This window comes from Oreochromis aureus, linkage group 9, assembly GCF_013358895.1.
Source record: "Oreochromis aureus strain Israel breed Guangdong linkage group 9, ZZ_aureus, whole genome shotgun sequence".
In the NCBI taxonomy this organism is placed as follows: Eukaryota; Metazoa; Chordata; class Actinopteri; order Cichliformes; family Cichlidae; genus Oreochromis; species Oreochromis aureus.
The window spans coordinates 18667734-18955405 of record NC_052950.1 but is presented as its reverse complement, the minus strand read 5'-3'; the positions used below and the strand labels follow the sequence as shown (position 1 = coordinate 18955405).

The following is a 287672-nucleotide window of genomic DNA, read 5'->3' as shown; positions in this document are numbered from 1 at the left end:
CGTATGTCCATACATAGCATGCGGTAGAAAGGACAAAAATCGTGACGCAGCTGTTGATGGGTTGAGGATTGCCACTTTAAAGGTTATGCAAGATGAGCAAGCATGAGTCTGATTAGATATAAGTCAAATTTTCATATCATGCTGCTTTGTCAGGACTCCACATCTGGCGTGCAGACACGGCAGCAGTGTTTGTCTCGTTGTATCCATACTAAGCTGTTAGAAGTTTTTTTTTCTATCCATCCAGACTTGGAAAACACTGATGGTTGGAATGATACGAACTATTTTATATCCAGGTAAAAATCCCACTGAGAATAAAAGGCTCCTTTTCAAGATCAATCTGGCCAAGTTTTGGTTTTGGGGGGGTTTTTTTGGTGGTGGTGGGGCAGTGATCAGTACTCCACACATGTGCCTTCCTCATCAGTGCATTCAAAGTGTTTCTAACTCCCCTCACTTGATCTCAGTGGGTTGACAGTGCCTGTTGACTGTCAGCATAGCTCCATTTGAGCATTTTAAATTGTCAGATAAAGAGCACGAACACTTGCCTACATTACTGAAGCCTCTCTAAATGACCACAAAATTTCACTGGATCTGCAGCAGGCTTTACCACGCAGAGGCGCATGAACTTGGTTCAAATATGTCAGTAAGATGTCCATTACATCTGCAAACACTGTGATACTATTTTACCATTAGCATTGATAGTAATCTGTATCTTTTCCCTGCATGTCAGCTAATAGGAGCACACACACATGGCAGCACATGGCTAACTGGATTATATGTATTACACCTCAACAAATGATCAAATGCCCTACTTAACCACACATCACTGCACTATTTTTGCCTCTCATTTGATTGCTGAGCATTTGCATTGTGCATTTCATTTGTATGTTAGGGGAAAAAAGGCTACCTGTGTACCAAAAATTATTTATAATGGGCATAAAAACAAAACCCAGAGGGAGACAATAGGAATGACGAATGCTTAACTGACCTTGGGCCCAGCATCAGATTAGTTCCAAACAGCAGTGTTTTATTGTGATCAGACATGCCCTTGCTCTCTGTAAGACTGCTTCAGTGCAATGAATATCAATTGGACATTTGCATCTCTCTATGGATTTGAGTGCTTGTAGATGCTAAACTGTGCTGCAGATGAACACGGCATGCAGCTGTTATGAACACTCACAGCCTGTGAGTGTGGGGGAGTTCACATGTTTTATATTTGGGGGGTTTTTCTAGCATCACCTGAGAGAACTTTGGAGATCAGGAGGCTTCCCCAGAGACAAACCACATACTATACCTTTATATACTTGAGTCATATACGCCTACATATGTGTCATAGTATAAAACATACATAACCTTTGTCTAGTGGCCGTCTGCAGAAATATTAAAATCATACTAATATGTGTCTCATGTGTAAAAAAAACAAAACCATGCAAAATAAATTTTAAACTGATTGCTGAGTATTGAACCAGCCTTTGCCTTTACGAGTGCTGGGAAAACCAGTTAGAATACAGTATATGTTTAATGAACATGTTTACATACTGGTGCTTATCCTTCTAGTCTTTACATTTCTACATTTTGAGTTGTAGAAAAATCCATTCAATCCTCACATGCAAACTGTAGCTGATATCGATTTGTTGGGAATCAATGAGGCCTCTCTGCCAGTAAGAGGAGCACCTCAGGGAAGCCTTAAAATACTGGGAAAGTCTTTTTTTTAAGCAATGTTCAAATAAGCTTTTCTAGTGTCTTTGGCAGTTTCCTGCTCTGGCTGCTGCCTCTCGGGCATTTTGCATGGTTTTTATGTGCACTGGGACTAAAATGGAGGGTTAGCTGCTGCCTCAAATTTTCCAGACTGCAGAAGACATCTAAAAAAAACACGTCTTACTGAGGCTGACACAGAAGGATTTAAAACTGTATTCAGTAAAGTAGAGTAAGCTTATTATTAAAGATTTATTTTTGCATAGAAAATGCATTAAATGGCACCTTTCCAGATGTGCCACCTCCCAGTTACACAGGCACTGATGTGGCTTCTTCATTACATGAGGGTGCTTTAACCTGAGTGTACAGTGTTCATAGACAGGGATTGGAAGTATTACTGAGCCCATGCAGGGATTTCCATGACAGAATCACGCCTGTTTTTGATGCAGTGCTGCCTCAGGGCACGAACATCACCGGGATCCAGTACTGAGATTTCTTCAGATTCTCTTAATCTTTTGATGATATTATGTATTGTAGATGATGAGATTTTCAAAATGTTCACAATTTTAAGTTGTGCAACATTATTCTGAAATGTGTTCAGAATTTGTAGATGCAATTTGTTTAAGGGTTTTTCTTTCAGATTGCTGAAAGGCTTTTGGGAAATGCTCTTTTTATACCCAGTCACGATACTGACTTGCTGTCAATGAACCTAATTAACTGTAAAATGTTCCTCCAGCTGTTTCTTTTTAGAACCACTTAATTCTTCAGCCTTTTGTCGGCCCTGTCCAAGCTTTTTGGAGGTGTGTTGCTAACATCAGATTCAAAATGAGCCAATATTTTTCTTAAAATTGTGCGTTGCTGCAGTTTTAAACATTTCATACCTGTTCTATAATCTGTCGTGATTAAAATATGGGTTTAGAACATTTGCAAACTACTGAATTCTCCTTTTATTTAGATTTTACACAGTTTACTAACTTTTTTTAATTGGAGTTGTATGATACATATGACTGTAGCTATTATATAGCTATTTCACAATTAAGTGGCCTCAAGGCTATGTGCCAACTGAAGCCGCATTCCTGTTTTACTGCATAAATCACTAGTTAATATTTAAACACAGGAAGCTTGAGTTTCCAAAATCTTCAGAATGGCTACTGCGAGTCTTAATATACTGCATCTTTCTGTCTGTATCTTTTCGTAATTAAATGTCTTTATGAAAACAGTCATGACTTAGTGTTCACTGCAACCACTTTAATGCCTTTAAGAAGAAAAGAAGACCAGAGAAATTACCTTTTATATTTATTTACATTCTTACAGATCAACTATAAATAAAGAGATTCAACACCTTTAGTTTATTTAGCTCGACCTGTACATTTCATCAAAGGATCCTGTTCCCCGGAGCTGCAGCGTGACAGACGTCTTTACGAGAGGAGAGTGGATAACCAGGAGAGCGCTGAACTCTCTGTCATCACTGAAACACACATAACCACACTTTGAACGTGTTACATAAAGCTAGCTGGGTATTTTTTACTGTTTACGACTTCAACAGTAAAAATTCTTTCGATGGTTTGCTGCATTACCTGGGAGTGAAGCTGATCTGAAGACACTGGCTGCTGCTGGTGACGCGGTGCTCCTTGGACCCGAGCAGTCCAAAGTCAGGTGTTACTCTGAACACATGGGAGTCCCCTTCAACTGACTCTGCACAGGGGGAATGACACAAGCAGGGCTGACATGCTATGCAAAGCAATTTGGGCTTCACATAGTAAGATAGATTTCTAGGCAACAAAAAGGTTACTGATTGATTTGTGATTACTTGTAATTGATTTCCAGTACATGTGGGCTCCACAGCTGTACACATTTACTTCTCTGGTTTGTGTCTGGCCCACATAGCAGAGCCCAAAGTCGACGCTGACAGCAGATAAACGCAGTGCTGGAAGATCCAGATGGGCGCAGAGTGGCACCGTCTGCACAGAGCAAATAAACTATGTGAGGTCATATAGCAGCTCCTAACTGAGATGTTATACACGCATTGAACAGATGTCCCTAACCTGCAGGGTGTTGTTGCTGTAGTGAATCAGGAGTTTCTGCTCGAACCTCAGCTTCATCTGCCCGTTTGCGCCGTGGATCAGCATCACCCCAGAAGGGATTTCTTCATCTGTCTGTTCCACTTGGTCCAGAAGAGGCAGGGAACAGTGGAAGGCCACTTTCACCTAGCATTTAAACAAAAGAGGACAACACTTACAGATAATTGTGTAAATCAAATTCTAATGATGCTGCTGCATCCATGACTCACTCACCCGCATGCTGTGTTGAGGCTTAAGCACTAAAGACTGACTGTCGCCAGACGGAGGATTCCTGGAGGTGCTGGTCGGGCCTCTGGGTTTTGGTTTGACCACTGAAAACGGAGGCTGAGTCCCCAGGCTGAAGTGCAGGGGCATCTCTGAAGTGTTTTTCAGCTGGAAGCTTTGTGTGATGTCAAATTCACGCACTACTATCTGCAAAAAAAAAAGAAAAATAGACTGTTCAAAATTAACTTGGGATCAACATCTCATGTGCGCACTTGTATGTCAGAGCACTGTTGATTAGTGTTGTACACTTCTCAGACCTACCTCGTTGTCTGAGTTTGCCATCAGTAAATCACCGGCCGAAGCACGAAACTCCAGCACCCCGTCGTCCTCCTCCAGCTGCACTAAAAGCCTGCAGCGACAGGAAGCCAAGAGGAAGATATGCAACTTAATCACACCACCTCTGAGCTCCTTTTACCTAACCTCAGCTTATTTTAATTTAAGAAACATAAATCGAGCAGGATGCATTAGGTGTCCGGGTGGGGATAAATAGCAGGAATATAATTGCTTACGCTGCAGTCTGAACGGCTGCTAGTAGATCCACTCTGACAGGCTCTAAATCCAAACCCTGAGCCCTCCCAACTTTACCAGGAACACAAGCAGCCAGCTGAATTACACACAACAATAAAGTATAAGGATTTAGACTGGATCACATTTATCTACTGTTTGCATTTCCCAGGATCGAATCACACTGTTCTGAGCAGCTTACCTCGGAGTCTAAGCTCATGAAACCCAGAGCCAAGCCGACACATCTGGACTCACGAGCAGCCCCGGAAAGGGTCAAAGGAGTAAAAGACACATGGATGGCTCTGCTGCTCTTTGCTGGAATCACCTTGAGATTCACAAAGAAAAGCATCATTACTCAGATGAAATGGTAAATGGCCTGTATTTATATAGCGCCTTAACAGTCCCTAAGGACCCCAAAGCGCTTTACATATCCAGTCATCCACACACTGGTGATGGCAAGCTACGTTGTAGCCACAGCCACCCTGGGGCGCACTGACAGAGGCGAGGCTGCCGAACACTGGCGCCACCGGGCCCTCTGACCACCACCAGCAGGCAACGGGTGAAGTGTCTTGCCCAAGGACACAACGACCAAGACTGTCCAAAAGCAACCTTCCGATTACAAGGCGAACTCCCAACTCTTGAGCCACGATCGCCCCGATCGAAATAACAGACAACAAGCACATGGCTAAAATCCTCTGACCGTACTATTTGTTGCGGTGTGATGCAGAAGGGGTAATCTGAGAGGTTGCCCATGTGAGGCCTGATGTGGACAGATATGAGTTTTTTCTTTCCAAGAGAGGGATAAAGACAAGTCTCCTCTTCTTCCCCACGCTCATCTTCAGACGTATATTCTTCCTCTTCCACATCCTGAAATCAATAGAGGAAAGCTAGGTCGAGCCATTCAAAGAAGAAAATGTGCATTTATGAGGTTTTCCCACAGGATGTGTGGTAAAATCTTTAAGCATCTGCATCATGGTGTTCAATATATACTCACAGTCAAGCTTTGGAGAGAAGCACTTGTTCCCTCAGAATCTGTGGTGCGTGTTTTTTCCCATGCTGTTTCATTGAGGCTAGAAAGCCTCAGCACACTGCTCAGCACCTCGTTGCCATCAGCATCTTTAAGGGGGAAAGCGTCTCCAAACGCCACCACAAGGTCCAGCAGTTTACAGTCATTCTGATCTACGTTGTAAGTCTCCCAGTCCAAACGAATATCTGTCACCCAGCCGACATTTACATTAGATCATTTAGAACTTATTGCTTCAAGCTGTATTTATGTAGATCCTGTCCTACGGGCAAGTGCAATTCAAAGTGCTTTCCAGGTGACTGATGAGCAGGTAATAGGATTTCACAATGGCAAGGACAGCAGGCTTTCAAAAGCACTGAAAGCCACTCGAAAACACCTAAAAGCGCCAAAACAGCAGCTACCAGTAAAGCCGAAGCTCTGTTTTCCCAGTACCATCTGACATCGATCTATTAAGCTCTATTATAAATCCTCTTTGATATTTTTTATTCCAGTAATAAGCTGGAATGCAGTTACTCCCGCAGACAGGAAACGAGAGGGTCATTAAGTCCTTTTCCAGCAAACAGTGTTTACTGAGAACACTTACCAAACATGGTGGGATTGTTGATGCGAAGAGAACGAGAAACGGTGTCACCACCCGATACATGAGTGCCAAACCTAATGATGAGGAGAGGAATTTCTCATTAAATGAGATAGCCACTCATTAAAAATACACAAATATGGGTATAAGTAGCTGGAGAAAAGGACTGTGGAACAAACTGTATGATTGGTCCCTGGTTCTGGTCCTGTGCTCGTGGGCCTGTCATCTGGAAGTAGAGGGGGCAGCCTTTCACTGTCATATGGATGAGAATAAGCACAGGCTTGAGATCCCCCACCTGGATTAAAAATAAAGTACTGAATTAAAATAAAGAAAGAGGCCATTTAGATTCACCATAGACTGTATATAAAAGATGGATGTGAAAAGTGAGGGGCAGATCTGACTGAGAACTCAAGACACACTGCACAAACACTCCCTGCTTTGTCCACAGTTTACAAAATGAACATCAGTGTCTACTAAATGACACCATAAACTCATCAGGAACATGTTTTCTGAGGTCGTAGAGCAGAAAACAGGTGTCGCCCCCTGCTGGCCATTAAAAGAAATGCAGATTTAAGGTAGTTCTACAATAGCTTTACCTTTTCAGACTTAGTAGCTACATCCATGTTTTATATCCAGTCTGTTACATCAGTTACATCACATTTATTGGCTTAAACTGTGGCAACATACTTTGCATATGAGGTGGTCTCTGTACTCCCCCCACATGTCAGTGTAGGCAGTCACGTCCACAGCCCGACTCTCAAACGCTCCGAGTATCCCCGTGTTTGGCGTGACAAAAAAAGCGGCACCTTTTCCGTGAGCCAGCAGGCTACTCACAAACTCTGGCAATGAGCAAACAAACAGAATCAGTTCCTTGTTTCCTTATTTCAAAAGCATGATCTGAAGATGATGCATACCCTCGTGTGCTTTTTCCTCTGCTTTCTTAGCTTGAACAGAGTGGAGCGGATTCGTGACATATGCAAATCTGCGATTAAGATGCAGCCAGTGTCAGATTTTCTGTCAGAGCAGAGTTATACTTTGATCAATAATTCAGCTCCCTTTACCTTTTCTCTGGCTGCTTATTTGGCTTCAAGGCATGGCAGGTGAAATATTCTGCCTCTACGGTAAAAGGAGCCGGGATAGCAGTTTGATTGGTTATCAGTAACTGCTTGCTAACAGCTCTCTTCAAAATGACACCATCTCCAAAGTCAAGTACTGGTGTTGAAGGGCTCTGACCATTTGGACTAGAAAGGGAAAAAAACTGTTTTTTCAGTATCTGAAACGGAGTTATTTGATGCAGTGGATTTTTAGATGCAAGACTTTAAGGCAAGTTCACTACCAGACACCGGGCACACTGTAAGACACACTGAGTTTCTTGGGTTTGGCCACAATTCCAACAACAAGAGGGGAGTTCATTCCCTGGACTTCACAGACAGCGGCAACCTCGGTCAGCTCAAGCTAGAAGAAAAAAAGTAAGACAAACAGGAGGACAAAGCATCAAATGTCAGCAGCAAGATCACACATAAACCTTTATACCCTTTTTTCTGTCAAACTTTAGGTGTGTTTAAAAATGCTGCAGACTAGCACTTACGTCTGTGTGAGCAGTAAAAGTCACTGTGATCTCCATGCTGACATTAGGTCCCAGAGTACCAGAGGAGGGGTCAAAGGTGGCTGAACACAGTGAAGCTTGTTTACCCTGGAGCTGGGCCTGTTCAAAGCAGCAATAACTATTAAAAGACAAGCTCGATATAGCCCACTTGTCCACTGGGAAAGAGCTATTTCCCATTAATAATATGTACTGAAACAACCTTTTCCTGCATACGCTAGTGCAACTTAATACAGTAAATGTTGTGTTGCATACCATCCAAGTGAACTGTGATGGCAGCAGGGTCTGATTGAAAAGAGTTACGGTGCCTGTGGCAGAAGCTCCAACATAAAGTTCAGGGAAGGACAGCGTGCAGTTCAGAAGACAGACGTGGGACGACTGCACATCTGCTCGCACTGACAGGTGACTGTAGGGAACACACAGGTAGTGCTGTTACTTACTCACATCTTATTAATATGGTTAATATGGTTTTTGTGGATCGTGTTTCTAGACTAAAAGGAGGAATCATATTGTCTTATGTGACTGTGCTTCCTTACCATCCTGTCCCATTTTCCACAGTCAGTTCCAGCTCAGTTTCAAACAGCTGGCAGGAATGTGGCTTAAAGAGCACATCCACATTGCAAGAGGCCAAGGGAGGCAAGAGACCCCTGCTGGGTTCAACTGAGATCTAAGCAGCAACACAGATTGTTTATATGGAGTCACTTCATGAACAGAATGAACAGTCAGCCTAGCTTTCATTTTATCGTGTTTCCTATGTACCTGTGAGTCTTGATGCTTGCTCTCCAGGATCCAGGAGGCTTCCAGCTGGGTGGTATTGGTAAGGAGCAGGGTGGTCTGAGTCTGCTCTCTGGGTCTTATGGGTCCAAAGTCAATGCTGGGCACATTGAGAGTCACTGTGGGGCCCTATTTAACACCACCGAATGATAGTAATGTCACAAAAATAGACTGTCAATGCGCTACAGTAATGCATTTATGCTGTGTGGTTCAATCTTACTTTGAAGGAGACTTCTACAGCCAGAGTGACCGGCTCATGGTGGCGCTGTATGTGGCAAACCAAACTGGTCACGATCTTCTCTGCTTTCCCTCCAGTCACAATAAGACTGAAGTCAAAACATTCATTCTCCTCTGGATGCAGCCCAGTAAAGAAGTGTCAATCCAAAAAACAAAAAAGATATAAACATTTAAAAATTATACTTTTTTGCACCATTAAGCACATCTACTCTGTAATGCACCTATTCTGCCAGAAGATGGCTCCACTTCTATTACATGACAGCTGTTGTTAATTCTCTCCCATTGAAAACAGATGAAGGTTTTGCTGTGGTTCCACATCTGGTGCACGTACAACACAGTAACAATAAATTAATTAATAATAGCGATGTGGGCGCAGAATGACGTGATTTAACTCCACTATTAGAAACTAACCTTGAACTGCCTTGAAGTGGGTGTGCAAATAAAAATCTCTCCAGGGATCACAATGGCGTAAGGCTCCAGCAAGATCTGATAAGGCTCTGTTGACCCCTTGACCTCTATCTCCATGATGATGACGCTTGTTACCTTGGAGCCAGGCTGCACAGGCTGAAGGACGCTATATCTCCCCAAATTGTACAATTTGTTAGATACAAAAAAAATTCAAAAATGAACAAGGCAGGCATTGTTTAGTAAGCATCATGTGTGAGACCTTGTGATTTTATTTTGTTATATTAACATTTATCAACCTGCTGTCAGAAGGCTCTGGTGGCAGCTGGGGGATGTCTCTCAGGACTAGGTGGCAGACACTGTGGTAATCCTTCAACTTAAGAAAACACATTCTTCATTCAAGAAATGCAACATTGTTTACCATAATGATACAATGATTGCTGGATTTATTTTTTTTTCAGCTATTTATCCCGAGTCCTCATTACCTCTTTAGGGCAAAAGATGAGCAGATACTCTTGGTCCTGGCAGGGAGCCAGGATGCCTGTTGAGGGGCTGACATGGAAAACCTCGTCTGTGGCCAAGTGGAACTGGATACGTGAGGCATCAGGGCTTTCCCCTGGAAGCAGAGGATGCAGGTTGGGCTTCATGATCTGCCAGTGAAAAGGAAGCTCCAAGTGGCTTTATTCCGAGATGAAGAAAAGAGAAAGAAACAGACATAAAATGTGTTATTTACTGATCTCGGAAAGGAATTTTGCTGTTGCAAAAAAACAACACAGAGTCAGAAACAGAGTTTATTAGGATTTCATTATTCCAACCAGGAAACTTCAGCAATGTGAATACAGCCAGTACGGGTGCTTGAACCCTATCTTATGTTACCCTGTGGCCAAAAAATTGATATGGAAGAGATTGGCTTATAAAACACATGAGACGTGCGACTCTTACACATTGTTTCTGATGACAAGCTTCTTCTGTTGCACAGAGTGAGGGTTGCACGGGCTGAAACGGATAAAGTGCTCTGCAGTGAGGTCACGCACCTCTCCAACCACAGGAGGCTCCTCCCCCCCAGACACAGACACCAGCTCCAGTGCGATCAGCTGGCCCTCACCTGAGAAGCAAACGCATATTACACACAATGCATAATTTATTATGGAGCATAGCTATTAGCAATGCCTCTTGTTGGGATTTACCTTCAATGGAAATGTCTTTCACCTGGCAGTTGTCACAGACAACAGTGAAAACCTGGCAGCTCTTCTCAGTGGTGGTTGGAAAGAAAACCACCTGTAAACCCACGTTAACATATTTTTTTTACATGTTCAGTTTCTACATATACAGTCACCTGATTAGAAGTCAGAGGTGGGGGAACTGAAAGGAAAAAACAAAGAACTATTGAATATTAACATATTATTCTTCCTGATTTTAAATCCAGACTCACCTCAACAACAGTGGCCTCTCCTGGCTGCAGTACAAAAAGGGAGGGGCTGACAGCAAAGGGTGGCTGCTCAGAAAAGTACGTTCTGGCCAAAGACTATATAAAGAAAATTGGAGCTAATGAGAATGAGACTGAGCTGTTTGGTTGCAGAAAAACTGAATTAAAACGTTGATATATTTATATGTGTCAGTTTTTTACCCTAAAATTTGAAGCTGGCCACTCGTCCTTGGGAATAAAGCAAAAGGTCCCAGTGCTGAGGCCCACATTTTGGCACAGAAACTCAACAAACTTGACTCCTCCAATGAGACAGTAACCACAGTCCAGGACTCTTGGTACTGAAGAATAAGAGGGATGCATATCAGCAGTACATCGGCAAATGAAGTAACTAATGTGCATAACAACAATATTGGTGAGGCAGATTGCAGTGAAAACATACAGGTGAGAATAGGAGGAGGTCTCCAAGCCTCAATCGGTACCACAAATGGGCCCTCCGCCTGGGTCTCCACCACTATAAAGTCCTTGTAGTCTCCCAGGGAGTCTGGAGCAAAACGCAGCGTGTACTTACAGCTCATCCCCGGGGCAACAACGCCCCCTTCACCAGGGAATCTCCCTGCCAAAACGTATCACAATGACAAGCCCTATTTACATTATGGCTGTGCAACTCTGCATTTTGTGGGGTACAGCTTATCTTCAGATAGCTTAGTGTAAGTTAAAGCATGTGAGGTTAATATTCACATACAGAGGAGCTGCTGTCTCCGCAGGAATGCTAAAACTGTATTCCAAAATGATAACTTTTTAAAACTTTTTAAAGCTCTGTGGCATTCCTGTTTAATGCAGTCACTTACACTTTGACACACTTGCTTATTTCCTCACCACATCAACAACAAGAAAATATGCACCATCCAATCAGAACCAAAAGGAGCTCACCCAAGCCAATAGAGAAGTAAGGAGTGGTAGGAGGGATCACTCGGATGTGGCGGCTTGAAGAAGTCACGTTTTTAAGCTCCAGTGTAGTCTGAGACAGGAAAGGGCAGGGCAAGGGCTTGTTACAGTGCACCAATTCGCAGAAAAAGGAGGATTCAGTTTTTGTCTGGTTATAAAAGCTCTGAAACACACCTCATAGATGTTTCCCACACTATAGTCGGTGAAAACCACCACTGAAGGTTTCACAAGGAAGACTGGAATCGGCTCCTTGGCGGGGCTTTCAAAGTAAGAGTACAAACACAACCGCAACTGAGCATTGTGTGTATTCACAATAAAGACAGGCTCACAGGAAGTGATAGATAGAAAACAATCAGTTGTGGCTTTCAGTCACACTACAACACACACAACACACATAATAGTCAGCTTGTCTTTTTTAGAGAGCTTGGCTGTACCAGCAGAGTTTATCTATGTACATATTGATTCTGTGTGTGTCTAGCAGAGTGTGGGGACGTGCATTTGATGTAAACAGCCTGACTACATTATATGAGACTACATCATGTTCAGAGTATCAACTCACACATCTCTGCTATGGCACAAAGGGGGTACAGCTGTTTTCCACTGAAGTAAATGATACTCGTGTTTGCTGTGGATATTGAAGAGGATTGTCTTGCCTGAGCTTACTGCATTTCCCATGCAAAAATGTCCTATCAGCAACGTGCCTTAACTGTACATGCTTCCCTATCACAAAATGATAAGGATGTTCATTGAAAATATTAAAAAGCCTTTTATTCTCTTTAATTACCTTTTCTTTTTAGCGCCTTTGCTCTCGGGCTCTGCCTTCACTTTAGTTCTCGGCCTGATGAGGGACATGCCGCCCTGCTGTGAATTTAGGGGAAGGAAGCGTGGATTGCGAAGGAAGCTCTGTCGATCTTTCAGCTTCTGAAGTTTCTCCCAGCCCTCCGCTCGATCCTTCACACTTGGCTCACCTTTCCACTTTGGCTTAGGCTTGGTCTGGTTTGGCTTGGAAGATGATTTTGATGGAATTACATTTTAAATTTGAATGCACATTGTCCCCAGGTTGTCTTTTTTTGCTATTGTTTATCAACCTTTTTATCCAATCATTATTATTTTTGATTGTATTTGGAGAAGAAACACAAAAATTGAATTAAAATACCTACTCAACCTTTGCCCAGCAAAAAGGGGTCAGCAGCGGTAAATAAAGATCTTATCAATCTCCTCACCTCCCTTTGAGTTTCCTTCCTCCTTGGGGTGTCTGAGCAGGACTCAAAGGTCACACTGTGGTCTAACTGGATGTCTACAACGCCCGTCTTTTCTGGGCTGCGCACGACTGTGTAACCATCATCCTGAGGCTCTCGGGACACATGCATGTTGAAGGCAATGGTCGGTTTGGCAGGATTCCACTTTTCTGACACGAAAAGAAAGTTTGTAGCACCGAATCACTGGCAACTATTAAATTTAAGATAAATGTTAAAGAGGGTCAGATACCTGCTGCTGGTGCTCGTACATGTGGTTTTTGTGTAGCCAAGTAATCCTTTGGGGAAATCAGATTATTCATTTCAAGAAGATCTTCATCCACACACCAGGAAAAGGCTGATTTGACTGAAAATAGGTATAAAAATCAAATCAAATGAGGCATTTTGAAAACAAATAAACACTTGTAGATGGTGGGATTAAGCAAACATGATGAGCTCTTTGGTAAATGAGTGCAGAGATGTTATCAGCTTTGTTTACTAAGTATAGTTGAGTTTGGAGTTACCAGCAGACCTGTTTTCTGTTGCATTTCTATTACTCTAGTTTACAAAAACTACTAGGAGAGAAGCTTGAATCCAATAGCCCGTTGTGTGGTTGGTTCATGGACTTCTTCCTCTTTTGTTTGTTTTAGCTGGAGCTCCCACCTCTTGTTTGTAAGTAACCAAAATTTCATGATTAAAATCTTGTTGAATGCCAGCAGCGTCATGACATCTTATATGTTAGGTTCCTTTGAGCCATAAATTTAGGGACAGGAACACCAGTATATTACAGCAGTATAACACAGTTATATTTTTTAAAAGTTTTTAAAAGCATCTCACCTGTAAGCAGTCCCTGGTGATCACAGACATCTCCTGCTGTCCCCCTCATTCTCTCATAGGCCTGGGTTTCTTTGGCTGCAGCACATGCACTGGCCTGAATCATGTGACTCTCCAGCATGTCCGCCTGCTTAATACGCTGTTCATACTCCGAATGAACCTGTGTGGCAATAGGGAAAAAATAACACTGTATTATTCTTCAGCTGACTTTTGACAGTGATTTTTTTAATAAATTGTAGATGAGTGTGTCTGGTTACCTGTTGGAGTTCTTCAACGTATCTGTCATGATAGCTGCCTCGTAGAGGTTTTGTTTGAACTAGGTTGGACCCAGTGTCTTTTCTAATTATGTCGTTTGTGTAAAGATGCTTAAAGATGCTTGCTAGTACACGAGAAATATTCTGGGATACAACGAAAGAGAAGTTAGTTTTTTCATTAGTATTATTATCATTAGTTTGATGTTTCCTAGACATTTAAAGGTGTCAGGTATATACTGGATCTTGCCTGGGATTTTCCACACGCGGGTCTGTGAGTGTTCACAGAAGGGTCAGCCCGTAGCTTTCCTCTGGTCTCCGGCTCCTCTTCCATAGCTGACACGTCTACTGTAGCTAAATGGATCATGCGAAATGTTACAGAGGTGTTATTAAGAAAGAGATATATTCGTAGCTTAGATTAATTCATTTATAAACTGGTGCGATGACTTCATAATTTGTCAGCCATGTTTGCTAACATGGGGTTGCTATAGCAACAACCAAACTTCCTTCTAGACCGGAAATTACGTTTTAGCATTTTTATATGTAAATTTAAACTATGTGTTATTGGTAGTAGTAGTAGTACTAATTCGTGTTAGGACGACAGTTTAGTTTACTTTTATTGAAATCGGTTCAAATCACTTCTAAGTATCTTCTTCTTCTCTGCTCCCTTTAGACTGCGGTCAAGTGAGCAGCACTCACATGTGAAGTAACAGTCAAGCCAGCCGCACCTGTTACGCATATTACGGTATGGGTGCCAACTGGCTTAAAAACACCTGAGTCTTCTGTATCCTGCCATTTATCACTATTTTGCTACTCGATCCACTTCCAGTTTTGAAATATTTGCAATACGCCCAACCAATGCAGTGTCGTCAGTGCAGGGGCGGATCTAGAGAAATTTTCTTGTGGTGGCATGGAAATCAAATGAGGTGGAAAAATCAAAACGTTTTTTAAACACATAATATAATCTATAACTTAATTATTTTCTGTATCCCACATAATTAAACATCTCAGTTACAAAAAATATGTCAATTTTGTTTTTATGTACTATATAGCCTGTATAATAAACAAATATGTAGCCCAATAAGTATAAAATCCAGAAAGCTACACAACATGGGGCGATTCATTTACAAACACAAGTCTAACTTAGGTTTCACACTGTTTTCTGTTAGAAAAATTCAAATTGTTGCTTACAATTACAAAAAATGTCAGAAATCTGCACTGTCATGAAGAAATGTTTTTCATCATTTGTTGGGCTGAGCTCTTTTGCACCTGCAAATTGTTTTATTTCATTAGTAACCTCACTGGCACACAAAAAAACAGCAAATACATTACACATTGACTATGTCTGTGAAGGTTCTCAGTCATCCAGCCGATCGTAGTCTAAGGAGCTTAAAAAGGAAAGCGTCTGGACTTCTTTAAGTTGCTTGAAGCCACTTCATAAATGCATGGCACAACATTGAGAAGCCACCTCAACTGGACAATATTCGGCTGTCCATCTGCATCTAAAGGACAAAGGTCACTCTTTCGAGGACGCCAATATTCACATTTTAAACGGATAAGACAGATGGTTTGAAAGAGGAGTGAAAGAAGCCATTTATGCCCACTGTGAACGACCATCCTTTAACATAGGTGGTGGTTTACGACACCAGCTGTCTGCCATCTATATTCCAGTTTTGAAATCCCTTCCAAGATGCCTTAATGACCACTCACATCCTGGACCTTTTGACCTCAAGAAATCACATGATAGGGTGGGGCTAGGTTTCACAATGAGTTCACCCGAAACCCTGGCTGATTGTGACCCACACCCGTTTTCACACCTTGGCTCATGTGATTGGGTGTGGGTCATTAGGGGGTCCATGCCCCTTTTGGGGGTACATTCCCATAGGGCTTGAATCTGGGACTCTCCACCATTTGCTCTTAGAACTGAAGAAGCTTCTCGGATGAGAGGTGAAATGTCTTCAAGGAACTTAAAGAAGCTCCTTAGACTACACACTGACTACACAAAACAACACAATATACTAACTACACACTCCCAACACAACTGCACAGCTATCTAAAATTTCAAAACTCTCTCACTCGTTAACTCTCGTTGCTGTCACTCCCCAAACTTTCCCCTCTTCCTCAACAACCAAATCACGCATGTTGCCATTTTTTTAATAGGTCGACATGGTACATTTTTACACCAATAGGAAAGAGGTGGCTCTTTTTCTTTCTTTACTGTTTTTTTTAACCGCTTAAAAAAAAAATAATAATCATAGCTCTGGATTTAGTGGCCTGTCATTAAAATTTTAAAACTGATGTATACTTTGAAGTAAGAACTTTCAACACAAGCTAAAATAGAGACTCAGGGTGGCTGCAGCTTGTTGCTATGTCAGCTTCACATGTCGGTCATGTGATTTGGAGTTGCAGCACAGAGAGGGTTAATAACACTTACTCAAAACACTCATAACACCATTTGTTAATGGTGGTGGTGGTGGTGGTGGTGGTGGGGGGTACAATTATGAAATATATTCAATTTTAGAAAAGTATATTCAGCTGTAATTGTTGCTGGGCTCAAAGTGTTAATGCTATCTTATTTTAATAAAGAACACTGTCATATGCAAAGCTAGAGTGGCATTAGGAGTGTTAAGAGATCATGTTAGGGCGGCACATGCCACCCCATGCCACCTCTCTAGATCCGCCCCTGCATCAGTGTTGATCCTCTTCAGTTTGCTTACCAGTGGGAGTGGAGCATGCCACAAAAGGTGACAACTCATGACAGTTGCTTCATTCCACACTTGTAAAGCAGCTGAGCTCCTTCTGCCTCTAACTGATTCAACCTTTCAGCCACGAACAACACTTCAGGATAGTAAACTCTGTCCAATGTAATTTGGATAGAGTTTACTATTAATTTTCTCTGAAACCGTACAGTTCATTGGGCTGTGAGCTGGAAGAGTAAGAGTGAGGGTAAACTACAGTAAGAATCCAGTGAAATATTTGTGCCACCCTTTGCAGTTTTAGTGTAAAGCCGGGACAGGGATAGCTAGGACAGGGATAGCTCAGTAGATAGCATGGTGCCCCACGATCTGAAGGACGGGGATTTGGTTCCACTGAACAGCTACGTTGAGGTACCCCTGAGGAAGGTACCATCCCTACACACTGCTCCCCGGACGCCTGGATAGTGGCTGCCCACCGCTTCACTGAGTGAATGGATTAAATGCAGAGAGAGTAATTTCCCCATGGGGATCAATAAAATATACTTTATTATTATTAATATCAGTTCAAAGTTGAGAATATTCAAAGCACAGTACTGTAATTTTCTCAGAAATCATACAGTTCTTTGGGCTGTGAGCCAGAGGAGGAAGAGTGAGGGTGATCCAGAGTAAGAATCCAGTGAAATATTTGCGTCACCTTTAACAGTTTTCCTGTAATAAAAAAACAAACAAACAAAAACACACATAATCAATAATACAGTGCAGCAATTTTATTTAGTTGGGGATCAGGTCAAAGTGAACAGAAATGTACAGTATAGTGAGAAGACATTGCTTTGGAAATATATTATCAACTCTTACAGGTTATGTAAACGTTTTTTTTGTTTTTTTTTTAATTTTCAATGCATAGTGCAGGAATTAGAAATTAATTTATATTATATATCAACTGCTAATACTTCAAAACTTGAAGTGGATTGAGAAGAAAATAGTGAAAATGGCAGGAAACAGAAGACTGTGTTTCTAAGGCAGTCGGCACCCGTACCGTAACATGCGTAAGAAAAGTGCAACAACATTGTATTTGCGGCTGGGGGTGCGGCTAGCTTGACGGTGACTTTGCATATGAAGGCTCACTTGACCGCAGTCCCTTTAGGGGATGCCAGAGCATATTATCTGCCTCCATCTCACCCTATCCTTAGCATCTTCCTCTGTGACACCTGACCCTGCATGTCCTTCTTCACTACATCCATGAAGAAGAAGAGCAATCCGGACCAATCCAATTCAATTAGATTTAATTCAGTTTTACTTATAAAATCACAACAACAGTTGCTTCAAGGCACTGGTTCCTGCAGCTCTGTATTCGACATCTTTTTTCCAGTTTATCTACTATCCCTCAACTGCTCATGTCCAAACCATCTCAGCCTTGCTTCTCTGACTTTGTCCCTAAACTGTTCGACCTGTCCTTCTTATATATTAATTTCTAACCCTGTCCATCTTGGTCACTCCCATCTTAACATCTTCAGCTCTGCCACCTCCATCCAGCACCAGCTCCTTTGTCTTTTTGTGAGAGCCACTGTCTCCAAATCACACAGGTCTCCCTACCATCTTGTAAACCTGCCCTTTCACTTCTGTTTCAAATCACCCCTGACAATCACCCACTCCACCCTGGCTACACTTTCTTCTCCACCTCTCTTGTGCAATGTCAGTTGCTTTGGATGGCTGACCAAAGCAACTTAAAGTGTGAATCTCATCATTTTTAAACTCAAAGAGTCTAAGCAGTAGTTTCCAGATGACAGGACTCTTTCAGCGTTTGACAAAGTTGAATGAATTTGATAAAATCCCTCTTATTTTCTGTAGGCTCTGATACAGTGAACAGTCTGACACAAACCACCCCATGAAACCAGATATACCCAAAACACAACAACCACATACCACACTGTCACATTGTCTCTTCTGTACACATGCAATTAGCTTTCCAAGAAACTTCGTAGAAAAAAAAGCTGGCTGTCTTTGTACAACGCGGGAAGATAGAAAAACAAACAGGTTTTAGCTGTTTGTGTAATGCAAGCTGCATTTCAAAGCATTAAAGTGTCGGCATGCGTTTGTCTCACTCGAAATAGCTCCTGCACCAAGCAGTGTTATTTAAACTCATTTGAAAGTCATTAGTTTGTGTTGAAGAGGCCAAAGATTCCAGAACAAAATCTTTCACTGTGTCGATCAGCTCATATGGTGCTCAAGTGGGATTGTCAAAGGGCCAATTGTGAGGCTGACTTTGTACCTCCTTGTGGTTTGTCAGGCATTTTTTTTTTTGCCCACAAGACATGCTCGAACACAAGGGCTCACAGGCCAGAGAAAACAGGGAGACTCTCATAATAAAGCGGCACAAAGAGAGATCTGTCAACAACTAAAAGGAGTCTGTGCAACTAAAGCAAACACTATTTACCTATTTTTCAAAGCATCCCATCCACATTAAGTGACACACACACAAGCAAACACACACACACCCAAACCCCCACACACAATTGATCAGGAGCATTTCTGCGTGCACAAGAGATTGACTGTGAGAATGAAAATCTGGTTCTGCTTGTTTTTCTTTTTCTACTGTTCAACCTGTTTCTTTAGAGCAGTTCTCGTTATGTGTTGAGGTCAGAAGGCTTTAGAGTGAGATTTAGAGATCAGATGTGTTTTTAAAAAGAAAACCGAAGTGACGATGACATGGAGGTGGTATGCTGTGGAGTAATGACAACACTAACCCTGCAGTGCAAAGAGGTATAGGCTAAAGCATGAGGGCTTTAAATGGCAGTTCTGTACCAGAGTGGGGCAAACCCCTGAATAAATCACATCACACTTTGCGTGCCAGAATGGCACAAATAACACACAATGGCAATCAGGTCGATGCTGCTACATTCTTAAAACTATCTGGAGGTTTAAGTTTGACTTTATGAAAGCAAAATTAGTATTTCTTTCCACATGTATAATTTTCACTGTAAGAAGACATAAGAGTATTCACAGTGCTTTACTTGTCCGACCGGTGTTGCAGTGGGTGTGGAATCGAAAGCACGCAAGAGCGTGCCAAGAGGGTTGACATTCACTGCACACTGTGTGGAGGGCACCGCGGACAGGATTTATTCCTCCACAGGGCAAAAAGACACGTTTTATGTCCAGGATAACTCCTGTTATTCAGCCCGGGACCTGCTGCACTGCACATGTTGATTTCTATTAGCTGATATAAAAATGGACCTCAATGGCACAGCCAGCAAACTTGGTGAGTTGCTCAAAAATCTGTGCATGTGAGCGCACAGATTTAGTCTACTTGCACTAAAAAGCGTACGTTTTTTAATGTGTTTGATTTATCGATTTTGTGCCAGTTAGAGGATTATTAAGCAAGCTACACCAAACCCATGTTTGTTTTTGATGTTTGAATGAAAGTTGGGTCTGTTTTCTTTTTCTCTCCTCAATAAATAACAAAGTCTCCTGTCTAATGTCTAAAATTGAGACAAAAATAACAAATATTAATCAACAGGAGCTTTTAATACTTATACATATATATCATTTTAAAAAAAGAAAGAGCCAGTGCTTCTAAACATAACAACATTGTGGTTTCCTGGTTAGAGAAATACTTCCCAATTTCTCACGTTCTGTTGGTTTTCTTTCAACGCACATTTGCCATCCAAAACATTGAGGTGGGCTCCTGGTTTTGGCATCGTGACATGTTTCTGTTACCACGACAATGACACGTTTCGTCGAGCTGAACGAATAATATTGAAGGTATTGCAGGTGTTATGTTTCATCTCATTTTTCACTTTGCTTTCTAACCACACCCAGAGATCGTTGATCAGGTAGTAACACAGGTTTTTTATCGATGAGCTGCAGTTCTTATACATCCTTGAGGATATTAAAACATCCCTCGCTCTTTAAATATCCTATTTAAATTTGCAATTTTTTAAACTACAGGCCAATCCGCTTTTCCCTTAGGATGGCGCTGTTTCACATCTCATTACTAAAATGGTTATTACGTAAAATATTCATAAACGTATAGATATATAACATTGCTTTTATTTGTGTTTGGAAGCAGTTACAGCAGCCCGTGAAGTCATGAAAATAGGGATGTGGAAAACGCATACTGCTTTTTTACATAGAAATTTATTTAAAGGCATATTGTAACCTTTTACCTCTGTATAAGCAACCGCAAAATTCTTCTTTAAGCGCATAAGACCTTTTATTATTGCAGACAAACCTCACTCTGTGAGAGTGATGGCCCAGTTAAGTCAAGTCAGATGTGTTTCCGCCCATTAGAAGTTTTTTAAAGAAAAAAAAAAAGTTTATCACTAAGATTACAGGTTAGGTGAGAGCAGACTCACACCCTCATAGCGCTGAACGGTTCCTTCAGAGTGTGCAAACAAGGACAGGTAAGCAAGGTTACTGCGGCTCTAACACAGAAACAGATTATTTTTGGGACCCGCCCCATGAGGGGAGATCTACGTGTTGCTTCTCTTCCACATCGAGCATCGACCCGACCGGCCAGTCTCTTCATCCCATTGGGGTAAACAAGAAAGTTTAACCGAGATGTCTTGTTTTCATAAACGGCCAAAAAGGACAAAATCCGAGGAACTAGCATTTTTGGAACACCTGAAAAAAGTTGCGAAGGAGAACGGAAAACGCCTCGGTGAGTCCTCCGAAGGTGCAAACGCGCTTGAGACGCCTTCGACTGTTTTGCCAACATTGGCAGGCGCGTGCGCGTAATGTTTGGATAACATGGATTTTGCGAAACTTTATATCTTCAAATAAGAGGAAAAAAATATCACCAATCACGTGCAGCCTTGGATGATAAATGTTTCTGTCGTGACGTTGAGAATAAACATATAGTTTGTGTTTTGACTCCGTGCACTCTAACGCTTTATGGAGGCTTCCCCGTTGCCTGGAGCGGTGAATTCTTTGACGTTAGGGAAGTTGCAGCGTAAGGGTCTGTGTGATGGAGCTGAAAACGAGGTGACATAAACTATACTGCGTTACAAATGAGACTACAGACACAGGATGTGCTTAAACTTCAATAAGACCTCATGAGCTGAGGGGAAACCTCTGCGGTGTTCGATTCTCGGGTTTCTCTCTCTTGTTGTTTCCCCTTCTAGACAGCATAGTTTCCTGAGTATTAGTCATCTGCACAGAGGAGGGCAGCACAGTATTTATGTCTAAATTTCTTTCCATCTTATTGTGTCATTTATAACACAGTCGTAATCTGACAACACTGCATTCCCGTTAAGCAATTAAAAGCCATGTCCTTTTTGTAGGAAAATAGAATTGTTTGAAATAGTCACATTCCCTACTCAGGTCACATGACATTGTACTGTGTGGGAATGGTTTTCCAATGTGACAAAGACTCACTTTTTGATCGTCAAACTAGTCATTTTTATTTAGAGCAAGGGGGTTGTTTGGCATCCAAACACATGACGTGAACTTGCGCCATCACGCCTCCCTCTCACTTCACAGTTCTTGGAATTTTCTTGTGCTAGCTTGTATAATTGGGTGCACACAGTAAAGAGCTCTTCCCATCTGAAACTGATTAGTTTGCTTAAAAAAAATGCAAACAGAGAAGTTTGATGCGTAAGGAACATGTCAGCGCCTGCTTTCGTAACATGAAGCTGTTGGATGACTGAAAGCGGGCTGCTCTTCTTCACAGTGAAGTAGATTACAAGAAATGAGGCTTGACAAACACGTAGAAGGTGCTCAGAGCAAAGCCTCCAACAGAAAGCCTGACTGGGCAGGGGAGGTGCAGCACTGGCCAGTCCTCCTCCCTGGCTGCAGAGGCCAGAGACTCATAAACAGCCTCTGTGGGCTTGTGGTGTGATCTGGGCGAAAAAGAAATGTCTGTTATGTTGCGATCCTGCCCACAGCCATAAAAACACTCCCTTCTGAGTCGTATTTAATGTGTTATCCTCAAATGCCCTTTGTTTACTCGGAAAGTGTTGCATATTCTCAGTCTCAGTTAGAGAGAATTTTATAATTCATAAAGCTGTGTGAAACAAACACTTTTACACTGATAAACTCCAGCACTGATTAACAAATATGCTTTGAGTCATTCGTTCGGATGATAGCACACACCCTTCCCAGAATGCAACACTCAGCAAATTGCTGCACCTGAATGACAGGCTATTGTCTCTACTTGCCTGAAATGTTGTGACACACTGCACTATGCTACAGTACGACAGGTGTGCCGGCGATAAAAAAAGACACAGGACTGCACATAGCTTAGATTTTATTCTAGATATAGATGGTTCCAAAATTCTTTGTTGGTACTCGTGTATGACAGCCATACGGGACCTATAAATTAATTTAAGGTGTAACTAATAATGCTTATCTTCATTTTCTGTCACATATACTGTTAAACTGGTGGATCCTCATATTAAACATGGATAAAATTGCAAGTATTGATAGCATATTGATCAGTTTTATTTATAACATTTATTTACTTCTGCTATTAATGCTCAGTTTATTGCAATATCTGACCAAGTGTTTCCTGGAACTTTATGTATATTTTAAAATACAGAATGCAGAAACTTGCGTGACTGCTCCTTTTGTCCTCACACCCGCAGGTTTGGAGGGAGATTCAGATCTCCAGTTCTTGTTGTTGGGAGGAAAACTGGTCAAGGTTCGCTCAAAATCCTGGAAGCATGGCCGCTACTTCAAACTGGAGGAAGACTGCCAGACCTTTTCACATGAGTCGAAGAAAGCATTCAAGCAAAACCACACCTGTGAGTGTAACCTCTGTGCTTACTTTATTATATATGTTTGTGTATTTACATGCCCAGCGTTCCATCCAGCCAGCCATTGTCTTCCACATATCCCGGACAGGCCTCCAGTCTGTTGCAGGTCCATGTACAAGTTCTGTGTTCCATTTAAATGATTTTAGTCTGATGAGAACATCTACCTTTTTGGCCTGCAGACCGCTCTTCTATTATTCTGTCCGCTAAGAGCTCTCCTTTCAGATCTTAACAAAAGCGTATTCCCTTACAGCACACACACACACAAGCACACCCTCATATACCAATAGTAGTGAATATGTGTGGAAACAGCTCCATGCTGATAGGTACTGTGGTGTGGCCAAAGCCAGACTGGGAGATACTAGTGTGACTCCCGGCTGTGTGTTTGTCTGTGTGTGTTAGAGAGACTATTTTCCTTAGGTTTTTTTGGTTCAGTGAGCCACTGTCTGGCTGTGAATGTACAGCATGTGTGCATCCACTGGGACTCAGGTAGCTCAGGTTTCCGAGCTCACCTCTGCCATGCACTTGAGCCTTGAACAAACACTGAGAATAATGACTCTAATATTCTCTTTACAAACACGATGTTTTCTAACGTTACCAAACTTTCTTACAAACAGGAATTTCTTTGTTTACGGAAATAAGCTGCTATTTCGTTGCTTTCCTGTGCGCTTCAGCTGCATTTACCAGTCAGCTCTAAAGCACTTTGATTAAAATAGAGGAGATTGTGGGAGGACAGCATGTATTGTTTTTTTGTTTTTGTTTTTTTTTTACCATATTTTTCATGAGAGCATCTGCTGCTGTGCTTTACTCAAGTCAAATTTGTCAGCTTGAAAAGCTGGCTTAGCCTACTTATGTCACTGACAGCATAGCTTAGTTTGGGCAATTTAACAAGGTTTTAATCCATCTATTGATCCATCCACTGATCCACTCAATAACTGATCCATTAATCTATCAATCGATTATTTTGTGCGTATCCTTCCTCCTAGGGGAGCTTTCCCAGGCCAGATGAGATATATAATCTCCCTAGTGGATTCTGGGTTCCACCCTGGGTTTTCCTTCCAGTTGGGAAAGCATGGAAAACCTCCAAAGCAAACTGCCCATGAGACATCCTAATTAGATGCCCAAACTGGTATTTAACGGCTGTACTCAAAGATCCCTCTGGATGTTCAAGGTCCTTACTCTTTCTAATGTGGATTCCAGCCACCCTAAGAAGGAAACTCATTGTATTATGACCTTTTTCTAATGATCACAGGTGAGCACCGGAACATAGAGTGACTGACACTCAAAGATGTACTTTTTGTTTGGTTTGTTCGCTCACTGGCGCGACTGTCTTACCCTCTAAATCAAACTTCCCTTTGAGGAAAAGACTGTTAGAAACAGCGGAATGAACTTTCGTCAGGCCTTCACAAAACTCTCTTTGTGTAAACATTTCATGTGGTATTCAAACAATGTCTGCGTGACACGGATAACATGACTTGGACATTGTGGCAAGTCTCTCCAGATGGGATTCCCTGAAATTGGTCCAAATTCACAACCTCTGTTTTGTTGGAGATAATGTGCATGCACAGATCAACAAAACACTCCCTTTTCTGCTGAGTGCTTTTAAGGTATTTTAGTCATCCAGCAATCAGCTGAGGCAGGGCTTGGAAAACATGGGTGTGTTTCACTCCACTGCCCCTTCAGTGTGTTGTTTTTGTTTTTACCTGTTTTGAACTTTAGATTCCTTCAAAGTAGAATGATTCATTAAGCTTCTCTAACTTTGGGATGCAGGGAGTAGATGTGGAGTGATTGTGGCCCAGCCATAATATATGGCCTCATGGCTAAGCCTGTAGTCTTTGCTGTTTTGTTACAAGGGCCTGTGCTGCTGTGTAGTGCAATGACATCACACGCGGCGGTGCATGCTCTTCCGTACATTAAGGCCAGCTCTGTTGCACAACAATAGAGCTGGCCTCCGATGCATTGGCTGCATCAGTGTGCAGTGACCTTTTGTATGTATGTTGTCTTTGTATGGGTGATATAGATAAACATTTTAGTCCGAGACACTTTGATTGTATGAGTGCATGTGTTTGAAAAGAGGTTCAGGAGAGGTCAGATTGTGTAAAATTGTTTTAAAGTGCAGTAAAGTCAAAATCAAATCTGGAGTGGGTTTGTGTTGCAAAAGAATTCAGGTTTACAGGAGATAACAACAAAATGTTGGAGAAGCCAGCTGTTAGGCATAAAAATGACTCTTAAACATTAAGACTGTTTGGGTAAAATGGCTCAATCTGGTTTATTATAAACATGATTTAGTAGTACGTTTGACAGCAGGACATTCATGAAGACTTGCTGTTACAATGTTGTAAATAGTCTATTACAGATTAATCTGCATAAATCAATTTTTTTCTTCGTAGCAAGTATTTAAAGGATTATCTGTAATGAAATTATCGCCCAACTCAACTTGGTTGACCATTTTAGCGTCTTTTACCTAATTTTTTGCTTTTATGGCCTACAGTGTTGAGTCAAGAGCTCTGTTTTCAGCAGGATTCATCTGTTTCCACTGAAAAGCTCTGATAAGCCAACTGTTTACACACTGTCTAGTACCAAAAAAAGATAGTGACTAGCTCGTGAACATGGTGCAGCATTTAGCTGCTCTCAAGAGTTTGTGAAGGCCATTGGCTAAGGCTTTATAGTGATCGAAAATGTAACAAAAATGTTATGCTAATTTTGATGTCCTGTAAATAGACAATGCTTGCTAAAAAAGCAATGGTAGCACTTTCTTGGGGCCACATTATGCATTTTTTACACACGTAAAATATCAAAAAGTCAGCCTTTGCTTCATAAATGTTGTTGGGGTCTCACAAAAACTCTGCCAGTGCATGCAGAAAGTTGCCTGGAAGACATAAGTTTTGTGCTGCAGATTTGTGAGTGAAGGCAACAGATGCAGCCTGCTGAGACAAAAGCCTTCCTGTTGATAAGATAGAAAAACAGTTTCAGTTGTAACCACTGGGACAAAAAGTCTGCCGCCACAAGATATGGACTTATCTTAGGAAAGACTGTGTGTCAAGGGATTACAATGGCTGAATGCTACCATCCTGATAGCTGTTGTTAATACCAGAAATAAAAGATGGGACATAGCAGTCAATAATGAATATATTAAAATAATCACAATTTGCTTTTTATGGTATAGATTAGAGTTGCAGATATCAGTACTTGTCATACCTGAATTTTTAAAAATATTTTGCTTTTTCACTTTTCCTCAGTCCACTCCTTGTACACGTGTTTTCAAATACATTTTCCCAACAAGCTACTAGCTGAAAACCTGGCATGGTGTGCAGTGTGTCCTTAAAAAAATTGAGGAATTGGAGCAGTTCGAGTAGTGACTTTGAGGATCTTGTTAAAATTAATTATGCGTGGAGAAAAGTACAGTGAGATTTTAATCCACCGTGCAATACCTAAAAAACTATCTACTGCAGATGAAAAGTGTCCAAAAAGCATGTTATTAACCCTTTAAGACCTACCATAGAACCAAGTCCGCCAGAGCTTACTTTATATTTTTGCATGCTGTAGTGCCATTTTTGGGAGCTGGAACACTAACAGTCATGGATTGGCCTCTCCAGAGCCCGGACCTCAACATTACTGAAGCAGTGTGGGATCATCTTGATAGAGGCTGTATTGAAGAATACAGATGGGCATACCAAATATTGACTTTGAGGCTTGTGAGAAACTCTGTTAGAGTTTTTACAGCTGTTAAAACACTAACCTTCAGTGATTTCTCAGGGCCACACTTTCTAACAAACACCCCTTCACTCTCCAAACAGTCTCCATTGATGACATTGAATCGGTTCGAAAGGGCCGCCAGTCTGAGGGCCTTAAAAAATACACTGATGCCAGCGTTGAAGACCTCTGCTTCTCCATCATGTTCAAGGGGCGCAAGAAGAATCTCGACCTGATGGCAGAATCTCCGGAAGATGTAAATAAGTGGGTCAGCAGCCTGGAGAAGGTCATCAACAACATGCACAACCTCAGTAACCAGAAGAAGAGCGAACAGTATCCTTAACAATAGAGAAATGTGTTTGCATGTTTTTGTGCGTAATACATCAAATCCTTACATCTGAATTCCAGCTGGATATTCAGCTGCATACGTAAGGCTGACAAGAATGGCGACAACATGATGACGCTAAAGGAGGTGAAACACTTCTTGAGGCAGATCAATGTTGAAGTTGATGATTCTTACGCAGCTGAGCTTTTCAAGGTGAGCCCTTGTCAGAAAAATACAAAATATATCTTTGAAATTCACTGTTACTCTTTCATAAAATGTTAGATCTGGTTAAATAATTCACTGATCGTGTTGCACAGAAATGTGACACATCCAATTCAGGCACCCTGGAAGGCGAAGAGATCAAGCAATTCTACTATACGCTGACACACCGAGAGGAGATCAATGTCATTTATGGGAAATATGCTCAAACAGAGGGTCAGATGAGCGACAGAGACCTGCTGAACTTTCTGCTGAACGAACAGCGGGAGCAGGCGACTGCAGAGGACGCCCACAGGCTGATTGAGAAATATGAAGTAGATGAAACAGGTAGACTTAGTCTGGAAACCAGGGATTGATAAAAATATAGTAGCCATATTATTAAGGCTTTAACTCAACTGTATTATACACGATTTTCCACTCAACACTTTCATCCATGTGTATCACAGCAAAGCAGAACAATTGCATGACCAAAGATGGCTTCCTGATGTACCTGCAGCAGGACGATGGCTGTATTTTGAACCCAGCCCACAGATCTGTGTATCAGGACATGAACCAGCCCCTCAACCATTACTACATCTCCTCCTCACACAACACATACCTGATGGCAGACCAACTCAAAGGGCCAAGCAGCACAGAAGCCTACATAAAGTAAATTTTGTAGAATTACTTTTATACCGACAGCATTAAACAAAGGTGAAATAGAAGCATGGAATAAATGTGCTACTTTGGATAGATGGTTTTTATAATATTAATGGTTTATGTTTTAAAAATATGCATTAGCCTCCAGGTAGACTGAACTGAAGTTCTGTCATGCCTGTTTTAGGCCACCCTAGTAGTTCCTAAGTCTTTATAAAATATTGTTTTGGGATCCAGGAGTTTTTGGTGGAACAGAAGCCACAGCGCAGGAATCTCTCTATTTTCACAGGCAAAGTTCATGAGTTTCAGGGATGTAAAATCACTAATTGGTCATGAATGTTTTCTTTGCTTGCAGAGCGCTGCTGAAGAGTTGCCGATGCGTGGAGCTAGACTGTTGGGACGGGGCTAATGGAGAACCTGTTATTTACCATGGCCATACACTCACATCCAAAGTGCTCTTCAAAGATGTTATCAAAGCCATCAAAGACTACGCCTTCAAAGTACGTGAGATATTCACTGACTTTGGATGTTTTACTCTGCCTATGTTGGAGACCGCATTGAATTCCCAGCCCTTTCCTCACCTTAACACATTAGAAACTGGAAAAGGTCTGAAGTTCACCTTCACATTGTTTCCTTTGTTTTCCAGACTTCCCAGTACCCAGTGATTCTGTCTCTAGAGAACCATTGTTCAGTTGAGCAACAGAAGCTTATGGCCCGTCATTTGGTCTTCTTCCTGGGTGACGCTCTGGTCAAAAAGCCTCTGGGTGACACCATGCCAACTAACTTCCCATCACCTGAGGTGTGTATCCCATTATCTGTATTCAATGACATACAATATATCACCTTACCCTAATAAAAAAAATCGCCAAAGGAAGACCACACCTTAACATTTTGCTTCCTAACAGTGTGATTTTTCACTTTGCTGTTTTCCTTAACATGACCCAAGTTTTGTTTAGGAAACAAAGCTAATGTGATACAAGACATCAAGACATCATCGATCTATAGCCTCAGATAAAGCTTGTCTCACTTTGCACCTACTGAGTAGCTGATGATTTGCTGTAACAGCTGAGTGAGTGTGTTTGAGACAACACCTTGTTTGATAACACAGACTTCTAGTGAGCAGAATTTAGTCTCCAAATACAATACAATACAATAATAAATGCTAGAAACAGATTTACATGTCATACATGAAATAAGTGTTGATCACCTACAACCCAGCCACAATGCTGATTCCCACTGTCTGGATTCTTATGTGTATAAAGTTTACCTGTCCACAGAAACAATTTTTTTCCATTCCAACCTCTCCACAGGAGAAATTGTGAATATGGTATAAAGAACACCATCCCCACAGTCAAGCATGGAGGTGGAAGCTTTATGCTTCGGAGCTGTTTTTCTGCTAAGGGTACAGAATGACTTCACTTCATTGAGGGGCCAATGGACAGAGCCATATATCATAAAATCTTGGATGACAACCTCCTTCCCTGAATATTTAAAAAAATATATAAACATGGGTCATGGATGGGTCTTCCAGCATGACCCAGCATTCAAACCAGTGACCAAAACCATTATGTCAAGGCAACAAATAAGTGGCTGAAGAACAAGCACATTAGCTCACGGAGAGGCCTACCCAGTCTCCAGACCTCAGTCCTTCAGAAAAGCTGTGGAGAGAAAAGTAAATCCAGATAACCAGAATCAACTTTTTGGGAAGAAAGCTAAAAGATTTAGAACGTGTCCGTAAAGATGAATGGGCCAAAACCCCTGCTGAGATATGTGCAAACCTGGTGACCAGCTACAAGAACTTAAGTACTAAGTCGTGTTTTGCTTGAGGATAAAAAGGGATTAAAAACATCCCTCAATGATGGCTAAATCCGTTTCTAACTTTTGCTTATTGTACTTTTTCTGAATTTTTTGATTAACAGTCTGTCCCTTTCCATTAAAAGGAAACTAACATAAAGATTACAGACTGTTCATTTCCTTGTAAGTAAGCAAACTTACAAATTCGGCGGAGGTCTCAAATGATTATTTCCCCCACTTTTATGTGTTACTTTGGGAATCTGCTACAAAATGATTGGAATACCTTGACAACTGAAAGAGACAAGAAATAGAGAGAGAGAGGAAATAAAAATATTTTAAATTCAGCTCCCATGAAGTGATGCCTGTGGCATTTTCAGCCTCAACACAAATTTAAGCTATGCTTTAGAGTATTGGCTGTTTGGAGGGTGACTAGCAGGAACGCAATCTGTGTTGTCACAGAGTTAAATTGTGCCTTTCTATATTAAGGAAAGCAATTTTGATTTCCAAAGCACAGCACATTGTGTACCTTAAGTGTTAGAAATGACACAACAAAACATATTTTGTGTCTATTTGTAGGCACTTAAGGGAAAGTTCCTCATCAAGGGAAAACGACTGAACAAACTGGATTCGATCTTCACCAATAACAACGTGATAGAGGATGGCACCGTGTCTGAGGAGGATGAAGCTGCAGAGTGTAAGGAGAATAGCCAGAAAGAAAAACCAAAGGTGTGCCAAAGGCTCTTTACTCATTTGCAAGAAATTGAAATAACAATTTTCAGTTTCAGATTTCATGTTTGTCTGTCTGTTCTTGTTTCAGAAATCAAAGATCAAACTCGACAAAGAGCTCTCAGACATCGTCATCTACTGTAAGAGCGTGCACTTTAACAGCTTTGAACACTCCAGAGAAAACCAGGCCTTCTATGAAATGTCGTCCTTCAAGGAGAGTAAAGCATTCAACCTGGCTGAGACCTCGGGTAAACACACACTGCATTAACTGTCTTTACTGTTATGCAAGAACTCACAGTTTAAAAAAAAATCTGCTTTAACATGTTGTAGCTACTGCCTTCATGCACCACAACATGGACAAACTCAGCAGGATCTACCCTGCTGGCTCCAGAACCGACTCCTCCAACTATAATCCGGTGCCCATGTGGAACGTTGGCTGCCAGATAGGTGTGCTCCAATACGCAGCACGCAAACTAACGTAAACCAATTAAAACTAATGAAACAGTTTGACGCTTTTTTCCCCTTTGATTTGGTTTTTAGTGGCATTGAACTTCCAGACTAACTCCAAGGAGATGCACTTAAACCAGGGACGGTTTCTGCCGAATGGCTTCTGTGGCTACATCCTGAAACCTGAATTTCAGAGAAGCCTGTCCTCTCAGTTTAACCCCAACACACTTACCGAAGGGTCGTGGCTGAAGAAGAAGATCTTTCATGTCATGGTGGGAGTTTGTTCCAGAAAGATATGCCTATGTTAGAGGTTAAATGTGTCCTGTGGAATTTCCTTTTAAAAGGAAACAAAGTTTACAGTATGTGTAGTGTCAACTTGCTAATGAGCTTTAATCATTTCCCCTCGCTCTGGCCTAGAAGTTTGAATCCTTTTATCTTTGTTTGCCAGCTTGCAGCTATTTAAAAGAATTTTAACACAATCATTGGCCGAATAGTTACTGACATAACTTATCTTGAAAAGAGGAGCTACTTTTAATGTTTTTTAATCCTCAAGTCCTTTTTATTACATTTTGCATTATTAGTCATGATCTGCACACTAGCTAGTAGCACTTAAAATAAAGCAAATGGATTTTTAGCCTTTTTTCACCACTGATTATGCCACTACTTGATAAACAGATAAATCATCATGCTGGTGGTGAAAGCATCGAAGCGTGCTGCGGAAGCTGGACACCATGCTGTAGATATCTAATCAGATCTGAACTTAGTCTGTAGTTGGACTGTCACGTGATCGCGTCTGCGCATTATTGTCTCACAATTCAACAGGTGATCTCAGCTCAGCAGTTACCTAAAATCAACAAGGAAAAGCAAAAATCCATTGTAGACCCTCTGGTGAAGGTGGAGATCCACGGTGTCCGGGCAGACAATGCCAGCAAGGAGACAGATCACATTGAAAATAATGGTGAGCGTTAAATGTGCAAGTATAGCATAAGTGCACTTACTTGTCAAACACTTTTTCAAAGAATTTTAAAAAAACACAGATATTCGTCCTTGCAGGATTCAACCCTATGTGGAATAAGAAATTCCAGTTTGACATCAGTGTGCCAGAGCTGGCCTTGGTGCGATTTCTGTTGGAGGACCACGACACGGCATCGCAGAACGATTTTATCGGGCAGTACTGTCTGCCACTCACCAGCGTACAGAACGGTAAGAAAGCTCACAGATTTGATGAAGCTAACACGATAAAGCAAAGCGACACTAACTCAGAGTTAGCAACAATCCAATTTTCGAAGAGGCTGATGACTGAAATGGTCTGTGCGGTAATTAAAATATCAAAGTGTTAAGACAGTATCCTCTCTTTTCAGTGCTCGCTCACAGCTTTGACTTTCTTTGTGCACTATTATCACATTATCATCTTCTTTAATTCCACTTTAAACATACTTTGTCTCCCTTATTTAATTCTTCTGTGTGGACCGCAACTACACAGAAATTAAACAGATACAAATTCATGCAAATCATAGCTCAAGTGATTGTTTTAGGTTTATGAAACAGCTTGCTCATTTTGCTGACAAAGCTCACGCTCGCTTCCTGTTTTCCAGGATATCGCCATGTCCCGGTGCTCAACAAGAGAGGGGACATCATCTCTTCTGCCAGTCTGTTTGTGCACCTCATGCTCCTGGATGCCCCGTAGGCCTGTTTGCGAAAAGAAAACCAATCAAACTTCACGTCTTTTGTAAACTCTAATGGAATTTAAAGCCCAGATTTTAAAGCTAAATAACTTGACTCTAGTTTTCGTTTTGTTTTTTTACATACCACAGCTGCTGACTCACAAGTGTCTGACACTTTTAGGTCATTGTATAATTTTAGCTTTTTAAAAGCCGGTTTGGTGGAGAGCCTTTAAAGTGACAAAGAAAGAATGAAGTGAATGAGAGGAAAAGTAGCCAACTATATTTACCATTCTCTGGAGAAGTTTAATAATTAATGTGCATTATTATGTGGGTTTTGTGTGAATCCCATCTTAAATATACTGACAGTAGCATAATTTTTCTAGATTCTCAGCAGCTTTACGGGATAGTCTTTTAAAACTTGATTTAAACTGTCCATCTTGATGCCATAAGAGTGATAATGACAAGGCTGATAGCAAGTCTGCTATCAAAAATGTTTTGTTTACTGACATAGTATGTCTGTGTGCTTCTGTCCTTTCATTATGAATGCATTATGAATGCTCCCAGCATTGTATATAGAAGATTTTTAAGATGGTGCCTGAAACAAGTTCTAATATTTTGTGTCATGGTTTATTTGTGTCTTCCATTGCTCTACAGCATTTTTACAGTTCACACATTTTTGCACTAGCTCTTGAATTAAACCACTCCCCGGATCCCTGGTCAATGGTTTTCTGTGTTTATTCACAGCATTCGTGATTCAGATAAAATGCTAGCAAAACATCATCTCAGTATGATCTACATGAAATGAAAAAAATATACAGATAAATATAAAGCAGAATAATTAAAAAAATAATCTTAGAAATGTCAGTCACGTCCTTTAAATTATTACAAGTTACATTCATGGTCATAATCATAAATACCATTTGTTAAATCTAAACAACTTGGGATGTTGGTTGATTTTTTTTTACCCCTCTGACAGCAAAACAAAATATTGAGCTAAAATGCTGCCTTATAGTTTGGTTTACAAGCGGATTTCTCAGCAGGCAGGCTGGAGACGTGTGATTCCTTCTCAGAAAATTCCTGCTTTCTTCTTCAAGTCATTCTGACGCCACTTTGGCAAACGCTGGAAGTCTGCGCGAGTAGAACCGAGCAGGTTCTCAAAGTCCTGGTCAGACAAATAATCCTGCCAATCGAAGAACAGAGGATGGGAAACGGTTAGACTGACCTCTGCTGTACACAGAGCACTGTTACATTAGTATACTTTATGACTGCAATAGCCATCTAGGCACAGACAATGGCAAGGCCTCCCACCCTTTCTTGGAAAGCCCCATATTGTCTCTTTGTAGTGACTTTGTGTCTCTTTGCGGTTGTTTATAATTCGCTAGAAGCATTTTATGCGGCTCTGCAGTCACTTTTAATCTCTTTGTAGCCACTTTTCATCCATCTGCAGCTGTTTAGTGACCTTTTCGGTTGATGATTAAAATAGCTTCATTTATATTACTACATGTTAATCCAAATTCAGAGCAATGAAAGAATCCCATCTCATGGAAATAATACTTTGAACCTTGCTAACAAGTCCATACTATATTTTTGTATATGCTAGACAACATATCACATGAATGGTGGCTGAGGATTTTTGACTTTAAATGGCACTACAGTCACAAAAACCAAAGGAAGCCAAATCTGCTTTGCTGCAGGTAAACATATTAAATAGGTGTCAAATCAAATTGAAGCCTTTTTTATGGTATGACGTGATTAATTTTACAGAAAAAAACTCCAAAAAACAATAACTTCTAAATTGTTATTGTCATGATTAGACGTCACTTTTAAGGGTGTTAATTAATGCCCTGAGAACGACTTTAAACAATGATCAAATGCTGATTTGTACCATTTATATTTGATTTGCACACACACCTCTTTCCTGGTGGGATCCACTCCATCTGGTAGCTCGTCCGGAGTCTTGTTGACGAGGAGCTCAGGGTCAAGAATCTTTCCAGCTCCAGAAGAGGACAAGGAACTAGCAGAGGAGGAGGACATCCCAGACTGGGGTCTTGTGGGACTAGAGGGTCTTGGGAAAAAATCTGTTTCATCTTGGAAGTAGGCCTTGTTGGGTGGCGGAGAAGTTAGGGGGCCCCCAGGTGCCCTGTAACCACCCCCACCTCCCCCAACAGGAGTCTTGTTCAGCTTAGTGTTCTGCAGGTCCTGCAGCCACGAAAGAGAAGTTTTACAGAAGCAGTTTCCCCAAAAAACAAAGGTAAACCTCAGAGATTTAAACATTCACAGATTAGCAACACTACTATATATGACATTAAAGATGTTAGTAGGTATTACAGCTGTGATGTTAGCACGTCAGTGTGATCAGTGGGAGTTACTTACTAGAGTGATCTGTGAGATAGATGTTGAATCACTCAGCTTGTTTTTCATCTCCTCATAGGAGTTGCCTCCCTGTTGAGAAGATCAACGGAACCAAGATTCGTCACAGTAAAGGTTAGTAATCATGCAGTGACTTCTTCATCTTCAATTAATCCATTGAATCATCCACTTGTGTTTGTATGTTGTTCCTAGCTTCTGAGATGATTAAATCAACTGATTGCATGTTACTGTAATGGGAATTTTTCATGCTTTCTATGGGATCCCAGAAAGTTGAAAGAGGAAACTGTTATAAACTCACGCTCCACTTGTGGGGATCCCATGCGTTGAACCATCCGGTGAAGGTGGGCGGCTCGTATCCCTGCTTGACAAAGATGATGGGCGTGTCAGGGTCACGTCCAGCCGGGTGAGTTCTCAGGTAATCCCGCGTGCTGTTCAGCGCCTCTTTGGTCTCATACTCATAGGAGGAGTTACCGATCCACAAGAAAAGCTGAGATTCAGAGACAGAAAACAAGATAAAGAGACAAATTACTCAAAGAGTCTGCTGCGTAAGTTGCCGAAAACTGAGCTTTAGGCTTGATTCGGTCTTTCTGTGTGAAGTATTACATACATAACCTTGAGCTGAGTTAAGCTGAGTTGCTAACACCAGTATAGATTAGATTAGAAACCATAGCAGGAGGAAACAGTAAGCTTGTGTAATACAGTATACTGTTTGTTTCATATCTATCAAGTTGTGGCTTTCCACTGGCTGTTTCCAGTTAATGTGCAGTGAGCTTCACAATCTTCCTGATGAGATGCTCATAAACAGGAAGCAGGCCCCAAATCAACATCAGGGTCTGACTGATTTCAGCTCCTTTCATCGCTCACCTCTTCCCAGGTGTCCAGCAACATAACGTCATCTTCATCTAGGTCACACTGGGCGAAATCATCCACCTCGGTAATCTTAAAGCGCCCCGTCTGATTGGAGCATTCAAACAGCCGGGGACTGTGAAGCGGCTCCTCCCTCTCGAATCTGAAATGACACAGACCTTCCTCGTAACAGCAGATAATCTTCCCTCTCTCTCTCTGTGTATGATGACATTGGGCATATTCCACTGACCTTGGTATAAAAATAATCCAGGCAGATTTAATGTAAGCTTGGAAATGGTTCAAAATGTGATTAAAGGGACTTTTTGGATGAATCCTGAAGTCCTTGCTAATTTGTTTTTATACTGGCTATTTTTTTACTTTCTGGACCCAGATTGAGCGCCCTTCATTGTAAATACTTGACTGCTGGAGTGTGCTGTTAAGCGAAAAGCCAAAAATATCCTATTTTTGTCACAATGCAAAATTTAAATAGTTTACCTCCTGTCACTGGCATAGGGGCCCTTTCCACCCAAAGCTATCCAGAATTCAGCAGGTTCCTGGCCCTCCATCACCACCCGCTTCTCATGCCTGGACAGCACGTCAGAGATCGCTTTCCCCATCTCCCTCTCATCCCCATTACAGCCCTGGGACAGAAGCAGAAATGAGGGGAACAAATGGTTTTAATGTGTCAAATGCAAACTAAACTAATATTTTTGTTATTTCAAAGCCTGCTACACAGCCCCATGATGCATACCTTTCCATACCACAGGTAGGAGATATTGTCAGTTTTCAGCACGAAGACGTCATTGGAGCTGAGAGAGGCGGCCCTGGCCACCACCTCTGTGGCTTTAGTATTCAGCTCATTAGTCCCTCTCACCTGGAAGAGCCTGGCATCTTTGGCAGGGTTAACCACACCAGGTCGACCTGTTCCTCCCTTTAGAACACACACACACACACACTGAGTTTCCAGTTTCTTTCAACTTTTATTTAAAGCTTTGATTGATCTATTTTTGCATCATGGATACTTTTATTGTATCCATGTAAAACTCATTTTTATTTTGATTTTGCTGGATTACTTCCATGTGTCATAATTTCACACACAAACCATGCAGATATTTTACTTTTTGTCGCTGGTGAGAATTTCTAATCCAGCTAAGAATAATTTTCAGTGTGAAAATCATAAAATCATACCTCAAAAATGATAAGTTTGCCTTTGAAAATAGCCAGGAAGTGGCGGGGCTCCTTTCCCATGACCACTCTGACCTGGACCGGGGCTCCATTGTACTTTTGATCAATACTGACAGCCTGGAAGGCGCTTGCTGCAATCTCATCACTTGTGGCATGGCGTCCCTGAAGTAAAAAAAAGAAGAAGAAGAAGTTTACACATTGAAGGTGCTTGTCAGTTTTCCAGAAGCAGGAGGAAATGGAGAACGAGGAAGCATGGATTGGTTTGACACTGACCTGCCACATGTAGAGTATGTACTGCTGCTGGCCTGCTTTTTTATATGAATACAGCACCAAGTAGCAGTCTCCTCCATAAAACTGCCCATAGGTTTTTGGGTCTACTTCAGCCGGTTCCAAATTCTCAATGCGCCACACCTGACACAGGAAAACAACAGCTCAAACAACACGCAACAATGCAGCTGAAGTCTGAAAAGTATCTGCACTGTGTTTGTCTGTATTCGTTGATTCCTGCATATGTTTTCCCACCTTAACGTCTCCTGATGCATCGTCCACCATGCGGTACTGTGCTGCCAGTTCAGGGCGTGCGTGGAGCTCCATCACGTCAAACTTTCCGTTATCGACCTTAGCTGTGAGGACACAAAATGTTCAGAGTTAATGACGAACACCAAAATATCAGCAAATAACATTAAATAGCATATCAAGAGAAAATATGTTAACTGTGCTGGAATTTATTTTGAAGAAGTGGATTGAGCAGTAGATTTGAAGAGGCTACCTATCTTTCCAACGTTGTGTGTGGTACCCAGGCCCTGAGTTTGGTCTTTGTCTGTCCAAGATTTGAACAGGTGCTTAAAGATTGCTGACTCTGCTCCCTCAGCCATCACCTCCACAGTGGTGCTGGCTGGGTACTTCTTTGCTTTAATGTAGCTCTGGAGGAAAAGATTGATGGACAAAGCTTGTAGTGAAAAACATCTCCAAAAAAGCACATAAAAACTGAGATAATCCCCTCAAGCCAGGCGATTCTTGGGAAAGAATATAATGATGAATTTATATTTATCCAAAATCATTTAAGGAGAAAGGGGATTCAAATTGACACAATTAATTTATAAGACAGAACAGGAGGCAGAGATCCTTGCAGTCGTCATTCTGTATACTCACCAGTGCCCTATTCATAGCTCCTTGTCGCTCTTCTTTGGAGGCCTTCTTTCCTTTCCAGACCATCACACTAGACCCTTTGTTGTCCAGAATGAAACAGTCCTGAAACACCAAAAGAAAAAAAACATTGAAACTGAACCACTTTTCTTTTTTAATTTTAGCATCTAGGGAACATTCTCAAAGAGTGAACACTAATTACCGAGGTTTTCAGAAGATCTTGTGTCAGAGGCTGCTTGGCCACTTCTTGAATCACCAGATTCCCACTATTGTCATAAACGCTGAGGAAGAAAATCAGAAAAATGGGTGTAATATTGGTAAATAGTTGAAATCAATTTCTACAGTTTTGTGTGAGCAATGCAGTGGAAGTATAATATACTTACTGGTAGAGTCGGACACTGTTTTTCTGCGCACTATCGGGCACATCATCCGATGTGGCCTCCTTCAGCTGTGCCGGTTTTGGTCCGAGCACAGTCGTCAGGACTTTCATGAGCTCTGGCGAGCTCCGCTCATCTCCTCCCTCCACGACACCGATCTGAGCGCGACCTCCGCGTTCCCTGTCCCGGATGTCCTGAGCCAACAAGACCGCCTGGAAAGACGGAGGGAGAAACAAAGACACGAAAGTGAAAACTGTTTGCTCAGTGACAACAGCGACTTAAAGGTGTTACGCAAAAATACACACTTTCACTGTAAAAGAACTGGTTGTTATATAGTGCACATATCTCATTCAAACACATGCACTTTTTCTGTGCCTAATGTTTATCTAACATTGATATTCAGGGTTCAGTATTTTGCCCAAGGAAACGTTTGCATGCAGACGGGAGCAGGCGGAGATCAAACCACCAGCCTTCTGATTAGAAGACAATCTGTTTTTCCTGATGAGCTACAGCCACCCCTAAAAGGTAAATGGACTGGTTCGTATATAGCGCTTTTCAAAGGAAATAAAAAAAATAGCTGTTGGTTTTTCCTTTTCTGTTGTTACCATTCCCTCCTAACTCTTCTTGCATGCATGTTTCCAATTTCACAGATAAATGAAAGCTTACTGCTAAAGGCAGTGGTGTACATTATTAAACTTTACAGACACTTTCAGTGCTCCTTTATTTTCCAAGGGGTTGCCACAGTGGATGGATGCACGTTTGATTTGGCACACCTTTTATGTCCTTCCTAATGCAACCGTCCTATTTATCCTGGCTTGTTGACTGGCATTAGGCCAGTCAAGGCCCTGAGTTCATAAAATTCACTTGACACACAATAATAAATTTAATTAGTCATTCTATTAGTCATTAATCAATCCAGTCATTCTCCCTTTGTCAGAAACAGCCTTAGTGCAGACATATTTTATCACCTTTCTGTTCATAAAATGTTAAATTTCTTTCCTCTTTCTCACTTTGCTTCCACAGTGTGCATTTTTCACGAGATCTGAGTACTTCTCGTGTCGCTGCTTATTGTAACCAATCAGTGCAGAGGATTACCTTGAGCTTCTCTCTTCTGTTGCTCTGGGGGCCGTTCCACTGCACTATAGCTTTCCCGATATCCAGAAGAAATATATCTCCTTTGTTAAAGCTGCTCCATGACACCTCCACCTGCAAGGAAAAACACACACAAACACAGTGGAGAGTTGAATAACTGATTGTGCTTCATTCAAACGGACAGTATACACCGTCTGAAACAATACAGCGTATTAATTAAGTATCACACTCTCATACCACCCCTCGGGCAATTAACACCTACACAGACAGCTACGACAACAAGACATAATCTGTTTAAGGAGGGGTGCCAGCACCTCTTTGTAGCGTGACTGTGTGAAGCCACTGATAGCAGCAGAGGGAGGCAGTGGGTAAGACTCTCGTAAAGCCTTTCACATCCCTTTAATTTGTTTTCTGAATACCTCTGTTGCTGTGACATCCTTCCTCCCTTTGACATGCAGCAGTCGCAGGACGTTGTAGGCGTTTGTTTCAACGTGGTTGAAACCTGAGGCCACTCCACCCTTCTTGTAGCTGTGGAGAGAGAAGTGTACTTTACCAAAGTTCAAGTGCAATAAAAACATAAACCCAGAGACTTGAAACTGAATGGACATTTTAAAAAAATAAAACATTAAAGGAACATTTTTTTTTTAATCAGTATGATTTTTTTCCTTAAGGTTGTATAACCATAAAGCAAACATGCAATTAAAGGTTAAAGGTTAATAAATTGGGCAAGAGAAATTGGTGTTTTTTAAAGCTAAGCCTCAGAAAACAAGTGTGTTTTGTGTCATAATCATTTCATAGAGGCGGATTAGTGTTGTAAGCCATGACTCAGGAAGATTACAACATAAGTGTGTGTGTTTTTGTGTGTGTATAGGAGAGACTCATTCCCTCGAGTATATCACCATCCCCCTTTAGTTCAAACACCAGCTGCCTTCATCGGGAACTCACATCAGGCCATTTTTGAAGTAACTCCTGAACCGCGGTGACTCGTAGCCCTGCACCTCCCTGTACTGGACCGGACTCCCACCCAGGTACTCGTCCAGCTGGGTGACGTAGATTGCAGCGGCACCTTGTTCATCCTGAGAGGAGGTTCTTCCAACCCAGTAGTGGATATCAGCAGACTGGCGGGAGCCTTTATTCTCACTCATCTGGTGATAATAATGAGAGGTGACACATATATGAGATATATGTATATATATTTAAATATCTCGTGAAATCACCCAGTTTTTTACTCACATATAGAACAATGTAACAGTCTCCCTCAAAGAAATTGCCAAAGGCCTGCGGTGGAACGGGATCCATTTGCATTTTCTGAATAAAGAAAACAACCATTTAGACCTCAAACAAATATGAGATTTCAACATACCGCAGCTCTACTTAAAGCTCAGCAGTGTGACCAACAATGTCAACAACATAGTGTGCGTGTAATGCGTTTTAGACTCACATTAATGGTCCATATCTGAAGGCCTGGCTTTCGGCGGACATTTTTAAATGCATTATTGTTTTCATTCATCATTCTGCTGAACTGTAAATACACATAAAAACAAAAAAACATTTGTACTTATCTTTACTGCCACAAACAGTTTACATATTTGCATGAAAGCAATTGATGAGCTTCTAATGTCTTAATTGTTATAGATTAAACTCAAAATATTCTCACTGTTAAATTTGAATGTAGGTTTGCTAAGGTTTACAAACTGTGTCATCACATTTGTTAATGCCCAAACCAACACATCTTCATGCCACAATGTGACAACAAGCTGTTAAGATGCTTAGCGAAAAGTTTTTTTGTGGGTTTTTTTGGTTATAAAACGGTTATAACAAGGTATCTGTTTATAAGATATCTGTAAATAAAAGACGGACATAACTTCTAGTTCTACAAAATGATGTCACTGTACATGTAAGTGCCTTTAACCTACATTATCTTTAATGGCCAGAAAGGGGTAGCCTTTCGTATTGCGAAAAAAAAGTTGTAATGTTAAAGTCCATAAGAAACTTCTGACATGGTTTTACTACTGTAGTAAGCACTCTTCTAATGAGTTTATGATCTTGTTAGTTTAACCACAACACAGCGCAATATTCATGTAGCAAATTATGACCATATTTAGAATGAAAGAGGACGTTCACTGTTTGGCTGTAGTAAAAAAAAAAAAATCTTAACAGTAACAGGTTTTCAGAGTTTTCTGCACTTTCTTTTAAGCTTGTATTTTTGTTAGCCAAGGCTAGCAACCCACTTAATACACAGTCATTAATGCATACACTTTATTCAATCAAACCAGGTTGATAGCGTTAGCATAAACTGATTAACTAAAACAAAAAATTTGGTCAAGGCCTGTTTTTAAAAAAGCAGAAATTAACAGATGACATCACGGTGGCTACTTTTATGTACAGTCTATGGACTTTTCACTGTGTTTTGTCAAAAGACTAAAATATGCTATCCCTGTTATAAAGATCTCCTTTTTATTCATGTTGTCCACCGACACCACCACTAGCTTGTTTTAGCTTTTCAGCTAAAGGTAATAGCTAGCTAGCTGTGGAAAAAGAGTCAAAACTATAAGAATTAATTAATGCTTGTTGTTTGTTTGTTTTTTTTAACTGTTTTTTGCAAAAAGAAGAAGAAGAAGAAAAAAGTAAGGTAAAACAAAACACCTAATGATATAAAATTAGCACAAACTCTGAAGAGATAAATACTTAGAAGATTAACTAGCACACTGAAAAATACATGTTCACTCCTAACTCCTTAAACAGTTCTTGAACAGAAAAAATATTTCACTTTAGAGACCTCTTCCTCACTCTTACTCATCCTGGCATTCGCTGTCTTTTCACTGGAAACAGATGTCTCCAAAATGACAAGTGAATGCTTTCAAAGGACTGACTCTCTGACAGCAAAGCACCTCTAATCCTGCTAATGAGTATCAGCTTGGTGCTGTAGGAAAATACAAGCCCTGCAATCAGCGGTGCTTTAACAGCCTCTTGACTGGGATATCAGAAACAACAGCACTGATAAGCAAACAGTATCACCAGCTGAGCCAACGTTAGCCTGTATGGAAACAAGAACATATTATGAATGCACTTGCAACACTGATGCCATAATATGACATTGTGAAACAGCTGGAGTAGATGTGGTTGAACTTATTCTTGGGAGAAGTAATATAAAGAAGTATTACATGTACTAGCTCTAATCTTTGTTCCGGGTCTAGTAATAAAATATCTAACTGGGCAGTGATTGGTGGTGTGAGATGAACACTTAGTTAACCACACCCTTTATAGTATTATTAACAGGCTCTGGTATTTATGTCTTCTGATAAAGAGGTGACACACACTCGACAAACAAAAGAAGCAGGTGAGATTTGAAAATGAAGAGCTAGCACTTGAGCTTAAATACCTAATTATAAGCTAACGTCTTATGTTAGCTTATAACGCAATTAAGGTTGCATGTGAGCAGCTTTAAAAAGAGATTATCCAAGTTTAGGCATCCAGTAGAGCTAGGTGCCAAAAGTACATGTTGCCAAATGTACATGTGAAGTACAGGTGTAATATTAACAAAAATATAAAGACATAAAATATCTAATCGTAGTCAGTCGATTGAAATATCAGCTACACAGCAAAAATTGATCTAGATAAAGGTGATCACAGGGAGCTCTATCAAACATAATGACCCGAGTCCAGTGAACAAAAAAGGGTGTGTTTTATTGCTTTCGAACTCAACTTTGTCTAAATTAAAAAACTTGTGCTAAACTTCGGTCGTGCCATGTTAGCTTACTATCAGCCAAGAGACTGGAGGGAGTCTATCAATAGCTTGACAAATAAACACAATAAATATTTAAATGTCATTCATTTTTAATTAATAATAACTTTGTGTGTGTGTATTGTTAAAACATAGTCCCCATATTTTATTTCCCTTTTCTTAAAGACAGGATACACCCTGCCCTGCATGTTTTTCCATTACACATTAGATTTTGACAGTAATGTCACAGTTCCATGTTAAACAGAGCGCACATTCAGCTGTAAAATGTATGTACACAGAGATTATTCCTTATAATATAAGGATAAAAAACAAACATCTGGATGAAGAAGTGACGCCACTGTCATATTTGATTAATTGAAAGTAATCAACTCAACTACGATCACGCCTGGTTGCCAGTTATCAATGGCTTCAGCTGTGGTTGCAAATCCCTGTTATAAAAAATAAATAAACTGTGCAATCTGATCCCCAGTTAAAACAATTACTGAAAACTTGAGCAAATACCACATGAAAAGATAAACCTGTGAGCGGCATTGCTTCTATTACTCAGACAGGACAGACTGGTTCCCTATCAATTAACCTGCATTGTCCATTGGTGGAGCGTACACAATCACTTTTGTTAATGCTGCACGGTACGTATTTCTTCAAGTCGTGTAAAATCACGTTGGTTCCAAAAAAACAAACAAACCCAAAAACCACTGGAAACCTGTGTTAAAAAAAACTCCTTAAATGTGATAATAAAGATGTTATTCTTTCCAGATTACACTGAGTCAGTGAAAATAAATAGAGGTGTGTTCACAAAGCAGAAAACAAGGTAGCTATTCTCAAAGAAATAGTAGTAGGATGGGTCTTACCTTGTCCTGTGACTGCCGTGGTGAAGTCCTGGCTGGTTCCTACAAGTTGTGGAGATAGTGATTTATGTAAAAGGTCTGTATTTATAAGATACCGCTGCCTTTTCCTCTAATGCGCAAGCTGCAGAGTGCGAGGCATAGAGGGCTGGATGTATTTGTTACCACACCCAGGTATGAACACACCTGTCATCTTCTATCTCGATATTTACAGTGCCACAGTGTTAGATACGCCCCTTCTCATCCCTTACCAGCTGTCACACTTGATGCGGGTGGAAAGGGAGGTGTGTGTGTGTGTGTGGGGGGGGGGTGCACAATACACCACAGAGTCAACATATTTGAGGAAATCCCTGACAGTTCCTTGTTTGAGATAGCCCCCAGCTTCTCTCAGTGTCCTGATTGTGATTTATAGAAGCCAATCACAGTTGTGTTTATGTCTGACTGAGTCCTCGGCAGCACAGTGGGCATTACAGGGACCACTTGACACCAATTATTCATTTTACAACCGTTACAACTAGCAGATGGGGGAATTGGACTCAGGGAACTCTGAGTGCTATTGGAAAGGAATCAGACGCTTCTCCGCTAAATCTCTCATTCTGCGCCTACTCACACAGACACTTGAAGAACGCTTGACATTATCGAAGGTTTACAGCACCGGGCGTTCAAGCTCCCAGTGGAGAAGGTGTTGGCAGATTGTGCTTACATTTATTTGCACAGTAATAGAAGTAATAGGGGGGAAAAAGACGTCGCATGGAGTGCACATTATTCCTAAGCCATACACTGAAGTTAATGTAATGAAACAATGGTGGGTTGGTTCCTTAGAAAGTTAAGAACACTCTTGAGAAGAAAGGGTGCAAGAATTTGCCAGATCCTATAGATCAGACCCGAAAAGAGCCTGTGAGTGCTGACTGCTGTTAAACACTTCAGAATCAAAGCTCTTTTATTTCTCAACCAAGACCACCAAGCTCTGCATCTGCTGGTACCCCACACATTTTCAAAGTAAGTGAGCAATCTTTTAAGTCCCTTTACTGTGCATTGCAGTCAGTGCTTAAATCACAGATCAGACTATCTTGCTGTTTTATGTTCAGCGTTACGTCGATTATGCTTGTCTTTGTGTCATATAACTCACACAATCCCTGCCTGGTAATCTGAACACTGCAGTGTTACATAACCATCTTAGATCACAAATTGAAGGCTAAAGCTTTTCTTACCTTTGACCATGGCCTTTCACTTCTTAGTTCATTCTTGGCTTCCATTATGACCAGAATATGACTTAAACACTGCACTGAACTTCAGTCCCTGCATATCTGAGGAGAAAAGAAACAAGCGCTCTCCAAGCTTGTACAAAGGGCTCGGTAATGCCTAATCCACTGCTGCAGTAAAAGTGGCTGATACGCAAGCGGAAGCTAAAAGTTCACATCAAGATATCACACGAAGCTAAGCTCCCCTTTGGTTGTACATTAACCAGCTCATAAATGCTCATGCTCATAAATTCATGTACTTAACCCAGCAGTCACAGCAGAGAACAGCGGAGCTCAAGTGTGAACTACTTGGGATTACCTTGGGTTTAAAATTTCGATTAAAACACAATAACATCAGTTCCTTTTGAATAAAATTGCAAATAAGAAAACTGTGTGAGACCCAAAGACCTGATCGCAAATTAAAACATTAAATGTTTTGGTATTTCCATCCATTAGCATTGGAGAGAGCTTTTTCATCCATGTTAAAATGTCACAAACTACAGTGCACGACAAACAGAGTTCCAGCACTGATTCTTCTGGTGAGATTTTCAACTCAAACCCAAAATTGTTTAAGGCAAACTCTTCCTTCAGTTGCTAAAAAAATTTCTCCTAAAATATTACAAATCGTTGTCACCTCTGCCATTTTATAGCCACTTTAAATACAGCACTGATAAACTATGCTATATTTAGACTTTCATCATTATCTGCACATTATGATTCATTTAGAGTCATGTTTTCTGGCCAATGGGATGAGTCAGTTTAACCCGGGTTTTGGCCTCCAGTGTACGCTTTCAGTGAGCCTGTGTGAACTGTGGGCTTCCTGTTCTTACCTGGTGTGCTCGTCTGCTGCTGTGCCCGATGTGCTTCTAGATTCAGAAATGCTCTTCTGCATACCTTTGTTATTACAAGTGGTTGTGACTTACTGTTGCTTCCTGTCTGCTCAGAGAAGTCCATCAGTCCACTCTCCTATGGCATCAAGACAGCACCAACAACCATGCCACATTCAGTCATTTAAATCAGTTTTCTTCTTCGTTCTGGTGCTCAGTTTGGACTTCAGCGGCTGCCTTGACCATGTCTACATACCTACATCCACTGACTTGCTGCCACGTGATTGGCTGATTAGATATTTGCATTAATTAGCAGGAAAACAGTTGCAATTAATGAAGTGTTCATATGTTTCTGCATGTTTTTAGGTTCAGATATTTTGTGTTTTCATTTTTTTCACTGTAGCTGTCATGTTGCTGTGTTTTGGGCTTCGTTCATATGGTTCATGACATTTTTTTTCTGTGTTGTTACAGAGGTTCGTGAAAGCTGGTGTGTGCAGCCCATGCCTTAGTTGAATTCAGGCATCACTAAATGCACTCAAAAAAGTGAAATTGGGTGGTTGTTACATGCACAAGATCCAAACTTGTAATATGAACTAAATAATTCCATGTTTCTATGGTGAATGTAATAGTAATTGTAGCATCTACATGAAATTCAGCAACGTAATTTGTTCTTGTTGAGATGACATCATACAATCTAGTAAGAGTGGTTAGTTGCCTGGATCCAGCCACTCTTACTAGATTGTATGATGTCATCTCAACAAGAACAAATAAGGTTGCTGAATTTCATGCAGATACTACATGATTTAATTACGTTCAACATAGAAACATGGAATTATTTAGTTCAAATTACAAGTTTGGATCTTGTGCATGTGACAACCACCCAATTTCATTTTTTTTGAGTCAGCTCACGAAATCCACAAGATCACATTAGATGTCAAACCACAGGAAAATCAGTGGGGTTACAAGAGGCAGACAACCACACCACGTGTATGCTGTTACTATTTCGTATGGTTTAACTTGTCAAGGACAACAACATAAAGCATCATCAAGCATAGCTTTCCTACTTTTGTTAAGTCTGTATTGACAGATTAATGCCATGGTGGTTTGTGCTGTTGCCTCAGAGCAAGAAGGTCCTGGGTTTGAATCCACAATGAGGCGAAGTTTGCAGTGGGTTCTCTCTGTGTACTCTGGTTTCCTCCACAGTTAAAAGTCTTGCAGTTGTAAGGGTAGCTGGTTATTCTAAATTACCCAAAGGTGTTGAAGTGCAAATGGTTGTTTGTCGCTGTATGATAGCGACCTGTCCAGTCTGTACCCTGCCCCTGTTACCCTATCACTTCTGCAGCCCAGATAAAGATAAGAAGATGGGCGGATTGGAAGTTGCTGTAAATCCGTTGAATCTTATTTTTGTTGAACATTATGTAATATGAATACAACATGTACTACAGACATAAGTTACATTTCATTCATTCAACAAGATTATCATTGGTGTAACAAACAAATATTTTACTAGTTCATGTAACAAGGCTGACTTTTGATGTGCCAAAGTGTTTAAACAATATAAGATGAATTTAAATAAATCTAATTAGACTAACGTGGTACAAACATGTTGGTTGAACAAAAGTCAAATTAATTGAATGTTACTGTTAATATTATGTTAAACCTACACACATATATCGTGTTGACACAACACAACCAAGATGGATTAATATAACATGATTTGTTTAGATGGAATATAAGTGGCAAAATAAAATTACGTTCATCCAATGACTTATTTTTTTGAGTGTGCAATGCGTTGGTCCTTTAGTTCATTGTAAAATTATTATTGCAGTTATTGCCATTAAGTGAGTTTTGTGAGAATCATTACTCCATGAGAGATACAGACAGTGTGCAAACTTGCAACTTTAATAACGTTGTACAGTACGATTTCAACAGCATTCTTTACAATGCACCCAGGACCCTTTCCCAGAATAAATATAATTTTATATATCTAAGCTAATCTTTCTATTTTTTTCCTCAAACATTTATTGGTGGACAGTGATGTCATCACAGATATATTTTTTTTCTTCAGTTACCTAAACAGCGTTTCAATGTCCTCAAAGATCATCGATTTACAGTCACTGCCGAGGATCAAATGATGTCGTTTAGTCACAAATCCCATTGAATTGTAAAAACTTTGGTAAATTTAACAATTCAATGCTACATAACTGAAAATCAAAAGTCATCCAGGTCTAACAAGCTACTTTCCTTCCCCCTCTAATCCAAAAAGTGTTCATTTCACTTCTTTTGGATTAAATGATGTTATCAAAGACTCATTTTCAACTTCAATTTAAAGATTCAGTGAATACGCTTTTGGAGAATTGACTAAATATGCAGCATAAAAATGCTCACCCCAGAACCCGACACAAGAAAATCAGCACAGTAATGAAGGCACTTCATTCTGTAAAGAGAAGTTAAATCACAGTTGGTTAGAACGAAAAAAAAAAAAAAAAAAAATCAGACGAGGAACGACGGCCTGCATAGCACTGCTCAACACAAAAACCCAACAGGTCACCGATTCTCAGAAACAAACGAAACAAAAATAAAAAAATTTGTTCTGTGTATTTGATCGTTTTTCAGTAACTAAAATACTTGGAATAGTAAAACCTCCTCTCTCTGATAGAAAAATTACTTTATGTTTGTCTTGCGCTTAGAAACATTTAATATGTACATACAGTAATAGAATCTTTTTTCAGCTAGAGTCCTGTACAAAGAGTCCAAGAACCCAGAGAATCCATACTGTTGTTTTATTTTGATCAAGAGTAGATCATTTGCCTGAAATCCTCCAACTGGGGAAGCTTCCCAGAGCTCTTCGAAGGACTGGAGTCGGGCTACGGGGCCGTGGCAGAGAGGGGAGGCTTCTGTTCAGCAGGGCTTAGGCAGGAGGGATCAGCTGGAGTGGCTGTCTGCTACCTGTTCCTTAGGCTCTGTAACAGACTGTAAACGTCCTCCTCTTTACTGAGACCCTCAAACAAGGGAATGAGGTCCAGAAGCTCTGTGTCGGTCATATCATCAAACCAAGACTGCACTGGGACCTGTGGCAGAAAAACACACCCACATTTACATTAGAATCAGCTTAAAGGCTTAAATGTTGCATTACAGTTGGTTTTTTTTTGTGTAAATAATTAATGAGGGAAATAAATCAAAGAGTGGCAGCAGCAGAAACTTCTCCACAGAGTTGAGAACTCTCATAAAATTGGGAACACTGCCTCTGGCACGAGAACAACGGTGATTATTAAAAACCCTGACAGTGTCTTACAGATATAATCATCGACATCATTGTTCACCTCATAAGTAACTTATTTCCATCACAGCAGTGTATTTTGACCCCGTTCTTGATTAGGCAACAAGTGCAATTGTAGCCACCATTTAGCTTAACCTTAAAACTTCTTACCATTTCACATGTTTTGGGATCATGTGAAAAGGAGTTAGCTACAGTGCTATGCAGAAGTCTTGCACCACCTCTAATTTCTTTATATTTTGCCCGGAAAATAGATGCAGTGATTAAAGGAAACGTGCAAACATACACGGAAATACACTATAAATGAATATCTACAATTCTAACAAGCTTGATAGTTAATATTTGTTTGACCGCCTTTGTTCTTCAACACAGTCTGTCATCTTTTAGGCAAGTTTCTTTCTTCTTGAAGGACATACAGAGCCCTTCTTTGGATCTTGGCTGCCTTTTTTGTTCTGTTCTCTGTCGAGATGATCCCACACTGCTTCAATAATGCTGAGGTCCAGGCTCTGCGGAGGCCAATCCCTGGCTGAAAATGTTCCAATGTGCGTTTTTAGATCCAGTTATGCTTTTACTGCACTTGGGTTCCTCACCTGTTCTTCCCACCTGCATCCCATCGACGGCAATGAGCAAAGCAGTATTTAAGACTAGCCTAGTCCTCCAGTCTTCGCCAGTTCGTTAGCTACCTCACTGTGGTAACTAGGCCTTCTTGTCTCTCATAAGTCATGTTATTCCCCGGTACTAACCCCTATCTCAATGTGTCCTCGGTCTGCTTGTGAAGACTCCAAGTTAACTCACCAGCTGTGGACTCAGTTGGACGCTAGTTGCTTCAGTCACAACTCACCGATCCAGCCTGCAACTTTACTCCTTGGAAACTCAACTACTCACCGCTCATACCTGTCTGCCATCATCTCTGGATGACTGGAAGCATAAGGTTGGAACCTCACCCTTTCACACGCCCTTCCAGACACTCACTCGGCTACCCTCCCCAAAGCCTCGCACCTTTCACCCCCCTTAAGCCTGACCCATTACCTCATTCTTACCTTTGGCCATTGCACCCAAGCTCTGGATATCAACCACCTTTTCCCTCTGTTTCAGTGCCTTCGTGTCGGAGACTCTCACTACGTTCCCACGCTTCCTTTCCCTTGCATTCAATAAAGTTTGTTAAAACTCACTTTTCGTGTGTCCATTGAGTCTGCTTTTGGGTCCACTCCCACGTACCGGCCTTTCGGCCTTGACAGATTATCAGTCCAGTTCTTGCATAATTCGTCTTTTATTCCTGTTTTCTCGTTTATGAATGGCTTCTTGACAGCCACATTTCCACTGAGACCATTTCTGAAGACGCTTCAGTGAACAGTAGATGCATCAACTGAAGGGCCAGATGCCTCTTCTTTTATCCTTCTCTTGTCCAGTTTCCTCAAATTCTTTAATGACACACTGCTGAGATATGCCAAGTTTTTAGCTAGTAGACGATGCCAAAATACTCATTCGTGTCTGTGAAACTGTGTTGTCTTTGACATTTTTCATACATTTAATTAAAGAAATGTGAACAAATGTGAACAAGAGTTTTTTTGCTAAGTTATCTGTTGTGTGGATAAAAAAAACTGGCGCCTACTTCTGAAGAAATAAGAAAATGGTCAGATACAATGACTGGACTGTTGATAAAACAGCAAATGTCCAAAGAAAAGACCTTAAAAGCCTGAAGAACTATCGCTCAAGACCACGTTAAAAAATCCCAAGAACATCTGGTTCCTTGGAAGCAGAATATGAACAAACAAAGCGTGGCTCAAGACTTTTCCCACAGTGTTCTACTTCCTGCTACCAAGAATTAATGACTTTGAATCTGTATGTTTTAGATCAAAAATCTCTTTAAAAAATAACTTACTGCATTCTCAGGGTGGAAGATGTAAGAGGCAGGTGAGTTGTCTATGATGATGACTTTGCTGAGCTCTCGGCCCAGTCGGCTGAGGTCTTTGACGTAGTTTCCTCTGTGGAAAACACAGGATTCCCTGAAGAGACGGGCGCGAAACACCCCCCACTGGTCCAGCAGGTCCGCCACAGGGTCAGCATACTAAACAGGCCAAAGCGCATCACGTTGAGCAGCGCACAGCAAATTAACAGAAGCATTACTGTAACTGTCAAAGCAGCTGGGAACCAACCTTGGCTAAGCTTGCTGTGAAGAGGACACATTCAAACATCTCCCCCATTTTCTGGAGGAACTCGTCCACGTGAGGCCTCTTCAGCACGTACACCTGAAACCGAGACACGTCTTGTCTTAAGTTCTGCCCACTTTTTTTTTTCAAAATAAATTTTTGGAGCAAAAACCCAAACAAGAAATCTTCTTGAAATCTTCTTTAGCTGCTCTATAACTAACTATTCAGTTCAATTTTATCCACTTGCAGATTTGTGTTTAAGTAAAGCTGGGATACAAAAATGAAACTTGAAACATTTTTGAGCAATACTTGGATGCTTTGAGGTCTTATTTTTCATTGCTTGTCATCTTCGTCCTTCTTAGTAGGTCTCTGCAGGTTAGTTGCTGCCTCCAAGTGCAAGTAATCAAGCATAGGCCAAAGCAGATGCAGAAAGCCTATCCTGGATTACTTGAACCAGGTTACAGCTACAATATCGCTTCCTTTGCTTCAAACCGGACACAGACAATTAAACCTTCAAAAGGACGCCGCCCTTTATGCACATTTCTACTCTGTGCACAATCTCTTCTGCTACAAACTCAACAGCAGCTTCAACATTGTGGGATGTTTCGCCGAAACACTCGCGTCACTGTCCAGTTATCGTTACTGCAGCAAGGATTCAAAGAATAAATCAAAGACAACTAAACAGTTTGAGCTTAAATCTCTGTGAGATAAAAGGGAATAATAAATACAGAGGAAAGTAAAGTGAAGCCAAGGTCTCCACCCTTATAAATTCACACGTATTGTTTTATTCAAGCCCATTTCTGGAAGCCCTCCATATCGGTGCAGTATTACCTGATGAACGGTGCCATCAATCTCCACCGGAACAATGAAGTCCGCATTGCTAATGGGCTGCAGGATGACAAGAAACAAGGAAAAGATTCAAAAACTTCACTCTGACAGGGAAACAGCCACATGCTTGCATGCAATTCAAAAAGAGAGACAGGTTAAACACTCCTGTAAGGTGCCCCAGGCAAATGATGAAGGCTTTCAGCATAATGTGGTTCCCTCTGCTCCAGTGCTCCGTATCTCAGTGTTAAATAACAACCAGGCGTGAGACTCTGGGGAGAAACCTGAGAGCCGTACAAGATGACAGACTTGAACGCGGACAGGAGGAGTGCTGCCTTTTTACTCTGCGTGACTTGTGTCATTTTTTTTCTCCTAAAGCAAGAAAAGGGGAGAGGAGAGGAGCAGGAAGCAAGAGGAAGATAGATGCCAGAGGGGATGTGGGTGGAAGACGAGCAGAGGGTGTAAAGACGGAGGATGAAAGGATTAGGTAGGAGGCACGACGGTGTCATTTCAGAGAGGGAGAGGAAGAAAAACAGGTGACAGGGAAAATCTGCCTGTTTTCAGAGACACACAATTTTTATGTAGGCGCTTATAGTTTGCTGTATAGAAGGAAAACTAATTGAAGATTATTTAGACATATCACTTAATTTAAATTCCACTGCTCAATTTTAAAGAAATCTCCAAAGCTTGGTCTTTGATAATGTCTGGGAAAGACAACTTTGCTTCCGAATTTATTGCTTAATTCTGTATTACAGAGTCAAATACCAGTGGATACACAAACAAGCGTTTGAAGTTCAAAGGCTATTTTATCAAAATGTTAATTAGCTCCTTCCTTCCCTGCTTAAAAAAAAAAAAAAAAACATTTGGCAGATAAAATCAGATCCTGCCCCCCGTTTGAAGACTCTAAAGAGTGTCGAAGCTAGGCTAATTAGCCAACTTGTTTATTTGTTGTTGCTTTTTCCTCAGATTAGCCTTTAATTGAACTACGTTTACTTACAGCTTTAATGACGTATTAAACTCAGCCACTGTACCGGAGCATGAGAAGCTATTTCCCCAAATCTAGCATATAGGATAAGACAAAATGAGATAGCATCTATTCTTAACTAGCTAGTTATTGTGATTTTTTGCTATTTAGCTTTGTAGACATGCTAATATAACATGCTAATGCTACCATGTTAAACCATATCAATAATTCCTGTATTTAAGCCCAAACGTTTAATTGCATTTTCTTTGTTTAAATCAATTACAATATAGTAAGATACAGAGCAACTATATTAAACTTGTATGTATAGTACTCGCAACTAATGCACATTTTAAAAAGCCTGTAAAATGTCTTGTTATGCATGCGTGTTGTTACTGCGATTATTCTGGCAATATACTCCAGTTAGAAAATACAGTTCAGTACCATCCAGCAGAGGGGGTGTTTGCTGTAGGAATACAAAGTGCAGCACTTTGACCTTCCAAATGTCCATACGTGAGTCTAATAGGATCAGTTTGACAACCAGAGGTGCTTTCTTCTTCCTTTATCTGACACCAGAGTGAGTCAATTAACAGTAAAAGCCTCACAATCCCTCCCTAGATAAACAGTGTTTATTCTACACCTCAGTTTTGCATTATGATATTTAGCTTTGGTTAATGTTTACACCAGAGGGCAAAAATGACTGAAGCTCTTCTAAAACTGTCTAAAAAAATAAATAAAAACAGTGACAAGCTGGAAAGAGGATAAGGATGCCAGCATACCGTCACAAAGAGAATGGGAAGAGATGAGTGAGATACAGATGGAGCCAGAGATGCAGAAACAGACTTCGCTCTGCTCCTGTGCCTACTGCTCTTCTGCTGAATCACTCCATCATCTGAAGACTGAACATACAACAGCTGCTAATTGCCCTGCTCTGTAATAGACTCGGATCAGAGACAGCAAGAGATGCGGAAATGCAGCAGGATTACATATGTGGGGGGGCAGCTAAGGTAAACGTTGTGCGGGCAGCTTGTGTAATTATGGATTTCTGCCGAACCGTGGGTTGCTTCACCTGCTGACCACACTCTGGCTCAGAACCAGGGCTCTACATAAATTTACCTTTACTTCATGAGAATTAGTGCCATTAAAAACATCTCCATGTAATTCTACAGCATACCCTAACATCACAAATTACTTATTTTTTAAAATACACCTTTTCTCATTTGCTAGCATTCCAAATATTTCAAGCTTAAGCTGGCCTGTTATATTCATATGTGTACAGAAAAAGAAGTTAGATGTCCCTGGGTAAGGTAAGAAGAAAGGTTGTATTAAAAGACTGTTAGGGCAGCAACTTATGATTATTTTGCATTGGTTGCATGGCCTAAGTTCTTATCTTGACCATGTTTTTCTGCACTTCTTCGCCCTTCTGCTTCAGGGATGGGACCCAGTTTAACTGGACAATGCCAGTTCTCAGTCCATAAATCAGATGAACTGCAATGTCCTGCACAGAGTGCTGACTTAAACCCCTTCCAACATCTTTAAGATGGACTGCAACACCAAGTGCAGGTGTTGATCTCACTAATACCGTTGTGGCTGGACGGGACTGCAGCCAGGTCCCAAAATTATCAGGGAAATCGATCCCGAGAGAGGAAAAGGCTGTTGTGGAATTTTAATGCTCAGATGTTGAGCAAGACATCTTTTGACAAGTGCTTTGCAAATGCACGCTGTTCAAATTACTACAGTGTACAGCATGGAGATCAGTCTTCATTCATTTCAGCTACTTGTGCACATCTAACACACACAGCAGCTAATCTCAGAGAGGGCTCAGGATTTATCTCCCCATCCATAATATGCAGGATAAAAGCAAGAGTATGCGATGTGTTATGTAACGTTTCTTTTTTAGTCTACGTCCATCTGTGCAGCGTCTGCATCCCTTGTCAGTTGTTGCTATTCTGCTATAATTGTGTAATTTCCAGTGGAAGCATGTATTGTTTTGGAAAGAAAATGCTTAATATTGGACATCAAAATCACCTTGAAACGGGAAAGCTACAGGAAATCCTGCTATGCTTCTGAAAGGAACTGAAAATGCTGCGTTGTGCCACTTTCTGTCTCCCTCTCTTCCTCTCTCAACGTATTTCCATTTAATGCATTGTGAATCCATTTCATACCGCACACTGATCTGTGAACTAAACGAATTTTGATGGACTGGGTATCTGGTGTGTGAGTTTGATCAAAAGGAAAAAAATAATAATTTTGGGCTCGCTTTGGCCTGCAGTGTATTAGATCCAGGATTTCTGCACAGTCCATTCCACAGCCATTCAAACCAAGAGTACACTGCACTGGACACACCCTTGTGTGTGGGTGAGCCTGTATGATTGTGTGTGTGTCTGTGTGTGTGAGTGTGTGGCCCTGAACTGCTGGCATGTGACTGATGGGTGTGTCCGCTTCAATGTTTGTGTGTGCGTTTGTGTGCCTTTCGTCCTTTTACACTCCAAAGCAATTGAGTCAATGCACTCAAAGTCTTTTTTCTTCTCTACAATCATTTTAATTAACAGGAGTTCCACTTAAGTGGAACATAAAACTTATACTTCAACTTTACTTTGAGGTATTTTGTTGCGTAGCTCGCCGACACTGAGCACAAAAGCACCCAAGCGCAGGTAGCACTCACAGGCATAATGAGATCAGCTGAAGCCGGGGCAGAGCTGTGCTCAAATGGGTCACTAGGTGTGCCAGGTGTGTCAGTAGAGGGAGCTTTTGATGGTGAGAGACAAGAGCCATTTACAAGGATAGTGTACTAGTATCTACTATACTGGGCTTTCCCTTTAAGTGCCTGCAGCAGGCTGAAAAAAACATAACATGTTTGTGAGTGAAAAATAGCTGTACATCTGTGCCATTACATATACAGATGGAGCATTTTTAAGCATATTTTCAGCCTCTAAGTAGTACTGCTCACTACTGAAAACAAAAGCAGGGCTGGCACCAATTAAGCTACATATAAATTGCAGTCTAATGAAAACCACAAATATCCAAATTTCATGGATTTTAAGTTTGAAACTTGGGGCTTGAATTATTTATGGTTTGAGAAATCAAATTATTTTAATTATTGTAATGAAATTAGATGACAAAAAACCATTAGATGTGGATGTGGTATGATCAGGTCTAACTGTTGGGCAACCCAGCGGTGCAGCGGTAGGCTGATATATATTTTGAAGATTGATACAGATATTTGATGATTAATTAATTAATTAATTAATATTAAGCACCACAAAGAAGATTCTGTTTGAACTCGCTGGTTTTTCTTGCAGGTTTTCCCTGTTGCCATGTGAATTTCCTCCAACCGACTAAAGACACGTTACATTAATTGAGAAGCATAAACTGGCCACTGATGTGGATGCTGTGCATCAATAGCCGGCTGTTTTCTCTTATGGATCGCCTGATGCTTCACCTCCCTTGAAACCCAGTTTGCAATGACGTTAAGAAAATGGATGCATGGATAGAAATTTGATGAGAAAATCAGTCTTCCAGGTCTTCTTAGTCAGATAGCTGTTCTTGCTCTTTCTCGTTCTCACCTGTTCTAACAGGTATTAAGAACCCTTTATACTCTGAAGGACATAGATTCATGCGATTATGTGTAGCTCGGTGATGCTAACAGGGCTCATGCTATTTGTCCTCAGACCCTATTCAGAACAAAGTCATTTTTCAGGACCTATTTCTGTTTAATCCAACTGTGGCTGCACAGCAACAGCATGAGGAAAAACAAAACGCAGCGTCGGCGTATTTCAAAGTGCACAGTGTGTTTGAGGTCATGTAGGGAGGTGGCGTACCTTGAAGGAGCTGTGTACAAGGGTTTCGTCCAGATCGATCACTACGCAGTTCTTGCCATAGTCTGCTATGCTGACCTCTGGCAGGAGGAACTTGGCTGGAGGCTGCAGAGAAAACACACATATGCATACTTAATGGTATGCATATAGAGAAGTGCATTATCGGGAACAGGCGGCCACACACGCACACACACACACTGAGGGTGTGATGGTGGCTCAGTCAGAGTGTTGGATAAGATCTCTTCGGGTGTTTTGGGTGACACTCAAGAAACACTTCTCAGGATTAATGACCTGCAGGCGGGTGTCCCTAAGCTTCTGCGGCTCAGAGATATATCAGCACTTTGATAACATGGAATGCTTCTCCCCTGATTGCAGATGTTACATTTTTAAAAGTATGCCAAAATCACAAAGTCATATAGATTTCACTTAAAGTTTAACGAGAAGTCTTGAAACTGCTTAGAAAACCATCGATGCACGGAGAGACAAAAAGGATTTAGTGTGTAGCCACAAGCTGTATGATTTGGCCAAATTATATGAGCTCATCTGACTATCCTACATAAGGAAAAAAAGAGCTCCAATTATCTCTGCTCGACCTTGATGTCTACATCACCAGCGCTTATTTCCAGACGATCCCCAGAAAGTGTTAAGAGCATCAACAGGGAGCAGTTTTTTCCTGACATTATACTTGATACTTGATGTCCAATTAAATGCCATCGTATGTGAATTTAGGAGCTATTTCTTCAAATGATAATTCAAAGTGACATGCCTGCTTTTCTTGCTGGTCTCTCCTCGGCGCTGATATTTTCTGTTACCTCATGATGACAGAGTTCTGTGACTATGCTGTCTTTATGATCGGGGGGGACACTAGTGTCCTCTACGAAGTGAGCCTGAGGTTACAGGCAGGCACGGGGCAGATGGTCCGGCCATGGGGGGCGCACACTCAAACCACACACACACATACAGATTGTGCACCAGCATATACACGTTCATCCACACACAAAGAGGCTGCGATCAACGACTCTGCCAGCCTTAAACACATATGCATGTATGTGTACTTCTGTGTGTGTTTTTTGGTCCACCATGACTGAATTATTATGCCTAATGGCAGGACTGCATGCTGATGTATCACAGGAAGCATTCTTTTTGAGCAAGGGCACTGAATGGCATCCTGTCAGGGCGTGATGAATGTGATTTACACATGCAGGTTGAACAAAGAAAGAAAGGCTCACTGGGACCTTGACATTCTCACCAAGCAGTTAAAATAACCGTGCTCCAAAGGCACAGCCGGGGAGCGCTCTCACAGACTTGTTAAATAGCGTACTGTGCTAACTGATTGAAAATAGTTGATCAGCTGGAAGCAGCAGATCAAATAAACAGACAAATTTCTCCTCTTTGGATTTATGAGGAAATGAAAATTCCAACATGTCCTAGTTTGTCTTCAAGGAACCCACAGAACATGTACATGCAATCCCTTGCAACAGATATTCTACTTTTATTATTATTAGAGCATATAGAGAGGAGAAGCAAATGTCTATACTACTGCTACTGAATCAACACGTTCTCACTCCCAAAGCGTAACATTTAGGTAACAAATCATCAATATATTAGGCTTTCGGTCACCCAACACGTCTCTATATTACGAGTTCGGAAACATCAGGAAACATGAGAACCGTTTGGAATGAATCTACCCATGTACGTTTATTTTACTTAAATCGCTTTGGAAAACACTAACACGATTAAGGTGGTGGTTAACATTAGGGATAAGGTTAGGGTAGGCCTGGAATACACGGCTGGAACGTGTGTTACCGCGTGAGCGTCATTCTATTCGATTTCATCCACAATCCGGTGCTTAGCACAGGAATGCGGAAGGTCACCTTTCGTGTTCCCATGGAGCGCCTCGGGACGTGACAAATCGTCAGTACATTGTGGGTTGGGAGTGAGAATGGGCTGACTGAATATATGTAAGAGAACCACCGTGAAGCCATCTAAAATCATAAACACTGAATAAGCCTTGTTGGTTTTTACAGATTTCCTTCTGTTATCTGCAAAAAAAAGATAAGATAACACTTGAGATAATAACAAGAATAAGCCAAGTAAGCAACACATTTGCATTTGTGCTACAAACTTGTGTTTCATACAATACTGTGCAAAAGTCTTGAGCCACAAGCTTCAGGAATAGTTCTCTGGGCTTCTTGAAGGACATTCAAAGCTCTTCTTTGGATGTTGGCCGCCTTTCGTTCAGTTCTCTGTCAAAATGATCTCACACTGCTTCAATAATGTTGAGGTCTGGGGAGGCCAGTCCATGACTGATGTCAGTCCGTGTTTTTCTGTCCAGGTATGCTTTTACCGTGTTGGCAGTATAATTGGGATCATCGACATGCTGAAAAATTAAGCCATGATGGATTAAAATCTAATGGTGCTTTTCTGATTTCATCAACTATGACAAGATCCCAACCACCACAGGCTGAAACGCAGCCCCAAACCATGACAGAGCCTCCACCATGAACGGTAGATGAATCTACTCTATCAAGTCTTTGCTCAGTTTTTTCCTACTGTTTAAGAACATGACTTTCAGATATGGTTCACCTGCTGTTTTTCTTAGTCCTGCCACTTCTTTCTTTTGGAAATAAATTGTGCTTTTGCAACAGGATGCTAATGAGAAGTTGCCTAAAGGTCCAATTTAAAATCAGCTTGTTGCTAAGTTGATGTTATGTGTAGAAACAACTGACGCATCCCTTGAGTTAGGTGTGTTTTTTATGCTTGAATGATTAGTGTTAAGTGGATTAAGAAAAAGATATTCCTCTGAAATGGTGAGACACGAGGACCGGAGTAAAAAGTGAGTGAAAAAGCTGTGAACTATTGCTCAAGATCACTTTAATAAAGAGCCGGTCTCCTTAAAAGCAAATTATAAAGAAATGAGAGGTGACGCAAGACTTTTGCAAAGTACTGCAAGTGATACGTGTCTTATTGTTTTAGATAGGTTTTATTTTTTATTTATTTATAAAGCTCTAAAATAAATCATTAGAATCTTGAGGTAAAAAGATTTGATAAGAAATGTCTCCATAATTTGTTTATAGTGTTTATAGTGTTATAAACATTTTAAGTTAGTCTAAATTGGATGTTTTCTGATCAGGGGAGATTAACCTGAAATTAAAGTTTGTTATTTTTGACATCTTTCTGTATTTCTGATGAGTTTTTGGAGCTAGAATTTAAAAATTGTTCATTTTAAATGTGTTATTGGGACTCTACTGTGCTACAGTGATATTTTCCATGTTTTAATATTTTGTCTCTTCTTTTAACACTGTGTTACAACAACAATCGATGCAGCTGTGACCCGTCCAAGTCAGACGCAGATCTTAAAGCCACCAGTTTGGACCTACCCGTCAAGACAAAGAGCAGACCTCACCGCCGCATGCATTTCCTGTTATTGCAGGGAGGTGTCTGCTGGGTGGTGTAGTTTAAAGCTTGGCTGCGATGTGGGATGCTGTGAGTGTGAATATCCTAAATTACAGTGAACCACAGGCACCGCATAGATTCCAAAATAGCTAAATGAATTGCCGTTTCAGCACAAACAAAGCAGGGATCAGATGATTCCCCTTTTTTGGTGAGCATCTGATGAAGCACAAGTCGCTGAAACCAAGCCCCCTTCTAATAAACTAACAGCAGTTTATTGACCATTGATTGCATAATCCCAATAAAACTGTTTTTTATGAAGACGAACGCCTAATTCAATCAGGTCTGTCCACTTGTTTACCCAAAACTGGAGCTGCGATCCGATCTACGGAGAAAATCGCTCTCATGTTCTTCTCTTCCAATAGTTGGAGAAGCAGGGTAGAGATGGAAAAGACAACAAAGCCACACATAAATCATGTGACAGCAGATGGAACTGAATTGTTTCTATCAGTCCTGTGAGTGGAGACAAAGCAGCACAAAGGAAAGCCTTGAAAGCCACATGATCATGCGAGAGGGGACAGTGCAAAATTTCATCTGACAGCAAAGAAAAATCACCTCCGTGTCAACAGCTGCATGCAGCAAGAATGATGAGGCACAGCAAGCAGAGGGAGGAGGTTACAGAGCTGGAGCAAGATGATGAAAAACAAAAGATAATAATACATACACTGGGTATGGGGATGACCTGGACCTGGTCACACTGGAGAAAACAAGCAAAGAGAGAGAAAAAGAGAAAGAGATTGAGGGAGACAGGGTGGAAAAACAAGGGGGGGAGGGGGAGAAAGAGAGAAGCGAAAGAAAAACCGTGAAAAAGAACGTCAATATTCCAATCAGCAAATGGGACGGGGAGAAAGCGAGCCTGAGAGACAGAGGGAAGGGATGTATAGTACACACGGTGAGAGGAAAGTGAGAACAACTCAGTCAAAAACAAACACAGCTGCCATAGTAACAAATACGGCTGGCCAGAAATCCAGCAACAGTACACTGTTGGGAGGGACTGTGGGCACGGACCCAGCTCAAAAATCAGCCGCGTACTATAACAAGGCTTTTTATGGCGAGGTTCGCTCGGTTCACTCTAAATTAACGGGAACTCATTTGTTAAGAGGAGGTCCAGAGCGGGTCATTACTGACCACATGTATAGTGCCTGTAAAGGGCCACACATTCCTCCCCTGAATGAGAGACATTTACAGGTAAACAGGAGTGGAAATGTGATATGAGTCTGCTCCATTTTTAGCCCCGTGTACCTGCCTTGGCAGCAGAACACTGTGTTTGTAGAGGAGCTTCAGGGTTTGGCGCCTTTTCCACAGCCAGAACGTTCTCTTCACACATCCTCACTACACTGGTCAGAGTGTAGTGAGGAGAGGGGGAGGCGTGGGTGCCAGGCAATCCATCACCCCCCGACACACAAGGCCCACTTTATGGGGATTAGAGAAGCAGGAGGGTTTTTCGAGTTCATATGTGTGTGTGTGTTTCCGTACACGCGTTGTAGTGGGTTCGTGCACGAGAAAGCGCGAGAGCGAGCGCGCGTCTTTTTTGGGAGCGTCTCGGCGTGCTCAGTGTGTTATTTTGTGTGCAGTTGTGTGCGTAGGCAGATATCGAAGAATGCAAGATGGGAAGTGAGCCCGTATTTTTCAAGCAGTGGATGGTAAACAACCTCTGGGTTCAACGGGTTTGAAGCAGCTGGAAAAATTTGAGGGAGCTCAGCGAGGCTGAGCGCGCCTCAGCTCTCTGCAGGCAAAGGCAAACCCTAACAAGGTCTCTGTAACAAAACCAAACAAATGTTACTTGTTACTGGAACTCCAGTCGAACTAGCACTTCAGTCATAAAATATGAACTAATTCTTGTGTTTGGACACGTAAGATGTAAGTAGTATGGAATCTGGACTGCGGCCAACTCTGACAGGAGAGATAAATGAGCTTTACCTTGGGAGGACTGCCGTTCTCCTCTGGGGGCGGGGGCAGAGAAAGTGTCTTGTTGTTGGCAGGTGGTGGCTCCACGTGGTAGTCATTGTAGTTGCGGAAGCAGCAGAAGAAGGGGCTGAAAATGCTCCGGCTCCGGTGCTTCTTTAGGCTGCTGTTGGACTGGGAGACTGAAAGAAATAAAAGCCAAAAGGGTAAGAGAGGAGAGCGGTTACATGACATTCTTTTACCTTAAAGAGCTGCACTGAAATTGCTACTAATATGACTTTGGAGACTGGCGACCAATCCCCGGTGCACCTTATCTCTCGCTCATCATCATGCAAGCTAGACTCCAAGCCTACTCGCAACTCATATACTTAAGCAGTTAAGGAAATGGAGGGATAAATGGATGGTGTTTGACTTTGGAAAGCAGAGAGTAGGAAGCTATAGCTTGCAGACGGTTTGCTTAGCGTTGATTGAAATTAGTGGGAAACAGCTAAAGTGGCTCTCTGTAAAGAGGTGTGACACACTGCCCACCATAAACCAGCCAATTCTGCATCAAAGTAAATGATGTATATTATGTTTTATTAAGCTACTCCATGTTCATTACTTAGCTTTAGCCACACAGGAATGTCCTCTTTCAGCGTATTACCAGATAATGAGCAACATCATCAGTGACAGCATGGTTTACCAGGAACTGTGGTAGTTTGTGCTCAAACTGAGTGAGTGTAGATGTGTACATCCTCTGATCTGTGAGTCAATCTATCCCTATTACACTAAACAACCTGAGTGAGCCGTGGCTCTGACCAAATGAGTGAGAGAACTTGGTTTACCATTTTCAAAAACGGTGTCAACATCAAAATACAAACATGAGAAAACACCTACAGCTTTTAGACTTTTCAACATTTTCTCCTCTCAGTGTATCAAATGCTGCTGTTCGAATGTCTGAAGGAGAAACAACAGTGATCCTCTGCGTTGGGGCTAGACTGTGTTTCACGTGCATAACTGCATTACGGTGACAAAAGGAGCTGAGATGTACCACATAGTGAGGCATCGGTTCATGCAATACAGAGCACTGGGATAAAAATAGCCCGTCTGAGAGAGCCCTCTGGGGAAGGTAGTCCAGTTAATTAACATCAGGAGAAGAAGAGAGGTCAAGATATAGATTAAAGTGTACTGTCTAGATAGATAGGTGTTATATAGTTTCTGTTATTTGACAAGAATAAAGTAAAATTTACATTTTTGCCAAGAAGGGTTGATCAGGGGCTCCAGGGAGAAAACAACATACACATGTATGTCCCCAGTTACATCATTTCTCCTTCACAGTCTCTGAAGCCCATGGCCTACTTTCACACCAACAGAACAGAAACAAGCAGTCTTGAATAGTCTTTAAGGCCTCTATTAATGTTCTGTTTTACATTTTCTGCTAGTGAGGATTAGAGCATAAAAATAGAAATCTGAGCAGCGGTACTACAATGGCTAAAATCTGACAGTGCAATTATCACAAGGTGTTCCCGAAGCAGACGTTCTGCCAGCTTAATTGCTTTAAAGGTGATTTCTAGGACTTGGAAATCCCAAATCTGTTCAAGTCTCCGAAGTGTCCACAGGCTGGCTTTAGCTGAAATCACTGTTTTCAAGGCATCCAACAGTGTCCCTGTTTGCTACTGTCTTGTTAACGTGTTCATACAGCCGTGTGACACAGGCAGCACAGTTAGCCATGCATGCTTGGGCTGTTTGCAGCTTGCTCCTGTTCTGAGAGCCTTCAGATTGACGCCTGGAACTATCCTCGGGTTGCTCAGACTGGATCTGACAGGCTGTGGGCAGTTCGTCTTCTTTGTTTTCGTCATCTTTGTAGTCCAAAGCTCGGTGTGGCTCTTCCTCTATTCTGATAGATGTTCCAGAGAAGCAGCACTTCAGTAAACAAACACAACTATATGGTTGGAAAAGAAAGGCGACCTGCTGTGTTACTAAAACCCGCGTGGATACTGAAGGAGATGTTTTGCCCATGCAGACATGATCCACAGTTTAAAGTCTGTTGGCTGACATTCTATATTTCTCTTTGCGGATATAAAAGTAAATACACTCTGGTACAGCGACAGCGCATTACTGTTTGAAGCACAACGGGAAATCATTTGATTATAGGAAAGACCCACTGCACTCGCTGAAAGCATTAACCTCAGTAGATAAAGGTCACCAATCACATATGCATACACAAACAGTCCACATGAAGTCATATACGTAGCTTGGTGGAATCTTATCAGTGGGGAATACACTTCTTGTTTGTAAAGAAACTAAATGCTAACCGTGTCTCTTTGAGTCATAATCCCAAGGAGGAACACTGGTGTCCCAAGTGCCACCAAACTGTTTGTTGGTGCTGTGCTATTAATTTAGCAAACACATATTCTAGCATTCCTCTCTATGCTGACTTACAGTGTTTGTTTGTCTTTACTTCAATTTATCTGTTGCTGTGAAGAGTTGCAAATTGGTTCCTGAATGCATCCAAGCAATGCTGGATGTGCTAAACTTGCAAGCTAAAAACAGCTAAATCCCCCTTTTGGGCTTAGCAGGCTTTTGCCATCCACAGATTCATTTGCGGAGATTTTCATCACACACGGGGGAAATCACTTGGCCGGATTGACTTTTTGACTTGGACTTCTGATGCAGAGACACTATAACACCTATAATTACTTAATCAGAAAGCGAAACCCTTGTTAGCCTTTACTTTGTTAATGACTTTATCAATGACTCAGGTGAAAAATGACAGCGGCATCTTGTTCCTAAACAGTGTCACTCTGGATAATTCACAGACAGAGTAATATCTGAAGTAACAAGGTTGGCGTTTCTGGAAAATGTCATTCTTCACGCACCACAATATAAATTCCATTTGCTTTGGTTATTTTGTGACATAGGGAGAAATCTCCGGGATAGATATGTTTAAAATTTAACAAACCTATCCACACGGTTGCGGAAAACACGTAAAAACTTCCAACATATCTTTTGATATGTCCAATTTGAGACACTAAATCATCTCCCCTCTTTATTAAGTTGGCCCCAAACGCCTTCGTGTAATTCTCCGCTCCTCCATTTTGAGGCCGTCTACATTTTCCCGCCCCGTTCTGGTGCCCCGGTCGCCCTCCTGAAAAAGCAGGTGGGAGTGCACGAGGGAGAAAACGCAGAGGGAGAGAAGGGCGTAGAATGGGTGGAGAGAGTTACTGTGGTGAAACAGCCTATACTTGGGTCTGATTCTTACTCCACCTCCTCCTGCACCACCACCCTACACAAACAGAGCTTTCCTTTCTGCCTTGGACACAAACAACATAGCTGAGAGTTGACTGCTGCTGGAGCCTGAGCAAACACACATACTGTACACACACATTCGCGCATGCATGTAGCATATGTTCACATGTTTAGGCGGAGAGCCAAGTACACAGTGATCAACAAATAGCATACTTCACTCACTGAGGCACACAGAAATGTTTCTTTCAGTGTCCTTGCCGAGGAATGTGGAGTCAGCCCGCCTTGCATAGTAATGCAACTTTCGTCAGCTCTGGGAATAACAGCGAAAGGTTAAAGGGCAGCACTTGCCATTAAAAACAGAGGCGGATAGATTTGCACATTTATAATAATTAGTTAGCACTTTAACAATATGTGGCTTATTTAGCAACAGATACATAATCTAGGTAAAAGGTGATGCATGAAAGCGTCCTTTTCCAACACAAAGCTCAAAGAACAGAGAGCAATATCAGGCCATATCTGTAGCCTCTTCCGAGCAGGTGCACATTATTTGCCCTGCTGAATACGCTTCAACCGATTCAGCATCCCTGCTTGATCTGAGAACTGTGTAAACGGCTCTTCAGTTCGGTGCTTATGTTAAAGCTCCAGCTGAACGTTAGGTAACAGTAACAGAAAGCTCGCTGCTCAAACAGAGACGGCCAGGCCCGAGCTCTCTGTCACATGTTCAGGCACAACCACTAACACGGCCGGAAGAGGAGGTGGTGGGGGGGATGCAGGAAATTCTCAGCATTCCTGACAGGAAGAGATAATCACCCTGTGACCCACAGTGTGGAATAATTCCAGGCTCCAAGAGGGATTGTGATCTCTGCCTTACCTTGACACTTTTGAGTTGGCCTCTTTTGCTGTTCCTTTAAAGGCACAAAACATGCCACATTTAACAATGCACATAAGCTCTTATAGTATTATATTAGGATGTCCATCACTCTTGATCCATCTCCCTCTGGGTGAAACTGCCCAGAGAGGCAGACAATTCAAGGTTTATTTTTGTTTATGATACATGCTTTTGGCCATTACAGTGGAACCCCGACTTACGAATACCCCATTTAACGAAAAATTCAAGTTACGAAGGCACTTAACAGCAATATTTCTGCCCGTGGTACGGCAAAATGCCCGTATAACGAAATCCGCTGGCTCTGATTGGCTGAGCCCACAATGCCCACAATTCCCACAATGCCTTCCGAATCATGTGACAACCCCTTGGCTTTCGTACTTGCGCTTCGCTGTTCCACTTGAACGATGTATTGTTGTTGCAGTTAGCAATTAGCCTATAGCCTATCGTTCACTCAAAAGGCGCGATGGGTGCTTCGACTTACGAAAATTTTCGACTTACGAAAGACCCTCGGGAACGAATTAATTTCGTAAGTCGGGGTTCCACTGTATTTTTATTAGTTAACAATTTACTCAGTGTTAATTGCTATAACAAGGGAGCACTGCTATAACAAAGTTCAATGTAGTTTTTGTTGTCTTTTTAGTATCTTCCTTTTCTCATACTACTTTTTAAAAGGTGACAGAGAAGCCCATTTGTGATAGATCCTCGCAGCTCTCAGCTTATCTTTGGCGATCCACCAACCAAACCCAAGCCAACAGGTATGTATGATCATTTCAGTGGGTCATGAGTCAACCTCAAGATTTCGTCTCAGTTCATCATGCCAGGTAAACCTCCAGCTGGAGCTGCCCTCTTTATCAGGAGCCACTTAAACTCCCTCTTCTCATTGCCAAAGAGCCAAGTTCTTTTCATTGTAGAATTAAACCTCTCACCCTGATGATGCCATTACGTTCAATCGTGCTTCTTTTTGCAGACGATGTTCTTTTCTCGCCAGCATATAAGGGAACAATGTGCAATTAAGTATGAATGCTTAAAAGTGCTGATCCAGCAAACCAATTAAGTCTAAATCCATGGTTTTGCCATGGAAAAGGATGGCATTCCGACTCCAAGTAAAGGCAAAGCATATACCTCAGGTGAAGGAAAAATGCGGAGAAAGGATCACAAGATCAGCTGTAAGCCATCAAAAACAGCTACACTGAACAGCAGTTTTGGATTGGAAGCTGAGCCCTAAGCCAAAGTTTTGCTAGTTAATTGATCATATTCATTTTATATTTTATGTATAATAAACACTTAAAGAAACATAAGTATTTATATTTAGCAGCAAAGCAGTTTAGAGTTTTTATATTACTCGCTATTTGAATTTTATTGCCTGTTTTTCCAAAACAGTTTAAAAGCCTCCACACTCTCAGGTCATTAGGTTATCCTGTTTGACTGAGTAAATGGAGCATTCTAGCCCTTAAATCCAAGTCCTATCTGCAGCTGAAGGCTTACCATCCAAATTTAGCCAAACTACTGGCTGCTAACAAAACAAATTATGTAACTTAGACAACTTGAGTACAGGACAACCTTCTGCCAATCAAAAGAGCACTCTTATTAGTGAGAAGGCTTACATACCATTATAGTGATATTAGTAGTGCCTTTGCGACATGCTTTGACGGCACTCCAGTAACACTTAGCTAAGCAGCCAGGCGGGTAAAGTGTACAGTACCTGGGGGTATGATGGTAAACGTGAGAACAGTGCATGTGGATGTGGTGCTTTAATAATTTAGATGGAAAACAGGTCGGATTTAAATAGCACACTCAGCTAGTTAGCACAGACAATCAACAAATAGGAAGACTTCAACATGTCTTCTGTTCTGTATAACTGAACAAAAGCTTTCAGATGGTGAAGTGTGACACAAGTTGACAACAAATATCACATGCTAAAATCCTGCTATTCCTTCAGGAAACAGGGCATAATTTCACAGATTATCTGCTGCCACCCCTCACTGAGATTTTTGAGAGTGGGGTGTTTTCATTAGAAGCTGTTTAAGGCTCATGTAACACCATGTCAGATAAAATCCTTATTCACCTGCAGCCAGACTGAAGAACGGGGCTCTCACACAAACACGTACACCAATAGGTAATCCACTATTCGCCTGCAGCTTGGGATCTAATTTCTTCAGCAAACAGCTTTCAGAACCATGTGAAGAAGCTGTTTCTGTCCCATGCTACCACTACCAGAACAGAAAGGGGGGATTCCTTGTTGCGCACAGTGTCGGCACAGTAAGTGTGGAAGGAATCCCTGCAGCAATGTGCTATATCTACAACTAGGATTGGAACAAAGGATGGAAATACTTACAATTTCCCAAATCACAAGGTATCATGCTATATGTGACAAAAAACCAAAAACCCAAAGATATTAAAATTAATGTTAACATAAAACTACTACTGTTGTCAGTTTGGGCAAATCTGTCCACAATATTAAAATTAGACAAAGATAACCCGAGTAAAAATAAAAAGCAGTTTTTAAATGATGATTTTATTTTTGAAATAAACTGTTTGAAAAATTAATTGCCCCCTATACCTAATTTTTCGTGCCATTCTTGGCAGCAAGAACTGCAATCGAGAATTTGCCATGATTGGTAACGAGTGGTTCGCATCGCTATGGAGGAATTTTGGACCACCTTTCTTTGCAGAATTGTTTTAATTCAGCCACATTGGAGGGTTTTCTAGCATTTTTCTGTTTTTTGAGACATTCTGAGGTGGACTTGCTGATGTGTTTCTAATCATTGTCCTGCTGTGTAATGAAAGTGCGCTTGAGGATCAGGACATGAAATGAAGAGTGATGAAGAGTTGTTCATTTACAGCAAGTCATCCAGGTCCCAAAGCAGCAAAACAGCCCCAGATCATCACACTACCACCACCATGTTTGACTGTTGGTTTGATGATCTTTTTATGAAATGCTGCGTGAGTTTTATGCCAGATGCCAGGATATCAAGTGGGTTTTAAACCTGTGCTACAATAGTTAGTTCTATAAAGGGAACTCTGTTCATTTTCACCCTTGGTGTGGTTCGTTGGTGCAGATGTAAATACTGTAATCACACTCAGATGCAGCCCAAAATAAATGCATCAAGAGGGATGTGGTTTTGGTCCAGTTCTAAACAGACTCCATGCCGTGATCCAATCTCAATCTGACCCAACTACCAGGTGTACACTTCAAGTTTAAGCTAAAAGTCTTCCCGTAGCGAGATATGCTTCTCATTCTTGGATGTAGCAGGGTTTCCAAACTGGAGCAACTAGACATAGAATGAATCAAGACCTCAGTTGGACACATACTTTATCTACAAGTCCAGAAGACAGCAGACATATCAGACCAATAATTGGACTGAATGTGCATTGTATGGCTAGAAACCATGTGAAAACAACCTTAAGCCTTGATTTTTTTTGTATCCGCAAAACTGCTTTGGATCCCTCAGTGTTGGAGTCTGAGTAACAAATTTCAGCATCGGATAATAAGCTTGAGGGAAATCTGCATACATGCCTGTTTTTAAGTGATTTGCAAACTTTTCTGTGGAAAATTTACATTGCAATTGACCAACTATGGATGCATCCCAGGTGGTGGACTTCAAATATGTAAAACAGAAATGACTACTCAGCTGTCGGATCTCCAGCTGTCTATGTCCATATATGCAACAGAATGTAAATAAAACTTCTATCTTCTAGTTTCAAACCACTTGTTGAAAATGATATCTACGGAGAGGTCCTCAAATTTATTGCGTCTAACTCACACTCTAAAAGGACACACGCAAGAAGGAAGACAGCAGCAATGTGGAGACCATAGGACACCAATAAAATTCAGCAACTCGTAGCGATGACAGGTGAAATAACCTGAGTGACGCGATGCTTATCTGATCTCAGCCACTGGTAGCAAAGACTGAAATGAAACATTAAACAGTTCGAAGAGGAGTGATTCATTTTATACACTGAAGAAAGCAACAAAAAAATTCTGTAAAAATACAGTTTAATGAACCCTTTTAAAAACAAAGGATTTTTTTCCTCCACATCGAAAGGAGCCAGTTGAGATGGTTCGGGCATCTGACAAGGATGCCTCCTGGGCACCTCCTGGGTGAGGTGTTCCGGACATGTCCCACGGGGAGGAGGCCCGGAGCAGATCCAGGACACGCTGCAGAGATTATATCTCTCGGCTGGCCTGGGAACACCTTGGTCTTCTCCCGGACAAGCTGGAGGAGGTGGCCGAGAAAAGGGAGGTCTGGGCTTCCCTGCTTAGGCTGCTGCCCCCGCGACCCGGCCCCGGATAAGCAGAAGAAGATGGCTGGATGGATGGATTATTTCTTTTTTTTCCCTTTCAACTATGCATGTAATTTTACTGTTTACCAATGATGTAAATGCCCATACACTTCAATAAAAATCCATTAAATACTGGCAGAAAATTAACAGGACAATTAACAGACACCAGTGGTGGTGCATGCATTTCCCCTATTCCTGGACATTTACAGTGTAACCTCAAGATTTATTAAAACAGAGACTAGCAGCACCAAATGCTCCCTCACGAGAAGCTATAATTAGATTTTTCTTTCTTTTTTTTAGCAAATCAATTCAGTATTCTGCAGATAATTGTACTCAAAGACACTTTTTTTAACTACTATGCTATACACCAAAAGTCAGTTCAACTATTAGTTTCCTTGCTCGTGGATGCTAACACACATGGACTAAAGCATCCAAATCACTGAGCAAAAACTAGTTAAAGGATGCTAAAAAAAAACCCTTGAAAAAACAGAATTATAAACAACCTCCGCTGCTGCTCATTAAAAACAGACACAGGAGAAAAATCCCACTGAGAAAGTAGAAGACAATTACAACAGATTGGCTTCCATAACAATATTAACACCAAAGAGCATCTGCTTCAGAGCGCACTCGAACATGTGTTTGGTTACATGCGTGCGCGCAGAATCGAACACACTCAGCTGATCCAAACAGCTGAGTGGCGTTAGATAGCACTGGATGAACTCAGACTGACAGTTGTGTCTGTCAGTCTGTGTGCGTTCACTGTGCCGAGGTCCTGGGTGGGTTATGTGTTAGGCCATCAGGGCAATAATAGCACAGTATGATAAAATAAACTCCCATTAAGCCTCCTTACTTCCCCACACAGACAGCTGAGGCTGGGGTGAAAATTACAGGCTGTGGAAGTACATTCAGTTCCAGCAGATGCCTTTAGTCACTCTCACTGACCCTCAGCTGCCCTTCTGGCTTTATTTCCCCTACTTATAGAGAGGATTTACATGTACATGTGCATCCTACATAATCTTATATAACTAAAATTCCTCAGTAACTCCGTTATATTTGATTGAGCCAAGACGTGGTTTGCAGGGACCTAATCGCATAAGTCATTTGGTTGGCACATATTGCATGCAAGGTACGAATTCTCGCTGCTGCTGTGTGAACTCTGACACACAGCCGTGGGTGGGTCTGCCCCTGCTTTCCTCTTAGTAGCACAGCGGCATAGGCGCTGTGGTGGCGGTGCCAGCCTGCTTACAGCCCCTCAGGGATGAGGGCTGCTGCCGCTTCTCGAGCGCTCAGTGAAATGAAGGAGATGACAAGAGCGGGGGAATTAACCCACTGAGGGCCCAGGAAGGAATAATGAGAGAGATCTGACTATTCTGGTGGAGTTACGCAACTGGCAGCAACACAGCCCACGTTGTTTGGGGCTGCTGCGGTAGTTCATTATTAATATATCCTTGTATATTCTCATCTACTACTGTGCGCTGAAAGCCAGAGGCTCAGTGACTGATGGGAACTCCTCCTTGCCCATCTACTGGTTACAAACAGACAGTAAAGAAATTAATGTGAGATGTAATTAGGGACGTCTTTAGGCTCCACTTTAATACAGACAGGCTTAACTATTCAGTGACCCAAGAGTAGGAGGATCTTTTAGAGAATTAGGGCTCTTAAAGGAAAGAAATTAAAAACTGGTTAAAATCAAAGCTGACTATTAAGTCTCTAATATGAGTCAAACTCCATCACACTTGATCTCCCAGAATGCAATCAACAGGCCCTTTTAGCATGGTAAATAACCGTGTCTTTCAAACTCCACATCCTCCTAAAGAAATCTCTGATATCAGACTTTAAAGGGCCCCGCGGAGATAACAAAGACATTATACAACAGTGCTTCCTGTGATGAGTAATGAAGTTTTTCAGTATTCAGTGTTATTCTCAAGTACAAAGTCATCGATGAAACAAGTAGGCACTGAAAAAAAGAGCTTTTTTTGTTAAGTATTGCTCATTAAAATGCTGCTTGTTATGAATGAATGGGAAACAAGTAGGTCATATACTTGTGTGCATGTGTTGGTGTGAGCATGTAGTAGTCCTGGTTGTGTTTCGCTGTTACACTTTCTCGTGCCACTGCTCTCTGAGGGGCATTCATCTCCACATTTCCACAGAGAGAGTGTCCTACTTAGAGTCCCCTGAGACTTACAGTTAAACAGTATTCACCTTTTACCTCTGGAGGATGACGTGGGTGGGGATGGGGGGGAATTGCCTCTCTGTATCTCCTGCAGGCTCGGTGCATGTGCGTTTGCCTATTATCGGATCATCTGTTTAAAAATGTATAAACCTTTTATGCTCTCCTGTCAAATATCTCACAAACTGGGGCGCAGCATAATTCAGGGAGGGTGACAGAAAATCATTGTGGACAAAACATGATCTGCTGCTCAGATAGCCAATTACTGATGATGAATGCCAGCGAGGAGAGGGCAAAATATGCAGAGAGGCCGTCCCCTTGTCAAGAGCCGGGCTGCAACCCAGATGCTTTCTCCTGCTCTTTCCCCTCGTGACACAAACACCTCTAGCTCTCTCGCTTTCTTGGTCTTTCTTGACCCTGAACTTTCTCTGAGTGTATTGATCTTTTTCGACAGCGTCCGTTTGGATGGATGGATGCTCAATTAAACGTTAGCTTGTTGCACGTCCGACTCCGAAACTCAACGGCTCCATCGTTTTAGGAACGTCCCTGAGAGCAGAAAGCGTGCAGGCTGCTGTGGCCGCACGGCAAACGGTCCTTTTGCTTCAAAGGGACTGTGGCTTTTGGAGCATTGAATCGCTCTTCACAGTCACTGTATGTGTCAAGATGTACAGGAAAGGCTGGTGATGTAACCCCACAACAATACTGTGCATTCAAACCAAAGTATGGCAGGCACGTACCAGAAGAACCAGAGTGTCAGTCATTTATCTTCTGCAGTTAATTAGAAGGAGTTTCAGTCTGAAGTTTGACGGGTCGAATGTCCCTGACAGCTGCAGTCAATTAAACCAATAGTTGAAAACAGACCCAACACTATGAAGTTTGGTATGCTCGATGTTTTTCTTGAACTGCAGCGCATGCTTTCTCATGAAAATCAATATAACCCAGATCAAGATGGACGTCTGCTGGTTAGTGTATCGTTTTATAGCGAATTTCACTGAAATCCTACTGTAACAGTGGTTTTAAAGGCCATGCCGGACATTTTGAAACAGCATTTGCTCCAAAACAAGCAACCACAGCATACGAGCTGCACTTGAGGCCACATTCGAACATAAAACTTCCCCACAGTGCTGTCAAACACGCAGTCCAAAGCACACAGACATAAAAAGAGGCCCAGAAAAACCCAAAGCTGGTTTGTGCTGAAGAACCAACTAACGGGACAACAAACTGCACGTCTAGTTTTTCATGTACACGTTCTGACACGCGTTCCCCTCGAGGCCAGCCGAGAGGAAACATGAAAAATTTTGATATATGCTTAAATTCAAACAGTCTTTGCTGCTTGCAGAACATCCCAGAGTGCTTTTTCCAAAAGGAGTAAACTTTAAAAAAAAATGCATGTTCACTCACCACGGGCAAGTTTTAAAGTGAAATAATTACTGCACTTACATGAATGTCAAGCTAATTCAAATCCACCGGCCGACCATCATACTTGAAACACAGAAATGAAACTCTTGGTAAAGAGAAACAGGAACATAAACTCATGTGACTTTCAGATCTTCTAGTACTTGATTAAGCAAGAACATGATACGAAACATGCACACGCAAAAATGTACTTAAATAGAACAGTGGTGGTGCATGCATTTCCCCTATTCCTGGACACAAATAGTGTCTTTTTAAGTACTTCACTTTACCATTTTAAGCTATTTTACACTTCAATTTATTCAGAATGAATCAAAATAGTAACAAGTACAAAATTTAATTGGATGATAGAATCCAAAATGTAGAACAGCTTGGGACACATTTGATGCTAGCAAGCATTTATAGCAGCAGAGGGTTTTAAGAAGCACGCTGCTTATTTTATCTGTTTTTAATAGATTTTAGAGAACAGTAATTCCCCTTCTACTTGCAGTATCGAGAGAACAGTGATGACTGACCTTAGGTTTAAGCAAAATTGTCTCTCTGATCTCTCCTCAGGTCAGGTCTGTGAGAAAGTTTCTGGAGTTTCTATGGATCCTGTAGAGGTAATTTTTAGCAGTATCGAGAGAACAGTGATGACTGACCTTAGGTATATCAATTTAAACAAGAAAGATCCTAACGGTATATCAATTTAAACAAGAAAGATCCTAAAACTCTTTTAAACTAGACGCCAGTCGCGGGCCTTCAGAATAGGAATATGTTCTGTTACAGCTGCTTCAGAGGGAAAGTTTAAGTCATCACAGTCATCGGGGTGGGAGTGAGGAGTCCACCCACACTATTTTCCCCTGTGGCCTCTCTGAGGATGGATTGCAGTGCTATTGCATCTTTCGTTGTGTCTCCTAATCCATAGATCTACTGGCTACCTAATCATTAAGGGGCACTTTGCTGATTTTTCACTCAAATCTTTATTGCAAGCAGAAGAAAATCCAACATAAATCTTTCTAATGCATTCTGTGTCATGTGAGATAAGCTTAATTGGTGCTGGTAAAACTCTCCCGGCCATTATAGCACTTTTTTATGAATATTGGCTACTTTATAATATGCTGTCAGGATCAAAGTCTACCAACTGAGGAAATGTAGTGAAAATATTATTTGGGCTCCTTCCCAGTTTGCTTTAGCATATGCAAGTAGTGATTCTGAAAAATCTGAAGGTGTTCCTTTATACACAAGGGCACCGTAATTGATTTTGCAGGCTTTTCATTGCTGACACAACCACAAAAGCATGTGTGCCGCCCCTCAGGGAATCAAATCAGGGTTGTCTGGTAAATGTGTAAACCGTTAAACTATGGAGCCAGTGCAAGTAGTCATTTTGAAGATGCTATTCTATATATGAAAGATAAACTTGCCATAATAAAATGTCAACTGATTTGAGCACTTTGGTACAGAAAGTTGTACATTTTTAAGGAGGAGAACAGTTTCTGGCATTTGAGTGGAATTTGTCAAGATGAAAGTGAAGTAGGCATGGAAGTGAAAAACACTGCAGTTCTGTAAATGGTCACTAGAGGCCGCCTGCCAACGTTTCCCTTAATGAAAACTGTATTGGAGTGAATTTTAATATGTTAGCATCATAAACCGAGGGACGGGACTACCTGCACAGCAAGTGAATTAGCTCTGCACAATTTTTTCCTTCTGATTATTAAGGCTAATAAACACCAATACTCAACACATATACTCAAGAGTTGAATTTTTTTGGAAAATTCGTCCTAAAGAAACAAATTTTGAAAAAAAAAAAAATGAAGTCACCATGAAGCAATGAGGAGCTGGTGCTGATGTTTCTAAACAAGAAAAAGGGAGAAACGGAGGTTCTGGATTCATCCAATTCAAAAGAAGGCAGCAGGGAGAATTTCATGGCTTAATCCAGGAGTTGCAGCTGTATAATGGCCACTTTCAGGATGTCAGTGGGGCAGTTTGAGCTGTCAGATCACTAAATCTGAGGAGGCAGAATAATAATTTCAGAGAGCTGAGTGACTCGGAGCGGCATCTAGCTACGTGTGTGAGGTAAAATAGGATTATTGAGCTACAGTGCACAGTGCAGCGGTCTGATTGGTTAGATCTGTTTGTTCACATCTGAAAAATTGAATAAATCGAGCTTGGTTTGGTTTGGCTCACAGCACATTCCTGCCCCTCCCTGAGCCTGGTTGTGTCAGAGGTTTCTTCCTGTTAAAAGGGAGTTCTTCCTTCCCACTGTTGCCAAGTACTGGCTCAACGCGGTGGTCTGATTGTAGATTTCTGATTGTTTTCTCTTTATATTGTGGACTCTTCGCCCTATAATATGAAGAGTCTTGAAGAGTTGTGATTTGGTGCTATTTAAAAAGAAATGAATTAATCTGAACAGTATAACCAGCTGCTGGCTGTGGTTTCATATATACAGAACAGTTATAATATAAGGCTGTGAGCTGCTTCACATCTTCTTAACTCTAAACTCTACGTTACACAGAAAGGCCACACGACAATTCACTTGCTGCTTACAACTTTAAAAACATGCTCCACCGCTTGCTGTAGCAGGACTAAAATGATATAAATTATTACAGTCCCCCTCCACCCGCCCCACTTCCGCTTTGGGCATGCTCATTTTAACACAGAGACATGGGCTGATCCCACACAAACAGTTAATAAGCTTTTCAGTCAAGGAGCTTATGGCTAGGCTAAAACATTCAATTCTTCCCAATGAGCTGTCCAGTAGGCTATTGGTATTAATGAAGATGTGTTGGGAAACATCTAACACTCCAACACTTCCCTGGAGGTGCAGATAATCAGCTTTTCTGAGCAGCACTGGCTGAAATAGATTCATAAATCTGTAATAAGGACCTGCACTTTACAGCACTGACTCCAGCTCTTCTCTCTATCTTCCTCTCCATCAAAATGCCGCTCTGAATATCGACTTCGCTGTACGCACACAGAAGTCCAATGTGATTCTCGAGAGAGGTGGAAGGCTATGCTCTGGGTAAAAGATTGTCTGTCGAACACTTGAGCCCGGTCTAGATAGAAAATTGCTGTAAACAGCAGAGTGGCAGGTTGTGCGAGGGACTCTGAGCCAGCCAGAACTCACAGTAGCTCCTCTCGCTAGCCGAATGCTGCACACACCCCTGCAGGTGTGGTCCACACATCATAAACACTTTATTAATGTACAGCAGCGTGTTCCAGGAATAACCTCAAAAACCAAGAGTGGATGAAACCACGGGCGTTTCTCCAGATTCATACATAATTGCAGCTTCAGTATTTTTTGTCCTTTCTCTCTGGCGACGAAAATAATCTCTGACCAAGAAGACTCAGAGGAAATCATACTTGGAGATGCCATCGGTTTGCAGAAATCCCAGCGACTGCTCTTCGTCTCCATGCATCTTCTCATATTATACATCTCTACTTGCATGTAAACAGTCTGAGTCCTTTAACGACTGAGTTTATTTTTCAATTATCGAAGGTTAATGGACTCTGTGAAGGACAGTCTAGCATCTAGGATGGAGTGAGTGTGACAGGTTGGCCGATACTATTCCCTAATATTTGCCTATCGCGAGATATGTTATTATCGTCCTAGAATCCCAGCAAGCATTTCTTTTCTCCACATAACGTCAGGGTGAAAAAGTAGTTCCAAAACGAAAGCTGAACTAAAGCCGTGGACGTTATTACAATGTCAGATCAAGTCATGTCTTCAATGTTACGTCACCTAGAAGTCCTTGTTGTCTTTATTGGTTAGAATAAAATGAACAAACATACAAAAAAAGTTTACAGGTGCCTTCAACTCAGAATCTAAAGCTTTTGAGTTCATTACTTATGCTACTGAGCTAACTGGTTTCTTATGTGAATGTTAGCATTCCTGAGTTTATGAGGCTGGTATGTTCGACAGAGAGGGGATAATTATAAGAGTCTGGCATGTAGAGTTCAATATACGACAAATGAAATTGAATTTAGGTGTAGAAAACCGTAAACAGACTTTGGTAATACTGGTCTGCGTACGTGGGGAAGATGTTAGGTGGGTTAGCTGTTAAAAAAGACAAAGACATTAGATTCCATCTTAGAAATTTGATTTGTATTTTTCACTTTTGTAAGATTCCGAACTAAGCTCTATTCTATGTGGAAACAATGTAATGTCTGTCCATCTAAAGTTCAGGTTTTGGAGTCATACTGCGACCAGTTTTGACCAAGGGAATGATGTCAGGGTTTTAACCATGTTTGCCGGGCTATGCTGCCTCCAGTACTTGCATATAAAAAGAACATAATGGTTAAATACCGATGACGTGGTGGGGTAGTTTAGAAATGGTGAACAGTTCTTTGTCCAGGAGAGCTCTTTTGATATCATCGTTTGCAATCCTCTCAGGACCTGTCTGATTAGTTAAATTGCTGATTAATGTGTAAATATTAAATAAAATAATTGCTGGGAAGTTATCGCAATTACCCCAGTCTTTTAAAATGATAATAGGTTTTTCATTAACTCTAAGATTTTTTGTTCTCCTGACTAAATCACAGCTGGCATTGGCCTGAAGTATTGCTCAGGCTCTAATCTTGCTGCTGGACCAGAGAATGGGCAGAATGACATTACGTCTGTTCAGGAGAATGCAAATAGCTCGCCCTCAGAAAGGGAAAATCACACTGGCGATAAAAGCGTTATTTGTATTTGTTGTTTTCCCAAGACGGTTTTCTTAGTTAGAGTTGTTGCAGTGACTCCAGGCTGAATTCAACAAATGCATTCAGCAGTGTGTAAAAGAAGCAGCTTCATTGTGACGTGACAGTAGATACGACACAATTTAAAGCCAATTGGGTAAGATTTTCAAGCAAAACAGACTCTTGCTTTGCCATTACTGCGAGCGCAAGATTGTAATTTGCCCTAAGTATCTGTCATCACTCACTCTGCGGGAGTGCAGAGCTAAACTCAGATGTGACCTAATCTGATTAAGTTAAACGGCTCGTCCATTGATACCTGCCTCGCTGTGAAGTTATCGGAGCGAAGCCTGAGTGATTTTGCTTAGCGAGACTGAGCCTGGCAGCCCTTGTGGCTCCCCTCCCCGGCTGCAAGTCCAGCCATTGCATTTCATTGCATCAGAAAAATAAATAAATAAAAATGATAATGGCTGCCAAATGAAAAGTGTAATTTGAGTTTGGAAAGATGACTCTGGTTGCTTCGAAACATCTACACTTGAATCAGAACATTTTGCTTCTTTGTCAGATTAGAAAAAAGAAAAAAAACTACAGCACGATGCAAAACACAGCCCGAATGTGTTCCAAGCGATCTGTTTATTTTCCAAAAGTATGATATGCATGACTTCATCCACCATCCCCATTATGATTCAATCCTTCATCTCATTCAGCCATTATGCATAGAGCTCTAATCAGCACCTGACCAAATGTTTTTAAAAAATGGCGCTAATGAGTTACTACGTCTTTACTTGGAATGAAACCGATAGGACTCTGAAAATAGCCTGCCTGTGCTCTGAAATATTCAGTGTGTGTGTGTGCGTGTGTGAGTGTAATGATTTGTGGCTTCAGTGGAGCCCAAGCAGGCCACAGAGTAACTTTCCTGGACAACAAGTGCTGTTTGCTGTCTGCTTTGACAGAGACGGGAGTGAAGGGCCGGGGCGCTGTTCAGGAAGCTCCCTGCTGATGCTTTTTTATGTACGACAGCAGCCATTTGAGGAGCCACAGTGCACGTTTGTGTGTGCAAGTGTGTGTGGGTGTGTGTTAGGCCTTCTTTGGTCAGTGACTGACCCTGGATTTTATCCCGCCAGATTAACTGTCAGATTCCACATGTCATCTGGGTTTTACTGCTCAAGACGAGCGGGGCAGGAAAGTGTGGGAAATAAGTGCAAAAAAGCACTCTGAAGGAAAGAAGCAATATTTAATTTTTTTTTTCCAACTAATTTCCTGGATGATCTTACTCCTTCTCACTGGGTGATGAATGTGTGCTTTTAGTGGTAGTTTTGATGGATTTGTTTATGGTGGGTTTTAATTATGAAGGTACAGTAAGCTGCTGGGGAGGGGGGTAAACATTGGGAAATTATACGGTGGCACATAAATCACAATTGATGGAGTCAATTTCACATTAAAGCAAAGCCCATTTTAACAGTGCAGGCTGGGAAAGCAGTGACTCAGAGTGGCTCGTGTATGTCAGTGTTGCTCAGTGGTAGGTGATGCGGGAAGGTGACCTTTTCTCCAACAGAGCACTGGGTGTAGCAGGAAGCTGTGGTCCCTCTGGCCTCCAGGCACCCTGTGGCTCACTTGGATGGGTGCTGGTGGCTGGCGGGGGAAATGTCAGAGCCCTGAGCTCCGCGGACGCTCGTGTACCTCCCCAGTGTGTGCACACAGATTCCGAGTGCTCGTTACACAACAAGATGTCAGCGCAAATGAAAATGGAAACATGCATCAGTTTAAAAAAGACTGGCAAAAACCACTTTCAAAGTTAATGAAAACTCCTGACTGATGAGGGGGATTTGACACTCATGTCGTCGCCACATGGTGAAGCGCAGAGTCTTGCGTAAAAAAAAAAAAAAAAACAACAAAAAAGAAAATGTGTTTTCGCTCAGCCTGCATAATCTGCAGAGCAGCTGTTGAGCTGTTGTTTTCAGCCACTTTTTGTTTTTTAACTCAGCAGCAAGGGGACATTTCCCAGCAGCATGAATAGCCAAGACACTTTCAGTTACATGAGGATACTTGTTTTATGAACGAGGATGTACAGAAGAGAGATAATAATGCAAACTTCTGTTTGTTGTTGTTGCTTCAGTGATATTGCTCAGATGGATAAATGTGTGCAAACCTATCACTAGTGACTTTGATGTTGATAGGCGCATAAAGACACCGTCTTCTGACCTTGCACAGACAATCACATGTTTAAAGTCATGTGCATGCAGTTTGCAAATACCACAACCTCCTCTGATCAGTTGTTATTGGTGGTGTGCTGTTTTTAATGCATTTTACAGTGTTGGTGGCAGATACAGGGATGTTGAGAGTGCAGAGGGGGGGAGAAGTAGTGGAGTACCCGCCCCCAGTAGTAAACCCTGCTCACTCAGACCTAAAGAAATGGCACATGTTATAAGTAATAAAATGCTGGGTGGGATATTTCTGGCTAAAATAAATAAAGCTATGAGTGATATAAAGTTAGAGCGGACTCCAAGCACCAGCCTGTATAGATATTTGCAGGCTGAGCTGGGGGCTCTGGCTCTTAATGTTTCCCTGCTTCAAGCTGAACAATGGAGGTTTTCCGTCGATACTCTTGTCTTGCTGTTGCACTCCGGAGCTCAGTATCCTCTCTGCACCGAGGGCTGCAGATCTGGCAGATGGGCACTGAGTCAATCTAAACAAGCAGCGGGCTCTCCGGAATACATGGAAACCGAAAATTCACGCGTTTTTTGATGATTTTTTTTTGTGAACAAAAAAGAGTCATGTGTAACATTTCTGTGCGCCTTACCTTTATCTTGACTTGAAGAAATGCTCTCCTCCTCTTTCGGATTTGCAACCTGTGTTATTATGGACGTGTTGTCCATGGAAACGAGATGTTACGCACCTTCGGCTACACCGTTTTATTCCTTGGCAAACATTACCAGGCGCACTACAGTCCCCCTGGCTGTGCGCAGGCTATGGAGCGTCCGCTGTTTGCAACGTTAAAATCCCATTTTTACTCGAAGCGTGCACTTCCCATACCCGGCGCTTACGAGCGAGACAAAATATCAGCGAGAAGAAGAAGGAACAGAGGAAGAAGCGGTCAAGACGGCCTGTCGAAAATGTGAGGTGACAGTCCGATGTGCAGGAGACAAACAAAGCATCAGTCCCGCATCGAAGCCGTTCGTGTCCGCTGTGGCTGTTGCAGGCAGCATAGCCCCCGCCTTCTGCTGCCGCTACTGTACGCTCCAGCTTCTATCCACACACTACAATATCAACTGCGTGATACGGTTACAGTGTTTACCCAGAGATGGCGACCGTCGTCCTACCGGCCCTGCAGGCTGACTACAACAGCAACACGCCTGCAACATTTCTATTATCCTCGTCAGTCCATGCTGAAAAACCCTCTCAGTCCGCCCACCACCCACCGATTGTTGCTATCTTTTCATATCCCTGCAGCTCAGGGAGGGGGAAAAGGAAAACTTCACACTGCATGCAGACTCGGGACATGTTTTACGACCTGCTTTGTAATTTTTTATCTTATTTTTTTTTCATTATGTTTGCTTTTTAAAAATTATTATTATTATTATCATTATCATTATTATTATTAATTTCTCAACAAAATAACACTGCACAAAAATTATTTTTTTTAATTTAATTATTTTATTTTTTTTACCCTTTACACTAATTTAAATAAATCCTCTTACAGTTCAAGGAAATTAATTAAAGTGGAGTAATACTAAATAGCCCATACTAATTCAGTGAAACCTAGCTGTAAAATCTCACACTGTAAAAATGTCACTGTGTATAATTTACCTTAAGTTGTTTAAAACAAACAAACAAAAAAACAACAAAAAACGCCTTAATCCCTGAAATTTAAAGAAAGGAGGGGGCGGGGCTGATGACATGGCTGTAAACATTTCCAGAAAAAAAAGAAAATCTCACTCAAACTCATTTTTATAGCTTTGGCAACTCAAAGCCTGCCTAAAAAAGATAAATATTAGCCCATTTGTTGTTTTTAAAACAATTTCTCATTACAAATAAACCTTTTACACAAAAATCGCCTTTTGCGAAGTGATACAAACTTGAGCTACAGCATTAGATATGTTCAGATCACAGTATGATGATCCCAAACCTACACCCGAGGTCATCTGGAATCCTGCAACAGATGGTGTGGCCCCTGCAGAGCCATGATCTCCACATCATGCAGTCAGTCTGGGATTACATGAAAAGACAAAAGAAACCCAGACAGCTTAAATCCACAGAAGAAATATGTCACGTTCTGCTGTATGTTTGAAACAACCTACCTGAAAGATAGTTTAAAAAATTAACTCATATATACTTCAAAAGCATTCACTTTCCACTTTTAATGTTCAAGCCTTTTCAAAAAGTATTGCATATAACACAGAGTAGAGCAAAAGCTGAGATATCGCCATAGTTTGTCCCTAAATGGGGCTAAACTCCAAGTTTACCATAATAGCTTGACTCTGACATGCCCTGTGCCTTACATAGTAAACGTATTTGTTTTTAAATGCATTCTCCAATCCCAAGAAGAGATAACCCTGATGGCTGAATGCTCGTTGTTGTTTTGAAACCAAGAGACTAGCCTATAAATTACACGTAAAATCAATGAATTGCTTCTTGTTTACATCATGTAGCTCACAACCATCGCGCGTGCACTGCAGATTCTCCACGTGCACTGCTAAACAAACATTATTCATGCTGTTTCAGCCTCAGTGGACCATAGAATGACAACAGGGGAGATAAAGTGGTTTTCTGGTCTGTTGCCAACGATGACGTCTCTTAGTGTTCGTCCCTCTTCACCTTAGCTGTCACTTTAATGGAGCCGAAGCCCACAAAGCCCTAAATGACCCCACCTGAGACATGTGCATGATTGCGCGCGGACAGCGGGAGAACCGATGCTTCTGATAATTAGTATGTAATCTCCCCGCTGAAACGATGGTTTCACTGCAGGTCAGCGCCTCGGCTGTGATGTTTACAATAATGTATGTGTAACAGCTGACACCACAACCACTTTGCACAATTGTCTGTCCCCACCTGGCAGTCTGTCTCAGGTTTCTGCATCTGTCAAGACTGCATGGCTTCTTGAAATCCGAGGGGATGGAGCATGTCTGTAACCATGCTGGTGCACTTTGCATAGATAACTCATCAAAGGCAAATGTTGTAGAGTAAATATATCTGTGTAAGAACCTGTTAGAAACAGTCTATCAAGAGGATTTAGGATTGTTAGCATTAATAATAATAATAATCATAACCGCTAACAGCCTGTAATACAGGAGTGCCAAACATAAGGCCCAGGGGCCAGAACCAGCTCAGCAAAGACTGTCCCACTGGACAGCGTCTTTCATTTACTACGGCAGCATTTCTTTATCATGTAGAAAAACTACATGTGAGGCACTGTTTACAATAACAGAGAGGGGAATTTCACTGGTTTGGCCCACTTGATATCAAAGTGGGCTGTATGTGGCCCACAAAGAAGAATGAAGAAAACCAAACCAATGTCTTCATTAAAAATGGTATAAATGCTTTGAGGTTGTCTAAAATCATTTTGCATCCTTTCTATTTGGAAAATAAATAGATACCCAACTGTTTATAATCATGTTCATAATCATCTATTCTTCTATAAACTTTCTAGTGTGCAGTTATACCTGTTAATAAGCTGTCAGAAAACACATTAGCTGGATGGTCGATTAGAGGCTTTTCCTGATGAATGAAAAGCATCTAGACTAGAGTACTGTCTCGAGTCACCCCTAATTTCTTTATATGGGAAAGTGGGAAATAAGTGCATTGATTTACATGTGCAAAAGCAAAAACAGAGTTTGTATAAGTTTGAAAGTGAATATTCTGTGCATCCACCTTTATTCTTCAACACAGCCAGAACTCTCTTTGGTGAGCTTTCTTGTCATTCCTTTAAGTAGTCTTCAGGAATAGTTCTCCAGGCTTTTTGAAGGACAGTCAAAGCTCTTCTTTGGATGTCGGCTGCCTTTTCTTCTGTTTCCTTTCAAGATGATCCCACATTGTTTCAATAATGTTGAGGTCCGGGCTCTGTGGAGGCCAATCCATGACTGATAGTGTTGCATTTTGTATTTTTCTGTCCAGGTATGCTTTTACTGCATTGTCAGTGTGTTTGTGTCACTGTCGTGCTGAAAAATGAAGCCTAATCAAAATCTAAAGGCACTTTTCTGTGTTCATAATTTCAGTTTTGAGAAGATCCACAACACCACTCTCTGAAATATAGTCATAAACCATGACAGAGCCTCCACTGTGTCTTACAGATGCCTGCAGACTGTAGTGTCTCACCTCTCTCCTGACCTCCTCTGTGCATGCTGACGATGATTTGAACCAAAATTTTCAAATTAGGATTCAAGACTCCATCAGACGTGTTGTCATTGATTTTCAGTCCAGCTCACACTGGTTCAGCTCTTGAGTTAGGTGCCTTTTGTATGTTCGGATGATTAACAGTTCAGTACAAAGTTTATGATTATCTGTTAAAAATACTGTAGAGTTGGTGGAGAACAAATTAGAGTGAAAAAAGTATATTTTGGACTTCGGTTTGGCCAAACAGAAAATACAAGTCCCAGTTAAGCTTCAGTTAACTTATACTTGAACTGCTCAGCTGTTACCATATTAAATTAAAAAGTAATAATATTGCAGTGTTTTGCTCATAGGCTGTTATCACTGCCCCCAGGTTCTCAAATGTAATTATTTCCAGTTTCAGCAATGATGCTATGAGGGAAACGACACTTTGATTACTGAGTGACAACCAAAAAGTTACTCTAATTAATGGCGTTCAACATCCCATGATATCAGTTCATAAACATAAAATATACAGGAAAAGTTATAGGAACATGTAGTTCCAAAGCAGATCAGTTCACGGGTGTAGCACTGCTTAGCATCTCATATCACATGAAACACTACAAATAAAACCACAACGATGAACTGTTACACTTGCTCGACACATGCAATTATATACAGTTCTTCATCTGCAGGTAATCAGAGAGCTGTATCACATAAACATAATGTTCAGCACATAAATATTACATGTAAGTACCTCCTTGTTGATCTTCTGCATGTTCTATTAAAAAGAAATCAGTTTACTGTGGCCCTGAAGCAGCAGCCAAAGAAAGTCAGTCCAGAATAAATAGTGCATAAAGAACTTTAAAGCTTATTCAGGGCCACAGATTAGGCTCTGCAATAACAGCTGCAAGACACAAGTACTTGGAGAGTGGAGCGTGTCAGCAGGATAAAGATACACACATGACTGACCAATACTAAGGTGAAATATGAGAACAAACACTGGTGGAGTCACTTTTTGATCATGGACATCAAACGCTGTTGGCCTCTGACATTTCTCTGACTGAGGCAGGGGAAAAATGGCACCGCTATCCAGCACCAGATTTCTGTTGATGAATAATTAAAATAAATATCTTCTTGATATTAACTTTGATAGGACACAGATGATCTTTTTCACTGCCTTCAAATGCGCTGTCAGACTGCGGGGTGCTTGAATGTTTTATGAGTGTGGGTGTAGTTCAGTAAGGAGCTGGTATCACTGAATAATCTCTCTCGCTCTGCATGAGTCTCTCTGTGTCTGCAGGTTCTTGAGCCTTTCAGGTTGCTCTTAAACCTCTATATACCTTTCAGCATCGTATAAACAGTGGCACAGTGAAGCGTGTAAAGGGACACAGAGTAGCCTGAATCCTGCAATGTAAGGCAGCACATTTGTATTAAAGCTGCAACTGGACCAAAAACACTTTTGTATAAACTGGGACACTCAGAGTTGCAGGTGCTTTATTGCAGCAAATGTACAAGTCGAATTGCAAAAATTTGGGACCCTGTGTAAAATGTATGGCGTATACAAACAGAATTCAGTGATGTGCAAATCTCATAACATCAAATGTTTCAACTGAGACATTTTCCTGTTTCATGAAAAAAATATTAGATCATTTTGAATTTGATCATAGCAACATGTCTCAAAAAAAGTTTAGACAAGGCCATATATATATATATATATATATATATATATATATATATATATATATATATATATAAATCAATATATATATATATATATATATATATATATATACGAATCAGTAGTTCACTGTGCTATCCATACAGGCAGGTTAAACCTCTATCATATAAGAAAAAGCCATGTGTGAACATGATCCTTCTCTGGACCAAAGCTCATTTAAAACGGTCTAAGGGAAAGAGGAATGGGACTATTCAGCTTGTTATCGGCTCTCAGTTTAAAAGCCTTCATCTCTGATGGCATGTGGGTACATTAGTGCCTATGGAGCTGGCAGGTTGCACATCTGGAACGGCACCATCAATGCTGAGGTTTCAGAGCAATATTTGCTTCCATCCAGGCAACAATTTTCAGGGAAGGCTTTACATGTTTCAGCAAGATAATGTTAAACTGCATACATGTTAAACAGCTAGCTTCATATAGAAGAGTCCAGGTGCTGGACCTTTTAACAACTGAAAACATCATGAAACAAAAAATACAACAAAGAAGACCCGGGACTCCCCATAGTCCAGCAGCTGGTTTGTTCAGTTCCCAAACATTTACAGGCTGCTACACAAACAGCATCCTTGCCTTTTTGGTAATTGGTAATTGATATAAATATTATATATCTATATTCAGGTCTGGGCTCATATTAGATGAGAAATATAAGAAATTTCCTGTGTCCACATGTCAGGTCATGTTGCTTTATATCATGTGCAGAACATTTCAAAAATCAGCCACTATTTCCCACATATTTCATTTATATACAGTTTGTCTGTTAAGGTTCTCAGTCATCCAGGTCATCGTAGTCTAAGGAGCTTGGAAAGAAAAGCGTCTGGACTTCTTTAAGTTGCTTGAAGACGTTTCACCTCTCATCCAAGAAGCTGAAGAAGAACTGAAGAAGTTTCTCAGATGAAAGTTGATGAGATGGATACTTCTCAGATGAGAGGTGAAACGCCTTCAACAAACTTAAAGAAGTCCACATGATTTTCTTTCCAAACTCCTTAGACTAAATGTACAGTTAGGTCCATAATTTGTTGGACAAAGACACAAAGTTTGTAGTTTTGCCCCTGCACAGCACCACGGTGGATTTTAAATCAAGCTATCAAGAAGCGATCAAAGTGCAGACTTTCCTTTTTAATTAAAACAACAGCACTGCATTAACTGTTTAGAAATTACATTCATTTTTATACACAGCCCCCCATTTTTAGACAAAAAAGTAATAAGCAGTTTCATGACCAGGTGTGGCCTGTTCCCTTGTTATTTATGACAGATGAAGCAGAAGTGATACCTGAAGTTGTTTCATTATATTTATTGATTTCACTGTAATTTTAATTATTTCCATTTTCTCACACCCATGGCCGAAACCGTTAATCACATATTACATGAAACTTTATGAGTTTTCAAGCCTGTTCAGTCCCTCAAAGTGTATTTACAAAAGAGGAGAAGTCCTTAAGATTTAAGAGACCTCAGTGTCCTGAAGATTTATTTTATTTATTTACCTGGGAGTAACCAGAGATTTTATGGGAAGACTTTGGTGTCACCGATCTATAGTATGACTACTACAGAACTATAAAATGTAAGACTCCTACCCCAGTTTAGGGCCTTGGCTCTCTAAAGAAAAATTTGAACTTGGGTATTCTGACGTTTAGCTGGAAAGAAAAGGTCGCACAGATCACGCTTTGGACTGTATTGGCTAATTAGTTTACCTTTGCTGCCACCTAGTGGAATAGATATAAACTTGTAATAGACTGAACATAATCTTGAGAGATTATGCAACAAAAAGAATATTCTGTATATCTTATTTTGTAACTAATCTAATGAAATATTCGTTTATGGATTAAGTGTTATCACGTTTTTTTTCATCTTTAGGACTATTTGTTCTTTTATTTTCATTCTAATATATCATCTTTGGCCACTTGATCCTATACTTTGAATGTAACTGCAATATCCAAGCAGTAGCCGACTGTTTTAATAGTTTTACATACTGAAAACCATTGTTATTCAAGGAACCAATTCTACCGGCTTTAAATGGCTTTGAATATTTATTTGTAAAAAGACTTTGAATATTTTGCATATCACAGAGGGGAAAACATGTAAATAATTAAATTTACATAGCCACATGGCCCAGCATGAAAACCTGCACTCCTATCTGTTTACAGTAAAGCATGAAGCAGATGAAGCATGCAGGTTTAAAAAAAATAGTAGGATCTGCATTGAAAAGACCTTGACAAGTCATCCAGTATCAATCAAATGAACTTTTCTTATTGATGAGTGAGTGCTAAACGATGGAAACCCTGCAGGTCACATCTTGTCATTCCTCTGCAGAGTAAGGGCACATTTTAATGAGGATGAGATGATGAGATTTCAGCCCTAAGGGACACATGAAGTGTCTGGCATTTGTCTTATTGGAAGAGTGATCTGCTCCTCACCCTTGCAAAAAAGCCAGTTGTGCAAAAGACATCTGAAAATATCTTTATATTATATCATATATAAATATGGATTCACACAAAAAGAAGAAGAAGAAGAAGAAGAAGAAGAAGAAGAAGAAGGAGAAAGAGAGATCTGAGGTCTGATAAGTTTGTTTTTCCTTCTTTTCTTGTGAGAAGAGTGGACGATAGAAAGAGGGCTTCATGGGCACAACTCCACAGTATCCACAGAGAGACACAAGGTTACCATTTCTGAATTACTGTAATGATTTAGTTCTGCCCCATACCCCACAATAAACAGACTGAAATCGGCTTAGAGCAGTTTTAGTTATTCTTTTCTCTCAGAAAATTTAATTATTTTTGTCAACAACTGAAATAAATGCTTGTAGATCTGTATGAGCTGATAATAGATTTGTTGAGGAATGCCGGCCCATAGACAAATAAATTCACATTTCCTGATTTCAGTGGACAGTTTTTCTCCTTTTTTTGCTTTCTCGTAGGGGGCTTGTCTGATTGCTGGAGTTTGTCTGTAATATTGTATGGTCTTTACCTTGGAATATAAAGTGTCTCGAGGCAACTGAAAAACGGAATTGAATTGAATTGAATTTTGTGCACACATATTAACTAGCTAGATCAAAAGGGCAACGGATATAACTGGGTGATAGAGCAGTAATCCAGAATATATACTTTAGAATTAAGTTGTTATCTTAGCTGACAAAAAAAATCAGTCTAAACTAATTTTTATTCCAGTTTATTTTATTAATTTTTTAAAAATGTATTTACAATGTTTCTTTGTTTTTTGTAACCCCTCAGCATGTGTGACGAATCAGCCGAGAGTGCACACAGCGTACGTGTGGCGTAGTGAAAGTGCTCCCCGGCGGCGGAAGCAGTGTTTACTTGCTCTCAGAGATTTCATCATTCTCTTTCTCGCATTACTCCGGTCCATGCTTCTTCGCGGCGCAGCATCAGCACTGCTGAGGACCACCACTGAGATTTTCCGCTCCTGCCCGGTGTCCACGGTCCGGTTTGTTCGGCAGTCGCTTCGCTACCCGCGTAAAAACCGGCCGTTTTCAACGTCGGTGTGCTTGTGTAAGAAGAAGAAGACAAGCCTGTGGCTGCAGCTGGCGGAAGGACAAACCATGGACGGCAACATTGAGGAGATTCTCGCCCCTTTGAGGCTTGCAGTGAAAGAACAGGTAATTGGGACTTATCGCCTTATCTTTATCGTTATAGATAAAGAGTGTTTGTTCTCAGTGTGATTAGATATATTTTAGTACCTCCCACTCTGTCACATTAGCCTTGCTCGCTAGTAAGGCTAGCCGGCTGCTCGCTGTCAATGAATCAGTTGCTTTCTAGCTAGCTGCTAACGTTAACTGTCAGTCATGTCTGCGCTCTCTGCCACGTTTCATTGAGCTGCTGCTGTTGCAGCTGCTTTTGCAGACACTTGTGGAAAGGGTGTGGTTATGATTGGAAGTCAAATTTGTACTGCTAACAAAACAAAAAACAAAACAAAACCCCCCCAAAAACTTACACAACACTGATCCTTCAGCATATTTTTTGTAAGCATGACCATACTCGTGTAGTATGGTTTTGTTGGTTTATCTGTGTCTGAAGCCACCTCTCTCTCTGTTTAGGGGGACCTGGTTCGCCAAATGAAACAGGATGGAGCTCCAGATGTGGATATTACTAAAGCTGTAGCAGAACTAAAGGCGAGGAAGAGGACTCTGGAGGCCAAGGTAAGTAAATCAAGTCCACTTGAGCTGACTGTACTCTGGAGCAGTTAAACTTTAGATATATGATATGCTCTTCACGTGCTTACAGACCCCCACACCACCACTCTGAAAATATGATGCTTTTCATTAAAGCTGAGAAGTGTATCATCAGTCCATCTGGTTGGGATGCTGTGAAACCTATATCAAAATGACAAAGAATGATCAAATCTGGGTTTTTGAGATCACTTGAGTATTTTCAAACCTTTTTCACTCTCTCCTGTATAAGACGATCAGATATTGGGCTATAAAAGATCTTAACATGTCACAAAATGATACCCGAGTCAGATGTGACTGGTAAATGAAAGCAAGTAAGAGGGTCCTGGAAGCAAAGCTATTATTATTGTTTTGTATTTTCTAATTAGTTTTTTTATTTTATTTTGACTTTTTGTTTTTAATTCAGTTTAGTTTCAGTTTGTTTCCAGAGTGGATTTGTGATTCAGTGTCGTTATTGTTTGGAAGTGTTTAATGTTTATTAGTGTAATATGTGGATGGTGTATGTCAGTGCCCAAATTGAAGAAAATCAGCACAGATATGACAATAATAACACACAACCCTCTGAGAGCATTTTCATCTAGTTTTAGTTAACTCTAATAATCATGCCAGGAAGGCTCAGTGTTTTAAGGCCTATAACAGACTTTAATGCTCAGGTGTTGTTGTGTTTTTAATCTTGGCACTTTATATAAAAATTGCAGGAGTTGGCACTGCAACCCAAAGATGACATCGTTGACAGAACCAAGATGGAGGATACCCTCAAGAGGCGATTCTTTTATGACCAGGCCTTCGCTATCTATGGAGGTAAGACCTGGATAGCCAGCAGTGAAAATTAAGCTTTCGGTTACTGCGTAAGCCAGCGTATGATGGTGTCTTTAAGAGTTCTGTTACCATACAGTAATGCTCCTCAGGTGTGAGCGGCCTGTATGACTTCGGCCCTGTGGGCTGCGCCCTGAAGAACAACATCCTGCAGGCGTGGAGGCAGCACTTCATCCAGGAGGAGCAGATCCTGGAGATCGACTGCACCATGCTGACCCCCGAGTCCGTCCTCAAGTAGGTGCACTGAACCTGTTGGAGTTGTGGTCTCAACATTTATATTAGGCTTTTATAGGCTGTTTATTTATATTTAATAAAGGGTAATTCAGAAACTGCTTTAAAAAAAAAAAAAGGAGAAAAAAAAAGGCGCCTAGTGGTTCCTAGAGTCAGCTCCAAAGTGCTGAACTGTGGGTTTTTGTTAACGGGCGCATATTGATTTCTGCGATTTTATGCATGGAAGCTGCCACTAATAGCAGCTTTCCATAGCCCGGTTGCAGATACACTGTTGAATGTATAAGTTTCTTTGGGATGCATTCCAAATCTTTCACATTTTAATACACTTATAACATTACTTCTTCTACCAGGACTTCAGGACATGTGGACAAATTTGCTGACTACATGGTGAAAGATGTCAAGAATGGTGAATGTTTCAGGGCTGACCACCTCCTCAAAGGTGAGCATGGTTTGCTTCTCATCTTCCAGCACTGTGTAAACTAAAGGTGGATCTGTATTATTAATGGGACTCTGCAGACGGGAGGGACAACTGCTGCTTGTTACCTATTCTGAGTATCGCTGTTATGCCTGAGGGGGGGATGGAAGTGGCTGGACCAGCAGAAATCACGCAGGGCTTCCAAAGTAATACAGCTGCTAGAATCCGAGAGGCTGGAACTGTACCAAGAGCTTGTGATGGACTGAGGACGTGTCCCAAAGGCTTTATTAAGGATAATTTGCCCAGATAAAACAAAAGTATGTAATATTTATTAACAGAGGTACTTCAAATTACATGAAGAACAAAAACAAAACAAGCATGTTTTCATGAAGCTTTTTAGTTTGCAGCACATTCTCACATATCGTCAGTTTTTTGTATTTCACGTACTGTTTGTTATCGTTATTGCAGCTTACAAAAACATCACAGCTGTGCTTTTTGTCTGCCGTGCGTACATATCCCAGAGTTGTGACACTGTGTAATGTAAATAAACATGAATGAATTGGCTGCCATTTTTAACGGATTATACATTAGGAGCTGATATAAATAGTGTGTGCAACCAATGTGGAGGACATATAAGGCCTCCTCTGGGTGACAGGTCTGTGGGGTGCGATTAGTTCAGGGGTTGTTGGGTGCCTTAGCCCCCCGGTCTCCTACCAGGTGGAATTAGACTTCACTTGTTGTGCTTCTTTTAATGCACAGTGCTAGCTGAGCACACATGCATTCACACATACTTTTTATAATGACTATATTTACGTTGAGCACTGTTGTAGGACTCGCTGTAGGTGTTGGGGGCAGGCTGGGATGTTGGTGGGAAGTCACAAAAAACATAACAAAAAACACCACTGTCTGGTTTTTCTGTGTTATGCAGCCCACCTTCAGAAGCTGATGTCTGATAAGAAGTGCACAGCAGAGAAGAAGGCTGAGATGGAGAGCGTCATCACCCAGGTCTGTGTTAACGGAGACAAAACGAGGAGTCATGTTGAAAAACTGTTGTTTCTGACGAGGCTGTAAATCACTGACTTTGATTTTTTTGGCTTACCGGTTTCCAGCTGGACAACTACACCCAACAAGAGCTGTCTGACCTCTTCGTAAAATACAGCGTCAAGTCCCCCACCACAGGAAACGAGCTCACACCTCCCATCTCCTTCAACCTGATGTTTCAGACGTCCATTGGACCAGGGGGGAATATGGCAGGGTAAAATGACTCCTCAGCACTGTGTAGAAACGTTTCCTCACGTTTGTGTCATTGATTTTGATTTTTAATCAACCTGCATTTGCAGCTATCTGAGGCCTGAAACAGCTCAGGGAATATTCCTCAACTTCAAGCGTCTTTTGGAATTCAACCAGGGAAAACTGCCATTTGCTGCTGCTCAGATAGGAAACTCCTTCAGGAACGAAATCTCTCCTCGCTCTGGACTCATTCGTGTTAGGTGAGGGGGGGGGTCCTCTGGCTCAAATAATACTTTGTTTGTAAACTGAGAGAGAAAACGGGAATGTGACTGTGTAATATATATTTTTGTGCAGAGAGTTCACCATGGCTGAGATTGAGCACTTTGTGGACCCGAATGAAAAGGATCACCCCAAATTCCCCAACGTAGCTGACCTGGACATCATGTTATACTCCTCCAAGGCTCAGACCAGCGGCCAGTCTGCACAGATCATGAAGCTGGGAGACGCTGTAGAGCAGGTAGCTATAACACTGGAACACCAATGATGATGTCAGATCCAAAATAGTCATTATATAGAGAGTTTGATGAAAAGCAACAAAAAATGTATCTGGAAATGTATCTTGTCTCACTTAGGGAGTGATCAACAACTCCGTCCTGGGATATTTCATCGGGAGGATCTACCTCTACCTTACTAAAGTTGGTATTGCCAAAGACAAGCTGCGTTTCCGACAGCACATGGACAACGAGATGGCTCACTACGCCTGTGACTGCTGGGATGCTGAAGCCAAAACCTCCTACGTACGTCCCACTGCAGCGCTTCCTCACAGCTTTATCAGCTTGTTCGTACGCTGATGCTCAAAGTAATGTTTGTCCCCCGCAGGGCTGGATCGAGATCGTAGGCTGCGCCGACCGGTCCTGTTATGATCTGCAGTGCCACGCGCGGGCCACAAAGGTCCCTCTGGTTGCTGAAAAGCCTCTAAAAGAACCCATATCCTTAAATCAAAGTAGAAACACAACTTCAGAGAAAGTCTCAAAACACGAAAGAGCCTTTTGGTGCTGGTGATCGGTGTTTCTCCTTAACTTCTCCACACAAAACCGTAAATGTTGTCCAGTTCGAGCCCAACAAAGGAGCCATCGGGAAGGCCTATAAGAAGGATGCAAAGATAGTCATGGAGTACCTCTCTGTGTGTGACGAATGCTTCATTACAGACCAGGAAAAGCTGCTCAGTGACAGTGGGTGAGTGCTGTGGCTAATCAGAGCCATACTGATGGTTGTCTCAAGTACATTTATGGGAAAGAGTTAGTTTTTCACATTTGTGCTCCTCAGAGAGTTCACTATCGAGACAGAAGGCAAAGCGTTCAAACTCACAAAGGACATGGTCAGCGTGAAGCGATTCCAGAAGACTCTGCATGGTGAGTTTCACTCGAGAGAAACGTGAGGGAAATGATACAGGAGCAAGCGGTTTTGTAATGTCTCTGTCACCCACAGTCGAGGAAGTTGTTCCCAACGTGATCGAGCCCTCGTTTGGCATCGGTAGGATCATGTACACCATCTTTGAGCACACATTCCAGGTCAGAGAAGGCGACGAACAAAGAACGGTAAGTCTGACAACATCAGTGTTTCTGCCCTTACAAAATGACACCATGTTCAGTGCTGCTGCACTCATCCTCTTCATTTATTTCTTTATGATTATATTTTGATCTGGAATCTCGAATCCTTGTGATTGATTTATGTGTATTTTACTAACAAGTTAAAGAGTAGGACTTAATTTAATTTGCCTGATTTTTGTTATATTGTTGTAGCTCCTTACAGAGTTGAGTATTTTTGCATGCGTTGTTTTATGTTTGCTGGTTTCCTGTAATGATGCGTCTTCATTTTTACTGCAGTACTTTAGCTTCCCTGCTACTGTCGCTCCTTACAAGTGCTCCGTCCTGCCTCTGAGTCAAAACCAAGAGTTCATGCCTTTTGTGAGGGAATTATGTAAGTGATTCCAAAATCAAACCTCCTACTTCAGTCAAAGAAGAAAAATGGCACTTTCTCCAACTGCTTTCTTCTTTTCTCCTTAGCGGAGGCGCTGACCAAAAACGGCGTATCTCACAAGGTGGACGACTCTTCAGGATCCATCGGGAGGCGCTACGCCAGGACGGATGAGATCGGAGTGGCGTTTGGAATCACCATTGACTTCGACAGTGTGAACAAAACGCCTCACACAGCCACTCTGAGAGACCGTGACTCTATGAGGCAAATCAGAGCCGAGGTACTGCTTCACTTCATTCCATTTTTACATGCGTTAGGGCTGCGCAGGTAAACTCTAGGGCTGTGCTTTTGTCACATCACAGAAAAAACTGAGCAACCGTGGTAGTGATTTTCATAACCTTTCAGCTCATTCATTCATTTTGTGTGGTTTGGTGTCATGTAAGTATGAAAAATCGTCTCCAAAACTGTACAGTAGAATAGGTGTTTAATGTATTCCATTTATTGCACATTTTGTGGTCTGAGGATGTATCGAAAAGATCCATCCAGTTTCAAAGTGCTTTAATTCTGCAGCTGTTCTGCAGTAATGGTTTGTTAGCATTAGTTACTGTTAGGAGAGGATTCATGAGTTTCATGTGGTTGCTGGTTGGAAGCCGTGGCGAGCTCCCCTCCCACTCCCTTCTATCTCAGTCAAGTCAAGATGGCGACCGATAAAGAGAAAGCTCTCTGTGTGAGTCTGTGACAGCTGTGCAGCGTGATTTTTCATTAACAGTATGGCGTTAAACCTCCCACCTAAACCTTTCTGTTCAGCCACGTATTTTAAAATTTACCATAAGCTTCTATGTCTGTTACTTAAAAAAAAAAAAAAATCAGATTAAATGATTCTAAGTGACGACCAAAGGGAAATTCATATAAGGCCCAATGAGTTTCATCCTTCGCCTCTGCTCCACAATTCATGAAATTCAGCTTGGTGCTGTTTGATTATCATGTTGAAACACACGAAGGGATAAACAAGCAAACAAAAACACTGAAAATGTGCCTCCACCTCGACAGAAGAATAACAGAGTGGAAAGATGTGAGGACATGCATGGCTGCAATGAGACTGAGCTTCCTAGTGTGGCAGCAGATGATGTATTTCAGTCTGTTTCACTCACATTTCATGGAACAGAGATTCCTCTGTTACTCATCAGTACAGCTCCATGCATCAACTGTGCAACTGCTCTTTAGTCGTGCAACAACAACAACAAAATCAATTGTTTTTTAGGCTTTAAGTCCATTTTCTCTGGTTTACACTTGTGTTGGGCGCAGAGTGATGCCAAGACACGAGCCATAAATATCTTCAGACTTGATTGATAATTCTTTCTTTTAATCCATTTTGTGACTGTTACTCCGACTGTAAAATTACCAGCAACGTGACTTAATGCTACTCCAAGTGCATTTCACCTCGAGTTCCACACACACCATTTAACACCATTAAGTAAAAACGCTCCTCTTTTTCTCTCCTCACAGGTCAGCGAGCTGCCCGTGATCGTTCGGGATTTGGCCAGCGGCACATTGACCTGGGCAGAAGTGGAGAGCAAGTACCCCATCTTCGAAGGACAGGAGACCAGCAAGAAGGACACGAGCGAAGAGTAGAGTTCTCCCGTCTGCCAGCCACTTCATAATAAATCCACAGACTCGTTGCTTATGCACCGCCGCGAAGATTACCGCGACTGGATTGTGACGAGCTGTAGTGGCGCACAGAACCCTCCTTGTGTTCCACACCACTGCAATCACTAAATTGTCATGTATTTATCATATCTTAACAGTTGTGGTGAAGCTTGCACAGGACTGTTGTTTCATTGACGAGCAGCATTTCATCCATGCACGACCATGCCAATACGATGTTAAAAGGGAGAAAATGTAATCAGGGTGTTTTCAGTGGAAGGAGGCTTCCACCATTCCAGTTTCAGGCAGATCTGATTGAGATATTTAACAGTTTCAATAAAAAGAGTCGGCATTTACAGGACACGGACAAACAGCTGTGATATTTTCTTCTTGCTTTTGAGCCACTGCTGCTCAGTGATTGCTTTTAATCTTAAAAATGTCTGCTTAAGCTTACGGTAATTCAGGAGTTTTTAAGATGACCTCCAAAACTAAAATCTTCATGCTTGGAAATTTAAACCATGTTTTGAATGTTTGCTTCTTTTTGGCTAGGTTTTTTTCCCCTCCAGTGGAAAAAATGTGGACTAAAAATGTCCAAAGCATCAGTTTTAAAAGCCAACATGAATGAAACAAGTAAATCCAGTGTGATTTAAAAACAGAAGAATAGTCAGTTAAATTGTTTTAAACACATGCCAAGTTAATGTGTTTAAAGCAGCAAATCGATTCATGTTTCATGAGTATGACAGATATTCTGCGTCCTACCATGATTGTATTGTTTTTGTTAAAAGTGGGATTCTTGTGGAAGATTTTTATTTTTTTGCCTCATAGCTCAACATCATATCTGAGAATTTAAAGCAAAGCAAAGCAGCATCCTGCACAGTGATGTTGTATTTAGAAGGCCTAACAGTAAGTAGGTCCACTGGTTCCCTGGGATCTTTCTGTATGAGTACTCTGGTTTACTTCCAAAGATGCGCTTAGAGTTGATTTTTAACCAAATCTAAATTGTTTGGGCGTACCCTGCCTTCTGCCCTGTGACAGCTGGGATATGCTCCAGTGTTCCCTGCACCCCCATTATGCTTAATTGGAGGATTGGAAGAAGATAGATGGAAAATAAAGGCGTGACAGTATTATTTTTCACCACTAGCTGGTGCCACTGATTCACTGTTACTTCCATTACTAGTTAATTTTTAATTTTTTCGTATTAAATTCTCAAAGGTGGGTAAAGGTAAACAGGTTTTTGCTGTCCGACATGCACAATAAGGCACCACTGTTCAGGTGAAGTTACAAAGGCTTTACAGTGTGGATTCTTCCTTTATTACTGCGATTACTCAGAAAAACCGAAAGCCTAATGCACAAACATCCTAAATGGATATTTGTTTAGCTGGTTAGTCAGATTACTGTGTCTCTTTATTACAAAAAAGAGTTTGGACACACTGGACGATCTGTTTTTCAGTAAGCTGAGCCTTTTTCACCTCAGTGAACCATGAGACTGTGCCTTCTACCAAAGCTTCTTTCGGCTGCTCCCTCATTCACACACGGGATCGTCACAGTGCACTGACTGTCAGACTTCATCTGACAGATGTTCACACCAGATGTTACTTTGCTACTTGTATTGTTAAGGATAAAACGTCTCAGAGAGACAGAGTGAGCAGGATGAGATTTCTGACTTCCAGACATCACTGATGTTCGGTTATACGTATTTAGGACAAATTTTCCCAAATACATTCATGCATAGTTAAGCACACTGGCTTCAAGTTCACTGTGTACAACAGTCAAATAGTTTCACTTGTTATTTATTTCTTTATTAAACATGTCTCAGATAATGAAAAATAATCTTTTAGTATTGTAGTCAGAGCTCATACTTGGATGGAGGAACAAAAGGGACGCATCAAGTTATTTCTACCCTGGGGCCATTGTTTTACACCATGCATGTATTACTATGATGTTAATGCTAATGACTAAACACTACTGTTGACAGAAAGTCAGGACCAGTGTGCTTTGGTTTTCAACCTGAAATGCAGAATTAATTTGAGCTTCCTGGATGATGCAACACAACAACCTCGTTGCCAGAGTCAGACTATAAAAGAGAAAAAAACATTTCCCTCTCTGTGTCTCAGACTGAAGGAAGCTTGAAGCAAAGTGGAGACTTTAACAAGAGCAACAACGTGTTGAGTGTCAGCATGGAAGAATTACTGGCTCCTTTAAGGCAGGCTGTGCGGGAACAGGTAGGTTTTTCATCTGAAGATCATGCTCGTTTTCCAGATTTCTTTTCTCAAACAAACAACAGCAGCTCTTCAACAAGCGCTATTCTTATTACCTTTTAATCATAGTTGGTTTCGCTAAATAGATCATGATCATTTCAAGTATCTGCCATTTTTATTTTCACATGTATCAGAGCACTGCTTAGCCTTTGTTACTGAAACTGAAAAACCACATAATTAGCCTGCAAAAAACACACTTCAGAGCCTTAACAGCATCAAAAACTAAGGTTATGACTTTTTCAGTGCACGCACTCCTTACTTTCCTTATTCCAATCACAGACACTGGTTTCTACATTGTAAGAAAACTTGGGAGAAATGTTGTTTTTTTGTTTTATTTAAAGTAAGTCTTTTTTCCACATACACGCTTACACAATTCCCTTATGAAAGGATGGTGTTGAGTCCGAGTGTAGAGAGGAGGTAAAGTGTAGTTCTGTTCTGCAGGGGGACTTGGTCCGTGAGTTAAGGGAGAAAGGTGCTCCGGAGCAGGAGGTGAGCAAAGCTGCTGCAGAGCTGAAATCACGGAAAAAGACTCTTGAAGCAAAGGTGAGAGTCTCACAGCTCCTGATTGGCCTTTGCACTGATTCTGCTTTCAGTTTGACATGTTTTTCCTCGCGTGCCTCTCTGCTAAGTTTTATAACCCCCACTCTGATTAAGAAATGCTGCACACCATCATTTCCCATTACAGGAACTGGCGCTGCAGCCCAAAGAGGACACAGTGGATCGAGTGAAGATGGAAGATACATTGAAGAGGAGGTTCTTCTATGATCAGGCATTTGCCATATATGGAGGTAAGATAGCAGAAAGAAAGCATAACAGAAGCTGATACAGGAAGCTGGAAAAACCAAGAAAACACTTGTGGAAATGCTTCATTTTTTTAATCAATATTTATTTTATTTAAAAAAAATCGACTTGTTCCTCAGGTGTGAGCGGCCTGTACGACTTCGGGCCTGTGGGCTGTGCTCTGAAGAACAACATCCTGCAGGTGTGGAGGCAGCACTTCATCCAGGAGGAGCAGATCCTGGAGATCGACTGCACCATGCTGACCCCCGAGCCCGTCCTCAAGTAGGTAAGCACAAATTCAAGTTTGACTTCTAATAGATTTGACCTATAACCAGCTCCCCATTTGTTTCAGGACTTCTGGGCATGTGGATAAATTTGCTGACTACATGGTGAAAGATGCCAAGACAGGCGAATGCTACCGAGCAGATCATCTTCTGAAAGGTGACGTTAAACTTTCTGACAAGGTGTCAGATTTCATGACACAGACAGAAAATGACAGAAATCTAAAGGAACTATGAGAAATACAGAATAGCATCATAATCTTGCTGATGTTGGACATATTTTGGTGATATTTATTTCTCTGCAGAGCGAGATCTGAGCAGGTTTTTACCTGCCTTGCTGTTTAGTGTCTCCTCTGAGGAATTTTGGATCTTTGATTTCGAGCTGCACAGATAACTGATAAGTGTTTTCTTCCACCTGACATCGGTCAAGCAGGTCAAAAGACCTTTTAAAAAAGAAAGAAAATGTGAATAATTATTTAACATTTAAACAGAGTGTGTAATAATACCTATTTTAACCTTGTGCTGTTAGTTAAAGGGATATTTTGAGGGATTTTGCACATGAAGATAGTTTCGTGTTGTCTATAGGTTTCTCTGTATGACATTTTTTTTATTGTACATTTTATATAAAGGACTTAATGACTGGCTGGTTTTCTTAGATCTCATTATTGGCTAAAACCAAACAGACAAACACATCAATGACACAATAATCTAAAAACGTGCGTGTTAATCCTTGCATCTATCTTCTTTTTCGTTTTATTTTTCACAGCTCACTTAAAGAAACTGATGTGCGAGGAGAAGTGCTCAGCGGGGCAGGTGAATGAAATGGAGGATGTCATCACACAGGTGTGTGCCTCGCAAACACACATGCACCGGTGTGTTGGTGAAGAAATAATCCTGTGATGCATTTGTGGTCCCTCTGTTTCAGATGGATAACTACGCTCAGCAGGAGCTGGCCGCTCTGTTTGTGAAATACAACGTCAAGTCTCCTGCCACAGGAAATGACCTCACACCTCCCGTCTCCTTCAACCTCATGTTTCAGACGTCCATCGGTCCTGGAGGGAACATGCCTGGGTACTTATATCTGCACTTGCAACATTCCTTTCAAGGTTTATTATTTTGCTGTGTTGAAATTGTGCACGTTGGTATTTTTGCAGCTTCCTGCGACCTGAAACAGCTCAGGGGATGTTCCTCAACTTCAAACGTCTGTTGGAGTTCAACCAGGGAAAGCTTCCCTTTGCTGCTGCTCAGATCGGAAACTCCTTCAGGAATGAAATATCTCCTCGCTCTGGACTCATTCGTGTTAGGTAATGCTTAGAATGAATTATTTCTGCCTTCCAAAAGGGATGTTGGGTGAAATATCAGCATTTCCTGCTTGCAGGGAGTTCACCATGGCTGAGATTGAGCACTTTGTGGACCCAAATGAGAAGGTCCACCCTAAATTCTCCAATGTGGCCGACCTGGAGATCATGCTGTTCTCCTCCGAGGCTCAGACAAGTGGACAGTCAGCACAGATGATGAGGCTGGGAGACGCTGTGGAGCAGGTAGGTATTGTTTTACTGACGTACCTTAGAGCACTAAAACTATAGCATAGATGAAAGATGAATGATTAGAAGCATGTTTGGTATTTAATTCAGTATTTGACGCACATCTTTATATTCACTGTCTCTCTGCTGCAGGGAGTCATCAACAACTCTGTGCTGGGCTACTTCATTGGAAGAATCTACCTGTATCTGATCAAAGTGGGACTGTCCAAAGACAAAGTGCGCTTCCGTCAGCACATGGAAAACGAGATGGCTCATTACGCATGTGACTGCTGGGATGCTGAGTCCAAAACCTCCTATGTAAATATTCTTTCTTTCCACTAACAGACTTATAAAACCATTGAAAGCATTATAAAGACAGCGTCCTGTTTTAAATTGTTGTTGTACCTTTGTGTTTTTTCTTCTTCAGGGCTGGATTGAAATTGTGGGTTGCGCGGATCGCTCCTGTTACGACCTTTCGTGTCACTCCAGAGCTACCAAAGTCCCTCTGGTGGCAGAAAAGACGCTAAAAGAACCCATATCCTTCTGTGGTCCCAGTCCAACAACCTGATTATTATTACACTAAATGTTTCAGGTCAGACCTATAGCCTATTAATAAAATATTTTAAATATGCAACTTTATTCATTTACAATATAGGTTTTTGCCTTTGAACAATTTTCCTTCATTTCTATTCATTTTTATTTAAAGAGCACCAATTCACACAAACAGCTTTATATTAAAAGCTTAAGACCCTACAGTTGGTATCCGTGGGAAGGAAAAACTCCCCTTTTATCAGCAGGAAACCTCCAGCAGAACCAGCTCCATCAGGGGGAGTCATTACTGCGACTGCTTGGGGGTGAGGAGGAGTGTTACATTTCATGCTAAAATCACTCCGGCTGTGGATACAGGTTTGAAAAATGAAGCCTCTGTCTTCAACCTGCATTCTTTGTATTGGCCAGCAGGGGGCTCATGGTTACAAAAAAAGGGAATATAGTTTGAGAAAAGAACCCTACTACACTTTTAATGTGTTCATGATCTCAGTAGCCAGTTTTAAGCCCTGTTTAAGCCCTGAGTACCTGTTTGATAGAGATGTAGTGTTTATATTGTAAATTACAGTCCTATTTAGAGTAAAATAGACATAAACCATGTATAGGATGTGAAGTGTTTCTCAGCCGGGTCTTCTTTTAAAAACACAAGATGGCGATGGCCAAAATGCTTAAGTCAAGGCTTCAAAACATGGCTTTACCAACCAGTGGCTGATGTCTCAGTGGCTTTATCCATCCTTTCTCCATTTTTATGTTTTTAGTCCAATTTTATGCCTTAATTAGTTCATACAAAACAGTAAATGTCATCCAGTTTGAGCCCAACAAAAGTGCCATTGGAATGGCCTACAAAAAGGATGCCAAGCTGGCTCTGGAGTACCTGGCTGTCTGTGATGAATGCTACATCAGCGATCAGGAAAAGCTTCTCAGTGAAACAGGGTAATTAATGACGTTCATGCTCTTGACAACGATAAAGTTCATTTATGAAGCATTTTGTGACTTGATGTTGTGTTTCTGTCTGTAGGGAGTTCAGCTTCGAGACAGACGGCAAAACCTTCAAACTCACCAAAGACATGATCAGTGTGAAGAGGTTCCAGAAAACCCTGCATGGTAAGAGGTGACATCAATCCTGTTTTTTAATGCCAGAGTAGGCGAGTTATTGTGGAGAGGGGCAAAAACAACAACAATAACAACAAAAAACCCTCAAATGTCTCTGTTTTTCCCTGTCACAGTGGAGGAGATTACTCCCAATGTAATTGAACCCTCTTTTGGAATCGGCAGAATCATGTACTCGATCTACGAGCACTCATTCCACATCCGGGAGGGGGATGAACAGAGGACGGTAAGAATACTCCACAACAAGAAAACAGATCTGAGTAACAGTTATGTTTGTTTTGTTTTGATTTAAGGTGCTTTATTCTGTGGCCAGTATTTCAGCTTTCCAACCATTGTGGCTCCGTACAAATGCTCCATCCTGCCTTTGAGCCAGAACCAGGACTTTGTGCCATTTATCCACCAGTTAGGTGAGTATAATCTTTACATTTCAGTAGAGTGTTGGCTGTTACAGTTAAATACTCAAATGCTCTTTTCAATAGTATTTGGTGAATACTATTGAATACTAGAGCCACTAGAGCCAGGATATAGTTAGCTTAGCTTGGCTGGCCAAATTCAATAGAGGATACACCCCATGATGAATCATGGGGTGTATCTCTGTGCTTAACTAGTTTAACTATTTGTTTTCTCTTTGGTTCTCATGCATTGTTTATGCACAGATCTCTGAATGTCCTGCCACAATCAGGTTGAGGTGTGGACTTCGACTGGTCCATTGCAACACTCTATTCTTTACTCTTTACCTTTTTAGCCAGTCTGTTATAGATTTGATGCTGTGTTTGGAGCTTTAGCTGTCAGACAGATGTCCTCACATTTGATTTTCATTGACTGCAAGGTGTCCGGGTCCGTTAGCTAAAAACAAGCCAAAATCATCACCCCTCCACCACCGTGCTTGACAGTTGATTTGAGGTGCACACGCTAATATGCTGTGTTTGTTTTACACCAAACACAGCATATGTTTGTCCTGGGAACCCTTCCTAACTAGTCATACTTGTTTAGTCTGTAATGTTATGAAGTTTAACATGTAACATGCTAAGGCTTGTAGAGTCTCAGCTATAGCTCCAGGGTCATTTGCAATTCCTCTGCATGTTGCACGGTCTGACCTTGGGCTGAATTTGCTGGGAATTGTGTTATTACACACCTGCATCTGCTTTTACATTTTCCTTTTCAGATTACTGAATGACTTTGCCAGGGTTATAAGTCATGGTAGGTCTTGGAATATTGAGTATACATGTAGTATTACTTAACAATAATCTCTTCCTATTTATAGTCTTCATGTTACACCCAGCTAATAGCTGTAGATTCATACTTAAGCAAATTTAATGGTTTTGTCATCATCTTTCTCCTTGTAGCTGAGGCTATGACCAGAAACGGTGTGTCTTACAAAGTAGACGACTCTTCAGGGTCCATCGGGAGGCGCTACGCACGGTCAGATGAGATCGGTGTGGCGTTTGGAATCACCATCGACTTCGACACAGTGAACAAGACGCCTCACACGGCCACTCTGAGAGACCGTGACTCGATGAGGCAAATCAGGGCCGAGGTAAAACAGTTAACTATTTTGATTTTGAAAGTGCCATATCTGTTTTTGTTTGTTTTTGTTTTTTGGATACTAATTTACTAATATATATCACAGATCACAGAGTTGCCAGACATTGTACAAGATCTGGCTAATGACACCTTGAAGTGGGCCGATGTGGAGAGCAAGTACCCCGTCTTTGAAGGACAGGAGTCCAGCAAGAAGGAGTAACCCTCCATCCACCCATTCATGTCACGAAGTGGGACACTCTGGACAGGTCGCCAGTCTGAAGGCGGAACCAAGAAAAAAAAAAAAAAAAATCAAATACAGTATTATTTCCTATTTTTATGAACACACTGGGAATTGTGAATTTAATAGTCTTGTGTGTAGAGAAATGTGATTTTCCTTCACATTTATGATGTATTAGCTTCTTGGATTTTATCTGCTCAGGTGTAAATTTCAGAGGTGAGGTATTCAGCAGCCTCTGCAGACTCAGATGTGCCACACAGAGTGAGAAGAGCACACTAAACATGCTGCAGGGTTAACAAAGTCCCCAAAGGCCTATCTCCAACAGTGTTGCTCAAGCAAATTACCAACTGACATGTTGAACTGTTCCTATGAAAGAGGAGAACGGTTTAATAATCTGTAATTTTCTACATTGTCACCTTTGATTGGCCCTGCCAAATAAACAACAAAATGTTTGTCCTACAGTTCCTTTCATTTGCAGCTTAAATGACAAACTGTATTGTATTTTGAGATATTGTCACTAGTTGGCACTGCGTGTGGTTTTATAGCTCCCAGTGAGCTGTTGTTAGAATCTGAGACATGGAGCTTCAAGCTGCTCAAATTTGCAGGAGGCTTAGACCATCCCAAAACAGACCTGGCAACATGTAGAATGGAAAATTTTTTTAAAGATAAAATATCTGGGTCTTCTTTTTTTTGACAGTAAAAATAGTTCCTCAAATCTTCAAAGTATGTTATGTTAAGCAGTGTGATGCAATGCAGACATAAGTACATGTAACTACGTAAATATAATGAGGGCTTCATGCTGTATTTAACTTCAGACTTTTCAGTATTAAATATGAAAATATCAACATATGGCTTCAGTGAGTTTTGCTATTTGCTGTTATTAGCAAATATATGAGACCTGAATAGATGTCCAATGTTGTGTGGCTCATAGTCTATTATACTGTTTTAGCAGTCCTCCCGGTCCGCCCCCTCTGTGTCAGTGGACAAAGTATAAATACATCATGTCACCTTTAACGGGTGGCAGCTCCCTCTCAGGGAGTCAGAGGGACCTGCAGCTTGACCTGCACTCTGTGGAAGCACAGCAGATGCAAAAGTTTACCTTTCCTTCCATGTTCTTTTTTATGTGACATTTTAAAGTGCCTTTGAAACAATCTGAATTTTCTTTAACAACTACTTTGGGCTTACTGCGATCAAGGTCAGTATCACAACAGGTGGTGCGGAGGACAAACTGAAGTGCATGACTGTGTGCCATTTAAAGAGCATGCATCTCATTCAGACACAATGAAGAGAAAGCAGGAAGGGGTTTTACTGTAGTTCATTGTTACTTCATTTAGCTGAGTTTGATTTTTCTCTTATAGCAACACGTAGCTGTTTCATTGTGTGCAAGCGTAAGCTGCAATTCATCAGAGAGAAATTGTTCAGTTAAAAATAGCAGGCAGCTGCACTGTAAATTCTAATCGGTCCATCTACCCTCCACCTTTTATGATGAATGAGAAATGTGTCAAACAAATCAAAGAAACAATATTCTTAAATAATTGAAGCTTAAAATCAGGCATCATACAGCAAGGTTTTTGGAACAGAATATATTAAATAAGAAGGAGAAAGCAGGTTCTTATGGTACCAAAGAAGATGCATCAGAATCCACAAAGCAATAGATAAATAGTGAAAAGAACCACTCTTTGGCACAATAGGAGGGCATGCCAATAGTGAATTATACAGTTTATTATGCAGACGCAAATCAAATCAAATATGATCTTGTAAGATACGTTAACCGTCAAATATTAAACTATCAGACCAGGCCTACTAATACAGTTCATTTAGGTTTAATGGATTTTTTGCTATAGCTGACTCTGACTGTTCCTTAGTTGCTGATTTCTAGTCTTACTAAAGCAAATTCTGGTACCTATTAGAGTCAAATTACTACTAATAATATTAACAATAATAAAAATAATAATGATACAATATGTTTTAGGGCAGGCCTCCCATGTAACAGAAAAGTCATGACCCCTATGGTATTTCAGTGTCTCTCAGTTCCTCAGTCAGCTCCACCCTTCACAACATGGCGACTATGAAAAGTGTGATTAATTTATGCCAGTAAAACCAGCATGTCATGTGACTTAATTCTTCCCATGTTATCACTGGACTATTAGAAACTCTGATACAACAGCATCGTGACCAGTCATGTCATTCTGTCATGAAGTCATTCGTGCAATCAGCCACTCGTGCTGCTACGCAGCTTACCTTATTAGCCAGCTGGCTAGCTTGTGAGCATAGAGAAATCCTTGAGTAAGTCATCGGTTGAGTCAAAAACTGTAATCCTATAGGTGGTTCCTGGTCCCAAAAAGCTTAAGAATTACTCAATTTAAACTACATAAGAGTAAATAAACCAGAAAAAACCAACATATCTTTTTAAAAGTACCATTTAAAATCTAATGTGTTAGTAATAGTGATCCAAGAGCAACACTGATGTTTTTTTACTCTGAGGTGTTTGTTTTTTTTAAATGAGTCCTACTGCTCTGCTTTCCTTTGAATAAGGGATATGGAAACTTCCTTGACAACTGGACTAATAATCTTTAAAATTAGCAGTTATTAATCCATTTGATGAATGTACAAAGATAAGTACAGTAAAAATTGTGGAATGTCCCTGATAGTCACAGGTTAACACGGACAGGAAGCAAATGGCTTTTGTTACTTTCCATCTCTGATAATGTGTCACAGAAAGTTCACGGGTGACAGTTACCTAAATTTAGAATCAGCGATGGATTAGAAGTCTATTTTAGTTGGGTTATACAAAATAATGTAATAAATGTCCTCATACAAATACTGCAGTAGGACTGTGACACTTTTTGTGAGGCTCAGTTTATTTTTAGGATTACAGCTGTTCATGAAGAATAATGTGCCACCCTTCCTGTTGGATCCCCAAAATAAAAGATAACATCAGGGGAAAGGGGATGAACCTCTGGCATATGTGTCTTATTGTAGGCAGGATAAGAAAACTCTGAATGCTATTTGGCACCACTTCAGAAGTAAAACCAGTTTTAGGTGTGACAGACAGATTAAATGCCAAGTACTCTGACTTCTCTGTGGTTTATGTTCAGGAGCCTCCGGAGCTCCGTGCTATCCTGACTGCATCACCATGGGGATCAAAGCTGCTCTTCCCAAGTATGAGATTTATTTCTACAACACTGTTTTGTGTCTGGCCATGTTCTGGGCCACCAGCTGGATCTTTGAGGTGTCCAGTTGTGAGTATGAGTTAACACGCTGACACACATGCACACAGAAAGAGTATCCGAATATTATGCCTACTATATTTGGTCATTTATAATGAAAACTGACATAACTGGTGGTGCAGGTGGATTCAAACATATGACTCTGAGTTAAAAGTTCACAGGTTTATTTACAACAATGAAATGCAAGGAATTGTATCTGAAAGCTTTAACACAATGAGGTCTGATGTCAGGTTAACAGGTAAGTCCACAGCTTCATTTTTTCCCACAGGAATCTCTTCAAACAATCTTTCCAAATTTCTCTCAAGAGTTTCTGCACAGAAACAACCAAAATCCTCCTGGCTGTGTAGGCAAGCTGTCCATCAATGATCCAGATGGTTGGAGGCGTTACAACAAACTGGACTAAGTGGGTTTCGACTGGAATATGTGCAACGTTCCACATCCTGTTGATTCTCATATTCTGGGGTAGCTTAAGACGGACAAACACAGAGTTAATCAAAACCTTAACTTCAAAAGGACCAGTGTGGGTAGGGGACAGTTTCTTTGATTCAGTTCAAAGTTGCAACATAGCTGGGCACTGGGCTTGAACTGAAAGAGACCAGTGGCAAAGAAAGTGTTAGAGCTGGGTGAGTACTCTTTCCAGGTAAACTGGGAAGTCCAGGTGGACTGGTTGGTCGATGCCACACACCAGAGACCTGCATCTAGCTCCTGGTTAGTTCCCTCCGCTTGCTTGTTGGTCTAGGAATAAAAGCCAGAGGATCGACTAGTATCGGTTCAGACGGGTGCGCAGAACTCCTTCCACATATGATGGGGTCCTCCATGTGAAACAATGTCCAAAATTCCAAATGAGGCAAAATACATGGTCAGTAAATAGCTGGGAAGTCTCCAATGCTGAAGGAAGCTTGGACAGTACAATCTGATAAAACGGGCAGCCTTAGAGAAACATTTAGTGGTGGTTAGAATGACTGTGCTACCTAATGGCAGGGACAGGCTGGTCACAATCTGTAATGTATTTCTTGAATGATGTGATTTTTGAGGCAGAGGTGACCAACAACTAAATGTGTACAGAATATGATGAACCAGCACAGGACTAGGTGACAGAAAACTACTAAGAAGACCATTTTGTTTAAAGGATAGCTATTTATATTTATAGCATATAAATAGCTATGAAGTACTAGCTAATCATATATTAATTCTGTGACTCTATCCTAGACTATCTATACTTTATAAACAAATTATCTTGTAATTTAAATCAGAAAAAAAAAGACTAAAACAAAGCTTGACTAAACTATTTTCCTCTTTTTCTAGATCAGGATACATTAGATTCCCCCGAATGCAAAGTTCATCTGAGACTGTAGCACAGTCACGTACAGACAATACACTGTGAAGTATACATATAGGGGAAGTGTCACAGTGTAAGGTTGAGGAGTCTGAGCTATGTAGACCACGCTGAGGAGAACAGGTGTCGGTATTAATACCACCGAGCACAAGAAGAAAATAGGCCCTCTGTTTGGCCTACATTTGTTTCACTGTCACTCTAGCAAAAGTTTGTCATTTGCACTCAAGGGCAAGAAAACAAAACATACTTCACAGAAACTCTTGGCTTCTGTACCAAACTATAAAATGTTGTATTTTTCCCCCCCATTGTCCCATTGTTAGCCAACGCAAACAGAAAGACTTTCAAAACCAGCGTGAAGCCAGGATGGTACTACTTTGGGAGGAAAATGGTAAGAAAATGAATGCAGCTCATTTGTTTGCAGAAGTGTTCTAATATTTCTAATATTGTTGTGCTCGCTTGTCTACAGGAAACTGCAGATTTCGAGTGGCTGATGTGGTTTTCCACCTTTAGAGACCACATCATATTTGCGCTCTCTGGTCATGTGCTGTTTGCCAAGATCTGCTCCATGCTGGCTCCACAGGTGCTTCTCCTGACAGATTGATGGATTGTTTTCATTGAGCTTCTGTAGGTGGATTAATGTAGTATAGGACAGATCCAATATTTACCGCTAGTGTTAATAATCTGAGTGAAGCACTGAACTGCAATGAACCCAAGTTTATTTCTCATCATTATCTGGCAACCTCAAACTCTCCTTTGTCACAGTTTATTTTTTTACAACATTACACTGTGACTTTTATATCATTCAGTAAACAGCGGGTGAATAATGGAACCAGGTGGCTAGACAAAACCATAATTACTGGGGAGATTTATATATACTCTTTTATATAGCCTTTAAAGGTTACAGTTGTGGTATACATATATATCATAGGTATATATATATATAGCTTATATCCTTATTTATATATATATATATATATATATATATATATATATTAAAAACAAGAAAAACACAAGAGTTCTAAATTGTCTTTTACAATCTATTTAATTGTGGTCGGATAAAATAAAGCCATTACAAAGTCAGTTTTGATTTTGCAAAACACAGTTGCTCATATTGTCTGGCTGGAAACAGCATTGGGGGTGTCATATACAAATATATAAATTCAAAAAGAATTTTACAATATTTATTTATCGGATAAAATAAGTTAAATGTCACGGTTATTATTGTAATCTGGAAACAGCTGGGGTGTCCAAATTCAGAGGGCATCCGCCTGAGGTCCTCGCTAATCTAATCTAAGTGGGCGGGCCTGAAGTGAGCGACTGTGAAATTGGACGGTCAGAATTACACCACGAGCTCTCTCAGTAGAGTGAAACTCTGCCGTCTGCTCCTTGCTATCTAAAATATAACTGGACGCTGGCGTAAATTCTCGACCATCTCACACTTCTGTTTAATCAGTTTTCTGTTTGACGTTTATTCAGTTGTGTGAAAACCCCCGGAGGAATCCTCCCGAGGGATTAATAAAGTTTTATTTAATCTAATCTAATCTAATAACTTTAATCTCAGCCAAACTGATTGACTCACGAACAAATAAAACACTGAAAAAGGCCAAAGAATAACATTTTTACGTGATCTAAGTGACTTATCATGTTTAACCTCAGTACCGAAAGACCGCGGAGGTTTGCTGTTCTCGCCAGCTCAGATATTTGAAGTTGACACACCCACATTCTCGCCTGAAAATATGTTAAAAGTTTATTTTGCGACGCAGAAAGAGTAATAAGAGTAATATTAAAACTAAGTAGCTGCCGCCATCGTTGGAAACTGGAATTGGCTGGGCCGCACTTTGAATTCTGGGATATGGTTTTCAATTTTGTTGTCCGGGGGTCGGGAGAAAATTTTGGGCAGAATCAGGATTCTCCCGGAAAAATCGGGAGGGTTGGCATGAGAAGTCTTGGTGAAGGAGAATGGTCCTCAGTCTTCATTGTTCCGTCCACTTTGTGCAATGTATCAGTACCAGTGATGGTGATGGTACCACCACCATACTTGACACCTGGGACATTGTTCTTAGGTTTGAAAGCCGTAACTTTACTCCTCCTAACATATCTCTTGTATATGTGGGCCAATTGCTCAATCTTTTTCTTATCTGAGCATAAAAAATATTCTCCATAAGACATTTTGATTGATTGATTGATCAATCCATGTGGGCTGCTGTAAATTTCATTTGAGCTAGAAGATGTTGATTTTGGAGCAAGTTTAAATCCCTTGGGTTCATCAAGTTAAAATACACTGTAGAACCTTCAAAGTGAGTATATGTTAAAGATGATCATTCACTCGTTAAAGATGATATTCATACCCATGATGAATGTATGAAAACTTTTAAATCAGAACTTACTATCTTATGGTGACACCATTTTTCTGTCCCACAGTATCGGTCCTTGGTATATATGGTGTACGGCCTGCTTGCTGTGTGGACCAGCATGGGCTGGACCTATGTCACCCTCATCCTCTCCCACTGTATCCTGCTCTACAGCATCTCCCTAGTGAAAATCCGCTGGCTTTGCTTCGTCACTGGTCTTTGTACGCTGGCTACATTCAAGTGTGAACCCTTCATTTCCTGGCAGGTAAGCTGCTGGCACCCAAACACCTCAGTGTATTGTCTATACATTTCTCATGGTCGATTCCCCATGTCTTCTCTAAACAGGCAGGTTTTGTGGAAGGGGACTTTGAGTTGCGTCCTGTTTTCTTCTATGGAGGATGTGGGTTTACAGTCATGCGTTGTACGAGTTTTGCTCTGGAGAACTGTGAAAGAAAAGATGGCAACTACAACATCTTGGAGCTGCTCAAGTACAACTTCTACCTCCCTTTCTTCTATTTCGGGCCCATCATGACTTTTGATAAATTTTATGTTCAAGTAAGTTGAATTTGATTCTTTACAGGTTAAAAAATTATTAAGTATAACGATCGCTGCTGGGGATTTTGAACCCTGTGTGACCTAAAATTGATGGTTTCTTTTACTTTTCTTCACTGTTCATGAAGATATTTAGAACACACAATGTAAAGTTTACATGCATTTATGTCGCCATCAGTAAAAAAATCGTCGTTTAAAGTATCCCTAAATAACAGGGCTCTTGTCTGCTGAGGCTGAAAGTTTCTGGCTTTCTCTGTAGTTGTGACGTGTGTTTGCTGCCCTCTGCAGGTCAACAGGTGTGACCTGACCAGGAAAGAGCGGGAGATGTGGAATATCAACCTGCAGGGTGTGATCCACCTTATCGTCATCATTGTAGTGGACATCCTCTTCCACTTCATGTACATCCTCACCATCCCCACTGACTTGAAGCTGATGAAGCACCTGTCTGACTGGGCTCTAGGTCTGTGCCACTTCTCGAAAATTCACGTTTTAATATTTTTAATCCCAACGGCATGCAAAAAAGCACAAATGAAGACTGACCATTAACATATAATTGAAAGCTTTGACTTTATGCAATCAAAAAATTAACATGAAACATTTGCAGTTTTAATTTCAATTATTTGAGATGAAAGGAAACTTGCAGCAGAACTGATGTCACTGCATTGTTTCCAGTGGGGCTGGCTTACTTTAACCTGGTGTATGACTGGGTGAAAGCAGCTGTGATGTTTGGAGTCATCAACACGGTATCCAGACTGGATCACCTTGACCCTCCTAAGCCACCAAAATGCATCACCATGCTCTATGTGTTTGCTGAAACGTGAGTGAGGCTTGTACACATGTGATTGGTTCCAGGCGTACATACAGTAAAAGTCTGTAGTACTAAAGCTGATTTTGTTTTGTAGTCACTTTGACAGAGGGATCAACGATTGGCTGTGCAAGTGAGTGTCTCAAAAAGGCCACCAATATTAAAGTCATGTTAATCATTTGAAAAGCAGAGGTTCTGATTAAGCCATAATCCACAGGTATGTGTATAATTACCTGGGTGGAAAGCATGAGAACATGGTGGAGGAGCTTGTGGCTACATTGTGCACCTTCGGCATCACCATCCTCTGGTTGGGACCCTGTCAGGTGGTCCTGATCTGGGCTTTCCTGAACTGTTTTGGTCTCAACTTTGAGCTGTGGACAGCCAAATTCTTCTCCGTGGAGCCATTTAGCTCTTTTGAGGTTGGTTAAATGAGTTTGTTTGTACACAACTAAAGCGGTTTATAAGAAATAAGGGATTTAATGTGCATGTCGTATGTAAATAATGATTTGCAGATGGCAATGTCAGAAGCGATGTCTCGGCGCATCAGAGCCATCTTCAACACTTTCAACTTCTGGAGCATTGTGTTGTACAACGTTCTGGCCTTGAACAGTTTGGACTTTGCAAAGTTGGTCGCCAAACGGCTGCTTCTAAAAGGTGATTTTGGTTTTTAATTATGAGGCAACTTTACCATTTCTTACCAGCTTATTAACAATGAATTACCTTCCCAGGCTTCCCCATAACAACCATCATCGTCATGTTTGTGACCTACTGTCTGATTCAAGTGATCAAGGAGCAAGAGAGGAGACAGGCACTCATAGACGATCCCGATCCACTCCCACCGGCACCACCTCCAAACGCTGCCATCAGTCCTACCACCTCTGCAACTGCACCCACTGGTGCTCAGCCAGTCGCAGATCCCAGCAAAGAAAAAGCAGAGTAGATATTTGATATTTAACGAATGGTTCCAGTGATGAAAAATGTGAGTTCTGTCCAAATGCTAACAGTATTATGAGTTTGAATGGATGCAGACAAGCTCACTGTAAATAAAATTTAAAGTATTTTTACCTAAAGGAGAATTTAAAGCTTAATGAAAAAAAATTACAGTAAATCAATATTTACTGTAACATATTGTGAAGTACACCTGTATACTAACCAGGACTAACAATAAAACTACAATGTCGAGACTGTGATTGGTCTAGTGCAAAAGTAAACTGCAAAGATTAGTGAAAACATTTGTACTTTGTGTGTTTATGTAGGTTTTTGTTCTCTCTGATGAAACTGCTTGCGCTTTTTACACTACATGAGTCAGTGTGGAGTCTTGTCATAGTACTGTGAGCCATTTCTGTTGCATTACATCAGCACTTTGTCACTGAATCCTGTTTGATGCTTCCACATGGAAAACACTTTGAATACTGTTGGGAGGGAGTGCTACAGACACCTGTGGTGAATCACTGCTCTGACCAGAACAAGGCAATAAAATGCATTTAATGACATCAAAGAGCGGCGGTTCCCTTTTTTTGTTAGGGTAAATTTACCAGGTAATTTTGTCAAATCACTTGGGTCACTAAGAAAAAAAATATGTATGACATTTAACTGTGTTTTCATGATTACCTGAAATGTTTTTAATATTTTTGTGTTAAACTGATGCATTAAAACATGAGTGTTGAGCCTCTACAGCTTTTGAGACATTAGCTGCCCCATGTTTTTTGACCCGAGCTGCGTTCAGGGTAAAATGGTTCAGCTGATCAGTGAAAATGTTCCACTGTACTCAGCTAAAGCCCCTCTCATCCTTTCCTCTACCCACTGGTTGTATTTTTAAAACACTTTTGATGTCTATCACATTTATCACTTCTGTATATCAACATGTTTCTTTCATACTTTTTTTCAGGTAGTGTAATGTGAAAATGGTATGTAAAAAATGGAATAATAAATATATCTAAATATTTTTAAAAAGGGGAACCTTCAAAATATCTACAAAACTCAACTCAGAGGGTGGCCCACTTTACCTGATATGAATCACCCATTTTATCTAATACATGAGGGTAAATTGGGCTGGTAATGAAAAATGTTTTTTCGTACAAATTTGTTTAATTTAGGAAGTTATCTGGATTTTTCTGGCAGAGGACAGCACAACGTGGATCATGCATCAAAATGTCTAGATGTTCATTTGGTTCTTATTCACCTTATTATCGAAGAGTAAGATTTGATAAGTCAGGTCACTCACCATGGAGTTTTCTGTGGCAAAATGAGCCATCGTCCTGCCCCCCTTAGCAATCTCAGACCAATCACATCAAATGCTAAATGTTAAGTATTGTTTACTTTTAAAGACAGCTTTTAAAGAGCTAAGACGGTCAAACCTTAAATGGCCCATTTTACCTGGGTTGATGTGATTATTAGATGCCTTTCTTTTTCAATGAAAGTGTTTTGGTTCTGTTTAAATACAATAACTTGCTTCTAGGAAACACTCAAACTAATTAAGCTCTTTAGGAAACAATAATTTTCATAGTGGTAGTGGCAGCTTATCAGATCACCAGTAAACTGAGAACTGTTAGCTTAGCAAAAAGACTGGTCTAAAAGAGCGAAGCAGCTGAACAAATATATTGCCAAATCCTTATTTGTAATTGTCTCTTTGAAATGAACAAGAACACTATGTTAAACATTCTGTGTATTAAAATAAATCTATTAGTCATTTCAGAGTTTCCTCTGTTTTCCACAGAGTCATCGTCACATGTATGTAATGCAACAAAATGCTAAGATGACCCCCTCAGAGAAGCCTACTAAACCATGTACTCCAGGGTCCGCCATGACTCATGCTGGACACAGTTCCCATTAAGCAGTGTGTCAGCTGTTTGGGAGTGGGTCGGTGTGGAGTTTGAGGTGGGACAAGGGGAAGCATGGATATTACATTTCAAGTTCCAGAATAAAGCCCATTGCTCTACACCGAGCACCCAGTGTATAAATAAACCTCCAGTTGGAGTTCAGTTGAAGGGTCAGGACAGCTGAGGAAGTGGGCTGTCTCTGGTGTGCCTGAATACTCTTTTAAATCCTCTTTCCAGGCTACAAACTAGAACAGCTTAGTTATAGAGGAGATACATTTTGTTTGATTTTTTTAGCCTTCATACTCCTTCTGCCAGGAACGATGGCTCTGCCTATAAACCCAGCGGACGAGCCCAGATTGTACCAACAGACTCTACTCCAGGATGGCCTGTATGACCTGCTGGAGAATGATAAGCTGGTCGACTGTGTGCTAAAGATCAAAGACAAGGAGTTTCCCTGCCACCGGCTCGTTCTGTGCGCCTGCAGCTCATACTTCCGCTCCATCTTTCTTTCTGACCTGGATGAGAGCAAAAAGAGGGAAATTATCCTGGAGGATGTGGAGCCAGGTGTCATGGGGCTCATCGTGAAGTATCTGTACACCTCCAAGATCAATGTGACCGAGCAGAATGTCCAGGATATCTTTGCTGTTGCTAATATGTACCAGATCCCTTCAATTTTCACTGTATGTGTGTCTTTCTTACAAAAGCGCCTAAGTCTCAGCAACTGTCTGGCTATCTTCAGACTCGGCTTGATGCTGGACTGTCCCAGATTGGCCATCTCTGCTCGAAACTATGCCTGCGAGCGCTTTCAGCTTATCTCCAGAGATGAGGAATTCCTCCAGCTGCTTCCCAGTGAGCTGGCAGCCATTTTATCAAATGACAATCTAAACGTAGAGACAGAAGAGGAGGTCTTTGAAGCTTTGATGAACTGGGTGTCCCGGGACAAAGAGACCAGAGAGAAAGAGCTGCCGAATTTGTTGGACTGCATTCGTTTGCGTCTTGTCAATGAGGACTATCTGAAAGAAAAAGTGGAGAAACACAAACTTATCTCCTCTAACCCCGAGTTGCAGCAGAAACTCCAGCTGGTTAAGGATGCCCACGCTGGGAAAATGCCAGAAGTTAAAAAAAGAAAAAGCAAGGAGGAGGAGGATGGCGGAGCAGGGAATGATGGAGAGAGTGAAGATAAAGATGATGATGAGGGACTTCTCCCGAGCATCCTGAACGATAATCTTCGATTTGGGATGTTTGTCAGAGACTTGATCCTGATGGTTAATGATGCTGGCGCTGTGGCCTACGACCCAACGGGGAACGACTGCTTTCTGGCATCACTTTCCACACAGATTCCCAAAAACCACGCCAGCCTGGTGACCAAGGAGAACCAGATCTTTGTGGCCGGAGGATTATTCTTTGATGAACAGAACAAGGAGGATCCACTGTGCTCATACTTCCTGCAGGTAGGAGAACGTCAAGACAAAGTTTGTAGAAAGAAATGAGAAGATGAAAAACTTCCAATTCCATTTTTAGATGCTTTGAAAAATTAAAAAACCTCAAACAAGATATTCTTTTTGTTTATGTGGTACACATATACGAATACAGTACAGTCCAAATATTTTTCTATACTGTAGTTCAGGCGGCATTAACTTAAACATTTACAAATGTTTGACTCCTGTGACCACAGTACGACCCGGTCAGTGCCGACTGGCTCGGCATGCCTCCCCTTCCTTCTCCCCGTTTTCTGTTTGGAATGGGCGAGGCTGAGAACTCCATCTTTGTTTTGGGAGGAAAGGAGCTGAAGGAGCAGGAGCACATGCTGGATTCAGTCTTGGTATACGACAGACAGTGAGTACAGCCTTGAGTTCATGTATGAAATTTTAGGGGAAAAACACTCAGTTTGTCATCCTGAATAGTTAACTTCCTAATGTGTTTTGTCATTCACAGCTCCTTTAAATGGGGCCAGTCAGAGCCGATTCCATACCCAGTTTATGGCCATGCAACATTATCTCATAATGACACTGTATACGTGATTGGAGGAAAGGGAGACAACAAGTAAGTACATGCTTCAAGCGAAATATTAATGTTCATATTAAAAGTGTGACACTAAAAGGCTTTAAGGAAGGATGGTTTTCTTTATCTCAGAGGTCACTATTGTGCGTCTTTGTCCCTTTTGTAAAAAGGAGCTGTCTAAAGAAGATGTGTGCCTATGACGCCAAGCGGTTTGAATGGAAGGAGCTCGCGCCCATGAAGCACGCACGCTCCTTATGTGGAGCCACCGTTCATGAAAACAAAATATACGTGGCAGGAGGCGTCACTGACAACGGCCTGACAGACACTATGGAGGTGTATGACATCACTACCAACAAGTGAGTTTCTTATAATCAGTAGATAAGATATATCAATGCAAACAATCCTATATTTATATTTCTTTTCTTTTACTTTATTTTTTAGTTTAGTTTGTTTCGAATTATTTGTTGTAAAGCACACAGTCAGTGTAAAGTTACGACACATCATAATAAAATGTAATAAAGCTGTGGCTAAACGGTTTATCTAACTGAACATCTTTCTGTGTGTGTGTTAACGCGGTGCAGGTGGTCAGACTTTGTGCCGTTTCCTCAGGAACGTAGCTCCCTGAATCTCGTGTCGTTGGCTGGTTCCCTCTACGCTGTTGGAGGTTTTGCCATGATGCCTTTAGAGGACAGCGAAGAGGTTCTTCCTAAAGAGATGAACGACATCTGGAGGTAGATCGTAACAGACTTTTAAAAAAAAGTTATTTCAACTGTTAAATTGTCTTTGCACAACTGTAATCTCAATTATATTTAGTATTTACTCAATTGTGTTAGTATTTAAAATGTTACTCAGTGAACCCAACATATAAGATGCCACCGTCCTGCTTTAGTTCATAGTGGGTATATAGTTACTTACAAAGCTTAAACACAAATGAGGGAGATAGGAGCCCTGGGAAAAACAATGACGACTGTCTCTTAACCTCCTCAGGTATAATGAGATGGAGAAGAAGTGGAATGGGATCCTCAGAGAGATCAAGTACGCCTCAGGGGCTTCAGTTTTGGGGGTGCGACTGAATACCCTGCGTCTCACCAAGATGTAAAACCCCCTCCAGTCCCCGTTTATGAACATGAACCTGTTTAGTTCACAGTTGTTGTACCAGAGTCCAAAGAACGGTTCAGGGCCACAGACATCAATATTCAGCTCAGTGTGTTCATTGTTCTCTTCCGTTTTATTTTACGCATTTGATTTTTTGTTGTAGCTTTTCTAATTATGACAAATTAACACTATGGATTCATTTTTTTGTTTCTTTTTGATCTATAATAATTTTATATATGTCTTTCTACAATTTTAAATCTGATTCAGACTAAAACTAAAGAGTCAGTAACCTAAAGACATCTGTTGCACTGTGTGGAATAAATCAAAATATTAAAGTGTCTAAATGCGACTGGAAAATATAAGCATTTCCCAACAGATGGCAGCAAAGTTATTGTAAGCTTACTTTCAAAAAAAGCACTACTGGAAAACAGAAATATGACAAAATTGAATAGAAATATAAAATATACATATATATATAAAAAACACAAACACACATCTGAATTTGCAATAATATATCTATACTGTTTAATATTGAATTGATTTCATTACGCTCTGTTGTGTTACAGACAGTAAACACTAGTCAATAATACAATAAAAGACAGAAAATACAGTCTAATGTTATTAGCACCTCTAGACACTACTGTCCTTGTACTGTTTTTAGTATTTTATCATAGCTGAACGTGACGACTACTGCCTACACATGGGCTTTGTACACCAGAGTTAACTAAGTTGTAGCGTTAACATTATAAAGTTGAGAGTCAGCAAATAACAGTACACATTATGATTTCTTTAACACCGCTGCAGTATGAGTAAGGGAAATGCAATGTGATGCGAATGTGAATAATACAGCTTTGAATCGACTATGGCATTGATGCTTATGGTTACCATCACATGTAGCTTTACTCAAAAATAGGGGAAAGCCACCATAAAACATTTTCTTAAAAAAAACTAAACTTTCTCATGCAAAAATTACACTTGTTTCCCACTTTTAGTTCATATGGAGCCCTCAAACTGCCAAAAGGTAGCAAAAGATTCATTTTAACTTGAATGGAGGAATATTCTATATATATATATATAAATGTAACTTTCAGTAAAACAAACACAAAGTTATTTAATTCAGTCAGGTATTCTGTGGTTTTCTCATTTTACCATTGCAGTTACTATTCGTTAAATCACGTGCTCGTTTTTCTTCACTCAGGCTTTTTGACCTATTGATGTCTCATTTTCCTCTCCATGTGTTAAATTCTCCTAATGCATATATAATAAATATGGATGAGTATTTGTTAATGACAGCGACTAATTTCGAATTCATATAATACTTGTGGAGTAATTTAGAGCGCTTTGTGGCTAGCTTAGCTGAAAACACTGCCTACAAGCATTGTTGGCTAGCTACACAGCTCAAGCTGTACATTTTTATCATGAAACTATGCCAGCCAGCATTACATACAGTAGTGTTAATCAATCTGTCCTTTTGCCAACAGGTATTCAAAAACAAAGTTAGTTAGTAATAGTCAATCTACAGTTTGCCATTTGACATCATGACAGACTGCAAAAGACTGTTTTTGTGCTAGGATTTAGACTGTTATGTTAGCTTTTCAAAGTTTAACCAAGTAAATTGAAGTTTTATAAAAAGCTTTATATCTGTTCATTTTTTTTCCACAATAGATTAATCCTTTGTCTATAAATGTAATCAATTTGACATTTGTTCAATTTCTTGTTCACAATTAGTGAAAATTTGTACGGCATTAGTGAAAACTGGGAGATAATTAGCTGCATATCATAAAAGATTTAGGAACCTAACCAAATATAAACTGTTGGGCAACCTACACATTAGAACTACAGGAGTTCCTGTAGGTCTAACGTGCCATGAAGCTCCTGGCACACAGTTTTTTGTGCTGATGTTAATGCCAGAGGAGGTTTATTCTCTGTAACATTGTCTTCCACCACTTAATGGCCCACTTAGTTACTCTGGTTCCTAAACACCTCCACTTTATAATGATAATAATAATAATGATACCACTTACAGTTGACTGAAGAATGTCTAGGAACAAAGATATTTAACAAACTACTTGTTGCAGCAGTGACGTCCTGTTTAAATTCAGTAAGCGCTTTAGAATAGTCAATTCTTTCACAAATGATGGTAAAGGCAGACTGCATGGCTAGGTGCTTGATTTTATACACCTGTGGCAATGGGACTAAAAACACCAGAACAAATATTAAGAAGTGTGGTCAATTACTTTTGTCCATATTTGAGTGGTTGGAGCAAGTAAAACCTCTTAAACTCTAATTTGTATTGCACTAACAATGCTACTTTTTGGTATCATTAGATATGTCAGTTTTGAGGCTCCATGTGTTTACCCAAACACTAACAGATTTAACAGAAAAAAAAAATCAACTCTTTACTCAAGAACAAAAAGAAATACATTTGCTTTAAACTGTCACATACAATACTTTCTCTCCAATATCCACCACGAGTTTCAGTTTCTAAAATAAGACAGCAATATTCCCAACACTTTTCTTGAAGGTGAAGGCCACAGAATAAAATTCTTTTGGATACACACTTCATCATTAGCAGCTTTCAAAAGAAAAAAAAGAGAGAGAGAGACATAACTTGGTAATCCCATGAGCACTCTCTGAAGTGCCACTCTCACAGTTTGCTATGTGGCAACCTTGGGTGCAATGCAGAATGCACAGTCACCGTGGTGTCTAGGCACCCACTTAATCACTGACAAACCTTCATTTAAGGACAAGGACAGGTCCACCTTTGCCTAATCTAATACAAGCCTTTGGCTGCTAGCCTTAGTAAATTAGAATTTGGCTAATCAAAATACATAGAGTCAACCTGCCTGGAATACAGGACTCCTGCACACTGTGCAGCATTTCCCTTTTCACGTCTAACAATCATAGCTTTACTGCCATTTCACTGTAAAACACTTTATTAAAAAATAAAACAGCCTGTTTAATCCATTTTTCACAATTTAGGTAATATCAGGGATAATAAATGTCCATATCTGATACATTTCCTCTTTACAGCTCATTGAAGTCTTGTTCTGATGTCACAGATGGGCTTTATCTTTGCAGCTGGATTGAAGGAAGACTAGTTCACAAACACAAACAAAGAAGGATTAACAAGTCAATTTAGACCAGTGGTTCTTACTTTACTGGTGCACAAAATGAGCCGTGCATGTCACGGCGGAGGCTCTGCCGAACCCCTGAGACCGACTCACCGAACCCCTAGGGTTCGATCGAACCCAGGTTAAGAACCATTGATTTAGAGTTTTATACCCAAATTCCTCTGGTTACTGTGTCCTCCACTTTATACTATATTTGATACAATGTGCAAGAGTTATAAAGGAAATATATTCTTAGCACAAATACACTATTTTGACCTTTAAATATCATCAAATCCTTTCAAATATGAACGGTGTGATGAATTTTGATTTCCTATCCTACGCATGCTTGGAAGCCTTTATTTAGAGCCGGTTTCTTGGTCTGATTCCACACAGGTACACTTTTGATGTCCCTTTTCTCTTTAAATTTCACTTCAGAGGACCGATCATTGCCAAGGACACATTTCGTCAATAACTGCATTTTGATAATTTACCATATTTAGGTAAGGAAGTACTTTAAGGAAAGGAAGGATCAAGGAAACTGCTACTATATCTGTATCTCCACTAGATTGAAGGATAAAGTGCACTAAAAGTTTTTCTCGTATTGAATTTGGCAACTCCGTCCTTACTGTATGTTTTCTCATGCAATTGAAAAGAACAGTCACATATTAAGTCCCTTCAACAGAGGCAAAGTGGAAACACCTAAGAGTAATTTCTCTTGATAATGGAAGTGAGCAAACCAGTCAGAAACTGCCTGCGCTGATTGCACCCTCAAGGAAGAGTCACGGATACTTGTTAAACAGTGGGACAGTATAAAAGAGGCTGACCAGAATGCAGAAACACCAGCTGAGAGACGCATAACGCAGACTCATCCTCGGTGTGCCACATGCCACACCACAAGCAAGTAAAGTTATTCTGGGAAACAAAACTAAGGTCAGTCTCTGGGCTGACACCTGTGCAACTTACTAACCACAAACTCAGACCAACACTGGACAAAAAAAAAAATAAGACAAAAAAAAAACCATCACAAAGGAATTTAATGCTGGAATTTACGATGTCTACTACCCATTTTCACCTTGTATCTGGAAACACTTGTATCTGGGGTAGTGTGGCAAACAAAACGAAAGTGCATAAATCAGTAGTTTAAACTACTATACCTCCTCCTTTACCATCAGCTACTGTCACTATCCATAACGCAAAAACATTCAAATCCCTCCATATGTAAGGCAAACACACAACCTCTAACCATGGTATCTCAATGTTTTCTCTTGGGCTAGTGCTTCTTAAAACAGGGAAGTGGGAAAAATCTCAATTTTGAGCTTTTACATGCTTCTCCAACGATAACGAGACACATACTATGAACATTAATGTACATCTAAGGGTTGGAGAGTGCAGTTTACCGAGTTGCCACAAGAGAGCAACAGCACTAAACAATCAGCCTACCAGATTAAATCTTAACTGGCATCTTTTTTGTGCAATTCTTGTTGTCATTGTTTACATAGGGCTAAATACATATTCTGCATGTTTATAGACGTGCGCACTGTCTTTAGATTCTTCTGCACATTAATTAGGGAGACTATTCAACTCTATTCACTGTATGGTCACGAATGACAATAAAGTTTAATTTGACTTTGTTGGCCATTACCTCCTCACAGTGCTCCAAATGTCTCATTTCTAGCTCACTTCCAATCCTTGAGTTCACTGTAATCACAGCCAGAATATTGTTCAGTTACATTAAATTCAAGAGCTCTACACTTTTAAATCATTTAAAGGGCAGTCTCAAACAGGACTCTGTACAAAAGCAGCAAACCAAAATACAAAACAGGTATCGGACACATGAAGAAAAACACAGAGTGTACCATTATTAAATTATGTGTGACGTGGCCCTAACGGTTTAACCGTGGAAATTGAAGAAATACATCTGGGGTGAGCTTAGACATAAGACTACATGAAGGTGCTTATTTTTTTTTAAATATAAAACAGCTTATTACATTTACAAAAGCATGTCCACAAATTCCAACTTTCCGTAGTACCAGCCAGGACACATTTTGGGGCACATTCAACTGACTCTCCGAATGTAAACATGAGGAATAAATCACAAGGAAGAAGCACATCTTAACAATATTTACAGGTTAATGCCACACTACAATTAGGCTATAAGTAGATAAAGTGAGCGGGAGCATAATGATAGCGCGTATTCAGAGACTGATACGAATACAAAATCGACTGAAGTGTCAAACAAGAGTTCTTATTTTAATTTTCAAATAGGAGTTAAATGAAGCGATTGGCACTACTCTTAAATTGATTTGATATAAAACCGAGGATAGTGACACTCTCCCAGTCAGGAAAACCAACAGCTAGTCTGCTAACTTAACCTTTGGGGAAAACTGACAGTATTTTGACACTTCCAGCACATCTAGGCGACGGCTTCCTAAAGGCTGACTAAATGATAAAAGACGAAGGTTTTGAAACTGCATTTTGGAATATGCTTTCTTTCTTGGGAATTGGTGATGACTGGAAGAAAACCAGAATGATTCTGGTACCGAAATCCTCGTCACTTGCCTACAGATTCTGCATTTTCTGTGCAAATACATTAACGAGCCACTTCTTTAGTTACACCTTTCTAGTTGTTGTTGGACCCCATTTGCCTTCAGAACCGCCTTAATTCTTCATGGCACAGATTCAACACTGACATGACAGCATCACACAGTTGCTGGAGATTTGTTCGCTTTACATCCATGACATGAGTCTCCTGTTGCACCACACCCCAAAGGTGCTCTATTGGACCTCTGTTAAGATATGGTGACTGTGGATTTGACTACAATAAACTCAATGTCACGTTCAAGAAACCAGTCTGAGATCATTCGAAACAGCATGTTATTCTGCTGGAAGCAATGGACATGCTTAGAAGCAATACTGAGGTAGGGTGTGGTGTTTAAATGATGCTCAGTTCCTACTAAGGAGCTCAAAGTGTGCCAAGAAAATATCCACCATCCCATTACATCACCAGCACCAAGGTAGAATGGATCCATGCTTTCATGTTCCTTATCCCTAATTCTTCCCTGCTATCCAAATGGCAAAGGTGAGCCAGTGTATCCACAGTTTCCTGTTCTTAGCTGACAGGAGTGCCTCCCAGTGTGGTCTTCTGCTGCTAATATGTTAAGAGATGCTCTTCTGCACACCTTTTGTGCAGCAAGTGCCTATTTGATGCCTCGAATTGCTGCTCACTTTATGTTATATTCTTTTTCAGACTGAAATACTATGACCAGTCTGAATCCAGCAACCACACCATGTTCAGCTTTGTGATGCTCAGTTTGAACTTGACCACTTGACCTCATGTCTACATGCCATGTGATGGGCTGATTAGCTCTTTGCATTAATGACCAATTTACTGGTGTAGCTAATGAAGTGGCCAGTGAGTGTACAGATGAAATTCCATCCAAAGACCCCCAAATCACAAATAAAATATCTTAAATTTGTACTAAAAACTTACAATTTCTGGTCACTATGGTGTGCAGGTTAAGAAATAGTCAAGATATTTGAGTGGTACCAATTTTCTTATTCAGCTCTCAACGAGAACGCAAATAAAGATAATTCCAACCTATTCCTTTAAGCAGTTTATACTCGGATCTTGATTTTTTTTCCAGATCTCCTATGGTAGAGTTATGACACACAATAGCCAAAAGTGTACACAGAGCCAAAGCCTTTTTTCAGGGGTATTACGCTGCGCTTCCCCAGTTTTAATTAGCTGCTACACGTTACTGTTTTAACAAAAATAAATCACTCTGTTATAATATAATTCGCCACTAAGGGCTCCTTTTAGTGGCCGCCAAAATGTATCTCTGCCAGTACTCTTTAAGAGTTTTAATTGTTAGATTCTAATTTAGTATTTATCACTTCACAACACGGATTACATGTTATTGCAATGAAATGTGGCCATTTGATTCGGCTACGTAAGCACGTTTTTCTGAACATTGCTCTCCCTACACTCATCTAACACATAGACAGGGTTTAGTTGGGAAAATAAGCAGTAAATAACAATAACAGTAACATAGAATTTCATCCTACACGTATATTGTAGGTCAGAGTACATCAGGTTTTACTAACAAGTCACAGAAAAGTGCCATAACATCTCAGAGCCAGATCTCGCAGGAGACGATGCACGCCTGCTTAATGTAAGCCAAAAAAAAGCAAAAAACAAAAAAAAGATTAGAGTCGACAAATTACTCCATCTCCTGACTCGGGGAAGCTCGCATGTTGATTAGCTAAACGTTGATCTGAGGATTGTTATCTCAAGTCTCTGCCTCACATCTCAAACACGCACACACACCATCACGAACACCACACGCTGCATTGCACGGCCGACTCTCCACGCGCCACGACTTCTCCTTAAGTCCTTAGAAAAAAATCAAAAGAAATGACGTAACGTGCCACGAATTACACACTATTCACAATAATAAAAACGAAGACGGTTAGGAGTACACTTTAAATATCACTGGAGTTAAATGTAAGGTGCAGGATCGATTATAAATGCTGAATTACATTACTTAACTATAGCAGGTGAGCTAACAGGATTTGGTTATTGGCAACGCCATATACATGTATACGCTCAAAGACAAATCAGCATTTGGTTATTGCTGGGTCTGACCAGAACCGCTCGCTACATCTTGGCCGAGAACAAAAAATAAATCATTTCTTCTCATTATCACGTGGTTCTCCCTCGACTCATGACCCCAGTATGAGTGGAGATTTAGGAAGCGCTTCCTCCCCTTTCGTAAAAGATGCTACAATCAATGCATTGTGCAAGGCTCTGGAGAGAGGCGAGTTGTCAGAAAAAATCTCAAATCAAACCAGGACACATCTGTGAAATTTATGAGTCGAAAAGTAACGGTGAAACGTCCTACTGGACTCTGAGGTTATCTATTGTATTCAACAGAGTAAAAAATAATTATTTATTACTGTGGTAGCTGTATGTGTGTGTGTTCTTTGTTCTTTTTTTGACGAGGCCTCCATGTAGCATTTTTTTCTGTTCTTCCCCTCTGTGTAAATGTCACTGAGGCGCATCACTCTCCCTCTGCAGGAGTCCTCTTAAAAGCTCAAAGAAAAACAATAAAACAAAAAGTAACAAAGTGCTTTCAATGCTACAGAGATTTGTTAGTTGTTGGAGTTCATCCTACCAGCAGAAAACAGTGGAGGCGGCGGGGGTAAATGCGGGGTGGGAGGCAGCCCTCCCATGGAGTGCAGCAGGGGGAGGGACAGCTGGGTGCCGTGGAGGGGGTGGGGGCTAGAGGCAGCAGCGGGTGTAGTCACGGACGTGGCAGGGAGTGCCGTGCCCAGCTGGGCCTGACCGGAAGAGTCCGCAGCGGGTGGCGCCAAGGGCCGGTCGAGGCCCAGGGGGTCACCGTTGCCGTCGGGAACCATGGGGTTGGTGACGCGGAAGCACTTCTCCCTGTGGGCCTTGAGCATGTTTGAGAAGCGGAAACGCTGGCCGCACACCTCACATGGGTATGGCTTTTCTCCGGTGTGGGTGCGGCGGTGGCGCTTCATGTTGGGCCGGCTCGTGAAGCTCTTCCCACAGATTTCACAGATGTACGGCTTTTCTCCTGCAAAACAGGAGACACAAAAGACGCCTGCTCGATACGTTCTCAACATGCATCGTTAAGTTTAATGCCGCAGAATCAGTGTTTTTATATTCGCAATACATCAAATGACTCTGACGTGGAGGGCGGCTGGTTGCAGTAACTCTGCAGTTCTCCTCTGACCTTTTCAGTATCTTTCAGAACATAGTTTTGATTTATGGCCTGTGACTTGACTGTTTTAATTCACTCTGAATGCTCTCCACCAGAATCTCTTCCAGCTGTGGCAGGCAGCTGTTTCCAGTAAAAGAATTCTAATAGTCCAATTGATGTTACCTGCACGGCAACAAACGGATAAAAGATAAAAACAATCAAGCAGCTAAAGAGTCACGCGTTTCTCTCAGCAGTTTTGTTGAAGAGCAAAGCTGAGTTAAATCAAAGGAATACGGCGAGGCCACAAAACTCCAACATGAACAATAATAGGGCTTCACATCTGCTGGGTGTGCAAATAAGCTTTGCATAGACACAAAGATGTCAGTGTTTGCAGCTTAATTCTGCAATATTTATAAATAATATATAAAAAAATGCTCCGTTAAAACAAATGTTGCTCTGCTCTGAAGCAACATGAACACAACCAAAAGAAAGGGACTCACCAGTGTGTGTTTTCATGTGTTCATCGAAGTACTGTTTCATGTTGAAGTCCTTTCCGCACCACTGGCACATGAACTGCTTGTGTCCGATGTGGATGCTCATATGGGAGCGGAGCTGGTATTTGTACTGGAAGCGCTCGCTGCAGTTCTGAAACGGCGCACAGGAAACAGTTTTACACAAAGTCGTTTTACAGCTGGTTGTCAAAGATGGACTCGACAGGTTGTACTTCAGTCATTGTGGAGAAAAAGCAGAACTCGTGCATGTTTTTTTCAACAAAACACACTGGGACTGACTTGAGCAAGACTGGAAAATGTACTACCAAATCAAAACTGCCCTTTTTTTGACCTTCCTGTGAACCTATTAGACATGGCGTTCAGTTTTCATTTATAAAAAAAGTTGATATTTTTTAAAATATGCTTTCTTTGTTAAACAAGTAGTTAAACAAGTAGAGCGTTTTCAGCAGCCAGTTGAGACTTCTATCATCAAGGACTGATCACCTGTATGGTGAACGCTCAGCCAACCTAAATAATTTATGATGTCACTGTAAGCACCCAGCGAACGCTTCAGTATTGAATAACTACCTGCTGGTGGTCTTTTGTCACAGTCTTGTTTAAAAAAAATCCCAAATTGAACTTGAACAGACATTCTTTCATTGAAACTTCTTAAGAGACGCTCTGACTAGATCTATGTGTGTGTTTTTTAAACAATCAGTGTTTTTTAATCGAGACCGGCATATCTGGACATCTGACTATGGTTTACTTGATCTCAACCTGTGAATTTCTCAGATTTAAATGACACTCCTAGCGCCAATAATTTTAAATATCTTTAAATCTACCTCATCACTCAAGTATAGTGGAGAGCTGCAGTGTATAAAAGGAGCTCAAACCTCACACTTGAAGGGTTTCTCTCCTGAGTGCTGTAGAGAGTGAACCTTCAGGGACATGCTGCGCTTGAATGATTTCCCACACGTTTCACAGGTGAATGGCATGTCCTTCGTATGGGCTACACAAAGGCACAAACACAGAGCATGCTTAGTTTGTGTGATTCAATACTGAGCCACTCATGACTAAAATTAAACTAAAGCATTTAAGGAACAACACTGAGGTTATTTTTTACTAAATAAATGCTGAGGGCAAAGGGTCCATCTCATCTTTTTCTTCCATCTTAAGTCTGAATATGTCTGTCCAATCTCTCCTATACTAGAAAGTGGCTCATTAGGACCATATTATTAATAGTCCTTGGATAATAGGAACCCCTTAAATTGCAGTAGCATAGAGTGAGGTAAGCCCATCTGGGAAGTAAGATGCTTATCTCTCCAGAAAATGGAAAAGGAAAGCAACACCCAAAACAAATCCTGCCAAACAATCAGTGGGATGTGGAAAAGGGAAGCCTAAAGAAACACACGGGAACAAAGTGATCAACCTGGATAGTTGATTTTACTGTCACTCACCGACCATGTGCTTCCTGACATGGGCCATCGTGTAAAACTTCTTCTCACAGATCTCGCAGGAGAACTTCTTCTCGGCGTAGCCATGGACGATCTTGTTGTGCTCGTGCAACGACCACAGCTTCTTGAAGGCTTTGCCACAGGTCACACACTTGAAGAAACACGAGAGCGAGCGGGGAATGATTACTGGAATTTACTTGGGGATGAGATATTAAAGAGATTGTGATCTGGAACAGTCTTTACAAATACAATCCAGGTGTGTGTGTGTTTATACAGACACTTGAGCATGCACTGTAGCAAAAAAGCAATTAGAGTCACTAGATTAAAGAAGCAAATGATCTTCAAAACCACAGCAGGAGTCCAGCTGCTCGGTGCCGAGGGGTAATACTGGAGGTAGTGAGACATATCAGAACTGATTATTACTGACTGCCATTTGACTGAGTTACTGACTCCAACTGGTTTTAGTGATTGCAATTATGCATATATTAATTAGAAACAAAATAACAATTATGCATTAAAAGACGGTTTATTTTATTTTCTATAAAACAACTTCCTAAAATAAAACTGATATCAGAACAGGTAGCACTGCTAGGACTTAAAGGAACAGTTCTGGTGTGAAGTGAGGGCTGTCCTACAAAAAAGACTGACAAAAATCAGGTATAATAACCACAAACAAAAGTCATATTTAGTTTAACCGATTCAAACAACACATAGGTTTGGCTTCACACCTTTAGCTAAACCTTAATTTATTTAAAAAAAAGTGTCTTTTAGGGTTTTTTTTTACCCATGTAGTGTTTGCAAAACATATTACTTTGACAACTGTAGCTAGCACTGCCAGGAAGTAACAAGTTTTAAGGTTAGTTATTGCTGTTACATCCTACTACGTGTTTAGTTTTCCAAGCTCCAATCTGACGGGCAAGCACCTTTGCTAGCTTGTTGGCTGAGCTTATATAGGTAGATTCCTTGTTTATGTGTCCTTCCCTGCCTTTCTCGCTGTCCACTCTGCAGCACCTTTGAGGTCACTTGTACCACTTTTTCATCCTATTGACTTATCTTTTCAGTTAACTTTAATGTATTTGAGCTAGACCTAGCATAATAATGGGGGCTTGTCCGGGAACGGACACCTGGACTGCCCAAAACAAGACTCATAGATCTATATTATGTTAGCTGAAAGACATAGTCCCCAAGCATATAAGTTATACAATGATTATAATTTAATCGTACCTGGATGCTTTTCTCACAGTCAGTCTGTTGATGCAGCAGCAGCTCGCTCTCTAGCAGGAAGCGTTTTCCGCAGTTATTGCAGATTTGCATGCGGTTGTGAGTGACGTTCATGTGTTTTTCTAGGTACCAGCGATTGTTGAAGATGCGAGGACACTTTTTACATGGGTAATGTTGCTTCTCCTCCAGCCTCACTTTTTGGCCCAGGCCCTCCGGGTCCAGCGCCCTCTTCCCGCCCTGCCGCTGGTTGGCCAGCGTGGCCTCTGCAAGCGTCTGCCGCAGAGAGGCAGTGGTACCAGCCATAGCCAAGGCTCTGGTGCCCCGACGAGGTCGATCCATAATGGCTGGCTGCTCCAAGCCTGGAATGTTGAGGGTGTTTTCCTCTTCTTCTTCATCCTCCTCCTCATCTTCCTCTTCACTACTTTGCCCCAATATGTCACCCCTCTTCAAGTCGTCAACATCCTCTTCTCCATCTGCATCATCGTTCTCCACTTCATTCTCTTCATCGCCCTCTGAGTCTTGCTGATTGTTACGGCAGCGGCCAAACATGGTGGAAGTCTCTGTAGAAGTCGCCGATTTGCCCTCTGATCCCTTTGAGACGTTAAGAGTCTGGTTATTAAGGTTGACTTCGACGATGATCTGATCTCTGTTGAAGGAGGCGTGGCCATCTGCTGTCTTTGACTCCTCTCCATTTCCTTCCACTTTACACAAACCAGCCACACCTGTGCCGGCCCCACTTCCCAAGCCTTCCTCCTTCTGGTAGTACTGCTTTGCCTGAGAAGCCGTCTTGCCCGTCTCTTCTACTCTGACAGAAAAAGGGCTGTTTCCTTCTCTCGTGTACACCCTGCCGAGCTCTGACTCCTGTTTGATCTCGCGGTACATCTGGCTGGGGGGCATCGCTACAGAAGCCGGCTCACTGCTGGCATGCCCTTCTTGATTGGCCATATCTGTGCAGGTGGTTCTCAGCGAGTGACTGCTGATAAGGTCGTGACAGGAGGCTGCGATGTCGCTCATCTGAAGCAGGGTAGCGGCGTTGAGCACGTCGCGGACAGTGCGGCTGCTCACCAGCAGTTTGGAGGTGTAAATGAAGTTGAGGATTTGCTGAAGGCCCTGAGAGGTCAGGGCATCCAGCGACAGGTCTACCCGCCGCAGCTGTTTGCTTTGGGCAAAAAGCGAGTGGAAGAAAGGGCTGTAAGCTGCCAGCACACCCTTGTGGGCCGGAAAGGTGCTGTGCTGACGCACAAGAACAATGTCAACGTCACACAGGTCAGGCTGGAAGAGGCGCTGCTCATTCAGCCTGTCCATCAAACAGGTAAAGTGCAGAGCCACATCCTCCACTAGAGAGAACTCAGCAGAGGGGAAGTCTGTGGTTTTCTCCACTATGAGCTGTAAAAGAAAGTGAAAGGAAGAAGTGAGACAGAGAAAAATGTGTCATAATCATTCAAAAGCCAATAAATATTATAGTAAAGAAGCTCTTTAAACTTCACCATCGAAACTACTACGACAGTGTACCCTCAGTTACTTTTCTGGAACTTATAATGCATTACTTTAATCTGAGCGAGTCTGCTCAGTTAACATACAATTGTGGATTTAAGCCAAGAAGGACAAGTCCTTTAAGTGCCCAGGTTTCCTTATGTAAATATGCTGAGTTGTGTTCGCTGAGGTAACTTTAGAAAGGCTGCTGGATTGCTCAGTGGTGTGGAGAAACCCCGTGAGGCCTCTGTAACTTAGGCTGGCTCAATAGGGATTTGTGTTTTCATAAAACCTCCTTTGACAGACGGTTTCTCCTTTTAGAGGATCAATACGAGCATCTCCTCACCCGCAGAACTCAAAGTCAATCATTAATGGGATCGTTTAAAACTCAAGGTTGAGACAGTTTTTGAAATGTAGCTATAGGTCACTTCTTAATTGTATTATCAGTTCATTGGGTGCATTTTCTTATTGAGTTATAATTACATATACAAACACAGAGGGCAAATGATCGGAGCAGATGAATGCTCTTGTATTTGGTACTGGTAGATGTTTTAAATGTAGATAAACCATAATACATGGACGTTTTTGGCTAAATGATCTCTCTCAAAATAAGAAGAAATGTAACAAGAGCTACAATTATACTGAAATAAACTTTTATGGTTTTACTGTGACGTGTGGCACAAATTCATTCGCTGCATCTAAGAAGCAAGACACAAGTCAGTGAAAAATCAAAAGGTGTAACACTCAGCGCTCTGTGCAAGGTCCTCAACTTCCCAAGGTGGGTTTATTTTAGCACAGGAAGGGCAGGGTTTCGATCCAGACGGGATGTGAGTGGGGACAGAGCAGCAAACACCGCACACACACTCAAACACACAAGGATATGTGATGTGCATCCATGCACAGACAGCAGAAATGCGCGCACACACACAGCCGAACACAACAAACACAAACAGAGTGTCTGGCCTCTTCTGCAAGGACTGACTGCTCTGTGCATTGGTATTCAATGCCATTTCCCCCCTATTAGCCGGCTCTCTCAGCACACCCACTCACAACACTGTCCCAGAGGAATGACGAATTATGCACACGACAAAACACGTCCGGAGAAATAATTAGGGAAACCATGCTGAATAAATACTAACTAACCCTCCGAACAATTAATGGAAATTATAATTCAGGGCACCTTTTGAAGGTAGAATAGGATAAGTATTGATACAAGCCTTGTTTTGGTTAACACACTGCCAGAGACGATACAGCGGCAAGCCCTAATTACAGTTCTACACCTCTTATTTTTGAGTATATTCAGCTGCATGTGCAGGGCGAAAAATATAACAAAGAAAAGAAGGAAATACATTTTATTCATAATGCATTTCATTGTCAGACAATAATAACCATGGTATTTAAGTAACAGACAGACTTTTAATGGGCGTGAATCACACTTCATGTCTCCTACAATGTTTGTGCGTCTCCTTTATTGTAAAAATATATCTAAGTACTTTGTTTTCCTTGCTTCACGACATATTTTATTCCTAAGATCATTGAAAATGACTTTTCATTGTGCAGCCTGAAAAATGGATTTGCATTTGGGCCTAACCTTGAAAATCTGCTCTGTTTGAAGAATTCAATTATGGAGTGTTAGATTTATTCATAGTTTTGAGCTGCTAAATTGGACTCTGAGCTAGAGGAGAGGAGATCGGGTTATCTCTCTCCATGCAAGGCTACAGACATTGCCCAAGGGCAAAACGCAGCAGCCTTAATCAGATCAAGTATAAGTTGCAGACTGGAAGTTATGCTCCTATGGTGATAACGATCTGCTTCTTCTTCTGGGATTCAAACAGGACAATGCAGTCAAAGATTAAATTCTAGAAGATGAGCACCAATACATTCAAATACATCCATGACTAAAAATAAAAGAACCAACAGCATGTTTTAATTTAAAGTTTGCGTTTATTCCCTATAACTATATTTTGAATTATAAGGCAGAACATACTGTTTTCCACACTGACTCACAAAAACAAGATTCTAAATGAGTGTAGTACCGCTTAGGTTTGTGCACTTGCTGTAAAATGTTGAATGAGATATTATAGACTAACATGTTTTACCTGCATTTATACTTACACTCATCTGGCTAAAAATGTGGCCGTCAGTATAGCAGAAGACCAAGCTACTCTTTCAAGGTCTGTGGTCTGTCTTTAAGTAGCCTCCAAATGTACATTTAAGGTTTGAATGTACTGCCAGTACAATAAAAAAAAACACACAATGCAACACGATCAGGCATGGAGTGTGCAGTGTGGCAGAAGTGTGGGATCATTTTGACAGAAATCAGAAGAAAAGACAACCAACGGAAGAAGAAGAGCTTAAAAAACTGTCAGTAAAGATCTGAACGAGTTCATTCCCGGAACTACTTAAAGAAATGACAACAAAGATTCCCTAACAGAGTTCAGGTTGTGTTGAAGAATAAAGGTGGTCTGACCAAATGTTGATTCACCATCTCTGTTTTCTTTAAGCACTGAGCTGCTGCATGTTTACAACACCTCCTCAACTTCCTATCATACTTCTATTTGTAATAAAAGGAAACCTTAACAGCAGTAATTATGGCAGCAGGTCAGCCCAGGTGGGAGGTAACAAGGCACCATGGAGATTTGTTTCACCGCTTTCATAACCTTTAATCCCAAAACAAAACACTAGAAAGTCAAAAAGAGCTCCTAGCCAACTCAAGGAGTTGGTATAATTTACCTAGCTACTAGTGATAAAGTCTTTCATCCGTAGTAACTGGTTGTGCATAACTTCATCATTCTGCAGGTAGATGCCTAAAGGTTCCTAGATGACAGAAAGGTTTAAATCAGTGAACAAATCCATTATTTTCATCTTGACAGACGCTTTTAAATAATTTAATCCATCTGCAAATAGCTGTAGTTACGACACGGCTGCCGTGGATGTCACACCGTGTGTCAAAGACAAAGTTATCTTGTCACATTTCAACACACTGTATCCAAACAAATTCACTGAGTGCTTTGAATTGAAAGACTCATCTGACTCCCCTGATCCCGTCTGCCATTAGCTCCCTCGCTCACCCCCCTTTTCTCTCCGTCTCACTCCTTTCCTTGGAAATGTCAGGGAGAGAGCTTGTTTGCTGTCATTAGAGAGAGCGCCACCTTTAACCAGCCTCTCAGTCAGATGTCTCCCAATACATTATTCATATGTGGCCTGACCTGCGAAAAACACACCGCCAGGGGGATTTACTGACGCGCCCAACACGAGGCGTCATTTAAACCGGCTTCAATCAAAGCTCTGCGCACCCTTTGCACGCAGCTCATTTCATCTTCTGCCAAACACAACAATCTGAGAGGATCCTTTTGCACTGTAGAGGTCTTTGCACAGGGGTGGACTTTTCATGTTCCCCGGGGGCCACATGAGAAACTGGCACTGTTGTGGAGGGCCGCATCAATAAGCTTATAAAGAGATAGTATTAATAATGAGTTTAGCTCATTGATGCACACATCCAGAACGTTCCTAGTTTCTCATGTGGCCCCTGGGGAAAATTAATATCCCACCCATGCCTTAGCAGGTCTGTCTTTTGCAAGGTAGCTCTCAGGACTGATGCACTTTAGTCCCATAGAAACAATAAAGCATGTATTTTGTTGTTGGCATCGGTTAACAAGGTAACACTCCATCCACTGCAGACTTACTTGGGATATTTAACTCAACCCCAGCTGTACTGTTATTGTACATGTATTATTTCACAGCATTTCTCATTCAAACATTACACTAATTGACCTGATGGAGGATTTAGAATGACTGTAAATGTCAAAATCTGAAAGGCGATAGATTATACAAATCCACAGCCAGCTACTGTTTAATGGTCATAATGGGATGCTGTATTAAAGAAAACATAATTCACTCAAGTATGTGTGCATGTGTCAAACTGCCAGTAGCAATGCTTTAATAGAAACTGGCGGTTTTAAACTTCTTTATCATTAATCTAATTTTGATGAAGAGGTGATGGAATAGGAACTGGGTCACGTTGGCCCAAAAGGTGTCTGCATCTTTCATGAGAGCATTTTTTTTAAAAACCAATTATTGGTGTCGAATTAGTGTTGCTTTAATTATCTTCATACAGAGGTCAGACTCTGAGGTGCAAGTCAAGCCCACAGATAAAACGTCAGTCAAAGTGATTAAAAAAATACAGAAGTGTTGAATCCTCACCCGGCTCAGCCATGTCAGAGCCGATGGTCTGCTCCTGGCAGCGCCTCGGCAGCTGGACCTGAGCCAGACAGAGCTGAGTGTGAGGATGAAACCCTTCTTTCTAATCTGACTTTCACTGGTGAGAATGCCCCTTCTCTCCCACACCTTTTCATGGATAGTCTGGGTGGATTTACTGCTCTATAAAGTCTCGATCACTGCGCGGTCTGACTACAGGCTGCGACTGCTCCGTGACCTCTGCAGAGCTGCCATTTTAAAAGTTCCCCTGTCTGATTCAGGCAACGCAGATGATGTTTATCTGTTAAAAATGATCGTGAGGCCACTAGCAGGGGGAGCGCATGTATGTCTTAATCCGTATGCAGAGTAAAACTCAGTTGTTCATCCTTTTTAACATTTTTGGTTGTGTTAAAACAAAGCAGAGACATGTGTTATCCTCCAGAAATCTACATAATTCAGTCACTGTTTTGCACACACACCTTGAATTACGAGGAGAGAGGCAAACAACATCTACCCTGGCTGTCTTGTTTGCTTGCTGACCGGTGAGCCATTAGCAGGGGCCAATGTCAGAGCACAGCACCGAGTCACGGATGCATCAATAGTGCGAGGGAGGGCAGGTTGTATTCAGGCAGGAGGGAGTCCCAGGGGGAAAACACTGCAGGGGGTTAAAGCTTTCTCTCAGTCTGCCCACAGACTGCTCCGACTGAACTCAGTGTCCTCTTACATCAGCTTCTTCATCGTTTCAGAAGGGACTAGTCTGGCTAGAGCTGGACAACAAGAGCAAAAATTACCACTACTGTGTATCTGTTTATCTCTTATTGTATTATCTTACTGAATATCTGATTCACCAGTTAAATCACAACCATGTCTGAGCGCTGTGGCTCACATTAGTAATAAGCATGTAAGGCTAGCTTTGCAAAATTACATGCAATTCAATACACCTACAGTCACAGGACACTTTATTAGGTACATCTTACTGGTACTGGTTTGGGCCGATCAATCACCAATTTTAGTGAACCCTTGCAAATTCTAGCTTCCTGTTCTCAGCTGACAGGAGTGCTACAGTGTGCTTCAGCTTCAAGGTTTGATGTGTTGTGTGTTCAGAGATGCTCTTTGGTTATTTGAGTTACTGTTGCCTCCCTATCAGCTCGAAGGAGTCTCCTCTGACCTCTGTCTCAACAAGGCGTTTTCGCCAAGAGAGCCGCCGCTCCCAGAATATTTCCTCATTTTTGGAACTTTTCTGTCCAAATTGCTCAGTTTAAAGCTCAGCAGGTCCATGTCTGCATGTCTAAATACGCTGGGCTGCTGCCATGTGATTGGCTGATTAGATATTTGCATTAATGAGCAGTTAACTGCCCCTCACTGGATATTTTGTCTTTTTTAGGCGATTCTCTGCAAACAATAGAGATGGCCGTGTGGGAAAATCCCAGTCGATCAGCAGTTTCTGTAATACTCAGACCAACAACAGCTGTGTCACACTCAGAGTCAGTTAAATCACCTTTCCTCCTCGTTCTCATGCTCAGTTTGAACGTCAGCAGGTCGTCTTGACCATGTCTGCACGCCTAAAGACACCAGGATGCTGCCATGTGACTGGCAGATTAGATATTTGTGTTTACAAGGAGCTGAAGTGGCTGGAGAGTGTATTAACAAAGGTTATTATTGAGTATTTATTTTCCATGGAAATATTACTGTTGCCATGAACAGTCTGTAGATGGTCATCACTTTTTTGTCAGTGTTTCAGAGAGGAATTGGAAGGAAAGAGATCAACAGAAAATTGATCAACAGCAAAGAAATAATAACTGCCTGTTTGAGAATTTTCACAGCAAAAAAAAAAGAAAAACTTGATGTTCCAGCATTTTAAATGTGATGATACTACCTCATCTCATGTGCAGCTGGATGCTGGATGGCAATTTTTTGTGCAATTTGTCTCTTTTTAAGAACCATAATTGACACAATACGTGATTACTTGCAGTTTTTTTCCCAGCAGAAGATTAAATTCATATTCATATTAAAACACTAAATAACTTTAATCTGCAGACTTGGAGAAAGTGCCAGAGGACGTTTTTCCAGTCTGACTCGCACAACTCTGAAAATAAAGAGCTCCAGGTTGCGGCACAGACCTTCTTTGTAGAAATAAAATCCAAAATCAAAGTTAACTGCGCTCTCACTTTGTCTCACTCTGCAGTAACGCCTCGAGAAAGCTATCTGGCATCTCTTTGACACTGTATTGCATGATTCATGTACTTCAAATAACAGTGACTGAGACAAACAGATCAAGTGTGAGCCGGGCCAAAAACAACTGTTGAAGAACAGAAATTACTGCTACAAAAGAACAAGTGTCCATACGCAAAATGTGATCCTGGCCACCTGAATATATCAGTTTTGGACTTTATCTTGACCTAAAAGAACAAAAAACAAACAAAACAAACAAACAATGTGAAATGTGATCGTGTTTTTGATGTTTTTGACATTTTAACGTGGCCATAGTTCAAAAAACAGAGATATAATTCATCAGATCACAAAGCTGCTGCCAGTGACAATGATTTAGAGTGTTTCTGCACTTCTAATCTCAGCAGGATTTCACTACAAATCTCACAAAAGGCTCATTGAAGGGATCTACAAATAAATGTATGCCAAACTCTCCATATGCACAGTGAAGTCTCTGCATTTGTACATGAGCATCAGGGATGCAGGAGATCTGCCAGCCATCCGCATGCATGACGACAGCAGGAGCTGGGAATGAGCTCATTCCCAGCTCCTTTGTTGCCCACTAGGACGATAGACGGCTGTGGGGTCTGACATGCCACTTCCACCCGCAGAGCACATCAACCTGCACTAAAAAGCGCACTCAGCAGCCCTCTTCACAGCCAGGCTTCCTGCTGAGGGGTCCGGCGCATGACTCGACGTGACTGACACCCAGAGGAAGGAGAGTGGGCACAGTGTCAGGCCAGATCTCACTCACTGGCACGGAGATGGCAGGAGAGCAGTGCCCACCCCCTACACTCTTATCGCTGAGTCATCGTCAGTTGGGAGCAAAGCACGACAGGCCTGATTAGAAACTCTCCACAGACGGATCACCCACTTTTTAGCAGCAAGTTCAGTCTCGCAGTAACGTCAGAGCGCTTGTACGTGGCGGGAAAATAATCAGCTCACGAGTAAACAAAACCAAACAGAACGGGACAAGGGCATGTCATTTCTGGCAGAGTCCAATGAGACAGCCATTAAAAAGTCATCAGGGTAATGACTGACACTGTGTCCTCTGTGTGCTCACCAGACCGGTCCCTGCTGCTGACGCCAAACAACAGGTTTAGTCCCAGAGATGCTGATCAGGAGAGGTGAATTCTGATTCTCTAGGCGAATATCCTGGCAGGGCTTAATCCTCTGGTGAAATCTGCTCTGTGACACGTGGAAAGTACGGACAGAAAGTTGCCTGCAAAACTGTCAGCTTGTGGATAGATTATTGAATAGGTCTACCAGCACAGACTGTATAAAAAAGATGGAAGTAGCCACTGTATCACCCATTCATTTATGAGTTCCTGTTTCCGCACAAGCGTGGGGTCGATAAAACCGAGAGAAACCGCTCGCTCGTACAGTTGCTTTTTATTTACAAGTTGGCCCACCCTATAGCAAACCCGGCTTTATTGTCTTATGACTGCCACCAAGAACCATGATTTAACAAAAAAACATCGCATTGTAATCAATAAGACTTCAAACCAGCAAGTGGTCCCAATTTACTGGGAGACTTTTTAGTGTGGATGTGTACCAACTTACGTGAGGGTCATTTTCCCAGAGATTTCAATACGACTCTTATCTTTGCAATCAGATTTTTTCAAGTTAGCTTTTTTAACTCTATCAATCAGGAAACTCTGTGAAGCTACACATTTTCTTATTACTCTGAAGCATAAGGCAGAAGACTTTAGCAGTCCAACAGTTCGACATGAACTCAGTGATTTCACATCTTTTATGAAGTCATCATTTGCTAGAAGGCATTCAAGGCTGAAGAATCTGGCGCCAATTTGTTCATGTTTGCGCTACACTGGTAGCTCACTGGTGCTGCCACTACCTGATTTTGAGTGTGCCTGCATCTGCGCCTTCTGCTTTCCTGGAAGCTTTACTCGTTAGCAAGGAAATCCTCTGCCAATCAGAGCTTCCTGATTGGCAGAGCTTATTAACTCAAGTTTAAGATACCCAACTTGAAATTTCAAGTTATTGATTGCACTTTCCTTATTTTGTCTCAGTGGCGGAAAACAAGCTTCAACAGAGAATGCCCCCTACTGACCATGAGAAAGAATTCAGGTTTAAGGTATTTTAGTATTGGCTTTTTTTTCAGACCCCGAGGCGCTCCACTGTGGACCTTATCTCAAGCCTAAAACTTTAAATCTGTGTCTTTTTTTTAAATAAATACACTTCAAACAACAACAAAGGGGCACAGAACAACTACTGATGCAAAATAACCATATGGGAAGGCCAACGATTAAAATGATCAGCCAAGAAAATAGCTGCAAACCACCAATGAATCACAAAGACGCACAAAAATGAATGCTATTCTCTGGTGTACGGCTCTTTGGGAGTGGTTTGGGCCTTTTACATGTCTGTGCCGTGGGCCTGCTGTCTTGTAATTCATCCTTGTGTCGAGTAGAAGATATCACGTCTGTCTGCAGTCTGCACTCCCTCCTCTGCTCTCTAAATCCAATCAGCACAGCGACCTGCCGCTGACCTTGAGATAGAAGAATATACAGTAGCGGATGCATGAGCACATCCAACCATAAGCCCGCAACTCTATGCATGCATTCCTTCATCGTAAACATGCATTTGCTCCTACCTCAGTAAACAGGAAGTAACGAAATTTGGCATAGGTGACGACACTGCAGAAATAAAGATGAGGCTCTGACTATAACAGGACTCACGCTATCCCTTCATCAGACGTGTTGCTCTTGCACAAATGAGCCAGACTGATAATAGCACAAGTGACAAGGTCTTGCGTTTAACAAGCCCTGTGGTGATCGTTACAGTACTATGATAAAAAATGCAAATAAAAATCAGTGTTCAATGAGTAAAGGGGAAGCCACAGCAGCGGGTAGCTCATTGCTAAGGTCACACATACGGCACGGTCACATGCACAGCCACATTAAAGTGGAGTTTAATACTCGCCAGGCAGGCACTGTTTATCGGATAATAATGGTATTAAGGCTGACAGTTACACCTTGTGATAGTAGACTAAGGGATTATGTATATAATCCAGAAAACTAGTGGTGAGTGTAAGGCAGATTGGGAAAAAGAAAAATCAGCCATCATAAATAATCAAACAGCTGTGCGGTCAGAAATATCAGAATATTAAAAACTACTCTTGGCACGCAATATCAAAAACAAAAAAACTATCTTTAGACAACATACTAATTAAGATGTGTCTGAATTCAAACTCTGAAAAAATGCAAACTTATTTTAAAGCTTTTTATGATACCTGCGCATGGAAACTACAGAATCTGTCAAATCTGAGCAAAGATTGGTAGTTTTAGTAATGCACCTATAAGCTGTTTTCCGACCACATTTAAAGAACAATAGAAGATTAAGGTGTTAAACTGCGATTTTACAAAAGCAAAAAACTATTCCAACCATTCAACCAAACTCCAGGGCACTCCTTAAAAAAATACAAATAAAATGTCCTCCACTGAAAACTCTGACAGTTAAAGGTAACACTACAACTATGAACCAAAGCCTGCATATGAAATCTAGGTATAGAAGGGCCTTAAGAGAACTTACTGGAAACTAATGTCCTTAAAAATAGCTACAAATTTTTCAAACTTAGGTAAAGCTTTCAAAAGAGGAAGAACAAAAAAATATGACTTTGTCTCCAAAACACTAAGGCACCGAGCTGGGCACTGAGATATCAATGGAAGTTAAAATGGGGCCCAGCCGTACATTTATGTGGTGCATAAAGTCAACGTAGCATCGAGCTGGCCCCAAGTCCAACATGACAGGGAGATAAAAACATCAGCATTAACTCGTAGAAAAGAAAGCAAGAGAAAACACTGGAGTAACGCTCCACTGCTGAAGACAACTCTTGGAGATTTAAGGAATGAAGGGTGAGCATGATGTTTAACTTGCAAAGTTTCTTCAAATGTAGCAACAGCTTAGAAAAACACACAAATGTGTAACATTACTCACAGTGCAGGGTTTCCACCAGAAGAAATGTTAAGCCCAGAGGCTTCAACGTGGAAGATGAGGGCCATAATGTCGGAATTTATCAATGGAGAGCTACTGACTCACTGTGTAGCTAAAACAGAATAAGTGCAAAAGTATGGGTTGCTGCTCTGCCCACATCTGTCCAGACTAGACGGCCAATAACACAAGAGAGTTTTATATATAGTCCATTCAGAGTCATTGGGGAGCAGGTGAAGCAGGGGTGTAGGGTCTGGGCAGAATCCTTGCTTGCCAGTGAATATCTGATTACATAGTTCTGCTTGAAATGCCCAGTTCATTAAGGAGACATCATTTGGGAGAACTGAACATGATTTATTGAGATGGAGAAATTAAACAGCGTACTTGGCAATTAGACTCTGATGACCCGTCATGGCAGAACAAAATCCCAGAGGTGACAGGATTTAGGACAGGAACCCCCTGAAGTTTAGATACTGGTGGTGGTGAAGATGAAGATCGAAGCTTGGATGGAGCTCTGAGCAACTTTGGGGAGGTGTAAATGGGGAGGAGGTGGGTTGCACGACTGAGAGTGTGAAAGTGAGAATGAGCACGGATTTAAACCACGCAGAGTGGTGGCCGATTGGCTCAAAGAAGGCGGCCAAGAAGATGACTGAACAAGATGTCAGTATTGAGCCTGACATCATGGGAAAGTGGTACTGATGTAAAGAACAGAAGCTTAACACCCAGGAAAGCAGGAAGATGAGTGATTACAGATCTCCTTATTGAACCTATGCATAAGCTTAATTTCTTCTATGGTTTATAAGGATCATAAATTAAGACATGCTTATTTTTTTGGAAGGGGAAGATTGTCATTTCAGTTATTGCAGGTAATCTAAGGAGCTTGGAAGGAAAAGCAACTGGACTTCTTTAAGTTTCTTGAAGAAGTCCAGTCGCTTTTCCTTCCAAGCTCCTGCAGATCATACAGTTGATGATGATGTTGCTTCTTGCTTCGATATGCAAGGCTGTACTGGCACTGATGGTTGGTATTTCAAGGTAATTGCATGGTGCAAAATTGTTCAGTACGTATGTAATTTCTGGAACACTTTCCTCAGTCAGCATATTATGACTTCTGGATGTTGCCATTAGTTACCGCACTAGGCAATGGCAAGAAAAGGTGAGTACATCTGTTGTAAACAACATCAATGAGATATAATTTGGGGTTTTTTTTCAAAACATGTTCAGATTTTTATAAAGTTACAGTACTTAAAAAGCACAAAACCCTAGTATGTTTCAACTTTCTCGCCTACACCGAAAAAGACTCACAGTGCGGGTTTGAAAAGCATGCGATCATTGAGGTTAACGACATCAACTCAAGCTAATTGGAGTCAGGAGTGAGCAACCTGGAGTACAATCAAGACAACGATAGCGGAGGTGTGAGGTAGAGCTCTCATAAGAAGCATCTGTGAACGTCGAACGAGAAGTCTCAAAAGAGCTCCAATCAAAAACTCCTCATTTGCATAAAGCTGGTAAAGGTCACACATGAACAGTTTAACTACCGACAGAACCACAGCCAAAGTGTCTAGAAATCCTATCAGTGTAGTTCTGAGGTGAGCTTCCCTAAGAGCAGGCACTCCACTGAGATGACTGACACATACTGCAGATTGCTCACTGAGGTGAATTAGAAGACCAGAGAAGCAGCTAACGACTTAAATGAACCACTGGAGGTAGTTAACACTGTTTGTAAATATGTCATGAGAAAATCACCGAACAGGCATGCTGTCCGTGGCAGGACACCACAGAGAAAGCTGCAGCTCTTTCCTAAACGCTGCTGAGAAAATGTTTTGAGGGCTGATGAAACGAGCTGTTCGTGAAGAACATCCAGCGCCGGATACAGCTTAATTACAAACATGAACACAGTCCCAGAGTGAACTACGATGGAGGGAGCATAGAGGTTTTCAGGGCCGCCAAGTCTATCAAGGTATCTTGCATAATAATATCAGGGTGGCTGCCTGCCCACTGAAGCTCAACAGAAGATGGATGAGGCGCACGAGTTAATATACCAAATTAAAAATCTACCTTTTGGAGAAGCCCAGTCAGAGCCAAGACTTTAACCTAATAGAGATGCTGTGGAATGACCCCAAGAGAGTTATTCACACCAGACATCCAAATAACACGTCTGAGGCAGATGAATGGCTCAACATTCACCTGAACTGTGCGGTAGGTCTCATCAGCAGATCCTGCAGTGATTTGAGGTTATTAGAATATTCATCCAGGGGTGGAGGAGTCAAACTAAATAGCCGGGGATTGGACCAGCAAGGCCTACGCCTTTGGCTCACCCACTTTTGTTTCCTTCACTTAAGAAATATTGCAAAAAAACAAACCTTTTCTGTCATTCCATCATCTGGAACTTTTCCCTCGGCTTGATTACTGCAATTCACTTGTATTACACCTACTCCTGCATCCCTTCACTGACTTCCAGTGAAATTCAGAATCCACTTTAAAATCCTGTTACTAAAGATAAAGCTCTACACAGACAGGCCTTTAAGACCTTATCATTGCAGACGGTCTCTCCCATCTAACCAGGGTCTCCTGACTGTCCCTCGCTCTGATTTTAAAACCACACATGATCACTGAGGTTGTTGCCTCCTCAGCCAGTTCCTCAGTTTACCTTTTATTAAATATTTGCTTGTATCTGTGCATGTTGTAATTCAGTTTAGTTTTTAGTTTAGTTTTTAGTAGTCTCAGCGTTAGTTTTAGTCTTTTTAATTGTTATTGCATGTGTCTCAGCACAGGTATTACAAGAAAGACTTTTTGAAAGCAGATGAATGACAGTCTTGGAGTCTTCCAGTCTCAATAAACATGCTCATCAATGCCTCAACAGGCAAGCTGTAACAAAACTAAATATATTTTTCTCTATATTTTTAATAATTAGTTTAGTTAGCTTCACAAGTTCACAAAATCAAAAAGCTGGTTTTAATTTTAGTTTATTTTAGGTTTTTCACATCTAGTTTTAGTTTTTCGTTTAGTTTTAGTTCACTTACTCGTCAAATGCAAATGCAATAACCTTGCATTTGACGAGGATGCCTTCTTGGTGAGGTGTTCTGGGCATGTTTTAATGGGAGGAGGCGCCCAGGGGTAGGCCGGAGGGATTAAATTTTTCGGCAGGCCAAGGAACGCTTCGGTATTCCCCGGATGAGCTGGAGGAGGGAGAGGCCTGGGCTTCTCTGCTTAGGCTGTTGCCCCCGTGACCTGGCCCTGCATAAGCAGCAGAAAGTGGATGGATGGATTACCCAGTGGTTCACTTACTTGTCATTAAAGACACAAATGATTGTATTTTTACATTTCCGGCTTTAGGATAATGTCTCCTGTCAAACTGATGCGGGAACAGCAGATCTTCTCTTGAAAAAGTCCAAGTGCAAAGCTCAGTAATTAGAATCGCTGTTAGTTGCAGGCACAAAGCCTCAAATCCAAAGAGGAAAAAGTCAAATGAACTCTATACGACTTTCATCAACAACCTGAAAGCTAAATGAGATTTCAGGTAAAATGTACAGCGAGACGATTTCAGATATAGGATGAGGTAAATTCCAAATTACTTTACAGTTTGCTGCTGGTTATTCAGTTTCTCTTTCCACCACTTTAGCTAATTATTTTATTCCCTTTAGCCTATTAAAACATTTAACTTTCTTAACCACAGCATTCACTGCTGGCTGCAATTAATAAAGACAATATTATCAGCATTAATGCTGCTCTAATCCTAGACATCCAATCTCCCTTTCACACTGTTGCCCCCCCAACCATCCCGCCCTCATCCTAATCTAGCGGTTTGGACTTGCCCCAGCCTTGCCCTGGTGGATCTCCACCAGCTTCCTTGATTGGATTTAAATACATTTCCATCTATATGTTAATGCAACCACAGGTGACAAGCCAATCTACAACTGATATGCGTTTACCCGAGCATGAAATTGGGGAGCACAAACAAAAATAAGGATGAGAACACGGCATGAGCAGCATCTTGGCGACGTACAGTACATTAAAATTTGACAGCGTGAGCGGGATTGCCTCGGCCGCACGATTTGCAAAGTCCTTTTAGCGGCCAGTCCTTTGAGAACTGGACGATGACGGGTTTTATCAGTTTGGGGGAGGCTGAGGACAGCGCTTGCGTCGCCCAATCAGAAGCGACGCTGAAAGAAGACATCAACCGCCGGTGGCTTGGAACTGAGATGACGAGCGGTTGGGATAATCAAAGGAGCTGGCTGAAAGGGGGGGAGGTGGGGTGATGAGGTTAGAGTGTCCGCACTGAAGCTCTGCCAGGAAGTTTGTGTCTGGGCCAATGAGCTGGGAGAGGAAGCGCTGAGTCAGGAACCCCGGCCAAGAGAGGGGCCTGTGGTGCTGGCATCTCCTCCTCGCACACACGTTACAATGCTTCGCACACCACCGCCCCACTGGAGTCATAACACGCTGTTCCCAAGCCAGCACCGCGCACGCATGTGCACGACACGGGTGCACATGCATGTGTACACGCAGGGATGTGATGCCAAATACCTGTGGCATAAAAAAAAACAAAACTGCAGAGATATTTTAATTTCTAAAAAATCAAAAAAAGAAACAAAGAAAATCAGGTCCAAAGGGACAAAATTTAAATTTGTCCATGTGAATGATACACTGGGTGAAAGATGCACCTTTGAAGTGATCTATTAGAGACAACAGATAACTCTGATGTGCAGCAGAGAGCAGGTGCAGACATACCCGAGGGTTATTACACAGGCTGAAACTCTGATATCTTCATTATCCCTTTCATAGCATGACACAAAAAGAGAGGAGGCAAACACAAGCCTCTAAAGAGCTCCTTATCACAGGAATCTCTCTGCTGTGGCAAAATGCGCGTGCGTGCATGTGCGTGTGTGTGTGTGTGTTCGCATTGGGCGTTGATGTGTTTGATGAGAAGGTCAGAGAGGACAGAGAAGGAGGGGGAAAAAAAGGTAGAGTAGGAGCATCAGCTTTCTATAGCTGCAACCAATAAGTGGACAGCAGGGAAATAATGAATGCAATCTTAAAGGAACACCAACAGCAGTACAGTTAAGGCATTTTGCAAATGTACACATTTGCTTTGTGGGATAAGAAAACGTGCTTGTTTTTATATAAAGCTACATCTAGCATGAAGTTAGTTCAGGATCTCAAACATGGATTTGGGAGTCCACCGGTGAGAACAACGGTGCGATTCCCTGATGATACCGGTTCGCCTCGCCGGTAAAAGTTCACACTTTTGGCCCAACTTCAGCTCACCATCTTGTGGCTCATACTTTAATCAAGTTCTATCTTTTTTCCAGATGCATTTATGCATCAAATTGTTCCTTTAAGGCTTAATCCCGAATAAATAAATATTAGATTAAGGCGGCACAAGGTTTTAATTTAACTTGACCTTTTTCATTTCAAATCAGTTCTGTGCATTATTATTTTCATTATTTATACAAGTCTTAATACAGATAAGCAGCTAAAACGGATAATAATGTCATTCCCATTCAAAATCCAAACATTAATCTATGTCTATGACACATTGTTATGACTGCTAGATCAAGGATCCCTTCTTTTCTGCTTGGCAAGTGTCTGAAAACAGCACAAAAACTCATCTGCACTAAAGCTTCTCCTAAGTCTCTCTCGCTGACCTGAATTTAGCTAAAAGCTATAAGAACACTTTAGAAGCCCGCTCCGTTTTAAACTCTCTTAATATCTTTAAATGCCTGACAATGAAAGGCTAATAGAAATCCTCATATCGAGCATTAGGAAAATAAAAAGCTGTCTGGCTTCTTTGATAATGGAGTTCAGTGTCTTTTTCTTTTTTTTTATGCCATAGTGTTAAATTAGAGTAACTTTCCCCCCTTGGATACAAAGACAATAATACTGGGTGGCACTGCTGAGAATGAATGAATCCACATCTTTATTTGAAAACCTAAAAAAATAAAACAACAACCTGAGTGTACTTCAAGCAAGCTGGTGCCACTTGAACCGACGAGAACAAAGGAAACCTTACATAAGCCCAGTGAGTTTGACCTTGCTGTCTGCGCAGCCTTGTCCACTGTTCTTAATCTCAGGGGCATAAATTAGCAGCACCTACAGCATGCTCCGAGTTTCCAAGAGAGCGGCCTCCTGCCAGAGGCCGGAGGAGTCCGCGGGAGTTTGTTGCTGGGTCTCGGGGAATGACTGCACTTGTCACAAAGACTAAAGACAGCTCTCTCACTCAGCACCCAGAGACAGTGAAGCCTCAAAGTCAAGGGTGGGCAAGAATGCCCTGAATAGGCAGTTACGTAAAAACTCACAGTACCCTGGGAGGATAGAGAAGGAGCTGCTTAGGACCTCACAATGCTGACTGAGGCCAAACTGTATCACAGGGCCAGAAACGTACAGTATAAGTGTCTTTAGTGTGTGCGAAACTAAGGCAGATTTACATTTTCACAATAAATGAAGAGAAAAAAACCAAACACAGTCTTTTCATTTGAAAAGGAGGATCTCCATGCAAACGCCCCCCCTGAGTGTGAACTATATGGGAAAAAAGACTCCAGCCATTTATTTTCAACAGTAAACCTGTCAGGGTGGGGCTAAAGTCTAACTAGGGTGAGATGGGAAGAGAGCAAGAGTGCACCCTGGACACGCAACCACGCAAATTAACAATCAGCAGCTAAGCTGACGTGCATGTCTTTGAATTGTGGGAGAAAACTAAGCAGAACCAAACAAAATTCAGCGTAGGTACAAAGAGAGCACGCAAGCTGCACTCAGAAACATCGCAGCCAAGCCAAACGAGCAGGATAGCACCCAGAAGCCTCTCGCTGTGAGGTGACAGCACTAACCGCTGCACCTCAACAGGTTAAAGATCACTTTGCGGTAGCTTTGCACCTCTTGCGACCATTCGTATTTGTATTGTGCATCTTTTTTAGGGTGTTTTATGTCCCTCTGTGGTCGATTTCTGTCTGTTTTTTTTTCCCTCGGTGTATGTTTTCGACTAATCTTTGTGGTCAGTTTCAATCTTTTTATTTATTACTACGTGTTTCTGTACTAATTTTGAAAGTCCCTGTTGATTGTTTCCATCTGTCGTGTGTCACCTTACCCATTTTGTTCCATAGGTGTAGATTTTGTTATTGTTGTTTTCATTTTGGACTCATTTCACTGAGTTATTTTTCTATTTGTGGTCATCTGAGTGACTTTATAACAATGTTAAGAAACAATTGATACCGTGGGCACCTGTTGTCTTTGCTGCTAAGCCCTTTGTGTAATCCAGCCATTCGGTGTTGATTAAAATCAACATAAGCCCAGGTTAACCCCCCCTTGATATATCAACAATCTAATTTCTGAAATAATCACCAAAACAGTTAAAAGATTCACCCTCTCTGATCTCTCGTGCATTGCATTCGCCATGCACACTGTGCACTTGACCTCAGTTTATTCTTCTGCACTTGCAAAAGAAAAAACGAGAAAAAAGAAAATAAATAAGTAGAAGATAAATACAACAACAATCAGACCTCCCTCACCCTCTTTGCTCCCACCAGAAGCCACCCAGCGAGCACCAGGGCTAACCCCGCTGACCTGACCCAGATATTAACCCAAGCCTCCAGATGTGAACGCGTACTGGGATTACTCCACCGCTGCATCAAGCTCCACATGCTTTCCTAATGAGGCATCCTAAAATGACCCTGGAGACAGAGCGGACTGTCTGCCTCTGTGCTGTCGGCCTCTATTCCCACAACTCAGCCTCTCCGTCACAATCACCCTCCGATCTGCTAACGCGTGGAGGAAAATACAACTTATCCACGCTGACAAGAAGATGAGGAGAGCATTAGTCAGTACAAAAAACGAATCAGCCGTCTCCCTAAAGCGACTGACCTCATGCAGCAGCCTAGAAAACTCGACACAAGCCGATAAAATATTGCACATTTTCAGCTTCAGCTGGACTTTGTTTGCGTTATTTATTTATTTATTTATAACCAGGCAGCTTCTTCTATCAGATCTCACTGGTGATGTTTTCCATCTCCAGGATCATTTCACCTCTACTTGAGTGTCAGCCGCAATCAAAATAAAGTTATGAAGACGAGAAGAGCGGCATCTCTCATGAAAGCCTCGCTAACTTGTCCTGCACCGGCTGTCTGGCTCGCTTGGAGAAGGAAAGGAAAGGTGGCACTTTCACTCGCACCAGTCACGACCTGAGTGCTTTGCAGAAGCGTCCGATATGAAGGAATTTAACTCCTTCTCCGCATCAATGTGGCTATTGTAGCCATCGCATTCTTTCAGAGGGGGTCTGCTTCGATCCACCCCCCCACACCGCCACCACCAGCCCCCTCAACTTGTGCCATGTCGGCAAGTTACAAACTTCACCGCAAACGATACAAAGCACGAAACACGCGTGTGACAGCCAGCTGTAGGGGATCGCGACGACGCGCAAGTGTGGCAAGTTTGATCGGCCTGCTAAGTAGCTCAAATTTGCAAGAGATCAAGAAGGGACACAGAGAGAGAGAGAGAGGGAGAGAGGGGAAAAAATAAACAAAAATGCAGCTCTGCTCTGTAGCCTACCATTTTGATCCAGCGTTTCGAGGCTCAAAGGAGTCCCAGAATAACTCCTTTCGCACCAGTTTCCCCCTCGCCATGAAAATGACCGTTGGATTGTCACATTTCTCCAGTTTTTTTTTTTTTTTTTTGCCTTATCCTCAATCTTTTTTTCCCCCCCGTGCTGCTGTAGCATTCAGACAGACAAAAATGCAGAGGCTGCTTTTGCAGAAGGAATTGGTGATTGGAGCTCAGGGATCATATGGGCTTTTTTGTCAGACGTTTTTAAAGGGACACGGTACTGTTTAACGCTGGAGTTGCGAGACAGGCGCTTCTCTCTCTCTCTCTCCTCCTTTTGTACTGCACGTGAGCGTTTTAAAGCGATGAGGAGGAATACAGACGCAGGCGTAGATGGCGCAAAGCCCCGGGTGCGCTTTCTCTCACTGTGCGCTCCTGTAACGGTGTGACGTCAGTTCGGGCAGACAGATGCGGAGGTCAGCGAGTTCACCGGTTTCCCATATTACAGAAGTCATCCTAACTTCATTTGGCGCCACACGTCTGCGCTATCGTAACTTTCTTTTTTGAGTGTGTGCTAAGAGCGCAGAAATATGGTTATGTTATGCACATTGTGCAAAATGGTAACTAAGAGATAATCCACAAAATGTGCAAAATTTCAAATAAAAATTCGCACTGCAATTCCCCCTTTATAAGGGCCCCATTACCTGCTACTGGGGGCCAAGAATGGCTTTGAAACACTCAACAGAACCACACCGCCCATCTCTTATATACATTAAGAACCCAATGGTCTGCTCACGTCAGAGGAAATAAACAGTCTCTCATTTTTATCCTAGTTTCAATTCCAGCCTCTCCATGGGCGTGTTAAAAAACGTCAGGGACACGACTGTAGACCTGCACAAGGCTGGAATGGGCTCCAAGACTTCACTCTGGAGCTCCAAGCAAGATCTTGCCCCATTAAGTGAGGATGATCATGAGAAAGGTGGCGGATCAGCCCAAAACTAAACAGGAGGAGCTTGTGGTCCTGAGAACACCATTAGTAACAGACTATGTTGCAATGGATCTTGAAATCCTGCAGCTCCTCTTGCTCAAGGAGGCCCGTCTGAAGTTTGCCAGTAAACATCTAAATGAATAAGAGAAGGCTTGAGAGAAAGTGTTGTGGTCAGATGAAACCAAAATCGAGCTCTCTGCCACAAACTCGACCTGATGTGTTTGGAGGAAGAGAAATGCTGAGTATGATCCAAAGAACACCATCCCCACAGTCAAGCATGGAGGTGGAAACATTATGCTTTGGGCTGTTTTTCTGCTAAGGGTACAGGACGACTTTACCACACTGAGGGATCACAAAGGAGTGACTAAACACATTTTCTTATACAAGACAAGATTTCACCTTTCATGTTTTGTCCAACAAAAGTTGTATTTTCTCATGTTTGACTGACAGGAACTTCCTGACATCCCTGGAGTCCTGGGCCGAGGCCAGGTTTCCTCTGGTAAATCAGGCTGGTCTCGAGGCCCCCTGTGAGATTCCTGCACCACAGCACTTCCTTTGAATATCCTGTCACTAGAATCATAGCAAGGTGGGAAGAATTACAACCTGGAGAAAGTCCCATACCTGTATTATTTCATGTTCAGGAGGCATAAACAAACACATTATGCTATTTAGGTTGCTCAGGTAAAGCAGGAATTCAATGTTTTAGACAAAACAAGAGAAAAGAACAAGCGATATAGCCTTATATATTATTTTTCTTTTGTTCTTTAACACCTTTTAATCTGGGAGATGTCTTAGCTTTTCTATAACATTACATTAAAAAAGTCATTTTTCAAAGGCACCAATAACTCAAATAACCCCTCATCGCAACCAAAGTATGCAGAAGAGCATCTCTGAAAACACACTGAACCTTGAAGCAGCAGACCACACCAAGCACCACTCAAAGAACAGGAAACTGAGGCTACAGTTGACACGGGCTCACCAAAATTGGACAAGACAAGATTGGAAAAATGTTCCCTGGCCTCATGAGTCTTGATTTTTGCTGCAACATTTCAAATGATTGAGTCAGAATTTGTCATAAATAGCATGGATCCATCCATTTTTTGGCACACTTTGGGCTCATTAGTACCAACCGACTGTCGTTTAAACACCACATCCTTCCCTTTATGACCAAAGAGCATTTACATTCTCTTGGCTGTTTTGAGCACGATCTTGAACATGACAGTCGGTTCATTGTACTCAAATGACCTCTACAGTCACCAGATCTCAATCCAATAGAGCACCTTTGGGATGTGGTGAAACGGGAGATTCATCCCGGATGTGCAGCCGACAACTGTGTGATGATGTCATGTCAATATAGACAAATCTCTGAGGAATGTTTACAGGAATTTAGCAGTCCTAAAGGCAAACTGGAGCACTACCTAATACAGTAGTTACTGAGCATAACATGTAGCTCATGGACAGTTCTTAGAACAAGTAATACATACAGGATTGGAAGCATTGTTCTATTTGTAATGAAAGAAAACTGGAATCTGTATCATCCGTTTGACTGAATATGGCACAGTTAGGACTTTGCTGTGGGGCTTACCATTTTGTTCTCTTAAGCACACACAGTTAAACACACTACAGCTATAAACTGAAGGTAGATGGCACCATTGGATTATTTGTACCTCAGCAGAGGTCCTGAGAAAGCAAAGAAAAACACAAAACACCAGACTAGAGTTGAAGATGTGTTGGTATTTATTAAATGTAAACATTTAGAACTGAATAAACCTACATCTGTGGTACCATACTTTGAGTTTAGTTTGAACATTCATGATACAATAAAATAAAAGCACTGAAAAAAAGTTATAAAAACAAATTATTCCATTCAGTGATGACTTCAGGAAAACTTTCAAAGCTTAAGGCAAAACCTCAACAAACACATCAAGACTGAGACGATTAGACTCTTATATTGTAACAACTTCAGTGTATAAAAGAAGTAGAAAACACAATCCATGAATATAAAATTATTTAATTATTTACAGTATATTTGTCATGTTATTAGTAGTAAGTATAGCGTATATTTCACTTTCAAACTTTCTGTTTGAGGGACTGTGTTGGCAGATTTTCAGCCACTTGTTGTGACAGCCCCAAAAAGGAGGCCTTTGTATCAGCTTGTAAAGTGGTTTATAAATGTACATTCATTTCCTCAGTAATTATAATGCCAGCTTGTGCCAGGTGGAAATACACAACCATGTTAAACTGACCATAAGACTGGATTTAATTCTTCCTCTTAGAGCTTTAGGAGCTGATCTTTGAGTATATGACAGTGTCCAGACTTTGTGGTTCTGATCCTTGTCTTTAGGTGTAAACCAGCAGGATGCCTTAAGGCGCAGCTCAGCTGTACCGACTGCTGCGACTGTGGCTCCTCCGCCTAGAAGAACTGCGACTGGACGAGCCATACGACCTGCAGACAAAAGAAAACGTTTCACCTTTGAGGCACTGCAGAGGTGTTTACAATGCACAGACATGTGGAGAACATTTAGTGGGGTGTTTTGGCTTCTTTTATCTTAAAGAAACCAAAACACATGTGAAAAAACACAATGTGATTTTCAACAGTTTCAGCCACAGGACAGAAAGATTTGAGAGGGCGAAAAGGTTGAAGTGAGACCGGCCACATTGTTAGTGTCTGTCAGAGTTCACCTGGGAACTCAGAGTCTTACCGCGATCGGCGGTCTGAGCTCCTGTAGCTGTCACTTCGCCTGCGCCCTCGTCTCCTGCTCACACTCCGACTCCGACTGGAATAGCTGTCATAGGAGTCTGACCTGCATTAACATCCAGCCAGGTGACAACACAGATATTATTTTGGGAATAGCAACAGAATGACACCAAATTCAGTGATGACATGTAGAGCTTTAAGATCCATTTCTGACACGGTTACAAATGCAGCTCAAAAGTAATTATCAGGGCTTCATAAGCTTAACTTTAACTATTTTTAAGCAGCAAAAAGTGGGTTACTTATCATTTTAAAGGGACATGCAGTCCAAAAATAATAGATATGAGGAAACAAGAACAACATCACTGAGAATTTAAATATTTTAATAGTTGTAATCGGTGAAAAACAAGCTCAACATTGGTAATCAGATCACGGTATAAGGGAACACAGCGTGTCAGGGAATCGGCTGTTAGAATGTACTGTTAGAAAGAGCGGATTGGTGAGTTTCATGTGGTTTCTGATACGCAGCGTAACAACAGCAGTTGCTCCAGATGTGCTCGCAAAAGTACTGGACTAGTTTGACTATCGTATGGATATATGCCGTGTGTTAACATTAAGCACTTGTGAACACTTTAAATTTTGTATGCAAAACTTTATATTCAGCCATTTACCTCAAGATTTTATGTCCATTACTATAAAATGTAATATCTTTTTAAAGCTGATGATTCTCTTTGACACACTGTATTTTAAAAGGTGACATTTAGTGCCAACAGCAGCCTTCTCAGTGTTAATTTTACTACCCTGTAAAACCTTTCAAGCCCTGTTTAAAGACCTTCAGCTCAAAGTTTTGTGTCCATCTTAAGACATATGGATCCTGTTTTTGGTCTTATGTCTGATAATTACAACAATCCCATCAATCTGACTGTACAGAGTTTTGTTTTTCCAGTTTCAAGCATTTATTTTCTCTGGTGCCACATTAAATGTTATTGAAAATATTGATTGATCTGCACATGCTTTTAGGTTTTGAAATATCTATACTATTTATCAAAAGTTCAAAAGTTTATTTCATCCCACCAACGATCCTGCAGGTAAACCTGCTGCCACATAAGACAAAGCAGAAAATATTCACAACCTCAACGATATTCGGCCAAAATGATGAGGGCTGTAAAAATCAACTGATCTCTTACAAACATATATGCATCGTTTCTATGTGTGTTCTCAGTTAGTTACTATTATATTGCCATTTTTTAAGCTCAACATACTTCACTGCGTTTCTATGAACAATTCCACATTTCTAAATGTGACTTAGTGTCCTCACACACCTGGATCTTCTCCGGCGAATATATGAGCGGCTTCTGGAATGACTTCTACTGTATGTCCGGCTGACGGGAACAACGGAAAACACCAAAAATCAGAGGTTTAACTTCAACATCATAGGTTAGTGACTGTTAAAACGTTGTGGGCACATTTATAAAGACATTTTTGAGTTTTCTTCTTAGGAATCTACACAGAAATCTAAACTGCCAACTACAGAATATTCCCTATCAGATCTTGCACTTGTCCCATGAGTGTTTCATAGTGTACCTGTGACTCCTGTAACTGCGGTACGTGGTGCTGCGAGAGCGAGATCGTCCTCTCCCACGTCTCCTCCAACTCCTGCTACGGCTCCTAAAAGAGCAGCGATACTGTAACTAACATCTCACTCACATTCAGGGATGGAAATTGAAAAGAATTTAGCGATTCCATTATCAATATCACTTATCCATTCAATTCTCTTCTCGACTGTTATTGGGTTGTCATTGGCTCCGTTTTGAGAGTCAATGCCATTGTTAAGCAGCAGCAAAGAAATTACATTCATCTAAATGAAATGCATGCTGTGGGTTAAATGTTTGTGCATGTTTGTTGAGGGATTTCCCTTCTTTGTTGTGATCAGTGTTAGAGTCGTTACTCAAAAAAGTCATTACACACAACACTTTTCTTAAAAGTAATGCAGCACGTTACTTAATTACTACTGGGACAAAGTAATTCGTTATACTATACTGTTTGCAAAGAACTGAAGTTGTGTAAGCAGCACAGTACAGTTGTTTCTATCTTGGATGCAGTTTTCCACTTTACCACTGATCTCGTACATATCCACGCTCTAGACTGTGTTGGTATTTTCCTCTGTCACTTGAATTAAAATCAGCTGATTGTAGCGTGAGTGCAAGATTGATCGATAAGCAGCCAGACTAACAATTCCAAGGGACTGGACTACTGGGAATTGGTTTTCTACAAAAAACGGTTCTTGATTACCATTCCTACTCGAAACTCAAACAATTTATTAAGATTCAAAGGTGGTGTCTGTAAATCATCGCAGTGCTTTATTCTCACTTACCTGGAGGAGTAGCTGGAGCTGCGGGATCTACTCCTGGACCTGCTGTAGGAGTGGGACCAACCCCGGGAGCGTGACCGGTGACTGGAAACAGAGCGGGACTTTCTAGACACGGACCTGGACGTCTTTGGAGAGCGTGTTCCCTTTGCTTTTCCTACAGAGGGGGACCTCTCTTCACTGGAGCTCTCCTGGTTTCTCGGCCTCTGGTTGAGCCGCGCGGTCTTACGGACCTCATCAAACAGAGATCCCGGTCGGACCCGGCTTTTGCTTTTTATCTCCATTCTCACTCCCTGCATGTTGCCGGTCTGGTTCTCTTGAGCCTGGACATTTTTCACAGTGACAGGGGGAGCATTCACATTCTGTACAGCTGACGTTCCTTTCAGTGGCCTCCATTTTAAATTGATTACAGTGGCAGCAGGCTTGCCAGCGGTTCCTTTGTCTTGCGATCCGCCAGCTGTTGATGTGGAACTAACAGCAGACTGTTCTTTGCTATGAGATAAAGCAGTGTCATTGTTTTCCATCTCAGAAGAGTTTGAGGTAGATTTTAGGGTTATTTTAGGAACGCTGTTATGAGGATGACATGGGACTGAAGGTTCAACAATTTCAGCATCATGCTCTGGAGTACAAATGTCCATGTCATCTAATGTCTCCGGCTCCTGGACACTTGGCCAGTGAGAATCGCTGGTGCGATTCCTGTTGGATGACTCTAGATGAGGTTCAGTGTGTTTTGCATTTTTGTTGATACCTTCTTTTGTCCTCTGTTGCCCCCTTTCTTCTTCTTTAGTAGGATTACAGCTTGCAGTTTGGTCCTTTGCATTGAGGTTATTAACATCAGGACTTTTTTTAACAACTCTTCCAGGACTATGTCTTTCCCTTTTGGATTCGTCTTCTTCTTCCTCCTCTTCAAACTCTAAAGGTGGTTGCCAGTGAAAAGTCTCTTTCAGCTTCTGATGCTTTCGCTTAGTTTTCTTGGCCTTGTCCTTACTGTGGTGGGAACCGCCTTTATTCTCACTTCGCCTCTTATGTTTATGCTTACGTTTAGCTTTCTTCTTGCTCTTGCGCTTCTCTGGCTCTGCAGCTTTCTCTGGGCTTTCCTCTGACTGACCAGAAGCTGCCAGAGCATTCCCTCCATCAGATGTTTTTCTGGAAATCTCATAATCCGATTCTGAACTAGCTTCTCCTTCCTCTTTTTCAGAAATAGCTAATGTCCTAGCTGTTAAATTTTCAGAGTCACTTTCTGAGTTCCATCCAGAGATAGAAGACAACTTCTTTTCCAGAGACACGGCGTACTGAGCCACCCTCATCTGCATTTTCAATGGGATAGTGCTGTTGCTCTGGCTCACCTTATCACTGTCACTGTCCCATTCAGTCCTGCTATTAAAACTCTCTGCTGGCACTGAACTGTAATGCTTTGTCTCCAGATCCTCTGAGCTTCCCTTGTCTTTTATTTTCTCCACAGAGCCAATGACACCAGGGCTGCACTCACTGTCTGTCCTGATCTCTGATCCTGAGTGAGCATCTTGACTAAGGCTTCCTGAAATTAACTTATCCAAATTCTTTACTCTGCTCAGAGAACTGTAGTACTCCTTCCACTCCTTGTCTAGTGACTCCTTCTTTGCGTTACTTGTTTTCGGGGACTTTTCAGACTCTGATCTGCTGTAGGACGATGACCTGCTCTTGTGCCGGTTAGTGGACCTGGACCTGGACCTACTGTAACTCCGACTCCGTGAGCGACTGTAAGAACGGCTGTAAGATCTACTCCTGGATGAGCTACTGCGTGAGCGCCGTGAAGGTTTCTGTGCTGTGTTGTCTTCAGAGTCACCTGGCAGAGACTTTGGCGTAGCTGAAGTCTGAGCTTTTTCTGCTGCGCTATCGACTGCTTGCCCAGTGGAGGAAATGTTGCTGGGAGCTACTTTAGCTTTAATTTCCTGAATATGGATGTAGGAGGGTTTCCATGGTTTCTGACCCGGTTTCCAGCGAGAGGGAGGTGGACTGTCGCTCAATGGGATCACAGGGACACTTTCGGGAGCTGGGACAGCTGGCAGTCTGGGGACAGGTGCGACTTTGCTCTCTTGAAGCTTCTCACTCACAGGGATCATGGCATCTGGTTTGCTTGTTTTTTTCTTTCTCGGAGATCTGGAAAAACTCCTTTTTCTGGGTGGCGTCAAAGATCTCGATCTGGATCTGTACCTTGATTTAGACCTGGAGTGAGAATGGGACCAAGACCTAGATCTAGATCTAGAGAAAGATCGCCCTCTAGATCCAGACCGGCTTCTAGATCTTGAATAAGACAGGGACCTTCCTCGAGATCTGGATCGACTGGATGTGTATGACTTAGAGTAGGATCGGGAATCTCTGTATGACCTCGAGGATCGCCGTCTCCTTCTGTTTGAAGAGTGATGTGGACTCGAAGAAGAACGAGTTGGCGAACGGGATTTTCTGAACCCTTTCTCTGAAGACACAGACCTTTCTCCATCTGACTGGTCTTGATGTTTGCTCTTGGAACTCTTCTTCTTGTTATGTTTCCGCTTTTTGGCCTTTTTCTTGTGTTTAGATTTCTTCTTCGCCTTCTTCTGTTGGCAGCGCTGGCTGGACCTCTCCGAGCTGCGGTCTGAGGAGTGCTCTGCAGACTGGGACCACGCAGAGTCGCTTCTGTTGTCCCATCTGCTTGAGGAATGGTCATTCAATCTGTTAAGCCAAAAGACGCATGAAAGCAAATAGAAGGAAAACTAGTTTAAAGTTAGGAAGGAAAACACTTGGTCATACTTGTCTCCTTTGCTCCACCGCTCGATGCTTGGGGGTTGATACATTTTGGTTCTCTTCATTTCTTCTTCTTTCCAGTGCGGTGGAGTTTCACTGCTTCCACGCTCCTCTACAGATGCAGAGCGTGATTTAGACCTCGTAGGAGTGTGATACCGCTGCGAAAGACAAAATAAGTAAAAACTGTGCATTTGCAAACAATTCATTAAAACTAATTCTGCATAAGAGTTAGACTAGATAAACAAGTTTTACAAAATCCAAAAATTTGAATAATTGCATATACATTATATTAGCAATCTCTGATCTTAGTTGAGGTGAGCTTACTATCGTTCCTCTGCCTCTGATCTTCCGTCCAGACTTGGACACAGCTGGTTTCAGGTCAGCTGGAAGAGTTGCTTCTTCTTTTTCAACTCTGAAAATTAATTTGAAATTGAAATCAAATTGCAGCACTTGCTGCGTTTACTTAGATTAGTGTTTTGTTTGCCAATTAAAAAAAAAAAACAAGTATATAAATGAAGCACAACTTTGAACTGACATTTCTGCTTTATCTTCCTGAGATGGCATGTCCCGTCGCAGCAGGAAGCGGTTTTCTGGCACAGGTGGTATTTCCTCTGGCCGAACAACGGGCTTCTCTCTCTTCCCACCCAGCTCCCTCTCCTCTTCCACCTCGTTCTCTCCCTCCCGTAGCTCTCTTCCCACAGGGCTGTGGCAGCAGTTATATTTTTATTAAGAAAACAACAAAAAGCTAAAAATGTCAGTACTGAAGTCTATACAGACTCAATTGGTAGAAAACTGACAACACACTTGAAGATATGTGTAAGTATTTATTAAAGAACGTTATAATGTGATCATGAACAAGAATTTACATAATAAAATAAATAAAAAAAAAATCACCTTTGCTTGGAAGGCAGACTATCCGCATCTTTGTCCTTCCTTGACAGTCTCCTTTTCTTTTTAGGACGTTTACTTTTTGAATGTCTCTTTTGCTTGTAATGCCTGTGCTTTTCATCAAGTTCACTTTCAGACTCCAATGAGGAGAACTGGGAGAACGAGTCATGGGAGCTCAGGGACGAGTCAGCAGAATGGGAAGTTCTTTTCCGCTTGCCTTCTAGCACTGCAGGAAGAAATACAACAGAACGTGTGGAAATAAATTAAAATGTGCCAATTCTGAAGAATACTTGACTCGTATAGTTAGTGAAAGAAGAGGGAACGCTCAGATGCCAGGAGTCATTTTCAGGATGGTACAAGTACAAGAAAAGCTTTGTCTGTTCCTTCCTGGTATGTTCGAGGCAATGAAAGCAGCCCTGGCAGAGTCAGGTGGGCTGAAGCCAACTGAACTCCACAGAGATCACCTCGCTGATCCTCATTAAACAGAAGATCCAGTTACACGCCCCGTGTTAATGCCAGTGGCGGGGGGAAACTCTGGCATCCAAACGCCAACAAAATGAACATGAGCATGAAATATGAGCCAGTTATAATCACAGGCAACACACGTTATCCCTCACTGGAAACAAAAACAAATGAGCATAAAATGTGTAACTTTCACTACAGATATTCTATTAAAGCTTTTGTATTATAACAAAACTTGCAGTCACACTACACTGGCTGAGTGGCAACACATCTAATCTAAACAAACCCAAACCCAAAGATTTCATACAGTGGGTGTGTGTATTCTAAGGGTATTGTCTAATTGTATTCTGTATCTTCTCAAAGATCAAAGAAAAAAATTGGATACAATTCTCCAAAAACTACAGTACCCAGGATGCATTTGACCTTTTCATCAGATTTACTGATCAAAAACAAATGAATAAATACAATAAAGCTAATCCTAACAATTAAGTTTAGTGAACGTACCATCATTTGCAGACTTGGTGATCAGCTGACCACAGTCGACCACTCTCACGTCAGCGTACGGTCTGCTGGCAGAATCAGTCTTCAGCCCCTCAATCTTCTTTATCACTTCAAATCCGGAGATGACCAGACCAAAGACGACGTGGACTCTGCATAGATGCAAGACAGATTTCAAACTAAAAGCAACATTAAATGTACTATTATCTTAGTTTCAAGCCCTGGAGAGCATTTAGGTTTTGCCTCAATCAACTTCCTATGACAGAATATCCTACAACAGCACAGTACATTGAGCTAAAGTTTGAAAACTACCAAAAGGGTTCTAATCTATTAAAATCCCACTCACACAGGCCTGCATAACAGCTAGCAACTGCTAGTAGCTGCTGGAGGTTGCTTCCTGATGCTAGGTAAAATTGTCAGTTTACATTGTTTGCACAGCGTCTTCCATGCAAACTATGAGTGACCAAGGCAATCTGCTACTGACCAAAGCAATCACCAGCAGGTTTTTTGGTGCACCAACCTCTTTGCAACCCATTTCACTTAGTGACAGCCAGCAAACATTCAGCAACCGGTCAAGGAATACAGATCTTTCCTTAGCAACAGGTGGTTGTTGAATGATTGCCAGCCTGTGTGACTAACGCCAAACATGCTATAATCAGTTTAGTAACATAGAAACTTAATGATAGTTGTTGGGATTCTTTTTTTTTGTTTGTTTTTTTTTTCTTATTCCCAAAAAAGTTTCATATCAATACGCTGCAAGTCTCATTTTCAGATGCTTATAAGGAAAATGTTAGAAAATATTTATATATAGAATTACAATGTGAAATAATTTATCAGATGTATCAGACTTTAGTCAAACCTACCCATCAAGATGAGGCGCCATCTTAGTTGTGCTGATTATGGATAATCCAGCAGTAAGCGAGGTGGGGAGTCAACCAAAGGTGGAGGCCGGGCCATGAAAGTGGGGAAAAAAGAGAAAAGAATGAGAATAAACAAATACCTCGATCAAAGCGGGGATGCTACTGTACCACAGGGAAAATCTCAAAAGGAATTGTGCAACAAACCTTTCTTTAATGACATCTGATTACAACTCAATTATGAAAACACTCAACAGCAGAGTGTGGTAAATTACATTATCATTTTTCCTGTTATAAAAATCAATTTGCACAAAGACTACATATCTACATTTCCTCCTTCGAGAATTTGTAATCATGGAGGAAAATGTCAATCGTATGTTCAGAACCTGCTTTTGTGACAACGGAAGCCAAAATAACATTTTGAGTCACCTCAAGCCATTTGTGAAATATTTAAGCAAGTCCAAAAATTGCAAAGACAAACTACTCAATGATAAATACAGTCAGGAGAGAGAGAAACACAGCCTTTGAGACACATTACCTTGGAAGAGCAGGATGCTAGAGTTTCTGTAAATTTTACACAAAAACGGCAAGAGAAAAAATGTAACAATTGTAGGTGAAAAAGAATGAATCCAATGTTTCTCTGCACTTTGAAACTAACTGCACACAGAAGAAGGGACTGCTGATGGTCACACTTAATGACAAATTCTACTCTAAAATCTCAAAACAGGAAACAAAAAAGGGATAGAAAGCAAAAACTAATAAGAAACTTTATTAAGAATGACAGTAAAATAGTGGTAGTTGGGGGGTAAGTTTTTAAAAGCAATGTTTAAATTTAAAAGTTACTCACATAAAAAACTGTGAGCCGTTGGTGTCCTTCCCACGATTGGCCATCGACAGCAGGAAGGCTCTGTCGTGTTTGAGAGTGAAGTTCTCATCTGTCGGGGGCAGATCCAGAGGATGCAAGTGTTAATAAAAATATTCATTTAAAACAAAACAAACCAAAAGGTTTATTAATTCATTAAAGCTTTTCGCTGTCTCACCAACCTATCCTTCCATAAAGTCAGCTCCTAACAAAAGGTTTCTGTTGGGCCAAATGTTACTGCATTCTGTTTATACAGTACCAAACCAGTAATGACTTTCAACAACTTGCACTTTTCAGATGAAAAGGTACCACACTGGTTTCAAGCAGATCTGCTTGCTGATGTGCGCAATATGTTACGTGCATTTCTCAAAGTCAACCTTACATCACAGTCTTCAAGTCAGAGCTGCATTCTGATATATTCGATGGTTAACCCGCTGTAGGAGTTCCAGAAAACACACACAGTCGAATTTATAAAAGGAACCATTATCTTTTGATTGCACAGCTACCAGGAATTAATTCTGCAAGTTGTGTTTAGATGTCTGGTTTACATATTGCTCTGGAGTTCACCCTCGGGTTTAGCAGGGTGACATAAGCTTTGTTTCTAAAAGCTTTAAAAAGTTAGAGAAAAATGTCCGGACCACTGATTTAGGAGATTCTCAACGAGGGTCTGGTCCATCTCAAAAGTAAGCACCATCACTGACAGTGCTTACTTTGAGGGCCCTGCTTATAAAAAGCAGTTACGGCTGTAACAGTAACGAAAGGCGGTACGACGCTGTTGGATCACTTCAAGTTTCAAGGTGTTTTTCAAAGCTGGAGATTAATGAGTGCTTTGCAAAAACAAAATAATCCCCGTAACGTACAGTTTTAACAAAAAGATGATATGCAATATAAAAGTTAAGAGTGGAATATCTTCTTACTAATGAGCAAAACCACCCGTCTGGTTCTGGCTTCATGTCCTGCTAGTTGGCTATAAGTGCTACCTATTTAACATTAAAAAACTAATCTGAGCGGGGGGGACCTTTCAGTACAAATGTGAATCTGTGACGCTGCGAGCATTTGCACTGCTTTCACTGACTGAGGAAGGTGGTGGGGACGATGTTGGCATGGTGTTACGGAGCTGTGTACATCTCTTACCTTTTCATTTTGCAAAAGACCACTCTATAAATAAGAGAATATGTTGAAAATTTTAGGCAGGAAGATTGTAGCTTTCAGTTAAGAGAATGCCTACTCTCCATGTTGATTTGATAAAGCCTACTACTGTTACTACATAGAAGAACTACACAATGGAAAAGTGAAGGTCAGCGCAGTCAAACATAGGACAATTCACACACAAAAACCCATTAACCATCTATGCAACTTTATATTCATGCTTTGTTTTTGTTTTTTTAGTATAGATATGCATCACTATTATTAGATTATTAGATAACTTGATATTCCAAATACCTTCAAAGTAGCCTCCATATATGGATTCCCCTCCTCTTCCATTTCCTGCAAAGATTAATAAAGTCAAATAAATTCACAGCAGCTTCTTTATATTGCAGCAGTGTAATTGTGTGTAGCTGCTGAAAAAGATACTGCCTCATCAGCAAAGGCAGCAGTGATTCATGTTTATTGGGCTCATTTTTGAAGTGGCTGCCATGTTCAGGAAACTGTAGTCTCCTGGATTCCTGCCATGAACACCCACAACAAAGCCGCAGAGCATGTTTACGGTATGTTGGCACTTTGATGAGATTAACAGCTTTGATCAGTTTTTACCCATTTTAATTTGGGCTGTAATTAATGTTATTATTGAAAAACATTTCCCACCTGGAGAGCATTTAATCCATCTTTAAAACAACCCAAATGAGAGTTTTTTTTCGCCCCGCTCACATAAGCTGTGTTACGCTCTGTTGGCTTTCATTAGATTTTGGACTGAAACGAACAAACTAGCAAATTAGAAAAAGGTGGAGCACTGTGAACACATTCTTAGGTAAACAGGGGATTATAACATTACCTTCAGTAAAGTCGCCTCCCTGAATCATAAAGTTTTTCACAACTCGGTGAAACGTGGACCCTTTGTAGCACAGCTTTTTCCTTGTGACTTTCCCAGTTCCCCTTTCACCTGCAATGACATGCATGTTAACTGAGCTCTCGCCAAAAAAACAAAAACACTCAACCTGCTAATACACAAAGTGCTTCTGTGTTTACTAGATGGTTTTAAGAAACAAAGGCTTTTAATATTGCCACAAAGGAATGAAAACCACATTTGGGTGGTGGCTTTCAGTAAACTATATGCCTTTAGTCTGGCATCCTGGTGGTACTCCCTTGGAGGACTGCCAAATTCATTAATAAATCTTCCACTGGACCAATACTAACCGGGGACACAATACTGGCCCAAAGCTATTACCCTCCAGAGTCCCCTTACTCCTGGGGTGAAATGACGTGAAGGCAGGATTTAATTAGATGTGGTGATGTGTTGAAGGTGGCTTTCAGCAGAAAAAGCCTGTGTGTCCTATTGAAAAGCTAAGGGTTTAGTATTTTACTTCTTTGGCTTCGGCACTGTTCCAGGGGTTTGGTTTCCTTTGGAGTGAGCTGATCCAATTCTAAAAGGACACATTAGAAACTTTGAGAAAGTCAGCAAACTGCACCAGCTGAATGCGGGTGTGTATTACTGCCTCACTGGTGTGCTGTCTGTGCATGTGTTGGTTCAGGAACAGACTAACGAGCCTTTTCCCATGTCTGCCTTTGCTGCCATCGCATTCCCGTTGGCCAGGTAGGGTGAAAAATGAGACGGGGGATCGCTCGGCTATGTGTCTGCAGATTTATGACTTTGTCTAGGCAAACCACTGCCTCTACAGTACACTACACTGCTCTGTGGGATGAAATATCTAGGGAAACGGAGCAGCCACAACATAAGTCATAAAATGGTATATGTTTTTTATTACGTTAGTGTCATTTTATTTCACTTATTTAACAACGTTCTCATTGCTTTTGTATTGCAGTGCTTGGATAAACCTTGTTAAGTTACACTTCTGTAAGGCCAAACAGATGAGGTTGACAACATTTGTGATGCAGCACATCACAGGACGTTATCTCTCAAAATTATGTCAGAAAATGTTATTTTATTGAACAGTTTCTGATGCTTAAACTTCAGCAAACCTCTCGACTGTGAGAGAAAACCTCTTCTCTAATGCTGTGACCCGATCAGTCAGCGAGTGAAATTTTCCCCCTTAACACTTTATTTATGTCCATTTGTGGAAGTAGCAGAGCCTATGCAAATAAGTTTAAACCACTGCAAATATGTTTCTGTAAATTCCTTCAAAGTTCAACAGGAAGTGAAGCACAAAACCCCACCCCCCCCAAAAAATCCATCACAGATGAAAAGATACAGCGTGAAAACTACAGACTGGTGTGGTGCAGTAAATGAGTTTTGTTGTTTTTAACTTTGTTTTCCCCTCACTTCAGCTTTTAGTCACAATGATCCCGGCATAACCACTGCGTTAGTCACTTTGCACGCTGATGTTATCATCGTCACAGAACCACATCTGTTTATGCTCACTGTTAAAGCACAGGTAGCGTGTGCAGTATTCTCCTGAAGGTTAGGTGTCGCCACGTCAGCGCTGATAAAGGAAAGAAGTCAAAACTGGAAGCAAAGACATTGCCGTGTGTGTTTATTCAAGAAAGTCTAATCTTTTCAAACTGCTGTAGCTTCCCTCCATGTGTAGTGTGTCAATCTATGAGCTTGTGATTGGCTATATCATTAAAACTGCAATTAAAAACTGACTATCATACACTTCATGCGCGTCTTCAACTCAGAGTTGCAGAAACGAAAACTAAAACACTGTTCAATCTGCCATGAATGGCAATCGCAATAGTGCCATCACTCTTCTCTGCAGCTCCGGAGTACCCCAGAGATTTTTGACACTGCCCCTATCTGACAACGGACAATCTCTGCAGGTGGATCAACGGACCATCAACGAGTGCCGACGCACTACTACCGCTGGACAATAACTCCCACATAAGTGATCCTGCCGACTCTTCAGTCTTTAGCCTGTGGTGATAATGCTGTGCAGACTTTGATCGATAAACAGCTTTTTGTCAACAAAGTGGATTATTGATCAGAAGTTTGGCCATTTACAAACCTACTACAATTCACTATTTACCTGCATTGTTATGAAACCACCGGGTACAATTTGACATTTGATAAAGCTGATTCTAAACAAATACACAGAAATGAAAGCTACATAAATGAAATCTGTTTTTCCATATTAATCAAGTAGTTTTGAAATTTTAGAGTAAAAGTAGTGAAAATCTTGCACTTTAGTCTGATTTTTGCAACGCTGAATCACATTTTTAAGCAGAATTATTCAAATATGCGATTAACGAAATGCTGTAAAGTCATGACATTTGACTGGAAGATATCTCTGAATGAGGATTACTCACCAGTGCACAAACAGAGAAAGTTTTTGCTGGTCTTGGGACAAATATCCGAAAAAAGCTGAAAGACTATACGCCCAACTACAAGACACATAAGGGGGAAAGAAGAGTCACTAAAAGTATAATCTTTAAACAAAGTCAAAATAAATCACATATAAACAACAACATGTAAACAACCGAAAACAATCTTTAATACTTCACAGCTACATTTTCTATTACAAGCTACAAGCTTCTATTACAGAAAGTCTGATACTATTCCCCAGTGTGAGGGACAGCTGTGGAAGAAGAGCATCAGCTACATCTTTCAGGATAAAGTCACTAAAACAGTCTGGTCCATATTTCCATTCTCATCAGCTATCAGGGGTTATATAGAAATATCACCTCTCAGCACAGATACAGCTGATGCTAAACCAGTCTACCAAGTTTATTCACCACTGAGTGAGCCACTTTCATTTTGTAAATGAATATCAATGAAAAGCTTGAACACCAAAAGCAAAATCTATACATAACATTAATTTAAAAATCCTTTTTTTTTTTTACATATCAGTTCAAAGTATGTAAGTTAAGGTAGGCTCTAACTAACTATTCCCTCCACCTGTAAATTGATAAGGATTTCCCTTACTTGGCTCCCGGTTGAGCTCCACATCAAAGTAACACTGAGGGCGGTCTTTCACCCCCATTGTGATCAAAGTCCAGATGACCTAAAATGCAAAAACAAAAGAAGCTAAGCATAAAAAAACAATGCTGCTCCCCCTTTAAAAAAAAAAAAAATACATAAGTTTAAGCCAACAGAGAGACAGCACATTGGAAAGAGGCTGTATACAATGGAGAGACTAAATGACAGCAAAGGAGGAAGAAACAGAAAGGGGAGGAGAGAGCAATGGTGGGGGAGAGGGAGAGACAGAGAGAAGTCTGTGGGGAAATACAGAGGCTATGCAAATCCGAGCAGAGCGCACCACAGACTCCTTACTGTATATTTATTGCTCTGTGACAAACACTGAAATGTCACCGCTCCGGCTGAGCCTGCTTTGTAACATTAATAATAACCTGGAAGTGTATCTACAGCTTTTAGTTTGAGCATGTATGATTTATATATGGACAAGCACCCAGCAGACAATTAAAGCAAGCACCATCAATAGATCCCAAGGTTTACCTTGATCATGTGACAAAAAATCTCCTCAAAACCATGCACCAACTTGTTTAATGTCAGTGCTTTACTGCTGAGCCATGAGTTGGAAAACCACAATGTTTTCAGTCCTAGCAATGCAGTTTTAATCACAACTACAGTACAAGGAAATGTTTGGTCTATCTGGAATTTGTGTGGGTGAGCGGACTGAACTGCCAAAGAGCTTTACGAGTAATGAAAGTGCAACACAGTACGGAAGAAGAAAAAAAACAAAAAAAACAAATCACAGCAACCTCTCAGCAATGTGTATTCATCAAATTTTCTTCTCTTAATGTCCATGGTATGTGCTCAATATTTCTTTTCTTTTCTTTTCTTTTTTTAACTGTGCAGAGATGTGTTTGAGGGGAAAGAGTTCGTGCAGCTGAACAAGCAGAACTAAAGCATTGCTGCACTCAACTTTACTTCAGGACACTTCAAGCACCACACCACAAGCTTTCACTTGATGGAAACAATTATTGAACAATAACACAGCATAACACTATAAAAGAGCACCGTCTGAAACACAGTAATGTGAAAAAGTATTTGCCCCCTTCCTGATGTCGTTTGCATATTTGTCACACTTCAATGTTTTAGGTTTGCATAACTTTTTCCCCCTAATAAATGAAATCGGCATTTGAAATCTGTAATTTGCATTTACTTGGGTTATCTCTGTCTAATATTAACATTTATTTTCAATGTTTGAATGTGACGAGTACGCAAAAGAATAAAGGGAGGGGAGAAGGGTGCAGATACTTTGTTTTCTTTTTTTTGCAGGAGAGGAACTAAGGAGGAACCGCTACAGACAAAACTTAGCATCTGCTAAAGGACAAATATAGTAAAGAATAAAACATGAGCTGCAGTGTTTTGTGTTATTAGCCATAGTTTAACTTTAGCTTTCTCCCAGAACACAAGAAGAGACGTGAGCTTGGTGTTAAGTTGGAGTGTTTTGTGGCATTACTGCACAGGAGGAAGTATATCAAGGTGTCAAGATGATAATACTGAATCTATACATAGCCGCTTAAGGGGCCTGTCTTTCCAGATAAACAGAGCTGCATTGCATTCACAGCAGAACTCGTGTCATATTACTAACCTTGACTATGTTTGGTTAACGAGTAATGGCATCTGCATGAACAGTTAGATCGTGGCTGCTACGAATAGAAAACAATAACCAACTTCTGGAGAAGTCCCTCCTCCACTGAGCTCTTTAGATATTTACCTTGCATGTCATGCAGACTACAGTAACCACTAAAGCGGACTTCTTTCCCCCCAAAACAAAAAAAACAAACAAACAAAAAAAACAAAACACAAAACCCCAAAACAATGCTGTAAATCCAGACTGCTCACAAAGTCGACATTTATGAAACCGAGAATGCCCTTTTGCATTTCTTGTATAACGTTAGCAGCCAGGACGGCACACCTTGTAGCTCGGGTTTATCTGAAAAACAACCTAAGGTTACTGAGGGTTTAAGCCATGCTGTGAGTATTAAAACGGTGTGAAATCTCCCCAGGCTACGACGAGAACACTGTTCAAACAAATGTTAGGCGCTTTTCCAAAGCGGTGGAGCTAACAGCTAGGAGCTGGCTAAAGTTAGCTAAGCAGCTTACGTAAAAAAATCACTCGTTTGCAGAGACTGTTAGCATTTATTTCAACGCTGAAAATCCTACCAAAGGTAATTAAAAGCTTTGATTCATGTAACTTACCTCTGTACAGTAGCTAGCCAAGAACCAGCTAGTCACTGACGGTCGCCACTTAGCATGTGAGTTCCCTTTTTTGAGTGACGAGTGCTAATCAGAAAGCCGACCGGTGGGTGGGCGCTTTAGTAGTTTTGTCCCTTTCGGCTTGCCGTAGAAGATTTGTTGTGGTTTTGTTGTATCAGGAAGCACACTTGAAGTTAGCTCGCTGGACTAATTTTAATTTAAGGTCTTACTTCGCTATTATAAGTCGTTATTAAGGACGGCTCTCTTTATCGATCATTGATTGCTTTTGCATCGCGAAGCTGGGGCGGGTTTCCTGCCTGCTTATGGCGTGTTTTTGTTTGTGATAAGATGCATTAGTCAGCTAAACTACAATAGCTTAGGGACAAGGTGCAGCATGAAACCCATGATAATGAGGTAAGCTGCAACGAGATGTTGTCACGAGTGTTTAAATTGTCTTAGCTCAAAGATTTCTAAATGGTGTTTAACTACAGAGACTACAGAGATTTTAAACCTACACATTTTCCCTGTTCAGTTACCATCTGTTCACACCAACTGAACCTAATGCACTCTGAAACGCAGTGTTTAGGTTTTTTTTGGAAAGTTATTTATTTATTTAGTTAATTTAAGGAGTATTAATGAAAACAATATCACATTTCACGTAGACAAATGTCGTTACCAATGGTGATGGACAGATTGACAGGTGAGGTCAGACAGGAGTCTCAGTGGTATATGATGTTTGCAGACAACGTTGGGATTTGTACTTAGTGGAAAGAGCAAGTGGGAGAGAACCTGAAAAGGTGCAGGTATGGTCTGGAGAAAAGAGGAATGAAAGTTAGTAAAATAAGAGGGAGAGGAAAGATAATGAATGTGGATGGGTTACATACCTGGATTCAACCATCCAAAACAAGGCAGGTAGGGTGGAGTGTTACGAATGTCAGGGGCGATTAGTGGTAGAAGGATACCAGCAAGAGTGAAAGGAAAGTTTTACTACATGGTTTGCAAGTTAGACCTCCTTTCATTTATGGTTTGGAGACGGTGGCACTGACAAAAAAAAAACAACAACAAAAAAACAAAACCCGGAGGCACAGCCGGAGGTGCCAGAGGTGAAGATGTTAAGTTTTTTTATCGGGACTGACCCAGATGGACAGGATTATAAATGAGTACATCAGACAGTTCAGGTTTAGAGCTAGAGAGTTAGAGAGGCAAGGCTGAAATGCTTTGGATATGTGGAAAGCAGGAGTAGTGGATGGATACAGAGCTGCCAGGCAGTAGAAAAAGAGGAAGACCATAGAGGAGCTTTGTTGATGGACATGCAGAGAGTTGGTGTGCCAGAGGACAGTTCTGAGAATAGGGTCAGATGGAGGGAGATGATTCGCTGTGGTGACCCCACGGGAGTAGGAGGGAGCAGCTGAAAGAAGAAGAAGAAGAAATATTTTGACCAAAATAACTCCAAATATTCCACATGAAGCCCCAAAAGTTGATTATAGGTCCAGATGAACAGAATCAACTTTTGGGGATTTACTTACCTGGATGATTGAGCATGCATATTTTATTATAATAGAATAATAAAACACAATTTGATAAGAAATGAAAATGTAGTGTAAAAAATATAGAATATGAAATTTGACTGTAAGACTAACAGCTCAGTTTGTTTTATATGTGTTATTAACATAAATAAATACAGCTGGTTATTTATTTATATATATATATATAAGTTTATATAACAGTTGTCATCAGCACTATATCCCCAATTTAAATGTGCTCTTTTAAAAATCTGGTGCATTATATGTTCATGGTTTTTTTTTTTTTTTAAGTGGTACTGAAATTTAATTCATTTAATTTAATTGTTGGGATAATTCATCAGTATTTCCAGCTTGGAAGATGTAATACTGACATTTATTCGTGTGAGATACATTTCAGTACATTCTGTAGTTATGATGTAGTCACTATTCATTTATGGAAACAGCAATTTTAGAGACACGTAAGCATAATGCAGTACAAAACAGTATTAGTATCAGACTCTAATACTGACCTAGTCTAATCAATATGATAACAGTAATCTGATCTTGCTTTCTGCTCCGTGTAGGCAGTGTGTGCTTCATGGACCGAGTGGATAATGTCTGTGATCCTGTTTGCCTTTGTGGTTCGGGTCAGGGATGGACTTCCCCTGTCAGCCTCCACAGACTTTGAACACAACCGAGAGCTCCAGCAGAGGAAGCAGCAGATTAAGACCATCAGCAAGGCGCTGGCCCGCTTCCCCGACAGAGGGACCATTAAGGGCCAGGAGCTCAATATATAGTAAGCACACAACAAACGAAAAGCAGCAGCAGCAGCATCAGCAGACAGATTCATAAGAACCTGCCTAATTGCAAAAATGCACAACACACAGCCTTAAAGCAAATCAGCACGTGTTTGATTTTGTGGTACGGACTACATACGCAGTGTTGTCCATGTGAACAGAGGGGCATCCACGTCACGCTGCGTCAGGCTGTTTGTTTACTAAACACCTTTTCTCCTCTCACCTGTTCAGCTTCGTCTCTTCAGAGGGTGTATCCTACATGACTGTGTGTCACTGCAGCCTCCCTGTTGCTAAAGCCTTCTGCTTCCTGGAAGATCTGCGCTGGGAGTTCACAGCATGCTTCAAAAGCACTGTTGTTGCCTTGGCAGCCAGGCCATATCCATTTTTGGAATTCGGTGAGGGGAGCGAAATTGCCTCATATAGATTTGATAGCGTCTTTTGGGATTGCAAAAGGTTTTTCTCTCTTTTGCTTTAAATTTAAGATGTGTTAAAAGACAATTAAATAAATGAAATCTTCTAATTTACCTCTGAATCTTGCTGCTAATTGACAGACAGCATTATTCAGAAGCTGAAGCAGCAGTACAACCAAAGTGGTGGTCCGGCCCTAGAGGTGACTTTGGCAGAAGTCCAGGAGGAGCTGAGGATCCATCCACCTCAAGTAATAAACCTGGATGAGGTGGAGCTAACCAATGGCACTGCAAATGGGCACATGGAGCAGGGTCCTGGATCTGGTAAGGCTTAAAGCACTTGCAACAGAGCACTCTGCTTCCTGCCTTTGACAGCCAGTATGAATTCTTTGTAATGCAGGAATGAGGATATTTTCTTGCTTTTCATTGTGTTTTCTTGTTTTGAAGTGTTTATATTGTTACTTTCTTGTGTTTAACAGGTCAAAATCAGAGACTGGAACCAGTGACGGCCCCAGGCATCCTCTCTCTCGTCCTCAATATCATGTGTGCGTCTTTGAATGTTATCCGTGGGGTTCACCTTATGGAGTACACATTCCAGGTACAATTAGTGCTGGCATCTGATTACTGTAATTTCAAATATTATTAATGGTGCTGTTTACTTGGGGAGTCTAAATGATGTGAAAAACAATCATAAGCTGTAACTTTCTCTCTTGCATAGCAAACCAGTTTGTTTGTTTGTTTAAGTCGGGATATTTGGAAATGGCCTTGCATAAGCTTATTTTAATTACAGATAAGGTAAGCTGGCTGAACTGACCGCTGTGCATTAGCATTTTACTGTGAAAGCTGAGTTGTTATCATGAGGTGTGCACAAATTGGGTGAATTAATCAGAAATAAACGCAGTAAGCCAACAAATCAACTTTTCTTAAAGTTGATTTATTATTTTCCTTTTCGCAGGATGATTATGAAAGCATTTGGAATGTTGTGGCATTTCTCCTGGCATTTGCTTGCTGTGTTTTTCAGGTAAATAGTAGTTCACATAGTAGCTTGACTCTTGATTGCAAACAGAAATATGCTGCCGTCCATCTTTCTCTGACACTTCTCTGTGTGAATCGCTCTGTAGTGCCACCTCTACCTTTTCCACTCATCTCTGAAGAAACTGAAGTGCTTCACTCTGTTAAGTGTGATCGTCCTATGCAACTTGCACCTGCTCGGCTTGAGAAATGCGTGGCAGCTCCTCTTCCACGTTTCCGTTGCCTCCTTGTCTACCGTGCTCATCCTGACTCGCAAAGTCCAAGACAGAACCAGTGACTGTGGCGTCTGAGCAGCGCAGGACAGTGAAATTTGTTGCACCGCTGCAGTTTTCAGTGCAGGTGAGAAAGAGCGAGGACATAATCGGCTCGATCCACGATAATGAAGATGATGGATTTTTAACAAAAGATTGAAAAAGTACAATAACAGGCTCATATTTTCTCATGTGCAGTATGTACTCGAACTTTCTGTACATTTGTGTACAACAAGAATATAGAAAAATGCAGTGATTTTTGGATTCTTAAAATGCTCCGATTAACCTCAAACCAGGAAAAAATGCATATGAAGAACAACACTGATGAATCCCAGTCAAGCCCAACTTTTAGGAAAAGTTTTTAAAGAAGATGGAAGTGCTTTTTTTCAGTCAAAGTTTTTCCCGTTATGTTGGTGAGTTTATAATTGAATGCATTTGTTCTCACACCCAGCTCAGTATTTCTGCTATCACAGAGCACTGATTAGCTTTTCATAATCATTTTACACCACTCAGTGACATCAAGTTAAAATTGATTTCAGTCGTACTTTTCCCAGAAAATAAGATAGTCCGTCCCGCACTGGTAGGCGTATGATAACTAAATTATTTAATGTAGCTTAACTGAATTACTCTATAGCCTAAAAAGAAAAAAAATCAAATGTGTAAATATAAAGCTATGGTTGCTTTACTTCTTTCTGTGTGGCAGTGCAAATATGGTTGATGGATTTGGTTTATTTTGTTATATATTTTATAGCCAGTGCTCAGCTTCTCGTTGCAAAGGTTCACATTTAAGGGCTCCATTATTTAGTAACTTCACTGTTTGTTCTGAAAGGGAATGTGTTAATCATATGTTCAGCTGTGGTTTGATGTTGAGGTTCTTTTTTTTTTAACAACTACTAATTTTAGACCCCTCGTTAGAAGAAAGTTGTTTCACTTCATCTCCAAAATTTTCTTGCATCTTTTCTGTTGATCTCTACATTGTGCTAATATCAGTATGCTTGTTTTATTAAGCTATTGCTAAGGTTAGCCTTAGCTGTTCTTCCTGAGGCCTGTACTATGAAGAAAGTTGAACATACCAGGGTGTCTTAATGCTACCTGTTCACTTATTCTAACGCTGGATATCAGTCACGTGAAGCTAATTATTGACTCCCTGAAGTTAACCCAGGGTCTCCTTTGAAACTTCAATTGAAAGGGGTGGTGTTGACAGTGTCTGACCAATCACAAACGTGGATAACTGCTGGCAGTATAGCAGCTGATTTTACAAAGGAAGATAAAATAATACAATGGGAGAAACATGAAAATGTTAAACACATAAAAGAGACTGAAAGCAACACACCCACTGCAGACAAAGGAGCAGTATGAGTGTCTGCAACAGGAAGAGCGCTTCAGTAGTCTGGTATTAGAAACACTGCATAAATGCGTGCATTTCATGCGCTTCAGGCTATCGGACTGGAAAAAAGCTGCTGTAATAATAACGCTGTTTGAAGGCAGGAAAGAAAGAGAGTACAAATGACTGTAAGTTAAGAGACTGATCAGTATCACAACTTTGTCATTAAGACACGAGAGAATCTGATGGATTATAATCGAGTGTTTTGTGAAATTAATGTTTAAAATCCCATATTTAATTTTTATTCTTTCAGCTGCAGCCTTGCTGGTGTCAACATAAGCTTAGTCTAAGTGTAAATTTGATATAAGGTCAGCAGTTACAGCTTTAGGATAAATTATTAATGCTTCTAGAACAAAAATATTGTTTTAAAACTTTTTTGCAGCCAACGAGAACAAAGTCAGTGAATAAAATTGCAGCTAAGAATCTATAATAATGATTGATGTTCGACAGGGAAACACAAAGACATTAGATGCTGATAAATAAAGATTTTAACCCTCCCACTGTCTGCACACAGACATCTGGGGATCTCCCATTAATGGTGATGCTTTCAGGTAATTGAATGGTCGGGCAGTGGTTTTTGTACCCACTGATCTCTAATCAGGAACATAACCTGCTCTGGAGCAAATAGGTTTGACAGCACGATGCCATAGGGCATACCTGGATATAACCAAATCCAGCTTCATAGTACGGGCCTCAGGAGTCTGGTATGCATTCACAAAGACGTAAAAAAGAAGAAGCAAGCTCTTCTTATACAGATATTATTCAAATTCATAGACAAGAACATGAAAGGTTTGTTTTAACTACCTATAACAGGATATTAAACAGGATATTTTGTATTGAATGTACGCTTTTCCAACAATAAGTAATCATTCTTCTCCAGTGTAATTCCTATTTCATGTCTCCACATATGAGAAAGTATGTGAGTGTGTAAAAGCACTGATTATATTTCAATTTGTTAGAAAAACTGCACTATTTATGGAGACAGTTATGGAAATTGTCCTTTGAATATGTTCCTGTTTTCTGTTTACCTGTTGGTTTGTTTAAAAAGCCTCTATTTCCTAGGGAGTGGAGTAGATCCAATATTTGTTTCTCACATTGATGTAAACATGGAAATCTAGATAAATACCACCGCTGTGCTGCTGAAGAAGTAGACTAAGAATAATTTTACAGTCAGTTTTTAATGGCTAAAAGTTGCACTCAATATCAGAGGAAGTAGATTGTTAGTATTATAGTTAGTTAAACATGTAAGATCAGGAATTATGTAAAATCCATCCTTTCTTTTTTAATATTTGATCCCTTGTTTGAGGACTTTTAAAGGCTGCATTTCTTACAGCAATCTGAAGGTCTTTAACTTTATTGCACTGTTAGAGAGGGACAGTTTTATTGTAATGTAGCTTCAGTTTACACATGTGTGCCCTTTAGTAATGCTAGACTTTTTTCTTAAAAAGGTTGTTTTATCCTGAACTCCTGGTATATGCTTGATGAAAAGCCTTTAGATTCACTGAAGTTCACTGGGGCTGAGAGGTTTCAAGTAGATTTTAAGATTAGGGAATAGTGAACTGTTCAAACAACATAATTTTGTTTTTAATTGTTATGCTACTGATGAATTGAGTCCAACCATTATATTGGCACGGCGGGTATGTTGGCTGTTGGTGTCAGCATCTATGTATAACCATCATAAATAAAAATTAAAAAGTAAAGGAGAGATGGAGAACACGCCCTTCATCCATGGTATGAATGTTGATGTTGGTGTAGTGTGTGCACCAGAGGACACTCTGCAACATCTCTGTGGGCAGCATAAGTGTGGAACACCACAAACACAACCGGCTGATCTGAGTAGAGTCGGGCTGAGCATAAACGAGTAATCTGCAACTTGTTGTGACAAAAAGCAAGATTCTTTTTGAAGTAAACTGTCATGATATCTTAGCAAGGACTCATAAAGAAACTACACTTAACAAATGTTTGGAAACTTTATGTTTTGTGAACCCAGAAGAAAAAACTATTGTTCGGTATTGGTTTTAAAAATCCTATGTCGGTCAGCCGCTACTGTATATTTTGTGTGTAGGATTTTGGTGATGCTTATATTTTTGATATGTAGGAGGTTTTAGTGATTCAGCATTTTCCACTTCAGAAACTGTATTTAAATACACTGCTGACCAAATGATTTGTAACAAAATGTTTTCAAGATGTTGAACCAAACCATATGGAGCATATTGTTTTTCCTCTTGAAATGAAAACGAAGGATAAAAGTTTGTTTTTTTTAAAAGAAAACGTACAGAACAAATGCAGCCTGTAACTGAAACATGACAGTTTTCAAGTTTGCAGGTTAGAAAACCCTTTATGTTCGCGAGACCAGCCTGAAGTCTCTAATCCCTGGACGGTTTCTTTTTTAAAATGAAGAACAGTTATTTGTATAAATTGTGGGTTTACTGTTTTGTGACTCTATTTATAATGATTGAAAATGATGGAACCGTGTCATTTATTGTAACTGCCAAAAACGCTGGTGATTACTGGGCATTTTTTCCCATCTGGTAAAACTGACATTTCATTAATAAATAGTGTCTTTTTTTCCATTTCCTGATCTTTGCTTTGTGAGTTCATGACAGGAGAACCTGCAGCAGTGATTGAACAGTACCAACAAGAAAAATGTTAATTACTTTGACTAATGGGCTCATTTAACTTTTATATATGTCTATATGCAGATTTTTAAATCTGAACTTGCATGCAAAACGAAACAAAACAAAAAAGCTTTTGGAAAAGTAACCAAATTAGCAATAATACGCCACAGCACACCTGAAACACTGACCACACTGAGTGTATTTTCCAAATATTACACCAGATGGAGCTCTTACAGTGTCCAAGAGACTTGCAGTCACTGACAGAAACAAACGAAACTCAAAAATGAAAATGTTTTAAGGCTTTTAAACACATGGAGAATATTGTGGAACAGCCCCGTGAAACTAGATAATATAGTAAATATAGTTTTATTTATGTATTTAACATCTAAGATAGAATAAGGCCCGTTGGGAAGGGAGAAAATGTGCATAAAACTATTAGTGTTGCAACAGGTTACACAACACACTTGATAGAAAATCTTTAAAGTTATGACATTAAACATGGACTAAATAAAATCCACATATATCCTTACCAACCACTTTATTATATTCTTGTTCATTCAAATATCTAGTCAGCCAATCACATTGCAGCAAATGAGTGCATTTAGTATTGCAGACGATCTGCTGAAGTTCCAACTGAGAGTCAGAATAGAGAAGAAAGGTGATTTATATGAGTTTGAATGTGGGATGGTTGTTGGGGTCAGACGGGCTGGTCTGGTTATTTCAGAAACTGCTGATTTGCTGGGATTTTCCCGCATTACCATCTCTAGGGTTTACAGAAAATGGTCTGAAAATATCCAATGAGTGACAGTTTTGTGGGTAAAAATACTTTGTTGATGCCAGAGGTCAGAGGAGAATGACCAAGTTGATAGAAAGGCAGCACTAGCTCAAATAACCGATCATTACAACCAAGATATGCACATATTACTTTAAACCTTGAAGCAGAAGCAGAAGATGACATTGGGCGTCACTCCCGACAGCAAAGAACAGGAAACTGAGGATACCGTTCACATGAGGTCACCAAAATTGGACAACAGAAGACTGGAAAAAGTTCTGATGAGTTTTGATCTCTGCCGTGATATTTGGATGGTACAGTCAAAATTTGGCGTACTCCCCAACGTGAAAGCACGGATCCATCCTGCCTTGTATAAACTGTTCAGGCTGATGTGTACTGGTGTAGGATGTTTTTCTTGGCACACTTTTGGCCCTTCAGTACAATATGAGCATCATTTAAACACCACAGCATAAATAAGTATCCTTCCTCACGATGTCCATCTCTTTATGACCACAGTGTACCCATCTTGTAATGCTTGCTTCCAGCAGGATAACATAACATGCCATTAAAACTCAAGTAATCTCAAACTGGTTACTTGAACATGACACTGAATCCACTGTACTCAAATGGCCTCCACAGTCACCACATCTCAATCCAAAAGAGCACCTTTGGGTTTGGGTGTTTTGTGTCACGGATGGATGCACAGCCAACAAATCTGCAGCAACTGTGGGATGCTATCATGTCAGCATGGACTAAACCTATGCGATGAATGCTTCCAATGATGTGTTAGTGAGGAATAAAGGCAATTCAGAACGCAGAAGGATCTCCAGCCTAATCTTATGAATCTGTCGATTCAGATTAGCTGGTGCTGACTCAAACAAACAATATGCTTTTTATGCCATAAAAGAAGCCTTAGAAGATTAGGGTGTAAACGTACTGTATAGGATGTTCATATTAAATCCTCAGATTCTTTGTTTCTAATTACTTTTTTTTTTCAATATTTTGTTTTAATTTTTTCAGCATAGAAAACCCCATCAACGAACAAATACAGCTCAGGCGCTGAGATGATAGGACAAGAAATAGCACAATAATAATAATCAATAGAGAAAGACACAAAGAAAGAAAGAAAAACATTAAAATTAGAAACTACCAGTATCCATAATGAATTAAATGTCATGAATATGTAAAAACTGGGAAAGTTCAGTGATGAGTGTTTATACAACGTGATATTTGGAAGGTGAGTACAAAACAGAGTCCAGGATTTTGAGATAACATTTGATGCAGGTGTTTGCAGGTATCGAACTTTCAGTTGAATGACTGATAACATGTTTTGAGCCAGACACTGAAGGAGGGAGGTACAGCGGATGAGCATTCCTTTAGAACAGTCAGCGCAATCATCATTCCGAGATCGATGTCCATCCGCATGACCGCAGTGGGATAGTTGTAATGCTTGCAGCCAAAAACTGCAATTTCTGGATTGGGTGAGATGGCCATTAAGCTTTCAAGTACCAATCAAATATTTTGAACATGACACTGAAAATTGGTCAATGGGGCAATCACCACAAGCGTGATCCAATGTGCACTCTGATGTTTTACATCTGTCACATATGGGGGAAGTTGAAGGACAAAGTTTGCAGCGAACCTTGGATGTATCATGTCAGCGATGGACAATTTTAAATTGTATTAATTGATGTCTGCTGTTAACAAAGCATTCAGAATGAAGGATTCCAGGCATTTGTCCACATTGATTCTGATATTTCCATGCCCAATTCCTTGACTCAAAGCGTCTCTTATCCTTTTAGTGTGCACTTCAATGCTGTCATCAAAAGAAATGTACAATTGTAGAAATCAAATGTTCATAGTAAGGAGGGCTCATTCTTTGTTTCTAATGAATATTTTAGAATATTACAAAAAATCAGGCTTTTTTGACTAAATGTAAATTGATTTAAAAAAAAGAAGCTTTTTACAGTACATTGCAGTGTCTGGGAAAATTAAGCATTCCACATTAGGGTCAGTGTTCAGAGTCATTTATGTGCTTTTCAGGGGTTTAAATCTTTATGCGGCTGAAGGTACAGGACCAGCCTTGAGAGTAATGAGAAAAGCTCTCAGTCTTTTATTAAGTGAAAATAAAGTGTCTTATATCTGTTCTTCTGTTCTTGTTGGTGTCTGAATCTTAACATTTGGTCCAGAATATTCAGTCTTTGATGCCAGGCTCTCCAGAGATGAGAATGATGCTAAAGTAGTTTCATTGAAATATGCATTGGTCTTTAAAGACCTTTAACCTAAAACTATATCAAGCATCTATTTAATATCTGAGAGCTGAACCCATAAAAGTATCCTACAACTCTGACAGATTGTCTCTGTTTCCACTAATTCAAAGGTACCAACATATTTGTGTTATCTCTGTAAAGCACAGAGTCTTTTAAGTGTTTATCAGCGTTCTCGTGCCTATTAAAGAAAGAAATATTTGAAGTTGCAACCTAGAAAGGAGCTCACATATAATCCTGCAGTGCAGTCCAGGCACATTGCATCTAAATTAAACAATGAGTGTCAGATGTGATCCTCATTAGCAGAGATTAACCCCTTTTATCCTAATTGGCGGGGGCTGCTGCTGTTGAGAAGCTCTCTTTCCCCTAACAAATAGGCGTAACAGCTGGGTGGTCTTGTTGATGTGTTTATGGCTCACATTTCTTTTGCGCTTCTCCTCCTACATGTTTACAGAACAGCAGCACTGCTTCCCTTATCCGCTTCGGGTGATAAACAACATACAAAACATAACGCCTTAAATCTGGTGTTTACTACCATTTGCATCTTCATTTTGCAGTAATAACCCCAGCTGTTAATGACCAGCTTTTTTTGTTGTTTGTTTTTTACTGATGCACACACTGAGCTATTTCTTGTCTGTGCTATTTACCGTCACTGACTGACAGTCACTGACAGGCAGGAAATCTGCATCCATGCCACTCAAGCATGTGACAGTTTGTATCCTGATGATGTTTAAATATTACAGAGTAAAAAAGGCAAGCTGTGGTTTGAAGAAGGTACTGCTGCTGCACAGTGTATGTTTGCATCTCCCAGGAGCACTTGTTCACGGGTTACTTAAAAGTCCTTATAGTTCTATAAATGGAATTACATTTTAAAAATCTGAATGTTAATTGGTTTAATACATGAACATGTGTTCAGAGAGTGCGTGTAAAATGTGCGCCACAAGTGGAGCGCTTCAAATAAGTTGGAACAACCATGGCTTGAAAGTGAAGCCTTTGCACAGGTTCCTAAAGTGCAAAAGCATTCACTAAAGACATTCCTTCTGATCTGTGTGCTAGTTCCATTATTAGGTTAGTTTTTTGGATAAAAGAGAGGTAAGTTTGGGGGTGTTAGTGGTTTGATCGACAACAGACTCTTTTCAGTTTATTCAGTGCCATATTTTTTGGACTATAAGGCGCACTTAAAATCCTTTAATTTTCTCAAAAATCGACAGTGCGCCTTATAATCTGGTGCACCTTATCTATGAATTCTAGTTGTGCTTACTGACCTCGAACCGATTTTATGTGGTACACAGCGCTCAAAAATCTGTCAAAAAATGTTTTAATCGACTTTGGTAAAAGCGCTCAAAAATCTGTCAAAAATGTTCGCTTCAGGTCCCAAAGTACAACACTGCGGCATTTGAGTTACAACTGTCTAAATTCTTTCATCTTTTTTTTTTTTTTTTTTTTTTTTGCCTGTCGCACCGCTTTGATGGATTGTTGTCTGAAGCATTATTTATTCTGCCAAATGGACTCATAGTAATCTTGGTCCCTTTGTCGTTAAATTTTATTTTATTTTCAGTTGTTACAGATGGGACAGACAGGTGGGGAATAGTAAAAGTCAGGGACGAACATTTACTAAGACGGCTGGATTACTGAGAAAAAGAAGAGACAAGCAAGAGTTACAGCAACAGTAAATACTAAATATTGAAAGTTAAATTCTTTCATCTTTAATAAAATGATCAGCGTTGCCGCTTCACCAGGTGTAACAATTAAGTTTAACCTCCAGGCATCCATGAAAACAGAATTTATTAAATTTAACGGAGTTAGAAGTTAGCAGGAAGTTAGCTCGCTAGTTTCCACCTAAACATGATATACCATGTTCTGACTGAGATTTCTGAAAAAATGAAAGCATACAGCTCTGCTATCACTTCCAACATAAGAAAACTAAACAGCAGTGACGTTTGTAGGGTTACTGAAGTTTGGCTAGCTGGTATATAATGATGTACTACGTGATCGCTAGCGCCACAGCTATGTTAGCATAACATAAACACAGTGAAGCTGTAGGATGAACGCTAACTTTTTTCCACTTGATGAAAGTTAACGCGAGGGTTCCCGATGGTTAGGGACAAATGCAGTCGCATGGCAGGATGCTGTAAACGGACCAAACTTCAGTCAGGAGAACAACTGAGATAATCCATTCGAGGTCAGTCATGGGAACAACATGGGAATAGAGCAGCTGCAAGAGAATTCATCATTAATGAATCAATGGTGCGGAAGTGGAGGAAGTAAGAAGAATGAGTTGAGTAAAGTTTGACTTATCTGAGTGTTTCGTTTCGCTTAATGCGCCTTATAATCCGCTGTGCCTTATGTATGAAAACAGACCTGTTCATCGACAGTGCGCCTTATGGTCTGAAAAATACAGTAAGTAAATATTAAACTAATGTTTTCTATTCTTTATTTGCATGTCTAGTGTCTGGTAGGTTTCCCACTTCATCCTGTTTCCCACATACAGTGGGGAAAATAAGTACAGAACACATCAACATTTTTTCAGTAAACGTATCCCTAAGGAAGCTATCGAGTTGACATTTTCACCAGATGTTGGTAACAATGCGTAGAGTAATCCACACATGCAAAGAAATCAAAACAAATAAGTCTATAAATTAAGTTATGTGTGATAAGGTAGAGTGACACAGTGAATTAGTATTGAACATGTGAAGAAAAGCATGTGCAAAAGGGCAATTCAAGAAACCAGCTGAAATCTTTCTATTTTTAGAAAGTAATCCTGCCCGCTATCAGTGCAAATTAATAACAGCCTCTTTCTATGTCATCAATTAGGTTCACCAGCATCTGCTGAAAATTTCATGTCAGTAGCTCCATTAGAAATATATATACACCAAGAAATATGTTTTTTCCCACTGTGTGAAAGATGGGTATAACAGAAGTTATCTCTTGGCTTCATTTAGGCTCCAGTGCAAATGACAGGGGGGCATCTGCTATGTGCTTTTCTATATTTTGACTGTCCTATGCCTTCAGTAGTAGGCTTGCCCTTTGTTTTCTCCTTTTCATGTTCTAATTAACAGCTCTCCCATCTAAGAAAGGAAATGACTTCACCTGATTGGGAGCATATGGAAGCTGATTTCCTTCAAAAATGTGTCTCTCTCTTCCTGGAACACTTGTTTTTTATTTGCTTTGGCTTGACTGTGTTGTAGTTATTCATAGTTTAAGCCACATTCAGCTTCAGATCAGTTTTCTTTTCTTCACCATTTTTGAATATGATCAATTGCTCTGTGGCTTTTTCTGTTACATCCTAAATAAGCCAGGCATAACAAATGGGGGCTTGTCCAGGATTCGAACCATAATTGCATGTACTGAACAAGTATAAGCAAATGACACAAGTTTGAAAATACAAAATTCAAAAAATTAAATGGAAGTCTAGTAAAAATGCATAACTTTTCAGGATACAGTGTTGACGTAAGCTGTGTCATTATTGTGAAGGTAATGGATACATTTTAAAATAGGAAAAATAATGATAAAGCAATGAAATAGCCCACACAGAAAACTAAAAAGTAGTAGATACATTCATCCATCCTTTTACCCATTTCAGGGTCGTAGTGGGCTGGAATTTATCCCAGCTGTCATAGAGGGAAACGCAGGCTACTGCGGACAGGTCACCAGTTTGTCGCTGGGAATACACAGAGAGACAGATCACCATTCACACCTATGGGCAATCTGGAGTTATCATTTAACCTAACCCCACTAACTCCATGTCTTTGGACTGTGGGAGACAGCCAGAGTACTTATAAGTCAGAAATCTCAAGCAGACATAGAAAGAAGGTACATAGTGGATAATTGTTTTTCCCTCCTAGATAATTATTTAAAATAATTTATTGACTAAATTATTTAAGTTGAAAAAATTTATGTGTTCCTTGGTATAGATAAAAAAAAGATTTGAGTACCAAGTATTGATCAAACTGCTTAAAATGGGTGAATCATAAGTTGAAGTTGATAAATTATAAACAGACAAGTAAAACATAAGTAAGTAAAATCTGACTTTTCCTAAAACCTGACCAAACCCACCTTAACATCAGCAGTTTGATTGGAAACATTACTCAGAGAGGTTCTGATTGTGATTTCCACTTTTATAATGACATCCATTTAAATAGATTCAAAAGTGTATTAGTGACATGATTTGGTTAAATTTAGGTTTTTAGGTCAGAGAGGGTTAACATGACTGTGACAGCAGAAACCCACCAAAAAAAAAACGTTATTCAGAAGGTCAGAAGTGTCCTGTTTAATGCGATTGCAGGGTCCGGTCTTCTGAAGTAGGACTGTATGAAATTACTCTGAGATCTAATCAAGGTGAGTCACTCTGGCACCCATTTCTATCCTTTTAATCTTTGTCTCAGGTTCACTGCTCAGCTGACAGCCTACACTTTGGCCTTTCCCATTAATTTCAGATGCATCATTCATCTTTCATTCCAGGTGCCATGAGTGTTACAGTCTCCCCGTGGAGGCCTTCAATATCAAAAGTGTAAAAAAAATATCATGGATTTTTCTCCTTCTCTCTTTGTTTCATTAGCTGTGGGCAGCAATGAACTTCACCTTTAAAGCTTACATTTTGCTAACTGTATTTGTGACTACATTGCAGGTTTTTAAATTAACAGATTTCTTGGCTGCTTAGGGGCATATCAACACAGACAAAATCATCTAAATCCTCCATGATACACTGTCAAATTCAAACCCTGTGTTTTTAGATTTGGGAGTCTCTATAAGGAGGCACTTCTTGTTTTCATCCAGACACCTTTTCAGTTTTGCAGTCTGCACTCTTTAGATGTCTACTGTTGCAAAAAATAATGGCTAAGGTTTTACATTCTCATCATGTTCCAGCTGTGATATGGTGAATCTAAGTCTGGGACTCCAAACCTTAAGGCAATACCACATTTTCCTCATGCTTATCATACGTTCAACAATTCAGAAGCCCTGAGTCTTTGATGTTCCTTGCTCAGGGATCCAGCTTGGACATCTCTACACAGAACAATGTAGACATACAAGTTTATTTTTATGCCACTTGGATTTGAAGCCTATCAGACAGAGTTGACTAAGGATCCATGTCTGCCATGGATTGGTATTTTAACTATGTAGCTGACAAATATTCAGTTTTTTAAGGACTTTAAGATGTTCTCTGTAAAGCTGAGCCTCAAAGTTCATTCTTGACTTTTTACATACAGCGGATGAGAACCAGTTTCACCACAAAGTCAATTTATCTGTTGCTCGGGAGCAATCAGAATGGCCATAGAGTTTAGTGAATTGAAATCATAACTTGCTTGTTCAATTAATTGTTCCCTGATGAGATTGTGAATTGTTGGGACAGGGGCCGCAAAAGGCTGGAAAACTATGTGGTGCTAAAATGAAACAGCCAGAGGGTTTCTCGGAAGTAAAGATGAACAGAGGTTTAGCAATCTGCAAAAAGAACAAAAGCAACACACAAAAAACAATGATGAAAGTGTCGACAAATTGTGGAACTATTTCAGAAAATTAAAAATTGTGAAGACTTAAAATCTCTCGTTATCCACAGCACATAACATCTTCGAAAGATTCAGAGAATCTGGAGAAATCTCTCTGTGCGCAAGGTTGAAAATAGTATTGGACGCCCATTATCATCAGGTCCTCAGATAGCACTGCATTAAAAGCAGCTCATATTTCATAGTGGTAAACTTAGTCTTGTCCCAACTTTCTTGAGGTGTGTTATTGCCATCAAATTCAAAATGAAGAAATATTTTTCTCAAAATGAGCCATTTTCTCAGTTTAAACATTTGATATGATTTCTATGTCCTGCTGTGAATAAAACTTGGGTTTCATTGCGCTCCATTTTATTCACATTTTTCTCAGCATACTGATGGTTTTGAGCCTCTGAAAATAGGGGGCTGTGAATAAAAACGGCTGTAAAACCTAAACAGTTATTGCAATACTTTTGTTACAACGCTTGAATTAAAGCTGAAAGTCTGCACTTTTCTACACTTTGATTTAAGCAAACGTCTTTTCATCCATGTACAGAGCACGCGCTGCGCTCTGTGTGTTTCATTTGCCCTTTTCTGGGGTTGATGTAAAGCCTTAACATTGCTTTTAAAAAATACCCCCCATAATCCCATTACTTTACTCTTTTTGCTTTCATCCACCTCCTGTCCGTTTATAAAAACACAGAGATAGACAGAAATTGGCTCTTCTATCAGTCCCACACTAACCGCTCCTGTGTGAGCTATCTACAAAGCTGCTGCAAAGGAATATTAGAAAAGCAATCAGATGAAAAGTCATTATTTCAAAACACAGTCTGCTTTTTAAACAGGTATATTTTAGTTTTTTCTTTAGTTTCTTTTTTTTTAATTTGAAGTTGGAAGTTTGATGGATTCACAGCATTGCTGCAGGGCTTTTAAATCTAAATCTGATAATGCAAGCAAAACCTATTTTTGGATACAGTTGTGCGTTAAGAGTTAATTAGATTGATTTAGCTGCAAAGAAATTCCACGTGAAGGCACAAGAACTTTCAAACAATACAAATACTTGACCCAGACAAGACTTTAAATGCTATGTGAGTAATAATTTCCATAGATGAATTGTGCATTCATTTCATATGTGAGATCAAGCTTCCCGTGATTGTATAAATGTGTGGTGTAATTTCCCAAGCTTGTTTACACCCTGCCTGCGTGGTGGTGAAAAATCATGTATGTAACCAATTAATGCACATGTGTTAGAAAAATGACATTCTAATTAACTGCGGTGTGATTTAATCATAGCTGAGCATTTATTTTTATAAAAGCAAGATGAAAGAGCAGCTCGGCATCCTTAGAGATTGAAAGGAAAAATGACATCCTATACCTTACATTACAGGTGTCAGAGGTTACAAACTGAACTTTGACCTCATTGATCGATCTGCTTGTTTCTGTTACTCTATGTTACTCTATAAGTTTACACAAAATGCACTTTTAGCATTAAATCAGCATTTTGACATCACACTGGTAGAGGTTTGCTTTAAACTATTATATATCCGATTATTATGATGTTAGTGCAACAGTGCTGAAAAAAAAAAAGATATTTTAGCATTGAACATCTCCCTAAAAATTTCAGGTGGATATTTCCTGTACTTATGAAGTAACATGGACTCAAAAATACTCAAAAAATGCAAAATTTTGACCCATATGTACCGTAAGTTTTCATGGTTCATTTAAAGATGCCAAAGTTATTTTACATTAATTTAATAAATAGTGAATCAGCTGGTTTAGGGGTCAATTGATTTTTATTAGTGACTACCTGTCAGTTATGTAACATAAGTAAACCTGTAAAAAACACTACCTGTCATAAAAATTTTTATGTCTGTCAAAAAGTTGTTTAAAAGTAATACTATACAGTTATTTATTAGGCGATTTACCTGAAAAATAACAATATAGTTTCATGTTTGTGACCAAAGGACCCGTCACGTATACAATATTGAAGGGTTGGTGACATTTTATTTACAGTGATTTCTCTCTCATCTGGTCCCAGTGACCTCCTGATATAGGGAGAGGCTGATTACCGGATCAGCCCCAGCCAGCCTCTCCAGCACTGCCCCCTGAACCCACTGCACCACCCCTCCTCTGCGTCGGAGCCGCAGACCACACTCCACGCAACCATGTAAATAAAAACAAATCAATTCAAATTCATGGATTTGTCCGTAGTGGCTTTGTTGCTGTCTGTGCACACAGCAGTTGTCTCAGTCCTGCCTCAAGTGTGTGGAGGTGGCTGCTTGAGGGAAACTACTGGGGAGTTTACATGGCAGAATATCTTTGGGGGTCATTGGGGCGGGTCAGTTCAGGGCCATTGTGTTCTTTAAAATCACCATGCATTGGTTGGAAGTCATGGTTGGCATGCTAATGTGTGAAATGGTCATAAAGTTCAAGGTGAGAAATCAAAGTTTATTGTAGCACTCCGTGTTATATGCAAATCACTGCTATTGCTCCTCATATGACATAGAAAGTCTAACATTTGTCATCAGTTAGTGGTATATTTTTGTGAATTACAGCCAGTTACTGGAGCCATCCCATACACGGGGTACAATAACTCAGTCCTAGAGTTGCACTACCTGTGGAAAGTAGGCAAACCTTCAATATTTATTACTGACTCTCAGCCACAGATCAGGTCGGATTTGGCAGACAATGTCTCTTTTAATCAGCAGAGGTGATCAAAACAGCCTCACAGAGCTCACTTGTTTGCTCAGTCGTTCACCTTTCCAAGCTTCTCCTTATTTGTCACATGAATATTTAACCAGTGCCATGAATACTGAATGATGCTCAAAGGCAAGACACCTGTCTCGCAATTTAAGAGTCACAGGGAATCTGAAAATAACTTCATCCGTCTTCTGTCTCGTCTGCATCCCACGCTGTCTTCATGAAGTCTCACAGCTGTGACCTTACATTGACAAATTTTGAAGTCTACACCAAAAATAGTCAAAACATTTCATTTGACTGCACGATATTCAACAGCATAGCATAAATGTACAAAGATGATCACACATAAGCCTCAAGGTTCTTCTTTTTATTTTATGCATTGAATTTCATGCAGAATTCTCCAAACCGGTTAATCCATTTATTTACATTTGCTACCTTTCCAGTGAATTGGTAATCACATTATGTGCAAGCTCAATTTGCCTTCATGGACAGAGCTAATGAAAAATGAGACCCAAAGCAGCTGATCAGAGGAACAGGGCATGACGGGGTGTAGTTGTTAATCTTTTATGGCACACAGAGTCTTGTCTTTGCTGAATTTGTTTTTCTTTATGTTGCTGAACTCTGCACGAGGTGCACCAGACTCAAGTCAGTGAGCTGTACAAATAAAAATGAGGGACAACATAAGGATTGACTTTAATAGCTGAAGTTTTACACAGAAAAGCAAACTCTGAGGGTCAGTCATACCTATCAAATACTGAAAATCAGTTCTTTAGCAGAAATCTGTCTTATTTTCATGTAATGAGATGATTTTGACTAGAAACAAGACAAATATCTCTGGGGTAAATTTAGTGATTTTTAATGCAGTGTTTATTTCATGTTGCAACACATTGTAACGAACACAAAATCAGACACAGTAGCCAATCAGCTGTTTTAATTGGATTAAAAAAAAATCCATAAGACAGAGTACAAACCTCTGCAAAATTCCTGTTTTTTGCTACAAGGCAGAATTGGAGGGTCCACCAATCAATTTTCATCCAGTAGGAGGACCATACACTGTCAGTGATGGCGATGCTAATGACAGATGGCATCAACAGATTTTCACCAGGTTCTTGGGTGTATTTTTCAACGTTTTGTCATCTTTAATAGCTGTAAATGTTTGTGAAATGCAGAAATGTACTACTACTTGCTTAACTGAATAGTTGAAGCCCCTGGAGGGGAAAAACTGTATTGTAAGTTTTAAGATATTTTTTTTCTTTTCGGGGCACTGTGACCTGTAGCGGCACACAATGAAGTGAAAAAGTACAGCCATTTACTGGGATAATACTTTTGTGTGTGGCTGCAGGGAGGGAGTGTTTTCAGCCCGTTGAGGTGTCTGCTACAAACACGCTGTTGCCACAAGAATCGAATGTACTCCCTTCTGATGATATTACGCACTCATATTAGCTGAAATTTGTCCTGAAATAGACACATTTTTATTTGCTAAAAATGAACAGAATTGATGGTCAAAGAGGAAATGGGTGTAAAATGTGAATATTTAAATATACAAGTAAAGGAGGGCAGATTTTTGTTCTTATTACAGGCATTAGCATATTTGCATGAGCAGCTTGAGTCTGAAGCTTTAAGTGAGTGTTAAATAAAGAAATAACTGATTTAAGGCCGAGCCTTTGTCGAGTAGCCAAAAGCCCTTATGAAAATAAGCCTTACTTTGGTAACAAAAGCATGGTATAGCATATCTTTCACACAAAAAGCTCATTTTGCGTTAAAGGTATTGGAATTTAAAACAACACTGAAGCGCAGAGGAACTTTACAAAGGGACACTAGACTTCCACTTTCTCGTGTGTTTCTGAATAATTTATTTCATACAATACGCGAGGAGAAAGGTTTTTTGGCAATGTAAGTTTTTTGCTGATATAACACCTTTAAAGTTACACATTAAAATGCAAAATTAATTAGCATATTAAGCAGTTTTTAAAAGCAAAGCATGGCTTTATGTGTACACAGATGTGAGCAAATTGTACAAATGCAGATTTACAATGTAATGCTTTACACCAGTCTTACACAAACCGCACAACAGCAAACCAAACAAATGATCTTAAACCCAGATATGCACAACACATTATCCAGTTAACAAAAAAACAGATTTACATTGCACATAGTTACTCTAAGTGCACTCTTATATATATATTTATATATATATTGTCCTTTTTTAATGTTTGGTTACCAAAACAATCGACCCAAGAGACATATGTGACTGAATTTGAGAAACACTGTCTAATATAACTGCTTTCCCAGTTTGTACACATCTATTTACATTCACCATTTTAAGAGGCATACTGGAAAATTCACAAAATTGCACTAAAAGTTACTGACGACAAAAGACAGACGCTAAAAATGTGAATATTTAAGTACACACTTATAAGACATTTTAATCTCTGATTCTTTTCCACAATGTGCCTTTTGTCCTGGCCCGGTCGTCCCCGAGTGTGGTTCTGTCGAAGGTTTCTTCCTGTTAAAAGGGAGCTTTTCCTTCCCACTGTCGCCAAATGCTCACTCGTAGGGAGTCGTCTGATTGTGTGATTTGGTGCTTTTTGGCAAATGTGTCTATTTGCCTTAATGCTGAGACTTAAATTGACTCATGTGTGCACACTAAATATGAAGCTAGAGTCAGTAATGTTTCTGAACTATTTGAAATTACCAGGGTTCATGCATTATGTGGTCTGCTCATCATGTAAGTCACAACTAAAAAAAACACCATCTATTCAAAATTGCATCACAATTTCTTTTTAGTTTAGCTTTCATACTTGTTCTTAATTTTTCATTTACCTTATGTTTTTCTTTTTGTACTAATGTAAGGTGACCTTGAGGGTATTTAAAGGTGCCTATAAATAAAATGTATTATTATTATTATTACTAAGGTTATCCACCCTCACAGAGTCCGGCTCTGACAGTTTGTTAGGACGTGCCACCCTGGAGGAGTTGGACTACCTGTGAAACCTGAATGGACAGAATGTGTCATAATAGTTTAACTGTCTTTGTGTTACACTGTGTTGATCAAGTGTTCCCTTACATTTTCTGAGTGGTGTAATAATACAAAATCAGCAGTACTTTATATAACTCTTTGTATGTCCTTGATTGAACACAAACACACACTGTGATAATAACTCTACCAAAACTCTATCTGGAGTCAGGTGTTTCAATCAAGGAGGCTATAAGTGCAGTGAAAAACAGCCTGACTTTTCTCAAAAGAGGTTGGCTGGCGTGATCCATGCTTTGATCACAAACATCTCCACGAGACCACAAAGACGAGAATCGTTATAGAGATGCCTGAAGCAGAAAATCGCTACTAAAGCATTTCAAACAACCTTGGTGTTCAGAAATGCACAATAAGACAAACTGTGTACAAACTAAAGAACTGCTGATATTCTCTGTGGGAGTGGGTGTCCTGAACAGTTTATTCAATCTTAAAGGAGGTGAAAGAGAGAGAACAAAACACCTGTAACTTGTTAAGACCTTGTCCACTAAGAACACTGAACAAGAATGGGGTTAATAGAAGGACACTATGGAGGAAAATGTTGTTCTAAACAGAGACAATCTCCTGTAGACGAGTGAAACAAAATCTGACACCCAACAATCATTGAGGAAATTATTAGTTTAAATTTGGATCATGTCTGGGTAGCAGAGTGCATGACATGACGCTTAAAGTGAATGATTAATGCACCAAGACCATGACCCAAAGCACAAAAAGTAAATCAGCAGCAAATTCATGTTTTGCTAAAGTCCTGACCTTAACCCCGCTGAACTGTTGGCATAATCAGAACATGGACATGCCACAACATCCCAGAAATACTAATGAATGCATTTGTAGGGAATAATGGTCGAGAACTGACCTACCTATTCCAACCTGCAATGATTACTTCCCAATAAAATGAAAGGTCCAAATGTTCGTGTTACTAGTTTAATTGGGCTGGTTGTTTGCAATTGTCCCTTGGAAGGTGAGTAGAATTAAAGTAGATCTCCTGCATGTTTTCTGTGTACAGTAACTTTTGATATGAGTGTGATTGTAATTTTTGCAATGTTGGATGGAAAGATTGTACAGCATCCATTTTTAAAAGTACACATTTAAAAACTGAATTGGGTGCACAACTTTGAATTTACCATCAATTGTAGCAAACCCCAAGAGGGTCACCAGTATAAATACAGTGCTGAAGTTTCACGATGTCTTTTAATTTGACAAGGTCAAAGCCCATTAACCTTCTTGTTACTGATCATGATTGACTACACGTGGTAGGTTCTAGTTGGATCTCTTGGAGCCATTTCTACTGCAGATACTGCAGATTCCAGGAAAATCGTTCAAACAATTGTACACAAGTAATAGTTCTGTTACCACTTTGCCAAGGTCTAGAAGAAGACCAAAAATGTCACCCTTAGATGAGAGCAAATGGGTTAGATGTTCAGGAACAAGGCAGGAGTCGCCAAGGATTAAGTGTCATGGACTGGAAACTTGTGGAACACCAGTGTCACTGTCCACAGTGAATTGCTGATCAAGAAAGAAGTCGCTGCTCCAAAATCGACACCTTCAAACTCAAATTTGCAACTGCGCATTTCAGTCGAGTTTGAAGGAGAAAGGTTTTAGACAAAGACAAAGATTGAGTTGACAAAGGCAAGAATTATGTTTGCAGGAGTAAAGGTGAAAAACTAAGACTGCTGTGCAAACTGTCAAGTTATGTCACTGGTGGTAGCATCATGCTCTGGGGCTGTTTTGCTGCCAGTGTTCAGTGTTCAGCTTATCTATATACAGGGGTGCACATAAGTGGTCCGCAGGTGTGCAAAATAAAAGACGCGCACCAGATAAGAAGTTTCAACGCGTGTTTGGGTACATAAGATTTTCTGGAGGAGGACAGACATTTGTTTAGAACTCTTAAAGATGTCCAATAAGCAAGCTCCTTTAAGCAATTACTTTGGTGTTTCTCCACCTCCAAAGAAATGTCAGAAGGAGTCCGAACCGCAAAAGAAGCGCGTATTCTCGGAAAAGTGGTTGCAGGAGGTGAGCTGGCTTCAAACAAATGATGAACGCACAGAGATGTGGTGCAGAATATGCCGTGAAAATCCCACTCTAGCGGACAAAAACAGTGCCTTTTATATGTATGCTACGCGTTGCAACTTCTTTATATTGGCGTACTTTTATTTTGATAAAAGACCACTTATTTGCACCCCTGTATATGTATTTTTTAGCCTGCATAGATACTTTTGAATGTTCATCACCGAAAATCCGAAAATAAATGAAACGTGTGCACCCAGTTATTTTTAAGTAATTATAGATGTATGCTGTTCAATCATTCCACCTTGGAAAAAGAATGGTTCAAAGAAATCGTTAATAGGCCAAAATTAGCATGTCATTCACGTGCATGATGAGTGTATGTAAACTTCTGACCACAATATGAAAGCAGTTCCAATCTTTTTCCTTTTCTCTAAATGTATAATTATTACTTTCAGCAATCTGGAGGCGATATATTGATATTCAATATTTCCTTGACACATATTACCACATTTGATTTTTAATGGTGGTCTAAACCTTTAAATCACTGGTGGGTTGAGATGATTTCCTTCCTCCCATATAAAGCTCTATTCCCCTGTTGTTCCCACTAGAATGAACAAGCCTTACTTTCAAACCTACGCGAGCTCAACAGCACAAAGACAGCATCGTTGTGACAGGGCCACTCATCCTTGTCACTTTGCTTTGCTTTGCATACAGGCTCTAACATTCTCTGCTGACTTGTCAAGTTCAGACTCCTCCGATGGAGAAGTAAGTCTGAACCTGAAGAATTCAAAGAATATCATTCATAATGGAGATTCAGAAAATTAACCTTACTATCCGTCTGACAAAGCATGACCAAGGGGGCTTACTTCATGTGTGTCTTACGCCTTAGACATATAAATATCACGACTATTTCCTCTTAACCGGCTTGTACAAAAATATTTTATATACCTGGCAAAGTTTTAAATCCTGTCATGCTTTAATTTGAACAAACGACACTTAGTGATTCATTACTAGTATTATAACCACAATGTGATGTGTATGGCACAAACAGTCCAAGTTTATTTACACTGCACACTTGACTGTGCATCATTTTTTATAACGCCTCCCAAGTAAATGTAAACATTCAAGGAATGAGCTGCATATGGACATCTCCTCTTCAGAGCTGCTGTACTGCCCAACAGCCAGTAAAGACTAGACCGCAGAAGTCGGTTCAACACACCAAACCCAGGCACTCGTCAGTGATCGACACTAAACTGCCACAGTGCCCTAAATAATGAAAAATATCTACCTAATCATAGGCTCAGAATCGCACACGCCAAGAGGGAAGGCTGTGTTGATAAAAGAGAAGGCAAAGGGCAACCGGTCTCTCATGAGCATGATAGTGCAGAGAAGGGCATTTGTGCTCCAAACCCATCATTGTGAATCAGTATCACTTGGTCTGAAGCCTAATCTGTTTGGCATTTATGGAAATCAAGTTTCCTGCTCTGTAAGCCTGTCTTTTTTTTTCTGTCTTCCTACACAGCAAAGGGGGGGGAGCCTGGTATTATGCTTATTTTGGATACTCTAAAGTATGTTTTAAAGCAAATTTTCCATCACTATTTACATTCAGCACTCAAAAACACCCTCACAGTTCAGTTCTGGTACAGTACCTTTGTTAGCCTGTGATGCTGCTGTTAAAAAAATACATCACCTCACTTTATTCCAAAGCTTTAGCACCAAACTTGATTATTTGGAGCTGCAGGAGTGCACAAGGCTCAGAGTTACACCAGCCCACTCACCTAAGCACACGGGATATTTAAAAAATAAGAGCTGTGATATGATTCGAATTCACCTGTACAGGTGACCTGCACAAAAGTGACTCTCTCTGCAAACGCTTTGTTTGTTAAGCAATGTGCAACTTACCTTCTCATTTAAATGTATTTTTTGGAACAGTTACAAACTGCTTCAAAGCTGATTATGGTCACATCGTGTCCTTATATCTCTTTTTCCAATCCTTTCATCACTTTCCATCTTCTGCACCACACACATGACCCAAGAGTACTTATGGTAAAGCTTATATATGCTGCGATGTTCTGCCTAATGTTTGGCATGAGAGCATTTTGTACAGCATTTTGTGTGTCTGTGTCTCTGTGACTCAGATGCTAGACAAGTCATCGTGACAGGATGATGAAGCCCGGCGAGTTTTCGGGCTGCATCGTGTCAACATGGTGATCTGGGTGCTGAAGTTGTTGCTGCTGCCAATAGAGGGGTGCTGGTATTTGGTGTCTGAGCCCATGTATCTCTGCAGGTGCCACCTCCTCCACTTCCTCTTGATCTCTCCTTGGACCTGAAACCGATTAGAGCAAAAGGGACAATTACATGTTTATTAAGTAAGTAGAGCGACATGTTCTTTACCAACATAAAACATTACTGGGAATTAATTGATAATGTTTTTGACACTGAAAAAAAAACGACAACAAAATATACCATAAATCAACATTTTGAGTTATTAACTCAAAATTTTGACTTTTGAGAAAATTACTTAAAATTTAAAAACTTCCATAGGATGCATGAAAACATGGCATTTTTTCACTTTTGTTGATGATCACTGTTTTAAAAGACAACTTTGTCCATGTGAAAATACAAAAAAAAAAAGAAAGAAATTAAGCACTGTAAAGAGCACGCCAAAGCAACTGGTGTATAGGTTAGATCTGTTCTCCGGGCTAATTAGAAGCCTAGTTAAAAAAAGCTGGTATTTACATCATGCTTTTCTACTCTAAGTGAGCACTTAAAGTGCTTTTTGCTCCAAAAAATATCCATATTTTGTCCTTGTCCACGCATTAATGCAGAAACAGACTTTAAAAAAACAAAACCTAAACCTGGAAGGAGATTTTCAAAAGCTCCGACCTAAAACAGAGTTTATATGTGAACAAAAGGAGAAAATGCTGCCAAATACTTTCCAAAATACCCGTGTGCATGTGGACGGGCCCTGCTGTTACTCCCTACATACCTCTGTCATTCTCCAAGTGCATTACTTGTACTTATTCCATACAACAAATTTGGACGGTTTAGAAGATTTTGAATAATCGACTATAAAAACTGCAGAGGCCTTAAAAGCGGGTGACCTGCATTTTAATTAAACAGAAAAACGAATTGTTTGGAGCGATTTTCAGCAGCAGACGAAGCTCAAGGACGGAGGGGAAAAAATTAAAAGCACCCAGAGAAAATCCAAAGAATTAAACGCCGCCAGCGCTGAGGTGGTGCGCCATTAAAAGCAGTACCCGACACTGACATTAGTTTTCATTTAGACCATGTCAGAGGGAGGAAAGTGAACCAAACAATAAACAGACCTTCTGCTGGAGGATTGAATATTTTTAAATGTGCCTTTTTTGTTGTTTTTTTTGCAGATATTTTCTTATGTTGGAACATCTACAGTCAGTTGCAGGTTTTGGAAATTTGTTTCTTTTTTGTGACATGTATTACAGGTTAAGGGGCTGTGCCAGGTGTTTGTGTTATTCTGCACACTGTACACTTGCATTACTGGATTAGACTATATTCATTTTTTTTTCCAAATAGTCCATGCATCTCCAAGGTCCCCCTTCACTCTCTGAGTATGTGTGTGCATATGTTTCCCTGTTTATGTGGCACTGCTCCAGCTCCCACTGGACTCTGGCTGGCACACCTGACACTCATCGACTAATCAACCCACCCCTCCCACACACAGTCATCCACACACTCGCCATCATGTTCTTTCATCGGCAGCAGCAATAAGAACACTGAGGCTTCACATTTATTTCTCTAGGTCAGGGGTGCCCAATCCCAGTCCTCGAGAGCTACTGCCCTGCAGCTTTTAGATGTGTCCTTGTTCCAGCACACCTGAATCAAATGAATGGCTCGTTATCAGGCCTTTGCCAGACTTGATGGCATGCCGAATTGGTAATCCAACTATTTGATTCAGCTGTGTTGGAGTAGGATCATCTAAAAGCTGCAGGACAGTAGCTCTCGAGGACTGGGATTGGGCACCCTAGGTCATTCCTTGTGCTCTACCAGCCTGCGTCTCCCCTTGTTAAGTAAACCAGTCTGCACACTCTCCACTGGCTTCTCCAGAAAACCCTCAACCCCTCATTTGGACCCATGTATCTTGGACTCGGCTCCATTCTTCATCTTTTTTAAACAAAGTCCTGCCTCGCAATCAAGTCCAGCATTTTTTTCTTTTGCATGAACTTTACAATATGACACTTTAAAAACTATTTTGCATTATTTAGGCAAAAAGAAAATCAATATAGCTTTTTCTTCAGTCATTTTCTTCCACTTCTACCTTGTCAATATTTGTTTTCTTGCTATCAACATGTCTGCCATTCCTTAAGCACAGAGAATTCAACAACTAAACCTAACATAACTTACCAGCAGCTCACAAATCTTCCACACTTAGTAAAGGACGCCTGAAAGTTGCATGAGATTAAAATTCAGGCAGCATAGTGTCAAGCCTCGCCATCTAGCCCATCACTGTGATTCAATCTGGCCCAGCACTGAGAACATAAATAATCTGCCCACAGAGAGCCTGTGCAGACATCACTGAATAGCTCCCTGCCAAAAAGACTGTGTGCTTTTTACAGCCCTCCCACCCTGCAGGCAAAGTGCAGAAAATATGCTGTGGGGAGGTCCAAGAGAGGAGCTGGAACGACCAGCGCCGGTGACTCATACCCGCCGCTCCATCTACCTGTCAGGACTGTGTGTGAATGTAAATGGTGCGCAGAGGGAGCGACGGAGAAACTACAGATAAACTACATTTTCTGAGAATGAGCGCACGACTGCAGGCTATCTCTGTGTGGAAGTACTGTGGTGTGTTTATATCAGCAGTGTTTACATCACCTACCTCTCCGTTCAGGAAGCAGTAAAGGACTGCGACCACAAAGCCCTAAAAGGAAGGAAAAACACTGATAAGAAAGCAGGAACAGAGGATGTAATGGTTAAAATTCTTCTTTGTTCATCTCTTCTTATCAATTATTTGTTATTTTTACAGTTTTTCTCAGTTTCAGAGGCATCCTTTTTAAGATCTTAGCACTGAGGATGGTTTTCCCATGTTTTAGCAAATCTGAATACCTACTCTGTGGAACTGTTATTATTATTATCTGAGAGATTCAACAAGACATGATTTTAACTTGTATTTAAAAAGACATGATTCACTGGACTTCCCTCGCTCTCCCGATTCTGATGCACCTCACGGTTAATGCTCTCCCTTGCGCTGTAAGAAGCGAGAAACCCCCGTATAATCCACAAACATTCACTACACTTTTTTTTACGTCGTCTTCCCCTCACACCTCCTTCCTCCTTTGGTGTATCTGAGTGGGCTCTTCCTTGTTTTCAAACTGGTGACACGTTGGTGGGCTAAAGCTCAGTAAATGTGTTTTACAACAGTCGTACTAATGGCCCTCAGCTGTAAGCTAACTGGACAGTATGTGACATTAGCTGATCCAAGTGGCGAGAAATTCCACACTCCTTTGTGATGTTTGAGTTTCACCTCACGATGAATTTAGTGTTTCTTCACAACTTTACAGCTTCCACATGTCAAAGCAATTCATAAACATGTGGATTCATCAGATTTTGACATTTATTTGAACTTATCCCACTTGTGATGACGCTAACACTCACTCACTGGCCATTGCTCACTCAGGTTCATTAGTTATACCTGTTCAACTGCTTGTTAAACCAAATATGGTATTAATAATCACATGGCAGCAACTCAGCGCATTTAAACAACCTGCTGAAGTTCAAGTTGAGCCTCAGAATGGGGAAGACAGGTCACGCTATGTATTTGAGAAACTGCTGATCTGCTGGGACACAACCACACACAACCATATTTAGGGTTTAAAAAGAACAGTCTGAAAAAGAAAAAATACCAAAGGGCGACAGCTCTCTTAGGCTACGTTCACACTGCAGGCGAAAGCGCATCAAATCCGACTTTTTTGACCCTATGCGACCCATATCCGATCACGGTATGACAGTTTGAACAGCAAAAATCTGATATTTTCAAATCCGATCTGGGTCACTTTCGTATGTGGTACTGAATCCGATACATATCTGATGTTTTAAAAAGCGACTGCTGTTTGAACGGTCATGTCGCATTAAATCCGTCTTTTACGTCACTGACACAAGACAGACGCTAATTATCAGCAATGGAGAAGCGCCCGAGAAGACATCGTGAACGCTTCCTGGCCATCCCGTGGAGATGTCAGTGAAACTGTTAGGAAGACAACGTTGGAGAAACGTGAACATTTTATTTGTACTGTATAATCTGCAGATTCTGACAGAAATCTGCAACTATCCTTTGAAGCACCGCTCCTCTCTAAAACAGCAATAAGGTTAATTATTAGGGCATATGCAAATAGCAAAATAACTTTATAACTTCAAGCAAAATTGGGAAAGGTAAAGTCCGAAACAAGTCTTTATATTAAGGGCTATCAGTCAAACAATACTGTTTGCTCTGGGTCTAAACAGAGCGCGTTGTGTGTGACGTCTTCTTTTGTGCATGCAGGCCGCTTTGAGGGCCGTGAACGGTTCACACTGGAGCGCGTTTGCTGTCACATTTTATTTGTAGTGTGAACAACCAGACAAAAAAATCGGATTTAATCAAAAAATCGGAATTGAGCATTAAGACCTGCAGTGTGAACGTAGCCTTAGTGAAGATGCCTTGTTGATGCCAGAGGTAAGACGAGAATGGCCTGACTGCTTTGAACTCAAATAACCACTCCATAAGACCAACGTATGCAGAAGAGCATGCACGCTACAACAAAGGTGGATGTCGAGGCGAGAATATACCTGCTGCTCTCTGGCTTTTCGTCAGACTTGGGAGACCATGGGGTTGTTTTTGTAGCGATTTCTGGGTTTCAAAAATTACATTCTGATTTCCATGAACCAGACGCTCTCATGAGTCATTGAGTGATGTTACTGACCAGCCAATCGGTGTCATGCAGTCTGACAATGTCACATTTTAGCACCTGCTCGGATCGCTTGGAACCCCGGGCAAGCAGGTACTAAAAAAGTACCTGGTACCCGGTACTATGACCTAATGGTAAACCCTGAAAACCTTGATGAATGTGTCGAGCCAATCTGAGTACTAGTAGTAGGTACTAATGGAAAAGAGGCTTAAAGGTACAACACACTGAACCTTGTAACAGCTGGGCTTCAACAGCACAAGACCACATTATGTGCCACTCGTGTCAGCTAAGAAAAGGTGGCGGCAATTCTCACGGGCTCAGGGAAATCGGACAACAGAAGATTGGAAAAACGTTGCCAAATTTGATGACTGGCAATTTCTGCTAAAAGATTCAGACGGTAGGTTGGTGTTACCAAAATGAAAGCATGAATCTGGATTACCTTTTATCAACAGGTCAGACTGCTGGTGATGGTGGTGTAATGGCGTTGGGGGATATTTTATTAGCCAAATTCACTGTACCCAAATGGCCCCCACAGTCACCCCATCTCAATTTGGCATGTAGTGGAACTGGAGATTCACATCATGGATGTGCAGCCAACAAATCTGCAGCAACTGTTTGATGCCGTCATGCCAATATTGCCCAAAATTTCTGAGGAACTCTGTGCGCGGAGAATCAAGTCAGTTCCGAATGCAAAAGGGGGATCAGTCCAGCATTAACAACGTGTACCTAACGAAGTAGTTGGTGAGCACAACTATTTAACTCATGAAGAAGACCTAATCTCTCTTGGTTATAAAGACAGATAACTGTTCAAATTGTAGACGGTTGTGTTTGTGTTCCAAATACCTTCTTACAGCTTTAACTGTCATAATTAAGCCAAAGCAACAGAAGAAAAGCTGTAAAAAAATAACATGTGGCAGTCATGACAGTCATAAATGTATTACACTGACAAAACAAATGGGAGTCGAGTTGTAATAAGAAGGGGGAATAAAAGGAGTAAGGAGAGGATTGTGTTGGAAAGGTTTCCATATCTTCCAAGCTGTTGTAATGCAGCTGTGCTGTCTGGCTGCATTCTCCATCATTCCTCATTATATGATGAACTGAAATAACATCGGAGCTTTAAACAGTGACAGTGCCACTGAGCCAGCCAGCAAAGTGCTTGGAGACCTGATGCAGTTTTCTTTAATAGTAGCACTCGCCAGTTCAGGGCTGAAAGCAGGCCAAATCACTATTTTTGGACTTTTTAAAAGTTTCAGGGAGCACACTTCTAGAAGACTACATTTATTTTAAGGCACTGGATTCGAGGAATCTACAGGTATTTTTTTAACAATCACTTCTTCCTCAAAAACATTTGATCTCATACCTGAAATGATCCCAGAATCAAGTCAAAAACCAGCCGCAGCTCAGTCTTCACTTGCTCGGGGATAAATGCAAACACTATATAATTGATCCCAAACAGAGGAATCAAAAGCAGCGTTGACTTTGCCAGTCGCCTGAAATGACAAGGCAAAAACAAATTCAAATCCCTCCCTCCAGACAAAACCAGCATCCAATCTGTCTCTGTATACCCCAATAATGAAATGCAGCTCAGGAGTACTTTTCATTTTAAATTTCAGCTCAGCAGACCAGAGACGGAGGGGGGGAAAAACACCATTAAAAGTGTCAGTTGGAAAAAAGCTCATGCATTATGACTGGCTTATGAGATGCTCTCCATCATAGGAAAAACCACTTAAATACATATAGCACTACATCTCTGTGTAAAGCAGCTGCTGGATGGGGGAAAACCACAGTGTGCTGTGCATGCTAAGATTTTCTTTTCTGAAATCCAAAAGGACTAGTCACTCCTGCATTGCTCTGAGCGTAAAAAAAAGTTACATTTGCAGCAATAGTTACAGGAAAAATACTCAGGAGTGCATGCTACTCTGCTGCTTTGCAAGTTTATTCAAACTAATCTTTGTTTATCCTTACAAAAGCAGCTAATGTTCACAGAATGTCCACCGAGACAGAAGTGGCGGAGCTCTTTCCAAACACCTTCGTTCATATCAGTGACATTTCATCCTTTATTAGCTGATACATAAAACAAACTTCCAGCATGAAAAAGAAATTTAATTACACTCACGAGTACTGGTTGGAGTCGTTTCTTCCAATGTCGGGGCAGTTTATCTTCTGGCGAAGTATCCGAATGATGCAGATGAAAAGAATAAAGTTCATCTGTGGAGAATACATTACAAGAGTCATGTGAGAAAAGCACTGAGGCATTTCACACTGCAAAGACCGTCACAAGATTTGGGTGTTTTTTCTAATGTATATGGGGAGATGTTTGTGAGATTCAACTCATAAACAGAAGTGTTGGATTGTGGCGCTGGCCTGTGGGAAAATGAGCATTTCTAAACTGATCATTTGGGTTGTGAGTGTGAACTGGCAACACATCAGTCATCGTGATGTGCTCCCAGCTATCGGTTACTGGCTAAGTACAGAAAAACAGAGTGTACTAACAGTAAGGCCACTGACACTCATGCTAAACAATGAAGCTGACCCTGCTCTGGGAACAACTGCTAGCAAATAACTAAACCGACCCATTTGGACACTAGTAGGCGTCTGCTATGACACTTTGTCCAGAGCAAGCTTTTATTAATGTAATAGTTGGAAATTATATTAAAAACTATTTTTTTTTGCCTTCCATGAGAAGATCAGTACCACTCACTCATGATTTAGCTAACCACAAATATTTAAACACAGAAAACACTTTGCAAAGGAAAAGCATCTGCTGAAAAGCATCTTTGGCTGAGGACCCCAGCTGCACAAAACAGCATCTGGACAATATTTCCAGTGTTTGTTACTACAAGCATTAGGCAAGTTGTATTTTTGAGGAATAATTTTATTATTGAATAACAACCATGTTCTCAATGAACCCAAAAACTCATTAATATCAAAGCTGAAAAGATGCGAACCCAAAAAACTCATTAATATCAAAGCGCTGTTTTTAGGTTTTAGCTATTTTAGGGGATATCTGTGTGTGCAGGTGACCCATAATTATTAGCAACTAACAATATATACCCATTTCAATTATTTATTTTACCAGTGAAACCAATATAACATCTCCACATTCACAAATATACATTTCTGACATTCAAAAACAAAACAAAAACAAATCAGCGACCAATATAGCCACCTTTCTTTGCAAGGACACTCAAAAGCCTGCCATCCATGGATTCTGTCAGTGTTTTGATCTGTTCACCATCAACATTGCGTGCAGCAGCAACCACAGCCTCCCAGACACTGTTCAGAGAGGTGTACTGTTTCCCCTCCTTGTAAATCTCACATTTAGGTCTCATGGTGTTCAGATCAGGTGAACAAGGAGGCCATGTCATTAGTTTTTCTTCTTTTTATACCCTTTCTTGCCAGCCACCCTGTGGAGTACTTGGACGCATGTGAAGCATTGCATGAAAAATGTTTTTCTTGAAGGATGCAGACTTCTTCCTTACCACTCTTGAAGACCAGAAACTGGCAGTAGGACTGGGGTTCTTGACTCCATCCTCAAGAAAAAAAGCTCATCTTTGATGATACCAGCCAAACCAGTACTCCACCTCCACCTTGCCTCTGAGTCGGACTGGACTCTGCAAGCCACGGCCCATCCATCTGGCCCATCAAGACTGACTCATTTCATCAGTCCAGGAAATGTGAAAACACTTGAGATATATCTATGCCAGCTTGTTGTCTTGTTCAGTGGTGGCATCTCAGCCTTTCTTACCTTGGCCATGTCTCTGAGTAACACCATCTTTTGGGCACAGTGATGTTGCAACAACAACCAAACTGGTGGAAGTATCTTGGCATGACGCTTGACTTTTCTCAGTTAAATTTTGCCTTGGTTTTTCCTTGCCTATTTTGATGGGCGCTTTGTTTGCTTCAAGTTTTGCAATTTTAGACGCCTTTCACACCTGCGACCCTGTAGAAAATAAATGTGTTTTCAGAAGTTTTAATTTAAACTGCTGCATCCCTCTGCAAGAAAATTTGTGACTTTTTGAGCCTGTCAAGTCCTTCTTTTGTTTTTGCCAGTTGCTAATAATTATGCACACCTGATATAGGGTGTTGATGTCATTTGACCACACCCCTTCTCATTCAGAGATGCACATCACCTAATATGCTTAATTGGTTAGGCTTTCGAGCCTATACAGATTTGCCTAATAATGCACTCCCGTATAGTGATTGCTTCCATTAAGAAAGCTGATGGTGGACCAGACGAGATCTCCACCTAAATTGACAACACAGATATACTATGCCAATTACTAGGCATCTCATAACCATGGCAACAACATCATTACTAAACAACAACAACTTAAAGAATAGACGAGCTTCAAGTTAAAAAATCATAGAAAATAAATCTGTTTTCTTAATTTAAAAGTGAAAAATGTACATTTTTGGCCTGGTTTTTGCATGCTGTTAGCCAGAGTCTGTTCTTCTTTCGATAATGCTTCTGGTATCTTTAAATTAGCTTAATGCTCGAGTAAAGCTATAGGCAGGCTTCTAAAAAGTGCGCCACTTTTGAGTATTAGCATACTATAGACCAAAACAAGTGTTCAAGTAGTAAAGTTAAACCAGCGGTCCCCAACCCCCGGGCCTCAGACCGGTACCGGTCCGTGAGTCGTTTGGTACCGGGCCGCGAGAGTTGAGGCTCAGGTGTGAAATGTATGGTTTTCAGGGTTATTTATCGGTTTTCAGCGTTATTTTGTTATCGTTTTTATCGTTAACTCGGTTTTCCTGGGTCTTTTTTCGTGTGTTATGAATAAATCTTCTTTTTTCGGTACCGGCACTAGTTTTATTTTGTTGTATTTATCCGCGACACCTTAAAGGCTGGTCCGTGAAAATATTGTCGGGCATAAACCGGTCCGTGAGGCAAAAAAGGTTGGGGACCGCTGAGTTAAACCATTTAAATGAAATTCAAGCACAAAGTTTATATTAGCAAAAAGAAAAACCTGAGTACTAGCATGTGTTGGGTTGCGTAAATGCTAACTAACAGTGAGTGAAGCTAACAGTGTTCACTAACATGCAGCTTTAATGTTTATTGTGTTCAAATGAACACATGAGCTTGGCAACATTTCTCTATTGCATATGTCTCTAAACATTTATTTTTACTGCAACTGCAACTGCTCATCACCACATCATCATCTGCCTCTCTTTCACTCCACACTCTTTATGGTCTTACTCTTTCCCTCCTGCCTGGCAGCTCCATATTCAACATCCTTTGTCCAGTATATCCACTATCCCTCCTCTGCACATGCCCAGACCTAAGCTGTCTCTCTGATGTACTCATTTCCAATCCTGTCCCTCCTGGTCACTGCTAATAAAAATCTCAAGATCTTCAATTCTGCCACCTCCAGCTCAGCCTCCTGTCTTTTTGTCATTGCCACATCTCCAAACCATACATCATAGCAGGTCTCACTACCATCTTGTTCCCCACTCTCTGCTTCCCTTTCACTGTTGCTGCTATCCTTCTGTCACAAATCACCCTTGACACTTGCCACTTCACCCTGCCTGCACTCTCTTCTTCACCTCTCTTGTGCACTGTTGTAAACTTTTATTTGAACAAAAAATGGTTAGGAAATTACAGACCTGCAAAATAAAACATCAGTTAGTGTGCACATTAGTACATTTAAGAGAAGGAAGGAAGAAGTATTTCAACGGGATCCACTGAACGCTTTGCACACCTCTGAAATAGTCTCACTCACGCAGAGATTAGAGTCTGTTTTTCTTACTAGAGATGTGGTTCAATCTGCATCTGAGCTGTCACACTTTAGCTTTTTTTATCATTTGGGGGTTTGATCCGTGCACTGGAGAAAAACTCATTTTTTAAATTACCTTTCTGCTTTCAAATTTGCATGCTAAATATTAAACTTTTTTCCAGCAGCCTGTTATCTTGACTTTGAAACTGTGACTTAAAAATCAGGCAAGCAGCTGCTTTTAACAGCTTATTTCTGTCTGATTTTCATCAAAGACTTGAATACGAGTACAGAACCACAGTGTAAAAGTCCATATCTGTGGTTTTACTGAGCATGATGGATTGAATTATTGGTTTGACTGGACACTATTGCCTTCTGGAGTCCTTTTGTCGCATAATACTAAAACTTGTTTCTACACTATACTGCCAAAAGTATTCGCTTGTCTGCCTTCACAAGGACATGAACTTAATTGACAAGGATATGATGTCATCCCACCCTTTTCAGCTATTACAGCTTCAACTCTTCTTGGAAGGCTTTATGTGTTGATGGGAATTTTGACCATTCTTCCACAAGTGCATCTGTGAGGTCAGACACTGATGTTGGATGAGAAGGCCTGGCTTGTAGTCTCCAGTCTAATTCATCCCAAAAGTGTTCTGCTAGGTTGTTGTCAGAACTCTATGCAGGCCAGTCAAGGTCTTCCACACCAAACTCGCTCATCCGTGTCTTTATGGTGCTTGCTTTGGGCGCTGGTGCACAGTCATGTTGGAACAGGAAGTGGCATACTGCTATACTGTTCCTACAAAGTTGGGAGCTGTAAATGGTCCAAAATGTCCTTGTATAATGAAGCATTAACAGGGGCAGATCCAACTCCTGAAAAACAACCCCACACCATAATCCCCCCTCCATTAAACTTTACATTTGGCACAGTGCAGTAGGACAAGTACCGTTCTCCTGGCAACTGCCAAACCCATATTCATCCATCAGATTGCCCAAACAGAGAAGCCTGATTTGTCACTCCAGAGAATACATCTCCACTGCTCTAGAGTTTAGTGGCAGCGTGCTTTACACTACTGCATACAACACTGTTGTGTACTGTGTGATGTAAGGCTTGGATGCAGCAGCTCTGTCATGGAAACCCATTCCATCAAGCTCTTTATGCACCGTTCCTGAGATAATCGGAAGGTCACATGAAGTTTGGAGATCTGTAGTTGGCAAGTTTTGTGAACTGAGGTGCACAGTTCCCCGCTCTGTGATTTTTACGTGGCCTACCACTTCATGGCTTTGTTATAGTACCACTAACAGTTGACTGTGGAATATTTAGTAATGAGGGGATTTCACAACTGGACTTGTTGCACAGGTGGCATGCTATTACAGTACCACGCTGGAATTCACAGAGCTCCTGAGAGCATCCCATTCTTTCATAAATGTTTGTACAAGCAGTCTGCATGACTAGATCTTTTATACACTTGTGGCCATGGAAGTGACTGGAACACCTGAATTCAATGATTTGGATAGCAAGGGAATACTTTTACCAGTATATCTGTATATATCTTGGATTGTAGGCAGCTTAACTAGAGATAGGTTTTTGTTGTTTGCTAGTGCTTTTTTCAGTCTTTGTGTCAGAACAGACGAATGAAGACAACTTTTCCACTCTTAGAGCCATTTACTTTGAAAGAGCTAGCTCAAGCTGGTTAGTGCTGATGTAAACCATGAAAACGTTTTTAAAGTTCATGAACTTACCAGAATTGATGCCAAAATAGGAGTTTTAATGATCCACCAGAACATATCGGTGTTTTCTATTATATCCCAGCACCTGGTAAGACGTGAAAGAGTTTTAATGTATAAGATGTAGCAAAACAAAGCAAAAAACCCCCCCCCCAAAAACAAAACAACACAAAACATTATTTTCTGCTCGATTCTGGTCTAGCAGTTTCCTAGTTTCTCACCCCACATCATTATAGTTGGCTTTAGCGATGCTCCAAGCTGTGATGAAAATTGCTGGACCTCCTGGGGGCATAAAAAAGTATACAACCAAAAGTTACTGTGGATTCCAGCTGTAAGGTTCTCGACCTGTAGTTCATGTACTGCTGACACTCTATAAGGTCTCGTTAATAGAACAAGAAACAAGACATTCTCACCCCAGCCGATCAGAATATAAGCCCAGAAGTACTTCCTCTCGGAGAAGAAGGAAACGGCCAACAATGCATGCAGATAAAGGCCTTCCACCAGCAGCCAGAAGAAACTCGCCATTATGCAGTACTGGAAGAACACAATCACTGCTTTGCAGCCAACCTGGCAATGGACACAAAAGCATGAATCATACAATGATCTAGTTAACAGGGACAACCATATGTTGAAGATGATACGGTGAAATTTATTCCCAGTTGTGGCCAAAAACTACATTTAGAAAATGAAAGAATAAATTGGAGTTGTTTGTTTCCTGTTGGTGATAGCAGGTATATATCTGTGTTCTTTTATATTAATATGAATCCTATGACTGTAGCAGAATGACAATTAGTTTTTCTTGTGCCCTTATTAATAACTTGAAAGCAGAGATTCACTCAAATGCTTCTTTTATTATCTATAAATTCCGTGGACATATTGCACTAAAAAAGTGAGTTACTACTTATGAAACTTTTGTAAATAATGGCTTTAAAGGTAGTGCAAATCCTACTCAGCATGCACTTTATAAGCTCTCTGCATCATTCAGTGAAAGAAAAAGCTGCCAAAGTGCAGAAATGTTCCAAAATGTAATGCAGGAAGTGAGCAGGATTAACACTGAAGCACTCATGAAGCATTTACGAAAGATTGGATTTAAAGGATGTTTTTCCAAAGAACAAAATGACCCATAGCTTCTGAGATTAGCCGAGGCTGAGTGTGACTGAAGTGGCAAGTGTGCTGAATTAGTAGATTTATGAGTAGTAGTAGATGCCCTGATAAGGAATAAGCTTCTTCGCTGGGCAACAATACACCTTCACAGTCTGTTTGGGCGTGCTTATTCTGCTTGATATCATGATAGCTGAATAAAATGTTTCTGCGTAAGACATCTGAGTCTGCATTCACAAGATTTCCATAACACAGGAAAACACAATCAGCTCTCTTCTGGTTGGCTGAAGGCACCACGTTTGTGTGAGGGTGGACGAGTTCATTCAAAATTGAGCTTGCTGATGCTGAATGCTGGGGAGGCAGGCTGCTATTGAGCTTGTTACACAATGACATGTATAAAAAGGCTGATTTTGCCTGCAGTGTTTCTAAATTCACTCTGCTGGTCAGATCTACAAGCGTCTACAAGCAGCTTTAGAGCGAGCAACACGGAGCTCCTACACAGAAGACATCACACGGATAAGAAAAATCAATAAACTGTGCTCCTTTAAAAATGACCCCGTAAGAGTGAATACATTGAGCACTTTAGCAGCTGGAGTACAGCAACAGGATAGGAAGGGCTGGGCTGAAGGGCATTATGGGTAGAGAAAAGTGGACAGTAAAGAAGATAATAAAGTCACAATAAAGAAAAGAAAATCAGAAAAAGCTGTCAGGTCTTTGTCATGGCAATAGAGTTGAAAGAAGAACAAACAAATCGTGATGTGTAGTTGGACAGAACCCACCTCTTATGCAAAAAATCTAAAATGCAAAATGCGATCACGACCAAATTATGCATTTACTCAAATCCTCCGCTTTCTGTTATAGCCACTTTCTACTGTAGTACATTTTAGATGGAGATATTGCAATATTTACCCATCGCATTTATTTTTTATAGCTGCAGTTTCTATATTTAGATGTTATACACATGATATATTATTCTAGATTAAACAGCCCAGCTGAAATCTATATTGCACAGGATTTAAAAAAACATATTTTCAAATGGGAAATAGGTTTTGAAAGCTAACTACACATGGTAATCTATGGCTGTCAGATAATGTCTAAATGTAGCTTGAACGTGAGGATTTTTTATGACTAGGAGACTTAAACAATCTAGCTTTCGAGGCTGACATTGTGCTGCTAGCTCTCTGCTAGTCATCGACTCAGTTAATTTAAATCCAAGAACTGGGTCTCTTGACTTTGTTTGCAGCACTTTTAATACCCCAAAATATTTCAGCCTGTCTAAAAAGTGTCCAGTATTGGTGAGTGATTTCTTTTTTTCTGTTTTCAGTGGCCTTGGCAATCTTTTGTATGCAGTCTATGTTCTACACAGGCAGAATATAGACAAAACGAGCAACCCGTCTGAGTAGACAGAAGTCTTTATGTAGGAAATGTCTTGCTTCTAGCTTCTCCAAAAACATGCGCTGTATTGAAAATATTCACATAATCCAGCAATGTCTTGTTCTCTTTTAGTCCTTGTGCATGGAGTTAAAGTTCGGGACAGCTCATTAAAGCAGCTGTTACTGGGCTGACAGGAATTTTGTAACCCATATAAATTGATTCCCACTTGGCATGTTGAGGGGGAAGAAAATGGACCCAGATGGGCTGCCGAAGCCTTGCTGCTTAGTTTAATATGTGCAAATCAGTACAAATTGATTGCTGAAGCTGAGTTTTAAAAAGCCTGCCGTTAGTGGCATGAGGATAAATTGTGAGATATTATGCCACTGGAAAAACGGAATAACAGGAAGCGCACACACGGATCCATGCTCGTACCTTAAAAATGCATTTTTTAAATATGCTTTGAATTAATCGGGTGTTTAACTATGGCAAACATCCAGCTGTATAAGAAGAGATAATGAATGGAGCATGCAGAACACCTACACACACATACACACACAAACACAGCAGGAGCAATGCTAACAGCTGTAATGGAACTAATGTTGGGGTCACGATGAGCACCGCAACACCAGACCCGTCTCTATAATGTCTCTTTCAAATGTGCCATGACAGCAGCTGGCTCCTGTCAACCCAGCGAGTCCATTAACGTAGTGCAGCCGACCACAAAGCTCACTAACAAATAGAGTGAGCCTCTGCTCATTGTGTGGCTAAATTCTGTAACATGAACCTCATGTTTATTGGCCACACACCTGACGGGGCTCTGGACTGCGGCTCATTGTGAAGGGGTGATGGTTGAAAGCCAAAGGACAACAATCAAAGACTGTGTCCATGTTTTTATTACTATTTTAATATTAACATACTTGGCTAATGTGCGGCTTTTGTTGTGAGATTGAAACTGAAAATTGACACAAGCAGTTTTCAAAACTTTTAAGTTATCCATCAGCTATAATATGAGAACTTAAAACGTCAATAATTATCAATAATGATCAGTGATGCTACAATACTGTACTAAAGTCTTCAGTCAGCCATCGTTTCTTTATATTTTGCTTCCAAGGAGTCAGACTGTCTTGTTATTCTTGGGTGGCCTTGAGAAATAGTTTATCAGTGTTTTTGAATTTCTTCCAAAGTTGTTCTTTAGACGTTGTCTTCTTTTTCACTCATTTTCAGTCCAGTTTTTGTAACTGACCATTTTCAGAGGAATATTTAGCTACTTAACACTGACCTATGAATTATTAAAGCATAAAAAAGGCACTGAATTGAAGAACAAACGTATCTTTAGTTACTTTGTTACTAGCAGCCTGTTGCAAAAATCCATCATTTGTTCGCATTTCTTTAGTCGAAACAATAAAAAACGGCAAAGAAGAGCTATTATGTGAAAACTTGGCATATCTTTGCATGGTTTGTAGGTGTCTTTAAAGGTTTTAGGAAACTGGACAGTGGAGGACAAAAGAAGAAGTGGCAGGTTTAAAAGAAACTATCTAAAGCAGATGAACAGGATGAGGTATGACAAATTACACAAGAACTGGACTGAAAATCAGTGGCAAAAGTTTTTGGTTCAAATCATCATCAGTATGTGTGGAGGTGTTCATGAGTGGAACAACAGTGAGTGCCTACAGCCATCTGTAAAACATGCTGGAGGTTCTGTCATGGTTTGGCCCTTTATTTTACTTCTATAGTTCCTTTGAACATTAGAATCAGACATAAATAATGATGGATTTATTAAATATGGTGGCAATAAAATGTTAATGTCTGTTTAATCATAACTCTTACAAATTCTCCTAATTATTATTTTATGCTGGTTTATTTTATTCTGTTGCCTTTAATTGAACTTGCCTTCAATGATTTACATACATTTTAATGATGTTTGAATGTATTGAGGTCTTACTGGGTTATTTGAAGTTCTAGGAGAGCAATCATTAACAAGTAGCATTAACTCACAGAGCCCGAGGAGCAGTTGTCCACCTCCCCGACCTCGTAGAGAACCACATCTTTGATGAAGACAGCGATGGCCTTCAGGATAAATGAAACAAATAGATGCATGTGGATGTAGTTCCTTGTGCAGTGGAGTTTCCTAGGACACACAGAATGAGAGATACAAGAAAACAGATCAAGACAAAGCGACAAGACACGCGGAGAATTCAATAAAGAGGCCCTGCATGCTAATTACCCAATGTCCTCAGAGTTAATAGCTCAAAATGACAGCAATTCACAGACAGTTAAATCATAATTAAGTTTCTTAGTTCCCTTTCACTGTGTGGGTGGATCAGTTTTAGAGCACAATAAATGGTTTTTATGGTTCTTTACACACCTTCGAAAATAGACAGGAGAGGTGGATTTCCAAGAAGTTACAGTAGTAGAAACAAGAAGTCCTTAAACATCAGTTCTTTTAACACTTCTTCTGCTGACTACATTATCATACTTTAGAGGTAATTGGGGAAAACAGGTTCCTAATAGCTTCAATCACTTTTTTTTATGTTAGAAGTGGTTGTTGTCTGGGCAGGTAAATATTCGCCTGGAGTACAGCACATGCCCAGTCAGTTAATGTTCCCTTGGACATCATAACAGTTTCATTTAACCGTACCTCATTCCCAGGAGAGTAAATTGCCATGATACCAATGTTATCCAGATTTCATACTCACATCAAACAGCAACTGCTATTTCATTTAAATCCCTTCTACTTTATTCAGCTTCAGCCAGCCTTTAGCTGTCAGACAGATGGCCTCACATCTGACTCTAGAAACTGTAAACCTGACTTTTAATGTCTGTATGAGCTCAACAACTATTCATCCAATCTACTTTTAATGTGTTGGAGTTCCTGCATATGTTGCCTTTTAGAAATACGTGTAGTGAACCATATAGCACTAATACTGCTCATAATACTCCACGGCCACCCTTCACCTCTAGGCGCCCTGTCATAACTCTCTTTCTGGCTCAAATCTATGGGTTGTTTTCATTTCACACCTTCACACCTTTTATCTCCCTGACCTTGGCCGGCCTTGTGACTTTGGGTGCGTGACGGTGAGCAAAACTCTCAGGTGGACACACTTTCACACCTATTGCTTGTCTTTGCAGAAAGCATGAAAAGTGCCTCTTATCAGTAACTAATTCAATAACGCACTTTCCAGTGATATGACCGGCAAAAGACTCAAAAAGACAAATGTGACCAAAAATAAAATTCAGATCTATATAACAGAATAAATGTTACTCCACCACTGCGGCCATGAAGAGAAATGGGTGGCTGTACACTGAGAGAAAGCAGCTTGCATGTAAGAAATGAAAACACCTGTTGCATCATCACTGAAACTGAAGGAGATAAAATCAGCACACATCACTTCACAGCTCATGCACTTGGGTGGGGATTTTTGCAGCTGCACAGTAAACAGAGTATAGAGTGTTTACAGTGTTTGGAGGAGGGGGTGTAGTACACAGGAAGAAGAAGTGCTCGGATGTGGCCCACCCATTTACACATACAGTCCTTGTACACATAAGTTATTTCTTTGCAACATTCATGTGCGAGAAAAGTTCACTTCTCGTCCTACTCAGGTAGACAAATTGCATACAGCAGCGAGTTTTTCCCAAAAAAAGTAATGTGCGGTATTATGTGAGTCACTCTTGAAATGTCCATTCATTATCTTTTAGGGTGAAGATGTTGCAATTTAAAGCTGGCTTCTTATTCTTCCTCAAAACTGTAATTGCACTTGAGGAGGTTACAATCGTTCCCTGGCTTATCAAGCAAGAGTGCCGGTCCTTTTATTATCCCGCAATACTTCAAACGTCTAACCTTCAAAGTGCTGCAGACATGCGCCATCAAAATATCAGAGTTTGAGTGACAGTTTATTTCATTTGGAAACTATTTGTATCTTTCATCTTGGTTTAAGCCTGCTATTATACTCGAGTGTGAAGCTGCGGTGATCAGAGACGATCAATTTCCAGTGAAAAGTGTTTGACGCGTGACGCAGAAATGTGCAATTTGTCACAATGTTCATGTCACATCACCCGGCAGGGATAATGCCACTGTCAACGTGCTTTGTAGATAATAGCTCGTACTGATGTTCTCGCTTTTTGTTCCAATCTTCTATCATTTTTCTAAACAACTGACCACATAATGCCAGAAAAGAAGTTAATCCAGAAGGAATGAAATTCACAGTGAGTGCAATTAAATAGCACATAAAGTACTTAATATAAAACAGCTGAGCTATTGTGCGTCTACATACCTGAAGATGCAGAGGATCACAATAGCGGTAGTAAGCGAGACGAGCGATACGCTGTGGCCGATGGTGTAGCCGATCTTCACTTGCCAAAAAAACTTTCCCTGCACAAAGAAACATAAAAACATGAGAACAAATCAAAGAAAAGGAAACAGCTGGTGTGTGTTTAAACACTGAAACAGTGACATCACTCGTGTTAGTTGATTTAACCATTCAAAACATTGATTTGTTTCAGTTTTTGGTTTAGAGGCGTACTTTATTATAGCTGTTAAGCATTTAGGCTCCACTCCTGTCATTTTTAAGTGTTGTAACTGAAGAGCTCTTGAACCACGGTTTTCTGTCTCTTTCTTACCAAATACTGGATCAGTCCAGTCATGCAATATACTGTAACAGCATCCTGAATTTCTGCATCCTTTCAGAGAAGCTTCGCTATGTTACTGCCATGCCACTGTATGTTGTGCGCTTGATGAAAATTAAATTAAGATCTCCTGCATCCTCTGGCACACTCACACATATCATGTTTGCAGTAAGACGGACATCAAATTCCTTTTAGAGTACTTCACCGGGCCAGGTCCCTCCTGACTTCCTATGTGGCATACTAATGAGGCCGCCTCTTTGACTCGGAGAGCAAAGTGCCCACCAAGAAAGCTTTTACCACCCTGCAGTGCACATCCACTCTTCACTCTGCTCCACCTTCGTCAACACAGACAAGATTAGCTCTGGCTGCAGTAAAACTGAACTAAATAAGAGCAGCATTTGATTTATTTATTCTCATCCTACTCCTGGAAGGATTCTGAATAACTTCTAATGAGTCATAATGCCTGATAACGGAGGCGGGAGTTATTACTGACCTGTCTGTGTCAATTATATCAAGTGTTTTTCAAAGACATGCGCCTGCGTCGGCAAACAACGGAGAATGTTGACATAGTGGTATTTGAATGTTTAATGCTGTCAGGAAGTTGGTTTTTTTTGCAATTTAGTCATGAATTCTTTCCCCTAAGGGAGTAAACATGAGGCGCACAAAGAAAGATAAAAGTAGCCCACAGAAAATAATATAGAGATAGCTGGCACACATCTTGTCAGTACACCTTGTGTTCATTAATATAATTTTCAGGCAATTGTGTTGCTTTTTTTAATTACAATATGGATGTTTTTGTTACAACAGCGAACTAAGTGAACTTAGAACCATAGATTTTCTTTCTAATCCAATCTTTCTCCCAATGTATGACGAGCACAGGGTACAGCTACTCTGGTTATCTTTACAGTTGAAATATACATTTACCACAACACATTGTTATTCTTTGTTGAATCTGTACACAAACATGCATTTCTCTTAAATAACACAGGTCTGCAACCAAAAAACTGCACAGGATTTTTTTAAAAACATTTTAAAAATTCCATCACATCAGGTTTTCTTGCAAAACTCATGTTTTTACTTTAATTTCCCTTTTAAAACTGAAATCTGGTATCCTATACTTGAATCAAAACACCATATCTACTAATGATTTCTCACATTAATTGAATATTTCTAAGAGCGAGACTCAAGAGAAATACAAATAGAAAATGCGAGGGATTGAGGGGGGTCAGTAGGACAGGGAGGGTACGGTGGGTTTGGCAGTGTGAGGAGCTCAGATGATCATGTCCCACCAGGTTTATTTTGTTCATAGCGAAAGGTAAGGAATCTCCGAAAAATTATGCATAGTTAATTGTAATAAAATATTTATTTTTTTCATTGCTGTTGTGCTTTTTTTTTAATGTAAACTCCTCTTGTTTTGCAAAAGAAACTGTATGTGATGGAGGGAAATGGAGATCATTTTTAGATTCAGCACCTAAAAAACATCAAATTTACCCAAAATATCCCATGCAGCAGGAAAACTTTTTTGCAGACCTGTGTAATCTGCATGCATCAGATTACAATTTTAAGTAAGCGACCATGTAAATACAGTATGTATAAATTAGTATGCTTTAGCAACGCAGTAATGCAAAGTAATGCTATCTTTAGCTTTGGAAAGGCTAGCTGGTTATCTACTTCCACACTTTATATTAAACTAGTCAAAGTATCCCGGGTTCTAACTCAGCACTCCACAGTTATGAGTCAGTGAATTAAATGCACCTTCCTCAGTGTATGGGCAAGTTACCTGTATACTAAGAAACATACTGCATTAAGCTGTTAAGTTAGTTGGGCATGGTCCCACGTTCCTGCTAACTTTTGCTTCATAAGAAAATTTCTTAAAATGAAGTTTAACAAACAGCTTTTCATTAATTTTCTCAGCTTGCTGTTTCCTGACATTTCTGTACATTTCTATATTATATTGACATTTAGTCCAACAATAATAAAAAAGCCTGTACATGAAAATATAAACAGTATTCATTGACAGCTTCATTCTATATATTCTGTAGACTCAGTCACTTGAGGCAACTCAATACATAGCAGTGAACAAAAGCATATATGAGGTACAGAGTTGCAAACCAATCAATACAGTAATTTCCCCAATACAGCCAATAACACCCACCCACAGAGCAAAGAAAAGAGCTTCTCATTCAATTCTTCCTGACCGCTGGCTCTGGACACTATTTCCCACTGTGCGGCTCTGGTCATTCACTATGAGACTGTGTCAGTCTACTCACATCATCGCTAGTGCTGTTGAGATTGTATCCACAGCTCACAGCAATGTCAATAGGATGCATCTCGGTCCAGCCATCTTCTGTGCAGGTTTTGGAAAGGTTACCTGGAGACGGAGAAGAACCAAAGAGGTCACAGCCACCCAAGCGTTACATTTCCTCTGCCTGCCCACCAATAGGTTCAAATTGGACACGTTGTGACATTGTCAGTGACCTAACAGGTAACAACAGCAAAAAAATCAAACTCTGCAAAGTGCCACAAAAATTCTTTCCTCCTAATGTGAGCCGCTATTGACTTGTACTTTACCTGAGCCTGCAGAAAGGCACTCTGCTGTTACAGATATTGACTATCTTGCCATTCATCTAACCCCACATAATGATCCAGGCAAGAATGCATGCACCACACAATACTACCATGCCCACAACATACTGCTTAAAATTTACTCTACAGCCTATTGTTTAACATCTGATGATAATATGAATAAAAATAATTAAAAATGTTTAATCATGATAGGGCTACTGTAGATATTATATATAGATAGCGGGTTATGTTTTCTTTCAGATTTTCCTGATTTGTTAATTATGAGTTCTTACTATAATAATATCAGATTACATTTTAATAATAATAATAATCTTTCTGCAAAAAATTGTTACAAGTTGTACTCATATACCATCTGTTAGCTAAAATCAGCTGATTGTTCGTGTTGGTAACAGTAAGGTTGCAGAGTGCCCTCTGGTGGGTAAACTATGAAACAGCACTCAGGACTAATAATATGGTTGAAGGGTGTTTCTATTTCTTCTTGATGTTTTTAATTCTGTTGTAAATGCTAGTACTGATATATTGGCCGATATTGGCCATGCTGCTATATCAGGTCGGCTCTATTGTAAGATGATATATGTAGGCAAAAAAAACAATAAATGAATGATTCTGCTGGAACCTTTTGAGTGATTCATACTGCATGTCTCAATATTTTGCACCTCACCAGATTAATTTAATTACAACATAATTCCATAATATATTAACAGAGAGCATTTACTGGATGGTGTGAGACTTTCTTTCAAAACTGTTATAAATCACTCCTAGAAAAAACACTATTTCTTGAGAAATCCCAGCTACCATAGAGCGAGTCACAGGGCTACATTTTCAGTTTTCTTTTCTTTTATATAAAATTTTTTTTTTCATTATAGATTTTCTTTTGTTTTTTAAACCTCCTGACTTTGTAATGAGGTAGGCAATAAAAGAGAATTATGCAAATCTGTGACCGATATTATCTGCTTCCCATAACCTGATTTCTATTGATTTGTATGAAACTGAACTTTCACTTCTAATATTTCTGATTTAGTTTGTTTTTTCTTCTTTTCCTTTTTTTGTGGATTTCCTATAGAGACTTCTTTAGATGGTCACAAAAAATATTGAGCCACGTTATTTTAAGGATGTTTAGTTACTATTTCTCTCGCTCTGCAGCAGAAACAGTCTGTCATTTGGTTTATTTGTGAAATTTGTTCATGGTTTATTCATTCATGGGGCATCAAAGGTTCATGTAAACAGCTTAACCACTAAAAGACCTTAATTTCAATGTGACCAACAGACAAGCTGCTCTGTGGATATAAACAAAGCCACTTATAACCAAATGATATCAGGCAGTGAGCTGCTAATGAAAGAATGTGCAGCAGGAAGTTGTTTCTACAGCATAAATACTGCTCAGTGCAGAGCGGTCATGTGACTGAAATACCTCTTCTGTGACTGCATTTACGCATCATGCTCGGATGCTCGAGTCTTATTTTACCATAAATCAATTTCCCAATTTGCCAAACACACCTTCATGGATGTGTAAGTAAACACACACACACAACATCAGGCTCATTAAATCAACTTCCACATTCCTCATCTGTCACCACAGAACTTTTCAGACAATTTTTGAAGCGAACGGCACGAGCTAAATCCTCCAGAGAATCCTGAATGAATGCATTGACTAAAGCTGACTTGAAGTAATCGTATAGGCACATGGACTCATGTTCATTTATAGTCTGGGTGGAAGGGATTCAGTCTTTCCACTATTTACTCCAGGGTATTGCAGAACGGCAAAGCAGAAAATCGCCTAGAAGCAGTGTGACCCGACCTATACTCGAGACCATTTCACAAATAAAACTTTGAAGCATAGAGCCCTTGAACAAATCTTGTGTTTGTATGGATCGCTTAGATTACAGAAAGAAATCTATATACCAATGTCCCAAAAGAGTTGGAAAATAGGTTGTCTGTCAGCACCCACCACTTGATAAGAGATGTTTTGGGATATGCTTTAACAAAAAGTGTTAAATATGGTAAAATATTGACAATAATCCAAACAAATCCCACTCTAAAAGAAAAGAGGGGGACAAAAAGCAAAATTTTAATTCAACCACCTTCAAGTACAGAAACAAAAGCTAGAAAACTGATTTCAAAGGACACTTCACTTTATTTAGCATGTTAACAGTTTCAGCAGAAACAGACCAGTGAAGACATCCACGATCGCTGTTTGTTTTTCCATTGCATGGACACAATTCACAACAATAATTAGAGGCGATACCGGCGGACTCTGAGAGTCCCATTACGCTGCCTAACAGCTTAATCTGTGAATTCTCATGCAGGACGAAGGTTTTGTCAGGATGCTGTCAGGCTGCATAAGTGGAGATCTGCTGTCTGGTCACAGGGTTGAGCCATTTGCAGAGAAAGGAGAGCCCTCTGAGAGCTGGAGCATAGTCACCACTACGGTCAGGTCTCTGTGAGGAGCATCTTCAAATGCCATTTATGAATGAACTTACAGCAAAGTAAAACTTAGCTCACTCGTCCCTCAACTATGAAGGATAATATCGGATTTATCATCATTTCTGATGCTAATTTGTTTAATTTCCTTTTTGTCTTCTGTCATTTCCATAAAAAAATATGAGTAGATTTACATGAGCATATTTAATAAAGCTCACACAAAGGCTACAGATGCCCTCGAATCAATTATGACTCAAGTGAGGGCAAAGATTTATTAGATTATTTTCGTCTCTTTGATATTGATTTTTCTTTATTGGGCATTTGTCTCTGCCAAACTGCAAACTCAATAAGCACTGGGACACAAAGAAATCTCCTACTCATTTGATCTCTAATAGCCACAGTCTAGTAGCTCGCAATTTTCTCTAATCGAATTTTTGACGAGCCAGTAGATTGTTACAGATTTAAGTGCTGGGATATTTCGGACTGCTTCTCGGCAGTAATTGATGCATTTTGGCATTTGGTGTTGCTTTTGACGTCAGATTGATATTTAGATGGAAAATGTTGAGGCTCAGTCCTGGTTGTCTTTTTTGGTTAAAGTCGCGCTAGCTAATCATGATGCCCAGCATGACGCAGCACATCCAGATGCTGACATGCGCAACATCTATGATATTTACCGTATGTAATATGTGACTATTGTAAATAATATTTACAATATGCTTAGAGAGGACTCAGGCGCCAGCTCTCAAAGTCGTTGGTGTCTCAGAGATGTACGAGAGACAAACAACTGGCGGGAAACTTTGTTTTTTCATGTTTTTCTTTAGTTCAATTTTGTTTTTGAAGATTTAAAGAGATTTATTCCAGACGTGCAGTCGCAGTCTTTGTATCCCTCGAGAGGAGTTTACCTCAAACTATTTCCTTCTCTGTTTATTCACCTATTTGCATTCACTCTTTGTCGTTATTGTTATCAGCGAGTAATACCATCAAGCTTTCTATTTCATGTACGCATTATATCTTTCTAGCTGTTTGTCTTTGTAGGTTACCAGATATTCACATAGTCAATTACTGCAGCCACCGACCTCCCTGACTGTTACATATATACTTTTTACCTAACTCAGAACTTCGGTATTAAAAAAAAAAATCATTGCAATGGAGTGGCTGAGTGGCATCTATCACGCAGCTTTGAATAAGTCAAACATTTGACTTTAAATAAATTCCACAGCCTTTCTGACAAAGTCAATATTAACGCTGCCACTCAGATGTCAGCTGCAGCTCAGGTGTAAAGCTGTGAGAGCACAAGAAGCTCACAACAAGCAAAGCTTGTGATTTGTCCACCAGGCATGTCAGTAAACAAGCTTTTTTATCACAAGCGCTCAGGGAAATTCCCCCACCGTGACAGCAAAGGTAACGTCATTTTTCCAGGGTTGCCTTTAGTTTGTGTCTCTGGTATCGCTGCCACAAAAGAACACAAAAGCAGTCAGGTGACAGAAATGTTACAATTTATACTTTTTATATAAGTTTAGCAAAATAACATGAACTGAAATTGAAGTGAAATCTGCTTTTTGGAAGGAAGGAGGTGAGTTTAAATCAACAACAACAACAAAAAGGAGCAGTTTCAATCTGTTCTACTTGAAGCTAGATTATTTTTATTAGTGAACTCCAATACAGAAAAGCAGATTTGGGAAAGAAACATTTAAAAACTGTCAGCAGAATATTGTCTTTTTTGGGTCTCCCTCCTACTTTTGATGTTGTGGTATCAAAAATAAACTAGAGGTGAGATGAGTTTCCTCCAACTGTCCAAAGAAATGCGTGTTAGGGTAGGTGGTGACTCGGCCATAGATATGAATGACAGTGTGAATTGAACTGTGTTAGCACTGCAATGGATTTCACTTCAAAAGATATTTATGCTCAAAATGATGACTGAAATCCTGAAATCCCAAAAGGAAATCCTGCAAAATTCACTGCAAAAACTCAGGGAAGCTTGCTAATATGAGAGACTGACAAAATCAAAATAATAAAAAAATAGTTTAGTTACAGTTTCATGATGTTATTTCAATGAGAAACTAATAGGTAATATTTTCACTTTAATCCAGTGTGTGTTGGTGAGTTGTGGGAACAAAAACAGCAGAGACCCAGATCCCTTTGGGGGGCAAAAAGATCCTAAAATGTAACACATGACATAAGTGTAATGCTGAATCCTTGCTTTTTAAGGCTGACAACAGGAGTACGCTTTGGGTTTAATAAGCTCCCAGAAATTTTACTGAAACACAAAAGTCTGTTACTAAATATGGACAGCGGCTGCGTTTGTCAGTGTGGGCTTTTTGATAAACATGGCTCCTTAATGCACCGAAGATTAAAGAATAGAAAAGACAGCTTTTTAACACAAAATGAGAGAGATGAGTTGAATTCAGGTAAAAGCCATTTCTCTTTACTTATGCCTCTTATTACAGGTGAAGCAATCACAAAAGAGGGGCTGTAGCTAAAAGTCAATCGTGGTTTTAATCTGAGAGACAAGCAAAAAGAGCTCCAAGTGAATAACAGAAAATCGAGGGACAAAACATAAAGATTTCCATTAAGAAAACTATATTTGTCACAACACATTGTCTAGTACGAAAAACTGATTTTAAAGTAAAGTTTACCCCATTAACTTGGGTGAGATTTTTCAGAAGAAACACTAAACTACAAAAAATATAAAAATCACTTAAGTAAAAAGGCAACATACATATTATGGAACATACATTGAAACTTTGTGAGAAAAAACAAGAAAGTGGTTGGTCTGGTAGGTCTTTTGCCAAGATTTGGCCATCATGCAATGCTGCCTGTGGTGATTTTAAACTCACGGGTCCATTTAAACCAATCCAAGATTTTTAGCTTCGAATTCACCCTCTCTCACGTAGGCATCTGTACATGTAGTGCTGAAAATCCATCTTCTATCTATGAAGTGTTACATTTCCCCAGGACACTAATTTGCTGTTTGACTCTCTGAGGGGCTAATGCAGGTATGAGTGCATCTTCACTTCCAGAGGGGAGAAAAAAGAAGAGATCAGCTTGCAGAAAAAGCTCAGGGGAATTTTGACTGGCTGTTTAAAAGGTGATGGATTGGCTTTCATCACACCCAAAAAATATGCAGCGTTGAAAAAGCCATATCTGCTTTTTTGGATACAAGCCAGGAAAATATACGGAGAGGTGTTTGGAAACTTTGTGAAAAAGGATAAGAGTAAGAAAAGGCACAATTTGTGGAGTGAAGCGTTTTCCAGAAATAAGTAACACACAAGTCCAACACAATTTAAAGGAGTGATTAATTATTTTAGGATGCTGATTCACTTTCCAATAGTTAGATGTTAAATATGAAGCTTGTCAACTTAGCTTAGCCTTAAAACTAGAAAAGACAAAGCAGCTGTTGGGCTGAATCCAAAAAACACAAGCGTCTCTAAATCCCTGACAAACAGAAGCTGGTGTTTTTCCATTTTGCTTTTGGTACAGGTTAAATAAAGGAATTTTAACATTTTAATTACTCCGCTTTAGAGGTTTTAAATGACATTTTTTAACCACTGCACAAAGCTCAAGTCTCTCTTTGCTTGGTTGTGACGCTCAGGAGTGGGTGTAGATGAAACATAAAGATATTTCGAGGACACATTTTACTACACTGAGTGCAAAATCTGATATTAAAAGTGCAGAAGATGAAATAATTCCCATGTTTTTAATAATTTGTTACCATATTTTGATTCATTTGTGTAGATAATACAGGTGTACATTATACAGATAATCAGAACAACAGGCCAGGTTTTAACCTAAAGCCAAACCACAGGCGAGTTTAAAAACATCTTAATAAGACAGAAACAGCCCTCAAAGAACGAATGGGGACATTTTGAGATGTTTACAGTCTTCCCTGTGCTATTTATGTCACGCTATCTATATCCTAAAAAACAAAATAAAAGAAAAACTGTCTGCTTTACATCCTTTTTGTCTCTAATAATTAACTAACTATTTTATAACCAGATGATGAAGGTTTAAGGCCTCATACCCAGAAGCTACATCCTTATACATACCATTTTATGACTCTATGTTATGTTAATGGTTAAATCAAATCTATCTCTCTGTCTGTCTGTCTGTGAGGAACATCAGTCAGTGTAAGTGGATTTGTAACAGTAAACGCCCCATCAGCCCCATTTTGTATCCAGTGGAGCTGTCAGTGATTGGATATTAGCACATATCAGTCAGGGTAACATTAACTTGCTGGGTCACAGAGCCAGGAGCAGGGAGAAAGCCTGCAGGTGTTGCAAAGGAGTAATGGGTATCTATCAGCACCGATTTAAAAATGGCTCTCAGCGAGGAAAGGAAACGACTGAGAGGTTCGTGTCAGGAAATGTTATTTGATCCCGTGCTTCACTCTTCACCTGTACGCCATGCTTAATTTAATATCCAAACATTTAATCTGAGGCAGATAAGAAAGAAGTGTAAAGAACGTCAGTGAATTAATATACTTCTCAAACTATTAAAAGCCGCATGTCCAATAACTGAGGCCAGGGAGGTTACACAGAGGAGGAACACGAATACATATGAGATGGTAAAAATTGGTTTAAAGATTTTAAGGTCACAGTTAAACATAATCAGAAGCAACTGGGAATATGAATCCATGTGTTACGAGATTATTGCAACAACTATCTTTATAGTGTCCCCACCAGCTTGTCAAAACAGTATTATATTACACCCTTGGTACTACAATAAAGTTGAATAAAATAATAAAATAAACTCTTTCCATTTACCTAAACTACTCTAAGATCCTTCTTCATGTTTTCTGCCAAATACATGCGCGTGCACATGAAACTCACTGTGTTCAAGCTGCACATTGTGTTTGTTTCTGAGGGATAAAAGTTGTGTATCTACTTAAGATTTGGATACAGGGACTCTGCTAGACATCCCAGGTGATGAAACATCACCGTTAGGCTTTAGGGCCATTGTGTGGCTTCCTGTTTCCTGTTGGGCTAAACATTTATTAGCGCTCACAAGTCAATTTTTTGCAGAACTTTATAATAATGGCACACTATTGAGCAATATTAAGGTATTATATATCATTTATACAGCATTACTCCTCCTTAGTAGGCCATTTATAAATACAGATATGGTATTAGGACTATGATTATTATTAGCAGTGATGTAGCAACAGTGACAGCTGTATATGGTATAATAGTAACAGATGGATAAGCATATCTGTATTTATAAATGACATGCTAAAGAGGAGTAATGATATATAAATGATGAATTAAGTGCTTGCTATTACCTTACTAGTCTTATACCTAGTAATGATACCTATATCTAACACACACTTAATGGTGTGAGATTATTATAAAGTGCCGCCCAATTTTTCTATTCATGTTTCTAGCTTGTTTACTGTACATGCAAATACAATAAAAATATAAAAATGCAGTCACCTGCTGCTGTTTTTTCACAACCTAAACAGCTTGAATGCCAGTAATAATGCTTGAACTGACAAACTAGAGTTTAACGATCCGTCTGAATACAGCCCAGGGTCACAGTCAAACGCATCAGTCCAACACGCTGACACTAACCTTCAGCAGCACAAGATTAACGCAAGCAAATTCACAGTAGCAGGTTCCCGATCCCTGTCAGTAGGCTGCGCAACATAATATCGCCTAATATTTACAATCTACGCTGGTCAGAGAAAGGTGGGAGTCACGGAAAATTTTCACTGAAGACTTCAGTAAAGTTTCAAGTTAATCATCTTTTGGGAAGAGAGAGAAAACTCTCATCAGTGTTGTACAATCGTATTTTCCTCATCACCTCAGTATGAAGTGTAACGACCACATCCTGCCTAACCCACAACAACCGAGAGAAATCATTGTTAACATCTACTCTTCCGGCGGGTGCTAACACCTGATTAATCGTCACGTTCCCCCTACATTAGAAGACTCAGGAGGAGCAGAGAGCACGTGAGACAAATGAGTGGTCTAAACTCAAGTGAGACATAATGCTTGACTTGATTTCACTCATTACTGTAAAATGAATCAAAACAATCACAACAAGAGTAATTTATTGCATTACCTGTTAATCACGCCGTGCTTATGAAGACAATATGAATAGCTGGGAAAAGGCCATAGAAAAGCCTCTCTGCATGTTGGCATCTGAGTGAGTGACACCCAACTCGCCAGGAGCAGAGAAAGGAGGACGACTCTCCTCCTCTTTTAAACTTCTCTCTGCATTTTCATGTCAGAAATATATTACTTCCTGTTCACTGACAGTTTATTTTACATTCCCATGAAATACGGAGTTAATTTCATGACTTCATAACTGCTGTAGTCATTACTGTTGATGGTTGGGAAACTACATCCTTTTATATTTTTTCATATAATAATATTAAAACCATTATTTAGTAATTTTCAGGATAAGGATAATAATATTGAAAAACCATTATTTAGTAATTAAACGTCTCATCCCTTCACCTTTTGTCAGTGTGAGCATCCTTCGTTAATACCTCTTTGGGAATCACTTTGGATAAGGATTAGCTGGACTGTGTCCCTGGTCCTCATTTGGTTTCTGGTTGAATATCCGAATGCAGCCCTTCCTCCTTTCCCGATTTAACTGATTTCCGGTGTTTCTTGTGTTGTTAACCATATCTCATCCTTGTCCTCCTCAAACCAGTTTGTCAATGGTGTTAGTTACTAAGTTTTAAAATTACTTTTATTAATCTTTCTGGGTCACAAAATAAACTTTTAACATATTTTCAGGCGAAATGTAGCTGTGTAAACTCAAATATCTGCTCGGTTTATCAAGGTATTGCATATTTGCAAAAAGTCTTGACGCTGGAGAGCGTCTGTTACCCACCGGCTCGATGCAAGCCGGGAGCTCGAGGGTCACTGAAGCCGCCGAACGGCACAACTCCGCACATCATTTTCAGATCGCATTTCGCTACTCAGGTAAACGTAATATATAAGTCACTTAGACAACCTAAAAAGGATATTGTTTGGCTTTTTTCAGTGTTTTATTTGTTCGTGAGTAAATCGGTTTGGCTGAGATTAAAGTTATTAGATTAGATTAGATAAAATAAAACTTTATTAATCCCTGGGTGGTTTTCACACAGCTGAATAAACGTCAAACAGAAAACTGATTAAACAGAAGTGTGAGATGGTCGAGAATTTATGCCAGTGTCCTGTTATATTTTACATAGCAAGGAGCACGGCTGAGTTTATTAAACTCCACCGAGACAGCAGTGACGTTAATCAGAAGGCTAACCGTCCAATTTCACAGCCGTTTACTTCCGGCCTACTCGACCTTCTGAGGATTACAAGAAAGGATGCAGCCCATGAATTTGGACACGACGAATGAGTGAAAAATCAGCCAATGTCCAAAGAAAAACTTTGAAACCACTTTAACCACTTTATAAAATTACAAGAAAGTCTGACCCATTGGAAACAAACGATAAAGAAATGAGGCTTGAGACTATCGTGCAGTACTGTAAATTAGATGTTTTGGTCAAATGGGTCATTTTAATTCTTTGCTAGGTGTTTGCTAGGTAATACGATGACATCATTATTTTTGATATACTGCTGGCGATGTATGATGGGTTCACAGACAAAGAAACAAACACACAGACAGAGATTTTGTGTATTGCAGTAACAATTACAGCACAGTAGTTATACTGTAACGACACACAGCTGGGCAGTAGCTTCACTGTTCACCACTACAACCTCAGCGCCTAAGGCCCCCAGAATCTCGAAGATTATTTGTTTATTCATCACAAGTCATATGGTAATTTAAATTAGTCATTTTACTAATATCATAAAGGTATACAATTTAATAGAAAATTCTCTTAAAGTTTAAACTACAAACTTATTACCAATCTACACTGTTGTAATACCCATCAAACTGTAGCTCACAGGCACCCCAGAAAATATTTAGTGAATTAGTACAACACCTGAGCTTGTAAAGTTCAACCAGGGTCACATCCAGACCCTTGATGATAACTTTAGGCAACAAATGCATTGGTTGAAAAGGTTAATTAGAGATGATAGTTTGTAATACTGCACATATGTTGACTCCCAAAGTCACTGCTCTACATTTACCCACAAGTCCTGGCAGTACATACAAATAAAAAGTATACAAGATGCCGTTTTTTTTTTAATGGGAAACAAATAAAAACATTGTCAACAATATTTTATATACTCCTGGTACTTTAATTAAAAAGATTTTCTTATTTTGTTATTCGAAATAACATCTGGAATTCACATCTGGAAAGCATAAACGTACTTGGTGTAGCGAAAATGAAAACCGTCAGAGGCAGTCACTTCTATCCAACGTTTGTTAAAGTGAAATACTGATTTCTGTTTATCAATTATCTAGCAATAGCATTCATATAGCCAGGGGTTAAAGTGGACTGGCACCTCTATTGATGAGTGATTAAATCCAGTAGGCAGATTAATGCAAATCACTATTAAATGAGTTGATTTTTCATGTGCCTGGTGTTGCATCCAGTGACAGCATGGAGACGTTTGCTCAGTAATGAATAAATAATGTTGTCGCTGCTTTCACCATTTTCTTCCTCCTGTGTTGTGTTTATTTGTTCAGATGTAAATAAATTCTGGTCGGTGGTACTTTAGTGGACAGCTAGTGGTACTGAAGAGGAGCGTGCATAAACGGAATAACGTTTTTTTAAGTGGCAGAAAATGTCAAATGCAACTTTTCAAACAGCTCAACAAATACCAGCAAACACACAAATTGTTTGTGTGCAACTTGTTACAAAATAAGCTAAATTACAGCTGCTGTATTTCACAGGGAGAAGAAAGAAAAACGTTAATGTGCGGCATTGATAGATGGAGAAAGATGTAAGAAAGACAGGAAAACAGAGGAAGATGAGAGATTATTTTCAAAGGTAAGGAACTCTCTGCAAGTTATGAACTGGAAATTTAAGGATATTTGCAAGTAATATCCTTAATCATTTTAGCGTTTTTAACTCAGATATTGGATCTACGTGATGTATTGCTGGATTACATTTTTGTGAAACATCTTGGGACACCAACTGAATCAGTGTTATTCAAAGGTGGGTTAGTTTGGAGTACAGCGACAAAGTTTACAGCGATGCACTATGTTAGACTGGCTGCATGGGTACTGTTACTAGGGTACATCAAGGTAGCAGACATCGACACTGTGTAATTATGTCTTCCAACAAACTGTCACATTCAAATGAACTTATAATTAAGTGCCTTGAGACAACTGCTGTTGTGATTTGGCATTATATACATAAAACTGGATTGAACTGAATTAATCAAGCCACATAAGGTACCAGTTTGATGCCACCATGTCGCCCCGCTATCTTGAGTTCTGCCTAATCACATGTTATGTATGTGGCTCCATATGTAGCATCTCAAAGGCGGAGGAAAAGAGAACTCGCATTTTTATACATCTTAAATAGGATCACCCACAGTCCAACAACGTTACATCCACTTCAAAAACAGTTTCACTAATGTTAACTAACAGCAGCTAACATAGGCTAACAGCAGCTAACATAGGCTAACAGCAGCTAACAGCAGCAAAAACAGCAGCACTTACTGACAGAAAAGTTCAGCATATCCTCAACAACTCACTTCAGTTTTGCTGTTATTGAACAGAAGAGAGCTTCACTGACTCATATATGACTTCTTTCACAAAGTTTTCAGCCTCTTTCAGAGTAAATAGATGTTGAAATAAACTGACAGCTGAGGTGAAAAGTAGACTGAGAGCCTAGACTTACTCCTGATGAATGACAGCCAGATTTCTTTGTTTTACAGAGGCCACCTTAGCTAGGATTATGCACTTGAACTGGGAGGGTTACAAAACAAACCTCCATCGACTGCAGTCTGCAATCTACTTATATCTAGTATTGAGATTTTACACATTGCGGCTTTAAGGTGTTTATGCCATTGTTTATGTTTTATACTAGCTTTATAGTGTCTATGAGTTAGAATACAGCTCATAAAACAACAACATATAAGGAGTGAAAAGAAAAGATTTCTGCTCAAAATGCTGACTTTATTTAGTTTAGTTACATGTAAATTTTCCACCTAATTTTGTTACACAAGTATAGTGTAAAATGTTGATTGGTACACGTTCAGTTTATACCAAGCACATTTTCCTTACAGATAATAAATAAACCTTGGCTTTTATACATTTCAGTTTCGTTTTACTCTGAATTATTGCTTCGTGTTTATTGAGAGTGAAAATTTTATTTAACTTTTTCAGAGTGTATCTTTTTGAATTCAGTTGACTAAATCCACAAAGAGCAGTGAATAGTAAAATATTAGTGAATAGTGAGGAGCAGCACAGGTCAGCTGATCGCAGCCTTACCCAAGGAAGAATCTGCTGGAGCTCTTGACTTATTTTGACGTAATTCTTTTCTCCGGCCTGTCAAATCCCACTTTAACCCCCAAAACACACAAAACAACTGTTTCGAAAACAAAGACATCAATGCAGCACAGACGCTGAAGTTATTCACTATAGTCTGTCCATTCAAGCAGACCATCAGTGACAATATCTATCTTCTTTTTTTTTTTCCTCAACTGAAAGAAGCAAGAGAGTCGAGAAATAAGAGTTCTTTGTTTAGTCACAGATGTGAAGCTTCGGCTGTAAAGGTATTGAGAGTCAATCTGAAGGACACAAGTTTAAAAAGAAGGTAAAGCTAACAAAAAAAAAAAAAAATCCAAGACAGGCAATATGTAATTGCAAAAAGATAAATGACCGTTCAGCTTTTTTCTTATGTAGAGCCATTAACAAGATCAAAAATATTCTTGGTGATGTAAAAAGTGTTAATTTACTGTATGAAGGGAGCAGGGGCGGAAAGAAACTTGGCTCAATTGCAAAGCAAAAGTGTGATATATATACAATTTTTGGACTTTGCAGATGATATTAAAAAAGTTGTACTGCTTATTTTTCTTGTCCTAGTTCATTGAAACAGCACCAGCCCCCCCTCTCCTTTGTGTCTGTACCTCGTCCAGAATAAAGGTTAAGCAGGGGTCCGAGCAGTTTTCTTCCAATCTGTGATCAAGTCTATCCAGACTTTACATCTAGTCCTCGGCTTTGTCCATTCATTACATCTACAGTAACCTCAGTGAAGTTTTAACGTTAACATCAAGTGCTTTTTCAAATTCTATATGTACCATACATACACATTGCAGGTTCAACACAGAACACTAGTGTTATGTGCAGACACTTCAATCAGAACAACGTCCTTCCACACAGCACGATGACGCAGTTATTTAACAGTGCGGTTTCCTGTGCAGCAAGCTCAGCATAGCTATAGGCTTTCTGTGCATTAGCTTGACAACACATTAGTTTAAAACCTCAATCAGACATGACGGGTATTATGACAGTGCTTATCAGCTCTCTCTGCTTCAGGCTGTGTGCACGCTCACATAAAAGGTGTCATTTGGCTCTCCTTCTGCACAAAATGGATCAATTGAAGGCTGCCTGTTTTCGTCAAAGAGGAAAAAGGTGATAGGGACAGATAAAGAATGGGATGTGAAAATATAATCGCAAAAGGCAACACAGATCCTGCAAATGAGTCAAGAGAGGTAATATATTTAGAGATGTAATATATTTATTTTAACCCTCGTGTGCTTGACATTTATTTCTTAAGCGTCACTCTTTGACAGCTGCTACCTAAGAGTTCTGACAACATATTTATATTTATGCATGAGTGCATTTACTTCTCACTCTCTCCCATATCCTAGTGAGAGAGAGAGAGATGTCGAAATCAATGTAATTTGTGGTCACATCCAAGTTAAATTTAATTATTCTTTAATTTAGTCCTCTTATCTTTACTCTTTTACCTGCAGTTCCAGCAGCATAAAATAGACTTGGTGGTAAATTACAATAAAATGTCAAATAATTTATACATTTTCTGCAAAACCAACTGAATGCAGGTAAATTCTGTACTGTAAAACTGCCCTCCATGGCTTCCTTTGAGGTATTAAGCACAGCTTAATAAGTTGCATTTATAAAATCTATTCCTTCAGAAAAAAACCTCACAGCATGCGATCAGGAAAGAAATCAGGGAAAATGTGTTAGAAAAAGATGAATTTGAACCAAGTCTGAAATGAGATTTGCAAATTTGATTTTTTTTAAGCTTTTCTCAGTGAAAGCTAAAATCAGACCTTTTATTTTTTTAATAACTTTCAGAATGTGATCCGTGATTTTACCACAGCCGCACTCGATTACTGCAGTTCTTTATATGCCAGCGCGCGCCAGGCACGGTTATGATGAGTGCAGTTAGTCCAAAATGCTGCTGCTCGTAAATGAAAAGACGAACATATTAAACTTACCTTTGTACGTTAAACTGGCTACCTGTACAGCTTAGGATTCATTTTAAAACCCTTATAAATGCTTGCATCGGCTTGCCCCTGAGATGTTTGATATTTACGGTTTTATTCTGCTTATCAGAGGCTTGAGTCAGCTGAACACTTCCAAGCACCAACCTGACTTCTACAGCTAATCGGTAAGCTTCACTAACAGTAGTCAACTTTTAAAAACTGTGCTAGTGGGCATCAGTTTAGCTCAGTGGGTGAGCAGACGCCAGTATGCCACATGTCCAGAGGCCTGGGTTTGACTCCAACCTGCCTCACTTTCCTGTCTGTGTTCCCCGCTCCACTATTACATAAAAAGGATTGTTTTAACATTAAAGTTGATACTCATGTGCTTTGGTTGATTTTAGGCTGACGTGCTGAAATTCAGCCTATTCTTTTTGCATTTTAATAAAATGCATACATGTAAAAACTTCTGATATTTTATGGATTTGTCATATAAATAATGATGAACTGAAGCTTTTTATGGGCCTCATGAATCAATATCCAATTTCCCCTGAGTTGTTTGCTGCAGGCTTTCTGTTGGGTATCCAGTGACTGTCCTTGATATTTTAAATGTCCATTTGCATGCAAGGAGCAAATTTTATCTTCAGTGTCTACCCAAAGGCTCAACTGTATGCAAATAACATTTTAAATATGAAAATACTCACAGTTATAAAAGAAAAAATAAATGTGTTAGCTCGTGGCTAAATGACAGCACTGCTGAGCGAAGTCCTGCTATGGCATCTTTAGGCTTTTTGGCCACAAAGCAATTATTTCCTTCATAAAGAAAATTACATACATTTAAATGATGGTTTGTTTTCTTCTTCTCGAGCTTGTTATTTTACAGAAGAGCACATAGAGAACATCTGTTATTCCTTGTTTTGTGCATTTACCTTTCTGATGGTCACTGAAGTAGCTGAAATAAGGCGGGCAGGTTATTGTAACCACCTCTCCGACCTGAGCTGAAGGCCAGCAGGCGATGATGTCCCACATGCCTTGGCATCCTGCCAGGTGAACATAACAACATCAGCATGGCATCGCTCATATTGTAAGAGACACACGTGCAAGCACCAACACCACGATTACAAAATGAAATCATGTTCAACACGAAAGCCATGAAATAATTAAATAAATAATTAATGGCAAGCAGCAGCTGCGTGGTATCATTCAGTTTCACTTTAGGGACGTAGTTACAGGTTTGCAGCTTTGTTAATGTCATAATATGGGTTAAAGAAAAACTCATTCATGGTGGTTTCATCTTCTATGCCTCCAATCTTCAAGCAACAGATTAATTTTATTTTTAAACATATTTATTTGTCACAATCAATATTTAATCAGTTTGACATTTATCTGAGATAATGGACTGCCTGAGAGTCTCAGTGGAAACTTTATCAGAGACACCTTGCTAATATGGAGTTAGGCCCCTTTTTGCCTTTAGAGCTACCTTAATAATAATTATTCTATAGATGAAACAATTTTTTTTGAAAAGATGGAGATTTTCATCCACAGTTGCTGCAGGTTTGCTGAGATCTGGTGACTGTGGATGCCGTTTGAGTTCAGTGAACTCACTGTCATATTTAAGAAATGATATAAAGTTTAAGATGATTCGAGCTTTGTGACATGGTGATACATGGCAAAATGGATCCATGCTTTCATGTTGTTTACACCAAATTCTGACTCTACAATCTGAATGTTGCAGCAGAAGTCAACAATCACCAGACCAATCAGTAGTTTTGTAATCTTCTGATCTGACCCTGTGTGAACTGTAACTTAAGTTTCCTGTTCTTAGCTGACAGCAGTGGCAAACAGTACGGTCTTCTGCTGCTGTAGCCCATCTGTTTCAAAGTCTATGCTCTTCTGCATACCTTTGTTGTATCAAGTGGTTATTTGAGTTGCTGTTGCCCTCTCATCAGCTTAACACAGTCTGGTCCTTCTCCTCTCACCTCTGCCACTACATTGTACTTTTGGTAGATTAATTTTTATAATTACCTTTTATCTTGTTTTCATTTAGGTTTTTGTTCTTTATTATTCTTACTTCTGCTCTCCACGGATTTCATTAGTAAGTTAGTAGTGAAATTTCTGTTTCTCACATGACACCGAGGCTTAAAAAAGCACACACTATGCATAATAAAAAGCTACTTTTGGCAGCTCTTGTTCACAAGGGGTGGGTAGCTGTGCATTTTTAATTTGGGTGATTTTTACATTGATGTCCTTATCTGATGCAAATCCTCAAAGTTTATTAAGGATAACTGCCTTCTACACTTGGTGCCTAGATATACAACCACATCTTAAAATGTCCACAAACTGCCTTTGATCTATTATTATTTTGAACATATTTTTAATTGTTTTTATTTTAAGTATTTTAATTTCTTAATTCATTTGATTATTTTATTTATAATTAGTTATTATTTTTTTATTAATCTAATAAAATCAAATAAAAAATACTAATTTCTAAATAATAATTTTGAAAAACAAAAGTGAAAACCTAGCAGTCTACAAGTGTTATTCAGCTGCACCTTTCAAATACATGACTTACTTACTTGACTTATAACACGCGAGTTAACCACAGGAAATGATGACACGAGCAATGCAAAGCAAACAAACAGCTTCTTCATGATATCTTGTGCAATCACCATATTGTCCTTTCATAAAATGTTTATACTTGATTAATGCTACATGCTAAAATCTACTTTCAATCAAAATGTTTTAATATCTAAACTATTATAAGAAAACCAAGGAACTGCTGAAGGATCCCTTGATGTATTATGTTGCACCGCCATAGGCTGTAAGCTTATGGTTCCTCACAAACACTCATGTTAACTGAGTTACTCAGGATGTGACCCCTGACTGCAACTTCAACTATCTTCCGGTTGAGGAAGGAGATAAGAAAGAAAAATAAGGGCCACTGCAGCAATAAAGAACGCTATTTCTACTGTACACTTAACGCAGCATGCTGTATGTACAGCATGTGTAGTGATTTTTTATTAAAATGAAAGGAAATGGAGATAGTGCCAACAACGTTTAACATCAATATTTCACTGCGTTCCTAAAGTCACAGGAAGGACAGCCAAGCAGATATCTCAGTGGGCCAAAAAGAGAAGCATACATTACATTTTGAATCTAAATTGGTGTCTGAGTTAAAAGGCATTGGTGTATTTTTACCCACTTTAACAGGAAAGAAGTTTACTACTGTTATGGTATGCATGTGGTGTCCTGTTCCTATGGCTTACTGCTGTGCCTCCCTGTTTGTGTCTCCTGCTGTTTGTCTGTCATTGTGTTACATGTTTCTATTTCAGTCTCTTCCTGTTTTATTTTGAAAATCATTTTCCCTCTCGTGGCCTAATGTGGCTGTTATGTCCTGCCTTTATTTGTTTCCTGTACATCTCATTGTGTCATCATGGGATTTAGGTCACCTTAAACCTGTCTTCTTCGTTGGTGTTGATTCTTCAGTCTCTGTCGGTTTACCTGGTAAACCTCCTGTCTCACCTCTTCCACGCTGAGCCTTCCGAGCTTTAATTTTCTAATAATTGTTATTATTTTTCTCACTTTCCTGCCACCTCCACCACCACTTTTTTATACTTGCAGCCTGTTCATCTACCTTCTTAATTTCCTGCTTTTTGAATTACTAAAGAGCACACTAACAACACAAAAGCCATGATGTGTACAGCTGTTAGGACTTCTGTTTTATAGTGTGCATGTAGATGTAGAGACAATTAATTTATACTGATAATAATTACGATTATTATTGTTGGAAGTTAAAGAAAGATACAAAAGGAACACTTATTCATGATGAAGGTGGGAAAATAGTGTACTGCTTGGTTAGTCTGAATGTAAAAATATGTCATTACATCAGTGTGTTTATAGCTGGTTGACTTGTGACAGTGATGAGCATGAATTGACACTTTCTTTTTTTAACAGGCTTTAACCTGTGGGCTAAATCGGCTTTGTGGATGGAAAAACAAACACTGGAATGATTACAAAAAGTCTAACATTATGCTATACTCGATCATAGTTAAACTCATAAGTTGTTGGACGAGTTGACTGCAGGACACTCCGTTAAGTTTCTGAAGAAATGTATTTGTTATATATAAATTCACACACTGTCTGACCTCGCCTCACTATATATTTACTAACTATGCCTCCCGTTTCCTTTAAATAGCCTTTTGCACACCCTAAAGAGCCGGAGAGACTACATATGTTTTCCATAATGACCTGAAGTGACGTTCCCAGAGGTGCTATTTTCACAACGCTCTTTCTCCAGCTGGATTTCGTTCACCACGTCGCACATCTGCACCGATAGCACCTGCGGACGAAACAGAAAGCGCATTTAAGTTTCAGGAGTGAAAAAATGCCTCTATTGGCTGCAACAGAAAGAACTTCTATTTCGCGAGGTGCACACAAGAACACCAGAAAGTATGAGCTTACAGTTATATTAGTAAACATTTTCTCATCACCGTCTTGCAACACCAGCTTTTCATGCTATATTTTATTAGACTGAACTAATGACTAATAATACGCTAAACAGAAAGGAATGTTCTCAAACTGAGCTTCTTTTTTTTTGCCAGGGAAATAGATTCTCTTGTGCAAATAAATTAGGGAGAGGAGAAGGGAGCCACTGAGTAATCTGCTGTGACTGTTCATCTGTGTCAACACAGGCTGAAAAATGCATGATGACAGCCGCTAGTGGAGAGCCGGTGGGTCAATGAAAATGTGTAAGACGAGCAGTGAGGAGCTTGAGAAGGTCACTGGAGATGAGGAGAGAAAAGTCGGCGTGAAGCAGAGCGTAGTCATGAACTCCTAGCGAAGAGCTTCAGTGTGCACCTTGCTAACCAAGCGGCAACGCTCAAAGCAGTAAAGGTCACAGTGAGGAGGGCTAAAGCACAAAGATGCATTTACGCTTGTTCGGCTCATCCTCTCTATAAGTGGTCCTTCATGAGTCCCGGCCACCTTTGAGCTGTCAAACATCAAATGATCCTCATCAATCATCCAGAAATGTCCTACTTAGTGCAGGGTTGAGTTCCCAAATGATATTACGTTGCTGTAAACAGCAGTCAGCGATGCAATCGGCACCCCGGGCGAGAGAAACACCTCAAACCATCACAAATGAAAAAGAACACGTCTCATTTTAGTAGTTTAATGAGGCATGGGATAGTCAGAGGTTCATCTGTTAAACAAGTGATCCTCTCGCAGCACAAACACTGATATATCAGCTGAATATTGGGCTCATATCAGCCGTCTTAACTGCCACAGGTCGAACACCAAATGAGGTGACATTTACACATGCTAATAAAAATGTCCCGCTTTATCAGCTGTCATAAAACAGTGATGAGAGGACCCACAAGCAGAACACAGAGGCAGGTGGGAGACACAAAACAAAAACAGAAGCACAAAAAGCACAGTCACACTAGATTAAAAATAGAACACCGTGTGATTAGTGAAAATTGACGGCTTCCCAGTGATGGAATTGAATTACAAGAAGATGGGGTGATTAACTGGTCGCTCATAGGTTAAGCATGCAATACCCTCAACCTCTAGATGACCATGTTCGATGTCAAGGTGATTGCTCAAGACACCTGGTAGGAGACAACCTGTCTCCAAGCAATCATCGTCTGACTTGGACTGACTGCAATCACGCTTCATTAGTGAAGCTTTGCAAACAATTGCCATCTAATTTATAAACACAGATTTCTATGACATTACAATCAGTCTGAGTGTGTCTGCTGTGATGAGCGCAACTTGTCTGCAACATGTTTCTTTGCGATAGGAGACTTGACCTAACTGGTTGCCAGTGTTATATTCCTGTTTAAAAGTGAGGTCACTCAGTAAGCAGTATCACATACACTCAGGACCATTACATCAACATTAAAAATACTGGGAGCCCCCAGTGCTACCCCTCAACCTCCTAGTAGACACGCTTACTGTTACTGCATTCACAAAATTTTCAGCAAACTTGACCTCTCACCTTGACCTTGAGGTCAAGGTCACTGAGATTCGAATTTGAGATTTTTAGCAGGTATATCTATGAAATCGAGTTGTCCACCCGCTCGACAGGGTGACAACAACACCCCATCAGCCTTTTTTTAGTAGTAAAAATCTATTCAAGTTTAACTTTTAAGTGACACCGACTTTTACTTTTAATTAAAGTTCAAATAGTAGAATCCAAGTGGGACCCAGCTTTGGGAACAACAAATTGGTGCAGTCTCAATGCTTCTGGCAGCAACAGAGTTAGTTCAACAACAACTCCCTTCTCATTATATTAGACTTAGATTAAAATATTATGAGGAGCAGTAAATTATTCTTGAATGAGATCAGGAAGGCTGGAGTGCTTTACTTCACAACTCTGTTTTTATTCATGCATAAATAACGCTTACAGGAGCAGTTCCAGGATTTTGTTTTAGATTCGGGTGGCACAGGGGGATCCAGCAAGTAGTAGGGGTGGGGGGTTGTTTCTACCAGATGTTGACCAGTTGATGATTTGCTGAGTTACAATGATGGCAACATGCACAGACCTCCTGCCTCCATATATTAGGAGACCAGTAATCAAATAGCAGATGCCCTGATGCACAAGATCTAACAGCGATTTAAACAGATAAGAAATAGTCTGTTTTCAACAGTAAATATATTTAATTTTAACAGAGTGGTAGGACTAGCGAGACCTCTTTATCCCCTGTGTTTATCCACCCATTGTTGCATTTTGTTCCAGGGGCCTCCCTTTAGCCCCACCTTTGACACTTTGATGAAAACTATATATAACTGATGAGGATGTTTATCAATCTAGGAACCCACCTTTGTTGTCACAGCTTTACTAACCTAACATAAAGGTAACTAAAACAATCCCCCAGTGACTGACCTGCAAACAATGATTGATCAAACACAAGAAAAGCTGTCAGAAGAAGCTACTACTGGCTGCTCCCATATGCTGTGGAATCACCACAGTGGGTTTAATTTTGTTTGACATGGTAGTTTGTACACCAGTTACCCTTCCTGTCATCCCCCAAGATCAAACTTGGGGGTTTAATTTTTTAAGCAAATGTGCAAACCACTACACTACACCACGTCTTTAATAAACTGTATCTACCTGTAAGTTTCATTAATAAAGAATATTCTTCGACGCAGCTCCCTATTTACTGGCCGCGACAGACTATAGCACACAAACCAGTGTAAACTGGATACCTGTGACAGAGGCTGTCAACAACATTGTTGCAGTTGTTTTAAAATTCTGGGGAAAATATTCTGAAACCAGCATCTCTTCCCACTCCGTCATTATGTTTACACAAAGTAAATTGAGCAAGATTTTGTTTATTGCACCTGAGAAGATTGCTTTGGATTGTATGAAAGCTCCAAATTACCAGGGAAATTTTGTGTTTTTTAAGATAATCTCTATATGAGGCATATTCATTTAACAATCAATACAATCGTGATTTTGTGGGGTTTCGTTTTGTTACATTTACACGCACTCAGACTTTTTTTCCGCTTACTTAATGTGCTGCATCACCTTTGCGATGAACTTTGTGGGCAAATGTTTAAAGATAGTGCGACAAACAGAGGAAGACTAAAACAGTTTAGCTGTTTTAATATATATACATATATATATATATATATATAATCAGGACTTCTTTGTTTTCTTGGCATTTGAAATGTTTCTATTTATTCAAGCTTAATGCGTTTTAGTTTAACCTTGTGATATCTATCGGCTGTCTAAAAATGGCAAACCATTGCCTCCAGTGAGAGCACATATAAGGATTTTCTCATCTGATGCCTTTTCAAGCAGAACAACACTCTCCATTTATTTACAAACTGTTTAACGGTCAGCAATCAGAAGAATGACATTTAAAAAATTACTTGAGATTGCTTGTTGTTCTGCCAGGGCTATGGTTCATGTTTTCCCAGACTGAGTCCTTCCTTCTTGGATATTAATAATTCAAACATTGTAAAGTATAATAAGATGGCTTTCCTTTAAAAAGTTAGCAAAATAAACAATTTTAATGATGAAGTTCAGTGCACGGTACGAGCCATGTAAAACCTCGCTGTAATTTGCCTGTCTACACTGCACTGCCTTCCCTGAGTGTTACTCATTGCCTCGCTTGCTCTCTTGAAGGTCATCCTGACACTCTCATAATCCACACAACTTTGGGATGAGAGTCTTTGCCTGTGACTGATTACAGCAGAAAGTCCAACATATCCTCAGGAAATGGTAGCAGCACTGCTAACTCTCATGTTGGGCAGACCTTTCAGTAACCCTGTTTTTCATTTGAATGATGCTGATGGTAAGACAATGTAAGAATGAAGCACTTTAGAGATGATCTGGATCCAGAAACCTCTCTGAAAGGAAAATCCTCATAGTGAGTTTACATTGCAGTCTACAAGTTCCTCCAGTCTGTGACAGAAAGTTTTATTATGTGCACGAGTGATTTAACATCTCCACTGCAATTATAATGTCAAGTACAGTGACGGTTACATTAGTCACTAAAAGCTCCTTTTAAAAAAATCATTACACCATTGAGAATATTTGTTTGCTATCACTATAGTGTTATTAAATGTGTGCAAAATGGTGTAGTAATGATATCACTTTAATAGGGTTCACCAATGCACTAAATGTACTGATCAAAACATTATATTTACTTTGGCAGATGCAGATTAAAGCTGATTTGCATCTGTAGTCAGCAAATGTTGGAAAACCCCACAGCAGTCTGATTACCCAGAGTCAAACATTCACTCACTGGCCACTTCTTTAGTTATACCTTACTTGTATTGCGTTGGGCTACCTTATGGCTGACTGAACTATGTGACAGAAACATCAGAGATTTGGCTCAGAGTCAGTGACATGATAGTGTCATGCAGCTGCTGCAGATTTGAGCAATTTGAGTACCACGAACTAACTGTTTGAGCCACTGTTTTGAGTTTGTAGCTGACAGGAGTAGACCTTGGTGTGGTCTTCTGTTCCCAGAGCCCATCTGCTTTAAGGTTTACCATGTTGTGCATTCAGATATGCTCTTCTGCACACCTTGGTTTTAACATGTGATAATTTGAGTTACTGTTGCCTTCCTATCAGCTCAAATTCTCCTCAACAAGGCATTTTCAGCCAGAGAACTGGCGCTCACTTGGTATTTTCTATTGTACAGATTCCTGTAAACCCTAGAGATGGTTGTTGTGTGAGAGAATCCGAGTAGATCAGCAGTTTCTGAAATACTCAGACCGACACCAACAACCATGCCAAAGTGACTTAAATCACCTTTCTTCCCCATTCTGATACTCAGCTTGAACCTCAGCAAGTCATTCTGAGCATCTCTACAAGCCTTTGAGTTGCTGCCTTGTGATTGGTTATTTAGTGTGTTAAGCAGCTAACCTACTGCAACATTTAGCAGCCAAACAATTGTCTGGTACTTATAGAGTGCTTATCTACTCTGAGTCTTCAGAAGATGTTTCTACCAAAAGATTCATTTACCTATTCATACAGCACTTTATTCTATGCCTTTAAGCACTTCAGTCACATGGATGTCACACTGTCTGATGGATCCATCAAGAGTCAAGGGAAATTTAGTGTCTTGCCTTGAAATTTAGGAGGACCTGAGGATCAAGCCACCAACCTTCTGTATAGAAGGTGACCAGCTCTACCTCTGGAGCCACAGCTGTCCTATATCAGGGACTTCATCGTGGAGACCAAAAATGGTAAGATCCAGCTCAAACCAGAAACGCCCAAGTTGCAGTTTGATGTCTTAATGATCTTAGAAAAATCCTGGAGACTAATTATAAAATATCTTGAAAGGACAGCCATTAACAACATCATACAGTTGAAAATCTAAATTTCGAATTTTTTGACTTTTGTAATCTACTGTCAAAGATTGTTTTCTGATTACTTGTTTTATTTATATTTTAGCAAAAGTATCTGGCATACCCTTCTCAATAATTTGAATGGCCAGCAATGTTTCAGGACTTGCATGTCTCCACGCATGTCTTTAGCAATGTCAACTGTGATTGGTCAGTAGAAATCAGACTACAAAATAAAATCAAAAAACAGGACAATAATCTTCTTGTTGGATATCATTTTCCAAAGATGGTTCCCACCTCCATGTTTACAGTGGGGAGCAGCACTTTCATCATTGTGACCAAATAACATTTTGTTTCTCCTCATGACTGCAGATGAAGCAAAAAATGATAGAAGTGCCTGGACAATGGCCACTGGCATCAAACCAGTGTCCGTTGGACTGTCTGCCTTGAACGCCACCAGCAGAGCCCAGATTCACAGAATGGCCAGTGGTGATCCTTGGATTCTTTTTCACCTCTCTGAAAACTTTTGGCTTCCGACAACGTCCTCTGAGATTTTCCACATGTCTAATACTTTGCATGGAGCCGGATAACAGCTCAACTACAGCCACAAAAGTGCCAACTGAGTTCCTTTGTTGAGCCATGAATGTCCACAGACCAAGAAATGCTGAGACTAATTATAAAATATCTTTGAACAGGACTATTTGGAATGGTATGGAACTTTGGATTTTCCCAGAGACTGTAACAGTTTGTTATGAATAATGTGTGATTTTTGGTCAAATGTAAAAGGTTTTTTTTCCACAATCTTGTACATCATATTATCTGTATGTGTCATTTCCAGTCAAAAAATACTATGAGTAAAAGTAACTTTAAGTTTTCCTTTTAGGTATAAATTATGTATTTGAATTGTTTTTCCTTTTAAATTAAGTTTTGAATTACCCCATTATATACTGCAGATTTGGTCTTAGGTCATGTTGTTGATGTGAACTGCCTTGTTATTTTTGGCAATAAAAGTTAAAAAAAACAAAAACAGGACAATAAATTGTGTCCCTTTCATACAGATTCTGTTAACATGCAAGTATTTACTTATAGAGATTAATATACAGCAAGACACTCAATAAGTTTAAATACTTAAACTTTATCTGTTTGTGTTTTAAACTCTAGTGATTATGCATGCTGACTCCCCACACTATAACAGGGCCATCCTGAATCTCATTAACACCCAACAACCGTGTTGTCTCTACAATGACAAATCTGCATTTAAATTCTTTTTTTTTTTTATGTTTATTTGAATGAATTGTGTTTTCTAATGATAATAATAATAATAATAATAATAATAATAATAATAATAATAATAACAAGATCTGGGTAACAGCCAACAATTTCAAATATGACAATGATAATTAAAGTTGCTTCGTGTCTTGCAGCTTTTGCAAAGTGTAACTCATTTTGAATGTGAAGTTTCCCAAAAGCCATTAATGCTGCATAAACAGAAGACAAACTGAAACAAAGTCCCTCATCAGGGAAGAAAACAGACATAGCAGTGGAATGTGTGCATGGCTTTCTACTGTAGGCTGCTGGGATCAAGCTTTCTCTATTGCATGGAGGTAGTTTATTAGTTCACATAATCCTGTATATTGTGAATAGAGCCAGAGCACACAAAGAGGTAGACCAATGATAAAACAGTCATCAGAGTTCACGGCAAGGGATTCATACAGCTGGAGTGATACAGGAGGGGAGGAGATGTGACAGTGATTTATAACTGAGCTCAAAAAGGAGGAGACAAAAACTAAGTGCTTGCCGCTTGAGATACTGGAAACCTACTAATACCAAGCACTTAGACAGCCAACTATGGAGATGACTGTATTGAGGAATGAATTAAAATGTCAGCGCCAAACTACGCAAAATTGTACAGATGATAAGTGGACCTCATCAAAGACTCAGCTACAAACACGTATACACACAGAACACATATGCATGTTGTCTCAGCGTGGAAAACGTTGCATAAATACCTGCAGGATTTAAAGTTTTGGTTGCGTAGACCTCATCATGAGCAGTGCCAGGATGCTGCTCTAAGTTTTTAGTGATTGTTGTTATTCAAAGTGGCTCCCAGCCTGTCATTGTTTGAGATAACAATCAAATTTAAAAAAGGAGGAAGAGCTGAGAGAAGAATGAAAGGTGAAACTCGTGTCTGACATCGTGGACTAATGTGTTTTTGCCAATTCTACACTTCACTGAACAAAAAATAAAGCAGCATGTACATAACGGTTGCCTGTTGTTACAAATCTGCCAAAAATGAAGGATTAAACACCGTGCAAGCCAAACAAACAAGAGCACAGGACACGTCTGACTCGACTTGAGCAGTATTTTGAATTGCTCTCAGTTACTGAGAACAATGTGCTTATGCATGGCCTTCAAAGAGCTTGAGTGATTATCATGTTGTTTCTGAATGATCAAACATCAGGCTGTGGATTTATGTGGTTCCAATTATGCAGTGTTGTTTCCAGTTGCCAGTACAAGTGTCAAAATCAGCTGATGGAGTAGCTGCCGACACATATCTGTAACCAATAACCAAAAGCAGCTCTGCGTGTCTATCTGCTTTAACACAACTTGTTGCTCTATGATTAGTTCAGAGCGAGGTTTCATCAATTGTGCCATATTTGTGAAATACAATCTTTGATAAATAAAGCTAACATTTTGGAATATTTCACATCAGTCTTTCACAGCGCAGTTTTCTCCACATACATCCTAATGGACCAAACGCCTATTTGTCTGTTTGTTTGTTTGTTTGTCCAAAAACTCCTCCTACACAATCAGGAGCTGAACAACCAAACTTGACACACAGGTACCTCTTCAGCCACAGAAGGTTCTTATCAATATTACATATATGATGTAATCCTGTTGCCTAGCAACCACCTACGATGGGCTCAAACGAGTAACTTTTAATGTCCGTGCACCTATAACACCTCGAAAAATCATTGTTTTATTTTAAATTCACCACAGCATCTAATTTATATGCACAAAACTATGACATGTAGATATTATGATGCCATTGCGTGGCCATAAGAGGCTATATAATGGACAACACAATAGTAGACTAGAGCGAGATTTATATAGTAGAGCAGGCTTGGAGTGTTGCAGGGATTAATTTTTATGCAATAGGCCTCATATTTATCTTTTATTTTTTTCATATAAATACGATTTACAACCCCTATTTTTTCAGTGTGATTAAGTATTACAGTTTGCCAACAGCACGAACAGACCAAACAATACCGTAACATCCGCACGTGCTAGTATTTAAAAAAGATCCTATTACATGCACATTTAGAAAAGCTTTGAACTGCATTCTTATGGCCTTCTCCTTCCTTAGACGACTGTTTTTGATTGCACACCATTACTTTCTGAAGCATTCTTTATGTTTATCCTTTGAAAGTAATCCTATAATGCTACAGATATTTTCATTTCTATTTTTGTGCAGGCAAAGTTTGGAAATGCTGACTTACTGTGTGACTGCAGAGAGAGTGGAAACATCTCTAAACTTTAAGAGCCCATGGTGGAAGAAGTATTCAGTGCCTTCACTTGCTTACTTTAAGAAGCAATATGATACTACTGTTAAAATACTCCACGAGTAGAAGTGTTTTACTATCTTACATGATTTTTTAGGGGTAATATAACTGATTCATTAATGTGTTTGCTGAGTTTTACTGCTGCAGACATTTAAGGTTGAGCTATTTTGAACAAACTTCATAAACTGTTGGATGGTTTAATCTGCACCATGTGTTTGTAGGATCAGAGCCCTGTGAGAACTATGCATCTCAAAGCCCTGTTTTCTGCATTTTCTAGCTTTATTTTAAGTTTATAACCTGCTAATATTTAAAAAGAATTGTCAGCCAACAAAGGAACACTATATCCTTCAGCCTGATTTTATTTTAAAATCACCAAATTTGGAGATATGCGGTTTGCCTTGAATTGAGAGGAGGAATATGATAGTTTTAATATGTCACTAAAGCTTACGGACAAATACATAATATTAATATTTGTCTCTGAGACGGAGTAGAGATTTAAATGATCATAAAATTCAAAACAGCACCTGAGTAGCTGTACTTAGTTACATTCAGCCACTGGTACAGACACATAAGGATATTAAGGCAGAAAATATATTTGCTTTTTTTTCACACTTGAACCGAAACAGAAAAGTCATTTCCAAGCATCGGAACGGAAACTGTTTGAAGAAATGAAATACGTTTGGGCTGCACCTCCCACACCACCCCACAGTGTAAATGGGTTTCTGTGATTATTTGGAAGAAAAGTTCCTTAAGGTTTTTCTCGCCTGGCTTCATATTCAGAGAGAGACGAGGAAGAGAAATCATTATTGCCCCCACCATCACCACCACCTCTCATCCCTGTCCCTGCTCTTCTCCTTCTCCCATCTGCATTCTGTTAAATCAATAACAGCAACATCCAGCCACTAACATACCCTTTTTAACCACTTTCTTCACTTCACTCAGCACCACAACTCCTTATTGGACATATTGATGAAACATGTCACGGTGTGTTATTATAAAGCAGCCACCTAAAGACTTAGGGGGGGGAAAAAGAGACAAATAAACTGCATATGAGCCAATAAAGTATGTCAACTAATCACACATCTGGCTAAGCTAAAACGTCAGGCTGAGCCTGATATCAAAGAGTCGTGAGAGGTGAGCGGGGAGAAATTCTCACACAGGCACTTACAGTAGATGTTCACAGTGTAGTCTGGCTGAAGAGAGCTTCTGTGGAAAGCATTGAGGAAGCCTCGCTTCAGGGACAGATGACTCAGATCAGCACAAGATTATAACCATTAGTAGATATTTGTCTATTTTTTTTGTCTCCCACATGTCTGAAAATTGTAACAAAAAACCTCTTCAGTTCACTGAAACTACAGGTTCCTGACAGAGATCAGATGAATAATGAGTAAATCTCTGCCATCAGTTACTGAAATGCAGTGAGAGCCCTCTTTATATTCCAAATATTTTCAAATATTGACTGTTGTGAAGCGGTGCTATTGTGTAATAAAAAAATAAAACTGAAGTGAAATTGACAAAACATTTCTGAAAAATGAGGCAAAAACTGACGGCGCTTCGGTTTGTTGCTCACAAAAGGACCAAAAGGTACAACCGAGCAGACCAGCAGAGACTCATGCCTCGCTCCTGCTTACATCTACAGTGAGTGTAATTTTAAGGAGATGCGGGAAAGCCTATGCATCCATCACTCACAGTGCAGGCTTAGACAAACTCCCTGCAGCAACACTGAGTGCCACTAAAAGGTGACTTATTACCAGGTGGCAATGCTCAAAGGCTTTCTATGTAATTATATAAACCTAGAGAAAGTACAACTATTTACTAAAGTAGTAAAAATAGAGCCAAGGTAAATTACTCCACTCATCCACCTGGGAGAATGGATGAAAATAGTGGGGAGCCCTGTATGAGGTGTCCACTTGTATACAATGAATCAAACAGGCGGAGGAACAAAGTAAAAAGCAGCCAGGCGGGTGGATTTCACACACAAAGGTTTCACAGCGAATTCTGATCTGAACCACTATCATGTGCGATCTTTAAGAATTTAGAGGACTTTTATTTTACTACACTCACGGTTTAAAAAAAAAAGCCAACTGTTCACGTTGCCAGCTACTGAAATTACCTAACCACACATATATTGCTGGGTGGAAGCAGCCTAGTTTATCTTTTTAAAGCCAGATGTCTTACGAGGAGATGAACGGGAAATATCATAGAGCGGGAAAAGTAAAATAGTAGTAAAAGGGTTTTTGTTTTATTACATTAAACACACTCGAAAATGTTTTTTTAAGAGTCCAACGGCGGATTTAATCTAATATGCCTTTAGTAAAAGTATATATTAATGGTTTCAGTATGAAGAGAGACAGAGACTTACTTTTGGCAGATATCCGCACAACACCAGAAGGAGCAGCTGTGCAGAATCCATCCTGTCCTTAGATTTTTTTCTTCTCTTTGGGTAAAAAACCTCCTTTGGAGACTGGTTTAAGTGTTTCAGGAGAAGTGAGTGCGTATGTTTACGCGTGTTTAGGTGTGTGAGGTAAACCGCCTACGCTCCATCGGATTGCGCTTTTCTGTGTGCGCTCCTCCGGCAGGAGAGCTGCGTCTGCTTCCCTGTACCCGCCCCCTCTCCCATTCACAACTCCACGCCGCCTGTCACGTCCCTGAAGACTGCTGACAAGTCTGTCAGGCTGGTTAATTGTGAACACAATGCATGCGTTTGTGGACAAACACGCCGATTCTCCACAGCGAGGCTAGTGACAACACACACTGCGGAATAAAACCTGCAAGTGTGGGTTGGTGTTTTCCTGCAGATTTTATGAAGTATTGTGTTGCATATCTTAGAACCATAGATGATTGCATTACTCAAAGAGTCAAAACATTGATTATGGAGAGAATAAGAATATTACAATCAGAAATAAATATGACGTACAATTTTATATGTTTCTTTCTTAAACATAAAATATTTACCAAGCTGACTCACTAAATATTTGCCGTGCGTATTGTTTTCTTGCTTAGTGTTTTCTTCTTGGCGTGCGTCACTACTTTGCATTTCACTACCATAAATCAAGAGGGGGCTGTGAAACTAACTGCAGGGAAGCATAATGTTTGTATATGCTTGTATACAGTACGACACAGAGAAAGTCACTGTGAAGACATCCATTGGTTTGTAGATTGGAGGTTCTGACGCCTGGTTTAAGCACTTTTATCTTTTGCAGCTGGATGTTTGGACAGGAGCAGTGAAGTGTTGAGTTATAAGCTAAGAAAAGCTAGCTTGGTTATCAGAGCCCATCCATCTGTATTGGTATAGCATTCAGACAGATAGCTGCTAACTGTGCTAACTTTTAAATAAAAATATTGCTAGACTTTCACTTAGTGGTGCAGTGGCTAGCACTGTTGATTTACAGCAAGAAGGTCCTGGGCTCGAACCGCTAAGCATGCTGGGTAAGTTTGCGGGTTTAATTTTTAAGGTAAAGCGTTTAGCTTTTGCTAAAATTACGGGATACTGCGCTTAAATCTAAACCAGGAGGAATTTGTTTTGGTGTCATGGTGTAATAAAAGAGTGGCACAGAAATAGAATATAGGATAGCATATGCAATACATACATAGCCATATAAATATTAATATAAGTAAATGTAAATGGTAAATAAATATTATATATACTAGTCCCTAAGGACCCACACATATCCAGACATCCATATACCAACTGCCTACAGATATAGAATATTACCAAATACAGAAATTAGAATCCAAATTAGAATTTGAAAAATATGTAAATGCTATGAGCAATAAGGGAGGAAATGCAATATGTAGGTGGAACATGATGTGCAAAATGCTTGTATTGAATCCAGTGTGCAAAGCTATTATAGCCTGTGTAAGTAAGTGCCTTATTGTAACACATTAATCGAGTAGTGATCGAAGTAAGGGGGCGTAGTAAAGTAGTCCGACAGCCTGGGGAAAGACAGAAGATATAAATAAGTAAAGCTTTCAGACAAATGTAGGTTGCGCTATATTAACAATATTTTTTATCGCTGAGATAGAGCACTGATGATATTCAGTGATATGAAATGGAAATGTATCTTGAACTTTTACTGAAGCTCAGTATGAGTCATCTGAGTTAAACTGCACCACTTGTCATTTTTGATTAAAAATATATATAACATCGTCAATGTAGGCCACTTTATATTATTCAAATTATATTGTAATGACACCAGTCACATAAATGACATTAGCTAGCTGTTGTTTACAAGCTAACGTTTTACATTTGGCTAACAGTCTTGTTTTTATGTGACTATAGTCTCTCAGCCTCAGACAGATCTAGTAAAAGTAAAAACAAATGAGGCAAAATGAAGATTTTCTCCTCCATCTATGTTGAGGAATGATAAGGTCTGTAGCTGCTAGGCAACAGAAGCGGCGCATCGTAGGCTAGACCGTCCCATTTAACAACCGCTCACTTCGGCTCTTCGTGATAGGCCACGTCCTTCGAAGGATGCTTAGGGCACACTTAATTTGATAGCTCTGTGATGGATTGGACCTGCAAGTAACTGCCAATGATAGTTGAGACAGGCTCCAGTCCGCCCTCCTGAATTAGATGAAAAAAAAATGGATGGATGGAATTTCACTCACACAAAAATCAGGAGTACAGACTTCTTGAATGTACTCTGTTAGCAATTAACTACAAGAAGATGTATCATTTGCTGGGTAATTGCACCGAAAATGCTAAAAAACAGATATGAAAGCTTGAATTAGGAGATGTTAGACCTAGCAGCCTGTGTTAGCATCCGCCTACCAAATAAAGTGACCATCTAACTTTAAGCCATTAAGTCTGGACATTTTAACTGGGAACTAGGAACAATGAACCCAGCTTCCCTGTTCCCTGCTTGAGGATCGCACTTAAAACTCTAAACTTAGGCAAGACTGAATCAAACTCCTGCAAAAAAAAACAGAGAATGTAATAATCTTACTGACATCTGACACATAAAATGGCACAATGGTAACTTGAATAATGAGTAATTTAATGTACCTGCAAAAAAAAGCAGCCTAAATGCATCTTTGTTTGGGAACCATTGCCATATATCCACTCTTACAACAGTATAAATTAATCAAATAATCCTTGAAGGTTTGATAATAAGATAAAGGTTTCTGAAAGTTTTCTGAAAACAAAAGTTATGAGGTTGAAGATGCGCTCTGTGGTTGTAGCGGCAGGAAGGAGGAGACGCGTCTATTGCAGGTGGCCAGCAGCTCGTTACCCTAATGTTGGGGTAAAAGCCTGATGTGACACAAGGGTAAGAAATCTATAAAGAGGGATGCACTGAACAGCTACTTCCTTCAATGACAAAAAGTCCATTACCCAAATTGAAGTGGGCAATCCCTTTGTAATTGCTAATGCATAAAGATGAGCACAGTGTGAGCAAAAATAACATGCCGCACCAAGTGAGAGACACAAAATTGCCTATAAGTTCTCGCAGAGCCTCTAAAATCCTCTCGTCCCCTGCAGTCACACAAATACACTCATCATCCTGACTGCAGCATCGGGCGACCCCTCCATCTTCTTAAGTCGCAGCGGTGCCCTCATTGCCGTCTGTGTCACGGTGGCTCCGCTCACAGCTGACTAGACCTCACAGCACAGTAAGGACTTCTCTGCCTGAGCTCTCCCATGAATATTGATGGATAGTGTGGCTGGCGCGGGCCATCGTAACACGTAACAGAACACATACCAACACATAGAGCGTTCTTGTTTTACTTAATCCTTGCTTTCTTTGTGTGACATCACAGGTTATTTCTATCTTATGGCATCACTCCCTGGTTTGTGTCTAATTTAAGCATGCTGCCTTGGTAGTTTCAAAGCACACTGCACTATATTTGCCATATAACCACTAATGAATATACAAATAAAGTAGGATCGTATGCAAAGATAAAATATAAATGCAGTTAGAATTTCATCGAGTTAAAACATTTTAAGCACCACTGTCAGGCAAATGTTTATGAATCAGGGCTTAAATTCTGCTGCTACTGTACTGAAAAGCTGTGATCCCTGTCAGGTGGATAAATCTTTTTCTTATATACAGTAGGCACAGTTTTATATAACTTATTTTTTGAGTTACTGAAAAGAGCTGATGCTGTTACAAAGTATATATGACTGCACAAACCTCTTTGCTTTCCCTTCAGATGGGTAACAAAGAGCAGCCTTTGTGCTGAAAGAGACAATTTTTTAAGTCATTAGATTTAAAAAAAAATCTATAGTTTCTCTTATGTGGTTGGATTTGAATCACATCTGACCTTTAGATCCAGAGAATGATATATTAGACCACCAGACCATGGAAAATTAACAGATTTCTCTCTGGGTAAGGTCAAGAGTCTTTCAGGCTACTGAATTCATCTTAGGCCACCTCCATGTGTAGGGATGGTTTCACAATGAAGAGGCAAAGGATGGCGAAAAATAAATGCTCCAAATTATAGCTCAAGTAGGATAAATTGCTCCTTGAAGCGTCAGAAAAAATTAAGGATTAGGTAGATAGACTCTAATTTTGACATTTCCTTTAATCATCTCAAATTCTTCAGCACATTTTCAGTAAGAAGTGAGGTGAATTCTGTTGGGTTCAACTTGCAGGTTTAAGTAAGTTACATTATCTGTGATTTTAGCAGCTGCTCTAGTTTTTCTATGCCTCATGTGCCATGCATACGCGAAGACATTCGCAGCGATGTGACAACTACATCCGGGAATTGTCAATAAAATGTTGCAGTGATGGATAAAATAACAGGGTGTGTTGAACTGATTGTAAGAGGAGAGATCAATGCAGCTGTCAGTGGGAGCGAAGGATACAGCTGACTGGTATACAGCAGGGTGGGAAGTATACAAGAGGGTTACCAGAGCCGATAATACCCATTACTATCTGTCAGCTACAAAGCTGACAAAGGAAATGTTTTATACGTAGGTGGTGCTTTACCCTGCATCCATGTGTTACTCAGACTTAATGTGATTTTAAGTTAAACAAAATGAATGCGACATAAAATGGGTTTTATGTTATTATTCAAAGTCCCAGATTTACTAATAGTTGGTTCCAGACAATTCCCTCTTGTGCCTACAGCTGATATTTATTACGCAGTTAATTTTGCAGCTGGCCTTACGGCATTCGCATTTATAGGAATTTACTATTCATAGTGCAGAATCTCAGAAAGAGGTTTATTAAAGTTTGTAGCAGATATTCTACTGAGTCACATTTAACACAGAAAAAGGTATACCAGCAGAAGATCAAGTTAGAGTGAGTGTGTATCTGGTGTGGTTGGATTTTGTCAAAGCTGTGAGCTCAGCGTCAAAGCTTTTGCCTTTGTCCTCACCTGAATCGTGAGTTTCAGTAGCTTAGTGGACTTCTTGTTCCCTAATCATGATTCCTCGGTATCCTCCCTGCTGAACTTGATGTTTCTGTTCACTGAGTTATTGTGCTCACCAGGGAGGATACAAAGAAAACAGGTTATCGCTCCTGGACTGTGCTGTGTATTTTGGGGAGGACGATAGCTTGGACTTTGAAGTTTGCCAGAAACCCACATACAGACCAGCACCTGCTCTTTGACTTCCACCACTAACTTGAACACAGACTTGAGGTTATCAGGACCTTATGCCACTTGGCAGAAAACGTTAACTGCAAGGCAGAATGGAAAGAAAATTAACACAATCATTAAGAGAGTGCTCAAAGCATGCTATTATCCCAACTGGGTCTTTATTAAGTCAGTAAAAAGGCATGACAAAAACCTGAGACATTAACCAGAGGAAACAGAACAACAGGTAGAATAATACTACTTTTTATTTAGCGGCTTTGTCAGAGAAACTCCAGTATTTTCTCCAAGAATAACATCCCAGTTCATCTCAGAGGACAAAAACACCTGAACACAAGATGGACAATGTGTAAGCTGCGCAATGCAGTGAGGAGAGCTTGGACATACAGAACACAGGAGAGGCCAAGTGTATGCGCCACAAATGTAAGACACTAAGCTGTGCATCTGCACTTAATGAAGAAAATACGTTTTTTATGAGTGTGAATGTTCACATTTTTGACCAAGATGGTTTGAGAGAGGAGTGAAAACAAAGGTGGTGCCCTCTTTTACAACATACGACACCAACTACCAGCCACCTATAGCTCAGTCTGGAGAACCCTTCCCAGTCAATTCAACCCCCACTCACACCTGTCTTTTGAGTTGTGGTTGATTGACATGATAACAAGGTGGGGCCAATGACTCTTCGTACCACCTCCAAGGAGATAACCTCACTAGGGGGTTAAATATCTTTAATCCATCAGTTTTTGACCTGAAAAAGGCTCTTGGATGAGAGGTGAAACAGTTACTTTCAACTAAAGTGATTAAGACCACAATGATGTGGATGATTGAGGACCTACACCAGGTCTGTTGAACTCCAGGGCTCAAGGACCGGTGTCCTGCAGGTTTTAGATCTCATCCTGGGTCAACACACCTGAATCAAATGATTAGTTCATTACCAGGCCTCTAGAGAACTTCAAGACATGTTGAGGAGGTCATTTAGCCCTTAAATCAGCTGTGTTGGATCAAGGACACATCTAAAACCTGCAGGACACCGGCCCTCAAGGCCTGGAGTTCGACACCTGTGACCCACACAGACTTCCTGTTAAAAAGGAGTTCTTTCTCCCCACAATCGTCAAGTACTCAATCACCGGAAATCATCCAATTTTGGGGGTTCTCTCTCTAAAATTGTAAAACTTGATAAATGGGATATATCTAGAATGCTTTTATGATAATATCTTTCAGTTTTAATTAATGCGCAGTGAGCTTGTTTTTAAATATTAATGCAGAGCATTTAGCAAGTCAGTCATGCTAATAAATGCATTTACAGTTTTGCCCCCAAGTGGGTCCACATTTCATTTGTTTGCATGGGAAACAATAAACACCGTAAATTCAAGCACCATCATTATAATCCCACACAGCATTTTTCCCTTTCATTCTTCCATTGCTGCAGCTGTTGTTCATCAAAGCAACAAGCATTTCTTTCCTGCCTGCATTTTCTAAAAAAGAGCCTTAACCCAAGGTGAAGGTGAGACCATTAGTGTCTGTGAGTGTCATTGTCAGCCTGTGATTCAAACACACAGCATGCAGGACTTCAGCCAGCTGAGCCTGTTATGAGTGAATAGAAGAGGAAATGGGAAGATAGTTTGTATACCTGTGTTTTTTGGGGGTTGGGTTTTTTTGTTAAACACAACGACATTTTACAATTTGGAACATCCCTTTGTTAATTGCGAACACGGGGAAAATAATAAGTATGTCCTTGTTTATTCAAATCAAGTGCACAGCAGTTAATTCTGAGTTTGAAGAATAATGGGTTCAAATGGGTTTCAATGATATGAAACAAAGTGGGAGGAAATCAGAAATATTCTCAATAACATGCTTGAGCCAAAAGAGAAATTGATAGAGATGGGAGCTATATCTCAGGAATCTCTCATGGAGTTTTTTCGTTCCATTATGTGCCGTCTCTGCATTGTGATAAATTGTAAATATTGCAGTCACATCCCTTTTCATCTGACTGACGTCCGATAGAGACTGCAGGCGTTGTCTCTTCCTGAGAAGCTAAAAGCTTCCTGTAGGCAAGGAAAACATTGAGGAAAAAGATTCATGTGGAGCTCACAGCCCTCAACCTTTTGTTCAGGCTATCAATTCAAGCATCAGGAAAGTGTTGCTCACAGTTTCAGGCCAATTGTTGTATCTATCAGGTTTTATACAGTTATGGTAAAAGCAAATACATCTTCTGTTAATTCTTTGGTTTTACCTATCAGAACATAATGAAAATCATCAGGTCTTAAAATTACATAAGCAACATGTCAGAAGAACAAAAACACGTGTGATGTGACGCAATGTCATTATTTATTTTACAAAAACTGAGCCAAAGTGTGGAAGCAGTGTGTGAAAAACTAAGTATACCTTATTGCTCACCTTTGGCAGCAATAATTCAAAGAAAATCCTTTTTGTATGAGCTTATCAGTCTCTCATGGGGAGGCATTTTGGCATTTTGGCTCAGTCTTTATAATGAATGTTGTTTCATCTGATTGAGGCATCTGACCATTTGTTTATGCACAGCTCTCTTAGGGTCTAATGACAGCATTGAGTCGGGTTCGGGTGCAGCCACCGCAACACCTTGATTTTTTTCCTTTTCAGTGATCCTGTTGCAGATTTGCTGCTGTGTTTGGACTCCTCGTCATGCTGCATCCCCCAGCTTGTGCCAACCTTTACCTGTTGGACAGATGTCCTCACAGTTGACTCTGGAATACTTTGATATACAGACGAGTACAATGTTGCAAAACAAGCCCAAATCATCACCCCTCCCTCACCATGCTTGACAGTTAGTACCACAGCATGGTTGGTTGTTACCAACTGTGGTGCTATGGATTATGGGCAGATATCTCCACTTTGGCTTTGTCGTTGTTCCACAAGTCTTTGATTTGTTCAGATTCAGACTTTGCAAACCTAAACTATGCTGCTATGACCTTTTTTCAGTAAAAGAACTTCTGAGCAAACCATACTTATTCAGTGTTTTTCTAATTGTACTCTTATGAGCGTTAACATTTAACATGCTAACTCAGGCCTGTAGAGTCTGACATGCAGCTTTTCTGAGCATTTGCAGTTTTTCTGAGCATTTCACAGTCTCACCTCGGAATTAATTTACTTGTGTGTTGACTCCAGGGAGCATTGGCAGCTGTCTTGAATGTTTCCCACTTCTTTTACACTGCAGAATGATGGACTTCACATTGTATGAAAATGGCCTTATAACCCTTCCCAGATTAATGGGCAGCCACAATTGATTTTTTTAAATAATATCATTGCTTATGTCTTTCCCCCTTGGTATTGTGTTAACACACCTCAATGCTTTAGACCCACAAACTGCCAAAATGTCTGTTTTAGTATAGAGGTGCTCACACTTGCAGATTATCAATTAATCAAGTGCATTTGTTAACAGCACCTGGCTGCTACTTACCCTCTTAATTCTAATGGGTGTAGTTAGTTTTTCACAGGACTGCATTCATACAGTCTTACGGCTGTATATTAAACAGCTCAGTGATAAAACTGTACTTTCTGTAATGTGACACAAATTAATCAATTGCAAATGCTTAATTTGATTAACTTAAAAGGTACAAAGATGCATTTCCTTTCACTTGAGCTAGCCTTTTGGTTAGAGCAGAAGGTTTTTCATGTCAGTAACGGAAGCATCTATTTATGGCTGTTTGTGCCAGACTTCAGTTACCAGTGTTCCCCATGGTCAGACAGTTTAAGAGCTCTTGTTGTTTAAAGGCTTCTCATGCCTCAAAAGTGTAGAATAGAGGAGGTGTGCTAAATGCTGCTGCTGAAAGAAGTGAAAGGTGAAAACGTGATACACATGGTGCATCATAATGGAGGTACATCGCAGTGACAGCAATCATACTGACAGCCAACTTGATTTTCTCTCTCTGGTGAGGTCGGCAAGAACAGCCTGCCACCTGCAGTGCCACTCAGCCGTCGTCTTTAATCCTCTGCAGCCGCACATCAGCAAGCGCAACCAGGCCGGCCACATCAATGCCTGCTATAGAAGGTTTCTGCAACTTGTATATTCCAAGATTATGTGGAGTCGGTTGCTTTACTGTCTTAACCTTGGAAGCTTATTATTTTTGCTGGAGCTGTATCAGCAGAGAGACTCTTCTATGTTTCTTTGGCATTGTTTAATATCACTCTGTCCCTTCGCTGTATTGATATCTATAAGCTGGAGAAAATGCCCATAGTTTTTGCTCTATTACTCTTACTTGCCAGTGACCAACTCAGGTCTGCATCTGGTGCTTAGAAAGCATTGTATATACTTGGATATTTTCTATACAACTACATGCTGCTACACAAACCTGCACAAGACAATGAACTATAAAAATATTTGAATACTGAATAATCTGAATGCTTCCACTCTGGTCAGAGCTTCTTCTTTTATTCTGCATGACTGGCACAGTCGTACAATCACCTTACAAACAATCAGGAGTGACAGTCTAATCTGAGCCTCAATGGGCATGACTGCAGCATTTCTTCCAAGGACAACCATTAAAGTGCATTTCACCTGTAGCTTGCACTCTGAGAGTGCGCAGTTATGCACTTGGCAATCATGACACAGTTATAATAAACAGTCTGCTGATGCTGCAGAGAAAGCTGTTGACAGTTGAGCCAATAGAAAGCGAGTATGCAATTGAGCGGCAATCAGTACAAGATGCAGGTTGTGGGATAGTGACTGCCACTTGGATGAAGGTTTTTGAAATGATGCTTAGATAGTGGGAGCAATGCGACTGCACAAAGCACAGAGTACTGTCTTCTGTCTGGACGCTGCGTGTGTGTTACAGAGCTGTGGCAGAGAGAGGTGTGATCATGTGTGTCAGAGAGCTGCTCCTCAGTCACAGCTCCCAGAGAGGAAAATACATCAGCGGTAAGCTATAAACTCACACTGCTTTCTTATTTTTATCCCAAATGTATTGCTTCAAGAGAGTAAAAAGGTTAAGACCTCCAGACATACTGTATACGTAGTGGGGAATTCCTAGTGACATTTATTTCTCATCTGAGTAGTGCTTTTAAATGCAGCATTAACTCTGATTCCTCCTCCAGCTCTCCAATCAGAGCTTGATTATAAGGGGCACCTGCAGCCCATCATTCAGTCTCTCTCTCTTGACTTTTGTTGTTGTCATTCTAGTCACAGTTGTGTGCAAAGGGAATTAGTGTGTTTATACTAACTGTGAGAGCACATTTAGTGACTGTCTTTCTGTTACAGTCTGATCCTGATGGTTGTTATTTCTGTTGGTGATTGTTTGGCTGCCCAATGCCCGATGATGGTGAGTTTCACAGCATTAAGTCTCCGGTTTGAACAACTATAGTGATTTTTTCCCCTTTTTATATGACTACCCTGCTGCTGGCTCGTTTAAGCCTTCTTATTGTATTTTAGCCTAATTGTATATTCAATGTATTAACCACACAAGCATCTTTATTTTAAATAGTATGGTATCCTGTGTTGTTTGGTTTATTTTTTAGTTACTAATCTATTTTAATTATTGCTTGATTTTTAGCTTTTCCTTTTAGGTAAGCATATTATAATAAAATAATGTATTTACGTAATTTTGTGGGGTTTTGGAGTTTAAACTAAACTGAATACGTACCTCCACTAACTGCTAATATAATTCATTATATTTCATTAGAGTTATATTTTATCGTGTCCAATTCCCCAGGTAGTGTTGTGTTGTTCTTCTTCCTTCCAGTCCTCTTGAAGCTGCCCCCATGGTATAATTTAAAGAATTGACTTCTTATAAAGTATGAAAATGGGTTAAGCAGGCATGGACAGTTCATTGCAGCATCTTTATTTAATGAGTAATTAAATCTGGTAGCTTACCGTCAAGCAAACTTTTCATGTGCTGCAGCCAGGTGGTGTCTCCAGGTGTTTTTGGTTGTTTTTCCTTCTCATCCCTGTCCTGGATTAATGGTGCAGATGCCAATAAAGTTGGGGTTGCAATTTAAGTGTCTTGCTAGTACTAGAGAAGAGGAGAGCAGTGGGAGGTATTTTGAAAAGCTCAACAAATATCAGCAAACACACAGTTTCTGTGTACACTGGCTCTAAAGAACTGTTATGTATTTTTCAGAAAGAAAAAAGGTCCATGAGTTTCTTTTTTTTAATACTTCAGAAATGAAAACTTGGAGAAATCGAAGGGCAGGAAGATTTTTTTATTTTCTTTTGTGGAAAAGAGAAAAATCAACTTTCATCTGATATCCTGTGACCTTTTCGTACCTGTTTGGCCACTAAAGTCAAAGTAAATTCCGAGATGGTTTCAGAATGAGTGCACAGATGCACTTTAGTGTGGCTGCTGAATAACAGGTTGCTTAAATTTAAGTGTTTTTGTTTGTTTGTTTTTCCCAATTAAAGTGACATTTTCATATTGGCTAGGGTTTGGACGTAACATTTTCTTATATGCTGTTGAATACAACTGGCTACAAAGTGCAGTAAACCTCAGAACCTATTCTGTATTTTTTTTACTTTTATTGGCCTCTCAGGCCACACAAGGAGCACCATATCAAGTTTACTGTAGCCCTTTGCAAAATGACTCCAAACAAACATGATGGGGAAAAAATGGCTTCTATTTGGAGTCTGATAATTAACAGACTTGAGCCAATTAATATTTAAAAAATGAAAAGGAAGCAGATAAGGATCATGGATTTCAAGGCCGACATTGTAAACAATGACCCCCACACTGCCTGGAAATTAAAAGCTGAATCAATCATGAAATTAAAAATGAAAATGATAAGCTTCTTAATGAGCCACAGAATCAGAGAAATCTGACCTCTACAAAGCATTGTTAATCTTAAGTCTAATTAAACATACTTAATAAAACTGGCAAAGAAGTCAAAGCGAGTGAGATTCTGTCAAAAACAATGTTATCTCACAATGGTAAACAACAGCAACCACTCAGCCTGCTCAGGAGCCATTTGAATGTAGAGGCCAAAGGAAAGTCGGAGAACATGTTGAAGCTAAGCAAAACTGAAGCTATTGTATTCTGGAGATGAAGCAGATTTCCTCATTACACTTGCTGTTGCTTTAAAGGTGCCGTTTTTTTTTTTTTCATGTATATTGAACAGAAGCCTCATGTCCTGAACGGAAGTCAGGGCTCTAACACATGAAAATGTGCATTTATTCCTGATATTAGACTAGACAAGTGACCTTCCTGCCTCCAGACAGCTGACAACAAGCCAGCTAAACAAGGCTGTTAGGAGTATCCTAAAAATCACTCTTTTCCGCTAACCAGTTTAATTATATTCTCACATCGTATGTGAGTTTATTTATTAAGAATCCAGTAATGTTACATTCACTTAAAAGGAAAATTTCACAAATACTGGCTAACGGCAGGAAACAGATGCTAACAGTAGCTAACAGCAACAAAAACACCAGCGCTTACCAACAGAAAAATCGGTATCTCAAAAACGTACGTTACTATTGCTGTCATTCGACAGAAGGGAGCTCATAACAAATGCCGTTCACAAAGTTTTAGCCTCCTCCAGAGTGAATAGATGTTGACACATATTGACAGCTGAGGTAAACAATGGACTGACAGCACTGTAGCCATTCCCAACTCTCTGGAAATTGTACTCGTGGTTATTGATTGATGGGCGTTACAATTTGCAAAGTCCGTGACATAACATTCCTCCAACTTAATACACAACATGTAGATGAACAGAATGAACAAATTTCATTGGATACTGACATCCAGTGGTGATATTTTACACACTAACCTTTCTGGTCCTGTTCTGGTTCGGCTGTGTTGGGTGTGAGAAACACGTCCTCCTACACTCCAGAAGAATCACAAAGTTGTTGTCCTCCCCTCCCAAGTGTTTCTTCTCTTAATTGGGTCTGCCAGAAGAATCAAGTCATTGTTTTGTTGTTGTCCTTATCCTCAAGTCCAAGTCAAGTAAAATTTGACTCGAGTCAAGTCTTGAAGTTGGGTCTGCTTAGCATGCTGCCTGGAATACATACCACCACAAGATCCACCACCAGGCTGGATAAAGTGTTTCTCTCGATGTCTCAGTCAGGCCACTTACTTCATGGTCCCATCCTTATGACTTTAATATCCTGACTTTTCCTATTGCATCACCGGCAGGTCAAAGAAGCCAAATCTTGCCCTTCCTATATGCATGACTGGTGATCACCTTCAGTGTTATCACGAGGTTGCAATATAATGAATCTGTGATGGGTTGCAATGTAATTTTTTGCACATCTTTATGCTCCCAGCAGGATAAAGATGGGATCTTCGAATTCATCCACCTACCCATTTTTTGTTCTATTGTGATGATCCTCTACATTTTAATAACCTACAGAATCAGCCTTTGATTCACCCAATTACCTGCTGCAGCAATACAGCATCACATCTTGCTTCAAGGCATGATGAAAAGCAATGAATTCAAATATATCCAAAGAAGTGCTTTCCTCTTTCTCACGATAGACCTTTCATTGGTCGTGCACAGCCTCCAGAAGCAAATCGGACTCATCTTTTTCTTCATGAAATTATGATATCATAACAGTCCAGTGTCCTAACAGAAGGTACTGTATGGTGGTCAGAAGTAGAACCTCTATTTTTGTGTGTGGTTAGCTTAAATTTGCACCACAGGACATGTTTGTGACTCAGTTTGCTGCTGCCTTGCTGCCTATCTACTGTTAGGCCAGCAGAGTGAATTACCTGCAGCGCCGTGTATCTGAGAGTACATGAGAGCAGCATGACATGTTACATAATACCTCATGATATTCCCTAAATATAAAGTCCAATGTTTTTTGTTATTAATAGAGATTTCACAACTTGCTTATGAGTCTTGTCTGAGGTAATTATGTCACTGCTAGAAGCGGCGGGGCATTGCAGCCTGTCTGTTCAGAGAAACAATTTTGACTGCAGGGATGTAAAGTCCAGGACACAAGCAGCCAGAGATGCATTGAAAAATCACACAATCATACTCTGAAACAAAAAATAAACTTGGCCTGTGTTTGCTTGGTGTTCACAGGCACTTGATTGTTTAGAAAAAGATTTACAACTATTGAGAAAATGTGACGTACAGCTATGTGACCAATGTGTAGACATCGGATTTCTTGTTTTGGGTTGCTTCAAACTCCCAAAATATAGAGTTTGAAGCATGTAAACCTCCCTTATCTGACGAGGAAACGCTGCAGTTCTTCATTCTGAGACATTTTAATCAGAGTGTGGCATTTCTCTTAAAATTCTTTGCATTTCATTTAATATTTAAGTGTCTGTTGAATCCATAGACTGATATTAAGGTACTAATTATTTTTTTCTCGCTCATAGTTCATAAATGGAAAATGTTACAGTTCACAGTCGGAGAATAAATGAGTTCATGTTCATTTCTCCTGGAGGGAGCTCTAAGAAGAACTGCTTTTCCTTCCTGTTAAAAAGGAGTCAGGTGAGGTGGTTGGTGCATCTAATTAGGATGCACCCAGCACCCGCTGGAGAGATTAGATATCCCCTCGAGCCAGGGAATGACTCAGGATCCCCCAGGAGGAACTGGAAAGCTCTGCATTGGAGAAAGATGTCTGGAATACCCGGCTTATCCTGCTGTCGATGTGCCCAGACTTCAGTTAAGTGGAAGAAAATGAATCGACATACTTCCTACAATCTATGCAGTCCCCAGTCATTGCCACTGCCCAGACTAAATGAATCAATTATTAATACATTACAATCACAGACAGATTGATTTTAAAAGCAAGGAAAAAGCAGCACAAGTATGTGTTTCATCACTCAATGAGTCATGAAGCAAGAAAGTTTAATTGCACAGATATAATTCAGCTCTATAGGAACTTTGTGGGCTTTGCTTCATATTAATGATTAATGATTTCTTGTTATAAAGCTCTCTCGTCAGATATTTCCCAGGACTCAAGTCAATATGGCGTTTCAAATTTGTCGCCGACATCGATGACATTTTGTCTTGTTCTTTAAAATGTTACATTTATTTTTTTCGTCTGAATCCATAATCATCCGCTCATAACACTTCACATTTCCGTAACTGCAGTATGGGTGTTACAGAAGCTGCACTGTGGTCATCTCCACGATCCATGCCAGCAGCTGAAGTATTTGGTGTTTACCGTGCATCATATGCAGCGCACAACCTTCACTGCACTCATTCAGTCTTTAACTGCAGACTCAGTTTTTGGGGGGGATACTGGATTGCTGTTTTTAGCTCATTCATGCTTGGCACTGGTCAAGGTTTCATCTCACACATGTTGGTCATTTATTGTGTTAATGACTCAGTGATTCCTTGACAGAATGTTAACTTGCTGGATTCAAGGATTTGAATGATTCAGTGAACAAACTCACCTCTGACCTACTCCTGAATAACCAAAAAAGGAACAAAAGAAGACCCCAAAACTGTACTCTGTGCCCTAATTTGAAAAGAGAAACTCAATGTTTTAAAAAGAATCAATTACATGATTAGAGCACTTGGCTCAATTTACCGACTTTTTGACATTTATGTGCTTTCCAGACAGTTTGAGAGCAGGTTTGTACAGAAAGCTAAGAATTAGGATATCCACTGCCTCTCCAATACCAATATCCTCACTAATGGAAGGACATCGTATACACTGTAAGAAAAAGTCCTAATATAAAAGTATTTTACAGTTTTGTTCTGTTCTTCTAGAATATCATTAAATTTACATAAATAGCCTGTGATTTCACATTTCAAATGTAAATTAACGTAAAATCACTGTAATGTAATAAAACATAATTTTCTTGTTTTTTAAATGTATTTGTCTGTACATATGCATATTTAGATTGTTAAAATACATTCACAAATGTATCATGATGTCACAAATATTTGTCCGTTATTTGAAAGATTGAACTGTTAAATTCATATGTAATGCTATGGAAGAATATATGAAATGATTCTTATAAACTTTTTTAACATCAAATAATTATCACTATTATTGCTATTAAGGGCGATTGTGGCTCAAGAGTTGGCAGTTCGCCTTGTAATCAGAAGGTTGCCAGTTCGAGCCCCGGCTCGGACACTCTCGGTCGTTGTGTCCTTGGTCAAGACACTTCACCTACCGCCTACTGGTGATGGCCAGAGGGTGCGATATGGCAGCCTCGCCTCTGTCAGTCTGTCCCAGAGCATGTAATCCATTATTATTTAAACCAACTGTTAACTGTATATTTCTGTACATTTAAGTATTATTATTCATATTGCCACATTCATTGACCTTGTTTATAGGTAATTTCATTGTTTAAAAAATGTAAAATAAAGTAAAGTAAAAATGTTCCTAATTTAATGTTTAAAAGCACTTGAAATAGGCAAAATCCCATGTAAAATTAGGAAAATACTGAAAATAACCGTATTTTTATGAGAAAGTTATTTTCTGGTATTTTCTGATATTATTTTGGTGCCCCAGCTGCCGGAATATTACTGTTTTTCTAGGACTTTTTTGTTTAACAGTGTAGTGTAGTGCAGCTCCAGTGATCCTGCAGAGTGCTCTTTCATCCTCAAACCCATTTGATTAGCCTGATCGCGTCACAGCTGAATATTGCCCTGAACAAACTCAGAAAACAGCCCTGCAGTAATATTGTCCTTCTGTCACACGTTAGGACAATCAGTGCGCTACTTTTAGGTCGTTCATTTTCTTTCTCCTGCATGCGTCATACTCTTGATTCATTATGTTGAATTGAATTTCATATCATTACGTGTTAAACATGGTTAAAAATGCCAAGGTGGAACAATTTCAGCTGAATTTTAATACACAAAGCCCTCTGTGAGCTCAGTTAATTTAATTCAAATTCAGAGGTGTCAGTCTGTTATTCCTTGTGAAAAGTCCAATGCCACAGAACACCAACGTACATTTACGACACCAGACATCAAATCTGGGCTCTGTCAGATTATGTAGAGGTATTTCTCTTCTTGTCCATTTAGTTAGTGTACAAAATCACCTCGTTACATAGCAGAGCTTACAGAGAGGGACAGAATATTAACTTCTAGCTCCTTTTGATGCTAGATCCCTGTCAAATTCTTTATCACCGCCATCAGAATTTATAAAACAGTATACATGCACACTTTCGCTCCGCTCCATGAAGACTGTGAAGCAAACTGCCTAAACATCTTTTCACAAGCTCCTGCTTAGACAATAAGTGACCAGCAAAGTTGGGGTTACTTAAGAATGTGGGGATTAAAATACATTGTGGACATTTCCCATTCAGCACGTGCACAAGCGTAGACCTGGCTGCTCGATTGGCACAACAACCTTTCAGTCCTCATGCATCACTGTAAACCATCTCAAGGCCCTTTTTCTCTGCTGCAGCTTCCTGTCAAGTTAATTGTAGTTGCACAAACACTTTTGCACTTGCTGAATTTATAGCTGGGTGTTGTTGGAACACTGTACTCTATAGTACATTGGCCTCTTTACAAGATTTATATGGTGATTTGCATTCAGTGAGAATTTAAGGGTTCAAAAAGAAAGGAAATGCCCACAATGATCTACTATCTGAAAGGGGATTAATGCCTCTGTGAGAGTGGACGAGGGGTAAACGCCCAGTTTCATTCGTCATTGTTTTCAGCAAAAATATGAGAGCAGTAGAGGTAAGGTCAAATGCTTTAAGCAACATACTTACATAATTACATTTCTCTGCCAAGCGTCATTCTACTGTAGTATTGTCTGAGTAATAGCTGTTGTCAGGAGCAGAGGCAGGAGTAATGTGACTTTGCAATAGTGCACAACAAGGACACATCGTATAATTGTTGACACTTAATTGCTGTAGCTCATCGTTTACCAACAGCTAGAGGGGCGACTAGCCAATTAACACTACAGATGGGTATGGTAAGACTTTTATCATTACTGATACTGCTCTCTATATTTTGATTTAAAATAAGCAAATACCATGACTATTGCTGAGAAATCCCCCATGGTGTTTGTTCACATCAACTTCAGGTGGCAAGCAATGTGCCTCTGGGATAACGTGGTGTGATAAACCCCCTACATTTAAAATATTAATAACTCTGAGCAATAAGGAAGTGTGGTTATCTCTGGTTGTCAGAACATCTCCCGCTAAGCTCTTTAATTAACTAACTTGGGGATGGGGCGGGGTGAAGCCTACTACATTCACAAGGACCAAATGCGAATACCATTAGTTTGGGCTTGTTTTTGACTGTTCAGTTCCTCCATGCAGTCCCTTTGAGTGTGTAAAAGATGGATAATACGATGTAGGTTTTTTGTCAACAAGTTTAAGCTCATCAAGTGTGAACCTTTGACTCTAAACTCAAGGGTTAGAGGCTTTTAATCAAGAGGGCAATAGAAAAGTCAGTGATTCGATTCCTGGCTCTTACTAATCTGCACGTTGGAGCATCATTGGGCGACACTAAACATTGAGTTGCGGCTGATGCACGTGTCAGAATGTGTGCATGAATGTTTGGTTAAAAGTGCATAGAAAGTTTTTTGTGTGTGATTGAGGCTTGTAGTAAGAAAGTCCTTTGAGTGCTCAAATACAGTAGAAATGTGCTATATCAGTACCAGTCCATCTTCCCCCAGTGTGTTAATTCTAGAAAATCTGATCTTTAACACGGCTTAATTAAACTTGATGTCCTCCTCATGTCATCTTTTGCTATGAAGATTTATGTTTGTTTTTTTAAAACACAAAACAAAACAAAAAAACTCACCAGCACTTTTTTAGGTGGACTCACTGAAATGGTCATCAACAAAATATTTAATGAGCTAAAGAGCATCGTAATGGCGACGAAGGCTGATTTAAGTGACGTGGTATGGTTGTTGATGCCAGATGAGCATTTCAATGCACAACACATCCAACCATGAAGCAGATGACCTACAGCAGCAGAAGACCATGCTGGGTGCTGCTCTTGTGAGCTAAGAACAGGAACCTGAGGCTACAATTAACTGAATCTTGCCAAAATTGGCAATGTTTTTACAGTCTTCTGTTCACCACCAGTTCAGACTGCTGCTGCTGGTGTAATGGTGTAGGGGATATTTTCCAACCACCAATCCAATAAAGCACCTTTGGTATGTGGTGGAACAGGAGATTCACATCATGTATCTGCAGCAACTGTGTCATGCTATCATGTCAAAATTGAACAAAATCTCTGAAAAATGTTTCCAGCAACTTGTCGAATCTGTGTCATGAAGAATTAAAGCAGATCTGAGGACAAAAGAGGGTCCAACCCAATACTAGAAAGGTGAACCTAAAAAGCTGTCCACAGTGTATTTTTGTGGTGCATGTAGTGTAAAATATATTTTACACTATGCATTCATATTTTTGTTTCAAATGCAAATGAAAATCTCTTGGAGTACAAAGTACAGACATGTATGCTAGCTCATTAGTATTTTGTAAATCTAACACCAACTTCACTAACTGAAAATCTATGATGATCTGTACCACAGAGCCTGCCATAATATTAGGCATATAATCCATTAAAAATGCTCTAAAAGGCCACTTTGATCACTTGAAATACTGGATAAAGGGTAGCAGACACTACCTGGCCCAAGCTGCTCACAGGACAATGTCAATCAAGAGGCCACTCCCCTCAATTATCCAGGTAGATGAGTTATAAAAAAATTCACCCCATTCAGAATTATGAAGGAGTAAACTATCCATCGAGCCCCAAACCTCATCTGTGAATATTTTAAATTTAAATACATAACATAGGAGTCTATAGGGATTGACTCCCTTTTTATCACCAGCTTCAAGTGGCCAAAAGAGGAACTGCACTTTTTTCCACTAATGTATCTAAGCACTACTTCAGCACATTTAAAGCAGTTCTTAAAAAAAAAAAAAAAAAAAAAACAGTCTTTAAAGTGTGTCTTTAACAAATCAGTCTCATTTAAATAACTGTGTGGGATGTTGACTTGCATCAGAGCCAGGAAGCTGCACTGAAGAGGCCGAGATGTGTCACAGCTTCAGTCATTATGCATGATGGATTTTTTTTTTTTTTTTTTTTTGTAAAGTTCCTGAGTTTGCTTGTGTTGCATATTTTGCATGCAGCTACTTACCTGGCAGTTTGAAAACGTCAGCTAAATTTGGCGCTGCTTGTCTAGCTACTTATCAATACTTTGATCTGGAAGCAGTGCCCACCTGCACCTGCACCAGCACCTGTCCTCTCTACATGTCCCTAAAGTAGAGCGCTTAGCAGCTAAATAGCCAGATATTTCCCATGAGAGCTGATTGAAAACAGAGAACAAATGAGAGAGAATATTACATTTAAATTCCCAGGTGGTGGAAAGTCTAGCCCACACTGAACTGTATTGTTGTGGAGTGTTGTTGCATTCAAGATGCTCTGTAAATGCTCTCAAATAAAAGGAAAGTCAGTTAATATTAACCACAGAGGTGAGGGATCAAAAAAAAGTCCTGCACAAAAACTGGGAACCTGAACTGTTTGTAAAATCCAAATATATTGCTCTGCATTGTCTTATTCCAGCCGCTATTTTTTAAAGTGCATCCACTGACAGCATCCATTACACCAATGATTTCCAATAAACTAAGAACCACAAGTATGTGCGTTTACCTCTGGCCATGCTTCACAGCAGACTGAAGTAATACAAACACAAGCTCATACTTATATTACTCATCTTGGAGGGTCCCAGGAGGGGAAACCTCCCATAGAATTACTGCTAAGAGTGTCAATTAGCCTTTATGCTGACACACTGACACTGCACATGAGTCATTAAAGACCCACCGATCAGGCAGTGTCAGACAATTGCAGTGAGGGAAAATGAGTAAACCTCTAAAGTGGTAAAAAAGTGGCTGCAAAAGTATCATGCAGTCACTTAAGTTTCATTTTGGGCAACGTCACACAAGTGGTGCAATTTCCTGCCCAATTATCTGAAACTGTAGAATCTACATTTCAATGGGATAAATTAGAAAGAAAAAACATCATGTCCTTCTCATAAATATCCAACAAAAAAAAGTTTTAAACTGATTTTCATCGTTTTAAAACTCTTGTGTGGCAGCAGCATTAACAGACCACTAAATCCAGCAGAGCCAGAAGTCACGGCGCATCCATGAGTGAGAACTGCAGCTATGAGGCAGAAAATCTTTCTCTTCTGCTCCTGTCCACAGAGCTAAAGTCCATATCGCACACAAGCTGACATCCTTCATCGGAGACTGCAAAACTCATCTGGGGGGCATGTTGGAAATCACTACCTGAAGAAGATGAAGATAAGGATAAATGAATACACTATATATAGATTTCTGATGGGAAATGAGGAATGGAATAGTGTCAGTTTTCTTAAAAATTTCTCGATCGTCAAGCAGTGGCCGGTGCTTTTTTTCTTTTCCTTTCTTTCTTTGAAACACTTACACATCCTTAAAATTTATTGTTGATATCTCGGGCTGTTAAATCACTAAGCAGAAGGTAACTGAGAAGGCTGACTCATTGTCTGCTGGAGATTAATTTACTCCGTCAGACCACAGATGGATTTCAGAGGTTACTGGCTGCTTTTCAACACCATTATATCTGGCTCCAAATGTCACATTCACAAGGTGAAGAAAGGGAAGATCCACAGAGCTTTTACTCTAATTGGTGGCTTTATAAGTGCAACAGAGAGAGGGGGGAGTCCTCCTTTACACAGCCTGTGACGAGTCTCCTGACACAACATCCCTCTGCAGGGAGCCAGCTGGCCAACTTTGATTGTGGCCAGAAATAAACTTAGCCGTGACTGCTCGTGTCATCGGTTTTCGACTGAACATCCTGCCCAGAGGTACAAATGGGATGGGCTGAAAAAAAATACAGAAATCACAAAGAAAATGTGAATATATGATTAAAGTTTTCTCAACAAAAAAGACCCTTAGTTAATCTCTCGCTGTCTGATCTGTGGCACCAAGCTCTTCATTCCCTCATGAAACTATAAATTTTAACTTGAGATCACAGATGTATGCATTCGTTTAAAAAGCAAAACATTTAGCACAATTAGCAATTAGCATATGTGATGAGGATTTTGAAATTTTTGTTTAATAATACATATTTGATGCTTGAGTGCGTATGCATGACTCCTTCTGAGCAGTCCAGTAATACATTACACCACAACCAGTGTGAACCCTCAATGGATCAGTGCTGCCATGTTGTTGAAGCCTTCTCTTCTTCTTCTCTTGCTTCTTTTTGTCAGCCCTTGCAAACTGTAGCCCCAGTGTCTTTTCCTAATTCACACTGAATACCACCCAGGGTGCTCTTCTGCTGCTGTAGTCCATCTGCTTCAAGGTTTCACAAGCTGTGCATTCAGAGATGCTCTTTTAAAAAGTGATTATTTTAGTAACAGTTTCCTTTATACCAGCTTGAAGCAATGACCTCTGACATAAATAAGGCAGTTTTGTCCAGAGAGTGTCTCTTTTTTGACCCTTTCTCTGTAAACAAGGATTTAAAAGGTGTACTTAATTAATTGACCAGTGAGTGTAGCTAAATGGAGAAAAAGGTGATTGTTATAGCAAACAATCTGTCTCTAACGTTAAGCACAGATTGTCACAGATTATGTTAAATACATGGGACTTGTGCTTTTGTTTGTTTGTTTGTGTGTTTTTCTTTTCGTCAGATTTGTTCAAAAATAAATAATAATCCAAACCGCATCCTTTAAAGCGAAAAAGTTTGTGACCTTCAGCTTATGAACCTGATTGTAAAATCCTGAACGGAGTCTAACCTTTGATCTTTATTATAAATGGGAGATGAATACAAAAAGCATTCTTTTTTTTTTCTGTGGATGAATTTCGCCGCAAAACATCAGTTTCTCTTTTCAATTACGGCTTTTGTCCTTTTATGTGCCGTTGATATGACTGACGTGTCATGTTTCTCACACAGAACTTTCTATTGGCAGCTTACAACAGGATATTTGGAAAATGTTGAGCTCTGCAGCATGAAAGATTGCAGTTTTGAATTTATAGCCACATGTGTGTCGCCCTGCTGGGATCTATTCTCTGGCAGGATCCTTTATCCCTCCCCCTCCCCCCAACCGTGAGTTCAGTGACATTTCAAGCCTGTCTCACTTCACGATGAACAGTGGGATGCAGGAAGGATTCACGTGGGGAGGGGGGGTCACCCACACTGCTATTACGATCACGCACTAAATCACTGTGCAATGACAGCTTCAGTTTTTGAGTGTTTGGAGGCTACAAGAGCAACGATTGGGAGCAATGGAGCTGAAAATAAACTGAATGACAGTTTTAGATTTAGTTTGATATGTTACATGTAAAGCCCTTCTCACTGTTCCTAATGTGATGAAATAAAAAGCAAGAGGCTGAAAACAACATCTTTGAGCAACAGTCACAAAACTGTAAAGTGAGGGTTGAACCGAGATGATGGGTTATGCCTGTCCAATGAGAACAGCGTGTAATGATGTAATAATCACTGCTCATTTCTCACTACCAGTTAATCTGAACATCAACATGATGTAATCCCACTTTAAGATCCCCAGTAGCTGATTTTTCCCTTAATATGCATCAGAGACGGGCTGAATAAAGGACTGGATCCTACTGTTGGAATGGGAATCTTTTTAGGAATAAAGAATATCCTCGTTATCTCTAACTTTGAGTTTTTTAGGAAAGAGTGGATAGTTGTGAGGTTAGGAGAGCATTATTAATGGCTTGAGGAGATTGTGTATACAACCCTGCTGAATTCCTTACTGTGATTTCTCACTCTTGATCTGCTTGAAATTTGCTTAATCGGGCTCCTTTCTTCCCAAGATTCCCAAGAGTCGATCTTTATTCCTAAAAAGAGGGACAACTCAGGTTGTGCTGTTTACAGGCAAAGTTAGAGAGGCAAGGCTGAGATAGTTTGGGCACGTGCAGGAGAGGGGTGATGGATATAATGGACAAAGGAAAATCTGTGGAATATCCACAGATGTGGATGTGGTGAATGGTTGGTGTGACAGAGGTGGATGTTAGGGTTAGAGGAAGACAGTCCCACAGAAATAGAAGGAGGAAGTGTGTTTGTATGGATCTAGTTTTGCAGTGATGGGTCAGAGCCTGTATTGATGCATGTACCAAGTTTTTTGAACTTGATAGAAGTTTATTCTGTTCTTGAGTGTAGGAAGGTTTTAAGCAGAGCTTTGGGATGACAGAAGCAACGCAACTCTCAGATGCGTTTTTTCTGACATTTTCAGAGAATATCAGTTTGTGATTCTGCTCTCATCGGCCACTTTGTTAGGCACACATGTTCACATATATCTACAAATATCTAATCAGCCAATCACATGGCAGCAACTCACGCATATGTTCAAGACAATGTGCTGAAGTTCAAACTGAGCAGGAGAATGGAGACGAAAGGTGATTTAAGTGACTTTCATGGAGGAATTGTTGTTGGTACCAAACTGGCTGATCTGAGTATATCAGAAACTGATGTACTGGGATTTTCCCCACATAACTATCTCTAAGTTTACAGAAAAAGGCCAAAAATAAAAAATAAAATATCCAGTGAGTGTCAGCTCTCTGGTTGAAAATATCTTGTTGATGTCAGAGGTCATCTTTGAGTTGATAGGACGGCAACAGTGACTCAAATAACCACTCATTACAACCAAGTTATGTAGAAGCAGCAGACAGGGTGCTGCTGGGTGTCACCCCTGTCAGCTAAGAACAGGAAACCGAGGCTTTAATTCACACAGGCTCACCAAAACTGAACAATAGAAGATTGGGAAAATGTTACCTGGTCTAATGAGTCTCGATTTCAGCTATTCCATTCAGATGTTAGGATCAGAATTCTGATCATTCTGACAGCATGAAAGCAGAGATCCACCCAACCTGGTATCAATCATTATGTGTGGCAGATATTTTCTTGGTATCCTACCTACCTGAGTGTTGTTGCTAATGATGTCCATCCTTTTATGACCACAGTGTATGATGTCTGAATGTCCAGCATGCTTTCTTGTGCTATCAGCATATTACGCTTTTCACTTGATATCTGTGAAAAACAGCAAGATACTGACCGAGGACGTGATCAATAAAGTTTTCCTGGTATTTATACGATCCAGGACCAGCTTTGTGAAGATACCGGTGTGGTTTTAGTGTAGCAAGCGCAGCTAAGAGTAGTGAGTCACAACATTTAACCCTTGTATGGTGTTCGGGTCTGTGAGACCCATGCCATTTAGAGGCCGTTGCCCCTTTAGGCAGTATATACCATCAAAACCTGCAAAATATGGTATAAAGATATACACTTGATTAGAACTGATTTTATTTTTTTATAACATTCTATTGACAAAAAAAGCAGAAGCACATTAATTCATAAATGTGATTGAACAAAGGTAAAAGGAAAAAAATTAACCATTTTGCTGTTCACAACGCAATTGGGATAAAGTAAACATCTGTTTAATTTAACATAAAATTGTTTGATAGTGTTAATTGAAAGCCAAAACTCAGCGGCCCACCAGACCCATGAACACTGGCTGAGTAAAAAAAAAAAACACCATTTAAATAATGAAATAATAATCATCAAATTGAATAATCACCCTTCCATGTAAACATGATCTATAGATACAGCAGAAGAAGATGCTACCAAGTGGATTTTTAAAGTAAACGCATTCAGTACTTTTCCAAAGTTGCACATTAATTAAAAAAAAAAAAATAGTTACAGTATAATCAGCCTGTGCTTTCATTTAAAACTGCAAAATGCTGATTTTTATTTTTATTTAAATTCACAAGTTAGTGGAAAAAGTTGTGAATGTAATACTTTATTTTAATTATACATATCACAGCTTACATTTGCCCAACATTTGTTTTCTCCAGACTAAAAATTTAATCTGTTTTCAAAGGCTGAAAAACAACCTGATGACTACTTTGAGAAAGGACCATTGCTCTTAGGCCAGTCATGCCACTGTTACGATTAAGTGTGCACACTGTGCCATTGTTTTCTTGCTGCTGGGTGACTTCTCCTTTATGTTCTTATGCTGCAGACTAAATTTGGAGTGAGTTACACACCTCTCTGCTGGTGCTGCGTGATGGATATAAATCTAAACATGTGAAATTAGAATCGCTACCTCGTATCGGCTTTTTAAATCTGTTCTGGTTCTGGTTATGGAAACTAACTCAATCATTGCTCGACTTGGCCAGGTTGTGTTCAATCTATGTGACAAATCCACTCAGATAAACACGTCCTTGGCTAAAGCCCCAGAGAGGACATAACAAAATTGAGGCGCTAATGATATCAAAACATTTGGGAAGCTGTTTAAAGTCAGGACTGTTAAGAGGTTTAAAAAAACCAAACCCCTAAGCACCTCCTTTTATCAAATACTTCCTGGATACAGACACTCATCTCAGAGCAAAGCAGACACTGACAATCATACAAACTGCCTCTTGGTAAACTTGTGACAAACAAACAGGAAAGAAGCAGATTTTGCTCTTATATTTTCTGAAATTACAGGGGAGCAGACTTAGAAGACTTTAAGTGGAAGGTATTGTGTATTAGTAATCAGTATTTCTCTTCTAATACCAACACATATACATGGGTGTATAATAATGAATGAGCAGGTAAGCAGGGTGGCAAGGAAGGAGGCCTGATGGGTAAGTATTACTGCGAGGGCTTTGGAGAGTGGGCAGGTAGGCAGGTACTCGAGGCAAGAGTCTATTTTCTTTGGAGGGGAGCGATAAAACTACTCCAGGGCAGGTGGGTACTTTCAAGTAAGAGCCTCTTTTCAGAAGAGTCCAAATCCAAAACTTCAGCAGCTTCATGCAGCAGGGGGTCAAACAGCCAGGGCGCACCAGGAGGAAACTAAGGGGGGGTTGGATGAGAGTGCAAGGTTAGTACACAGGAAGTAAAAAGTAAAAAGAGAGTCTGATTGTTGCTGCTAAACACAACAATCTGGCCCGGATCTTAAATCCACAGCAGGTAATGAGAAAGTGGAAGAAAAGTTTATGCCACGTCTCCAGGTGGAGCTTCCTGGAGAGGGGGTGCCTGGCACACCCAGCAGAGACAAGAGACTCAGAGGGAGGGAAAGAGATGGAATGGCCAAGCCATAAAGTCAATAAATAATGGATACAATTATTAAAACACCCTTTATCAGAGCTTTCCGATTTTCAATGCAATGGAAAAGCGAATAATGAGCCGACATCATGTGTGAGAGACACATTGACGGGTGGGTATAGTATGTGAAAGCTGTATTGTGAGTCTGGAGAGTTTAAAAGGGTTTCCACAGCATTCATTATCAAATAAATGTTGAATCTATCATGCGCCAAATCCTCCTTTTTTACGGTCTTTTTGTTCTGTTTTCTAACTAAACACAAAATGAGCTGTTATCTCTCGCCTCGCTGTTTTTTTTTTTCATGCTCTGAACATTTTAAGTACATATTCTAAGCTAAATTCAGAACTGAAAGGTTGGGTGGGTGTTTGGGACGTTTGTGGCTAATGTATGTGGTGTGACCTGTATTGTAAAAAGTCTCCTATTTTTCTGACCCTTTTCTAAACCTAATAATAATAACTGTACAGTCCCTAATACAAATACCACACAGCTTAATTACAACACCACAAACCGCAGCCTCAGAAAAATACACAGCTCTGATAGGCTGTAAATAACTATTAAACATTCAAAGGTTTAAGTTTATTGTTATTGGAATAAGGCTTGTGTGAATCCTGGATGCATGTCACAGTTGGAAAAATAATTAGAAACAATTTAGTTATAGTAATTACAAAACAATTACCGTAACAGTTAAAATAGTAAACTATATTTGAAAAAATAAAGCAGAAGTAATCATAAAAAAATAAAAGAGACTTTCCCTGAAATCCATTTCTCAATAGCTTTCAGCTGAGAAGAGCTGTAGCAGAAAAACACCGATTAATCCGTGAGTCGTTCTTCGTTTGTGCCTGTATCTGTGACTAAAGCTCTCGCTCTGCTTTTCTAAAGCCAGAACACTTTTTTGAGAGAATTTTTCATTTGATACACCTCGAAAGGTGCAGACAGGAAAAGCTTGTTTGTGGATTTCAGCTGCTATGAATCTGACTGCGAGGTTGTAAAGTGGAAAAATTGGAAAATGTAAACTGCCACTTCTGATGGGAATCAGCAACTGATTTTCAACCATCTGAGACGACGCAGGGAAAGTAAAAGGCCCGTGTTGATAACATTTGATGAAGATGATGGGATGACATTGGACTGACTGAAATTTAATAAAGATTGGCAACAGAATGGAAACACTTTCAAATATTACACAAGATTTCACTCAGGTTGCAGCTGCTGAGAGCGCCTTCAGTCCTGCTGTAGTGGTTTATCACCTTATCTTGTCAGGTATACTCCTACAGCCTTCACTGACACCACTTGTCTGTCTCAGATGTGTTGTGATTCATACTGATTAAGCATTTTATTTTGACACACAACTTTTATTCTAGTTTTCACTGAGCTTTAGCTGAAATACTTAAAGTTTGACTTATTATTGAAGTCTTAATTAAACAGGCTTCTTTTAACTGTTTCAATCTTCGAGTCTTTGGTTTTAGCTAATTACAGTTGGATCCACAAGTATTTGGACAATGATAGGCATCACTTTAATGCACAGCCGAGTGAAGAACACACTCGAGGAGGTGGACGTATAATTGTCAAAGTCTACAATCACTACATCACGAAGTGCAAGCCGCTGGTTACACTCAAGAGCCAGACGACCGGATTAGACTTTGTCAGGAAACATCTGTTGATGAACAGTTTTTTTAAAAGAAGGATCATCTGGACAACTTAAAGCAAGATTAACTTGTACCACAAGGTACATACGAACTATTTGTCAGATGTGGTGGAGGCAGTGTTACAGCATGTATGGCTGCCAGTTGATGATGTCACTGTTGAGAGAAGTAGCAGGATGAATTCTGAAGTGTACAGGCCTCTGCTCTCTGCTCTGATTCAGCCAAATGCTGGAAAACCGATCAGATAATGATAATTAATGACCCAAAGCATCCTACCAAACCATCCCAAAAGTTTCTCACAGCGAAGAAATGGGATCAAGGATACTTGGGTAAACAGTTTACCCGAAGGTTAGATTGTGCAATGTGCAGGGAAAGGACATAAGAACTACATCTGAGACTCGACAGGCCTCGTTAGTGTGTTAAATGTTAAAGTTCATTAGAGTGCAATTAGAAAAGAACGGAGGATTGTTGCCAGGAACAAACCATGATACTTCTGAAACAGTGTCCTTTGGACAGATGAGATGCTCAACACCATATTTGGTGAAAACCAAACAGTTTATCAACACAAACACGTCATACCAAAGGTCAAGTATTGTGGCGGAGGGGTGGTGATTAGGGTTTGTTTTGACATGACAGCCTTCCAGTCACTGAGTCGAGCATGAGCTCTGTTTTAGAGTCCATCTCTCTGACACCTAAAGACAATGATCCCAAGCACAGCAGCAAATCTACAACAGAGTGACTCAAAAATTAAAGAATCGACGTGCTGCAATGGCCCAGTCAAAGTCCAGACCTCAACCTGACTGAAATACTGTGACGGGGATTAAAGAGCTGTGCATAAATCAATTCCTGCAAACCTCAATGAACTGAAGCAACGCCTAAAAGAGAGTGGGCCAAATAAAAAAATCCTCTACAACCATGTGAGACACTGAGAAAGCACACAAAAAAATGATTACCTCAACTTGCAAGCTGCTGAATAATTTTCACAGGACTGTATATTTATTTGTTTATCACAAATGTAATTAAATGGTCTTAGTAACTGAATATATCTGATATTCAAAACACATGTGGCTATTCTTTAAACACTACCACTGGAATTCGCAGGTCTGCTTTTCGTCTTGTTCCCTTTTAAATTATATCTGGCCAGTTACAGCTGGTGCACCTGGCTGAAGGTGCTTCTCCCAGCATCCATCTGCAGCTGTAGAAGAGTTCAGCGGGAACAGATTGAATCCAAGGTTAGAGAGGCCTGAACGAGCTGTTCAGGGAGGATTCTTGAAGCGCATGTGTGTCATTACAGCACACAGATGGAAAACCATTTTCCACTAAATCGACCTTTTATCATTTAACACGGGGAAGAAAATGACTGTGTCCCTTGATTTCTTCTTTTTTTAAAAAAAGAAAAAAAAGCTCTCAATATATGTATTACGCTGACAAGCGAACATAAAGCAGCCAAACCTGCTGACAAAAGATAATTGGGAATTTTAGATTCAAAGGCTGCTTCGGCTCCCTCATCAAGACAGTAACCCTGAACACATTTCTCTACTGTACTTCTTTATAAAGAGAAACGCTGGTCCATCATGGTTGTGCTTTTCCTCTGAGAGCCCCCTCTCTCTGTAACGCAGGTGAATCAGGTCATCAGGGTGAAATGTTTACACAGATTCAGACTGCTTCCATATTATTGCATCATAATGATCTTTTATAGAAAAGGTTAATGTCACAAGAAGTGACGTCAGAGGAAATCTTTTCTTATTTATGTCTAATTTTTGATCACTGACTTCTGACCCACATGGCTCGTAAAATTTTCTTTATCAATGCTTTATTATATATTATATTAGCTTGAATAAAACACTGATGCAGTGCATCACCAGATTTATTAAATCTACTTATTCAGTGTTCATTTTGATGAATGCTCCACTGCAAACTATTTACAACATAGTTAGAATAAACGAACAAGGCTGACTGTTCAAACCATCTCTTTGAGTTTTACTGAAAAGGTTTTTGTGTGTGTTCAGAATGTAGAGTTCTTCCTAACACAGGCTTGGATCAGTAAACTCAATCCAGTCTCCTTTTTTCTTTTTCTTTTTTTTGTTGCTATTGAAATCAAATACTATGTCTTCCTGCTGCTGCTGAGAGTGACTCCTACACAGCTGAAGATAATTATTTCACTGTTACGTTGATGCATTTCAATCATCCAGGAAAGTAAATCTCCCAGTCTGTTCATTTGCCCAGTAAGTGACTTGTGTCTCAGCTGACTCAGGTTTATAAACCAGCCCACTGAAGTAAATGTAAATGTGGTTATCTGGACGGCACCTAAAGAAAACCTGAGCGCTGCCCAAGCGAAAACCTGTAGTATTTGTCGCATTTTTCTAAACACCGTGTCTCTGTGGCTTTTAAACCCCAAAACAGGACTGTAGGATGGGCAAGTAACAAACGCTTTTAAGTGCCAGGAATTGCCAGGATTTATACATCGGGAAACCAAAACCTTTTATTAAAATTTATCAGGCCAGGACTCTGCAGTTTATTTACACCCAGGCCACTTTCAACGATGAGGATGTACTAGCTAGGGAACTTTATTAGTACCAGGTTGGAAACATTCCTCAGCCTAAGGGTACATCTTTCGCCATTTTGTGTTCAACTTTCTGTGAATGGGACTCATGGCCGTTGAAATATTTCATTTGAGTGAAAGCCCATTGTGACTCACTGGTTTGTCATTATGCAAATGTACTATTTATAAAAAAGTCAGTCTGAGATGATGGATGATGATTTAAACGTTTCTTGTCCAGATGAACAGATTCAACTTTTGGGGATATTTCACTGTTAGTTTTATCAGTCTGTTTGTAAAGAAGCGCAGTCTATAAAGCCATCCGAAGATTTGGCTACACTGTAGCATGGGCAAGACAAACGTTTTAAAATTAAAATTTTTATTAAAATACTCAGGTAGGCTATGGTGATTAAATGATGCTAAATATTTCATTTGAGTAAAGCTGATGTTGGTACCGTTATCCTGCTGGAAGAAGCCCAGAAGATGGCTACACTGTGTGACATGAAACTATCACACCACTGGCGAGGAGCCCAAAATGTGCCAGCAGCCTGAATAGAGCCTGAATAGATCCTTGCTTGTTGTTTATGCCGAATGACTCTACCATCTGAATGTTGCAGCAGAAATTGAGGTAGATCGGACGAGGCAACATTTTCCAGTCTTCCTTTGTCCAGTTTTGGTGAGGCTGTGAACTCGAGCCTCAGTTTCCTGACTTAGCCGACAGGAGTGGCACCTGGTGTGGTCTTCTGCTGCTGTAGTTCATCTGCTTCAGGGTTCAATCTGTGGTGCATTCAGAGATGCTCTTCTGCATATACTGGTTGTAATGAGTGGTCATTTGAGCTAATGTTGCCTTGCTATCAACTCAAAGCAGTCTGACTATTCTCCTCTGACCTGTAGGATCATTTTTACCCAGAGAACTGGTGCTCACTCGATATTTTCGTGTTTTCAGACTGTTCTTTGTAAACACTAGAGATTGTTGTGTGGGAAAATCCCAGTAGATCAGCAGTTTCTGAAATACTCAGACCGGCCCGCCTGGAACCAACAACCACGCCAATTTCAAAGTGACTTAAATCAACTCTCTTCCCCATTCTGATGCTCGGTTTGAACTTCAGCAGGTGATTCATTGGATAATTTTCTGAACAAACAGTTGAACAGCTGTAGCTGGAAAAAGTGGCCAGTGAGTGTTTAGAGTTTTACGAAAGTCTGCTAATCCCTATTTCTTAATCCGAGAATGAAGTGGCTTTATTACAGGATATTGATCCTGTAATAAAACTAAACTGTTTGGACATCTCTGCATTTCTTCTGTGTGCATCTACATTGCATAATGGATGTGCACATGATTTACTTCTCTAATAACTAAAACGCTGCGTCCATTTGCAGGGGCGTGCTCTTCAGTGCAACTCCTGTGGATAATTTTTCAATGAGAGATATTCAAATTCTGTTTGTGCCAAAAGTGTCAGTATCCTCTGTTAGCAGGGGTGTAAACAGGATGTAAAACAACACACTGGAGTTCAGTGACATGGGAGACGGGGGTAGGAGACTCTGATCTGTGGCTCTTTCAGCTGTTCGACTCAGGGTACACATCAGGAACACAAACATGTGTTTCACAATTAATTAAAAAGCTTTATTTTCCCTCTCAACGAGTCTTTGTGTTAAAATTTCAAATGAGCATTAAAAAAATGATTTCCTGTTATTTGCCTGAACATGAAAGTGCTCACTGATTAATAAAGGCTGATTCATGGAACAACAGAACAGCTTTGTTGCAAATTGGTTTATCATAGACTCATGCGCCCATTAGCAAGTGCCTCAAACAGTTACTCGGAGCCAGTTCGAACAAAGGAAAGGAACAATGATCAGTGCCTGAAGTCGGGTCCAAGAACTGAGACTGAGATTAATGACTGAAAACTGAAATAGGCTTTGTTTGGACAAATGAATTCATGGCAGGCTCAGTGAATGCAAGTACTGTGTGATGTCTGTAGGCTTGGACTGTTAAATATACTCACTGGCAGGCAGGTTTCTCATTATGAATGCTCTACATCGTTTATCCCAGTTGCTTTAATTCAAGATTAGAAAGCAGTGATTGCTATCCCGACTCATCGTAGCTTAAACTCTGCTCAAACTATCTCAGAAATGTAAGCACTGGCTCTCCAGAAGTTGTCTGCTGATAAGCACTTTACTCACAAAGGACCTCTTTTTGCGAAAGAAATCAAACATCTGAGCAACAACTTCCTGCATCAAACATTTCCCGGCAGAAACAGATAAACACAAAAGGTCATTCATCTCTCCTGAGCACGCCTGAAGCCACACACCTCTGCTTTGCACTTTGAGCTGAATCACATGGAGTTTGATTGAAATCTGCTTTTTTTAAAAACAAATATACATATATATATATTTGCATCTGATTACATCGCAAGCCCTGGGTGAAAAACTTAAAATAAAATACTTCTTTTCATTTTCTCATGTTGACATCTTAGGTGAAACTTTAATAAAATACATACTGATCCCCACGAGGTATAAGACCGGCGAGGTAAGCGCCGTATCTGTGGCGGTTAAATGAGTCATTATGCAGTTTTAGATACACTTATGTCAGATGCATTAAGGAGTAGAACTGTGAGTAAGAGAGTGCATTTCGTTGGCAGAGACTGAGGTTAAGCTCTGTGTTAGGCAGGCTGCGGATACATTATTCAGTGTCTGTCTTACCACTTAAACCAACTTATCTGAGAATGGGAGTCCACATTTGCACTTTAGCTCAAACTAAGGCGCCACACTTCTTTCACTCTATCACTCATTAGCCGAGGGTTTTTCAGACTGGCTTGCAGCTTTGTTCTTAATTTTGGTGACTGAAATATCGTAAGACTTCTAAATGAAATTTAGCACATGAATCTGTGTGTTTGAAAAATTGGCAAGACCGAGGCCCAATCATTTCTGAGTGTCTATGTTAGAGCCCGAGCCACAAGTTTCTGAGGGATCCATGTGATTTGAGCGTTTGGGCTCAAATTAGGATTAAAAGTTCAAATCAAACACTGCATCCTCTCACACTGTCTTCTGTCTTCTCTTTAGGGTTCACTACCGGGGGTGATCTGCCTCCATCTCACCCTATCCCTGTCATCTGTAACAACAGTTCTCCCTGCAGCATCCATGAACCTCCACTGTGGTCTTTTCCTCCTGCCGGGCAGCTTTATCTTTAGCATCCTTTGTCCAATATATCCACTATCCCTCCTCTGCACATATCCAAACCACCTCAGCCTTGCCTCTCTACAACTCATTTCTAATTCTATCATTTTGGTCACTTGCATCAAAAATCTTAACATCTTCGATTCCAGTTCAGCCTCGTGTCTTTTTCTCAGTGCCAGAGTCTCCAAACCATACATCATAGCTGGTCTTGCCATCATCTTGTAAACCTCCCCTTTCACTCTTGCCGCTATCCTTCTGTCACAAATCGCCCCTGACAGTCGTCTCCACCCACTCCATCCTGCCCAATCTCTCCTCTTCACCTCTCTCGTGAACTGTCCGTTGCTTTGGATGGTTGAACCCAGCCATTTAAAGGCATCCACCTTTACTATCTCTGATCCTTGCATCCTTTGCGTTTCCTCCAACCTCACCTGCATTCTCTTTTTTAAACGTGAGAAACATGGTGGAGACGGTTTTCTTAGTGAGCAAATATTCACTTTAACATTATTCACTGCGCCCTGCTTTTCCTTCACAACAGCAGACCAGGCTTGATGTATTTCACTCACTTCCTTGCACAGATGTTGCGTTACAGGCGGCATATTACGGTAGTTTATAATTAAAGACCTTGGGAGGCCATTCCCGTGAATACTCTGGTGGTCTACACACACATCCTGAGTGAGAGTTCCTGCCCCGAGGCGAGTCAGTCTGTGGGTGCACTATGCAAAAACCAGACGTTCAAAAGTGATGAATTATCAAACCGGCAGGTGGTTGGATCCTCACCGTGAACAAGATTCATTTCTCCTTTATTTTACATTCAAGTCATGGGTGTTGATGAGTTAATTAGCGACTATCAGCGCGCCTGCAGCAGTGATGGACATTTTGTAGCCTGCAGAAACAGACCTCTTAATGGAAGTCGCTTCACTGCACAGCGAAAGATTTTCAAAGCCACTTGTGTGTGATACATTATGAAGGAGAAGCTTCAAGGCTTAACCCCAAAGTTCTTGTTTAAGAAACATGTTGGTATCATTGTCTCATAAACTATTCAACAGTATAGTGGGGGGAAAATACCATATTCACTTACGGAAACATGATTTTGGCTCCTGAGGTAGCTCGGTAAATATTTAATGACAGAGCAGAGCGGTGGGTGTGACTTAGTGCCTGCCAGCAAATGTGTGAGCTTTGCTTTAAAACAAACATATGACAAACGCCTGTTTATCATCAGTTACTTTTGGCAAGATTTTACTGCACTGCTGTCAGTGATGTGCTTTTTATTTCTCCCGTGCGTTACTTGATCAGAAATTTCAGCTGTTTTAAAAAAAAATTTTCTTACACATAATTTATATTGCATTTCACAATAAAAGCCTTCAGTGTACCAAAACTTCCATTATCCATTATTCTGTGGATTCTTTCCAAAGAAAAGACCAAAAGGTGCGTTCAGGTGAGGTGAGGGGAGTAGTGTGGGGAGAAGAGAAATGCTTCTAGTGGAGTCCAAGCTTGTGTCCCATGTCAGATGAATCACACACAGTGCTAGGTCATTTTTATTTTTTCTGCAAAACTGCCTTACAATACTGTATCTTTTAAATATAGTAATTTTCAAAGGTGGTCTTTAAGGATGTGAAAGATCACTGGTAGCACGTATAATGTGTTTGCGTGTGGTATTTCTCATCTCTTTATCATTTTGAAAGATCACAATTCTTTCAAACTTGACGTGAAAAGAAACTCAGACCAGAGGAAGAGGCAAACATTTCTGGCAATGCCTCTAACATGACATGACTTCTGAAGGGCAGTTTCTGTAATGACAAAGCGTCTGTGCACACCTGTGGACCGGTCACCCTGAATGCATTCACAAGCCAGGATTCCACTGAATGCTGTGTTTCACTGAAAATCTGAGCATGTGACAAGATAAGTTTTGATGATGTTTACGTGTCTACTTCCACCTTTCACTCCACTGCATACATCCAACTGCTTGACAGTGACTCTGGAGACTGAAACTAAAA

The 287672-nt window shown here is 40.3% G+C and overlaps 12 protein-coding genes and 1 non-coding gene across 28 annotated transcripts; 7 read left to right on the top strand and 6 right to left on the bottom strand.

Annotated features, from left to right (window-relative positions):
• Positions 1–2984: 2984 nt before the first annotated feature.
• On the bottom strand, positions 2985–14333 carry dlec1 (DLEC1 cilia and flagella associated protein). Of its 2 annotated transcripts, none has more exons than XM_031732577.2 (38): positions 14103–14333; positions 13859–13999; positions 13605–13761; positions 13021–13134; positions 12756–12940; positions 12317–12534; positions 11707–11791; positions 11518–11605; positions 11027–11200; positions 10789–10925; positions 10594–10686; positions 10349–10439; positions 10104–10266; positions 9647–9839; positions 9461–9537; positions 9168–9330; positions 8978–9074; positions 8740–8870; positions 8505–8648; positions 8282–8412; positions 8001–8151; positions 7731–7847; positions 7479–7597; positions 7204–7383; positions 7057–7124; positions 6830–6981; positions 6322–6437; positions 6149–6219; positions 5536–5753; positions 5247–5408; positions 4744–4866; positions 4547–4641; positions 4299–4386; positions 3987–4184; positions 3738–3899; positions 3503–3653; positions 3270–3387; positions 2985–3160 (listed from the first exon to the last, which is right to left on the bottom strand). In XM_031732577.2, the coding sequence occupies exons 1-38, from the start codon at positions 14217–14219 to the stop codon at positions 3046–3048; spliced, it is 5103 nt and encodes a 1700-aa protein (XP_031588437.2). In that variant the 5' UTR covers positions 14220–14333; the 3' UTR covers positions 2985–3045. The 2 variants fall into 2 exon arrangements, 1 of the variants encoding a protein (XP_031588437.2); XR_005614225.1 differs by having other exon boundaries at positions 3022–3160; positions 3552–3653.
• Positions 14334–19634: 5301 nt separating this feature from the next.
• On the top strand, positions 19635–33522 carry plcd1a (phospholipase C, delta 1a). Of its 5 annotated transcripts, none has more exons than XM_039617380.1 (15): positions 19635–19804; positions 23130–23288; positions 27202–27323; positions 27399–27528; positions 27633–27861; positions 27981–28182; positions 28526–28670; positions 28817–28969; positions 30541–30690; positions 30782–30938; positions 31021–31137; positions 31231–31409; positions 31960–32095; positions 32191–32340; positions 32733–33522. In XM_039617380.1, exons 1-15 carry the CDS (start codon positions 19784–19786, stop codon positions 32822–32824), a joined length of 2142 nt encoding a protein of 713 aa, XP_039473314.1. In that variant the 5' UTR covers positions 19635–19783; the 3' UTR covers positions 32825–33522. The 5 variants fall into 5 exon arrangements, with proteins under 5 accessions (XP_039473314.1, XP_031588331.1, XP_039473316.1 ...); XM_031732471.2 differs by having other exon boundaries at positions 27095–27323; XM_039617382.1 differs by lacking the exon at positions 19635–19804 and adding an exon at positions 20896–21082.
• Positions 33519–45768, bottom strand: vill (villin-like). 2 transcript variants are annotated; one of them, XM_039617378.1, is made up of 21 exons: positions 45619–45768; positions 44414–44452; positions 41259–41339; positions 41051–41125; positions 40763–40962; positions 40237–40345; positions 39821–39931; positions 38732–38937; positions 38551–38629; positions 38355–38453; positions 37972–38125; positions 37725–37825; positions 37476–37613; positions 37206–37364; positions 36769–36948; positions 36513–36658; positions 36036–36180; positions 35470–35658; positions 35175–35243; positions 34713–35000; positions 33519–33981 (listed from the first exon to the last, which is right to left on the bottom strand). In XM_039617378.1, exons 1-21 carry the CDS (start codon positions 45661–45663, stop codon positions 33868–33870), a joined length of 2727 nt encoding a protein of 908 aa, XP_039473312.1. In that variant the 5' UTR covers positions 45664–45768; the 3' UTR covers positions 33519–33867. The 2 variants fall into 2 exon arrangements, with proteins under 2 accessions (XP_039473312.1, XP_039473313.1); XM_039617379.1 differs by lacking the exon at positions 35175–35243.
• A 2588-nt stretch (positions 45769–48356) lies between these two features.
• On the bottom strand, positions 48357–83049 carry ctdspla (CTD (carboxy-terminal domain, RNA polymerase II, polypeptide A) small phosphatase-like a). Of its 2 annotated transcripts, XM_031732473.2 has the most exons (8): positions 82302–83049; positions 62880–63046; positions 61624–61656; positions 57510–57611; positions 52734–52790; positions 51909–52001; positions 51635–51820; positions 48357–49546 (listed from the first exon to the last, which is right to left on the bottom strand). In XM_031732473.2, exons 1-8 carry the CDS (start codon positions 82375–82377, stop codon positions 49421–49423), a joined length of 840 nt encoding a protein of 279 aa, XP_031588333.1. In that variant the 5' UTR covers positions 82378–83049; the 3' UTR covers positions 48357–49420. The 2 variants fall into 2 exon arrangements, with proteins under 2 accessions (XP_031588333.1, XP_031588334.1); XM_031732474.2 differs by lacking the exon at positions 61624–61656 and having other exon boundaries at positions 82302–83042.
• Positions 83050–90840: 7791 nt separating this feature from the next.
• Positions 90841–98400, top strand: LOC116314450 (glycine--tRNA ligase-like). Its single transcript, XM_031732469.2, has 17 exons — positions 90841–91146; positions 91585–91686; positions 92415–92517; positions 92625–92766; positions 93114–93202; positions 94107–94183; positions 94288–94433; positions 94519–94668; positions 94763–94925; positions 95041–95205; positions 95288–95395; positions 95499–95644; positions 95735–95820; positions 95897–96006; positions 96295–96388; positions 96475–96665; positions 97892–98400. The coding sequence occupies exons 1-17, from the start codon at positions 90895–90897 to the stop codon at positions 98015–98017; spliced, it is 2250 nt and encodes a 749-aa protein (XP_031588329.1). The 5' UTR covers positions 90841–90894; the 3' UTR covers positions 98018–98400.
• Positions 92898–93034, top strand: LOC116314542. Its single transcript, XR_004199025.1, has one exon. It is a non-coding gene; the product is annotated as a small nucleolar RNA SNORA84 (small nucleolar RNA).
• Positions 98401–99856: 1456 nt separating the features above from the next.
• LOC116314511 (glycine--tRNA ligase) lies at positions 99857–106745 on the top strand. Its single transcript, XM_031732564.2, has 17 exons — positions 99857–100251; positions 100729–100830; positions 100973–101075; positions 101208–101349; positions 101420–101508; positions 102115–102191; positions 102274–102419; positions 102503–102652; positions 102727–102889; positions 103025–103189; positions 103299–103406; positions 104205–104350; positions 104436–104521; positions 104644–104753; positions 104841–104934; positions 105874–106064; positions 106158–106745. Exons 1-17 carry the CDS (start codon positions 100207–100209, stop codon positions 106269–106271), a joined length of 2031 nt encoding a protein of 676 aa, XP_031588424.1. The 5' UTR covers positions 99857–100206; the 3' UTR covers positions 106272–106745.
• Positions 106746–107357: 612 nt separating this feature from the next.
• On the top strand, positions 107358–116235 carry hhatlb (hedgehog acyltransferase like, b). Of its 2 annotated transcripts, XM_031732586.2 has the most exons (12): positions 107358–107484; positions 109388–109531; positions 111176–111243; positions 111322–111435; positions 113277–113471; positions 113552–113761; positions 114047–114218; positions 114431–114575; positions 114661–114696; positions 114781–114982; positions 115076–115217; positions 115292–115503. In XM_031732586.2, exons 2-12 carry the CDS (start codon positions 109426–109428, stop codon positions 115501–115503), a joined length of 1602 nt encoding a protein of 533 aa, XP_031588446.1. In that variant the 5' UTR covers positions 107358–107484; positions 109388–109425. The 2 variants fall into 2 exon arrangements, with proteins under 2 accessions (XP_031588446.1, XP_039473574.1); XM_039617640.1 differs by lacking the exon at positions 107358–107484 and having other exon boundaries at positions 109426–109531; positions 115292–116235.
• Positions 116236–117630: 1395 nt separating this feature from the next.
• On the top strand, positions 117631–120530 carry klhl40b (kelch-like family member 40b). The gene is made up of 6 exons (XM_031732590.2): positions 117631–118833; positions 119058–119218; positions 119318–119425; positions 119554–119739; positions 119965–120114; positions 120371–120530. Exons 1-6 carry the CDS (start codon positions 117703–117705, stop codon positions 120480–120482), a joined length of 1848 nt encoding a protein of 615 aa, XP_031588450.1. The 5' UTR covers positions 117631–117702; the 3' UTR covers positions 120483–120530.
• An 8174-nt stretch (positions 120531–128704) lies between these two features.
• On the bottom strand, positions 128705–153030 carry zbtb47b (zinc finger and BTB domain containing 47b). The gene is made up of 6 exons (XM_039617511.1): positions 152848–153030; positions 132487–133869; positions 131266–131413; positions 130702–130817; positions 129818–129962; positions 128705–129191 (listed from the first exon to the last, which is right to left on the bottom strand). The coding sequence occupies exons 1-6, from the start codon at positions 152848–152850 to the stop codon at positions 128743–128745; spliced, it is 2244 nt and encodes a 747-aa protein (XP_039473445.1). The 5' UTR covers positions 152851–153030; the 3' UTR covers positions 128705–128742.
• A 2510-nt stretch (positions 153031–155540) lies between these two features.
• On the bottom strand, positions 155541–172631 carry nktr (natural killer cell triggering receptor). Of its 5 annotated transcripts, none has more exons than XM_031732466.2 (17): positions 172502–172631; positions 170258–170336; positions 169642–169716; positions 167213–167320; positions 166663–166707; positions 165205–165292; positions 164364–164393; positions 163507–163652; positions 162547–162766; positions 162188–162355; positions 161977–162064; positions 161659–161810; positions 158896–161580; positions 158106–158189; positions 157844–157903; positions 156529–156630; positions 155541–156272 (listed from the first exon to the last, which is right to left on the bottom strand). In XM_031732466.2, exons 2-17 carry the CDS (start codon positions 170313–170315, stop codon positions 156203–156205), a joined length of 4179 nt encoding a protein of 1392 aa, XP_031588326.2. In that variant the 5' UTR covers positions 170316–170336; positions 172502–172631; the 3' UTR covers positions 155541–156202. The 5 variants fall into 5 exon arrangements, with proteins under 5 accessions (XP_031588326.2, XP_031588327.2, XP_039473537.1 ...); XM_031732467.2 differs by having other exon boundaries at positions 158896–161556; XM_039617603.1 differs by lacking the exons at positions 169642–169716; positions 170258–170336; positions 172502–172631 and adding an exon at positions 166354–166377 and having other exon boundaries at positions 167213–167285.
• On the top strand, positions 172409–191139 carry sec22c (SEC22 homolog C, vesicle trafficking protein). 4 transcript variants are annotated; one of them, XM_039617605.1, is made up of 8 exons: positions 172658–172912; positions 174585–174796; positions 175029–175192; positions 175349–175528; positions 175684–175802; positions 176160–176225; positions 176326–176575; positions 191019–191139. In XM_039617605.1, the coding sequence occupies exons 2-7, from the start codon at positions 174615–174617 to the stop codon at positions 176524–176526; spliced, it is 912 nt and encodes a 303-aa protein (XP_039473539.1). In that variant the 5' UTR covers positions 172658–172912; positions 174585–174614; the 3' UTR covers positions 176527–176575; positions 191019–191139. The 4 variants fall into 4 exon arrangements, with proteins under 4 accessions (XP_039473541.1, XP_039473539.1, XP_039473540.1 ...); XM_039617606.1 differs by having other exon boundaries at positions 191044–191138; XM_039617607.1 differs by lacking the exons at positions 172658–172912; positions 191019–191139 and adding an exon at positions 172409–172470 and having other exon boundaries at positions 176326–180444.
• Positions 191140–196905: 5766 nt separating this feature from the next.
• Positions 196906–251428, bottom strand: vipr1b (vasoactive intestinal peptide receptor 1b). Its single transcript, XM_031732571.2, has 13 exons — positions 251227–251428; positions 239746–239836; positions 236427–236537; positions 220468–220568; positions 217846–217943; positions 215570–215702; positions 211513–211666; positions 211321–211381; positions 211115–211187; positions 205777–205868; positions 205021–205150; positions 201599–201640; positions 196906–199069 (listed from the first exon to the last, which is right to left on the bottom strand). Exons 1-13 carry the CDS (start codon positions 251275–251277, stop codon positions 198878–198880), a joined length of 1329 nt encoding a protein of 442 aa, XP_031588431.1. The 5' UTR covers positions 251278–251428; the 3' UTR covers positions 196906–198877.
• Between the last annotated feature and the right edge of the window lie 36244 nt (positions 251429–287672).

What these genes read in the sequence shown, in the direction of transcription:
- dlec1 (XM_031732577.2), bottom strand. Translation starts at nt 14,219, where the DNA reads ATGATCCATTTAGCTACAGTAGACGTGTCAGCTATGGAAGAGGAGCCG. An exon ending in CCGCGTGTGGAAAATCCCAG is followed by an intron (nt 14,000 to 14,102) that starts GCAAGATCCAGT and finishes GTTGTATCCCAG; the next exon opens with AATATTTCTCGTGTACTAGC. An exon ending in CTTTTACTGCTCACACAGAC is followed by an intron (nt 7,598 to 7,730) that starts GTAAGTGCTAGT and finishes TTTTTCTTCTAG; the next exon opens with CTTGAGCTGACCGAGGTTGC.
- plcd1a (XM_031732472.2), top strand. Translation starts at nt 21,106, where the DNA reads ATGTCTTGTTTTCATAAACGGCCAAAAAGGACAAAATCCGAGGAACTA. An exon ending in ATTCAAGCAAAACCACACCT is followed by an intron (nt 23,289 to 27,094) that starts GTGAGTGTAACC and finishes CTCTCCAAACAG; the next exon opens with TCTCCATTGATGACATTGAA. An exon ending in CAACCTGGCTGAGACCTCGG is followed by an intron (nt 30,939 to 31,020) that starts GTAAACACACAC and finishes AACATGTTGTAG; the next exon opens with CTACTGCCTTCATGCACCAC.
- vill (XM_039617378.1), bottom strand. Translation starts at nt 45,663, where the DNA reads ATGGAAGCCAAGAATGAACTAAGAAGTGAAAGGCCATGGTCAAAG. An exon ending in GTGAAAGGCCATGGTCAAAG is followed by an intron (nt 44,453 to 45,618) that starts GTAAGAAAAGCT and finishes CACAACTTGTAG; the next exon opens with GAACCAGCCAGGACTTCACC. An exon ending in TGGATCCCACCAGGAAAGAG is followed by an intron (nt 33,982 to 34,712) that starts GTGTGTGTGCAA and finishes TTCGATTGGCAG; the next exon opens with GATTATTTGTCTGACCAGGA.
- ctdspla (XM_031732473.2), bottom strand. Translation starts at nt 82,377, where the DNA reads ATGGACAACACGTCCATAATAACACAGGTTGCAAATCCGAAAGAGGAG. An exon ending in TTCTTCAAGTCAAGATAAAG is followed by an intron (nt 63,047 to 82,301) that starts GTAAGGCGCACA and finishes TATTTCTTTCAG; the next exon opens with TCTCCCAGTCCAACAGCAGC. An exon ending in TCACAGCAAGCTTAGCCAAG is followed by an intron (nt 51,821 to 51,908) that starts GTTGGTTCCCAG and finishes TGGCCTGTTTAG; the next exon opens with TATGCTGACCCTGTGGCGGA.
- LOC116314450 (XM_031732469.2), top strand. Translation starts at nt 90,895, where the DNA reads ATGCTTCTTCGCGGCGCAGCATCAGCACTGCTGAGGACCACCACTGAG. An exon ending in GGCTGACCACCTCCTCAAAG is followed by an intron (nt 93,203 to 94,106) that starts GTGAGCATGGTT and finishes TGTGTTATGCAG; the next exon opens with CCCACCTTCAGAAGCTGATG. An exon ending in ATTCCAGAAGACTCTGCATG is followed by an intron (nt 95,821 to 95,896) that starts GTGAGTTTCACT and finishes TGTCACCCACAG; the next exon opens with TCGAGGAAGTTGTTCCCAAC.
- LOC116314511 (XM_031732564.2), top strand. Translation starts at nt 100,207, where the DNA reads ATGGAAGAATTACTGGCTCCTTTAAGGCAGGCTGTGCGGGAACAG. An exon ending in CCTGGAGGGAACATGCCTGG is followed by an intron (nt 102,420 to 102,502) that starts GTACTTATATCT and finishes GTATTTTTGCAG; the next exon opens with CTTCCTGCGACCTGAAACAG. An exon ending in TCTGGACTCATTCGTGTTAG is followed by an intron (nt 102,653 to 102,726) that starts GTAATGCTTAGA and finishes TCCTGCTTGCAG; the next exon opens with GGAGTTCACCATGGCTGAGA.
- hhatlb (XM_039617640.1), top strand. Translation starts at nt 109,426, where the DNA reads ATGGGGATCAAAGCTGCTCTTCCCAAGTATGAGATTTATTTCTACAAC. An exon ending in ACTACTTTGGGAGGAAAATG is followed by an intron (nt 111,244 to 111,321) that starts GTAAGAAAATGA and finishes GCTTGTCTACAG; the next exon opens with GAAACTGCAGATTTCGAGTG. An exon ending in GCTCCATGCTGGCTCCACAG is followed by an intron (nt 111,436 to 113,276) that starts GTGCTTCTCCTG and finishes TCTGTCCCACAG; the next exon opens with TATCGGTCCTTGGTATATAT.
- klhl40b (XM_031732590.2), top strand. Translation starts at nt 117,703, where the DNA reads ATGGCTCTGCCTATAAACCCAGCGGACGAGCCCAGATTGTACCAACAG. An exon ending in GTCTTGGTATACGACAGACA is followed by an intron (nt 119,219 to 119,317) that starts GTGAGTACAGCC and finishes TGTCATTCACAG; the next exon opens with CTCCTTTAAATGGGGCCAGT. An exon ending in GAGATGAACGACATCTGGAG is followed by an intron (nt 120,115 to 120,370) that starts GTAGATCGTAAC and finishes TAACCTCCTCAG; the next exon opens with GTATAATGAGATGGAGAAGA.
- zbtb47b (XM_039617511.1), bottom strand. An exon ending in ACTGTGAGAAAAGCATCCAG is followed by an intron (nt 131,414 to 132,486) that starts GTACGATTAAAT and finishes TGTTTCTTCAAG; the next exon opens with TGTGTGACCTGTGGCAAAGC. An exon ending in ACACATGAAAACACACACTG is followed by an intron (nt 129,192 to 129,817) that starts GTGAGTCCCTTT and finishes CCTGTTTTGCAG; the next exon opens with GAGAAAAGCCGTACATCTGT.
- nktr (XM_031732466.2), bottom strand. Translation starts at nt 170,315, where the DNA reads ATGGGGGTGAAAGACCGCCCTCAGTGTTACTTTGATGTGGAGCTCAAC. An exon ending in AACGGCTCACAGTTTTTTAT is followed by an intron (nt 164,394 to 165,204) that starts GTGAGTAACTTT and finishes ATCCATAATCAG; the next exon opens with CACAACTAAGATGGCGCCTC. An exon ending in AGTCTGCCTTCCAAGCAAAG is followed by an intron (nt 162,356 to 162,546) that starts GTGATTTTTTTT and finishes CTGCTGCCACAG; the next exon opens with CCCTGTGGGAAGAGAGCTAC.
- sec22c (XM_039617605.1), top strand. Translation starts at nt 174,615, where the DNA reads ATGTCTGTGATCCTGTTTGCCTTTGTGGTTCGGGTCAGGGATGGACTT. An exon ending in ATATCCATTTTTGGAATTCG is followed by an intron (nt 175,193 to 175,348) that starts GTGAGGGGAGCG and finishes GCTAATTGACAG; the next exon opens with ACAGCATTATTCAGAAGCTG. An exon ending in GGAGCAGGGTCCTGGATCTG is followed by an intron (nt 175,529 to 175,683) that starts GTAAGGCTTAAA and finishes TGTGTTTAACAG; the next exon opens with GTCAAAATCAGAGACTGGAA.
- vipr1b (XM_031732571.2), bottom strand. Translation starts at nt 251,277, where the DNA reads ATGGATTCTGCACAGCTGCTCCTTCTGGTGTTGTGCGGATATCTGCCA. An exon ending in CTTCAGTGACCATCAGAAAG is followed by an intron (nt 220,569 to 236,426) that starts GTAAATGCACAA and finishes CTCCGTCTCCAG; the next exon opens with GTAACCTTTCCAAAACCTGC. An exon ending in CTATTTTGGCATCAATTCTG is followed by an intron (nt 205,869 to 211,114) that starts GTAAGTTCATGA and finishes TATTCTCCACAG; the next exon opens with ATGAACTTTATTCTTTTCAT.